At 42.8% G+C, this 242,589-nt stretch overlaps 3 protein-coding genes and 2 long non-coding RNA genes across 8 annotated transcripts; 2 read left to right on the top strand and 3 right to left on the bottom strand.

The window, feature by feature from the left end:
- Nucleotides 1-1,739: 1,739 nt before the first annotated feature.
- Nucleotides 1,740-200,754, top strand: ANKRD11 (ankyrin repeat domain containing 11). 3 transcript variants are annotated; one of them, XM_081017738.1, is made up of 13 exons: nucleotides 1,740-2,109; nucleotides 24,765-24,844; nucleotides 131,786-131,930; nucleotides 142,233-142,371; nucleotides 175,913-176,083; nucleotides 176,570-176,737; nucleotides 178,321-178,463; nucleotides 179,072-179,219; nucleotides 180,886-187,670; nucleotides 191,864-191,962; nucleotides 192,075-192,218; nucleotides 193,386-193,478; nucleotides 196,280-200,754. In XM_081017738.1, the coding sequence occupies exons 3-13, from the start codon at nucleotides 131,844-131,846 to the stop codon at nucleotides 196,463-196,465; spliced, it is 8,163 nt and encodes a 2,720-aa protein (XP_080873864.1). In that variant the 5' UTR covers nucleotides 1,740-2,109; nucleotides 24,765-24,844; nucleotides 131,786-131,843; the 3' UTR covers nucleotides 196,466-200,754. The 3 variants fall into 3 exon arrangements, with proteins under 3 accessions (XP_080873864.1, XP_080873863.1, XP_080873862.1); XM_081017737.1 differs by having other exon boundaries at nucleotides 176,534-176,737; XM_081017736.1 differs by having other exon boundaries at nucleotides 176,531-176,737.
- Nucleotides 68,851-81,672, bottom strand: LOC308483741. The gene is made up of 3 exons (XR_013989771.1): nucleotides 80,591-81,672; nucleotides 70,158-70,226; nucleotides 68,851-68,926 (listed from the first exon to the last, which is right to left on the bottom strand). It is a non-coding gene; the product is annotated as an uncharacterized lncRNA (long non-coding RNA).
- Nucleotides 200,755-206,215: 5,461 nt separating the features above from the next.
- Nucleotides 206,216-206,802, bottom strand: LOC308483735. Its single transcript, XR_013989765.1, has 2 exons — nucleotides 206,663-206,802; nucleotides 206,216-206,618 (listed from the first exon to the last, which is right to left on the bottom strand). It is a non-coding gene; the product is annotated as an uncharacterized lncRNA (long non-coding RNA).
- A 320-nt stretch (nucleotides 206,803-207,122) lies between these two features.
- On the top strand, nucleotides 207,123-218,610 carry SLC22A31 (solute carrier family 22 member 31). Its single transcript, XM_081017808.1, has 10 exons — nucleotides 207,123-207,743; nucleotides 208,042-208,840; nucleotides 209,406-209,509; nucleotides 210,486-210,640; nucleotides 210,854-211,022; nucleotides 213,881-214,026; nucleotides 215,282-215,390; nucleotides 215,892-216,106; nucleotides 216,684-216,795; nucleotides 217,831-218,610. Exons 2-10 carry the CDS (start codon nucleotides 208,481-208,483, stop codon nucleotides 218,258-218,260), a joined length of 1,800 nt encoding a protein of 599 aa, XP_080873934.1. The 5' UTR covers nucleotides 207,123-207,743; nucleotides 208,042-208,480; the 3' UTR covers nucleotides 218,261-218,610.
- CDH15 (cadherin 15) lies at nucleotides 218,262-239,009 on the bottom strand. 2 transcript variants are annotated; one of them, XM_081017781.1, is made up of 14 exons: nucleotides 238,855-239,009; nucleotides 230,533-230,688; nucleotides 229,366-229,521; nucleotides 228,113-228,257; nucleotides 227,232-227,392; nucleotides 226,178-226,306; nucleotides 225,469-225,654; nucleotides 224,639-224,892; nucleotides 223,834-223,973; nucleotides 222,624-222,842; nucleotides 221,912-222,151; nucleotides 221,054-221,190; nucleotides 220,426-220,590; nucleotides 218,262-219,490 (listed from the first exon to the last, which is right to left on the bottom strand). In XM_081017781.1, the coding sequence occupies exons 1-14, from the start codon at nucleotides 238,906-238,908 to the stop codon at nucleotides 219,293-219,295; spliced, it is 2,340 nt and encodes a 779-aa protein (XP_080873907.1). In that variant the 5' UTR covers nucleotides 238,909-239,009; the 3' UTR covers nucleotides 218,262-219,292. The 2 variants fall into 2 exon arrangements, with proteins under 2 accessions (XP_080873907.1, XP_080873908.1); XM_081017782.1 differs by lacking the exon at nucleotides 238,855-239,009 and adding an exon at nucleotides 237,647-237,790.
- Between the last annotated feature and the right edge of the window lie 3,580 nt (nucleotides 239,010-242,589).

Below are 242,589 nucleotides of genomic sequence, written 5' to 3'. Positions count from 1 at the left end.
ACATTTTGTGGACCATTCCTCCACTGCTCTGGGATGCCAGGCAAGATGCACAAGCTTCTCTGGGTGCCTTGGAGGAATCCAGTTGCTGGTGTGGGGGGACGAGGGGCCATCAATACAGGGCACAATGGAGCCTAGGTATGCCTCTGCTTGCATACAACATTGCAGAGGCTAACAATGTGACTCTTTGGGAAGAATGTGTCATTTTTCCTTTGAGAGTTTGTATGATATGGCATCTAGAGAGAGAAACATAGGGACAAAACTCATAGCAGGGAAAGCCACAGAAAGCTTAATAGTGAAGTTAAGGTATTTTCATTACTCTAGTATCCCATAGTAGGTCACCTGTGAGGGGAAAAGGGGCCTCATTTCCTCTACCAGTAGCAATATACAAGTTTGTCAAAAGAAGTCAGACTTGACCATTTTATCCTTTTACTACCAAGGGTTGAAAATTTTAGTCAAAGCAAGTAAGTGTCATGCTATTTCTCTATCACTGTTTCTATTAGCTTAATTCAAATCTGAAATACAGTGTGGGCAAGCCTGGAAGTGCTAGTTACTCTCTCTCTCTCTCCCCCCCCCCCTTCATGCTGTAGCAGCAGCCGGGGGGGGGGGGGGGAGCTATTCCTTGCTATTGCTTAGATTTCTGAAAAGTTTCCAATGACTCAATGGTGTACAAACACAGCTCTCTACCAATGTCACAAACTAAATAAGACCAAAAGCAGCCAGCAATCAGAATCAGTCAGATGAAACACTAGTAGCTTTAGTTTAGCTTTTCACTGTTTAGATTCTACACTGTTAGTAGCAATACAATCCTGCTTAACAATTGTTTTTTGTGAGCATCGTAAAGGTTACAATTAAAGGCAACAATACATTGTTATACTATGTATTGTTTTGTATTGTATTCTCTGTTTTATTGAATTTGTATGTAGCCATTTTACTACATTTTTTAATACAAAGAAACAAACAAGGTTACAAGTCCATGCATGTTTAGGTGGCAGTAAACCCCACTGAACTCAAATGGCATTTACTCCTAAGCAAGCATGCATAGACTGGACCAAAAGAGATTTAGCTACAATAAAGTGTTGGACTTTCCTTTGGGTGGATGAGAAGGGAAAGCAAGACAGAACATCCTATAGATTGTTTTCGGTACTGTCAAAATATCTTTGATTTTGAGGGTTTGGGGAAATGATGAAGCCACCCCACCGAGCAGATTTATTCGCAACCTAGCAGAGACACAGCAAAGCAGACGACAGCTATATTTAAACGAGAAGAGAAAAGATGAGAAGAAAGGAAAGGGAGGCCTTGATTAGCTCGGAGAAAAGGCTTTCGCCCGGACTAGGCCCGACTTCTAGCGATTAGGCCCTGAATGGGTTACCCATAGCAACCGCAGCTCAGAAGAAGTAGGGAGGGGAAGGGGGGAGGGGAAAGAACTTTCAAACACGTGACACATCACGCGCTTGTCATCAACGACGCGCTAATCCGTTTGCCCAATCCCAAGATTTGCTTTCCCCCCTCCCATCGGGTCCCTCCGCCTTGCGCCCGCGCGCTCCGAGGAAAAGCAACGTTCCTTTAATCGCGTCGCACGCGCGCTCGCGTCACTCCGGTGTCTGCGGCTGCTCCTCCTCCCTGTTCACCCCTCCTCCCCCTCTTACGTCCCACCCTATATCGTTGCTGTGCCGGCAGCCAATGAGACGGAGTGTCTCATTGGGCCAATGGGGAAGCTCGGCTCTGGTGGCGAGAGCAACAGCGGCGGTGGCCGTGCAGGCTGGGGCTGTGTGTGTGGGAAGGGAGGAAACGGCGCTGGCTGGGCGAGAGAGCGAGCGAACGAGGCAGGCACCGCGGCGGACGAGGAAGGCACCGCTGGCAAATCGGCGCTCGGGACAGCGAGGAGGCAGCGAGAGCCGCCGGGAAGGCGGGTGGGCCATGGAGCGGGCGAGCCGGAGGAGGCGACGCCGGCACTCGTAAAGGCCCGCTGCCCCCTGGGCGAGCGAAGGAGCGAGCGAGGCAGGCGGGCGGCCGGGCGAGAGGCCTCACGCACTCGCCCTCACGGGCCTCAGCGGCGCATAGGCAAGGGAGAGAGGCGGCGGCGGCGGCGCAGGGAACCACGCGCTCCGGGTAAGGAAGGCTCCGCACCTCAGTGAGGGCTTTCGGCGGGGGCGAAGGGCCTGCCCGGCTTGGCGGCGCGAAGTCCACGGAGGCCCCTCGCGGGGTAGAAGCGGGTGTTGAAAAGGTGCCGAATGACGGGGGTGCGGGCGGGGCGAAGGAGTGCTAGGATGGTGCCTGACCCGGGTTTGCGGAGCGACATACGTTGCATGCGTGAGGGGCGCCCTGGAGGGAGCTGCTGCCGCCACCCCCGAGAAACTGATGAGGCCTACGGTGAAAACGAGGGGGAAAGGGTAATATTGGCCACGTGTGTGTATTTGTGTGTGTCGAGTATGTGGGGGGCGGGGGGAGGGTTGGAAGGGTATTTAGTTAAAACGAAGTGGTGGGGTTTTGCGGGGGATTAAAAAGAAAAGAGAGGCCTATCTTTATATGAGGAAAGGGCGTTGAGATTACATTGTAGGGCACGTTGGTACGTTCTCTTCTATTTTGGTGAGAAGGAGCATTTTGTTTTATTTCCATAAGCATTTGTGGTAAAAGTGGTGGCCAAAGAGCATTGGGGTGTGTGGGATTTTAAAGCCCTTCAATCTCATCCTCTGGTAGATGCACAAGTGTCTTCCCACATTTCTAATTACCTCTTTGGGGGTGCAGGTTCTAATCTGTATTAGTGGTTGTAGGTACAGGTTCTAATCTGTATTAGTGGTTGTAGGTACAGATCTGTTGTACAGGTTGAGGTAACTACAGGACTGTGTTGTATGTCACAAAAAAGTGAAAGGAAGTGGGCAGAATGTGTTGGTGTTCATGAAGAAGCTGATGAGCTGGTGTGTGTGTGTGTGTGTGTGTGTAGTAATGGTACGTGGAAAGGAAGGTTGAGGGTTGCTAAAGACAGACAAGGGTTGAGTCTCTAGAGTTTGACTGGGATGTGATGGGTATGGGAGATTGGACACGCAGCAGAAATGTGGAGATGGAGTATATTGCATAGATGCTTTGTAGTTGGAAACCAGCTGCTGAAACAGGGAGGTGTGGAGCGCTGGTGCTGCAGAGGCAGATGGTGCAGGATTGAGTGGGGGTGGGGATGGGGTGAGGTCAGAGTCTGGTAAAACTCACAGCAGAAAGGAGTGGAAGTTATGGAGTTGAAAGCCCAGGGTACTAGCAAAATGTCTGGGAGGAGGTATGTTATTTGTTGGAATAGATTCAGTGAAGATTACGCTTGCTATGGTAATTTCCTTTTCCCATTTCATCATCTTTCAGTCGGTGTTAGCTCTGTGTATATGTGTAAAAGAAGAGCTCTTCTGCCTTTTCTTGTTTCTTTTTCTTAGTTTCTTCTGTGGATTGTCTTCCTTTCTCTTAAAACAAGAAATAAAAAGCAGCTGCATGTCTCCAAACAGAATTTAGGATCCCTCTCACTCCTCCTGTCTCTTAAGAAAGAGGATTGATTACATGTTTAGAAAGGCAAATCGTCCGCCCCCCCCCCTTCTCCAAGAAGCTTGGATGAGCTGAGCCCTCCAATGCCCTCTGCCCTTTTCCCAGAGAAAGCAGCTGTCTTGTGAAGGATGTGTGGTGTGGATTGAAAATCAGTCTGTTCATTGAGACACAAGGGCTGGTGTGTTCAGATCGGCTCCTGCTCATTAAAGTTGTGGCTCTGTTTTGATATTCAGTTGCAGGAAGGAACTTGTCCCCTCCCCCTCAGTTTGTACACAGATCTCCCTTGTCACCAGGAACCTGGCCTTATAGATTAAGAGTGAGAAGATCAGTCACTGTCTTTTAAAGCCAAATGCATCTCAGGGGATAATTCTAGAAACTGAATGGGGGACAAAATAGCTAAGGCAAAGAATGTAGTAAAATTAGGTAACATATTTTTTTGTTTGAACACTTTGTAGTTTTAATTCACAGATGATCAACTGTAATGGACGATGGTAATTTTGCTTTTTAGTTTTTCCAGCTCACAGTATTTCTGTTATTTTTTTCAACATGGCCATTCCATTATCAGTTCCATTTCCTGGGTAAAACGCCCTCAGAAAACAAACAGAGGTGTTGCTTTCAGAATGGATTTTAAGCTTTTGTTGCAGACGTTTCTTCTAGTTCAGAAGAGAGCTTAAATCTGCGATTTTTTTTTTTAAAAAATGACTCCCAGAGTTGTAGTGAAAGGGAATTCCCAGAGTAAAATGTCAATATCTGAGGCACTTTTAATGGGCAACAGTGGGTATCAGTAGACGGCATGGTATAGGGAGTTAGAGTGCTGAACTCAGATCTTAGGAAGCAGGGTTCAAATCCCCACTTAGCCATGAAGCTCATAGGGTGATATTGGGCCAGTCATTATCTGTCAGACCAACCGACCTCATAGAGTTGTTGTTGTGAGGATGAAATGGAGAGGGGGAGAAGTGTGTATGGCACTTTGAGCTCCTTGGAGAAAATGTGGGATATAAATATAAAAATCAAAACAGTAGTTGAAAAATAAGTGAATTATTTAAACTGAGAAGTTTGTATATTGTATGCTAGATAGAAAAGTAGCCTAAAATGGGTTTGGTTTTGTAATCAGAAAGTATGCATTTCTTTCTTTCTCTCTCTCTCTCTCTCTCTCTCTCTCTCTCCAAGTCTACTGGAATTGGATTTCCACATACAGATGTGTTGTTTAACCTTAGGAATATCACAGAGGTAGAGTTACCTGGTAACAAGGATAGAATCATACAGGCAGCCTCCATAGTTCACACATGGTTTTCTCATGCTTCTCTTTGCCCTTTTATAATTAACTGCCTAAGCTGGTTGAACAGGACAAGTTATTGGGGATGTTCTTGAGGCTCCTGTCAGTCTAACATTAAAGCACCAGTAGCTCTTCAAGACTGGAAGTGTGGATGAGAGTGTTTCATGTGCGGTTGCCATAGATGGGCAGCATAATGGTTCCCGTATGCACAGCTCTGGTCTCATAGCAGAGGCAGATAAATCTGGTCTGCATTTGAAGACACAATTCTTTTTCACCAGAGAGAAGACTTATGTTAGGAACACACTGCAAGTGATAACATGGCCTGTCCTTCCCCCACACAAATGTGTACAATACAAAATAATGATTTGGTGGCTCATGCAGCAAATGTTATTGCTCTCTGCTCAAGTACTATATACAAGGAATTGATAAGGCTAGCCTGTGCACATCTAGGCCTTCTCCCAAGATTGAACTGGGTAATAAATTTTACATCAGTTTGGGCAAGGCAAGGACAATGTGCTAGTTAACTGTTTCGGGTTAGGAGGGAAGGAATTGTCTTAGTAGGAAAGCTTTAGAAGAGCTGCAGCTCTGTCCCCATGGTATTTTGCATATATCTGGTTGCATGAATTACTTGAAAGCATTGTTACAATTTGTTCAATATTGCGACCTTTATAGTTAGTGCAATTTGATTATATTCCATTGTGCTAATATTGAGATCATATAGGTCCTTGAAGAATATTTGGTTCACAAGCATAGGCTTCTTTTTCATTCCGCTGCTATACTACTCTGAGTATTGTCTGGCTTTATTTATGCTATATCAATTCGGGAAATCTTTTAACGAAATAAAAACCTTCAATTCTTGCTTTACATTTAGCTTAAGGTAAAATGAAAATATAATATTTTTATTTGCTTGAAAATACTTACCTTATCAAGATATAACAATAATACAAGCTTTAAAAATTGATGAAATATTAAGTACTTTATTTTTTGCTGTTCAAATAATAGAATGAGTATGTTGTTTTAAGCTTCTCTCCTCTGCTTTGATATTGTTTCAGGCTTCTGTTGAGCTAAGCAGGCAGATCTTATGCTAGTTTGAGTGGTTAGTTGAGCTGTGCTTAGTCAAGCTGTACTGTAAAAGCAGTATTTCTTTTTTTCACTAAACCAAAATTTATATAACTTCTGTTTGTTTGATCCATATAATTCTAATGTAGTTCATGCAAATAAGGTGCAAATATTTCAGGGATTGGCTTTGAGTTTGCTCATTTCCTGTTCTAAGTGTGGTTTGTAAACATTGGGTTAAAATATGGTATTTTTGGTGCTGTTGTAGGTAAACATACTGATTTTTAGCAATAGGATTCTTAAGTGGGAAAGGCAGCAGTGAGAGGAAACATATCAAGAAGCAATTGCATGTGTTAATGTTCAGACTACAGGGATGTATATGGTATGAGTGGTTATAGTTACTGAGCTGGGAGTGAAATCGAAATGCCTGCATTGTTCTTTTATTTATACTTTACATCTGCAAAATAGAATGCCTATTCTCTTGGTTTTTTAAAATTCATTTTTTGTGGGAGAGATTTTCTGTACTTCAGTGAATCATAAATGTCTTTAGGATTTTGGTAAACCTTGCTGTTGGTGGAGACACTGATGACAGGAAGGATATTTTCCTAAATGGAATGATATTTGTAAATGTCTGTTTTCTAGAATTCTTTGTAGATTTGAATTTAATGAATCAGGAGTATTTGCGAAGTGTGTTAGAATGTTCTGAATATTGCAGCACTTTTTTAGTAATTACTTCAAGGGCAACCTTTTCTATGAATCCATATATACACACACAGGTGGCAGCCATTTTGAGTGGGAGTTCCATTCCTGGCCCCTGCGTGTGCGTTGGCAGAGCACGCATAACCCTGTTCCACCCCCATTCTGACCTATTCCAGGTCCAAAAGGACCCACGTGCTGATAGTTGTGTGTCGATTGGGCATGCACAAAATGGTCATTGCCTATAGTAGTCAAATGTACTGATCCTTGAGTCAGAACATTTAATCTGACTTGTACTTTGCTGCTAGACTGTATGGGGGACAGTACTTGATTCAGCTTTTGGGAAAAGTATGTTTTGAATCCCAGATGGCGTCATTTTCCTTATGATTGTTAGTGTTGGGTTTTAAAGGCATTCCCTGTTGTTTCCGTATGAAGTCCAATAAGCCAAGTTAAATAAATCAGTTTGAATCAATGGGAAGAGTGGGGTCATTTATAGTGTTAGAGATGCATAGGATACTACAGGAAAGAAGGATAGGCAAGACAGGAATACATTGTAGTGGAGAGAAGCAGAAAGCTGTAGAAATGTTGTAAGTGATTTGCTGATTGCTTAGTCATTGTAAGTGACTAAGTTGAATGTGGAATTGTGTGTTAATTAATAAGCAATTGGAGACCCATGTATCATATCTGCCCTCCTAGGGCAGGTGTGTTGCCTGGTTCCCTAGATGGTGAAAGAGGTTTGGAAAATATGATGTGAGTGACAAGAGAACTTGGAAGACATCACTTTAAGGATTGTGAGATGAAGGTTATTTCTTTTTATTAGATTTATATCCTGCATTTCCTCCTAAGGGATCTCAGGGCAATAGGGGCATCCCCTTACTTCTCAGAGTGGCTGTCCAGGAAAATTGGTTGCTTGCTTAATATGGATGGAGTGGTCAGAGTTCCAGAGCTGGGATGGAACTCAATAAAAGTCTGTTGACAAACTGGGTTTATTCCTCCAGAGTACATGGGTGATGAGCAGCAGTGAGTGTGGCTTGCTTTGACAATTGATTAAATATAACATTAACATTTATCGTTAAATACTTCAGAATTATTATGTATTTGTAAAGTAACCTAAGGTCCCAGCCACAAATACTAACTTCAGAATAAATGTCAAAATTGATTTGCAGTTGAATTTGAGTATATGTTTAGAAATTTGACCTTTAATTGATTTTATTCTCAAAGTCAGAAGTATTTACATTCACTGTTGCCAACTCACTGTGGCTAGTGTTGGCATGCTGTCTACCAAGCAAATGGTGCAGCCTGACATACTGTAAATGTTTAGTTGGAAGTCAGTCCCAGTGTGCTGAATGGGGTTTCTCCCTAATAGGTGTGCGTGGGATTGCAGCTCTATGGATCTGATGAGTTTGCTTGAGGGTAAATGGAGAGTGTCCAACACAAAGTATCTTAAGATCTACTTTGCAGTGAGCTGTTAAAGATGGATTCAGTAAGTTTCCCTTCAATAGAGCTGCTTTCTTAGTTGTCCTGTGTGCATTAATTTTCTCCAGATGAGTTACAAATGAAAAGGATCGCCTCATAAATAATGGTGGTTTTTTGTTATATTAATGTAGATACTTCACACATATAATCACGTGTTTTAATTCTGCATGTAGTTGTCCCAGAGGTAGGCAAAGAGTAACAAATGTTTCCCAGAGTGGAAAAAAGGTGTTCCAGAAGCTTGTTTTGTCAGTTTGTCATTCTCCGTTTTTTGGCTGTGCTTTCAAATAAATTTACAACTTTGTAAATATGCTGATGGGCTTGCTATCTTAGAGGATAACACTGAAACTCAAATAGCCAGGCCAGACCTGACCACCTATCCTTTTTATAAATCTATGGGACATGATATCCAGGTCTCTTCTTTTCTGAAGCTTTTGTTGTGATCTTTGGTTAAACAAACCTAATCATTGTTCAAAAACTGAAAGGCTTACATTGCATATCTTACATGACACCTTGATTATATTTGAGCTGCATTGTAGAGTTATGAAATACCATTTTGGGGAGGCTACAGTTGCTGTTATGAATAGTTTTTATCTCATTTTCAATTCCCCCTTTCATTATCTAAAACCAAGTTTTAGGTATGAAAAATAGCCTCCATGACAAACTTTGCAACTTCAGTAGCTAAATCTGTCAGATTTCCTAGCAAACTGCAATATCTTTTTAGTTCACTATGTGAACCAAGTATGTTCTATTCAACACAATTTGTGTGAGCATAGACCAAAATTGTGTGAGCATAGATCAGTTGGGATATCATCATTCACTGTCCCATAGACATACAGTGAGTAGTATTGGGGATCAAGAGCTGAGAGAGAACTTTGGTAACAGTATTTTCTCCCCATTGCCTTCCCAGGTCACGTTTGCAGTTGCTTTTATGCAGTGATGTGAGGCACACACACGACTGTCTGCTTTGTCCCTGCCATCTGGATAAATGCAACATTCCAGTTTGCTGCACTGCCCTTGGCATTTAGGCTCTGAATTATTTATCCTCAAGGAGTCTGTAGGCAGTCTCTTTGCATCTTTAAAGAAAGTCGAGAAGGGTCTGTTGGTTAAAACTAGTATTCAGTCTGCTTTATATACAGAAAATTTAAAGCGTAAATTCTTCTCTATTGCTTTAATAATGCAAGATTTTATAAAATCACATATTGTATTTAAAAAGCTATCTGGTTAATGCTTTTGATCTCAATTCACTGTCACAGGCAGGGTTTTTATCTTGGTTACTATCAGATATTTCATGTAAAAAAAATCCAACTTTGGATATGCTTCTGGTAAAAATATGACATTTTTTAGATGTGTGGACTGTAATGTTAGCATGTGGAAGAAGCTACCAGGCAATATTTGTATATATTTATGCAATAGAGAAAGGAACTCTGCATTGTGGAGTAGATTGCCAGGATGGGTGGGTGACCATAGCTAACTAATGTCACTGCTTCTCAACCTCTGTGCAGCTGGCCTGTATATAGGAAATAGGTTTTTTTTAAAAAATTAAAAATTGTGTGTGGGGGCAGCAGCATGCCACTGTTAAAATCCAGTCATGAGGTGTACCGTGTGTGCTAACTGGAGTTCACACTGGAAAAATGGAGGACACTCAACATTTCAGAGGATGTTCCAGAATTGATCAAGTGGAGATGGACTAAAAATTAGTTTTGAACATCTCATACTTTTAAAATGCTTGAAGGCCAATGGTTTTTTGTTCTAGAAATTTGTAAATTATTGAGTGACTAGCTTTACTAAAGCATAATCATTAAAAGAATTGGTATGTTGACCCCTTTCCCTAAATTTAAATCAGAGTTTATTTGCATCTCTGGTGTCTCCTGTAGTTATTCAAAATGACAACCCATTCTGGACCGTCTCCCAGTCATAGGATTAGTATATTAATGGTGGGCAGAAGAAGGTAGGTCTCTGGGTGATTTGGAGTATATCATTAATCCTTACCAGCTCCAATTACAATAATAATCATGATAGTTTACGTCAAGTTGCCTATATAATTTTACTGAATCCAAACATTCCCCCTTCCTTCTTAAGCCCACTGCATTTAATGTTAGAAAGTGATTAAAAGACAAAAAATTAAGAGGAGAAAATGAGACAAAAAGAGGGGAAAACGATCATAAATAAAAGGAAAAAAGAACAATACAGTATATATTTTAAGTGACTTAGTATTTCAATATGTGTGATGAGCCATACCATGAATTGTATTTTAATTCTACATATAGTAGTTCCAAAAATCATGCCAGATGGGTTGAAATTTAGTTTCTTTCAATGTTTTAGTGTATATATGATCCTTTACTGAGCTGTCAGCTTAAAGTGATCATGTGTCCATCCATCAATATTGGGTGCAGTGCATGTTTTAAAAATGTTTCTGGCAACTGACTGCCTTGAGTTTGCTATAGGATTTTACCTAAGGATTGTTGTATGTTAGACTTATAAAGGAAATGTAATTGGAAACAGCCTTCCCATGGTGTCTGCTCTGAATGAGACATAGAGAACTACATACCCCATTAATTGTTATTGCACTGTCTGTACAAACCTGGCATGGGAATTGTTCACCATGGGGAGCTAACATGCTGCAGGGCGCTGGATGAATTTGAGAGACCTGAATTCAAATCCCTGTTTAGCCTTGAAGTAACTGGGGTCAGTCCTCTCTGTTTAACCCAGTGTTAGAAATCAGCCATGTGCTAGGCATGTTTTGCAATTGGCACAGGTCCAACTGCAACCACAAAATGCCAGGTTGGTTTCTGGGGAAAACAAAATGTAATTTAGAGAAGGATCTGAAATATTTTCCTTGAAACTTGAATTTGTTTTATTTTGAATTGTTTTATTTGATGTTTTAATGTCTTGTAAACCACTTTGATTTGTTCTTTAAAATATAAAGTGGTATAGAAATGAAAACAACAGCAACAAACTTCATGGGGGGGCATTCCATTGTGGCAACTGTAACCTAGGTTTAAGGTGCCATTGGGTATTAGATTATATTTCTGAGTTTCTAACACTGGTAAACTAATTAACAGGATTGTTGTGAGGATCAAATGCACTAACATAATATACTGCACCTTAAGTTTCTTGGAGGAAGGCAGGAATGCAGTTGAGATTAAACCAGTGGTATCACTGTGGTTAAGTATAACTATTATTCCAGCTGTAAACTACTTTTTTGCTTTCTGAAACAATTAGTGCTTGCTAGAAATAAGCAAATGATCCCTAATTTCAGACAATGCCAGCAGTTAGATGCACATTTGGTGGAGGAATTCCTGGAGCATTTGTGCTTCTGTAGTTAATTTGAAGGCTCCTTCATATTCCAAGGCTTCCAGTTTGACCTCCAAAGCACCTAGAAAGAGGTAATGACACAATACAAACGTTAAAGCAAGATTTTATGGGTGGCCACTGCATTGCACTGATGCTATTGCTGACATTGAGCTTTGTTTTTTCATGCCAAAGCCCTAATAATATATAATCCAATTATTTAAAAGATAAGACCAATGTATGTACATGCATTTAGCTCTCTTTTCTTGTATTTATTTTTAGTTAAGACAGAGCATTAATTTCAGAAGAGCTATTTTTGATAGATTGGTGATTGCTTATTTCAGAATTTGATACGTGAATCGTTATGGGATTTCAACTGAAAAAATGTCCTTCCCACTGTGTCACAACAGTGCTATTTATTCAGCCTGAGTTCCCCCCCAGTCTGGAGTTATTTGACATCTGAGTATTTGCTATAGTCCTAAAACATACTTTTAAGGCAGGCAACAGTGGTCTGTAAATATGGTTGTGTAATTTAAAGATTTTGTTTTGCTTGGGTTTCTGCTGTGGCATAGTACAAATGTCCTATATCTGTATATAGTACTGGGTAGCTGATTATATTGATCTACTGTACTATAATTGCCCTAGCCCTCTGTCTCTGAGTGGCAGGGGTCTGGATAACTTCCCAGGCAAAGTTTCTCCTACAGAGCCTTTCTATTAATGTACAAAAGGACAACTTAGGCTTTACATACCTTTCATCTTCTTGATCTGCCCTCTTTTTGCATCGGTGTCCTTATGACACTGTACTGTTTTGGGACTAAGAGTGAGTACTGTGACTGGGTGTCATCTTGACACTGGCACAAGGCCAACCATGGCCTCTGACCACTTGGGCAACAGAGCAGCTCATCACATGATCAGATGCTTAAGAGTATTTATTTTTGTGTAGTCAGTCTAGCAACCTGTTGGCGTATCTAGTATTCTGTTGCCATATCTCCTTACCAACCTGGTTTAGTATGACTTTTTATTTGCTCTGCAAAGAAAAGCAGGGTGTAGCTTTAAACATATAAACAATTTTTTTAAACTTTACTCTTTTCAAACTGGACCAAAAAAAAAATCACACAAAGAAACACATAATTTGTTGACTATTGCTCTGGCATGGCAGTTTTAACAATGTTGGAAGCATGTGTGCATGCTATTTTGTATCAGTTGTGCTCACTATGTTACATTGGGCAGATAATGAGCTTGCTGACCGGAAGGTCAGTGTGTTGAATCTGCGTAATGGGGTGAGCTCCCATTGCTCTCTCCCAGCTCCTGCCATCCTAGCAGTTCGAAAGCATACCAACGTGAGTAGAAAAATAGATGCTGCTGCAGCGGTAATGTAAATGGCGTTTCCGTGTGCTCTGGTACTCCTCTTGGTGTCCCGTTGTGCCACAAGCGGTTTAGTCATGCTAGCCACATGGCCTTGAAAGCTGTCCATAGACAAACGTTGGATCCCACAGCCTGAAGCGAGATGACGCCTCTGGAGGCTAGTACTTGGGAGAAAGCTGGTGGAGCAAATCTGTAACACGCATTGTATAATGTAAGCTGTTCTTTTAAGAGTGTACTATACTACAGAACTCCTCTAAACACCTTATATTTACTCATTCAATTATTTGCATCAAATTGTGCTTCATATATTTAGATACTGAAGGTACCTATCTAATCTCTGCTCCCCAATCAAGTATATTGAAGTAACTATGTTTAAACATTAAGCCTCATGAAAAATAATATGCTTCTGATGCTATCCAGTGAACAGCTTTATAAACAGGGTAGGGCAGGGTAGCCCTATGTAACTTTTCCAGTATAATAAAGGGTTACAGTTCTGGTGAGTTATGTACAGTGGTGGTGGACAGGGCAGGGGAATAAGTATCAGGAACCTTGTAGATTCAGGGCACTGTTAGTTTCCAGGACATGAAGTGTCTTAATATTCTCTCTCCTCACAATGCTCCTCAAAATGGTTGAACTATTTGTAGTTAGCAATGTGAGAGTGAAATCTGTAATGCATAAAGTAAAAAACTGAATGTTTGAATATTGACAGTTTCATGTGGAATACAAAATAAAAAAATCCTTCCAGTAGCACCTTTAAGACCAACTAAGTATGTGGAATACAGTACAAACTATGGTTTTGGGTACCCCCCCCAAATCTTTCTATAAGCTATTTGTGGTAACATACAAGAAAAAACAACAACTTTACCCAGATATAAGTACTGTAGCTAGAAAAATCCCACCTTGTTAAAATTCTACAAATTACATGTCCATTTACGTTGTGGAAGTTCTGAACCAATGTTTGCAATGATTAATGAGCTGGAGTAGGGCTAATAAAATGAAGCTTAATCCAGATAATGTGGAGGTACTGTTTGTTGATGGGTGTCTTCTGACCAGAAAGTTGGTGTTCATCCTGTTCTGGATAGGATTATGCTTTTCCCTTAAGGATCATGTTTGCATTCTTAAGGGTACATGCACCATTCACCAATGTAGACAGGTTTGCCAGCTGTGGCCTGTCTCGGATGGAGATTGTGGATGCAGCATCCATGATCTAGTAACATACTGTTTAGACTAGAGTAATGTGTTGTGCATGGGAATGCCCTTTGAAAACTATTCAGAAAAATAAGTCAGTGAGAAGTACTGAAACTAGATTGCTGACTGGCCCTGGGTATTTGGAGTATTTATTACTAGTTTTTAAAGCAGCCACACTGATTCTTGGGCCATTTCTGGACATGGTTCAAAATGATGGCATTTATATTTTTAAATTCTGTGGTTTAAGACTCAGTGTAGTTTACAGATTATGCTCTCACACAAAACTGTCTCAGTGTTTAGATTCTTTTCTGAGTCCTTCTGCCTTTGAAGATGAAGTCCAAGATAAAATGTCTATGGTGGTGATTACCTCTGGTTTACTCTGTTTTAATGTGAATTTAGTTCTTTTTGAAATATTTTTTATGAGTGTATGTTTTATTTGGTTCAATTTTGGGGGTAAATTGCTCTGGGAGAATTTTGAAATTTAAGAGCAGGGTAAATATAAACAAATAATTACAAACTGTTATGCTCACATTTACTTGTTGCTGATCTCAGCAAAATGGTTGATGAGTAGTTTGAATAAATGACCTTGCTATAGTCTGTCTGACTTGTCAGTGTAATTGACATACCTGGTCTACTGTTGCTATTATTTTTTCTTTGTGGAATTCTTGATTATTTAAACAGGCACTAACTTCCCTGTAAGCAGGAGACATTCAAAGTGCAAGTCCTTAAACAATGAAAACAATGTCTTGTTCCAGCCAATTCCAGAATTCTCAGTATCTTAATATATAATTCAAAGCCATATGTTCTCCTAGGAAGCAAGTTACAAACCTATTCACCAGCCATTGTCTACAGAAGTGAAAACTGCAGTCTTAGAATATCCAAATGCCAAATTTTAAATTGCCATTTTTTTTAAAAAAAGCAACAACTTGGTGTATTGCAGGTGTAAATGGTTTTATTTTCTTTATTTTTGTTACTTTAAGGGTGTTTGCACCAAATGGAGGCAAACAACTGTGGTAAATAAGTCTCGGCAATTATTGTAGTTAATTATTATTTTTCACTGACATTGTACATTGGGGCATTTCATCAAAAGCTGTACTGCAAATGTTCCTGCATTTTGCATGTATTGTCATGGAGTGTAATTTTCGCTTAACTGTAGTTTGCTTTTATATATTTTTCCCCTGGTTGTCATGGAAACTCAGTCCAGTGTTGCACTGGCTGCTAACAAGTGCTAGGTTACGTTGCCTTTTATAATGGAGCTGTGTTAGTCATGCTGCAGTTTTTCAGCGATGGAACCCCGTTTGGAGATGTACTTCATAAAATTATAACATGATTGCAGCATTTTGAGCGGCTTTCAGAATGTAAATATTGGATATTTTATGAACAGTTTCTTTTGTTACAAGAGTTGGGTGCCTAAACTGGCTGTTGGAATCTTCACAGCATCTTTTCATGATAGGGTTTGAAATCTTCTATATTATATTCATAATATCAAATAGCTTGATTAGTAGTATTTTCTTCCTGTGTCATGGAGCTCTGGTGGAAGATGTTAATGTTGTGAAATACAGGAAAGATTTTGCATTCATGTGTTTTATAAGATACCTTTAGAAACGATACCTTAAAAAGTACTCACGGTAAATTAACAATTGCTTTATCTATTGGATCATAGTTTCATCCTTAAAAGCACTACTGTTTGTTCTTATGTGGAGAATGTATTACCATGTTGGTGGTTTAGGTATTGCTGTTAGAGGGAAATTCATTCTTCCTTGTGTTCATATAACTTCCTTAGTTTTTTGTTAAAAAAACACTGTCAAACTTGGAATATATTTAACTTTAGGGCCATTGAGGTGGTTTTTTTTTTTTTTTTGAGCAATGGAGTTCTTATGCAAAATAAATCAAACTGAAAACTGCATGTTCTATTAGAGTGACAGAACAGATCTTGTCTTCGCTTGCTAGTACAGAAGGGCAAATCATGGCCCACAGTACTAAATCAAAGCACAAAATACAGGCAGGCAAATTGTTCTGCGTGATGGGCCACTTTGCAGAATGTGGGTTGCTTCATATTGTGAATCTGCATATGTTGTTGTTGTGATGCGAGACCATTAGTAATGGATGAGGCCTGTAGATCATGGGTAGGCAAACTAAGGCCCGGGGGCCGGATTCAGCCCAATCGCCTTCTAAATCTGGCTCACGGACAGTCCGGGAATCGGTGTGTTTTTACATGAGTAGAATGTGTCCTTATATTTAAAATGCATCTGTGGGTTCTTTGTGGGGCATAGGAATTCATTCATTTCCCTCCCAAAAATATAGTCCGCCCCCCCAAAGGTCTGAGGGACAGGGGACCGGCCCCTTGCTGAAAAGGTTTGCTGACCCCTGCTGTAGATGGTTTTCAGCCTTTCAGCTAGCCTAAGAAAGACCAAGAGCCCTAGTAACTTAATACCTTTGGTACTCAAAATTGATTTAGTTCTTGAGGATATTTTATAGGCTCAGAGAATAAGATATTGAAAAATAGCACAAATATTGCACAAATCTGTTAATAAAAACTGCCTTCATGTATTCAAGTTTGTCTGCTTACTCATGTGAGCTGGAAACTTTTTTTAAAAAAAGCAAAGATTTCAAGGATTTTTCATGAAGCTGTGGGCTGCACAAATATCTCAGCATGTGGTTTGTGGGCCTTACATTGCTTGCTGATGGAGCACAGTCTGTTCTAATTCAACATTTTCTTTTAGCCTTAGACATGATCTAAGATGAGCAAAGGACAGCTTGTGTAATTCTCCAGAACTGTAAATGTACACAATACATGAAAGCTATGTATAGAAAAAAGCAGTTCAGTCCTGCTTAAATCATGTGAACATGGACTCTAAAATCTCCTTTCAGGTTATGCTCAGTGGTAAGATTTGCTCTTTGCAAGTTCCACTTCAGCTAATTGTTAAGGAATTTTTCAAAGTGCATTGCATAGTTTTTAGGAAAGAACAAATATATTATGTACCTTAGGTGTGTGTGGTTATAACAAACTAAAACAAGTTGTGTTTGTCTTTAATTTCGAGCATCTGTTTTGTTTCCATTTTTTATATTAAAAGGAAAGAGGATGGTATTTAGGATTGGGATAGAAGAAATAAAAAAAAAAATCATTGCATGAGTAGCTTTCTTGATTGTCATGTGCTTCATGTTATTGTGTAGATTGCTGAAAAATAGTCTGAACAGATAAAGGTAGGATCCAGCAAGTATCTTCTGTGTATCCAAGTATTTCCACATGCATTCATTGGGAATACTCTGGGTCCCCCCATTTGAATGTGGCTGATTCATTGTGTTGGAAACTATTAGAAAGCATTTCCTTAAATTTATGGTGTGCTTATTTGATTGACTACAGGCTGCAGTGAAAAAGGAGAGGCCTCTGTATTGCAAAAATGGGTAGAAGCATAGAGCAATATTTTCACACCTCTTTGCATCCTGCACATTAGCAGTAAGCCTCAATTGTGGAAATGGTGGGGGGGAACAAGAAAGTCAGAAATCTGAGTTTCATTCTGAAGGGACTGTTCATGAAGAAGCCTGTTCATGTGTGGAGCTGAACATGAAATGTATGAGTGTAAGGCTGATACCAACTACTGTAGGATCTGGGGAAGTAAGTATTATCTGCATTTTTGAAGGCAGAGCCTTGAACACTGGGTTGGCGAAATGTGACCTTCTAGATGTTGCTGGGAGGAAAAAAACCCAACCCGTCATCACTGACTTGACCATCCTAGTTGGGGCTGATGGAGATAGGAGTCGTGACAACATCTGGAGGGCCACAGGTTCCCCACCTCCACTTTAACTAATGGTTAAAACAAGCCAGATATAAATGGGTTTTTGCAGCTTTTTCGTGTAAAGAAATAAGATTATTATTTATTTATAGCATTTTATACTGCTCATTAGCAATAGGATTTTAGGTCAATGTACAGTTTTTAAACCATAAAATACACAAATACTGCATAAACATAGAATCAAAGATAATGTAAAACAACAGTAGTGCCCAAGGTTTAAAAAGGGCTCTGACATGTTTGCTTTTTTGAGTCCCTTTTAGACCTTGGGCACTGCTGAAAAGCTTTAGAAAATAAAAGCCTCACAAAATAAAAAGGGTATTTACCTGGTGCTTAAAAATACTCAACACAAGCACCAGTTGAGGGCATTCCACAACCAGGACACCTCCACTGAAAATGCTTTATCCAAAGCAATTGTTTACCCCACCTCATTTGGCAGGGGCATTAATGTATTGGTGTCCAGTATTGTGAGCCAAGGATACCCATGTAAAACCAAAACAAATGGCTATTGTAAAGTGATATATCTCTTATTGGTCTAAATATATCACTTGCTAAAGTGATACCTTATGTACCACTGAGGTAGATTAGATGCTATCTTAATTTGTATTGCATTGTCAGGGTCAGCTCAGCAGAGATACACCAAGAAAATGTTAATTTTTACTATCTGGCTTTAGACGAATAACTGCTAGCTTCTAAGTATTTGACGTATAGGCTTGTAGGGATGTGAAGAACTGAAAGGGGTAGACAATATATATATTGTCAAAAACATTCTCTGAGCTCCTTAAATCAGGATTCATACTCTTTAGGTACTTAGCTTCTTTCAGTTTTCTCTTTACATGCATATATCAACATGAATAAATGCAAGTATGCTTACCCATAAAGTTCAGAGGCAGCCTTTTGAGCCTGATCAAAGATAATTGAGTGTGCAGAAGTTGGGATGGAGAGTGGGGGAAGCAAGTTCCAGTTTTCAGGAATTTTTTTTTGAGAAAGCTAGAATTGTATTAAACAAATACTACTTTCCATACATATTTTCAGTCTTCTTTTAGGGATTGACACATTGTGGTTCAGCCTGCCTTCTAGTAATTTAATGAAAAATGTCATAATTATCAGATAGAGAAGTTACCTGTAGTATCTTAGACAAATCTAATAATTGAATAATTTTAGTTTAAATTGGGGGTGGCTAACCAGCAGATGTTTATGAACTACAATTCTGATCACCCCCAGAATCTGTGGTTAATTGTCAGGGGTGATAGGATTATATTCCTGTGGAAGGGAGACTAAAAATGAACAACAAAGGGGGCTCTGTAAGATATTTACTCTGCAAAGTAAAGTAAACACCTAGGTGTTTCCTTGCGCTGCTCTGGTTCGCCAGAAGCGGTTTAGTCATGCTGGCCACATGACCCGGAAGCTGTCTGTGGACAAACGCCGGCTCCCTCGCCTATAGCATGCAACCCCAGAGTCATTCGCGACTGAACCTAACGGTCAGGGGTACCTTTACCTTTATCACCTAGGGTTGGTTTTTTTTGAAGATCTTGTTGCGCTTTCTACATGTTTTGTTTATTTAAGATACTTGTTTTGACTGTTTATATTTATTTGTTTATATTGAGATTAATCAAATAATCTTATCCTTGATGGCAGCTGGTGATTTTTTTGTTTCTTTTGATTTTTAAAAGATTACTATTATTATTTTTCTTATATTAGCAGACAACCTTTTTTAGAATTATAGGAGTTATAATGCAGCAATGTCTAGAGGGAACCAGGTTTGCCAGCCCTGCATTTAATGGCATGCTTCTCAGTAACAGTTGCATGCCCGTCTGTTCTGTAAACTCTCCCTCTTATCCAGGGTACCCCACTCAGAATTTTTTTTTTTAAGCTGCCAGTAGTTCTTTTTAGCTGAATACAACTCCTGTATTAGAGTAACAGACTATTCAGTTGGTCAGCAGGCTGAAATGAGTCATCTTGAGGGACCTGGTTTTGGCTAGAATTTTGCTAAAACAACCACAAAACACTGTTTACATCTGACAAGAACTTGTTTCTAATAAAAGGAAATTACATGCAATTTCATATACAATATAGGTTTGTCTTAGGTTTCCAGACAAAAAGGGAGGTAAAGCCCTATTTACAGTGTACTATAAATCCAGCACATTTATGTGCTGCAAATGTGGCTGGAATAGTCCAATATCCCATCAACTGTGGTGTTGGTGACATCTCTCTTTCTGTTAGCTTCTGTTATACTAGAAGTAGGGATTGGCACAAGGGTTTCAGATGGCTGGGGCATTAATTTTTCAGTAGCATGAGCCTATTTACTTAGGATTCCCTAATCATTTATTGCTAATAGTATATAAAGGACTGTGCCTGTGCAAGAAAAGCTGTCAGTCTGTTTGAAACCAAAATCTGGCCTCTAAGATATTCTGTGCTATAGCTGCAGTTTTCCTTTTCATTTGAAGTTCAGTATTTTCCAGGGTGCTGCTTGGATGTCAGCAATGCAAAATCGCAGAATTAAGAATTGGAGGAACAACACCAGAAATATATCAGTGTGAGCAGACCAGGGTGGAAAATAATGAATACACATAAGACGAGTTTTTTCGTCTAGTGAATTTTTCGTCTTGCGAAGCACGAAATCCCATAGGAATGCATTGAAATTCAATTAATGCGTTCCTATGGTCAAAAAAAGTCCAAACAAAGCCAAATTTGGTACAACAAGAGTTTATTAAGTGCTCTTTAAAGTCACACATACTGTAAAGAGCATTTCAAAAATTGAAGGAGCAATAAATTAAGTTTCTAAACATGACAGAAAAACATTTAAAAATCAACAAAGTGTACAGTAGATTTTCTAAGACTCTGGGGGACAACTCGAAGAAGGTTCCTCTTCCACTCTTTGCTTCTTGCTGAAGAACCCCCTCCTCAACTGTTCCCCCAGCCACCCACCACACAGAAATTCAAATCCAGAATTTTTTTTTAAAAACAGCAGAGTGGCCCAATGGTCACAGAAAATCATAAAAATGCAGAAAAAAACACACAAGCTTCCAGATTCTTGCAAACCCCTCCCCAACACCAAGTCCTTGAATTCCAAACACCCCAACCCAAAATCCAAAAACCCCCAAAAAAGTTTTAAAAGTTTAACTTACCAAATGGCTGCAAAAGAAGTTTTGGAAAAGCTTCAAAAATCACCAAAGTCTTCAAAAACCTCAAAAAAGGCTACCACACCGCGTTCTATGAGTTGCTCCTCGAAGTCAAGTCGCAACTGTATTAACGGTGTTAAGAAAAAGGAAACAAACTTGCAAGACGTTTTCGTTTTTCGTCTTGCGAAGCAAGCCCATAGGGAAAATCGTCTTGCGAAGCAGCTCAAAAAACGGAAAACCCTTTCGTCTAGCGGGTTTTTTGTCTTGCGAGGCATTCGTCTTGTGGGGCACCACTGTACTTGGTACTAATCAGTGGATGAAATACACTGTGATTGTTGGGTGCACACAGTAATACAGGCTTCCTTAACCTCGGCCCTACGGATGTTTTTGGCCTACAACTCCCATGATCCCTAGGTAGCAGGACCATTGGTCAGGGATGGTGGGAATTGTGGTCTCAAAACATCTGGAGGGCCGAGGTTGAGGAAGCCTGCACTAACATAAGTGAAAATAAACTTCTTGAGTTGTGGCATTTTTAAAAAAAGATCAACATTGTTCTTCAACAATTTGTTCTTTAAAAGGAATAAGGTAGAATTTTCAGATGGACCAGTGTTTTTGCCAAATAGAACCTCTATGAAGGCTTCCATGTACATTTCACTGAAAGATTATAAGAGTATCAGTTGTTATAAAGATAATTTTCAGAAGTGTTAGATTCCCCCCCTCCCCATTTTTGACACATTCTAAGATAATACTTCAACATAAAATGCATATTGCTTGCTTTCTCTTTCCTAACTTCTGGAATAGACACCTGAATTAGCTTTTTAGACACTAAGTACCCAACTAAAATATTTATTTATTACACTGCTATCCCGCCTTTCCTTCAAGAGGGTCATACGTAGTTCTCCATCTTCCCATTTTACCACAACAATCCTGTGAGGTATGCTAGGCTGAGAAGTAGTGACTGGGCCAAGGTCACGCAGTAAGCTTCATGGCTGAATGGGAATTTAAACCCTGGTCTCTCAGGTCCCAATCCAATCCTCTAACTACTGTAGTATAGTGACTGGAGTGTTGAACCTGAACTGGGAAATGAGGATTAAAATTCTTCAACGATGAAGCACTGTAGATTGCTTCAGGCCATATTTCTGTCTAAATTGCTTAGCAGGATTGTGAGGATAAAATGGGATAACCTTTTGAACTTCTTGGAGGCATGGCAAGATACAAATACGATAATCAAGGATGCAGGATACTAATATTTTCTACATTATTATTATTATTATTATTATTACCACCACCACCCCACCCACCCATCTGGGTTTCCCCAGCCACTCTGGGCAGCTTACAGCATATAAAGTTTGCAAGCTTCTACAGTCTTTCCCATAAAAATAGGCCCAATAAAATGTATCACTTTACTTGCTTTGTTTCTTCTTTGTATTACATGCAGCTTCCATTCTGTTTAGCATTGCAAAAGATCCCTATGGCAGAAATAGAAGTGTAACATGAGAGAGGCATTATGCTTTGTCTTTTTTTTTTTTAAGTGCTCTCTTGAAAACTAATCAGTCCTCCTTTGCTTTTCATTTCAACACTCCCTCCCCATCTGTTCTTTACTTTTACCTAGTTCCCTGGAAGTCCATGTACCACCTGCCTCCTAAATTTGCCCTTCTTTTCCAGTTACTTGTCTCCAGACTATATGCTTCTTTTTCATGTTGTTCCTCCTTTTTGATGTTCATGGTTATGTGTTTAAGATTGCTAGTCTGGCTTCACTCTTCTAGCTGACATAGGTGCTATGCACATAAATATTAAAATGTGTTTTCAGGTCATTGTATTAAACTAAAACCAGTTCTGGCTCTGATGTGTGGTTAACTCCATTGCTTAGGAGCATCATGTTAACAGAGCAGGAAATCCTTTGGGTTTTTCTCAGTACAGAAGGCTTGGTACTGCCATAAAAGGAGGGGTTGTTTGTTTTGTTTTTTGGTATATGAAGGGTTCCTTTCCAAAGAAAGAATAGTCAGCCTTGCCTTCATGATTAAATAAGTAGCTCATATTTATGTACATGAAATCTTAAGTAGCAATGCATACATTTCATTTTTTAGTTCAGCCCCTGGAGTTCTTATATGACTTAATTTTAGCAAACATTGGTGGTTGACTAAGCTGGGATACTAGTATTAAAGACTGCTCACCATCTGCTTCAGCATTTTTGAACATGTCAGAGGTTCTCTCCAAATGGAATGTTCTGTACTTGGCTAGGCCTCCTGCTGTCTGGATTGGTTTGTCATGCATTGTAGCACACTGGTTCATTTTCCTAGTTCAGTTCTGGCTTTTATTGTTATATTTGAAGTCATTTTTATATGTCTATATAGAGGTATCGCTATAAAGCAGGCCTGTCCAACTGGTTGATCGCAATCTACTGGTCGATCACGGGCTTTCCCTGGTCGATCCTAAAAAAAACCCCTCAACAACTGTGGTCTCTCCCCCTAAAAAAAACGCTCAACAACTTTGGTGAAGCCTCCCTCAAAAAAGCTCAACAACTCTGGTCAATCCAATGGGAAGATCACTGCCAGTGAGTAGATCACAGTCTCTTGGAAGGTGGACACCCCTGCTATAAAATATTGCTATATATTCAGGTATTGTAGCACAGTTTTTTAAATCCACAATTAAAAGACAGCTTATCCTTTACAAGACCAAAGAGCGTTTTTGGCCGGCCTGGTATGGAGACAGTATAATCCTCTCCTTTTGAATGAGTTAGTACTCTTCAAAGTGCTCTACAACTTATATTTTCACAATGACGCTGTAATGCTAGTTTGTAATTGAGGCTAATTTTTTAAAGGCCAGTGTTCAATGACCACTCAGTTATAGGTCTCTGAAGCCCTAGCCTAACACTCCTATTGCTCAGTACCCCACAACCTCCAAAAGAGGTTTATGCATGGGACCCAGGTGTTTATAGGGCCAGGCGTGCTAAGCTTCAGCTGTAGAACTGCATCATGCATCTGGCTACAGTTTGATGACGATTGTTGCATTACTTTGCTCAAATTTAAATAGCCTTGCCGCCTTTTGTTTTTCTACTAGAGATTGGTGATTTTTATTGTAGTTGCCTAGTGCTGTCTTTTATAGGTTAGCCTTGACTTCTTTTACTTAAGAACAGCTGGCTTCACTGCAATTATGAGTCACAGTTTGCTTGTTCTGGAATGATAATAGCAAGCACCAGATATCTTATTCTTATGGTAGTGTTAGCTATAAAAAAATATGAAGGTGATACTTAAAAAGGAAGGATATATTTTATTGGTGAATATTAGCTTTGCTAATGTTTATGTAAATGCTAGCATGGGATAGTTATATGATACAATTACCAGTAAATTTCACGAGCTCTTACCTGTACGGTACTTACAGGATATTGTTATTACTTTTGTATTTAAACCAGGACAAGAAGTAAATAGTTTGATTTTAAAGTAGTATTTTTTTTCTGAGGGAGCAAACCTGTGCTACTCTCTTTCTTTGTGAATGTATTCTTTGTATTCTCTTGTCTTGAAAAAAAATCAGTTTCTAAGAGTAACCAGAATGATTAGTAAATAAGTTATGTAGTTATGTGAATCCCAGGTTATCTTGATCAAGTATGTCTCTATAAGTGTAAGTGCAAATTCAGTGGCTAAGATTCCACCCCTCCCCGAAACCTACCAAAGACCAGATATCTTTTCTTCTCATTTTATTCTAGCTTTCTGAAAAGATTTTGTCAAAATTTATTTCAATATTTTCTATGTATGTGACTCTGAAAATAGATTATTTTTTAAGAGGGCTGAAAGGAAAATCCCAGTTGCACAAGTAGGACATCACAGTACTATCACCCAGTGGACTGTTGAAGTAGCAAAGCACATTGGGAATAGAATTCAACAAGATATTTTTATGAGGTGTAATAATTTTAGCATGCTTTCCCCCCCTGAAGCTTGCATTGTTAGTCTTTATATTTATGTAAGATAATTTTTGTTTGTCTTTCAGAATACAGAGCTTCTTTGGAGACATCTCTTTGTTGGATTTTATCCATGTCCTGCTAACCACTACTTTCAGCTATGGAATCGGTAACTATTTTATTGCTTACCCCCCAGCACTCCCCCCCCCCTTCAGTGGAATAGCTTTTGTAATAGTGAATACAAAAACAAAATATGACTATGAATCGTGATAGTGATTTTTCATTTATTATTCTTAAAATGTAAATATTTAATAGGTTTTGATAAGAGTAGTTGTGTTAGAATTGGTTTTGTAGTGCAGATAAAATGTCTTCAGCTTATTAAGAAACTAGTTTTAGTTGTAGTGCAGTGTATAGCAGCATCACAAATAAGGCCTGAGGGTGAACTTCCCTGCAGTAGCTGACAAAGGTTTTGTAGGGAAATTACAAATACAGGCTATGGCTTTCATTTTATCATCACCAAGACATATATTGGGTAAGTTATCATCTCAGGGAAACTTTCTGATTTAGATGCTTGGATAAAGAAGCACTGTGGCATTTTTCTCTGCAAAGACACTGTTGAATCTGCAGCCAAGGACTTATAAACTACCATAAAACCTGCCTTGCAATTAGGCACTTGGCTGGTTACCTGTGGCAAGCAACAACTATAAGCTGACAATCCTATTACAGTACATGCAAGTTCTCTACAAATTCACTTGCATGCAACACAAGGGAAGAAGGGGAAATGATTGGAGTCACTATTCTTAGAAGTAAAATTTGTAGAACATTTTCAGTGTGATTAAACAAGGTTTATATAACAGCGGTGACCAAGCAAAAAGAGTAGTCTAGTTGTGGGCCATTCTACAAGACCTGCCTCCTGTGTCCACTCATACAGCTCTCCCTCTCATCCAGATTGAATCTGTCAAAGCTTATACATACCACACACCCCATGGTGCTAACAGAGACCCAGCGGTGAGAGGCAAACTTAGTTTTTTGTTCCTGAAAGGAAAAGGTCTTTCCCTACTTCTGGAGGATGGAGAGAAATGTCAGATATTTGACTAAATTGGGGATTGTTTCCTTACTGTAGGTGAGAAGATTCATACTGAATAATGTTCTCTCTTAAGGGCTTTTTCTAGGGTAGTTTTTACCAAAAAGAGATAATTAGTGAATGTGATGTAGGATTTAATTTGACATTATCAGGGTGAAATGTAATCAGTTAACAAGAGTAATGTTTGAACTTGGTGATTAAGTTTCTAATTAAAAGAGGATTCATTAAAATCAAGTCTGGACTTGGTTTGAGCTTTAAAAAATTCTGCACCTTCAGATGCACCCAAACTCTGTATAAGAGTGCGCTAAAAATATGTGCTGCAGGTTTTTGTCACTGCTGACAACTTTCTGAAGCCTGTCAGTGGAGCACCTGTCTCAGCAATGACATTGAGATGCATCTTCTGATGTGGGTCTCATGTCAGTTAACAAAACATTGGAAAAGACTGTGATAAAAAGCTGTTTCCTTAGCTTTGATGAGGTAGCAGCAACAGTAGCTTCTTGCCTATTTTGTAATTAGTATGATACAATGCACCCATGGTCGATTGCAGACTCCTGTTGAAGTCCCTTCTTCGAGAGTAATGAGAGAGGTAAAATCTGCTTCTTGGCAGATGGTGTAACTGAGTGTCCTAGTAGTGAATACCAGTGTCCATCACTGCCATTTAGGACAGTCGGTGAGATGGGCCCTTTTAGGGCATTCCGTTATTAATTGTTGCTGACTTGCAGTTTGTTCACATTAGATTATTGTTTTTAATGTTTGTGTGTTTATTTTATAAGTATTAATCCTTTGGAGAGCAAATAAGAAAAATTGGTAGAATGTTGTTTTTGTGTGGAACAACTAACATACACACTTGGAATAGTAATTAAAACCTGAATTCTTTAGATAGAATTATTTAATATCTCACATTTTACACAAAAAGATTTGTGCTCATTCTGCTCACAAGAGACCTGGAGAGCAGAATATTGCTGCTGCAGAGCTTAAAGGTATATTAATTTTGTCACTTGTGTCATCACCATACCTGTGCACGTGTAGGTAATTTTCCTTACTGCAGGGGCCTTAATGAGATTGTCTTAAAAGTGGTGATTGGAGCATAAATTTTAATTTGTCATGTTGAAATTAGGTGTGCATTCTTCCCTTCCAGTATTGAATACCCAATAAGTAACAGTGCTAATTTCCACCTGCCACTGATGAATCGTAAGGGCTTATTTGCCCAGAGTGATGATTTTGTTGGTATATAGAAATTAAGAATGTTTTCAAATTCTTGGAAAGCTTACTGAGTACTTGCATATTCTTGAGTTGGGGCAAAGTGCAAGACTGTCCAGTGAATTGGATGTGTGGTACTTGATTTGCAGAATTCTTCATGGCCAAGCTATTGCAGAATCTGTGACCAACAATATGATGGCTGTGTGTTAGTGCTGGGATTTCTGTGAAAGAATATGTTCTAATGAAGCTGGAGTTGTGGCAGTTTTATGTTCTTTGGTGACATCTATGCAGTTATTTCCACGCAATATTAGTGTTTGAAGTGTATATAGGCTTCTCCTTAGCATTCTTTCTTGTAATAAAAATTGGGTCATGTGTAAATTAATGGAAAGTGGAATAATAATAAAAATGCAGCGCAGCCAAATCACTGTATACCACACGTATACCACACTAATGATTATGCTCTGTGTATGTATTATTTTCTTGTTGAAAAGCGTTTAGGCTTCCAATGTTTATGTACTGTTGAGTTTCTTGAAGAAGCATGATAATCTGGTGCCTTTCTTTAGCACAGAATTCTAGTGTAAGCTGGCAGCTGGTTAAACTCTCAATACTCACATTTTTCATTACAGAAATTGACAGATCAAGACTTTTGAGCAGAAGTGAGATTGTGATGGTGGTTTTGGAAGTAGTATTTCACAGAGTTCATAATGAATATGTAGGTGTCTAGGGAAGCTTTTAATATCTGAAGGACTATTGTATTTTAATCTTTTGTTGGAATCTGCCCAGAGCGGCTGGGTATAAATAAATTGTTGTTGTTGTTGTTGTTGTTAAAAGGATGAATATGGTGGGGCTGCTAAGCAGAATTGTTTTTCCAAGCTTGAATCTTGCCTTGTTCTGACCTTCCGAGAAGAACGCTATTGTGAAGCTGAGCTAGATAGTAAAAATGCAGTTTCAACACATGCTTTAAGAATTGAATTGTCTTCGGAAAAGTCACATTTTACAATGAAGATAGAATTGCTTAGACAAAATGGGGCCAGATCTTGGTATTCATTTAACTCAGGTCTTTTCCATTAGTGGCACTTCAGCTTGGATGCATTCACTTTTAAATATTTACTGATTCTTGACTGCATAGGGAAAGGTTTTGTAAAATCAGGATCTGCCACAACCTTGAGTTAGATTTCACTCTCCTATCCTGAATACATTTTTAGATGTAGCATAAGGTAACAAAAATGTTTCGTTAATGCAAGTTTTAATGACGAGTGAACCTTTGCAACCTAATCACTTTTAACTGTAAGTTCAACATCCTTGAAACCAGTGTTAGAAATCCAGCCATATAAGCTAGGCTTCAAATGGCTCTTTAAACCAAAGTTACAGTCTCCAAAATGGAATGTCCAGTTGCCATTTTGGGGCAAGACGGCTCTAAAGTCTTATTTTTCAAATGATGGACAGACTGTGATTGATACTCAGTTAAACATCTGGCTAGTTCAGATGACAACCTTGAGCTAGGTTAAGAGCTTTGAGAACTTGAAATGTCTCAGGGACAGTCCACATATATCTTGGCCTATTCCAACCTCTTTTTCTTAATGGTGACTGCTCCTGCTCAAGCTGCACAGAAATAGCATTTTGGTTCCAGAAATTCATTATGATTGTGAAGCTAATTCTACATGATGTGGTATTAGCATGTGAAAAACAGTCCAGATCCAATCAACTGCAGGCATGCAGCTCCAAATGGTGGAGATGCCAGGCGCCACCCTGGCGCGCAGGCATCTTCACTTGGTTGCAAGTGAACGAAAGCCAGGTGTAAAATGTGCCTGATGCCTGGCTAATTTTGAACACTGCTCAAGACCAAATACTTCAAAATGTCTATTTGGAAAACATGTGAAAAGACAAAAGTAAGGTGATCTTGGAGAATTGGATAACTGCAGTAGGTAGATATTGTGAACAGGCAGAGGAGACATGGGAGCAGGTTTTAAATGTCTCTCTTCGTATTGGCTTCTCTCTCTGTTAGTATGTCCTGGGTGGAAAGAGCGGGTTTTCTTCTGCCTTCAAAGACTTTGCGTGAAGTGATGAGGGTTGGAGCTAGAGGTGAATCCTCTGGAAGATGATAGCAGTACATATATTGCCTCTAGAATACTTTCATATTTAGACTTGGGCCTGGAAGCTCACTTCTGTGGGGTAACTCCGGTCTACCCACTTGGCAGGCATGCACTACCCCAGATAATAATATGGGAAGAGGCCAATAAGTTGAATGTAGCTTTCATACTCTTTGTGCTTTGTCTTCCACTGGGCATTAGTGAGATTTACTTGTTTAAATTTTATGTATTTTTGAGGTTTTTCTGTAATTGTATTTTTTGCGACTATATTTGTTAGGGACACTGCCAGAGAATGTATATGAGTGGCCTATCCAATGGTCAGAATCCTGTGTTCACTGTTGACTTTAAATATTGTTACCAGAATATGTGAAACTTTCTTTTTCTAGTCTGTGGTAGTATAGCTTCTTATCTTTGCCAAAGGGAAATACTTGTATTATATACTCCTCAAAATATTTGGAAAAACTATCTCAAATTTGGGGAGCAAACTTGCTATAAGTTGTTTCAGTGGGTAGGACTTGAGCTAAAATTCAAATTCAAATAGGATTCAAATTGGAAGAAAAAGGGTTTAAACTAAACATTAGGAAGTACAAGCTGATCAGCAATGGAACAGATTGCCTTGGAAGCTGGTGTACTTACCTTCAGTAGAGGTTTGTAGGCAGAGGCTGGATGGCCTCCCCATCATGGAGGTTGTAGTAGTGGATTTTCAGCATTGGTAGGAGTTGGTGTAGATGGCATTTGACATCCCTTCCAACTTTCATTCTCTGCAATTTTTAAAATGAAGCTTTTAGGTATGTCTACAGACATGGATGAACATTTGTAGCTGATAAAACATTCTGGAGATCCGAGAGAAGCTGTGGCCAGGTTGGGATTTGGTGCTGCCCCAATGGACAATAGGCAACATTGTAAGCTTTAAAAAAGAATAAAGGAAGCTGCTTGTCTTAGCTTAGCCTTACTCCTCCTTTATTCACCCCCCCCCCCGCTTTGCTTCTCAGAAAGCAGTCATTTCTTCCTGACGCCTGTTGTTCACCTTTCAGGCTGGTCATTTCCTTGTTTCTTTTACCACCTGTTGATTTCCCATCTGTGTTTAGTCTTATCTTTGGTTCTTCTCTTCAGTGCTCCTTCTGCCTCTGTGGTGGTTTCATTCATTTTTGCTGCCTTTTAAGCCATTAGTTCCTTTTACAGTATTTGCAGTCCTTTTCCTTGGTAGAGCATCTTTCCAAGGTAAAAGTGACTGCTTAAAAAATCCTATACATAGGATCTAGTCACTGTAAAAATAATAAATATGGAGGAGTGTGTGTAAACTAAACAAAAACATAAATGCATTTACTATCCTTATCTAAGGATGGTGCATGTGGCTGTGGTATGACATAGCAGTTGTATTCAGGGGGAAGACTGATGTCCTATGAAGGCATGGAATGCAGCAACTGTGCCAATGCTAAACAGGCATTGTCTGAATGGAAAATTGTTGGGGGCGTCTCATGTACAGTCTCCTGAGTTTCGTGGAAGAAAAACTGAGTGGACCATAATGTGCTTCTCACAAAACATTTATTGTTATATATTCTCATAACATATGGACACACAAAAGTGGCTCATGAGGCCTTGGTGATGTTGTTGTTTCCAGATGTAAACATGTTTCCTCCTTGTCCTTTACTATTACATAAGCTATTGAGGAGAGCGTGGACATGGTGCACGAGCACTTTATTGCTCCGAGGCAGATCAAATGACAATTTTTGGAAGAGATGTTCAGTCATATAGTCAGGGGGAGACAACCTGTAAATAGTTATATGGAGTGGTATGTGTGTCTGATGAACAGGTATGAGAAGGGAAAGTCCAAATGGCCTTTGGTTGGTTGAAATATTGAGGAACTCAAATTGATTCCTTCCGCTAAATTAACAGTCACTGCATTGGTGTTACAGTGTTACTGCATTGGATCTATTTTTGATGTGAAATTCCTTTTATGGTATAATCCTGTTCTTCTTTAGAACTAAGTCCCACCGAGTTAGAAGGGTTTACTCCACAGTAAATGTGTTTAGCATTGCAGCCTTAGTTTTCTGGTCCACAAATGTCATTCTCTGTTACATAGACCCCTCAAATGCTTGATGCAATAAGATGTTGCTAAGTTTGGAATGTAAATTATGTGAAAATGGCTCTTAAATTTTGCTTGCTGAATGCCAGATGAATTGACAGCCATTTCTGTCATTATTACATGAATATATTCAGGTTGCTGAGTAACCTGCTGAGAAACACTGTGCAGTCCTTCATTCAGTGTGTGTGTAAATAAAGGAATTTTTGAATTGAAATTTGATTTTAAAGGGCCCATCTAACACTGCCAGTACTGGAATTAGGAGCAGCACCAGCACCCATAATTGTGTTGCTTATAACAAACAGAGGTAGACATGTTATTTCTGATGTCTAGGGATGAAGTGAACTTAGAAAAGAACTGGATAAAATAATTCTAAATATGGCCATTCACATATTGCTGTAGGCTTATTTCTTGCATTTCATCTTTTTATGATGATGAAAAGGCATAAACCTTGCGTACTGTGCTTTCCAAGCTGAGCACACCACAGAGGATGACTTGATTAAAATCATATGTGACAAGTTAACATTTTAATGACTAATGCTGCTATGGATCTTGGGAGTGGATCAGCTAATTTTAGTTTCTCTCTCCAGAGGCAGAGCTAGAAAATGGAAGAGTCATTTGGGGCCACTATTCCCAATCCTGCATGGTGGAACAATCAGAGTTGCATTTCCTTTTTCTGCAGCATTCTTTTCCTACCTTCTTTCAAATAGCAAAATGATGGTTGAGACTGTTACGTTTTCAGCCTAGAGGGGAAGCTGCCCATTACCTCTGTGTTGCAAATTTAACGCTCAGCCAACCTATCCATTGGTAGTTCGTAGTTTCAGATCAGTGATAGGGAATCTTTGGTCCATGAGCCTAATTGTCCCTCCAGTACTTCTCATTTGTCCCACAAGGCTGTTTTGGCCAAGCCACACTCACCTACCCTACACATAATGACATGTATGATGTATGACAGATAACAGACCAAGTCTCAGCCAGTCGGTGTTTGTCACCATCAGTGATCACCTCACATGATTGCCAATTGTTGCCTAAATACATAGAATTGCGGGGGGGGGGGGTAGGTGAGGTTTGGCTACATCAAATGATCTATGCCATAGGAGGGGGGCCACTATGTCCAAAAGATAAAAGGAAGAAAAGAAACCAGGGAGAGGAGGAGGAGACGACAAGCATGAAAAAGGAAGGGGCCTGTCTTCCAGCAGTGGGACACTTGGAGACAGAATGCAGAGGCCAGCTGAGCTAGAACTTGAAACCGAGGAGGAGGAGGAGAAGAAGAAGAAGAAAACAAACAAGTGCCTGGTTGGAAAGAAGCAAAAGCAACCATATATTCCTAGGGCATAGGCGAGTGACTGGCACATCCGTGAACCATTTATAGGGGGAAAGGGAAATGTATGGCTCCATGGTTTGTAAGCATACTCACTAACCCACATAGGATAAGTTTGCAGCTAACAGGTGGATTCTTCGTTACTACCAGTGTAAGTAAGTATGGGATCCTTTGATATTTACCCCAGTGAGCCCTATTGAGACCGATGAGAACAAACTTTTGTGAAATAAGACTTGGAAGTTTTGGGACACTTTAGTTGGCATAGGTCTCTTCAACATGACTACACCTGCATTTCAGATCCCATTGACTTTTGCTTAATCTTGTGTGGTTAGGTTAACATGGTAATTGTTCAAAGTTATTTAACCATTCTGCTTATTCTCTGGCAGTGATAAACTTATTACTGCAGTCTTGCAAGAAGTAGACTTGCTCTTTGTGTTGTACAAAGAGAATAAAATCCATTTGTTGTACTTAGTCTTTTTTTTTTAAACCTCATTCTTGCAGTCTTGCCAATATCCTGTATTTGTTTTTCACAGGAAAGCTTTTAACTTTTCCTTAATGCAAGTTGAGTTGTGATAGCTTCTGCTTGTTTTAATGTTTTGCTGTTGTAACACAAGGCAAATATGCTCAGGCACTAAAGCTAATTTTTCAGTTAGTGAAAATGTTACTTTTCTCTACTTTTTGGAATGTTACTTTGAATTAGATCAAGGGTTTTGTTGGACTTTGTTGATGCTCAGTTTGAAGTGAGAGTGCATTTTAGAACACAAAGCACTGTGCCAAGACTATGCATTACAGGAGAAGATGAGCAGTGACAGGGAAACTTGGCTGCCATTACTGGCCTCTTCAATGAAGAGTCCCTGATAAGTTTTCAAGGTACTCCAGGGCTGCCCTGAATGCAGTTTGGAAATCAGCAATTTAAATTTAGTGTAATGTGATGGTTATTCCAGTGGGTTGCCACCTTACTCAAACCAAATTGAGGCCAGTGCTCCATTTTCTAATTTATATCTTCTTAATAAACACTGAAAGCTTGATATTTTTCTTACATGATATGAAGCTGTATGAGTGTTTGCAGAGGATTGTGCTTGAGCAGATGCTTATTGATAATATACTTCTGACAAAACCAGTGGGTGGGTGGTGTTGTATAGATTTATAAATTTATCCACGGAAATCAAGGTCTGAGGGACAGTGGACCGGTCCCCTGCTGAAAAAGTTTGCTGACCCCTGCATTAGTGGTAACAAAATGTTGATTGCTTTTACAACTCTTGGAGCAGCTTTGGAAGGAAGGGGATTAGTATATTTAGGTAGAGGATTTTAGTGTAAACTTTTAAAAAGTAACATCTGGAATGTTAGCTTTTTGTTCAGACATTTTCAAATTGAAATCCAAATCAGAAATGTTTTAAATAAAAGTTGCTTCCAAATTTAATTTTTATTTGCTGCATCATTACTTTGTGCTGCTTTGGTGGCTTCCTCACTGGAATGCAGCTCCACTGCAGTAAGGGAAGCTGTGATTTATATACGTTATGCCTTTTGTTGCTGTTTCAATAACTACATCATCATGTTTTGTCTGAAAACATTATACAACACCGAGAATGTTCTTATGCATGTTTGAGGCCAAGCAACAGGATTAAAAACAGAGCATTGATGGAAAAGTAGGGCACCGAGTTGGGTGTAATGAGAACCTGGAATTCTGGCAACATGTTCACAGAGTGCTGTAAAATAATGTAATATGGCTGGAACTATTTTCCATTCACACCCAAAGGTCTTTAGGGAATCTTAGTAGAATTAGTAAGCATAATGTGTTTGGCTTCAGTTAAGATATTGGTTTTTTTGGTAATACTTGATCACTTAGCTTTTGATTGAAGGTAAAACTGAAGTGGTTATTTTACAAAGACAGTTTGCAAACTTTTCTGCCTAGGAGTCAGGTGCTTGTACAGGGCCATCTTAAGCATATCTGGCGCTGTGGTGCAAAGATTCCTCCGGCACCCCCCCCTTTCCCAGAGTTGTTGACCTTTTCCTAACCCTCTGCAGGGATCGCTCTCCTCCCGCGGAGGCTTGGGAAGGAAGCTACACGCCCGTCAGCCATATGGTTGATGGGGCACAGCTGGAGGGCATACAGGGAAAGGAGAGGCCACTGCTAGCGCAGCTCCCCCACTCACTGGAGCGCCGCTTAGAGGCCAGCACCCTGGCGCAATGCTCCAGTAAGCCCAATAGGAAAGATGGCTCTGTGCTTGTAGTCACCCTACACACCTGTACACATGCACACAGGGGCAAATGTACTCACCGTTCAGGTGATTTGTGCAGATTAGCTGATGAGTGGACCTATTGTCCCCTTTCTCATCATGATCAGTCTGATGATGGAGGGAGCAGTTAACATCTTCATCAGGTGCTGGGTGGGCAGAAAGTTGAAACTTCTATGTCCACCACAGTTTGTGTCTGCTTTAACTTTTTAAATTTTTGCTGCCACCAACATAGTAGGGGGGAGGCTATGGGGCTGAGTACAGCCACTGGGTTGTTCACCCCTGCTCTGAACTGGAGCAGAACCTTGACTTTCAACCATATATGGGCACTGTTACACTGTTACATTTAATACTGAAATGTTACAAGGCTAAATAAATATTCAGAATGATCAGCTTTAGAATCGTGGGAAAACTCAGAGTGTTGCATTCCAGCTCACTTAGTAATTCAGTAGTGAGTTATCTTCAGTGGGGTGCAGGACCTGAGTTAGAGGATGTAAACTTGGGAGAAGATAGCAAGAGGTGCATGGGTTGTACAACTCTGGTAGAACCTGGCCTTTAAATTGTTGTCTGATTAAAAGACTAGGAACCTTCGCCTGTTTGTCCCAAGCTTCTTGCTTTTGAGACTCCAGTTTTCTTGCGCAGAATTTCTAGTCTCTTTATACCAGCATGGTGCTTGGACAGGTAGAAATTTCTAATGGAAAACTTTCCCAGGGCTTTATTTTTCCATCTAAAATTTTCTTAAGTTTATTAGTAACAGTGAATGTATGACAATTGCATACAAAATTAAGCAACCCTGCAGTTTCAAAGTTGTAATCAATGTTTTTCAGGTGATTATCACTAGCAAGTATGTGAGCCAGCTTCTCGTGCATAATTGTTAACATTGTTAACATTTATTACTGTCAACAGTTTTCAGTACATTCTCCCCTTAAATGTAAACAATTCAAGTAAAGTACATGCTATTGTCTTTAACTTTTTATGAGTATCCCAATTAAAACATATTAATTGTGCTTCAATTTCCCCCTTGAGTATTTGTATTGGGACAAAAAATGCTAAACACAAGTAAAATAAACATGCTAAATGATACAAACTAAAGGTTTTCCCATGCTGATTACCTTATGCAAATTGACCAAATTAACCTCATTCATAGGGGGAAACCTGAAAATTTTTCTAATTCAAAACCTTTCAGAAACTAAATTTGAGAAGCAATGAATAAGCTGGTAGTTTTTATTGGCATTTCTAACATGTGCTAATTGTGTATGCAAATCTTTAAGCTTCATAATTTTGTTCTATATCTATAAGCAGGTCATTTTGTCATGAAGCTTACTTGTGCCTTGGAGTGATGCAGCTTGGCTCTGACAACAGAATAGAAGGCTCAAGCACTTCAGAATGAAAATATCAGGCTAATGACACATGTACATTGAAATGTATCTGGAGTGTATGTAAGCTGTCCATGACGTGTACTACTGTAGAATGTCTTACTATGAATATGCAGCAGTGTAGAGCAGTTAACAAAGCAGAGCACAAGCTGTTTGCATGCAAAATTGTCTAGATATCATTAGTAAATCTTACCAAAGAGCTAACAATGTAAACACTGCTTTTGGGACAGCTCAGTGAGAAGGCAAAACATGGGCATGTACTAGTAAAGGGAGGTGTACATTTCCCACCAGCCATGTGGTTCCCTTATTGAAACTATAAGAATGGAATCTTTTTCAAAACTGCAGGACCTCTACATCAGCTGAGAGATCCTGGTCCAGCAGGCTTCACTTAGCATCTAGCTGTAGCCATTTCATCAGAATGCAGCAATAGAAGGGCCGCATGATTGGCTATACTGAGGGACCACCTCCTTCAGGCTCCATTTGTCTTTCAGCTGTTTCCCTCCAAGCTCCTCACTATAAGAACCACATGACAACCTAGAAATGGATGCCTCAGTCCCCTCCCACCGTCTTTTTCACTTTGTGCTGCATCTTTCAGATCTAAGCCTAGAGACTGTGTTGTTATATTATCTTCTGTAAGCTGCTCTGGGAGCCTCTTCAGTTGAAGAGTAAGGTAAAATGATGTAAATAAATAAAATTGGAGAGAGAGCGGTTAAAATCTGTAGTAGAAAACGTTTTATTGCAGTGCACTTAGTATTGACTTGCAACAGATTTTATGTTAAGTCCATTTTTTAAAAAACTGAAAACACTAGAGCTACATAGAGCTCACCTATTCTAAGTGATTTGGAATGGTTTGGTCATTTTGACAAGTTAAAAAGAATGGGTAAGACCATGTGTTCTTTTCTTTTTTGTCTCAAATTTATTCAGATCAGTTTGTGGCTCCGTCCTTTTCTTTTCCAGCTGCAATGTAATGCTAGCTTTTATAAATCCCCTCAGGTCCACACACGGATCTGTAATATAGCTAGTACACAGATGCATTGTTTTGAGGTCCTGCATTCCACAAAGATCAAAGAGTCACTGGACCACATCCACTGAACATCTGAAGCTGTTACAACCCTCTACAGCCCTTCCGGATCCAGGTGCTTCACAATTACTAGGTTAAAGGCAACAAGAGCTGTTGCTTCTAGGCTTTTTTGTTTAATTCTGACTACTTTGATTTGCTACAGCTGGTGAAACAGATTTGGTTCAGGCATGTATGTTGGTAGTTCATTTCATGCTCAGAATTGTAATTATGTTCATTCCTTTCAAGCTCACAGCTGTAAAAAAAGTATTCTATTATGCTTTACATAAAACTTGCATGGTGTGGGAAACGTTACCAAAATTTACTAGCAACTATAAACTTTTTAATTCTACCACAGTTCCCTGTTTACCTGCCTACTTTTCTTCACGTATAGCTGCTGTAATGTTACTTTTAACTAAAGGCGTGAAGGAGACCATTCCATAATGAAATGTAAGCTGTTTTAACTTGCCCAGCTGTCATTGACATCTGCCTATGCAGCTTGACTATACCATCAGCCTCCATACTTTACTGCCTATTCATTATCTCCAAATCTTTTTGAGACTCTTGAAGGTACAGCCAGTTGCTTTATGTGTGACTATAATACATTTGATCTACACTGCACACTATTTTAGTTTTCTTCTGCTAGTGGGTTGGTTCCAAGCAATAACCAGCAAAGATTCCATCTGTGATGTAGTTTTAGGGAAAGCACACAAACATTCCTAAACCACCCCTGGAGATTTTGCCCAATTTAAAAATTCTTGACACCATAGTAAGATGTTCTTAACAAAGTAAATTGGAAATGTGTGTGTGAGAGAAAGATCATGAGGTTTACGGAGGATAATACTAAAGTAGTTTGAACTCTAAGGAAAGTATTGATGCATAAAAGGGAAAGGCACTATAAAAAGGATTAAAGCAAATTGAAGTGTGTTGTGAAATCTGCATTGCTTATAGACCATATTGGTTGTGAGTCTTGGAAGACCTGCTCCCTGTCTTGTAGCCTTTTTTTCACCTGGCCTAGGAGGACAGGGCCCTGACTGACTGACTCCAGTTACAAAGCCTGCTGAATAGACTCTTGGGCTAGGGTATTGTTTGGGAAGAAGGTTTGTAGCTGTAGCTGTTGCTTTTTTGTATCTTTATTTTATATCATGTTGTGATTTATGTAGAAATTGTTCAGTTTGGTTGTGTATATTTTAATGCTTTTATCAATGTTTATGACTATTTTTGTTATAGTTATGTATGTTTTCATTGTATAAGCTGCCTTGGGCATGGTTTGAGCTGTGGAAAGGCAGAATAGAAATAAAATTATATATCTCTAAAGCTTGAAGCCCGGCACCTTGATTTTAAAGTTCTACATTAGTTGGTTATACACATTCTACAGGTTGTAGAAGTTGTATGGCTTGTGCAGCAGTGTCAATATGGAATTGTTAAGCTCTTTGACTTCATCCTCTGAACATTGTTTTAAACAACTTTCAGAACTATCTTGGCATGTCTGGTTAGTTGGGATCCTTATTCTGAAGCACAAGAATGGAATGTGAGCCCCCGTTGGATAACAGTTCTTTGTGTCAGCATCTTAATACAAGTCTTAGTATTTTTACATGCATGTTGTGTCCTTGTGCTAAGAAGCTTTATTTTGTTAATGGTTAAATAGTTAAGGCCAGAGGAGAGACGCCAGTGTTGTATTAAACTTTCCACATTGACTTGTCTACTGAGGAACCCCTCATCTGCCATGGACCTCTGTATGATACAGAGGATTCTGGAGCATGCTTTAGGGCAAACATTCAGTTTCATTGAGCACTAGTCAGTCCTGTCAGCTTGCAGTAGCTAGATGCATTATCCAGAACATACCTTATATTTCCAAGCAGATTACAGGTTAAGATCGATAGTAATTTTCAGGCCATCTCTCAAGAAGCTTGTCTGTCATACTCTGAACTTTTAGTTGAAGAGGTCTTGGTATGCTTCCATGGCGTTCCTGGTTTCCCAGACCACAAGTTTAAAAGCTACTGGAAAATGATGTTGGGCTTACTGAGAATTCTGAGTTCCTTATGATCTTTAAATTCACCTGCAGGTGTAGCACAGGGGAGTTAATACGAATTGAAGAACTTGGTCAGTTTGCAATACTTTCCTGTAGCGTACAATGCTTAAGTATATTGAAGCAGGTTACTTGGATTACAGGCATATTATTTAAAAAGTTGTTGCAATGATGCCTCCTAGCATGTTTTGAAAAATAGAGTAGATTGATTTTAAATCAGGTTTTCTGTATTGTAATTTATACAGTACTCAAACAACAATGTATACTAATTGGTTACCAAAACAATAACAACATATTGTCTCACAACTAAACAAAGCCTTTATAAATTACTTGCAAACATAATAAAAAAAATTCTGAGCACCCTGTTAGGAGGCCAACATTCTTTATAGACAGAGGAAGAATTGCAATCAGACCTGCACCAGCAGTTGGTCCTTGAAGAGGCTGGGGAAAAGATTTACCATCATTGCTCTCTCTGACATTTGCCTTTTGGTGCTGTTTGCCTCCTCTAGAGGACAGATATGGGCTCCAGCTTTATGTCATTTATCCCTCCTCTCTGAACTGAATTTAAGTCAGGTACCTTGGAGTGCAGCAAGACTAGGATCAGAAACTTTATTGTCAGTTAACTTTTTGTTTTGGTTTGTATTTATGTAATTATGCCTAGATTATGTGGGTTTTTTTGGGAGGGGGTAATACGTAATTCATTCTAAGTCAAATATTTTCCAAATCATTTATTTTTGCTATTTTGAATTTCTGACATTTTCTGTATTTTGTATATTTGTATTTCCAATGTTCTCTATTTTGATGTTTTGAATGTTTGCAGTAAGGCACTATGGGCATAGCTTGTTGTGGAATAGCAGCATGTAGTAAAATCAATCAATTGATCAAGAGTTGGGAATTAGGGGTTCTGAGCTCAGTACTACTATTAGTTTAGTTCCATTACGGAATGCAGATATGTCTTGGTCCTGATCAGAAATCTTATCTTGTTGCATGTGTGAGAAAACAGGTTGATTTACCGTACTTGTTAGACATTCTCAGTGGAGAAAAAGAAAATGGTTAACATCTTCCTGTTGCGACTTTTAAAGAGGGATCTTCAGATAGAACCTTCATTTAAAATGTTATGCTGTACCCCAGCTTTCAGAATTTGTACGTTTCAGATTTTAAAAAAATCAATAACTCCTCGATGTTTTTTTGGACATGTGAGTGCTTACTTGTGTGCATGCACATACTCCACTCTGGTGATTAACCTATTCCCAAAGCTGGAATTACAATCTGGTTCACTGAAGTAGTTTTTGGGATTGTCGTAGGAAGGTTAACACATGACTTTAGAGGAAACTATCAAAGTTTAGATTGGCTCCTTTCCCAGCAGCTCCTATTTGCTTTTTCAAATCTATAAAGAGATTTTAGGTGGACTTCAGTTTTGCTTCAGTATTCAGTTTTGCATCTGGGGCAAAGGTTCTACTTTGCTCTGGTCCACTTTATGTATTGTCTAACTTTGATAATCAAACTACAATTCATTTCTAGGCATTTTGAATGTGATATGCCGTTTCTGGGGGGCTCTTGTAAGATTTCGTGGGGCCATCCAAGTTTCTGTGAGATCTTATGTGAGCATCCTAGCCTCCAAGAGCCTGCATGCCAAATGGGCTTTTCCCTACAAGCAAGGCGGAGGGCTTAATAGCTCTTTCTGAACTGGGTCTGCCTGGGTTACCTGACACTAAAAGTTTTTAAGATCTCCACCTTGCTTGGGCAAGACCCACTTGGTGCATGGGTTCTGGGAGTATTCCCCCTTACCCACTACCTGCGGGAGTGTCTTCAAGGTTTTAGGTATTATTTGGAACCCCTGCATAACATGGTAGTTTTGAAACTGGCTATAGTTGTTTAAGGTAGCTGGCTCAGCCCCAGTTCAACAGTCAGAGATAACCTTTGGAGACTGGAAATCCCAGTGTGTTTCGTTTTTGATCCAAACAGCTGTAATAAATAAAAGATTGTGTTATCTAAGCTCTACAGAAGCATTGCTGGTCTAGTGTGCTGCATTTTATGCAGATCATGTTAACAGCAGTCTGACTTCATGGGAGCTTGGCATTGTGACTGAACTATAGTTGGATAGTATTTTGAGGGCTTCTGTTCTTGGTCAAAATATGCTATTATGTGGGGAAAGCTTCAGTTTGTTGTGGTGCCATCCACTTGGTAAAAATGAAGTCTCAGACTTAAAACGCTTCAGTGCTATGAATGAAATGCTTTAGTTGGTGCTTTTTGCTACAAGCAGCTTTCAAAAAAGAACCTCTGTCATCATCACATCTTAAACATGTTTATGAAAGGAGTATAAGTATGGAAGAAACTTTTAAAAAATTATGAAGGGTAAAGAAAAACATGTGTTAATTGAAAAACATTTGTGAAGCATTGTGCAGCCTTTTCTTTCCTCTGAGTAACTTTAAAAAAATTCTAGCCTGAAATAGGGAAGACTTAGATTATGCTTTTCACATTGACTGTCTTGGTGCTAAGGAAGGCAAAACGCAAATTTAATCCTTTCTTGTGTCAATTCTTAAAATGTCCCCCTCTTTTTAAAAAGAAACTAGCATTGTTCAGTGGTTAGTTTTGTTTAGAAGATCTGTTCTGAAGATCAGCTATGAAGTCATTGGCTGGCTGCATTTGAACATCACCTTAAATGATAGTTTAGTCTATAAACTTTAGTGAGATATGAAAGATCTAGGTTCCTTCAGGGCTTTTACATTAACCCACCCCCCATTTCTGTTGTTAGTTTCAAACAAGCTAACTTCAATTTATGATTTATTAAAGTCGTTTGTTTAAGCTAACCATAGTTAGTGCTAATTGCAGTTTAGGGTCCAGTTGACTTGGTAAGTTTTGGTTAACCAAGAGGTTGAAGCTTCCAAACTTCTAGCCACATGGGAGAAGCGGTGGGTGGGAAGAGTAGAATTCCAGGAGGAGGCTAGAAGTGGCCACATCTTTCTAAACCATTGTTTGGTGTAATATCTGAACATACCAACTATGTCTCAGGTTAAGTTACAGTGTGCTTATGAGCAATGTATTGTTGACAGTTGTCTAGCTGAGAGTCCAACAGTTTTTGGCACCTCATCACCTAGAACTTTCTACCCTAAATGGTCATTAGAAGAACTTGTAACTAAGAATTTTGTACCTGTGTTTTCTTCTTTCCTCCTTTCCCAACCATTTGTCTGTTAGTTGTGTCTAGTATGATAAATGAAAGTTGTAATTCAGCAACATTTCATGGGCACCAGGTTGCGGAAGGCTGCTCTATTCCTTAAACTAGATTTCCAGATACGAAGCAATTTATAAGATTCTCTTCATAATTTATGCACATAGATAAGCGAAGATTTGAGTGGGGTTAAGCTTCATTTATTCTATAAGTAAGGCTTTTCTTCTAAGTGTAGAGAGAGTGTAGTCTTAACTCTTGAGCTCTTTTTAAATTTGATACTAGGAAAACTGTGATCTGTATATGATTCTGATTTCTTCAGCTGAATTCAGCTGGTTAATTACAGATACAACCCTTTATGGTTTGAAAGCAAAATATTTGAAGGACTGCGTCCTGCCACATAAATCTGCATGTCCCCAGTATAGTATGTATTTGAGGACTTATGACTGGGTTGCCTTGATTGCGGCATTCTGACTCTGGAATTCAGTCGCCCTCCCTACTAATGGTTTTTAGGTGAGAAATAAAATTTTTTATTCTGCAAGCACTTTAACCTGCTTTAAATTATTGCTTTAAATTTCATCACTGACTTTGATTTAATTCTTCCTGTTTTTCATTTTTTGTATTGTGCTATTTCGATTCTGTTTGCCAATTTGTGGGTCACTCTGAGGATAGAAAGGTGGAGTATGACTAAATTAAAGTGCTCAAAGAGTGAGGCAAGTTGCCTTGTCAATTCTTATAGCTAGAGTGCTCTGCGGGTCTTGCATAAAATGATTGACAAGAGGATGCTAAGAGATCAGCCACTTTGGGTACTGGTGAAAATTGAGAAGTAGTTTGGTGCTTACCATAGCAGCAAAGTTCTGACAATGAGAGCAATATTTGGGGGAGGGGAGGGTTCAGCATAGTTTGTTCAGATGGCTTCTCATACTCCTACTTAATACTGCTAATACTTCACATTTATATATGGCACATTTCAAGAGTTCAAAATGCTGTGCATACATATTTTAGTAATTCTTAGAACAGCCTTGTGAGGTATTCCAGTGTTATTCCTACATAGCAGGTGAAAAACTGAGGCTGAGAGAAGACTGCTTGAGGCCTCCAAAGTTTCTAACTTCTTATTCCCACTCCTGCCTACTATGTCACACTGCCTCAAATGCTAATTTGCTTGACACAGATTAACATTCAGTTTAGGGAGGGGAATGAAAAATGTGTGGATAACAGCAGAGGTTGTCTGCATTTGATCCAGGTGGACATGTCAGAAAGCTAATATGCACATACAAATTGGATCCAAATAATGCTGGTAGTTGAGTGGATGAAAAGACTTAACCTTTCTGTATCCATGGCATTTGCATCACAGACTGTTGAGCAGACAGAATGGTGTTAGATTCTAAGCAAAATGCTCTCAAAATTGGAAGTCTTAAATATGAGACAAGTTATACAACAGAATCAGGCTGATAGGCATTATCTGTATAGACTCCCTTGAGGACAAGTTGGATGAGGTCATATGAAAGGCATACATGGTGGCAGTTTGCCAGCTGAGGTTCTGTTCATTCCAATTAAATGTTTTGATTGAGGCACAGTCAGAAGAATTGCCTTTGTTTGCTTTTGGGCTTCTAAAATCTTGCAGTGCCCTTTTAGCTTTGTATTTCTGATGTTGCATCTGAACTGTCATGTTGAGGCATATTCCTCTAGTTAACCAGAAAGTAATTGATTATGCTGTTCTTTAGGGGTCAGGCTTTAATGTTAAAAACAGAAGCTGAAGTAGTCTTGGTCCTGAGGAGGTTGGGCATTTCATGTTTAATGGTTAGGGTAGTCCTCTTCTGTCCAGGAAGCCTGACTTTGGGAATTTTTCCACAGTGGTGATACAGCTGTTTAAAAAGGCAGAGCAGATGGGGGTAGGCCAAGGCTTTGAAAACGGTATAAGTGCAATTTATTCAGAACAAAAGGCTAAATTAATTGTAAATAATGTGGTGACGGAAGAATTTAAGATAGAAAAAGGGACACGACAAGGTTGCCCAATCTCCCCATTGCTTTTTATATCGGTCCTGGAGGTTTTGCTGAATATGATTAGAAGGGACCAGTTGGTTAAAGGTATACAAGTCGGAGCCAAACAGTACAAATTGAGAGCATTTGCAGATGACTTAGTATTGACGTTACAGGAGCCAGAATCTAGTACCAAAAGGGTTTTAGAACTGATTCAAGAATTTGGTCAGGTTGCAGGATTTAAACTGAATAAGTTAAAAACCAAGGTTTTAGAGAAAAACTTAACACCGATTGAGAGAGAGAGGTTTCAGAATGAGACAGGTTTAACAGTGGTTAAGAAAGTGAAATATCTGGGGATTAACATGACAGCAAAAAATGGGAATTTATTTAAAGACAATTATGAAAAATGCTGGGCTGAAGTGAAAAAAGATTTAGAAATTTGGTCAAATTTGAAGCTTTCACTGTTGGGCCGTATTGCTGCGATAAAAATGAATGTATTGCCTAGAATGTTGTTTTTGTTTCAAACATTGCAAATTGTGGACAAAATGGACTGTTTCAAGAAGTGGCAGAGAGATATTTCTAGATTTGTCTGGCAGGGCAAGAAGCCTAGAATAAAATTTAAAATACTAACAGATGCAAAGGAAAGAGGTGGATTTGCCCTGCCAGACCTTAAACTTTATTATGAATCAGCAGCTTTTTGCTGGTTGAAAGAATGGCTGCTTCTTGAAAACACAGACATTTTGGACTTAGAAGGTTTTAACAATGTATTTGGATGGCATGCATATCTGTGGTATGATAAGGTCAAAGCACATAAAGTATTTAAAAACCATATTGTCAGGAAAGCATTGTTCAATGTTTGGATAAGATATAAGGACCTATTGGAAAACAAAACCCCAAGGTGGCTGTCACCGATGGAAGCGAAAGCTCTGAAAAAGCTCAATATGGAGGTCAAATGGCCGAAATATTGGGAAATTTTGGAACAAGATGGAGATAGACTGAAACTGCAGAGTTTTGAGAAATTAAAAAACAAAGTGCGAGACTGGCTTCATTATTATCAGATAATGGAGGCATATAATTTGGACAAGAAAATTGGCTTCCAGGTGGAAAAATCAAAATTAGAAACAGAACTGCTAGAACCCAAAACTAAGAATCTGTCAAAGATGTATAACTTGCTGTTGAAATGGAATACACAGGATGAAACGGTGAAATCAGCTATGATTAAATGGGCACAAGATGTTGGACATAACATAATGATGGCTGACTGGGAACAGTTATGGACCACAGGTATGAAGTTTACGGCATGTAATGCCTTAAGAGAGAATATTATGAAAATGATATACAGGTGGTACATGACACCAGTCAAGCTTGCAAAAATCTATCATTTGCCCGATAATAAATGTTGGAAATGTAAAGAAACTGAAGGTACATTCTTTCACCTTTGGTGGACGTGCCCAAGGATTAAGGCTTTCTGGGAGATGATTTATAATGAAATGAAAAGGGTATTTAAATATACCCTTCTGAAAAAACCAGAGGCCTTTCTCCTGGGCATGGTCGGCCAAATGGTGCTAAAGAAGGATAGAACTTTCTTTATGTATGCCACAACAGCAGCAAGAATACTTATTGCAAAGTATTGGAAGACACAAGACCTACCCACTCTGGAAGAATGGCAGATGAAGGCGATGGACTACATGGAATTGGCCGAAATGACTGGCAGAATCCGAGACCAGGGAGAAGAGTCGGTGGAAGAAGACTGGAAGAAATTTAAAGACTATCTACAGAAATACTGTAAAATTAATGAATGTTAGAATGATGTTAGAATGAAGTTAAGTGGTTTAAGCAGCAATGCTATAAAGGTGTATGTAAAAATGGACTGTTAACAGGTGAAAATCCAAAGTTATAGTATATTAAGTAAAAGGACTAAGAGAAAATAAAGAGGGAAAGAAATGGCTGAATTAACTAACTGAATTGGAAGACAAAAAAGGGAGGTATGAGGAGGTCAGGGAAGTAAGGAAATGAATGTAAGGCATGGAAAGACTGATGTATTTTTAAGTGTTTTTTATTCTTTTTTTTGTTTGTATTTTGTATTTTTCTTGTATTTTTACTTTTGTCTTTTGTTTTTGTTTTATTTGTTTTTTTCTCCTTTTCTTTACTTAAGTAATTCTTCTTTTTGAAATCTTAATAAATATCATTTAAAAAATAAAAATAAAAAGGCAGAGCAGACTTTGAATTCTCAAAAGTCAAGAGCAGTGACTTCAAAGTGCTATAGCTCAAAGAACATAACACTGTATGTTTAAATGTTTGAACAGAGTTCAGTTTTTGCAATGATGTGTCTCTCATAAAAAAAAAAAAATCCTTACTCATCACTTATTTCAGGTCAGTAGTTCAAATATATAGTGGTATTCTCCTCTCCGATGAAAGTTATATTCTGAGAGGCTGGGGCTTGAGTTACCTCTTCCTGTTAGTACCTGGTGATTTTCTGCCTCTGCAGAAACAGAAAACCATTTTAAGTTGCAAGTGGAGCCGTTTTCTACAACCATAGCCTGGTTTTTCAGCTAAGTTCATGATTAAGGCCTTTGTTCCATATTGTAATACTGTAGTTTCATTCATTCCATAACTAATATGGCATGGAAATTAGTTGAGAAGAATTTTGGTTGTATGTGCCAGTCAGTTACTTTCCTTTGAATGAAACTAGCATGCATGCTTGTCCTAAATGCATTGCAGAAATTCCAATGACTTTCAGCTGAATTTTTCATACAGTGAACTCTCCTCCAGAGGTTTTCAAGCAGAGGACTGGTTGGCCTTCTATTAGTAGTAGAGTTGGACTAGATTATGTCCCTTCTGTTTTTTGTTATTTAATGATCACAGACTAAATGATAGTGACTGTGGATGCTATAATGGTTTTACTAGGGCTGTGCATGTGCACAATAACTTAGAAAAATCACATTTTTTGTATGTGTACTGAATTCAGCATCCTGAGAACTCCAGCTTTTATGTTAAAAGAAATGTAGCATATATGCCTGTGAATGTAGGCTAGATATTTGCAGGTCATGTCTTTTGAAATCTTTGATGCATGAAATGTGTTTGTGGCTCATTTTGATTTCCAATCGTCAGTGGCCAGGGCTTCTGCATGCTGTATAGCTCTCTGCCTACTTCCAGGGCTAGCAAAAGTAGAATAAATTAGGCAAAATTAGTAACTGTGTTCAAATTTAATTTGTGTAATTTTTGCAAGTTGAAGAATATTTACTCTTTCATTACCTCTTTAAAGAGTGCATGAACTTGCTGGAGCTTTTGTTTTGCATTTAATTTATATCTGTTTGTAAAATCATTTTAATAGTGCACTGTCTGGGAGACAGAGGCTTTTGTTAGAGAGAAGTTATGTTACAATGGTACCTCGCAAGACGAATGCCTGGCAAGACGGAAAACTCACAAAACGAAAGGGTTTTTGGTTTTTTGAGTTGCTTCGCAAGACGATTTTCCCTATGGGCTTACTTCGCAAGACGGAAACGTCTTGCAAGTTTGTTTCCTTTTTCTTAAAACTGTTAATACAGTTGCGACTTGACTTCGAGGAGCAACTCATAGCACGCGGTGTGGTAGCCTTTTTTGAGGTTTTTGAAGACTTTGGTGATTTTTGAAGCTTTTCCAAAACTTTTCCGACACCGTGCTTCGCAAGACGAAAAAAACCGCAAGACGAAAAAACTCGCGGAACGAATTAATTTCGTCTTGCGAGGCACCACTGTACTTAGGTGCACTTGTTATATAGCACCTTTTAAGTATAAAATCGAGTTTTAGGAAAGCTTTGGATATCTTTGGAGGTGCCTGTCTGTGTTACTGAGGCAGTTCTTGGCATGTTTTGCACGCACTGGAATTTAATTTCTGTTGCAATTGAATAAAAGTGTGTTCATATTTGGTAAGCCTCCTTGCACCTATCTAATCTGCTTTGCAGCCTGGACATTAACAGAACTGCCTGTCATTCAGATAACAGTGTTGTCCTATGTAGTGAGTTTGCATTGCAGGAAGAGAAAAGTATGGTTCAGGAATGGGCTAAACTAAGGTATACCTCAGTGCTCTCAACTTGGGAATGCAGTGGATGGAAATAAATTGTTGAAGGACTCAGGTTTCACATAGGTAAAACAACAACATAAGTTCTCATTTTAATGTGGCCCACTTTATTTAACATATTTGTTAGTGATATATAGATGTCCTAAGGGTTGGGCAGATTTTGTACATGTAAAATGTGAAGACAAAAGAACCAGGTCACAACTGAATCCTTACAATAGGCAACTAAATATGGTTGTGAGCCACAATGACTATGCTCTATCTGCATTAGGTGCAGTATGGATCTGAATACCAGCAGTTGGAAATCACAAGCGTGAAGCACTGGAGAGTGATCTTGTTTTCAGGTCCTTCTTATATGCTTCCCAGAGACATCTGGTTGGCCACTGCAAGAACAGGATGCTGGACTAGGTGTGTCTTTGGTCTGATCCAGCAGGCTTCCTCTGATGGAAGGTACCACTGTATATTCAAAATGCCTAGTCCATTGGTACACTTAAAGCTTCAGACCCATTGCAAGCACTCAGAATATGGCCTTCTTGTAAAGGGATTGTTCTACACTTTGTTTCACATTTCTGTCCAGTAGTCTTGAATAAAGGAAAATGTTATATCTCCATGGAGCATAAGGGGAAGAGATTTTCTTGCTGTCAGCAAAAGCCAGGGCAGTAAATCAATCTTCTTTCTCTCAGAGGACAAAGAGGCAGGCTAAGTTGCATCCTTGGTGGTCTGGCTGGGGCAGTGTTTATTAGTTAGCCACATGTTATGTTTAGAAGCATTCATTACCTTTCCCCATTATAACAAGCCAGACTTGCCTGCTGTTCTTAGAACTATTTGTTGCATTCTGATGGTTAACTTCAACAAACAGAAGGTTGGCCTACTTACCATGACATGATGTGTCTAGATTATGTTAAACTGAAGGTTAACATTTTGATGATGTTTGGGATGGTGTGACAGAAGTGGGATTGCATCATTATCTGGTAGCTAAGGGAGAATCCTTTGAAGGTTATAGATAAGGACAAAGCTTAAGGTAGGATAGGGTTATGTGATTAAAAATTACATGTGGTTGAAGCTCGTAAATTACTAGGATCCATATAATAAATTACAGAATCCTATATACTGCTTTAAATAACAATATTTAATTAAAATGGATCTGCAGAGTGGTAGGGCCCACTTTGAGTGCTGTAATTCAAGTTAATGTTGCTACATGTCAGAGGTTGGAGGCTTTGTGAAATAAATCCAGAGCTGCCAAACCATGAGTGCTTAAAGGCAATGCTTATTTTTGCACTAGCTTTACCTATTTTGGGTGTATATGTTCTTCTAACAGTGGCAAAAGCCATTCTGTATGCCCTTGCTTTGAAGCTTTTTGTGGAGAGGTTGTTATATTTATGCCAGACTTTTTTCTTTGCATGTAAACAATTTTGAAGTAACTAGGACTGTGTCTAAGAACTTAGCTTTTAATGTTTGTGTTCATCTGCATATTGCTGGTATATAAATAGAGAATTTGAAAATTGAAATTGTGACTGGATTATTTTCTGCTGGCTAGTTCATCAATCCTTTAATAGTCTCTCTTGTTAAAAACAAAACAAAACAAAAGCCCCACAGTCTTAGCTAAATTACATCCATGCTGAAAAATCTCAGTGCTATTTTACGTAGCCGAAACTGTGTCTGTTGGCACCTTAACAGATATATTGTTGCATAGAGACCACTTTGTCAGGTGCATGATTACAACATTTCTGACTCACTCTTGCAACATTTCCCGCTGCCTGATCCCAGACCCATATATATGTTCTGCCAACTGAAGATAACACATGAATTTGACAAAGTGGATTGTAATCTCCTCCTCAGTACTTTGCTAAATGAATTAATTTAGACTGGCCATCTTTCCTTAAAAAAATCTTATACAAAACATTCTAAAATTAAATGAAAAAATACAGAATTTATAATGTTTTAAAAACATTATCTATATATGAAGTATATGGTTCATTTTTCCAATAATCAATATATATAATCCATCTTGTCTTCCCCATCCATCTACCCTAGCCAATATTTTAAATTAGAAAAAAACTGATTTTGCACCTGCCATACAATATCATTAATAACTCCACATAACTAGAGTGCTGCATTTAGATGGGAGACAGTGGTTCAAATCTCTTGTTAAACCCCCAGGCTAGTTACCACTTTACCAATCTAACCAATCTACCAGTCTAACTTTCCTCAAGAGTTCCTAAGAGGATATTAGTGGGGGAGGGGTATATCACCCGAGCTCTTTAGAGGAAGGAGGAATAAAAAATTAATACAATTTCATAATGTTTGAAATTAATTTCTGAGTTGCTACTAAATGTGCTACTAACGTTCTACTAATATCTTACCAGTGCAGTTATCACTGATCTGCCCCTGTTTGCATTGTTTAGCGTCTTCCTGGAAATCTCTGTTCAGTGATCTGGATATAATGAATGTAGTTTCTAGCAGAGCATAGGAAATTTATAAAATGCTGCCCGATAGTTAAAAAGTTAACAGTTGCAGGTTTCAAAGTTTGTTTTTTATGATAAAATATATGTTCTGCTGAACAAAAGCACTTTGTATCTGATATCTTAGTGGTATTAATGGAACCAAATGCCTGGACCAGGGTCCACAATGCTATGCAGTGATTTATCAGCAAGCATTGCTTAAGACATTTGTTAGATAATTCCTCACTAGTTTAGAGATTGCTAGGTGCCCTCTTTGGCCTGCCTTTGAGATGTCATATATTTGTGTGTTTCCACTGAAACCTGTTTTCAGTAATCTCTTCATTAGTAAAGGGGTGTTCTGCAGGTGGATAGTGGGAACCCAAATGAGTCCAAGGAGGTGGATGCTTGAGTCATGCAGTTCTATGGAGAAAGAAAACTGACTAACTACTGGGGGCTTTGCATTTCCTCTGCTTTAGAACCCCAACAGCAGAGAGGCTCCTCAACTGGAAGTTAAACTAAAGGGAGAGAAACAGAAACATTTTCTCCTGTAAAGATGGCTTGCAATAACAATATTTAAAAGCAAAACAAATTGAACAAATATTAAAAGCTATTAGATAAAATTATATATTGAGGGAAAGCTGTAAAATCAAGAAAAAGTTTGAAAGCATAAAAGTCTTTAAAGTCTGCTTAAAGGCTGATGGGCAAGTGTGCACAGATGGAGCTTTCCAAGGAGGGAATTTCACAGATGTAGGACCACAACTACAAATGTCCAGTCCCTAATTTACATAAACTAAATTGACAGAGAACAGGACATCTGGGGAGGTTTATATGGATGTAGGTCAGGGGATAACTAATGTGGTGCCCTCCAGATGTTGTTGGAGTTCCGTTCCCAGCAGCCTCAACCAGCATGACCAGTGTCCAGGGATGATGGGAATTACAGTCCTTCATATAAGGTGGCCATAAGCTGTTCAGCACTTTAAAGGTTGATACTAGCTCTGAAAACTAATGGCTGACCAGTGCAACATATTCAGAGTAGGTACATGATGTTAAAGTCACCTAGCTCTCACAGGCATTGTGGTAGCTGAATTTTGCACCAGCAGGCTGTCTTTGAAAGACAGTCTTACAGTGTCTCGTCTGGATGTAACCAGAATGTGTATGACTGACCAGGTTCTTTCCCTACTTAGCTTACTTATAAATAGCCTTTATTTGCTTAATAATATTTATATCCTGCCTTTCTATTTAAAAACATTCCAGGTGGCCCACAGCACATTTTTTAAAATAGTAATACAATAAGACAAATAAGTTAAAATAGAGGAGTACATCAGATAAATTTCCAAGCGTTTAATGAAGTGCATTCAATTCATCAGGCCAAAGGCCTGCTGGAAAAGGAAAGTCTTAAGAAATAGTGGTGGCAGAAGCATTGGAGGAGGGACAATATGAGCCTTTTTTGGTAGAGGGTTCCAAAGTCTGGACAAAATCACAGAGAAGGTTTTCCTTCTGTTACTGCCTGCTACACGTCCACCATTGGAGCAGAGCCTTCCTGGAAAATGTGATGAGTGAGTAGGCTCATATGGGAGTGGGTGGTGCTTTGGTCTAAACCACTGAGCCTCTTGGGCTTGCTGCATGGAAGGTCGGCAGTTTGAATATGCGCGATGGGGTGAGCTCCCGTTGCTTGGTTCTAGCTTTTGCCACCCTAGCAGTTTGAAAGCATACTAGTGCAAGTAGATAAATAGGTAGTTCTGTGGTGGGAAGGTAAATGACGTTTCCGTGCGCTCTGCCTTCCGTCACGGTCCCATTGAGCAAGAAGCTGGTTAGTCATGACCCGGAAAGCTGTCTGTGGACAAAAGCTGACTCCCTTGGCCTGAAGTGAGATGAGTGCCACAACCCCATAGTCACCTTTGACTGGACTTAACCATCTAGGGATCCTTTACCTTTTTTTATGGGGGGAAACAGTGGTTGTTAGAAATTAAAAGGTGATAATCAGCACTTTGAATTGTGCCAGATATAGACAAGAAGCCATTGAAATTGTTGTAAAATAAGCAGTGTCATATGTTCTGGTAAGCACTTAAATTGCAGCTACCAAGTTAATCCTCTCCCCCTCAAAATACGCCATCTGATTTCTTATGCAAGAAAGAAGCCTAGCAGTATATTTTAACAGCCTGCTATAGGGGGATCTTGCATATAATTTCTTTGGTACTTAAAACCTTTGCAGGGACAGGGCAGCTGTCACTGCCTCTCCATGATATGTGACTGAAGTGGGTTTAACCAGAGTTGGCTGCATTGAGCCAGGAAATGTTGGGGTGAGGGAGAGATGAGATCTTTTCCCTGCTTTTTCAGGGAGTACACTGAATTCCCACATTCTTAATGGTTGAAGCATTGTATTCTAAGTGGTGTAGATTCAGAAATGGAGAAATAAGGGGTTGGAGGGACAGAGGAGAATGTTAATTTATGTAACCTGGTTTACTGCTCCAGGATTGAGGCTCTTACACAGAATAGAAACAAACCTCCTGCTCAGCCAAGGATTAGATCTCGTTGGCTGATAAAAATAGAGCAGTTTATGATGTCAGTGTCAGTCTTTCTCATCTGGCTGGGTTTCCTGAGCAGATCTGAAACACAGCCTTTCATGAATCAGTCTCTGTATATGTGGTTCATCCTTTGCCATCTTAAAAAATTGAAAAAAGGAGAAATGTGGCATCATTGCCATTGTTTGCGCATTATTTTTAAGACAGCTTTGTAGAGGTGTCTACACTTCCTTTTCGGTCCTTGAATTAAGGGTGTTGTTGAAAGTGTTAATAAAAGGGTCAGTTTTCTCAGGATTAGAAATTACTCCTAAAAAACCTGAAGCCTGGATCTTAAAGTTGCTGAATATGTAGCCCTTGACTACAAAGGCCCACTCTTGCATCTACAGAGCTCTTCAAAGTCTCATTGTAGTTCAGTGAGAAGGTGGTCCAACTGAAGTGGATCTTAGTCAAGTGACATGACTAATACATACAAAGAATTGATTCAATAACTTGGATATGGGGTAAAAAAATTCAGAAAGGTTTTATCAAATAAAGGGCTTAAGTTGATTTGGAAGGGCTGGGTTGTCAATCCTGTTTTGGATAGCAGTCAAGCTTAGAAACAAGCCTATCCAGCTACTGAAAAATCACCATTCCATTATAGCAAAAGACCCACATTCTTGAGGATAAATTAGGATTGCCTTTCTATTATTACTGTTAATAATATTAATATTATTGTAAATTGTGGTATTAAATGGGGAGGAAATCTAAGAAAGGTGTATATGTGCCGTAAATGAGACAGCAGTTTCAGATAGAAAAATAGAAGTTGGTTTTCACCTCTTGATAGTTCAGTTTGAATAATCTGTACAATTGTTTCCTTATGCACCCATTAATTGTTTTTTAGAGCACATTCATGCACACTTAGAAGTGCAGTTTTTTTATGTGGAGGACTTACCATATTTTTCGCTCTATAAGACGCACCAGACCACAAGACACACCTAGTTTTTGGAGGAGGAAAACAAGAAAAAAATAATTCTGAATCTCAGAAGCCAGAACAGCAAGAGGGATCATCCGCTGCACAGTGAAAGCAGCAGTCCCTCTTGCTGTTCTGGTTTCTGTGATAGCTGCGCAGCCTGCATTCGCTCCATAAGATGCACACACATTCCCCCTTACTTTTTGGGAGGGAAAAAGTGAGTCTTATAGAGCAAAAAATACAGTACCTTCAATCCAGTAGGGTGTTTGTGTTACTGCAATTTTTATGTTACAGGGGAATTTGGAATTCTGTACTAAAAACTTTGCGATTATTCAAATTTTGCTAGGAGGTAGTTTATATAACATGTGGAAATATTTCCATATTTATAGTTATCCAGGCATTTTGTGTTTGGTTTGCACAGCTTGTGGAGTTTTGAGTACATGTTTTTGACCAGTGACTGTGGAAAGGGAAAGGGAAACAAATCAGTCATTTCTGTGTTCGTATACATTCCCTTCAAATGTAAACCAATAGTGGAGGTGGGGGAGTATAGAATCTTATACTTTAAATGCCAAAATTTTAGTCAAGTGTTTACAACATTTCTCAGGATGGTTGGTCTAATGAAAAGATTTGGCTTTCCCCTACAGTGGTACCTCGGGTTACATATGCTTCAGGTTACAGACTCCGCTAAGCCAGAAATATTACCTCGGGTTAAGAACTTTGCTTCAGGATGAGAACAGAAATTGTGCAGCGGCAGTGCAGCAGCAGTAGGAGGCCCCATTAGCTAAATTGCTGCTTCAGGTTAAGAACAGTTTCAGGTTAAGAACGGACCTCCGGAACGAATTAAGTACATAACCAGAGGTACCACTGTACTCTAAATATAGCTTATAAGAAAGATGGGCAGATAGATTGTCTTCTGTTGTGACATGAAACTTCCTGAACACACCTTTGGTAAGAACTGTGGTGGTTTCCAGAAGTCAACTTAGATGGGCCTGAGTTGTAGTTGAAGTGGGGTAATCTATTTTTTTTCTCATATTCTAAGCAAGCTGTGAACTGACCTTGCATCCTCTTCTATGGACATGGAACTTCACAGCAGAGTAGTTCATACGTGTCTTGGTTATTATTGCTACACTGCAGCCTGCTCACCCCCTCCTCCATCATAACTAACTCTCAGAGAATTCTCAGGCTTCTTTAAAAAAAAAAGACCAGAGATGGTTTTGGAAACAGGAAGCCACAATGAAAACGTGCCTTTAGCATAAAATGAGCTCCAAAGGCTCTGGCAGCCAGCACTTCAGCTGATTGAAGAGCCACGTTAACTTTGTTGAATGGAGCCCTTGTGTTCTCCCACTTAAAATTTTCAAATAGTGCAGTTGGTTCAAGAGGCAGATGGAGACTCCCCCCACCCCCTGAAATATAAAGTGCTTAGTTCCAGTTCAGTCTAAAGGAGTGAGAGACAAGTGGTGCGGCCACTATGTGTTGCTCTGTCCTGTCAGACATAGCTCCATAGCTGCTGCAGAGGTTATGTAGCCTTTTCTTTATAAGAAGGTTTGTTTGTTTGTGCCTAGACTAGAGGCAAACCAACTACATTCCAGCAAAGCAAGAGACAAAGTTGTGTTGTCTGAGTCATTTCACTGTAGGAATGCTGCCTTTTGTTATGCACAAGTGAAAGAGCCTTAAAAGAGGTGGCTGCCCTCACTTCCATTGTTTCTCTTTCTTTTCTAAGGGCTGTTTTCTGGTCCCAGTGCTTTTGGATGCTCAGCTGCAATTCTTTGTGCTTCTCTTTCAGTGCTGCCTTCTTGTCCTTTTGATCTCCACATCCCAGTTTGTATTTTCTTCTGTCTTCTCCTTTCCTGCTCCCTATTTCCCCTTTTATTAAAGTAGGAGATAGTCAGCTCTAAGCTTGAACAATACGCAGGTTGAAAAGGCTTTGAAGCTGAATTGCATTATTTACTTATAGGTTCCCCCAATCTGCAGATTAAACAAAATAACATTTTACCCTCATGAAGGCAATAACACTCTATTTTTGCTTGAAAGTGCTTTCCCAGACCAGACAATCAATTAAAAACTGATGCTGTGATTCACATAAAGTTCACTGAAATTGATACAGATGATGTGTTTGCTTAAAAATGCCTTTGTTTACATTCTATCAACGTAGCAGATTTTTTACTCCAAGAGAGTTTTCCTTGGAATTTAATTAATGTGGCTAGCTACAATATAATTGGTTTAATGCCTTGAAATTTTTCTGGTTGTATGGTAAAATTCAGGTTGTAGTTCTCCTATGAGCATTAATTTTATTAAAATTGTAATAGACAATGATGGCTAGTTAGCTTTTCATCTGGATTATTTTAATACCAATGCAAATAATTTCTGAAGAAATCAAGTGTGTGCAGTTATACTTTTCATGTTGGTGACACATTTTTTGGACATGCATCATTTCGCGACACAGTAATTCAGTTTTACTAGCAAACTGGAGGTTAAACAAACTCCTATCCAACCCTGGGAGGAGCGTGGGGAGCGTTCATGTGTCACACCTACACACTGCAGCTGACAAACTAACGTGTCACAACACAGTTTGGAAAGCTCTGGTTAAAGCAATAGTCAGAGGTGCCAGCACTATATTTGTATTGCTGAAGCATCCATACTATATTACATTGTACCATGGTGGTTAGCTCTGTACAAAATTAGGAAATTGTGCCTCCTGCTCTGAAGCTTTGAAAAATTTAATTGGTGAGTCAGATGATCAGGAAATTAATAGACTGCAGTGGTGGCAAGGAACTTGTCATGATTTATAGATAATTAATGCTGAGTTAAGTGGTAGGGAAAGTACATAAGTCATTGTGGAGGTGTTGGAGGATGATTATGGGGAAGTAGTAGCAAAATTTCAGAAGGGAATGGATAATAGGGACTTGGGTATAGGAGATCTTCAGAGTACAGTGGTACCTTGGTTCTCAAACTTAATCCGTTACAGAAGTCTGTTCCAAAACCAAAGCATTCCAAACCAAGGTGCGCTTTCCCATAGAAAGTACTGCAGAATGGATTAATCCGTTCCAGACTTTTATAAACAACCCCTAAAACAGCAATTTAACATGAATTTTACTATCGTTGATTCATAACATTGATTCATAAAATGAAAGCAATACACAATGTACTGTACTATAAAATAAATAAAATAGTATTGTAGATGATAAAAAATTAAAATTAATTTTTTTCCCTGCACTGGTGATAGACATTGTTTAGATGGGGGGCTTTTATCCATTTCTGCAGTCACACACACAATCAATCAATCAGTCAATCAGCAGCTGAACTGGGATCCACACAGTCACAAAAACAAATTAACTGAAAAAGCCTCAAAACAAAAAATGCAAAATAAATAGCAAAAACAAAAGCACGAAATATAAGCTTCAAATAACACCTTAGAACACTGCAATCAGAAACGGAAGGCTTGAATTACAATGGGGGCGGGGACTCAAATTAGCAGCGCAACGGGAAACACAGGGGGAAGCACATTCGGCTTCTGAAAAAAAAAGTTCAAAAATCGGAACACCTACTTCTGGTTTTGCAGCATTCAGGTTCCAAGTTGTTCATGAACTAAGCTGTTCAAAAACTGAGGTACTACTGTATAATGCAGACCAACTTGTTGTGTTGAGATCGCAGCTTTGGTGGAAAGTTGTATTGACTACACTTCCAACTTTTCATCTGTGCAATGTCTACACATCATTTCAAAGCAACTGGCACGGAATCTGGCTTATAAGAACTTAATTTTGACTGTAGTTATTTCTTTGCCTAGCTGTGTGTACATACACATTGGAAGGTCAGCAGTTTGAATCCACGTGGCATGGTGAGCTCCTGTTGCTCTGTCCCAGCTTCTGCCAACCTAGCAGTTCGAAAGCACACCAATGCAAGTAGTTAATTAGGTCCCGCTGCGGCGGGAAGGTAAATGACATTTCCGTGCGCTCTGGCTTCTGTCACGGTGTTATGTTATGCCAGAAGCTGCTCACATGACCTGGAAAGCTGTCTGTGGACAAACACCGGCTCCCTCAGCCTGAAATCAAGATGAGTGCTGAACCTTTAGTCGCCTTTGAGTGGACTTAAACATCCAGAGGTCCTTTACCTTTTTTTTACCCTCTTACATACACACAACGTATGCAATACTTGCTCTCCTCTGTTTTGGCCTTGGTTTGCATCAGCATGTCTGTTCTAACTAAATTTGGTATACAGTGGTGCCTCGCAAGACGAAATTAATTTGTTCCGCGAGTTTTTTTGTCTAGCGAATTTTTCGTCTTGCGAAGCACGAAATCCCATAGGAATGCATTGAAATTCAATTAATGCGTTCCTATGGTCAAAAAAAGTCCAAACAAAGCCAAATTTGGTACAACAAGAGTTTATTAAGTGCTCTTTAAAGTCACACATACTGTAAAGAGCATTTCAAAAATTGAAGGAACAATAAATTAAGTTTCTAAACATGACAGAAAAACATTTAAAAATCAACAAAGTGTACAGTACATTTTCTAAGACTCTGGGGGACAACTCGAAGAAGGTTCCTCTTCCACTCTTTGCTTCTTGCTGAAGAACCCCCTCCTCAACTATTCCCCCAGCCACCCACCACACAGAAATTCAAATCCAGATTTTTTTTAAAAAACAGCAGAGTGGCCCAATGGTCACAGAAAATCATAAAAATGCAGAAAAAAAACACAAGCTTCCAGATTCTTGCAAACCCCTCCTCAACTGTTCCCCCAGCCACCCACTACACAGAAATTCAAATCCAGTTTTTTTTTAAAAAAACAGCAGAGTGGCCCAATGGTCACAGAAAATCATAAAAATGCAGAAAAAAAACACACAAGCTTCCAGATTCTTGCAAACTCCTCCCCAACACCAAGTCCTTGAATTCCAAACACCCCAACCCAAAATCCAAAAACCCCCAAAAAAGTTTTAAAAGTTTAAAAGAAGTTTTGGAAAAGCTTCAAAAATCACCAAAGTCTTCAAAAACCTCAAAAAAGGCTACCACACCGCATTCTATGAGTTGCTCCTCGAAGTCAAGTCGCAACTGTATTAACGGTGTTAAGAAAAAGGAAACAAACTTGCAAGACGTTTTCGTTTTTCGTCTTGCGAAGCAAGCCCATAGGGAAATTCGTCTTGCGAAGCAGCTCAAAAAACGCAAAACCCTTTCGTCTAGGGAGTTTTTTGTCTTGCGAGGCATTCGTCTTGCGGGGCACCACTGTATATGTGCGTCTGTGTAAAACTACTTTATTTAAAGAAGGTAGCATAAAGAAGGTACAGTGATGCCTCGCAAGACGAAATTAATTCGTTCTGCGAGTTTTGTCGTCATGCGATTTTTTTCGTCTTGCGAAGCACGGTGTCGGGAAAGTTTTGGAAAAGCTTCAAAAATCACCAAAGTCTTTAAAAACCTCAAAAAAGGCTACCACACCGCGTTCTATGAGTTGCTCCTCGAAGTCAAGTCGCAACTGTATTAACGGTGTTAAGAAAAAGGAAACAAACTTGCAAGACGTTTCCGTCTTGCGAAGCAAGCCCATAGGGAAAATCGTCTTGCGAAGCAGCTCAAAAAACAAAAAACCCTTTCGTCTAGCGAGTTTTTTGCCTTGCGAGGCATTCGTCTTGCAAGGTACCACTGTAGAAGCATATTTCACAAAATCTGTTAACCCAGATTTTTTTAGTTGAATGTATGTTTGGGATATACCAGGGAACACCTCAGGTCTGGTATTCATTTTGGGGACTTGGAAATTTAAAAATAAGTACGTTTGTTATAATTTTTAATTTGTTTCTTCAGTGCCTTGTTTCGCCTGAAGTTCAGGTGACTGCAGCTTAATGCTACATGATTGGCTTGATTTTTGTCCTACCTGATGCCTCTTCTTCAATAGAATGTTTATGGCAAAATCTTGTGGTGAACAAAGCCCCCCCCCCCCCCAAACTCCTTACTGACATTTGCTTGTTGGTGTTTGTGCTGCATTTTTTAAAAGTCTTCATTGAAGAATGAGTGGGCAAATTGCAGCATGAACTACCATGGCAACTTTTAAAGGGTTTCTACCATAGCTGCAAGCCAATAGCTTTTAGTGCTCCAGTGATTTCTGATGTGTAATAATTTCCAGACCATTTAATTATTTTCTCTTCAATTCCTGCTTGCATCCTCTTAGAAACACCTTTAAAAATCCTCTCCAGAATGTTTGTGTGGTTGGACTTGCATTCAGGTTCTGACTTCTCCCAATTATGATTATTGCCCAAGTCTCAGTAGAGAAGAAATACTTCCATGCATCTGGTTACAACATCACTCTTCTTTAGGTTAGTCAGAGCAGAAATGAAAGCTCTGCAGGACACCGAAATTAGCTAGACAGGGTATTTCCTATGTTTGTCATTTATATGCTATATGCAGCTGTCCAAGAGCGCAGTCTTTATGCACAAATTCTAGTACAAGCCTCCTTTTCTTCTTCCAAAGAAGCTGATTTGCATCAAAAACTAGCAAAGCAGCTTGATTGAGAATGAAAGAAAAGAGAAACGTAATTCAACATGTAATCTTAGTTTATCCTAGGATATTGCATTTTGAGTCATTAGGAAAGTGTATTGCATAATATTTACCAAAAGAACAGCTCTGCTGGTCTATAGCAGGAAAAAGGTGAATAGTTATATGGGTATCAAGTGAGCAGTTCCTTGGCAGAAGCCACCTCATGGTTTTTGGGACAGTCCCTCTGCTACTAGAAGAGGCTTTTCCCAAATAGCAATGGGGAGCCAGGCTTTGAAGTAAACCCCAGTGTCAGTTTTGTCCTTTCTTTTAGTTTGACAGTACTGTTGATGACCATTACAACATTGGCTGTGCTGCTAACATCACATTCATCAGTTCATCCTTGAATGTCATGTATGTCATCCATCAGTAATGGTCTTCCCAAGTTGTTAATTTGGCTTATCCTCCAGCTTCCTCTGTGTGCATTATGTTCACACTTCAGCCTTAGTCCACTTCTGCAGCGAATGGTGCATTTAATCAGTCTCTGAGGTGCCACAGCACTTTATTTATTTTTCTTTAATTTAGAATACTTTTAACCTGCTTTCCAACAGTATAATCAATCAAAATATACAACCATGAGAAATAATTTCAAACAGCCATGGCAAGCAGTAAATTACATCTTTAACTGGTCTGTTCATCAGTTGAAAGATAATCAGAGAGTTGGAAGGAAACTCGAAAGTTACCTAGTTCAACCCCCCTGAATAGAAAAGTTTTCGAGGCCAGCGTAAACTAATCAGACTTCAGGATCTGATTCATTTCTTACGGGAGATGGTGGCACAATCAATATGCAGCAGAAAATGCAATATTGGCCATTCCTACTATTACAAAAGTAGGAACTTGCAGCAATTTGTTGCTACTAGATTTCAGTGCACAGGAGAGTGTATTAGGGAATCGTGTTACAAGTGTCCTGGACCCAGTACAGTTCATAGAAACTGAAAGCTACCCCTTCTCCAGAATAGAACTGCCCATTTATTAAGACCTACTGGGGAGACTGAATTTGCTGTACCATCTTTAGTTGAGGCCTACTGTGTAGCAGTGGGGAACTGAGTGTCTTCTATTTTAGAGCACTCTCTCCTCTGTGATAAGGCTGACACCTACTCTTAAGTTTTAGATACCTGCTGAAGACCTGGTTACTGGCTCAGGCTTTTAATGGAAACACTTCTCAGCCTTTTGGCTAAGATCAAGTGTAGAAATTGCTATGCAATAAAAGAGCAGGCAAGAGATTTATTTATTTAGACAGTGTAGGTTTGGGTGTGGGGAGCAAGACCTCCCAAACTCCTAGAGTCAATGAAGGGTTACAATCTGAGCAAACACATAAATTTCTGAATTTAGCAAGGACTGGGAATACACCAGCTAGTTGCCTCATGAGGCCAGCCTGGTGATGGCTCACTGAGGATGGGTCATTGAAGAAACAATGGTGCTGATGGCCAGCCATAAGCCCCCCAGTAGAAGCCATCGACCAGGCAAGAGGCTCTGGCAGGAGGCACTGAGGAAGAAATTGCTGGGATTACAGTGGGCAGTGGTGCTACCGAGTGGGGGAGTTGCATTTTGTAAGGGTTTTCAGGAATACGTAAGGGACCAGAAGGACATGCGGGGCTGGCCGAAAGGGGCTACACAGATACCGGGGGAGCATGGATGGCTTCTGTTCTGAACCCAAACTTGCTCAAGAAACTCTTGGCATGTAATGTTCTGCAGCCCTTCCTCAAAACTCAGATGTAAATATGTACCGTAGTGGCCCGAATATAAGCAGCATCTGCAAATAAGCCACACCTTTAAAATTCAAGGGGGGAGGGGAGAAAAAAAGGCAATACCCAAATATAAATTGCTCCCTTAAAATTCTGCAGGCACAATGTTCCGTTTTACCATATGTCTGTTTCAGCAGTGATATCATAAAAGCCAATTTTTGTAAGGTCGTGAATTTAAACCGCACTTTAACTTTCCACAGTTGGAATTTTGGAAAAAGCGTGGCTTATATTTGGGCCGATACAGTATAAATAAACCATATTTCTTAAAGAAACAGCAGACTCTGCTGTGCCAAGACCCCTGGAATCTTCCCATCCAAGCTTGTATTTTCTGCTGTCTTCTCCTTTCCTGTTTCCCCTTTCATTAAGGTAGGAGGTAGAGCAGATCTTAGGCTGTTCCACAGTTACTGGTCAAAAATACTTCGTCTCCCTAAGGCAGGCATGTCCAAAGTCCATTTTGGGGGCCTAATCCGGCCCCTGTGGCAATTTATTTCCTGGGGTAAAATCCTAAAAAGCTCAGCAACTTTGGGGTAAAAATAATAAAAAAGCTCAGCAACTTTGGGGTAAAAATAATAAAAAAGCTCAACAACTTCAATCCAAAAAAAGGCCAACAACTTTGGTTGGCCCTTTGGTCAGCCCTCACAGCCCTTCACTTCATCAAATCTGGCCCTCTTTGAAAAAAGTTTGGACACCACTGCTCTAAGGTCTCTCTCTCTGACCCTCTGGCAAACCTATAACAGTACTTTAGAAGCAACTTGAATTTGACGTGCCAACAGACTGGCAGACTGTGAAGCTCATGGGAAATTGGTGGTTTTTTTTGTTTTTTGTTTTAAATCAGCACTAATAATCACCCTAATTGCTGTATTCTGTACAAGCTGAAATTTCTGAATTGTTTTCAAGGGTGATTCCACGTCAAGTGCATTGCAATAGTATTAGCATGAGGTTACCAGGACATATAGCATAGTGGCTAAATTACTGTCTTCCCAAAAGAGACATAGCTGACATATAATCTATCATACTTGATAAGACAGTACCTAAACCTGAGAATTCTGGATGAGTCTTAGATCTAGCAGCATTCCCAATATACATACTTGTTTTTTTCCTATGGCAGTACATCTAGAACCAGCATTTCTGTAATATTTTATTGTCATTGTGTCCCATGACCTTTTCCACATTTTCTGAACATAGCATCAGTTTATTTATCCTCCTTCAGTCTATTATCACCTGCAAATGGTTATTCCTTTCCACATAAGGAAATGAAAAAGAATTGGGAGGTACAGCCCACTCCAAAACTCCAGACCTCCCTAGTAGTTTCACATGGAGATTTAAAAGCATAGTGACCAGAACAGAGCCCTGTGGAAGTCCACAGGGAAGAGCAGCAGTCCACAGCACCACCTTCTTCGAAAACCTATTGTGAGCAGAACAATCTGTGTACATCACTAAGTTTTGGGCCAAATCATCTCCTGCACCAACACATTTGGAATACAGATACCATGAAATCCTGTCCAGTCCAGTACTTCATTTGGGTGCAAGTAATGCTCAAACATGTAGCCCCTATACCATTTTTTAAAAATACATATAAATGAATGACGAACAAAATAATCTTTGAGCAGTCACAAATGATACTGTCACTGCCATACCATTAGTAGACTTCTAGCATAATTTCTAGCCCAATACAGGCAACTCCCCATTTGTGTGTGCTCTGTTTGCATGTGACCGAGATTTGTGCAGTGCTGGGAACCCAGAAATGGATCCTGGAAATGAGGAGCACCCTGGAGAGTCCTTCTGGCTCATGAGGAGACCTTCCTTGGAGCCCAAAGAGGACATCCTCTTCGGAGAGTCTCCATGCGAGGCTGAGGGGCTTTCTCAGCTGACATCCAGGGAAGCAGTGACTGCTTGGTGCTGTCCCACACATCAGCTGTTTGGTGGGGAAGCTGACTCACCAGAATACTCCCCATTTTACACAATTTTGTTTATGCGCACAGGGGGTTGGAATGTAACTCTTGTGTAAATGCAGAATCACCTGTACATGTTTTAGGGCAAGTCATTCTCATGTATGCTATCCCACACCAATAACTGTCATTGTACACATCATGAATAAGGAACTGGGATGTGCAGCAACCAATAAGATTTGAGCTACCCAAAAATGCCACTGCTGCATCACCAGAAGACTATCTCCTACAAAACGCCTTAGCATTGTGTTAGGCTTAACAGTAATTCTTTTGGAATGTATTTCTACAACTGCAGGGCCATCACCAAGAAAGCCCTTTCTCTTGTACCTGCCAACGTGATTGATCTTATTGGTGAGCATGCAAGTAGAACTTGCAGTCTTGAGCTTAACAAATGGGTCAGAGTGAAGATGGTTCTTTAGGTAGGCTGGCCACAGATTGTTTAAGGTTTTAAAGATTACTGCTATTAACTTTAACTGGGCCAGGAAGTGCATTGGCATTTTGCACAATTGGTGCAAAAATGGTGTTGTGCTTGGACTTCAAATATTTAGGCAGTTGCATACTGAACCATACTGAAATTTCCGAATCTTGTACATTTTCCAGAATAAACCACAGTCCATTAAGACTCTTGAAATGGTCTTTTGTTGCAAACTGAGACTGGTTGGGCATCTTGAGTGTAGTCAGCACTTATTGCTGCCACTTACTACCAAAAGGAAGACTTTAACAGGAATGGTTAGAGGTCCAGCACAACTCATATTAAAATTATTAGAAGGCAATTTTGAAAGGCCAATTAATCAGAAAAATCTAATTCTACTGCACTGGCAAAGTAATAGAATAGGATTACAGGCTTATCCTTCCAGAAAGAGATAAAAATTCATAAAGATTTTGTGTTATGAAGTATTCATGTTAAAATAGCAAGAAATAGAATGCTGCAAAGATAATCAAAAAGAAAAAAATGAGAACAGGAGCATGTACTCTCAAAATGTAAAACCTGTATAGGTAGTAAAGAAACAGACATCATATTAGTAAAATGTTGGGATGGGAGGATTGAGATTTTTTAGCTTCAGTTGGTGTTTAGTTCATGCCATTTTAATTTTCAGAGGAGCAGCATCTTTCAGGAAGGAAACTGGGAGCAAGAACAAATGTTTTTAATTGCCTTTATTACTCACTCCTAGAAAGAACTGTTCAGTTGTTTGGAGTGTATGCTTATCAAAAGTGAAGTGGAAAGAAGCCAGTATTCTATAAATTTGCATTGCATCTAGCCAACATTAATATTTTTTGTTGTTGCAATGAAACACAGGATCATCTGCATAGAAGTGCAGCTTATGGGGAAAATGTGTAAGGAATATTTATTTCAAAAGATTATAACCTTGCTTTTCTTTCCCATGGGATTTATACTCTGCTCCACGCAGGATACACAAGTATATTCGGCTAGTGAGTTCCTCTTCCTCCTTGCACTTTATTAATTCCAGCAGATTTTTAGTTCATACAAAGGGCAGCTGTAAAGAACAGCACGCTCACAGTTCCCTATCACGTGCTTCAAACAGCCAAACTGTTATCTACAGAAAGGGGGCGACGGCAAAGTGACAGTTCAGTTCACCAGTCTTATTTTTAACTGTACAAGGTTTTTCTTCTCTCTATATTTTAGTTTGCTCGTCCACTCTTCAAGCCACTAGCCACCTGTCTCCTTTTCAGCAGAGAGCACAAGGCACTCCTTTTTACTCAGCGATACCTGCTCTGAATGCAGCTCATGTAGCAAAGCAATGTCAATGTGAGAGAGGCAGCACGCACCATTCTGCAGCCAGAGGAAGATGAATTAAAAGGAAGCCAGGGCAATATGAAAGGGCACAGATGTGAGCATCTTCCTTGCAGGGGACCGCACAGTTCACTTGCTAGCTTGTAAATGCCAGAGGAAGGGGTTCTTTCCCTCCCTTCTCCCCCCCCCCACACTTATTGATATGGAACATGTAGAAGCATGTAGTGCTCAGTGTGCAATACACAAAGAACTATTAGTAGCAGTCTGTCAGTGTTTGAGGTTCCTAGCTTGACTTGCATCAGTCTGCTGACTGAATGAGCTTCACACATGAATTGATGAAGTAAAGAGGAGAAATGATGACACCAGCAAGCTCCAAGGCACTAGAATTCAATGAGTGACTTTACTCTCAGTAGGGCTCGGTTCACTCATCAGGGGATACCATCTCCCATTGAAGAGAGATACCAATGTATGAGTTTGAGGTGCAGGAGTAGACTATAGTCCAATCTTTTCAGGTCCTTGGGGTGTATTTTCACTGTATGAATGCAACACAGTTCCAAGAATTTAAATTTGTGTTCCAGCTGGATTGCTGGTATTGGCATAAACGGGAAGCAGGTGGCACTGTGTATAAACCACTGAGCCTCTTGGGCTTGCTGATTGGAAGGTCAGTGGTTCAAATTCATGTGACAGGGTGAGCTCCCGTTGCTCTGCTCTGCCAATCTTGCAGTTCAAAAGCACACCAGTGCAAGTAGATAAATAGGTATCGCTGCAGCGGGAAGATAAACGGTGTTTCCATGCTCTCTGGCTTCCGTCATGGTGTCCCATTGTTCCAGAAACATTTTAGTTGTGCTGGTCACATGACCTGGAAAACTGTCTGTGGACAAATGCCAGCTCCCTTGGCCTGAAGCAAGATGAGTGCCGTACCCCATAGTCGCCTTTGACTGCACTTAACTGTCCAGGGGTCCTTTACCTTTTACCTTTTTTTATTGGCATAAATATCAGTCTGCCATTGCTGCCTAGGGCAAAACAGTTGCCATTTTCTGTCAGTAGAAGAAATGTACATAGTAAGGAGAGAATGAGCAAGAGAGTTTAAATCACGGATGGAGAATCTGGTGTGCCTGATGGTAGACTACAGTTCCCATCATCTCTGACCATTGACTATGCTGGCTAGGGCTAATGGGAATTGGAGTCAACAACATCTGGAGGGCTCCAGGTTGCTTATCACTGATCTAAATGGAGTGCAAATATTAAAGTAAATGTACACTAATAAATAATGCAACATTTAACATCAAAAGAGTTTCACATACATCTAGCCTAGTTGTTTTACATGCTGTGCTGTTCCAAACCTATAAAGTTACCAGTTGTTTATTGAAAGCTTCAAGTAGGAGTAGTGAAAATCCCTGCATTGCTGCATGGAAATGTCATTTGGAATATATTCTAGGGAATGGAGACCCCAGATTGCTGCAGTCACAGTTTAATGTACTGTTCACTTCAGAAATGACACGTGTAAGAAGTATTCTTGCTTTGCAAATAAGCTTACTGTTAGTTTGGATTGTTTATATGGCTGTGAAAAGCATTTTTTGTTTCTTTAAAGCAATGACCAACTGTACAAATGTAAGTTAAAAGGCTTAGATGATAGACTACAGTTGCAAACAAACATAATAAGAGCAGATGAAGTTGTGAGACAATGTAAAAACCAAAATGCACTAAATCCCTTTTGCAAAAAGCATTTCCTCTGCCAGTCTGGAGTACAGAGGAATGCAAATGTAACGTAATGAACACAGTTGAATGCACAACATCAGTGATGCATGTCAAAGTGCAAATACAGCTCATAGTTTGAAATGGTGGAACAAAAGTTGTGGTTGAGCAGCCTGCAAATTGAAAGAGGGCCTATGCACTATTGATGGGAAGGGAAGTTTGGAGGGCTGGAGATTGTGGGTCAGGGAGCCAAACAGATACATGGGTTATACAGAGTTGATAAGTCTCATTCCAGACTCTTAACAAGAATGCTGCGAAAACTTTTGTCAGTTTTTGCTTCTCAGTCATGAAACAGAAGCTATGTAGGAAAGTTGAGGTTGTTATATTTCATATACTGTATAGCTTTGAACTAAACAGTCAGTCTCAATGAAGGCTTCCAAGTCCTCCTCTTCTTCTATGGCAATCACTCATAGCCGAGTAAGATTGTCTTCCATGAACACGGTCTTAGCGGTGTGTACAAAGCTGAAAGTGAATGAACTGCCGCTAAAACCTTATGTTCATTTTTCACATGGCCTAGTCCTCATCTGAAGACTGTAAAAAAAAGCCATGCTTCCCCTGCTCACCTCTTAAGAGCAGGGGTCAGCAAGGTTTACTTCGCCTGGGCCGGTTCACTCCAGCGGAGATCCCTCTGTGGGCCGGAACGTGTGTGTGCGTGCGTGACTGCGATTTCCAGTATCTGTGTCTGCGCAGACATGATTTCCGGTATCTGCGCAGATGTGATTTTCGGCACCTGAGCATGCGCAGATGCAGATGTGATTTCCGACACTGCGGAAGCGTGATTTCCGGCAGTGTGCTGGTTTAGCGCAGCGTGCAGGGACTCGCCGAGTAGGCGGCTCGGTTCGGGGGTGACTTGGGGGCCAGTTAAACGACCCCCATGGGCCGCTTGTGGTCCATGGGCCTTAGGTTGCCTACTGCTGCTTAAGAGGGTCTCTTCTCCAGTCTTCAGAGAATGGCTGGAAGTAGAGAGGCAGAAAAAGGTCCTCCTTTTACTTTGCAGACAAGCCCTGGATTCTTCCTACACCTTCTTTCCTTCATATAAATATATCTTTTTGGCACCACAGTTAACACGTATTAAAGACCTTTACAGCTGATGGCAGACCCACCTTGAGTGTCCAGTTTGCAAACATAAGACTTACCGTATTTTTCCATGTATAAGATGTCCTCATGTATAAGACGACCCCTAGATCTATTGGAAGTCTGGCGGGGAGGAATTTCTCTTCACACACTCTTAGGCGCAGTACTGCACCAAGAGCTCAGAAACTGCTTGCGCCTATGAAATTCCCTGTTGGAAAATGCACCTAGAACAATGGGAGTTTTGAGTGCTGCTTCAAAGTCCATGGCACCTTTAGTAAAGGCTGTTCTCCAACTGAAGCATTCACGGGCCAGTGATTGCTTGTTCAAAAGTCACCTAGTAAACTAAATGGCTGAACTGGATTTTTTTTTTTTTTACCCAGATCTCTCAAATGCAAGTTCAAAACAAAATCCATAGCACCACACTGTCCTTCTTAATAGCCCCAGGGCTAGTATATATTACTTCTATGGGGGTAATGTCTAAATCTGGCAGAAACAGAAGATAGATGAATGGTGTGGGAAGTCCCCACACTCTCACTGTTTTTTCCTATCTGATCTACCTGTGCAATTTGATAAGATTTAGATCTGCTGCAGCATGGAATCCAGCCATCGTGAAGTAGTATTAGAATTGGGCATGAGAGAATATTCAGAGTGGTTGTAATTTACATGTATTTTTTATTGATTTAAAGTATTTCCAGGCCACCTTTAAGAGTAAATCCACTCAAGGTGGATTAATAATATATATACAAGAACAGCATCAGTTAATGAATCATAATTATAATAGGATCCTAGAATAACACACATCCACCCACAGATATTAAAATGCAGTACAAAATACAGTGGTGCCTCAGGTTACAGACGCTTCAGGTTACAGATTCCGCTAACCCAGAAATAGAACCTCGGGTTAAGAACTTTGCTTCAGGATGAGAACAGAAATCGTGCAGCGGCAGCGGGAGGCCCCATTAGCTAAAGTGGTGCTTCAGGTTAAGAACAGTTTCAGGTTAGGAACGGACCTCCGGAATGAATTAAGTTCTTAACCAGAGGTACCACTGTATAGCTAAAATTGTTAACATCAATTAAGCTGCAATCCAAGTGAAAGGAAAACAAACTGACCTGATGGCCTTTCCTAAAAGCATCTAATGATGACTCCTGGATGGTAGTGCATTCCAAAGGTGTGTGCCCCTGGAAGAAAAAGGCAGAGTCTCTGTGATATATTCCCTACTGTTACAATCCCAGTTTTCTTCACTTTTTTGAAATTGGTGTGGAAAACAAGACCTATAGGCAAACTGAAAAATTCTCAGTGGCTTAAGATCTGGTTCACTTTTTCCTTTGAGGTTCATGTCTGCTAACAGAGAGAATTATTTGAAGATGGTCCACCACTGGTTTTCCCCATAAGGCTTAGTTTCCAGACCCTTAATTGTCTTATTTGCCTTTCTCTGCACACGTTCCAGCTTGTCAACATCTATGATTTCAGTCAGTCAGCCAGCTACAAATCCACCTAACAGTTACCTCGTTCAACCCACATTTTCCCAGCTTGCTGGTACTGTTGGCAAACAGGTTATCTTGGGAACTAAGCTATGTCTCTTACCCATTTTTGATGGTGCCAGTGCTGACCTTCTCAACAGTAATTCTTTATCTGTTGGTTTCCACTTGTCTAGGGTGGAAAGACACATCTTGTTATTCTGTGGGTGGCTGCCATAGTAAAGGTGTCCTATGCATCAATTGCCTAACCCCCATAATACTTGGGTGGCCACATTCTTAGCCATCTGAATTTATTGTCATCTTTAAAGGCAGCTCCACATAGAGCACATTACAGTAGTCCAGCTTGATTGCCATAAGTGCATGGGTAACCAAAACAAGGCCAGACCTTTCCTTATAGAGATACAGCTAGTGTACAAGCCTATCCTGGTGAAATGCAGTATAAGCCACCACTGCTACCTGCTCTTCCCAAGTTAGCACCAAGTCCAAGAGAACTCTTAAACCACACACAAAGTCCTTCATAGGAGGTGCAGCCACACATAAGGCAAGTTGTAGACCACTATCTGATGTACTCTGTGTCACTGCCCATAGTGTCTCAGCTTATTTGCCCTATTCACCTTAGAACCCCCTCTAGGCACTGGTTCAGTAATTGCACAGTTTCCTTGGGATTAGGAGATAGAAATCCGAGATATTGATGAGACTTTAGCCCAAACCTCAATCTGACTTCCCCCAACAGTTTTATGTAATTGTTAAAAAGTTGGGGGGGGGGGGCAGGATGGAACTTAGTGGCATTCCATGCACATACTTTCTTGACTTGCTTTCTCTCCCCACTTGTCTCCTGGTTGCTTCATTTTGCTTCTTCTAGTTTCTTAGACCACCCAGACTCTCTCCATCCCCAGTCACCCCACTTTCTGTTCAACTGTTTAGATGGCAGCCTCAGCCTCGTAAAGCACATAGAGTTGAAAGAGGAAGTGGTACAGTGTGTCACTCTTTCAGCTTCCTTCTGTGTACTTTCCAGTGCAGTGAGGGGAAGTAACCATGCTTGCCATCTCATGACAAATATGGCAGTGAGTGAAGGGGCTCCAAGGTTCATAGGTACCAGGGAAGGTCCTTAAGGGTACCATTGTACCCATGGGCCAGTGTTAGAAACTCATGTATATAAGCTAGGCATCAAAATGGCTCTTTAAATCAAGGTTATAGTCGCTAAAATGGAATGTCTAGCTGACATTTTGGGGTAAGACGGCTCTAAAGTCTTATGTTTTAAAAATGCTGGACTGACTGTGATTGATTTCCAATTAAACATCTGGCTAGTTCAGTTGATAACCTTGGGCTAGCTTAAGAACTTTGAGAACTTAAAGAAGAAAAGTCACTTGGTCCAGGGACAGTCCCCATATATATTGGCCTATTCCCGCCTCTTTTTCTTGATGGTGACTGCTGCTGCTCAGGCTGTACATAAAAGCCATTTTGGTTCCAGAAATTCATCCTGCGTGCAGATAAAATGCAACTGATAGAATTCTACAGGATGTGGTATTAGTGTGTGAAAACAGTCCAGATCCAGTGATCCCCAGGCACGTACCTCCAGATGGTGGCGACATCAGGTGCCATCCTGGCACCCAGGCATCTTCACTTGGTTGCGCCTTGTGCCTGGCTAATTTTGAACACTGCCATGGTCATCATGGTGGTAGTCCTGAGTCTAGTAGAACCAATAGAGTTGCACTCCTTCCTTCTATTCCCTCTCATAAGCCATCTACCAGGGTGATGTAAAGTCTTTCTATCATGAAACCAGGTCTGAAAGTAAACTGGAATGGATCTAAATCAGAATCATCCAACACTAACAGGATGGCAGATGTCTTCAGCTTGAGACAGAAGTCATCTATACCTATCTGATTCATTTGCTCCTTCTGTCCTGCTCACAGAGAGCTTCTCTATCACATGGTGTGTTAAAGCTTAAAACATTGTTTGCCAAGCACTTTTGAGATCCCCTCACAAAGGCACTAGAGAGAAGCTATGGGATTATGTAGATTTTATATTTATATCTCTTGAGGAATGAATGAATGAATGATGTTAATTAGGTCTTCAACAGAGAGAAAAAGTGGAAGTCTTCTTTCCAGGCACTAGGCACTCTTGGGCACTGTTGCACCTTGGCTCAACGATATACCCAGGAGCACCCCAGACCTCTGAATTTGAGTGACCCAGGGATGCTAAAACTAGGTCAAAGTTTGTTAGATTTACAGAAACCTACTGTTTCAGTGAGATAAGGTATCCTGCTAGAGGACAAAACAGACTCTTCGCATCTGCAAACTGAATTTCAAAATAGCATTTACCTTAACTGTTACTCAAAGAAAATCCCACCATCCTCATTTCAGTCATTGGGGAGCTGATATCTGTTCTTAACTACCTAAATTAGTTAGATTACATTTCAAATGATATATAAGGCTTACAGACAAGACGGGAGAGGAGCAGTTGTTCATTTGTGGATGACATATTTGGAAGAGATGTCTAATCAACAGAACTGAATCAAAATGGAATCTATACAGTTAACAAAGCACAAGGACACAGAACAACCAGGTCCGAGAGGCAAAAGGTTAACAGGCTCTAGTAGTGGAATGGAAAGACAGAGATGACTGTAGTTCGGCCAAAAGGAGTACCAAAAAGTACAGCATATTTCATATCCCCTCCTTCTCCCCAGTGTTAGAAACTGGGATAAGAATGCTAGGAGCCATGTGGCTCCTGAGACGTAGGTTGTGGGCACCAAAACAAAATGTCCAGGTGCCCTCCCTTTTTTTTGCTGCCCCCCTCCACCAGACCAGGCAGCCCTGCAGCCAAAATGAAAATAAAAATGCCTCTGGATGAATTGGGGTCTGCAAAATAGTGCTGCAGCAAAAGACGCATCTTTTGCTACATCTCTACCCCACCAAAAACCTGATTCACCCAGCAGCAGGGCAGTAAAAAATGTGTTTTAATTTTTTTATATATATAAAAAGTTCAGCCGGGTGAATCAGGGGCTGCTGGGTAGACACTAAACACCTGATTCACTGGGTACCACAGCAGCAGCAAAAAACCAAAGACGCATCTTTTGCTGCTGCGCTACCAGGTGAATCAGCTGTTTGGTGGGTAGAACGGTAGTAAAAGATGCACCTGGATCTCTCCATCAAGTCACAAATGGCTGGTTGCCAGTCGCAAGATGTGACTGGCACCCGCTAATTTTGAACCCTGCTTTTCCCTCCATCCAGTCATTTGCAGCTGCCTATTTGCAGCATACCTGACTTACAGATAAACCAATGGCCTCCTATAAGTAGTCTTGTGGTCACAAATCAGGCCAGTCATTGATATTATGGAGAATAGGCTGATGATTCAGATTTCTTTCCAAAGATAAACTTTTAGCGACTTCCAGCCACTTAGAATCCTATAAGTTAAGATTTTGCCCTAGTATTGGGTACACCCATCAAACAGTGGTGTTTAATTGGTTTCAGTATTCTAGATAAATAAGTTAAGATTTTGTCCTAGTACTGGGTTTTGTTTTTTAAAAAAGAGATATCTGGGTTGAGCAGTTACTCTTTCTCAGTGCACAAAACTAACATATTTGCATGATCATGAAGTCTTAATTTATTGGAAGGGCTGTAACTCAGTGGTAGAGTATCTGCTTTGTATGCTGAAGTTCCCTTGTTCAACCTCCAGGTAGGTCTGGGAATGAGCCCAGTCTGGAATCCAAGAGAGCCTCTGCCGATCAGTGTAGTACTGAGCTAGATGGTCTTACTGAATATAATGCAGTTTCCTATGTTCCTATGAGGGACGTGGGTGGCGCTGTGGTGCAAACCACTGAGACTCTTGGGCTTGCCGATCAGAAGGTCAGCGGTTCAAATCCCCGCGATGGGGTGAGCTCCCATTGCTTGGTCCCAGCTCCTGCCAACCTAGCAGTTCGAAAGCATTCCAAAAAAGTGCAAGTAGATAAATAGGTAGCTTTCCAGCGGGAAGGTAAACCGCGTTTCTGTGCGCTGCTCTGGTTTTGGCGTTCCGTTACGCCAGAAGCGGCTTAGTCATGCTGGCCACATGACCCGGAAAAACTGTCCTCAGACAAATGCTGGCTCCCTCAGCCTGTAAAGTGAGATGAGTGCTGCAACCCCAGAGTCGTCTGCGACTGGACTTAACTGTCAGGGGTCCTTTACCTTTACCTTTATGTTCCTGTGACATGCACATTAACTTGACTGTTTTCTGTTGTCCAAGTGCCCAGAAACATTGAGGGCTGTATGTAGCTTGTGATTTTGCACTACCAAAAAACACTTCCACTGGAGCAATGTGGAGCACCCAGTTTTTGCTGATCTTGCTTCATACTGAACCATTTTATGAGTGGGGTGCAGTTTGCACTGAGCTGTGTGGGATAAGCAAAAATTGGATACCTGGTCTTTCATGAACAGAAGTAGTTTCTGCTAGGTGTAAAGTCATAATTGTGTGTGCATGTGCCTACTGAAGACCATCCTTTTTCAACAAGTATTTTACATGCAGATTTTTTATGACAGTCTGCATCTGTGTTGGATTTGACACCCTCACAAATAGTAGTGTTTATTAGATTGTTTTGGGATGTTTTATGGGATGTGATTCATCAAATAAATAAATGGAATTTGTAATGTTAACTTTTTACTTAATATGTAATATGGCATCTCCAGGGATGATTGGGAGAGATTACTTGTTTGAAATCTGGTGAGCCGCTGCCAGTTGTTGTAGACAGTATTGAGCTACATTGACCGGTGGATCTGATTCCGTATAAGGAAACTTCCTATGTTCCTCCATTAGGGCAAAGCTTTTCTGCTGTTCAGAAGCAAGAATTTTTCTGGCATGGATAGAAGTTTCAAACTTTGGCTTTGTAAATTCAGACTTTAGACATCTGAGGAGCATTCTGAAAGAGCAAAAATTTTCTTCAGTATTTGAGCATATGCATGTGTCACATGTTTGCTTTGCTTCTTCTAGGAGGAGGTATGTGTGTTCTCTTCATGGAGAAAAAAAAAGAAAGCTTGGCAATGACTTTGTATAAAGATAGACAGTTAGAACCATTTGTTAGAACCATTTTATTGCTTGGTGTTGAGCATGGAGGTGTTTTCTTACAGAGGACCTTCCAAGTATGTTCCAAACTGTGGCTTAAAATGTCTTTAAAATTGCAGCTTATTGTTGGGAAAAGCACCCCCAAATTTATTTCTTATAACTTTTAGAGAAGAGCTTGTGAACTGTTTGTAGTCTTAGTCTCTGATTCTGCTGTACATATTCTGTAATCTTGTTAATAATATTTTAAGCAAATTTCCTGGCTTTCATCTACTGAGGCAATGTATTCCCCCACCCATCTAGCACCACAGAGTTCTCAACATGAGCCACAGAAGATGGACTTCAGGGTAGAGGGGTTGGGGGTATCAGTTGACCACATAACACCATGTTTGTCTTTCTTCTTTAGTGACCTAACCAGGCATGAGAAGATGGAGGGGCATGAATTTGGTAGAGGACAACTGAATTTGCCTTATCCAAATTTACAAGCACTTAATTTTTAATTCCTACAAGACTTTGTCACATTATAAGAAGTGAAAGCTATATTTTATTTGCTCCACTCTTTAAGCCCCCAACCAACTAGTCCTATTCCAGTGAGGTTTGTTATTTTCCAAAACACAATAAGGGCCAAAAGCATGGGCTCCTGTATTTCCAGCAAAACTGATCGACTACAAACAGTGGGTCCGTTTTATTTGGGATGTGTTTAGGAATTTTGTGATGGGCTTCTCTCCGCATGATCATTATTTCTTCAGACTTGTGTGTATCATGTGTCACTCCAATCCATTGTTATTTCTTCCTTTTGCAGTATGTAGTGGAAGATCAGGGATCGGCAAGGTTTACCTCGCCTGGTCCGGTTCACTCCAGTGGAGATCCCTCCATGGGCTGGATCGTGCATGTGTGTGAGTGCGTGCACCCGCGATTTTCGGTGTCCGCGTCTGCACAGACTCGTTTTCTGGTGTCTGCATCTGCGCAGACACGATTTTGGGCGTCTGTATCTGCGCAAACATGATTTCCAGCGCCGCGGAAGCGAGTCCCTGCGCCACGCTACGCTGGTTTAGCACTGCATGCAGGGACTCGCTGGGCGGGCGGCTTGGTTCTGGGGCAGCTCTTGGGTTGGTTAAACGACCCCCGTGGGCCGCTTGTGGCCCATGGGCCTTAGGTTGCCTACTCCTGTGCAAGATCTGTATTCATGAGATCTTGCTGTTCTTGTCACATCTTGTGAGGTGTTCATAATCAGTGATACACAAGTGCTGCTATTGTCACTGGGTTTCCTCAAAGGTTCCTAACCATGGCTAGAGCAGAGTCTGAGAATCAGATTTGTATCTTGCAGGCTCTGGGTCAGAGAGTCTGGGTGTCTGTACAATGTTTACTTCATTGAAGAAACTTGCCCTAAGAAAGAGAATGAGAATGAATTGAGAAGGATGAGTGTTGGGGGTGAAATCCTTACCATATCAACTTTGTCAATCTGTGTACAAGTAGCTGAGAAATAGAAAGCTTGTTCCTGCCATATTTTTCTTGAGCCTTGTCTTGGTGTACTATAAGAGGTCTTGAACTGCAGCAGATGATCTGACCAAAGCACGTAGGCTGAAGTAAGCATAGCTTTAAAGCTGCCATTCAGAATTGTGTTAAGTGTAATGTTGTGCTCTCAGCTTCAACCTCACTGTTTAATTAAGTATTTGCAGTTTAAGGGCAAAACCTTCCTTAGTGAAGACCACCACAATGCCATCTAGAATTCAGAGCAGATTTTGAAGGCTACTCTGATTATACAGGTGGTGAGGAAAATGTGTACATAGTAGTGTTTGGAGATGTTGGCATCTATATGTGTGTGTTTGAGTTTTGAGTAGCACTACCTACCCAAAGTGTACATGGGGGGGGGGGGGGAGCCATGTGCCAGGTTCAGATCTGGTGGTGTAAAAATCAAGGGGGAAATGGGCCTTCCTTGAATGAGAGTTTGCTGCTCTAAATTTCCACACAAAGTCAGATTGTGACTAGACTTTCTGGCATTGCCTTGAAGGTTGTTCCTTTGCTTTGCCTTACTAAAAGTACTGTTGTACTTGAATCAGTTTCTGTTACATGGCTCCATTTTCACACGAAAATTGTTTTAAATACAGTGGTACCTCAGGTTAAGTACTTAATTCGTTCCAGAGGTCTGTTCTTAACCTGAAACTGCTCTTAACCTGAAGAACCACTTTAGCTAATGGGGCCTCCTGCTGCTGGCGCGCCGGTGGAGCATGATTTCTGTTCTCATCCTGAAGCAAAGTTCTTAACCCGAGGTACTATTTCTGGGTCAGCGGAGTCTGTAACCTGACACGTATGTAACCCGAGGTACCACTGTATTGAACTCATATAAGTTTCTTGTTAGGTTGTTTACCAACTGTATTTATTATTTCAATTGTAAATTTGTGATTTATGGGTAAGATTCTTGTGTGTGCAGAGATGACCACAAAACTGTTTTTTTTTTTCTTTTGAAAAATCATTTTAGCAAAACATAGTGCAGCTCCAGTTTGTAGGGTGCAGGGAGGCAACAACAGCATTAGCGGATGTAGAAGTAGCTGGAATGAGAAGCTTTTGTGCCATTAATAACAGTTTTGGCTGGCAGCCAAGACTCAGAGTGTGGGATTAGCCTGAACAATCAAGACTGCAGGATCAAAACAAGGAGGCAGGAACAGCGAGGTCACACTGCTGCCATCTGCGTTGCCGCAGTGCTGGGAGGGGAACGGAAAAAGATGGGGGCAGGGCTGAATGAGAAACGTGCTGCTCATAGCTGCAGCCTGGAAAGCACCTCACTATCTTTTAGAAAGCTAGTCTTTTAAATTGAGAAAGAAACTGGTGCTGCTTGGAGATTAAAATGCCTTCCTACAGCTTACATAGAGCAACAAAACTGTAAAGGGAAGTGTGCCTGGAGAATGTTGCCAATATTTCTGATGTTTATCCCTTATATTATCAAGCTGCACACACTCATCTTTTAAATGTTTGGTTTAGTATAGCAAAGGTTCTTGTTTCCGAACAGTATTTATATTTCAGTATTGCTTAAATGTGTAGTACAATATCTTCTCACAACTATATTTTTAGGATATTATTTTGGACATAGGTCATTTTGTAACATGCATTCAGACTTCTCAGTAATCTAAGGAAATATTTTTTGTTGATCAGGCTGCTGTATGTAAGTGATTGAAGCTATTTTGACTTATCTCCCTGTTCATGAGGTTTCTCCAGGCACACATTGTTTGAAATAGGTGGAAGTAGATGCCTTGCTTAAAGCTTGTCATCTCTGAAAAGTATTTTTCAGAAGGATATTTTAAGTGTTCTGAAGACAATTGCATTGTATCTTTTTGGGGCTAAAAAATGATATCCACATAGTATACCATAGTTATAAATGCAGAGGCAGAAATTTCACAGCAGAGTGTCTTAGTGCGTGCTAAAAATATTCCTGTCTAGTGCAGTTTACTCTCAGCATTCTTTTGTCTGACTGCCTTTGAATGCCCTAATTGAGGTGGGGTTGAAGGCAGTGTGTATGTTAGCTGAATAGCTGAACTCAGTTGTTCAGCAGTGCTCTATTTTTTTGCTTTTCAGTTTTTTCTATAACACAAATCTAAAATTTGGGATGCATTTTATAAAAGGTTTCCAATTTTCTGTGACATAGTTCTAGTTTATCCAGTACATCCATCCACCAAACTGTTTTAAAAGCTTTTTTGCAAATGAGGTTGGACCAAAGTGGCAGCAACGGTTTCTAATTTGCCAGTGATAGAGCTTGGGGAGCTTGCAAGTTTTAAGGAGTCATGCATGTTTTATGTGTTACTGGGGGCAGGGGGAAATCATTTTTGCTTGTACGTCCCATTATGAGGATTCTTGGGCTTGAAATGCACTGAGGTTCCTTCCACTTCTCTTGTATCAAATAGATTTTTTAAAAAAGTTTCTTCTTGGTGGTGCTACCCTTTTAAAGTATGCGGTTAGCTTTTTGGGTAAGCAGATCCTTCTGCAGTTTTTCGTTTACCTCCTTGAAGGAGACAGTTTTATATATTGCAGTGGCTGAAAAGAGCAATTACTGCCTTTCCTGTTTAACAGTGCCAATTTTTTAGGGCCCAAAAGGGGGGGGGGGATTTTCAGAATTTGATTCCAGCCAATTGGGGAACATGTGAGTAAACTGATGTCATAATGCTACCTTGACAGATTTTGAGGTAGGTTGGGTAGAAGTACATCACATTACTTTTCTCTCCCCCTCCCTTTATGAAGACCTTTCTCCTTTTTCAATTCTTTATCAAAAAATATTCCAAGTTCATCTCTAGTTTTAGACTAGAGCATATAAGCAATTCCTTTGTGACATAGAACTGTGTTTACTCTTGATTTATTTTTATACTTTGATTCACTGCATATTTGGCTAAAAGGTGCAGAGAGAGCTGGCCACCGCTGGAAGCATTTGATTGTGTGCAGGTTTATGTGTAACTTGAAAATGGAAAAAAGTGTTCACCATAAATAATTTTTGGATGTGGCCATTGTTAAGTGGCTAGATTTCTTTATTAAATTGAAAGGAAAGCAGAGTTTCATGCCCCCAAATTCCTGGTTTGAAGTAACACATGGCTCTTTAAAAACACCTCTCCCCCCAAACTGTGTTAATCTTCCTGGCTTGTAAACCAGTGCTAGTATTGCATGCTTCCTGAACATGTATTAGATGGGGAAATTGTACATAAGTCTCAAAGAAGCTTTTGTTTAGCTACATTTTCAGAAGCCTAGGTTTAGTCTCCACCATTTTTCCTTAGTGTGAAATGTTTCAAATCTGTTTGGCAGTGATGGCAAAGCAAGCAGAAATTAATCTGTTTTCTAGGATAACTGCAGTGAAGCATGCACGGGGGAAGCCTCTGTCCTGCATGTTGTTCTCTCATTACCAAAGAATCTTACCCATCCTCCACTCACGTAAACAGAGCTGGGGAGCATCTCCTCTTTAAACAGAGAGCTCAGTGCTGCATGCAGCATTCTAGTGGCAGACTGGCTGAGAGCCATCCTGTCTTTCCAGCCAGCCCAGTGCCTCATTTACTTACCTTCCATTGGCAGGCTGGAAAAAAGGGTGGGGGTATCTTTCAGAATTATCCCTTGAGGTTTGGGTATTTCATAGTTGTGCTGAAAATTCAGAGGAACTTGATCCTCCTTTGTCTGCTGGAGAGAGGGCATGAGGAGCAGCTGGCCGAGTTGGTGGGTTAATTTCAAATGCTGAATACTCTGCTGCTTTGTGTTGGTTGAAAAGCAGACAGATAACGTTCTTTGAATATTTTCAATATGAGTTGGACTGAATCCTTGTGTCTTTGGGCCTTGGGGAGTGTGGAAAAACCCAGGAGTACAGCTTCTCGGTGCTTGCTGAACCAGTTTTTTAATCACACCACTGGTTTTCTGCGGGGAAGATGTTGGTGTAATTAAGAGTGCCCCGTGGTAGCAATCTACTGATCTGAATGGAGTAGAAAGCTACCAACAGCTTTTGATGGTGCTTGTGTTTGGGGATCATAATACAAGCCTTTCTAGCCAACGCTGCACTACTCGTATCTTCCCTTTGTGCATATAGCTTGGGGAAGCTCCGTGCCTCTCCCCAGGGACAAGCCAAGATGATGCATCAGAACAACAAATGTGTGGGCTGCCTACACTTGTAACAGCTTGTTTGATCTGGAGCAAAATAAAACAGGGAACTTTCTTTGCTTTAGGCTTATGTAGTCCAATCTGTCCTGCACATCCTTTTTCTACGAGTTTGCTATGGGGAAACCCCCCAAAGACCTACATTTTGCTAGTTTAAATTCACCTTATATGGTCGTAGGTCATATCCCTTGAGCTCTATTACACACTGTGGCCTGCCTGATCATGAAATTGTCTGTTTTATGCAGGAGACACAATGGTTGCCAGCTCCTCTAGCTAGCAGGAAAGACATGGGCAAATAGCCAGCAAACCCCACACTCCACCCCTTTGGAGTTTGGCTACAATAGGTTACTTGACAGTTTGCCTTTTGTGGGATGGGTGGGGTGAAGTAGAGACTGAGGGAGCTAGACAGCCTTTTTGAGAAAAGCTTGCTGCAGAAATTCTTGAGCCATTCAGATCATCAAGTTGAAATATTGTGATTTTATTTTCCATTTCAATATAACACTGAATATTATAACCCTTTAAAACTTAGGAAGTTTTTAGGGTTCTTTAAGGTAAAGGGACCCCTGACCATTAGGTCCAGTTGTGGCCGACTCTGGGGTTGTGGCGCTCATCTCGCTTTATTGGCCGAGGGAGCCGGCGTACAGCTTCCTGGTCATGTGGCCAGCACGACTAAGCCGCCTCTTGCGAACCAGAGCAGCACACGGAAACACGGTTTACATTCCCCCTGGAGCGGTACCTATTTATCTACTTGCACTTTGACATGCTTTCGAACTGGAAAAACACACACAGAGAGACACACGGTCACACTGCACAGATGTTATAACTGGTCAGAACCTGTACTGGTACTGTGTTCTTGTATAACATGATAGAGGTGATAGGGGAATAGCACAGTTCATTGCTTGGCCTCAGGGATGTACAACAGGAATGTGAAGACTCACTTCAAAGTAGCTGTCAGGGGTTCAGGAGCAGAGGCAAGGGCAAGGGAGGAAACAGAGAGCGAGGGGGAGGAGGCAGAAGAAAAGATGAGTGATGACGACGACCCGAGATCTCCGAGTCTTTCCAGTGAATCAGAAGATTCACAGAAAGGAGCACCAGTGGCCAGGGCAAGGGGGGAGCCTAGGGGGACACCCCAGGGAGATAGAGCCAGAGGGGACTCAGAGGGGAGCAGTTGGAAATCGGGACCAGCGTCACCGCCAGAGAGCAGGGAAGAGGAAGGGCGCCAGGGGTCAAGCGCTGGCAGCTCACAACAGGGGGGAGGGCACGAGTCAGGAGTGGCCACACCTCCATCGGGGAGCGAAGAAACGGTCAGACGGAAGGTGGAAGGTTGGGCGCGCGCACCAAGTTCAAATGCACAGGAAGGTGGCGCAGTAGGCAGCCCGGAAAGGGAGCCAGGTCCTAAAGCCCGCCGAAAGGAGGGAGAAGAGTCAGGGGGGTCAGCGTCAGAGGAATCCCGGAAGGAAGAGACCCCGGGGGGCAGAGGGACCCAGAGAAGAACAGTCAGGCGGAAAAGGTGGAGCAAGGCTAGGATATTAAGTTGGTGTACAAAGGGCGGAGACTCAGATGGAGCTTCGCCGATCTAACCATGAGACGTAGAGTTGCACGCAGCAGCTTGAGAATGGAAACTGTAACTCAATAAAGACTTTTATTTAATGATCGCTGGCTAGCGTGATCCTCTGTGAGCTAGGATCTGGAAGCAGCTCTGACAGTAAGCTCCATCTCCAAATTGTGGGCATCTACGTCCTCGCGGAGAGGAGAGAAAGCGGGTGCCTACTAGCGAGCTCACGAACGGCAGACAACATGACGGCCGAACAGCAGATAGTGGAACTCAGAGAAGCAGTGACACGACTGAATGCCGAGGCTCTTGCATCCAGGAAGAGAGAGGAGGACGCAGCTGCCGCCTACAGGGATCTCCAGGTCAGGTTGGAAGTGCTTACGAAGCAAGGGCAACTGACACCCAAACCGGAGGGGATTGGGTTGGGGAGACGAACAGGCGGTCTGGTCTCTCACTTCGATGGGAATTTGCAACAGTACCCCAACTTTAGAGCAGATGTAATGTGTGCACTGCAACTGCTGAACAAAGACTTTAGAGATGAGCAAGAGAAAGTGGGATTCATCATGTCCCATTTGCATGGAGATGCTAAAGCATGGCTGCGCAATTTGTGGAGAGATAAGGATCCGGCGCTCCAAAATGCGGATGCCTTTATTAAAGCGATGGATGGGTGCTTTTTATCAAGCATTGACGTGGATCTTGCTCGGCAGGAGATACATGGACTGAAGCAAGGGAGGGCCAGCGTAAGGCAGTACCATGCCCGCTTTTTCGCTTTGGTCAGTGCCCTGGAATGGGACAGAGATTCGGCTCCTGTAAGAGACCTGTTTTGGGAGGGATTGCACGGCTCGGTTAAAGATGAAATTGCGAGGGGGGAGAGACCCCGGACCACGCAGGAGATCGTTCAGAGGGCGCTGGCGGTGGGGGTGCAGCTGGAAGGACGTCCGTGGAGCAGGGACGAAGGGCGTGGAGGGCGCGAACCAGCCAGGGGCTCCTCCTTCCTTCCCAGAGAAGCAGCGCGTGCGCAATCCACGCCTCCGCCAGGAGGAGGAGCGGAACCTATGGAGGTTGGAGGTGCAAGGGCTCAGTCAGCAGCCAGAGCCCTAGCACCGGCAGCAGTGAAAGCGAAGCCTCCTAGAGGGAACAGGAAGTGTTACATCTGCGATGATCCACAGCATATGGCGAAAGAGTGTCCCCAGAGGCTCCACAAGCACACTGCAGCCTCAGCAATGGTAACTGCAGCAACGCAGCAAGGACAACCACAGCAGGGAAACGAAGGAGTCTGGTTGGAAGAAGAGGCACTGGGGCCCAGCCAGACGTGTCAGTGAAGCAGTCCCCAGAGATTTTACAGCCCATGGACCCCCTCCCGCCCAAACCGGTAGTGAAGCTCACCGCGTCGCTCCAGCTGCCCAATGGAATCACCATGGACGTGCCAATCACCATTGACTCCGGAAGCAATGCGGACTTTATAGGGCAGGACTTTGTCGACCGGCACGCTATACAGTTGCTGCCTGCCACGCTGCCCCTGCAGGTTGTCACGGTGGATGGCAGGGAGCTGCTAGGGGGGCAAGTGGTGAAGCAGACGCCACCAATGGTGATGCGCCTTGGGAATCACAGGGAAATCATCAGCTTCAATGTCACTCAACTATCGGACACGCCCATTGTATTGGGCATGAGTTGGCTGGACAAGCACAGCCCGACGCTGGCTTGGTACCAGAGGCAGCTGACCTTCGGCTCTTCCTTTTGCGCTGAACACTGCATCGTGCCCAGGCAGGAAGGAGGGGAAGAGGAGTCACAGCTGCAGCTAGGCACGCTGCAAGCGGTTCCCCACAAGTACGCGGAATTTTTGGAGGTTTTCTGCGAGAAGGAGGCAGACAGGCTACCCCCCCACAGACCATATGACTGCAAAATTGACCTGCTGCCGGGGGCGGCGCTGCCCAAAGGGAAGCTGTATTCCATGTCTGAGGACGAACTGCAGGAACTCAAAGAGTTCATAGATCATAATTTGGAGCGCGGTTTCATCCGAGAGTCCAAGGCAGCGGGGGGCAGTCCGGTATTCTTTGTTAAGAAGCGGGACACGCCCCAAAAAAGACTTGTAGTGGACTTTCGCATCTTGAACAGTGTGACCAAGCCATCGGACTTCCCCATGCCCCGAATCGACGACCTCCTCGCAAAGGTACGGAAGGGCAGAGTGTTCACCAAGTTGGACCTGCGAGGGGCATACAACCTCATTCGCATGCGGGAAGGAGATGAGTGGAAGACAGCCATGTTCACGCCCCTGGGCACCTACGAATATAGAGTTATGCCTTTTGGATTGCAAAATGGCTCCCACGTTTTTCAAGCTTTCATGCATCACGTGTTGGCGGGGCTCCTCTACAAGACGTGCGTCTGTTTCTTGGATGACATCCTGATCTTTTCGGAATCGCAGCAGGAGCATGACAGACACGTCAAGGAAGTGCTGAGCAGGCTACAGCAACATAGGCTTTACGCCAAGCTGGAGAAGTGCCAATTCGACGTGACGGAGGTGGATTTCCTGGGCTACAAGTTGTCTGATAAAGGGCTCGCCATGGACAGCGCCAAGGTCCGAGCAGTGTTGGATTGGAAAAGCCCACGCAACCGGAAGGAGGTCCAACGGTTTGTCGGCTTCGCGAACTTCTATCGCAAGTTTATCAAAGGCTTTGCGATGCAGACAGCGGCCATCACGGATACGCTCAGCTCCAAGAAAAAGAAGTTCATCTGGACAGAGCAGGCGGAGCAGTCCTTTCAGGCACTCAAGCGTCTCTTCGCGTCGGAAGAGCAGCTGCTTCATGTCAACCCCAGCAGGCCGATGAGGGTGGAGACAGACGCTTCAGACAGAGCCGTGGGAGCAGTCCTGCTGCAGAAAGACCCGCAGGGGGTTTGGAGGCCGGGAGCGTTTTATTCAAGGAAGCTCAGCAAGTCAGAACAGAACTACACCATCTGGGACAGGGAGTTGCTGGCCATTCATGCAGCGTTCAAAGCGTGGAGGCACTTCCTGATCGGCGCCAAGCACACGGTGCAGGTCTGCACGGACCACAAGAATCTAGAGCACTGGCGCACGGCACAGTTCCTGAACCAGAGGCAGATACGTTGGGCTGAGTTCTTTGCGAATTTCGACTTCCGAATAGAATATGTCCCGGGGGACACCAACATCATGGCGGATGCTCTCTCCCGTAAGCCACAGTATCTGGAGGAGGCAACGCCAGCGGCCGCCATGCACATCTTCGCACCGACAGTGTGGGCGTGCGCGGCGGCAACAGTTGACCTGGATGCGGTGCGACGAGCGTTGCAGGATGACTCCTTCGCGCAAGCGAAGATGGCAGAGGTGCACAGGGGCACGGCAGCGACCGACGAGTTCCAGCTGCGAGATGGTTTGCTCATCCGTAAAGGGGCCATCTACGTGCCGGGAGACGAACTTCGCGCCAAGGTACTGCAGCAGCTGCACGACGCGCCCACTGCCGGGCACTTTGGCAAGGAGAAGACGGTGGAATTAGTAGCCAGAGACTTCTGGTGGCCCGGAATGAGAGGGGAAGTCGCGGACTACGTGGCGAGGTGTGACACCTGCCAGAGGGCCAAACCAGTGCACAGACCGCCGGCCGGACTGCTGGAACCGCTGCAAACTCCGTTCGAACCATGGGAGAGAGTGGCCCTGGACTTTGTCACGGATCTGCCCAGCTCGAGGGGCAAGACGGCTGTGCTGGTGGTGGTGGACTTGTTCTCCAAGATGGCACATTTCATTCCGTGTGCGAAGGTGGCCACGGCGGAACAAACCGCCAAACTGTTCATAGACCACGTGTTCAAGGTTCACGGTCTGCCGCGGTCTATTCTGTCCGACCGAGGGCGACAGTTCATCTCGAACTTCTGGCAGAGGCTGATGGGCTTCCTGAACGTCAAGATCAACCTGGCTTCGGCTAGACACCCGCAGACCAACGGGCAAGCGGAGCGGGTCAATGCCATCATGCAGCAGTACCTGAGATGTTATGCGAATCAACAGCCTGCGACGTGGGTGGATTACCTGCCTCTCGCCGAGTTCGCCTACAACAACACGAAGCACGTGTCCACGGGGGTCACGCCGTTCTTCGCCAACAACGGGAGGCACCCCAGAACCTTCCCGGGACTGGAAAGAATGGGGGAGGGGGAGCCGCAGACAGCAGATGCGTTCGCGTCGGAGTTGCAGGAGGTCCACGATCAGCTGCGGCGGCACCTGGAGCTGGCTAAACACGCATACAAGGTACAAGCGGACAAACACAGAAGGGTTGGCGAAGAGATCCATGTGGGAGACTGGGTCTGGTTAGCAGCCCACGCAGTGCCGGCCAGGTCGTTGGCGAAGAAGAAACTAGGGCATAAACAACTGGGGCCCTACCAAGTCGAAGAACAGGTCAACCCGGTGGCTTTCAGGCTGGCTCTTCCGGAGGGTTCCAGAATGCATCCGGTGTTCCACAGATCGGTGCTCACTCCCTACAAGGCACCTCACAGGTTTCAGGAACCAGGAACGGCACCGGGTCCGCTCCGAGAGAGAACCGGGCAAGGGGGAGTGGCACAGGAGGAGCGCATCAACGAAGTCACGGAGATTTTGGACTCCAGATGGGGGGAAGAGGGGGTAGAATACCTTCTCGCCAAGGAGGGCACCCCGGCCAGTGCCAACAGCTGGGTGCCAGGCTACGCTTTAGACGAACCTCTGCTCAAAGAAGAGTTTCATGCCCTCTTCCCACATAGGCCAATGCCAGCAGACTTTTTCGACGACTGGCTTTTCACGCCCACGCTTTCAGCCAGCACGTTCCGGGGGTTCGACTCGGACGAGGAACCGACACGAGACGCCCGTTCCCCGGAGGGGTCACCCTCGGGATCTGCTTCAGAACCCTCGTATTGGTGGGATGATCGACCAGAGGAGCAGTTCCGCAGAAGGTGGCTGGAGGGGCCAGGACGAGCAACGTCTCCAGAAGGCAACGAGGGAGAGACGGACATGGACGTTTTCGGGGACGACCCGGGTTTCGAGCACGGCGGCACAGAGATGGAAGCGGAGGTGACCGTCGTCAACGAGAGCAGGGAGGAAGAACCGGAAGACTTCGGATGGCGGCCCGACACGGGAAGCGAACTGTATCCGACATTCGTCCCCCTGACACAGCAGCACCCAGATCCCGCACCGGAAGGAGGGGAGGGGGGAAGAGGGGGCTTCGAGGGGGGGATGGATGTCAGGGGTTCAGGAGCAGAGGCAAGGGCAAGGGAGGAAACAGAGAGCGAGGGGGAGGAGGCAGAAGAAAAGATGAGTGATGACGACGACCCGAGATCTCCGAGTCTTTCCAGTGAATCAGAAGATTCACAGAAAGGAGCACCAGTGGCCAGGGCAAGGGGGGAGCCTAGGGGGACACCCCAGGGAGATAGAGCCAGAGGGGACTCAGAGGGGAGCAGTTGGAAATCGGGACCAGCGTCACCGCCAGAGAGCAGGGAAGAGGAAGGGCGCCAGGGGTCAAGCGCTGGCAGCTCACAACAGGGGGGAGGGCACGAGTCAGGAGTGGCCACACCTCCATCGGGGAGCGAAGAAACGGTCAGACGGAAGGTGGAAGGTTGGGCGCGCGCACCAAGTTCAAATGCACAGGAAGGTGGCGCAGTAGGCAGCCCGGAAAGGGAGCCAGGTCCTAAAGCCCGCCGAAAGGAGGGAGAAGAGTCAGGGGGGTCAGCGTCAGCGTCAGAGGAATCCCGGAAGGAAGAGACCCCGGGGGGCAGAGGGACCCAGAGAAGAACAGTCAGGCGGAAAAGGTGGAGCAAGGCTAGGATATTAAGTTGGTGTACAAAGGGCGGAGACTCAGATGGAGCTTCGCCGATCTAACCATGAGACGTAGAGTTGCACGCAGCAGCTTGGAGAATGGAAACTGTAACTCAATAAAGACTTTTATTTAATGATCGCTGGCTAGCGTGATCCTCTGTGAGCTAGGATCTGGAAGCAGCTCTGACAGTAGCCCTCTCTCAAAGTAGTGTTCTGGTTTCTCAGTTGTCTTTTGGTCTGCTTCAGTTTGCATTTGAATAGTCTTCCTTTTGGGTGCCAACACTGACATTGTCTTTCCCAATAGTAAACTGGACCATGTTCTTAGTTGTTATTGTTGTTGTCGATGTTGTTGTCGATGTTAATTATTATTAACAATACAAAGTGGTAATAGTATTATATTTAAATACCACCCATCCTTCCATAGGAGCAGTAGTGAGAATTAGGGTCACAAAACTGCTGCATTTCTGTAACCTCATTTTTTTGTTGCCTATGCTTCTCTGAAATACTTTCCCATGAGTCAAAAATTTTCCATACTTTGTTTCAGGTCAGAAACAACACAGGCAGTGCAAGCCAGGTTTGTGAAATCTTGCAGTGAGGCAATTGGAAAATATTTTCCATTTTAAATAGGAGAGCAAGCTGCCTAACAACTCAGAAGGCTGAACTGGTTCAGTATGCATCTACAGATCCCTTATATACTTTATTCAGAAGTCAGGGAGCATAGATCTTTGTGTTTTATCATATTGGCTATATTCAGCTACAGAAGGTGTTGCTCTGGAGTTCTGCAGATTCTGCTATATGTAGCACAAGTGGGAAAGTGGAGCATTTTTTACTTAGAAGCTTGTTAAGGAAGAGTAGCTGCACTTAACTGTCACACTTTGCTCATTCTAAATTGCCCTCACTTCACTGCACAGCCTTGGTTTCTCTGGAAGGTATAGCCCTGTGTGTGCTGGGGATGGAAGAATCATTCAATTAGTAGAACTGGATATGAAAATAATAAAGGAACCAAGGGACATTCCCCTATATTCATTAGTTACTTTTGATGTTTTCAGGGATTGTGACCAACATTACAGAATAGTTTTGTAGAGTAGCATCTTCTAAGAATGGAGGGTGCCGCTTGATCACAGTTTAATAGGCATTGGTGATAAGTGAATGGTTGTGACATGGTGGTGCAGACTTCTATTCTCTGCATCTCACTCAGGTAAATAAGATAAGGATAAGGTAGAAGGTAGTATTTATAGAGAGAAATGCAAAAGTGAAAAATGTTTCAATATAGAGAATTGGGAAATGAGTCGTTGGGTGTTGATGTCCCCCAACTATGCCATTGATTAATTAGTTTTGTATTGGATGTTCAGTTTATTTATGCCCCTTTCCCGCTTCTTTGCAATTGATTTTTAATTTCGAGTAACAAAACATACCCATTCAAGGAAAGCAGACCATAGTAGTTGTACAGAAAAGAAAGAAAAATAGTGGCCGGTTGTAGTTTTAGGCATTCCAAGTAAAGCAATCAAATGAAAAGGTCTCTGCATAAGGTTCCAGGAATCAATGGAGGGTGAAAACCGTGTCTTAACAAAGTCAATAAAAAGATATCATGACGTATAGAAGGTGTGAGATAGTCTCCCCCCCCCCCCGATCAATATTCCTTTTGTGAAATGGTTTATTTGTCTGTAAGCGTGATGTCCTATTCTTGCAAAATCCAGGCTTCAAAAAGATTTGTATTTAAATTTTTCAATTTTTTTGCAATCACTTATATAGCTGCAGTTAATAAATAGAGGATGTGGTCTTTATTGGTTATGTTATTAATCTGAGGACTAAAATAAGATAGTAGGTCTGAATTTGCATCTGGTTGTAGTGATTTCCCCACCATTTCATTAATGGTTTGAAAAGCTTTTTCCAAAAGGGAATATTTATGGGCAAAACCATCACACGTGTACTAGAGTGCCAGGTAAATTGCATTCCTGCCAGCAAAGGTTGGATGTGTTATGATTAATTCTATATTATTTAGCTGGACACATGTACCAGGAATGTGCTATCTTTAAAGCATTTTCTTGAGTTCTAATCGAGTTCTAATGGAGCCAAATGATAGTTTATTCCAAATATATTCCCAGAGTTGTTTTTCCAATTCTTCTCCAGATTCTTTCCCCCATTTAGTCTTAATGAAGTGAGAGGAAGGGTAGCCAGTTGTGTGAGGGTTTTATGTAGATAGATGAATCCCTTTCCCAATGTGTTTGTTGAGTTGAGTAGATGCTTAAAACTACTTAAGATGCATAGTGTTTGAGTCCTTATATTTGACTGATATGGATTGACTTTCTGCATGAAATAGGGGAATCTTATAAAATTAATGTAATTGAAATAACCTAGAGGAGACAAAGTTTAGTGTGCATTTAAGAATGTAATCTGGGAACCATAATGGGGTGACCGGAGGCCATGTTGAATCCAGCTACAAATTTTTACATACAACAAGCACCAACTATGGAATGAATGTTTATTTTTTTTAAATTTTTTATTTTCTGTTGATTACTTATGTTACACAGTTTTAAAACCAATAAAGCATTAAACATTTTTTTTTTACTGATTTAGAAAATGTATAATCTTGTATATCTGTAACCAGCCACATGATATATCTCCCAATATAAAATTTATTTCTGAAGCTGTAAGGGGCTTTTGATGAATGTAGAAGTCCCTGAGTTCATATAATCCTACTTTTTTCCACCTAGCAAATGAGCCTGATTTGGCTGTTGTGCGAAAGGAAGTGTTGAATTATTGGGACTAAAGGGGAATTAAAAGGGGAAAGTTTCAGTCTCTCTCCATTCTGTATACTTAATAATGTTTTATAGTGTCTTGTTGTCCATTTTGTGATAAGGGAGTGAACAAAGTCTTGACCTTTTAGATTGGTTCATAAAGTCTTGCTCTTCCAATTTTAACCAGGGGACCTGGTCTGAGCCTTGCAAAATCAACAGGATGTTGTGTAAGTGGAGTCTTTATACCATTTTAGGTTAGGTATTGCCATACCTCCTCCTTTCTTGACCCTAAGAAACATAGCCAGCGTATTTTTTTTTTTCATAAATAGAATTTAGTAGAATTTTTAAAGCAATTTATTAACATAAAAGATGGGTATGTTTATTGGTAAGACTCAGAATAAGTAAAGAAAGTGTGGCAATAGCATCATTTTTGTTATGGATACTCTGCCCAACCACAAGAATGTTATATTTCACCAGTTTTTTTAGCATGGTTGTTAATTTTATCAAGGGAGAAAAGTTCAATTTTTTCTTGTTTAAATAGATTAGGTATATTCACTTCCAGGTATTAAAGTAGGTATTACCGAGTTGCAGGCCAGTTGTTTTCTGCCAATGCAGTTGTAGGTTTGGCGGGGTGTGCATACACATCAACTCAGATTTCATAATGTTAACAGTGAACCCAGATATCTTGCCATATACAGCAAATTGGTTCATAACAGCAGGGAATAAATTTTCAGGATCAGAAAGGAATAGCACATCATCTGTAAACATATAGATAAGATAGGCCCCCCCCCCAAAAAAATACTCTTTTTTTTTTTTACACATCATCATCTGCTTTCAGTGCCAAAGCTAAAGGTTCCATGGCTAGGGCAAAAATAAGGAGAGACAGTGGGCAGCCTTGCTTTGGTACCCATCCAATGGGAAATGTCAAAAGCGTTCCCCATTCACCAAAACTTGGGCCAATGACCCATAGTATAAATTATAAAGCATACCAACCTGGGATGCACTAATACCTAAGGAAAGTAGAATTGTAAAGAGATATTGCCAGTTTAAACAATCAAATGCCTTGACTGATTCCAGTATCAGGAGAACAGAAGGTTCTGGATGTGATTGACTCCCAAAGAATTGCATTGAAAACCTTTCTAATAGGGAAAGCTAAGCCTTATTAATCTGACTTGGTCATGGTGAGCATATTTGGGTAAAATTTATGAAAGCTTGTAAATTTAGCATTCACATAATCAGTGAAATATGTCTATATAATTCAACTAGTCTGAGGTCTTTTTTGGTTTGGGCACCTAAGTTTCAGGAATTCATCCTCTATTCTATATGTCAGTAAACAATTTCAAAAGAAAGGGTGTTCTATATATTTTTAAAAATAAAAAAGGCAAATGAGTCCATCGGGACTGGGTGCTTTGTGGAACTTAATATTTTTGATCCCATTTTAGATTTCTACTAGAGTAAAATCTATTGATTCCTTGTGAGTCTACTGTAGTTAAATTTGGGATTATTATTTTTTGTAAAATGTTGTGAACATTTCTTTTTGTTTATAGACTTTTTTCACCTTTATGCATTTCAAGAGAGTCCACCACTTGTTTGCCTTGCTTTTTGTGTCATTGTCTCGCTAGGAGGCTGAGTTGAATTTGTGGTTGTTGTTGTTGAAACAAAATAATATTTCTTTATCTTCTGAGGTGAATTAAGTATACGTGAGTTTTAATAATAGTAATAATAATAATAAATTTTATTTGTATCCCGCTCTCCCCAGCCAAAGCCAGGCTCAGAGCGGCTAACATCATATAAATAAGACAATATGCATAATACAATATACAATATGCAAATAAAATAACATTCAACATTCAGTAAAATAATATTAAATAATATTAAATATCAGCATTTCAAAATTAAACAGAAATCCACTCAACAATTACAATAAGTAATTTCTAAACTCCAATCAATAAAACAACAGCAAACCACAGTGCACAACATAATACAATACAAAATAAGAAGCAGAGACTGGAGGGTGGGGCAAGACAGGTGGAAAGAGGCCTTGCCTGATGGAGTCTCCCCCCTCACAGTTCTTCCTCCAGGCACAGCTTCCTTATGAGCTGGGGGCCGGGGGGGGGCAAGGCAGGTGGAAAGAGGCCTTGCCTGATGGAGTCTCCCCCCTCACAGTTCTTCCTCCAGGCACAGCTTCCTTACGAAGAATCCCAGGACCAGGGGGTGGGGCAAGGCAGGTGGAAGGAGGCCTTGCCTGATGGAGTCTCTCCCCTCTCCCCCTTCCCCCTTTCTAGAGATCTAAGCTCTGCTCCTTTTCTTCAGTACTTTCTGTACACTCTTTGGCTTTGCATGTGTTTGTCTCATTTCCAGATCTTGTATTTCCTGAATTAGTTAGAATTTACCTTCCGTTTTTCTTTTTAAATTCTGTTTCTTTCACTTATAGGTATGACATAGACCACAGCTTTAAACATGTCCCAAACCACAATAGTTGTTTGTTCTGCTTTATCATTAATCTTAAAAAAACCAGGAATCTCTTTAAGGACTTTCTTTGTAATAAAATAAAAAATATTTAATATCCAGGGGTCTAAATTTCAATAGAAAGGATTAGGTTTGTGTACTCCCCATTGCATTCTGGATAACAGGGGCATGGTCCCGAGATATTAAGAAGACCAATCTCCAAGCTGTGAACCTGGGAAAGAAGGTCTTCTATGGTTAATAAATAATACAATTTGGCATATTTTTTGTACCTTGCTGACCTATGTGCATAGTTCCTTAGCTCTGGGTTGGCAATGCAACAAGCATCAAAATAATTGTGATTATGTAATATGTTGTAGAGGGATGTTTTAAAAGAATGTGGCTTGCACGAGTTTTGTGATAGGTGAGGCGTTTTGCTTTTAGCCAAATAATGATTAAGTACAAGATTTAACTCATCACCTATCACCATTTCTCCTTGTTTAAATGAGGGAAGTAATGTAAAAGTTTCATCCAGAAATTGTTGTTGCTGGGTATTAGGTACATAAGTAAAGCATAATATCAGCCAGGAGTTACCTATCTGACCAATCTTCCTTTAGGGTCACTTAGTATATAATTTAATTGAAAATAGAGTTCGGGAGAAATCCAGATTGCCGACCCCTACTTTTGGAAGTACCATATGAAGTACAGCAATCTCCACCTCCACCTGGGATGAAGGCTTTTGTATTAGTATTGTGTTTCATTTGTTTGTTATGTGTCTCTTATAAATCCCCCCCCACCCACACACTATGCTCTGAATTCCAAAAGGGAGTTTGAATGTTTAACTCCCCTTCCCCTCAATCTTCCCAATAGAGTAATCCCTACACCCACCCACACTTTCCCCCATTTTGCGCCAAGTCTCCTCCTTTGAGTTTTGTGCCTTCCTTATCACTGCCTACTTCTCTCAGTTGTCTTCATTTGGTTTTTAGCTTCCTTTTGTGTGGAGGCAGCTTTAGTTACTTGTTCATAAGTTAATATTTTGAATGGGTAACACCTCAGTACCTGCTGTGATGTAAATTTTAAGTTCATCTGTGTTGCATTGTACCTATGTAGAGATCCTGGTAGATGTTTATCGTTGAGTTTTCTATTATGATTTTACCCAGTGTTCTGAACTTTGGAAATAAGTCATTTTAAATATGAAGGAGCTAAAACAAACAATAATGTCTCTCGAGGGTTCACAGCTTTTTGGCTTTGAACGGAGTGCTCTGTGTATCCTCTTGATGTGGCCTGCTTGTATAATGGCAACAGAAAGTAAAGTAGATCCTTCATCCAGGACACAGAAGCCTCATGTAGTTTTGAAAGCTCTCCAGAGATCCTCGGAGGTGTAGATTCTGGTAGTGGTCCCAATTCTGCACAGTTTGCTGTGAGGTTGAGGTTTTAAAGAAATATTTTAAATTATAGTTCTATTCTTCATGCTGAGTTCAGTTTCTTCATTAGCTGTTGTGGAAACGTGAGACTGTTGGGTTGTTTTAAAATATCTTCTCTAAAAGGTTTCAGTGCTTTACTTCAGTCCTCAGGCAGTTTTAATTAGGGCAACTAAAGCTGCAGTGTCAAATGAAGCTTCTGATCTTCCTTAGGTTTTTTTTTTTTTAACTGCCTTGAGCCCTGGCGGCCATTTTGAAAATCACTGTGGCCTGAGCTTTTGTTTCTCTGATGACCTGGGAAAGGGGTGAAAACCTGTCGTCCAGAGTGCTACTTTGTGGTTCTCTGATTCTGCAGCTCATAGCCCGTTTGAGCAAGACTTTGTTTTGGATCAAGCTAGGCTATTTTTACTTCTGGAGAAGGAAGGAGAAGCAGATCAAAAAACCATCTTGCCTAGTTGACGTCACACCCCTCTATGCCCATTTCCCTCTTTGTGATGGGAGTACAAATCACTGCCTGCCTGCCTCTGCAAAGTCCTTTTTGGTGATCTGTAGCCAATTTCTTTTGTATCTGCTCTGATTACCATCTTTATTATTGTAAAACCTGGGCTGACTTGAACACAAAGTTGTGCAAAGACTGACTATATATTGTCATGGCATTACAGAAGGTAGCATGTTCAGTGCTTACTTAAGTAGTTGGGTGGATGGGCTGTGATCTTGAGGCTCATTGTTTGCTGCTGTAAGTGTCTGTGCTATCTCTTGTTCCAAAAATAGGGATGGAATGGGTAAAGAGAAACATTTATTACAAAGACAAAGCTTTGTTTTACAAGCCAGGAATTACAGAATTATATTCCACCAAGGTGATCATATGATTGTTTTCACCATTGCTTTCTATTCTTTCTGTTGAATTGCATAGTTACTTTTTATGAAACAATCACTTTTCTCCGATTAACCTAATCAGCTTGCTACGAAGATCAGGATTTTGTCAAACATATGGTCAAAAGAATATTGACACCAATTTTCCTGGAGTTTTAAAAGGCAGGAGGTAATCTGGAAATAGTTTTGCCTATCTTTTGTTACCATTCATGGTGCCCTTCAGTTAAAAGTGGGGTTTTGCTGTGCTGTGTTTGAGATGCAGTTGAGGGTAGTTCATGAGGTTTTTTATTCTCTCACATAAATTATGAACATTTACTTTATCAGAGATGGCTTTTTTCATTAAAAAAATAGAACCTGTGACTCTTCACAATGCATATTTGCCAGTGATCACTATGGCTTTATAGAGAATATAAAAAGTGTTAATTACAGAATGGCAAAAAGTTTGGTCCATTCATAATCACAGTCTTGTATAGAATCTTCATTTTACAGCTTTTGCTGTATGCTGAAGATACACCTCTTTACCCTAGCTGTTGACAGTGAATATATTTTGTTTTGTGAGACCCACCTCTTTTGCTAGATTTATACTGTTCTGTTCCATTTGGAATGGTTTTACTTGTTTTTTATTTGTAATGACTTTATCTGTTTTTATAATTGCATATTCTCTTGAAAACAAATATGTAAATAAATAAAATAAAGGCAAGCTAATTTTGGTGAGGCAAAGAGTGGTTTAAAGTGTGTGTGAGACAAGGATTAAGATAGGTTCTTAGGGCAGCCATATTGACATGTCTGCTTGATTCATAATTTTATTAATAATTCTAACATCAAAGGAGGTGCACAGTTAAGGGAAAACTTCTTGCTTATCTGTTCAGGCACTTTACATGCAGAACACCTTTGTGAGGGGCACTGGGAAGTTCTGCTGCGTATTTCTTTTGGTGTAAAAATCAGAACACCCTACCCTGTACACAAACTAGGAAGTCATGTCAGCAGTCGTGGCTACCTCTGTCCTATTTAGTTTGTCCCTAAGATGCCTGCTTGCCTGCTACTTGTTTTTTAGGCATCTGATTAAAGTTGAGCTGCAGTGCAATAATATGTGTGTCGCAATCCTGAACTATTGACCCCCCTTTTCCCCTGTGCTGCACTGTTTTCCTGCCATGGGATTAGCTAAACCACCTGCTTTAACATTTTTGCTCAGATCCATGCTGTTGTCTTTGGCCAGAGGTGCCTCTTTCATGTTTAATAATAATTCTGTAAGTTAAATGTTACTGCTTTCCATATGTTGAAGGTTAATTACTGGGTTGTGTCTTTCATTTGCTTGATTCACAGTAATATAAACATTGACTTATTTATTAAAATAGCCTTGCCTAGGTGAGACTGTTGGTTGGTTTTGAGGCCATGTGCCTTAAGTAATGAAAGATTGTAATTTCTATTTAACTGGCAAGACACTTGTTGTGAAATTTTGTTTCCTTTATCCAAGCAAATCAACATGTAAACTTCTAGACATAGTGGTTGACTTGGTCATTCTGGCCATTCTTTTTCAGAAAACAGGTTAATGTTAGATGTTTGGTGTATGACCCCCATCACCACACACAAACAAAATGTACACACACAGAGGCTTGATGTGCACATCATATTAAACCAGGTGTAGCCAGTGCGGTCTCTCCAAATGTTGTTGGAGTACTCCCATTTTATTTATTTATTTTATTTATTAAATTTGTATACCATTCTGTATCCTTAGATCTCAGTGTGGTTAACAACATAAAATTATTTGACCACTAGCCATGCTTGCTGGGGCTAATGGGATTTGTAGTCCAACAACACCTGAAGTGCATCGCATTGACTACCCCTGCTTTAAACTATAGTTAAAATAAACTATGGCTTAACATGAACAAGCGGCATGTTGTTGAAAAGGTAGGTGTTTCACTCCTGCTGGTGTTACACTACCAAGAAACAAGCTATAGTCTGGTTTGTCACGTTGTCTGAATCCAGACTTGTCGTTTGTTTCTCTCCAAACACAGAAGCAAAAGCCACATATGATATGTGGCAAGTGTTTTACAACTGGTGTATTGAATGTGTGTGTTGGGGGGTGTTATTGTTTCATTAAACAATTCATTATGAATTTTATGCTTTTATTTTGAATTTTCATTATGAATTTTATGCTTTTATTTTGAATTTTCATTATGAATTTTATGCTTTTATTTTGTATTTTTATGTTGTAAACTGCCCTGAGATCCTTAGATGAAGGACAGTATGCAAACAAACAAATTGCTGACCAACTAACTAGAATACCACAACTAGAGTACAGTGGTACCTCGGGTTAAGTACTTAATTCGTTCTGGAGGTCTGTTCTTAACCTGAAACTGTTCTTAACCTGAGGTACCACTTTAGCTAATGGGGCCTCCCACTGCTGCCCCGCGGCCGCCATGCAATTTCTGTTCTAATCCTGAAGCAAAGTTCTTAACCCGAGGTACTATTTCTGGGTTAACAGATTCTGTAACCTGAAGCGTCTGTAACCGGAGGTATGCCTGTATAGCTTTCTTCAAAAGGCAGCTACTTCATGCCACACTGATCTCCAAAGAAGTCTGTGACTATTCTGCTGAAAATACAGGTATGGAGGCAGGCCCCTTTATGACTACCTGTTTTGAAATAAATAAAAAAAACATTATTTACTAGGTTGATCCAGTGCTGATTTTAAGTCTTGGCAGAAAAAATCAGTTTACCTTCTTTTAGATGCTTAGAATGCTATCTGTTGATAATTGTAACAGAATGCAACATGCTACTGGGAGAGTTGAAAATATCGTGCCACTCATTTGAAGATAAATTCAAACTCTCCTCCAGGCTGAAGTTGTGCTTCAGCCCATAAACAAATATATATAGGCTAGCTAGAGGTCATTAATCTAAAAGCAGTCCAAGCACTTAAACCTATTTGGGCAAAGAAGACTTTCTTATGTACTATTCCATTGTCAGGGATAGATGTACCAAGATATTTGGGATTAGCCTTTTGGATTAAAGTAATAATTGTTTTAAGTAGTTAAAATGTAAATGTGGTTGCCAACCACAAGGTGCAGAGGCCTGTTTCCACATCTTGGGCTGTGCTTTTGCTGATGCAAGTTGGGTGTTTTTAAATATGTCTTACCTGCCTAATGGCTTCAGTTAAGGTTTCTATATTTTTGTAGCCTTTTGGCTGCTCTTGATTTTCCTACCTGGTGGGATTTGTTTAGATAATTCTTACCTTTTTTATTTTGGAGTTGCATTCTCAAAGAAGAGATTATGCTTTGCATGTGCTGCTCAGTACTTTGTCCAGCAAAAATCTTTAGTGAACTTGACTTTCTCAGAAGTCTCAGTAGTACTACAGGAATTGTCTGGAGTCATTGATTGTGTTGTCAGCTTTTATTGAAGGCCAAAGGCTGCTGGCAAGCTGTCTGCCTGCAAATTCAAGAAGGTGACATCGCATGTTGGGTCATACCAATACCAGTTCACCACCTCCCTAAGTAAATGAATGATTACATATGCAGCAACACACAATCTATTCATAGAGATTATCCCTTTAGTCAAAAACAACTACAGTCTTAGTTTTACCCATTTCTGCTTACGCTCTCAGTGAATTTGTGCCAGAATTATTAAACCAAATATAAAACAAGTTACTGAGAAACGGAATTCAGGGAGAAGCTCCTGTTTCGAAAGGCATGTATTGATAAAACAGTTATTGATATTTTTAAAAGGCTATGTGGTTTCAGCTTCTACTGCAGCAAGGACTTTTTAGCTTAATGCAAAATGTATTTTGCCATATGTTATATTCATTTGTGGAGTTGCACACCCTGCTAGACACTGAGCAGGCATAGGGGTATTTCAAGTCCCAGGGCAATTTATTATTTAAAAGCAGTAAAATTACATTGCAGATAAGGAGAACACAAAGTAGAGAGAAGTAATGATGTAATGGGCATTCGTACTCCAGTAGCTGTAAGAGCCACTCTGTACATTAGTGTGTTGGCTAGGGTGGTTGCTCCTATCAATTATTTATAGTCTTCTGGCACAATGCCTGGATAGGGTCACATCGCTGAAAGCTAACTTTATCTTCATTGTTCCCAGCCTCCTGCCCAGCTGTCACTCTGTTCCCTAATTTAATACACTTTGAGTGTGGTGTGAAAGGATGCAAGGTTTCTGTTAGCCAATGCCCATCACTTAATGCTGAAAGAGTCATAATTTTAATTTAATTTGGTGGCTAATACCCTAGTGTTTATCTGAGTTTTTCTTCACTTTATTTGCAATATATTCATAAAGATTATTGAGCAGTGTTTTTGAGACCTGCTGTTTTCCCTTTGTTTCATATTTATGTATTAAGTATGCACCAGTGAAACGCAAGGCAGCTGTACTTCTGAGGTTCACTGTTATGCTAACATATCAGATGCAGGGCAGGTGACAAGCATGCTAAGTTTTTCTTCTGTCACAGCAAAAGGTCCTGAAGTAATGGAGTTAAGTTGATGCTCACAGCAGGGGATCCCTGCAGAGTTCTGAACCAAAGGCAAGACAGATGGAACCTGCTTAAATTTGGTTAGGTGAGACGCATACTTTGTTCTGATAGTATTCAGAGTGCAGTTGTGGCTTTTTAACAATTAACAGTTGCTTAAACTAGGGAGGATTTTGGATATGAGGTAATGCTTGTCTACAGTGATTGGCAGGGGCAGGGAAAATAGAAATTTCTCAAAAGTTAGCACTTCCTTGTCCCATATTTGTGTCTGAATGTTTTACTTACTAAGTGTATTTTAAAATAGGCTATTCTGTACACTAGATTGTTGTGTAGTTGCTAACACCCTGACCATTTTCTATTTATAGCTCTGGCTTATTAAATTACATTTTCCTGTTCTCTAGCCTTCTGATGCAATTGCTGTTGTTAAATACTTGATTTACTGCTGGCTGTTCTGTTGCTGATTTGTTCCCCTTACGGTAAAGACTATAATGATGATGATGATGATTATAATAATACCCACTACCTTGCCAGCTGATAGGATGGGAATCATTGCATAATTTATGCAATTAGATGGAATATTTTAGCAAAATATCCCCCGGCTTTCCAAGGCCTACTTAAATACCTGTGTTTCCTGAGAAAGGACAGAAGAGAATAACCCTGGACCAGAGGTTTATGCAATCAGCCCATAAATAGAACACCAACAGCTGGAGACTGTTCTATTCTAATATTTTTTGTTCTTTAAAATTTGCTTTATTGTTTTAACTTGTAAACAATCTTGAATGCCTTAGCAGAAAAGCAGCATATAAATGTAACAAACAAACAAACAACTCTTCAAATAGTGTTCATTGTAATTGGGAATATTATTTTTCTTTATAAAGTACCTATTCTAACGTTTTCCAGGCACTGTGCAAATATTTTAAAAAGCTTGATGGAAGGGAAGGCTATCAGTGACTGCTAGCAACATTTGCCTCCACTGTTGAAGGCATGGTTGGAGAGGGTTGCTGTGCTCAGGTCCTGCTTGTGGGAGGGATACTTCCCATTGGCATCTGATCGGTCACTGTGAGAACAAGATGTTGAACTAGATGGGCCACTGGTCTGATCCAGCAGGCTTTTCTTGTTCCCTCCTGCAGGCTTACAATTTAATAGACATGATACAAAAAGAAAAGGGAAGGGGAGGGGAAAACCAATTCAATCACAAATTTTACATAAAGTTAGTAAATATTTAATGATAAGATTGAATGGCAATTGAAGAAGACCATTATTGGAGAGGAGGAGCCAGGGTGCCAACTTGAAAACAATATTTTGTGGGGAGGTAAGCTTCACCCCGCATAATCAATCACAAGATTTGAATTGCAATGCCCATCAACTTTGGGAGACCCCGCCTCCCTCAAATATTTTATGGGTAGGCAAAGGGACTTTGGCCCCTATGAGTTGGCATTTGGTCCCAGTGAAGCAGTTGTGGGGTGGGGAGTGCCCCCCCATGCTCTCAAGTAGAATTGCTGCTAATAGGATTTAGTTAGAATTGGAGGAATCAAATGCAATTTGATGGGAATTGACCGCAGGGGAGGACTTTCCTAATAAAGTTTTTTTTTAATTGTCTTGTGTCTTGTAAAATTTCTTATCAGATGACGTAATTACTTGAATATCATTGCCATAGCATTCTGGTGAATTTTACTTTGGCTATATTCCTTCCAGCTATAAAGCTGTGTTCCACAGAAGACTCAAACCACTTAATCTTGGATTTCTTCTTACTTCAGAGAGCAGATGAACATGAAACTAACTAATCTTTCCATAGTTACATGGCAGATTGTTAGTAAGTGATGGAGAGCTCTAAACCAAGTTGCATTGACTGTTGTTTCCCATACTTGCAGGAAAATGTCACTGCAAGCATCTGAAGGGTTTCCATAATTTGTGGGATGGATACATTGCATCTTTATTGATAAATTCAAGATGGAAAATAGCTGGGTAGAGAAAGTATGCAGAGAGATATAACAACCCTAAGTATTTAGGTATTTTGGAAATGTGTCTCCTAATGCTGATAATGTTGAATGGTTTATTTAAATATTAAGGTTCATTATTGTTTCACATGATGTGTATCTCTTTAAAGGCCAGAGTAAATATCATGACCTAGTTTTATAGCTGTGAAGCAGTATAGCAGGTGCTGTTAAGTTGTGTTAGTTAAGCTGTGTCAGCAATTGGGTGTAGTATATAAAGAGCAGCGTGTATCTCTCTCAGTACCCTGGTGAATGGGTCATACTTGTAGATTTAATGTAAGAGACGTTTTTGTAATTAAAGCCAAGCAGAATATATTTTTGCATTTCTTCATTGTTTCCTGAACGTGTGGTCTCCCCAGCACGCTTTCTGCAGCGCAATTAATCTGCTAAATACGCAACAGATAGGAGTCAGGCGTGCCAACACTATAGGGTCAAGGTGTCTTCAGCCCCCTCAATATCTGTTGGGAAGGGGCTGGGCCTTTTCAACGTTGAGAAGCCCAAGCGGGGTATGGCACCAGAGGCTGGCTCCTCCTGAGCGTGAAAGAGGAGGAGCCAGCAGCCATTGAAGCTGCGCTGTGCTGCCTTCACACTTGCTCTTCCCCTGACAATGCAATGCAGCATGTGTGTCACATGTGTGTCATGCATATGATGTTACACGAGTCACACAACAATCACATGACATCACATCTGTGTACTGGGCTCCCTCAATCTTGGCACCTCTGATAGGAGTGCAAGAGTTATATGAGAGATGTGAATTCAGATAATCGGGGTGGGGGGTGGGGAGTTTCCTGCTACCTTCATAAATGTAACTGTATTATGCAATTTCCCCACTGCATTAAGTGTAACTGGGGTGGCTGTTAGTCAGATACTGGGCATCATTTGCCCCTTTAGCTTTGCCTCTGCATTCAGTTGCATGCTATTCTCATCTAACACTTCAAAAGCCCTTTTTGAAAAAAATGTGATAGCCAAGTACATTTCTGAGCCCTCAATTCTGCTCATCATCCTGGTGTTGAACTTCGATATTAGTCCTACTCCTTTTTCATTACCCACTTCCTGGTGTCCCTTGTTGACTCTATACAGTGTGGTTTACTTTAGCAAAATAGCTTACATCATGTAGATAAGTGAAATGCTGGACAAAAGTCAGCTGCTCGTTCTCAGAATTGAGAACGGCATAGCGGTGGGGAAGCAGTGTTTCTCCAGATGTTGTGCTTACATCAGCTCCAGCTTGCATGGCCAGTGGTCAGGAGTATGGAAGTTGCAGCCTAGCAACATATGGGGTGGTGGTGGCAAGTGGGAAGTGTCATAGGCCTAAGGGCTACTTCAAATGGTTTGTGTGTGCATGCGACAAATATATTTACAGCCATGTAGTTTCAGAGAACTAGGAGTGGCCACTTATCATCCCACCCTGTGCACGCATGGCAAATATGCATACGCTGCCATACAATATTAGGAATAGAGTTTAGATAGTTATTTTGCAGTTATGTGTTACGTTTTTTAGTTTGCAGGGAGGTTTGATCAGTTTTAGATAAAAAGACATTGTCAATACCTGTGCCATTATGACAATAGTCTTGTGAGAGCCATTCCTTCCGTTTTTCATTCTCACCTGTTTTACATTCTCAAGTTTTTTGCACCTTGTTATATGAGACCACAAAAACACAGCAATCTCTGGTTGGTACTGCCCCCCCATCATGGGATTATATGATGAATGGCATATTTTTTGAGGGGGGAACCCCACTCTTTCTGGTATAGCCAGACATAGTATAATTACAACCTCTGTTATTCTTTTCTATTCACTAATTTTTATAGGGCACCAAGCTTGTTTCATAAAGGAAATGATACAGCATAGGTTTATTTGAATGTATTATTAAGCAAGAGTTTAAATGCACATGACTTGGTATCCCCTGAGATCATGAAGCAAGGAGGAATACAAACACTCTTGAGGTTTACAGTTAAGGTGGTCCAAATACATAAGTGGGTGACTAATGCAGTAGCTGTGCTGTCTCCTACATTCATTTAACATGCAAACTGTCATCTTTGCACAGCAAATTTAGCTTTCAAGCCCACTGTGTGTGTATGCTGTGCACGAATGGTACTGCTCAAATTTTTATTATTTGAAAATTCTATTAAGCCTATTTCCTGTTTCTTTCTCTATGTTGCTTTACCCTTCAGCCATTTAATGCATAGAAACAAGATGCAAAGCAGAGGCTTATTCATCTTCCTAGGCACATTCTTTTTTTTAAAAAAAATCAGAAATATAGGTCAGAATGAAATGAATAAAAAACAAAAGTATATTGTCCTCCTGTTGTGTTCTGGTAGCTGCTGAGTGGGAGGCTCTCTAAATAGTATAAGATCTTAATGAGGTACCAAACATGAGGTAATGCTGGAATATGAACTGAAAGTCTTTCAGCTGCCTGCTTGTCAGCTTGGCTTCCAGCTTGTTCCTGCTGACCTTATTGCTAGCAATGACTTTTGCCTGCCCTTCTCCCATGAATTGAGATTGGCAGCAGCGCTGTCTTCCCTCATAATGGTCACACATATGCATTAGGCGGCATGCTGAATGTCACCTAGCATATTTGTTAGTAGGTACCAGCAACATACGCGGGTGGCGCTGTGGGTAAAACCTCAGCGCCTAGGACTTGCCGATCGTCAGGTCAGCAGTTCGAATCCCCGCGGCGGGGTGCGCTCCCGTTGCTCGGTCCCAGCGCCTGCCAACCTAGCAGTTCGAAAGCACCCCCGGGTGCAAGTAGATAAATAGGGACCGCTTACTAGCGGGAAGGTAAACGGCGTTTCCGTGTGCTGTGCTGGCTCGCCGGATGCAGCTTGTCATGCTGGCCACGTGACCCGGAAGTGTCTTCGGACAGCGCTGGCCCCCGGCCTCTTAAGCAAGATGGGCGCGCAACCCCAGAGTCGGACACGACTGGCCCGTACGGGCAGGGGTACCTTTACCTTTACCAGCAACATGGGGAAAATACATCTACATCAGGGAAGCTGGTGGAAAATCCTAGGCATTGGTCTCCTTAAATCCTGGAAATACCATTTAAAAGATGACGCTTCCACGTCTAGGAATGTGAAGTATTTTTCCTGACCACACCAATTTAAAATAGGATGTGTGGGTGTGGGGAGGGTGAATATGCATCAGATAGCAAAACAAACAACTGTCTTACTCTTCCCTCTTCTAAATTTGTTTTGAAGGCCCTGGGCAATGTAGCCCTCTTCCTAGCTTCCCATAGGTGGGGAAACCCAGAGGGAGCAAAGAATATATGGTTTGTGGGGAAGGTGCAGTAGCAAACAGAGGGAAACCCTCTTAGCAAGTGATTATTTCAGGCCTCTGGTAAGGGTAGTCTGTCCTTCCCCTGACAAGCCCACAGGGCAGAGAGGAAGGGAGGGGATGCCCCTGCTCACTTTTGCTCTGCCCCTGCCCCTGACCCCAATGATTTCAGCCCTGCCCACTGTTTTCATACAGTCCTTCACAGATTACTCTTGAGTGAATGTGAACCTTGACAGAAAAAATGTTCCCCTACCCCTGCTTTAGTAGCCAGCTGGCTATTTTTAAACCATGTGTAATTTATGCAAGGACACGAAGCTAATGGCTTTAACTGTAATTATACACCTAACAGTTCCAAAGATTTGAGGGAAGGGGGGTGCACAAACAAGTTTGCATACATTGAATTACTGACAGTATCTTAATAGTGTGGGTTTTTAGGGCTTGGCTTGGATCCAGGACCCCACCCCCATGCTATTATCCTCTATTTACAGCTTTCAAAAATCAGCTGATGTCACTGCACATATGTTTAGAGCTGTTGCTAAGGTGATTAGCTGCAGAATTCAGCACCTACGCAGTCCTGTTGAAAGGCTGAGAAGCTCTTTGGTTTAATGCCTGTTCTCATATCGATGCATGATCAACCCAAACTGTTAATAAGCATGAAGGAACATTCTGTATTTGGGGTTAAATGCTTTGGCCATGAGTGATAACTGTTGTGATAGCCAACACTTTTCACATTTGTAGGTTTTCTTCTGCACATTTGCCTGTCATGAGCTGTAATTTGCACAGTTCAGCAGAATGCTGTTCCTCTGTCATGAAACTGCTTTATTGTGCTAAGCATATTATTAGTCCCATTTATGTAGCTCACTGGGGTTCAAAACTGTAGAGTTATTATTATGCCTGTTTGGCGACTGGACTTCTGAAGCAAAATGAACCACTTCCTATGACAGGCAGGATCGGAACTCAGATCTGCTTGCCACAGTGGTTCATGGCAGATTTTGTAGGTGCCATAGGTCTAACAATTGTGCATCATTTTATTAACACTTTCATCTAGTTAATTCTTTCAGAGGAGAGCTGTGGTAGTCACTACACATGCTTCTATACATACCTATATTGTTGGTAGCTTTCTGATTCATCAAAAGGGCTTCTACTATTGCAGTCACTGTGCTTAAAATCAGGTTCCCCTGTATCTTTGCATGCCCAACCATTTTGCTGCTTGGGCTTGTGAATTCTGGCATGTCATGTTTTGTCCGGGGGGGGGGGGGTCAAACCCTGATCTGTGTTCTGCAAGTCTGTTCATTTCTGGAAGGAATGAAAGCAATTTATCTTTCACCACCCTGCCTTTAAAAATATGGAACTGTATCCAATTGCTTTTTTACACCACAGCTGAGATTCTATTAACGTGCACCCTCCAGACTTTTTAGTAAAGCAAGAGAATGCCTTTTATTCATAACAAGGAAGCCGTGAAATACAATAAACCCAACCCACAGCCTCCACTGAGCTTTGGCAAACAAATTACTCTTTGACAGCACTATAGGCAACCCTCCCTCTTGGTGCATGCAAAATAAAACAATATTTCCTCAAAGACCTGAGTAATCATTAGCTTCATTTAGAAAGAGCTTGTTTTTTCAAACATAAAGGGATTTTGTTTTCACTAACAGATGCACTCCAAGTTTCTACTTTTCTTGATGTCAGCATTCTGTGTGGAGGTCTCTGCCTTCCTCTGTGTAGTTACCTTTCAGTACAGAGCTGGAATTACTTGGTTGTTGGGGCCCAGAGACAATGTCTAGGATTAGCAGCCAGCCATTATTTCTAGAAACCACGGTCCTTCCTCTTTCCTTCTCAAACCCGCTCGCCACTCATTCCCTATCCCCCTCTCAGAATCAAGATTACTAATCAGAACACCGGAGTAATTATAATTACGTATCTAAACAAATACAAGTTTCTTTTTCACAACTTCATTTCGCTTCCAGAATTAGATAGTTGGGTTTGATTTAAACCCGTCCCCCGCCAACTTCAAGGGAGGGGTGAGGGGAAGCATGCTTCTTTGAAACAGTCTGCTAGCATTGTTTGACAGGAAGATTGCAAAGGAAGTCAGGGGACAAAGATACCCCTTTTCAAGGCAGAATCTCTCTCTCTCTCTCTCTCTCTCTCTCTCACCCCCCCCCCCCCACACGTGTAGCAGGGGAATAAGAGCTAAATTGATCTAGTGGAATTTGAGTTCCCAAGTAAGCATGTGCAGATAGTACTTTCCCCTCACATTTATTAACCACAGCATATATGTGGGGCAACTCTGTTTATTCATTAAAAAAAGGGAAATACTGTAATAAACAGTTGGAATCAGAAATAAGGTGCAGAGGAAAAAAAGCACATGACAAGAAGCATACTATAAAGACAGAAGGAAGAGAGCAAAAAGAGGTGATGGGAGTTGAGAGAAACCCAAAGTAGGAAGGGAGGGAGGTAGAAGAAAGATATGAGTATCAAAACTTGAGAGAAAATGAGTATTGATGTAAGTAGAAGGTGCACAAGTAAAATAGGAGGAAAATAAGAAGATGGAATGGGGACAGAAAAGTTGCAGGAATATTTTACTGAAGTGAAGACGTGTCCCTTTTTTCTTGACAGCACACAGGAAAGCAGCTTAAATGCAATTCAGCATGGAACTGTGCTGGTAGGTGGGTGTGCAAGGGTTTTGGGTACTGGCTCCATAGACTGCAAACCAGAAAAATGTCAAGAGGGTTGGCTTCTGCAGCTTAGTGAGTCTTAAAATGTTACCACCATTGTGCCATACCTTCTCTGCATCTTGTTGACGTGCATGTAACTAGCAAACAAGAAGTAGGAGGATGATCACTGAAAATCAGGTGCTGCTTTAGAGCTTGTCTTATTTAGGGCAAAGGTTACAATCCACACAAAATCTCATTTCCCAGAAATAAATATATTGTCATTGCTGGCGATCTGACATATGTGTTCCCAGTCTGTTCATTATTACACAATTCTTCTTGGAACCCAAGTTAGACTTGCATCTTCACTTAAGGTCTTGGGAGGATCTCTGTTGTATTACAGCCTGTTTTAGAAGCATCTGAGTGGGTGTGTTTAGTATACAAAAGAAGTTCCTTGAATGCTTTCTTTCTTTCTTTCTTTCTTTCTTTCTTTCTTTCTTTCTTTCTTTCTTATAATAGAAATTCAGGACAGATGCTGTCCTCCTAGTATTTAAACCTATGCAACTTCTTAGCATTTACTTTAAGGATGGATTCTGCATGTTGTCCACAAGACTCCCCAAAAGTCAATTTTATTTGAAAGTATTGGGCACAAGTGCCAGCTTTAAAACCTGTTCGGCCACCAAATGACTTTGAGTTTGCAAGTATTTCTGCAGTTTTCTAATAAATGCTACTGGAATCTTCAGAAATTCTCTGTTGTATTTTCAGTTCCTGCTACTTTAGTAGTGCTTAGTAGGAAATAAATTGATGGAATTTTGAATGAAGTAAAAGCAGATGGAGAAGTATCAGGTGTCAGAGCTTGCCTGGAGAGGGCAAAAGCAGGATTTCATTCAAAATCTACTTCCTTTTCTTGGAAACTTGGCTTTTTAATGGTAAAACCTCTTGCAGAGCAGCTTACTTTGTTGGATTCAGTGATGCTCAGCTACTGTTTTATGGGAGTCAGTGAGGAAAAGGTTCATGCAACATTTTCACATTTTTTAAAAACACTCATAAGATCATTCATTCACAGCCCTGTTTATGGAAGCTTTTAACATTTAATAGGTTATTGTATTTTAGTGTTTTGTGGGAAGCCGCCCAGAGTGGCTGGGGAAACCCAGCCAGATGGGTGGGGTATAAATAAATAAATAAATAAATAAATCATCATAATCATCATCATCATCATCATCACATTGTGTTTTTGCTACTTTTAGTGCTAAGGATGCTGAAAATGTTAAAGAGTGTATCTGAAGTAGCATATACAAATTTTGAAGGCATTCTTAGGATAAAAAGGTAAAGGGACCCCTGACCATTAGGTCCAGTCGTGGCCGACTCTGTGGTTGCGGCGCTCATCTCGCTATACTGGCCGAGGGAGCCAGCATACAGCTTCCGGGTCATGTGGCCAGCATGACTAAGCCGCTTCTGGCGAACCAGAGCAGCACACGGAAACGCCGTTTACCTTCCTGCTGGAGCGGTACCTATTTATCTACTTGCACTTTGACGTGCTTTCGAACTGCTAAGTTGGCAGGAGCAGGGACCGAGCAACGGGAGCTTACCCTGTTGCGGGGATTCGAACCGCCGACCTTCTGATCGGCAAGCCCTAGGCTCCGTGGTTTAACCCACAGCGCTGCTTAATAAGGTAATGTTGGTTCTGTTTTGACAGTTTTGCTTGGCTAGCTTCATGACACTTATATATTTTGCAGTGCTAATAATCTGAGCATGACGTGCCCATGTTTCAGCATTCATCTCAGTACTGGCCTGAGACTGGTCCCCACTCCCAAGGTAACATGTTTCAGATTAGATCACTGTGGTTAAAATCCTGTGCTGTTAATCAGTGCAGATCACCTTAGAGCTCTTAGTGAAGGAAAGAAAATAGGTCAGTGCAGTATGTCATCCCTTCCACAGCAGTCTTGTTCTTAAACTATCTAAACTACCTAACTCCTCTCTCTTACCACCCCCACTCCCCTGCTCTCCTGTCCCATTCCCACTTCTCCTGTCACACATTGCAAAGATGCCTTAAAGAGAATTAACAATTGCCTAACTGGACTTTAACTTTTAAGGGCACGACGGTACAGAATAAAACAGAGATGTCCTCTTGTGAAGGGTTAAAAGGCTGGAGAGATCACTGGTGTGCAGGTGATCTGTGCTGGAGCATTGGTATTGCATAGAGCTGTAATGTTCAAGACTAAATAAGCAGAAGTAATGATCACTTTATTATCTTGAACCATGCATTGACAAATTATTTACCATGTCGATCTGTTGTTCCAAGGAGCTCATTATGACGTACCTTCTGCTGTCCCAATATATCCTCAACAGCCCTGTGAAATAGGTAAGGCTTAGTGTGTGTAAGGTAGGGCTTAGTGTGTGCGACTGGCCACATCCACCCAATGAGCTTTAGAGCTTTTTCAGAGCCTGAAGGCCAGCATTATTTCCAATCAGCCACATATGTTCTTATATGAGGGGTGGTGTGTCCCATTTCACTGCACTCTGCCACCCTCCTCTGTCACTGGTAGAAAAGTAGCGCCAGCCTTGGCACCAATTTTTGGTAAGATTTCAGTAAGATTTTTTGAGAAATTGGTTGCAGGGGCAGGTGGGGGAGCTTCCACTGCCTGAGGTGGCTGCTTCGTACTGCCTCATGGGATGAAAAAGAGCCTAAGAACAACCAAACTGTGATCCAGTCCATCTAATACTGCAGTCTGTTCTCACAGTTGCCAGCCAGATGCTGATGGGAAGCCCACAGGCAGGACATAAACACAATAGCACTTGCCCACTCATATAAAGCCCAGCAGCTGATACTCAGAAGCATACTATCTCTGATGCTAGAAGTACTATGTAGCTGTCATGACTTGATGATAACTTTTTTCTCCATTGATTTGTTTAATCTCCTATTAAAAGCTTTCTAGTGGATGTCCATCACTACATCTTGTGATAGCAAATTCTACGGTTTAACTACACCCTGTTTGTAGAAGTAATTTCTTTTGTCTGTCCTGTATCTTCTGTCATTTCAGCTAAATTGAATGAGCCTGAATTCTAGTATTGGAGGGAGTAAGATGAGCTTCTCTTTACCCTGTTTGTCTACTTCATGCACAATTTTATATACATCTGTCATGCCCCCCTACTCATCTTAAAGTAAAAAGACCTAAATTTTTCTCATAAAGAAAAGCCCCTTGATCATTTAGATTGCCATTTTTCTGTGCCTTTTTCAACTCTACAACATCCTTTTTAGAGGTGTGGCAACCCGAACTTGTATGTTGCTTTAATTCATTGCTTTTTGACACGACGTTCTACAGAGGCAGATTGTATTATTATTCCAAGTTACAGGGAACTAGGCAGAGGGCCTTCTTGGTAGTGGTGCCCACCCTGTGGAACGCCCTCCCATCAAATGCCAAAGAGATAAAGAACTATCTGACATTTAGAAGACATCTGAAGGCAGCCTGTTTAGGGAAGTTTTGAATGACTGATGTTTTAATGTATTTTTATTCTTTGTTGGAAGCCGCCCAGAGTGGCTGGGGAAACCCAGACAGATGGGCGGGGTATGAATGAATGAATGAATGAATGAATAAATAAATAAATAAATAAATAAATAAGTAAATATATTTAGACACTCATCATTTTGATTGCTAAGTAAGAAATTTAGCTGATGTCTATTCCAGTGCTGTCCACTGACATACTTGTTTTGAGTAACCCATTTGTTCATATAAGTTCAGTCTGCCAGCCTGAGACGGCTGTGGAAGGCATGTGTGTCCGTTCTGTTCTGCTTGGTTTTTTCAGGATGATACCCATTTAAGTCATATTCAGAGTAGATCCATTGATTTCTACTTGAGTACTATACAGCTATCACTATTGGTTTCTAAGTTGCAACTGTATATTCTACACTATGAGTTGGGGACTTTGGGAGAGAAGCTGATGAATTTAATTCAGATTAAGTATTTTTATTTCCAAAACTTGTTATACATATTTTTCAAATAACACTTTTCAAGATACCAAGGAGGCCCTGGTGCTATGGGTATTGATGAGATTTCATTTTCTGTTCTCGGTAAGAAGGCTGTGCTCTTACACAGTACATCTATTTACAGGGCCTAATACAATGGGAGTGGAACAGTTGGAATGTAGATTAGCAGGCAAATCCCCAGACTAATCAGTGTGTCTGTGTGGGGGCCTTAGCACCAGTGTGAAAAGCAGAGCATTGCTGCTGCACTGCTGGCTTAGGCTTTATGCTGGGAGGTAAATCATTGTGAGCTACTTTCTAGCAAGTTTTCAGACAGGAAAATAAATCACATCCCAGTAAGAAGGAGGTATGTGAAAAATGGCCAAGCTTTAAAGGAAGGCCAACAAAAAAAGCAAGCCTTGTTTGTTGCTGTTTAATCACCATGAAGGTCAGAGACCAGTTTTACAGAGGCAAGCGGGGAAGAACAGCCTTTTCTGTAATTTGGATTATTTTAAAAACAATACAAAAACTCCCAAATGAAAAGAATCCCAGTAGTAGTGGTAGTATCATTTTTTGACTTTTGAATGGCAAGGCAGAAGCATTAACAGGTAGATGGTTTATTTTTAATCATTTAAATTTCTGTAAAAAATTTATGTCAGGGGCCTAATTTGTTGTAAAATGAATTTAGTGTGCTAGGTGTTGGCTCACAGTAGTTAGGAGCTCAGGGCTTTCTCAGGGTAATAGTCAGATTTGCTTAACTGATTGGGAGAGACCTAGTTTGCTTTGAAGCCCTATATTTCCTTGGATTGGCTTTTTATCTGCTCTGTTTTATATCATGTGCTTGAACAAGACAGCTGCTGCCAGTGTTCTAAGTGTACTCTATAGTAGCCATAGTTTAAAATCTCGTACAAACACACTTCTTGTGCATGAAGAGTCTACTTGCCTCTCATACAGGTCTAACCACTGTTTCAAATTTATATTTGAAATTCTTCTATATGGCTCTTTGAATAGTTGTGTGGTGACAAATATGGGGATAGAGTCAAAACAGGAAACAGCTTTTCCAAATGCCATTTGCCTGATGCTGGAGGCAAGTACACACTATAAACACTTGATACCATATCTCTCTCTTGTACAGCCTGGACAGTTTTGTTAAGTAACCCCAAATGACAGTAGGCAGCAGGACGGGTCCAGAATTCCATGACACCAGATTATGATGCTTTGATGTGTTCCAAGCAAACTGATACCTAGGCCCTACTTTCACTAGCAAATCTGGCACTGTGATGAGGAAATGCAGTTTGGCACATTCCTGACTTTCTACTGACCCAGCTCAGGCTTACTGCATCAGTCAGCTTGACACTCTTCCATTATTATGTTGCAGTGTCTTTCCAGTGAGTCCAGACCCACAAACCATTAGGGAAGGCTTTCAAAAAGTAACATTAAAAGATGACATTTTAATGAAGTATTTTCCATAACAAATTCCCTACCATGCAATCTCTTGTACCAGAGACTGTTTCTCTCCGATACAGCCACTTTTTGTAGTTTAAAATTGGTAAAACCTGGTGCTTTGAAGTTTTCCAGCTGGAATTGTTGTGTTTCCAGAGGAGGTTACCAGCCAAGCCTCTATTAGTTTTTCACCATATTACTGCTTTGATAAAAGCAGCATTAGAAATTAGAGAAGGGCAGATTGGAACACAAAGGAAAATAAGCATGAAAGAGCCTGGACAAAATAGCCCAGAAGATTAAATGTGAGCAACCGGTCTGAGTGAGTGTGTCAGGCAACTTCAGCAGCAAAAGCCAAGCATCTTTCACACAATTTAAGCCAGGGTAGGCATACTTCTGGCATCTTGGATCTACTTTGTTTTTTTGTTTTTTTTACTAAAACCCCAGATTTATCCAATAGCTAGGTGCAATACAAGAACAGGGTATGTTGGAAATCTGTACGAGACTATGAATTCGTTTTCAGTAGTAGAATGGAACTGAGCTCACGTTCCTTTCACACAGAAGTCTACATCTGGGTAGCTTGATTCATTTAGGTGAAAAAAGGTAGGTTTGTTGATAATCAAGTTTGCAGTCAGAATCACTTGCCAATTCACGGCAAAATTCCCAGATTTACCAGTGGATCTTAATCTACCTTCTGCCTACCCCTAATTTAAGTGAGTGAGACTGAAACCTTAAAACTGAAACAGTTGCTTAATCTATATGAAATTTAATATACTGTACAAAGTTAAGCAACCACCCATTTTGTCTGTATATCTGGACCTGAGAGACTGGCTGTCCTCCGTGCTTTCAGTTGCTAACTACATTAAAAGAAGCCCCCCCAAAACCTATCTTGGTAGTTTTCTAAGTACAGACATACCTCGGGTTGAAGTAGCTTCAGGATAAGTATTGTCGGGTTGCGCACTGCGGCGACCTGGAAGTAACGGAGCGCGTTAATTCTGGGTTTCACCGCTCACGCATGCGCAGATGCTCAAAATGACGTCACGCGCATGTGTGGAAGTGGCGAATCGCGACCTGTGCACGCACAGACGCGGGTTGCGTTTGCTTCTGAATGCGAACAGGGCTCTGGAACGGATCCTGTTCGCATCGAGAGGTGCCACTGTAAGCAATTGCATTAGTTGCCCAATGGTGTATGCTAAAGCAAATGGTAATTGCTTGTAGCACCCCAACCAAATTACTAAATTATTAAAATATTGATATGAAATTGAGGCTTCTGTTCCTACAGCTCTATATTGCAAGGCTTTATGGCAAGAAAGACACCACATCTTTCTTGCATTGAGACAAGAGCATCTTATCCCAAATGAGAACAAAGATTCCAGGTTGCTATACTACCAAGGTGAGACCAGTGCTGGATTTATGTATAAGCTAAACAAGCTATAGCTTAGGGCCCCACTCTCTTGGGGCCCCCCAAAAAAATTTAAAGGAAGAAAACAATGATGTACATTTCCAAAATATAAGATAAAAAACAAAATGGCTTTAGATACCTATTGGGTCCATAAATTAACCATATAGCATATATTCAACACAGAAAACAGTGACAATTTGTTGTTGACAAAGGACAGCTGGACATATAAAGGGCCCCATTACCCTTAGTACCTTTGGGCCTCATCAAACCTAAATCTGGCCCTGGGTGAGACCTTTAGCCAAGAGTGCTTTTCACTTAGACAGCTGTGCCAGCAGTTTTTCAATAAAAGGCACATCTGGCTATAGTCATATATGCCTTAGTTACATCAAGGTTGCATTACTGTAACATGTTTTCTGTGGGACTGCCTTTGAAGAGTGTCTGGAGACTTCAGCTAGTGCAGAACTGCTGTGAGATTTCTGACCAGAGGCAGTTATTTGAAGTATGTGACATCTTTCTTGTTGGCTGATCTATGCAGTGTGTGCTTGTCTACTCTTTCTAGAATACTGGGGTACTGGGCATCTGAATATCAGGTACTGGGAACAAGTAGCAAGATGTAGCTGTTTCACCAAAATGGTACTATAACATGAGATCTTCCAGAGGAAACAGACTGAGCACTGTTGGAAACTAACTGCTGCACTAAATGGACCTTGGTTTAATCCAGCAAGGCTATTGTTTTGTTCTCATCAGATGGGCACATGTCTAGTTGGTGATAGTCTATTGGCTCTTTGTTTCAGTTTGACATCTATTTGATCCTGCCCTGCTGTCCTCTGCGCTCTCTCCCCCCCCCCCCCCCGTGTGTGTGTGTGTGTGTGTGTGTTTGAACTAATCTCTGGAAACCACCTGTATTATGTTTTCCCTTGTGAAGGTTGACTCCTGGAATCTCATGAAGTACTCACTATGCTTCCCCACTTGTTCCTCATATCTGCCTTTGCCTTGCCTTCATTCAAATTGAGTCCTGATTTTGTGATGCTATATGGCCTCTAATTCTGTCCTAGGGCCCTGGTCCTGAATGTGCAAGAGACTACAGCCCACTTTCCTGTCAATAACCATTTCTGTTGACAGCTTTCAATACAGAATTCTTACTTTTTTGAACATGGGTGTTCTCTCTCTGATGTTTTATTTTTAAATTGTTTTGTTGTTTTCTGTAAGCTGTGTACACTGTAGGGTGGAGTATAAATGTGCTTAAATAGATTCTTAGAAAAGACCGACGAAGCTAAGCCAAGAGACTCTGGTGCAGGCCACCCAGTGTGGATCATAATTGAGTAGGGATTTGACGCTTGGCCTCCCTTGTTCAAAGGCAAGTTTCTCTTCACTGAAATGGCATTGAACTGGACTTTACATGAACTCTGGCTATAGTTTCTCTCTCTGCTGCCTTTTTCTGTGCCTTCATGGTTGAACCTTCTATCAGATATTCTGTCATGTGAGGGCTCCCCTTTTGCAGCTCTGGAAATGCACGAGTCCTTGAAGGACCTCTAGCAGTCTCTGATGGAGAGTGCTCATACTTTCAGAAAGCCATCATCATTTATAAGGAAAAAAAATGAAAGTTTCCTTCTTTTAAAAATGAATGTATTTATGCTTCCATCCTCAAAGAAAGATTTTAAAAGGTTTGGAACCACTTGGGTATTCATTTCAAGTATTTGTAGATGTGCAGCCTGTTCCTTGCTTCCAGAAATAATCTGAAGGAAGGGCAGAGCTTGTGCATGAATGAGAGCTACTGCTTTTCTTTGGTCTCTGCAGCATCATGCAGGGCATGGGGCAGAACCAGAGAGGAAATGAAGGCTGTCTCTTCATGTTGATTTCCACTTAAGAGTAAGAGAGGTGTGTGTGTGCACGTGCACGTGCTCATGCATGTGTGCATGTACTTTCCCAGGAACAGCCATGTCATTCATTTTCCAGGCATCTGTATGAAAAATCTATAGCTTTTATTTCATATTTGCCATGAGTTTCCCCAGAAAAGCCAATTATAGTATCAAATCATATGTAGTATCAAAACAACTTGTGTTTGTCCAGCATTTAAAATTGTGCATAAGCCACATTGAGAGAGAAAGAGATTCTAGTAATGACTAGTTATGCAATATACATGTAAAATTGTTTTGTTAATAAGAATTCAGATCTCTTTACTTTGGCTGGGATTATTTTAATACTATTCTCAAAGGAGAGCTGGATATTGAGGGTGAATGTGGGGGTGGGAGAATGGGACATGTGGGCAGATAACCAATCTTTCATAACACTAATGCAGGGCTAGGTTTGCTATTGGGGGCCAGTGGCCAGTTAGAGGGAGTGATTACTCTTACTTTGCTAGTTGTATTCACCCAGGATCCCGCCCCCCTTTTATTATTTTTTACCACAGCTATTCTCTGAAATTGTTGGGGGAGAACTGGCTTTTGGATAGGGAGTGGCATTTATAGGTGACAATTGGCAGATGCAATAAGCATTGAGCACCCCTTCCAAGTGCTCCCCACACAGGTGACCTCTGTGTCTATAGTCCTTTTATCTCTGCAAACACAGGCTTGGACCTTGCCCTTTTAAGATAATGCCTAGTTCTGCTCTCAGACACTTAAAACAGAACTAAATTGCAGTGCGCTTAGTGTTCTCAGTGTGCGGCACCCCTCCCCCCATAAGATACATTGTGTGTATTCACAGGTGATCATGCTTTTTCTCTGTTTATAACGCGAAATACAGTTCTAGGGAGTTCATAGTTGTCTTGGTCTAAAGGAATATCCGAAATGTTTGTTAGTTAGCCCCCAAAGGGCTTTCATTGTCTGCCATGGAACCAATTAGTTTGGCCAGCTACAAAAAAATTAATGGCAAGAGTATCTTTTCTTTCTGAACCCTTCCCTTCAGTCTAATCTCATAGATAGTAATCTGGTTTCTAAGAGCCTCCCTGTAGAACAGGCATGGCCAAACTTGGCCGTCAGCTGTTTTGGGACTACAACTCTCATCATCCCTAGCTAACATTACCAGTGGTCAGGGATGATGGGAATTGTAGTCCCAAAACAGCTGGAGGGCCAAGTTTGGCCATGCCTGCTGTAGAACATGAGATGGGCTCAATAACTCTAGAAGTTGAGAAGGACCACCTCACTTTCCCTTTTTAGGATACTGCAGATAGGGTTGCCACATGCCCTCTTTTTCATGGGTAGAGTCACCATAGCGATCCATAGTTAAAAGTAGAAATCGGCAAATGTGTCCTCTTTTTTTGCTTTTCAAAATATGGCAACCCTACCAGGGTGATAGCTCACCAGAAATGAGAGAAACACTTCAAAGTTTGAGAAATGAGAATTAAAATAGAAATTGAGCAGACTACTGTATACAGAAATCTGAATAAAAAGCACATAACAGTAGTAACATTCTTGCAGGGTGGATAAAAATCAATGATTTTTTAAAAATGGATTTTTAAAATTTAAATAAGATTTTTTTTATTTAAATAAATTTTAAAAATACAATGCTTTTGGAGGAAAAATCCTTCTAAAGATAGTTTTCTATTTAAGTTACCTTATAGTCCAAAGGCTATTTATCAGGAAATAAGGATTAGTTTTATGTTTTTCATGTGTGCTAAAACTTAGTCTAAGTTGGGTTTTTTAGAAAAAAATTGTTTAACCACATCATTTAACAAACATGGATACATATGCTGTAATGTTATTGTTTTAGTTAAATAAAATGTTTAAATTGTTATCAAGGAAGTAAGTATTTTTCTCCTTCCAATAAAGTACAGCAAAAAGGTTTTCCAAATATAAACAGTTAACTTATTAAACCTCACAATAATTTCATAATTATCTATCTATGTATTTCTAATAGTATAACCAAATCAGTAATTTTTGATATAACTGTAAAAACTACTCTGAAAATTTATTATTCCAAAAATGAAAGCTTAATCTGGTTGTAAATATTAAGATTATACCAGCAAGAATGATCCTTTCTGTAAAAAAATTGATTTAAATCAAGTCTTTCTGACTAGTGATTTAAATCATGATTTAAATTGATTTGATTTTAATCAAATCACCCTACATTTTTGTCAATGTAACTTGTGTCCAAGTCTGTCCATTTATAGAGGTTGCATGCGTAAGAATGGGTAAATTGTCTGTTTCCTCTTCTGTATTTTCCTTAGGGTTTCTCAAGCAATATGATGAGAAAACTCATTCCTAATAGGTGATAATAAGCTGAAGAGATTTTGTTTAACTTCCTGAAGCACCTTCCTTTTGAAACCAGCATCCAATGATGTTCAGATATCTACAGCTTAGTACCAGGTGTCATGTAGGGATCTGTACTAACAGCACTGAATCTGTGTGTAAGCAGTGTTTGAAATTAGCCAGGCACCAGTTGCATTTTGTGACCAGGAACCAGCCTTTTGCGACTGGATGGAGATGCCCAGGCGCCACCCTTAGCACCTAGCATGTCCACCTGCCTGGCTGCAGTCAGCTGGTCAGCAGGCACAGCGGCAGCAAAAGCAGCTCATATTTTTGCTGCTGTGCTCCCCCCGCCAAACACCTGATTTGCCCAGCAGTGCAGCAGCAAAAGATGCATTGCTTTTGTGCTGCCAGGTGAATCAGGTGTCTGGCAGGGTAGTGGGGTAGCAAAAGACACATCTTTTGTTCCCGTGCTAACTTACAGACCTTCCGATTCCCCTGGCAGCAAAATAAAAAACAAAACTGCCAGGTGAATCAGGTGTTTAACACGGTAGCAAAAAAAGCAGCAGCAGCAGCAGCAGCACGTCCTTTGCTGCCATGGTACCTTGCAGACCCCCTGATTTGTCTGGCAGCAAAATGAACATTATTATTATTATTATTATTATTATTATTATTGCTGCTGTGCTGTCAGGTGAATCAGGTGTTTGGCGCTGTAGCAAAAGACACATCTTTTGCTGCCTTTCAACCCGGCAGATCCCCTGATTCTCCGGGCAGCATTTTGTTTTTTAACTTATTTCGTATGCTGCAGGACTGCCTGGTCTGGTAGCAGGGCAGCAAAAAACAACAACACAAGCACCTAGGTCCCAGGAGCCATATGGCTCCTAGCATTCCTGTCCCACTTTGTAACACTGTGTATAAAATGATTTCACTCAGCAGGTTGTAGATATGTGATTGCAATTATCCACATAAATTAGAAAAAGTGAAGTACAGTGATGGGTCACGCTGCCATTTCTAGTCCTGTATGTTCCTGGTCACCAGCATGTGCATTTGTTCAAAGTTATTACGGTAATAGTTCTAACTACGCAGATAAGAACACTTTGCAGTGAACATTAATGACCCTCATTTTCTTCCATCCCTGTGTGGGAGTATTAATGTTCTAAGTAGTGTAACTACTGGATTGAAAGCTGGCTTTGCTGAAAAAAGGCTGAAAAAGTACTACCAGCATCTTACTTGGGCACAGACTGATCACAACAACTGCTGTGGTGGTTACTGATTCTGTAATGTGAAATTCATGCTTGCTGGCAGTTTGCTTTGTTGAAAAATAACAAGATGCAAACAAATACTAAAATACTGTTGTTATTTCCATTGTTTTGGGAAGAAGCCAGTTGGGCAATAGCTTGCTTCTGTACCAACATTTGTATTTGATACCTGGTCATTTTTCTTGGTCTTTATATGTGTGTTTGCAAGATTGCAATGTATGTAGCCTTGTGTTCATTATTATTGAGTTTGCTCATGCATCAGTTAAAAGCTTCACATGTAAATGCTGTAGAGTTTATAATAGAAATTTTTTAGAAAGTAACACACATGATGGGGTGTAAAAATAATAACATTTAAATACCCTGAAAGATTCATTTTAAATTTGCAGATTATTTTAATTGATTGGTCCCCTCTGCTACATGTAAATGCTCTACAGCAGTTTTAGATAAGCAAGCTAAAAATCTCATTCGAAAAGAAAGTCAGGCAAATGGGCTAAAAGGTAGAAATCTATACCCACCCCTCTGCATAGTGGAATACAAGACTTCAAAGTTTACCTGTTTACTACTGCTTCTGCTACTCACACCAGGTTAATAATTACCAGAATGTACTTTGGTGCCAGGTATTTGTTCTCCTTCCTCATGATGTGCAAAAGCAGATAATGAAATCAGTTTGCTCATTTTGTAGATCCATGAAGCTGGCTTTAGCCACGTTGCCAGGAAACTGAAATGGGCCAGGCTGCTTCCAGGGCTTGTGTTTGCACAATCAGCTTTGGGGCAGCAGCCTGCTATCAATTGCAAACAGTGCTCACAAGAGAAAATGTACTGGAATCATGAGAGGAGCTCTTTTCAAAGGCAGCATCAAGCACGTAGGTGGATGTGTTAACATCATGATTTGAATGCAGAACTTTTAGTTTAGTTGGTACAGCCCTCCTGTACAGTTGCCTACATTCATAGAGTGAGGGGGTTGTGAAAGCTCCATGAGGTTAATAGTCAGCAAGCTCTGTGGCCCAGCTTGGCTGTTCTTAATCCTAGGATATTTTTTTCTGAAGAGACTCTGGGAGAGGGGAATCCTGAAAATGTGCTTTCATATTTTGAATAACACAGAATTAATATGTTTTGTACATAAGCTGCTCTGGGAGCCTTTTCAGCTGAAGAAAAGGATAACAATTATTTAAATAAACAGACTCCATCCACCCCAGAATTATTATTTTGGAGGAACGAAAGGATACAAATACAATAAATAAACTTACTGCTTTGTGTACTCATGTCAGGGAATGCCCATGAGCCTGATAGTTGTGGTATATTAGCTCAAAAGTGATTTGCCAGAGGTCCTTAATATCTAATGTTAGTTAAGGTGAACATAAAGGCACTTGCCTGATGAGCTTATTGTAAAGCAGGGTGGCTCATCTGTGCCTTCCTGATATTCTTCAACTTTTATTAGCCCCAGCCAGCATAGTCAGTAGTCAGGGATGATGGAAACTGTACTGCAGTAACATCTGCAAGACCACAGGTTAGCCACCCGTGTTTTATAGAGCACCCCCATCTCCACAAATAAAGGGAACATTTGCCCAAGCCTAATATTAAGTAGATTGTGAGCAAGCCTTACTTGAAACATAGGCAAGTTACACCCACCAGGAGTGACACCTCAATGCCTTCCATATATGCTGTGCCAGGAAGATTTTGGGCATCACATGGCAGGACACAGTCTCAAACAAAAATGTGCTCTCCCAAGCCCACATTCCCAGCATGTTCGAGCTTCTCAGTGATGTTTATGCTGGCTTTGTCATGTCTACAGAATGGAAGATGGCAGGATCCCCAAGGATGTGCTTTCCAGGGAGCTGGCTTCAGGCACCAGGCTTGTTGGGAGACCAACTCTGTATTGTGCCATGAAGACTGGCAACATTAACTCTGCCGTGTGTGAATCCCTTACAGACAACCATGCTGCCTGGAGACAGACAGACAGACAGGTTGTGTATCCGCAGCAGTGACCAAAGGAGAAATGACCACTTGGAGGAGCTACATGGTGCATCTGTAAAAGTGAAATCATATGCCTTCATCTGCCACAACTGCAATAAAACATTTCTCTCCAGTACATAGTAGGCACTGTAACTAGACTTTTACCCCTGATGGCACACTCTTCCATTGTCTCTTGAGACAGATTGTAACAATGTTGTGGGAAATGAAGGCTAACAATATTGATACGTACAGAGTTTAAATGTTTTATGAAGGAGGAAACATAGTTGAGGCTTGCAATTCAGAGTTAAACAATTGAGGACATTATTTTGTTAAACAACCAGTAAGAGGTTTGGAAAAGGAAAGATGGTGCTGGATGCTCTCCTTAGAGCAGGTATAGGTAGATTTCTGGTAACAATATTTTAAATGAAAGTTAAGCTGTATTCATATTTTAAAGGCATTTTTTTCAAAACTGAGCATTCTCGATTCTTTGTCTTGAAAATAGCAAATTGTAGCAAGTCTGTTATTTTTATATAGAAGTGTGCCTGCTTTTGTTTAACATATTTTCTGTTTTGTTATATAGTGCATGCTTCCCTTAAACATTTTTTTTGTGGAGGGGTAGATATCAGAGATGGATTATTGGTTAGCAGGGCAAGGAAAGGAGATCCCTGATACTTTGGGGTACTACTCTAACTTCAGTTCTGGTGCTAGATCAATCTTCCTCAACCTGGTTCTGTTGCAATGTTTTAGAATCCAGCTTCCATCACACCTGTCTAACATTGCGAATGGCAAAAAATTATGGAAGTTGTAGTCCAGCAACATCTGGAGGGCACCTGATTGGGAAAGGCTGGGCAGTTTCATATATTCATAGTTTACTTTGAATTTACCTTTTTATTAAGTTTGGTGGGGTGGGGAAAATCAATATCCTTTTTCTATGTGCCATTGTGTCCATGGCCGTATGGATAAATTTAAGAGTTCTATATAGCTTGATTATGGGAGAATGTGTGGCACACTACTAAGATTCTTGGCTTGTGTGACAGTATAAAAGTGAAGATACATAGAATATGCACTATGTAGTTGTTTTTCTATAGTGGTGAGACCTATAAGTGAAGACAAAATATATTGGGCTGTGGAAATGTATGGAAGTAGGAATAGCTGGAGTGGGGGAGTAAAATGGTATAGTGCACAACCAGTTCTCCAGAGAGCAACTTATGTAGCAGAAGAAATCCACTGACGTACAAATAAAAACTGCTGCATTTAAGCAGTTCTTGGAATCCTTCTAACATGCTTAAAAGGAACAAGTTTAATTTGAAGGGGGGGAAATATTTTATTCAGTTCTGGAATTCCAGCTTTGGCCATTGCATTTGTACTATAACACAAACGTTCAGGCTTTCTCTTGAAAGAGAATTCACAGCAGCAGTGAGGGGCTCATAAGCTATGCTAGTCTGGCTGCCTTTTTAGGGAAATTGGTAGGAAGAAGGATGATAGAATTGTGGAATGGTGTTTCCACGACATATGCTCTGAAATTTGGAGTTTCTTGCCAAAACCCAGCAGTACCAACAGTTTCTTTTGCTGTCTCATTGCCTAGTTAAACATTACGAGGATAGTTCTTTTTCTCTTGTGAGGCTGCTGCTCTACAGAGATCTGTATCTCATACTTGGGGATGAAACAAGCTCATTGAGATTCTAAGCTCCCTTTCAGAACATTTCAGACGATATGTGATCCTTCTTATCTTCTAAAGTAATATGAGAGGCAGCTTTTTCTAGGTGCACATGCTAGACGAGAAAAGAATCAGAATAGGATAGTGCACGCCATATGAAGGTACAGAGCAGCAGGAGGATGTGTACTGTGTGTGAATTTCCTGGCTTCTGTGCAACAGACTTTCTATCACTTTAGTTTTCTGTATGCACATATTAAACAGCCACCAAATAATTATTTCCATGTGGGAGAAATGTATGAAAATTCATCTATCTGAACAGACTCCTCAGCAAAGTGCATCATGACAAATCATCCTCCCATTGGAATTCTTTTTTTTTTAAGTAACAAAAGAAAGCTTATAATATTGTTAAAGGACTGGCAATATCAATGTGTGCTACTTCCAAACTTACTTGCCCTTTACCTTAGAATGTTACAAGAAGAATGAATAAGCAACATTCACATCAGCTGGTTGGCATTACTTAACTCTACAGATAGGGCTTGGCTCACAGTTTGTAAAAACCTAGGTTACTAGTTTGTCTAAAGTTAACTGAGCCAAAGGGTAAGTAAGCATATTTGTAATCAGTAACCTGCTAAATTAGTTGATAATTTATACTTCCTTGTATTCCTTGTATCTGTGTATTCTCAAGGAGGAAATGAGAAACTCAGGAAAAATAATTGAAGCCATGAAGGTGTTGCCCTTCTTTCTTTGTTCTTGTTATCGCAATAAGGTTCACAGTATTTCATTGCTTAGTACTATAAAACATAGGTCTGCAGTACAGTAACCAGTTTGTCTAAGATGGGATGGGTATGAGGAGCTGCTTATTCCACTTGAAACAAACCTATAAGCCAGTATGACAAGCTGAATCTCACGGGGCTTCAATCTCCTAAGCACTGTGTAGTAAAGCTGAGCGAAAAGAAGGAAAAGCCAACAAGTCATATGCCTTTCACTGCAAAACATGAATTCCCAGTTTCTTAAAATCAGGAAGAAAAAAATGCAGGTTAAAATTCAGCATTCTCAATAGTGACTCATTTGTGCTAAATGTGGGCCATCCTCCTGCTGTGACAGTGATGCTATTGTGTTTCGCAGAATTACCTTTGCATTATTGTTTCCTCTCAGCCTTGTCTTTTCCTGGCTCTAGCATGTAAGCATGTTGAATCATAGTGGCAGACTTCTGGTCTAGCCTGCCCTCCACCATACAAACCAGGAAACATCTTGCTAAAAAAGCTAAGCTTGTAGGATCTTAAGCAGATCCAGAAAGCCCACAGTGATAGGAGTCTGCAACAATGAAATGAATATAGGGGTTTGAGTTCTCATGCATGGCTCTGCTCATAAGTCACTTGAATTGCACTTTTTGTTTTTGTTTTTTTGTTTTAGCAGAACACCAAGAGTGAATTTGCAGCTTTAGAGGCAGCCAAATCCTGTGAACAGTTTGCACTCCCCCCCCCTCTCAAAACACTAAGATGGAAGGCTTTAATAGCTGCTATAGTACATATGATGCTTAGTTTTTGTCAATAGCGTCTCTTAAAGTGGTGAATGGCACTATTTAGAGGGAATAAATCACAATGAAAATCCTCATCATTATATATTTTACATGGCTGTTTATTTGTATATATTTTAAAATTTTATATATTGATTTTTATGATGACCAATACTTGTAATGCCTAATAAAGGACAGGTAAAGCGAAACATATCATGCTGTAGTATCATATCTAAAGAGACTTGCATTTCAAATCTTTCATCTTAATTCCTGATTATAATTTAAACACAGGAGCATGTATGCTCCCTGGCATTCTGGTTCTTTGCAGGTGCCTCTCCAAAAGCAGTATTACTTTGAAACCATATTTTCCTGCATGTATTTATAGAGACGAAGCTGACAACCTCAATTACCAGACATCCTCTAAAAGTCAAATCATGTTTTAACATCTGGTTGGATAATAATTAGATCCATGTCTTAAATGAATCAGGGCAGGGGCCATAGTCTTGTATGCAGACAGTCCCAGGTTCAACACCTGGCATCTTCAAGAAGGGCTGGGAATGTCCCTTGTCCAAAATCCTGGAGAGCTGCTGCCAGTCAGTGTAGATAATACTGAGCTAGATGAACCAGTGGTGTGACTCAGAATAAGACAGCTTCCTGTGTTCCCAAAGTTAGGCAAATGTCTGGAATCTGATTAAATCAAACAAGTGTTTGAGGTATTTGCCTTACTACTTGCAAATTACAAAGATGGCAGCATATTATTTATGTGCAATAGAGGAAACCCACGTGAGAAATGGTTGAATCGCTATAAGGCTCTAGACTAAAGGCAGCTTACATGGAACAAAATAACTAGGTCAGTGGTTTTGAATCATGCTTCCAGGACCTTCATTCCCAGTATCTTGTGTTTGAACCTCCTCTGAATTTAATATTTGTAGTGAGTTTACTTACCTAAGAATTGAAATCTAATCAAGTCATGTAATTACCACTAAATTACAGACTAATTTAATATCCAATTTGAGCTATTGCTTGAAAAGAGAGAGAGCCAAGATGACTAGGAATGTCACTGGCATGTGAGAACAGTTTTGTGGTTCTTATAGGACTAGCCACCACACAATATTTTGGCAATGAATTCCTTAGGTTAACGTAAGCATTTGTAAATGACCCCTATACAATACCATGCAAATTAGAGTTAGAACTAGCACATGAAAACTCATCTGTTGTTTTTGAGATTGCCCTTCTGCTGAAGTCTCTGTGGTGCTTTCTAGAGGGGATTCAGATGAGATTGCTTTTTGGTGGTGGGGTGCACGCGATCAGATGAACAAAGGGAGCTAAAAAAAGTAAACTTGCTGCTTCCTAGCCTCTTTGATTTTAAAGAAGGGATGTTAATGATATTTAAGAGAAGATGATAATGCTTGGTTGGGAAGGGCAACAGGAACAGAAATAGCTTGCACATGACAGCTCAGATGTTAGTCCCATATCCAGCTTTACCTATATCAGCCTGACCATAATAAGGTTTCACAAATCAGCAGGCAGCTTTGATTTATGTGCTGTTATGTCTCAGGAAGACTTTTCCCATACCCCATGCACCCTTCGTACCATTCCTCCCTGGAGAGATCTTGTTGAAACCAGTATATAAAAATTATTTGAAAATGAAACAGCTTCTTTTGCTGTTTCTTAGATGTGTGGAGGATTATATAATGTTTCTGAGCCAACTTGGTCTCCTGCTTCCTTATTTTCTGACAGCCATTAAATTCTCTGGTTCAGGGAGCTAAGTTAGCTGTTTAGAAAACAGAACTGTTGGATGACAGAGTTCCAGCACAGGAAACAGAATTCTGAAAAGTAGATAATAGAAATGCTAGCCTACCCATGTTGGGGGTTAGAAGGGATTTGGGCCAGGTTTTGTATAACATGGGCCCTCACATTTTTTAGCTGGAGTGCAGTTGTACAAAGTGAGCATTTGTTGTCTCCTCTTTCCCCTCACCTCAAACTCCTTAACAATGTGCTGTAAAACAAAATGGGGATTGCAGGCACTGCTGGTAATTGTTGTGCAAATATAATACTCCCTCCAAGCTGCTAAATAGGCCAGTGCTCTGTTTACATGAAGAGGCAGCCAGCTTTCCAAGTGTAATGAGTCAGCTACATGAACAGAAAGGGTGCGGAATTAATCTGGCATCCTTTTGACTTTCTCTTAGTGAACTCAGTTTCAAAGCTCCCTGTAAAATAGGTGTGTACCCTGGCAACAAATGGCCACATTGACATCCAGAGCAAACAGATTTTAAAAATAATCATAATCATAATTGATCTCTGTGCATGGGCAAATGCCTATGGTTCATTTTGAATTGGAATCCTCATTTGGATGTGGTTGTCAGTGACTGAGCCTCTGAGAGGATTGAATGTCCTGGGTCCCATTTCCCACATGTTTCTTTTTATGTTACCTTAACTATGTGGCCAAAGGAGTTTAGTACACATGATAATATGCAATGTAGCCTGCATCTGAATTGGCATCAGCTGAGGCCAAGTTATTTTGCGTATTTATCACGCGCCTGACGTATTTATTATGCACCTGACATTTAAGAAAAGGTGTAGGATATAATGGCAACTTCCCGTCAAAGGGCTCTGGGGTGAACTATCTACCTTTGGTTTCATATTAGGTACTGGTGGGGGGTTGCTTATCTAAAGATGAATGCCTGAGTAGCATAGAGTGAAGAGAAGACAACATACTTTCACTGTTTGATTTAGCAAGAGAAGACCCCAAAAGCTGTTTAAGCAAGGAGCAGTGCACTGAAAGTGATTGGTAATTGACCCTGCAGCCGGCCTTTCAGATTATATCATACAAAATGAAATACACACCCTGCACCATTCCCCTTCAGTTGATTATTATGTTCATGGCATTGAATACACGAAGGCAGTCTTACTTCAAGGGTAGGAAATGTGATGCCCTCCAGATGTTGCTGGACTCCAGCTGCTCAGCCCCAGCCAGCATGGTCAGTAGTTAGGGATGATGTGAGTTACAGTCCAGCAACAACATTTAGAGGGCATTGTATTAGCTACTGCCTCTTAATTCCAGTTTAGGTACTTTGCCAGACTTGCACAGCACTGCTCAAATTGGTTCTGCTCATTCCTGGGATGGAGGTTCCATAAGGTGTTGTTTGTCATCCAGTCAGAACCTTTCCTATAGAGCAGGCATGGCCAAACTTGGCTCTCCAGTTGTTTTGGGACTACAACTCCCATCATCCCTAGCTAACAGGACTAGTGGTCAGGGATGATGGGAACTGTAGTCCCAAAACAGCTGGAGGGCCAAGTTTGGCCATGCCTGCTATAGAGGCTGGTAGGTCAATCATTTTTCAAGGAGGCCTATTAACTTCAGAACGAAAAAGATGGGTTTAGTGAAGAGTTGAGGGGTTGGTGAGAAAGGATCTGACTGCCATACTTACTTGTAAAGATTATTTCTTTTTCTACACAGTTGCTATGTAGTTGCTACACATGTCTTTCAATTAATTTGATCTCTCTCTATCTTATCACTATCATTGCATCCTCAGTCTTGGGGGGGGGGGGAATGTAGCAGCAACAGTGTGCATGGAACTTTTGCAGAGATATAGATTGTTTACATATTACTGTCAGTTTCTTCTTGCTGTTCCATTGGAATGCTGAATCCATACTTCAGACACATGAAAAGAGTGTCTGTCTGAATATCTTCTGAAGTCATCATTACACTTTTTGTTTGCTGAATTTTGGTAACTGTATTTGTTTGCTTATTTGATCCGATGTTTACATCCCGCTTGTCTACCCAACACCATCCATTCTAGGGAATTATTAATTTGTCTTGCATTAGGGAGGACAGGGGTGTGGGGATTTTATCAAGTTGATGTTTTTTAGCGTTAAGTTTTGTAGGATAGCATTTTTTCTTCTTAAAAAGAGTTTCCATAATTGGGCAAGAGCTCTTGAAATAAGAGTAAACTAGATGTCTGGCTGAAGTCATGTGATGCTCACTCAGACTGTATGTGAAGTCACTACTGTTGCTGTTCTATAGAATATTTTATAGTGAATATTTGTATTTGAGGAAGCTTAGCATGGTCATAACTCACTGTGTTCTTTCTCTGGAGTTAGTTAAGTTAAGCAGGTCAGTTTGGGATTGTTGTGCTTTTCTCTTTTTTTCTCAGTACAGCTACATGTGTGCTCTCTTCTGTGTTTGATATCCTACTTAAGCTAACATTATGTATGAAAGTGATGTTTTGGTTTGATGAATTTCTCATGTTGCTGCCCAAAGAGGGCACATGAAGCATTTTGGATGTATGATGTATAGGGTCCACCCAAGCCTTGGGGTGGATTGGGGGGGAAAAAGACTTTATGTAGGACTCTATGATGTACCCACTGCTGATGAAAGGTGTTGAGTAGAAAGTTGTTTAGGCTTTTGACATCTTAAATTGGGGCCAGACACTGCAAAAGCCACTCCTTTCCATCCAATTTCCCTCAGGTTTTTGTCAGTTTCCCCAGATTTTAAAACTCATATTTGAGGAGGGGAGGGGAGACTTTTTCATTTTTTCATTGTCTCTCCCCCTTACCAAACCTGTTCCTCACTGACAGTGAAATGGGGAGTTTCCCTGTTCCTGGACCATTTCCTTTATTTGTTTATTTAAAAGAGAAATAAAACCCTGATGCTTATGTAGCTATGTTGCTAAATCTTATCAGGTGGCAGTTAGATTTTTCCAGTGACCATTTCAGCTTTATCGCAAGTAGCGTAGGGTTGCCATATTTCAAAAAGTAAAAACCAAGACATCCCAAAAGTTGTTTAGCTTTTTTAAGAAAACCCCCAAAATTGTTTAGCTTTTTAAAGGAAAACCTCAAAGTTGTTGAGCTATTTTTTTTTTATTACAAAAACGCCAAAAGAACCTGCAATTTTTCAATTGACATGCATAAAATCCAGGACAAAGCGCTGCCTTTTGGAAATTCCCCCAGACATAAATTCCACCTTTGAAATTCTGGTAATATCCAGGAAAATCCAGATGTGTGGTAGCCCTAAAGTAGAGTAAGAACTTTACACTAGCACTTAATTGACTGCTCATATGATATTTACCACAGGGGAATGATAAAGATGGCTGTATACCATGTTTCAGATCTCTGTTACAATGCACACTTCTTATTGTATATTGCAGGTGTCAGTTGTCTTTCCACCCTGTAACTAAGCAACTCATAGCATGGGCAACAGAGTTTTGTTGCTGTGCTTCTAAATTGTGCCTCACCCAGACTTATATACAAAGGCAATACCGACCCGAACAGGGAAGGCTGCATATTAACTCTGCTGAGAATATTAGAAGTTGCCTTTATGGTTTACTATCTTTGCTTCAATCTAGAAATGGTTCTGCATAAGAAACATATTTCTTAGGCAGATTGCAGTTCACAAATTGCTTTATGTGATAGTCATGTGAGAATCAGGCAGATTAAGTTTTAATTGCCTTAACCATGTGCATAGGACACCAAGGTATCACAGAAGTCTTTATGTGTGTCAACACAAACAAAGTTTTTGGATAGCTTTGGTCACTCTATGGGCACCTAATACCTGTCCCTGACAGCTATAATGTCTAAAGGAACCATAAAGTATTACAGCCGTACCTTGGCTCCTGAACACCTTGGGAGTCAAATGTTCCAGTTCCCGAATGATTGAAAACCGGAAGTGAGTGTTCCTGTTTTCAAACTTTTTTTGGAAACCGAACGTGCGGTGTGACTATTGTTTCTGGAGTGCCTGCGCAATCAGGAACCAATCAGAAGCCATGCCTTGGTTTCTGAACTTTTCAGAATTCCGTTCAACTTCCAAGGTACGTCTGTATTCACAGTTGGCATTTGAGGGACTGTTGTCGATCTTCTATTTGTACAAAGGAAGACAATGTTGGTTCCTGACTCTCTTGCAACTCCTGTTTTGGGAATTTGCATCTTTGCCATAGAGCAATACTTCAGTTCATAGAGCACAGTACTTCAGTTCATTAAAACAACAATTACTATGCCTCACCCCCTCTTTTTGTTAGCTGTGGCTTGAACATCTGTGTATTTCCTTTATCATTGCAGACTGTTGATGATGAAGCGATGGCAGCATAAATGAAGGCCAAGTAAGGAAGGCAGAACGATGCCCAAGGGTGGGTGTTCTAAAACACCACAACTGGAAGATTTCTCTCTCAGCAACGACATGGTGGAGAAACAAACTGGGAAAAAGGTACTGTGCCTTTAGTATACTTGTCTTCTTCATACTCCCCCCCACCCACCATAGTGTTTTTGTTTTATAGTGAGATGGTAGCACAACAGGCCTGTGTTCTCAAACTTCTGTGTATGCTGTACTGATTACCTCCTGTGAACTACCAAACAGAATACCTTTCCTTAATTTATTTTAGATTATGTCCCATTTGTCTGTCCCCCCCCCCAAAAAAAATAGTAGTCCATGGGCCATGAGTGGTCCATCAGCTTTGTTTAAGTAGTCTCTGGCATGCCTATGGATTTGTAGTTGAAGACAGCAATGAGTATATCCATATTATTAAATATTTGTGCTAATTTTTAATGACATTTTAATTGCTTATTTTATTAAATAAGGCTGTGAGGCGTGAAGGCCGCTTCCTGCAAGGCCATTTCCACCTGGCCTAGGGGGCAGAGCCCAGACTCACCCAGCCCTACAAAAGAGGCTCCTCATGAGGCTGGAGGAACATCGCCTGGCTATTGTTTTGTTGATTTAATATGCTGTAAACCGCTTTGAGATTTTTATTAAAAATATAAAGCTGTATAGAAATAAAAAAAACAAAAAAATCTTTTATTTTATTGCATTACAGTTTGAATTCTATGGAATTACATTTGCTTCAACAGGCAGACAAATGATTAAGTGATCCACCAAGACCCTCAGCAATTTTCAAGTGGTGTGTGAGGGGAAAAGCTTGAGACCCACTGATCTAGGTGATGCTACATTAAGTTGATAACTTCCCCCACAATTAGCTTCTGTCATGGTCCATAGCATAGCTGAGAATGAGAAAGCAACAAGAATTAAGCTAGAAAAGGTACTCTGTGATACTTTCACCTTCATCCTACTCCTAGCTGTGAACTATTGTTTTAGTTGGGTAGAAGCTTTGTGTCTTTAGGCCTCACCTACTGTTTGCGTCTGTTGATTTGTTTGTTTGGTAGTGAATTCATCACTGCATTGGTCTGAGATGGTGTTCAGTAAATGAATATCCACCCTGTCTTTTAGAGTTAGAGTAGAGCTTAGAATCTGTCAAGATGGTTGTGAAAGGTAGCAAAAGGAGACCTGAATGTTGAGGCATAGCTGCCTAGTGTTAACTGATTGGCATAAGGAGAAAGTGCCAGTGTGGCCTAGATCATTTTGTGCAAAATAAAGCTGAAACCCAGGAATTATGAGTGCAGGAAGTTGCAAAGGGAAATACCAGTTTCGTGTGGTGTAAGGCTTTTGCATTAAGAAAGTATGCTGCACACTTGATTTGTTTCTGTTCTGCTTTGGTTTTTTGCCCTATTTCAGTTATTGTGTCTTTTTCAAAAGATAAAGCTACATGTCAAAATTTAAAATTAATAAAAGCTGAGAAGAAAAACCTGTTCTAACTTCAGGCTGGGTTTTGTTGCTCCTACTCATAGCTGAGAAGCTGGTGTTTATATATGATAGTATGAATCAAAAGGCATTCCATTAGCTGTGAGGGTACATTATACATGACATATTTTCCTACCTACGTGAATTTGGGGTTTGTGAAGGGGCCAGTATGCACACATTAATATTTGAAGATGCTCCACTTTACCAGTGTAGCTAAAATGTGTCATATGAAGCCGTCCTGACTTGCGACTTTTCAGGCTCAGGAGCACTGGGAACAATAACCAGTTTTGTAATAAAATAACCTGGATGTGATTAAAATGACTTTCCCACCATATACAACAGTGCAGATTTGACAAGGTTTAGCAAGAATAATAGAATAGAGTGTCCCTGCATTCCTATCCCTGAACTTCTCAACCTGTAAAGTGTTCAGTCTAGGGTTCCAAAGGGACTGAGCTTTAGAGCTTAGTTAATTGGCTGAAGGAGACTGCACCAACATATCATTGCTTTCTATTTAACTTTAGCGCTCTGAGCTGAAACAATGACTAAGGGGAAAGGGAGTTGGCCATTAGACCTTTGCTTCCAGGGATTGCTGTGTGGGAGCATAGCTTTTAATTTATCTTGTGTTTGTCAACACTTCCTAAAGGCCTCTCTGCTTGCATGACTTCAGCTGTCTCAGATTCACTGCTGTGAATACTATTCCAAGACTGCGTTTGTGGAGCCAAAGGGCCTGAAAGCAGTGATAGGGGCTGTGGTGTTGGAAGTAAAAGTGCGTGTGTTGTCCTTGCAGAGTGAAGAATTTTTGGAACCTAGCTGCATTGTGGGATACCAGCTCTGATAGAAATGGATTAAGAAGTTCAGATCACATTTATTCATGACTGAAGTACCATTCTAGGTTCCTCCTAAATTCAGTTGTTCTTATGACATTCTGCAGTAATCACACACATATCTGTCCAATTGGAAACGTCAGCCTTTGCAGCAAAATAGTGCTGGCATTATGTGAGACCTCATTGCAATTTCACAGAATTTGGCTTAATGGTTACATGCAACCAAGTTGAGTCAATGGAGTGACTGGTTTTTTCCTTCTCAGTTTCTCTTCATTCTACTGTTACTTTTCCACTTTGCCTCAGTTAGGCAAATTATCTCAGACCCTGACATTTTCTTAGTTTTATTGAGTCAAAGGGCAGGGAAGAGGGTTCCAACCTTAAACAGTAGTTTCCTGCTCTATTATTGAAGGCATCTGAGAACTTCATTGCTGCAATGCAGTGTTGGTTTGGGGAAAAGCTGACTTAAATATCATTATTATTTTCATTTAATTGTGCGAATTGCAACTTTAATGTACATGACACTTTATAGAGTGTCGTTGAAAAGGTCAGTTTGCTGAGGAGTTTGTAGTTGTAAGGTTCATTAGAGAGGAAGATGCCATGGATGAGGAGCATGGCAAAGGCACAGGTAGTGGGGGTCTTCGAGCTATTCTTGCTTCTCAGGTAGGACAGCTTGATTGTATGGTTGCTATGCAATCTTTGGGCACCAAGAATTTGCAGAATATAAATGTTGACATAATCTGGCTATCCTGTATGGAAGCTCAACTCATATATTTACAGTCTCATGTAGTCCCAACCACAGTGTTGCAAGGATATATGAATCAGCCTTTAGAGTTTGGGGCTGCATGTGAGAGCTATTCCCTACACACACTCAGCACAGTGAAGCTGATGAATACACATCTGTAGAGCATGTGTTAACCATCGTCATGAGCCTATAATCTGATGTACTTATTCCAGCCACAGAAGAAACATTACATTCTAAAGGATGTTTCCACTTCAGAGTGTTGTTAAAAAGGAGGTGCAAATGCTGCTGGGAATTGTTTTGGCTTACAATTTTGTCTTCAGGAGAGGTGGGGTACAATGCATTACCTTTTTAGCTTTGCTGTACATTTCTCTGAGTACAGATAGGTAGCCGTGTTGGTCTGCCATAGTCAAAATAAAAAAAATCCTTCCAGTAACACCTTTAAGACCAAGTAAGTTAGTTCTTGGTATGAGCTTTCGTGTGCAAGCACACTTCTTCAGATACACTGAAACAGAAGTTGCCAGATCCTTCTATATAGTGAGAAGGTGGGGAGGGGTATTACTCAGAAGGGTGGTGGGAATGGGAGATAGGCAGATAGCTGGGATGAGCCTGCTGACGACTCTTAACGACTGTAATGGGTCTTACAGGAAAAGGCAAGGGGTGAGAAGGTGAGAAATGGCTTAGTCATGTATAATGGGATAAGAATCCAATGTCTTTGTTCAAACCAGGTTTCTCCATGGTTTTAAGTTTGGTAATGAGTTGCAATTCAGCAGCTTCTCTTTCCAGTCTATTTCTGAAATTCCTAGAAGGATCTGGCAACTTCTGTTTCATTTTTTTTTTTTAAAGCAATTTATTAGGTTTTACAATAAAAATAAACATAATAAGCAATATAACATTGATCTTAACATATTTTCACATTTTCTTTGGACTTCCTCACATCTCCCGCTCCCACTTTCATCGTTGTAACATTTGGTCAGCAATTTATCATCTTATTTAAATTCTTATATCCCTTCTATATTTCATAATCTTATAATTCTCAGAAGGAGCTAAATTTCACAGTCTTACTTATTTTCTTAAAAACTTCTAAATTTAGTGGTGCTCAGTTATTTTGATCTAGCATCTTATTTAGCATTCACTCAAATTACAATACTTTTGTAAATAGTTCTTAAATTTCTTCCAGTCCTCCTCAATCCTCTCTTCTCCCAGGTAGATCTGGCAACTTCTGTTTCAGTGTATCTGAAGAAGTGTGCTTGCACACGAAAGCTCATACCAAGAACTAACTTAGTTGGTCTTAAAGGTGCTACTGGAAGGATTTTTTTTATTTCTCTGAGTAGTTATAGTCCAAAATGTTACTGTGGAACTTGCCTTGTTGCAACACAGCTGGGATTGGGGATTTCCATCAGCCTGTTATGCAAAGCTTTCAAAACATACTGGAAAGTTCATTGGTTTTTAAGCTTCAAAGTGAAACTAGCATCCTGGATGAAGTGCAAAGAGAATCAGAATTGTGTTGCCCACAAGCATGCATGTAATAGTAATTCAACTTTTAGGATAAAACTTGTGATGCCGCTGTCTTGACCAGCTGGATTAGACCAAAGATCGATCTAGTCCTTCATCCTCTTTCCCATAGTAGCCAACCAAATGAATTGGTTCCAATCCATTTTTACCCTGCCTTGCCAATAATAATAATAATAATAATAATAATAATAATAAATATTTATACCCCGCCCATCTGGCTGAGTTTCCCCAGCCGCTCTGGGCGGCTCCCAATCGAGTGTTGAAAACAATACAGCATTAAATATTAAAAGCTTCCCTAAACAGAGCTGCCTTCAGATGTCTTTTAAAAATAGGATAGCTGCTTATTTCCTTAACATCTGATGGGAGGGCATTCCACAGGGCGGGCGCCACTACTGAGAAGGCCCTCTGTCTGAATAATAATAATTTCAAGGAACACAAATTAGTTTACTTGATTCCTGTTATAAAAACAACCCTATGAGGTTGTCATTGTCCCAAGGTCACCCAGAGAGTTTCATGGCTGAGTGGGGATTTGAATTCAGGTCTCCCTGGTCTTCATCTGCCATTCTAACCACTGTACCACACTGGCTCTGGAAAGTACACAAACATGGTACTTTTCCTGGAAAGTACACAAACAGGGTATGAAGTCACCAGTCTTTCCCAATGCTCAGCATTATGGAATTCATAATACATGCACTTCATTCTTAGGTATAGACTTTTCTGTTAGATTCTTAGTCTGGTACACTTTATATTCTATCTCGTCCATCATCCTGCTTCCCACAGTGGCCAACCAGATGCCCCCAGGAAGCAACAAGTAGGACATGGAGGCAATAGCATTTTCTCATATTTGCTCTCTAGCCACTGGTTTACAGTAGCATCCTTGTCTGAACATAGAGTTGCCATATAGCCACCATGACCAATAACTGCTTAATATACCTGTCCTCCTTGAATCTGTTTAATCCGCTTTTATAGCCTTTTGAACCTTCAGCTACCATCACTTCTTGTAATAGCAAAATTCCATATGTTGTTCATTGTTTGTGGGGAGTTGCACAGGAATCTTCTTTTGAGTGGCTTGCAGGGTATGTAAGGGGACTTGGGGCCAATCACTGTAGAATTCTATCCCAGGGATAGCCAACATAATGCTCTCCAGATGTTGTTGGGCTTCAGCTTCCATCATTCCAGCCTGCATGGCCTGTGGTCAGAAATGGTGGGAGTTGTTTTCCATGAACACCATATTGGTTGCCCTTAGTCTATCTTGTTCAGTAATCATGTAAACTAGTTTGTCTTGTTGGTTGAGACTTAGGCAAGTAGTTCCTCACTCACCCTTGTCTACACAATTTGCCTCTTGCAGCCTGTGTTTTACACTTCATGATTAAGTACAAGCACCCTTCTATTTTATTTTGAAAATGTGCACCCTACCTTTCTTTTGCAAAACCCCCTCAAAGTGGTGAACATTATGTTTGAAATATAAATAGGACGGTAACAAAAACATGGTATTGCAGTAGCAGCAGCCAGCAAAATTTCTGCATTAGCAACAACACAAATAACAAAACTCAGTCAGCAGGTGCCACCATCATCAAAGGCCGTTTTTCACCTGGCAACACAGTAATGACAGTGTATGAGGCCAGGTGTGCCTTTTGGGTGGCATGGGGGTGAGGGCATTTCTAAGTGAAAGTGCTGTGACTTGTGTAGCTGCTCACTAGTGGGTCAGATATGGAGTAGGATATCTGATATGGCTCAAAGCATATAGAAGGAAACTAATGTCTGGGGACAATAAAGTACTGGATAGAAGTGAACAAATGTACTCTGTGCAAGACAGGACTAATATCTGGGGGAACAGTAGGTCTATGGATAGGTGTACAACCAGCCTTGAATGAAATCATACTCCCTCCTTGAAGATGCAGGTTCACAGCTTGGGGTGCTTCTTGACCTAGCGCTACTCTTGAATGCCCATGTGGTATCAGTGACTTTCTTTTACCTGTCACATTAGTTTGTTTTATTGTATTGCATGATGAAAAGTTTCAATAAAATATATGAAGGGGGCAGACATAAGGTCACATGCAATGAATCTTAAGTTTCCTAGCATATGGATTTACTGTATTTTTCCATGTATAAGACGCCCCAATGTATAAGACACTCCCCTATTTTGGGGGACTCCAAATTAAGAAAACACCTCTTAGCACTACCCGTGTTTAAGACGAGCCCCAATTTAAAAAAAAAAATTTGGTAAAAAAAACCTAGTCTCATACATGGAAAAATATGGTACTTGCCATGGCATCTTTTTGAAGTAAGCATTATTAAAGTTGCTTTGGCAAGTTTATAACTGTTTCTTAAAACTATGAGCAAAAAATGGAAAGCAGGATAACAAATCCAATTTTGATTTCAGAAGGGATCTTCTAGGGTTCTCTTCATGAGAGACAGAGAGCACCAGGAATTTTCACCCACTGAAATTTATTCTTAAATAGCAAACAATGCTGGAATTATAATTTTTGGCATGTATACACAAGCACAATTGACCCCTTGTTACTGCTGTTCTGAGATTCTCTGCATCAAGCTTTCTACATAAGTGTTTATTGTTTAAGAAATCCCAGTTTTAAGGGTTTAACTGGGACTCTGCCTTTCATCACGGAATGCGCACACATGCTTATGTACTTCAGTAAGCGCTCTGCATTCTCCATGTTCTAGAAGTAAGAGTTGTAGCAACTTACGTTCCCAGGACTACATGTACTATGAAGCTGATATTATTATTCCCTGTGATTGAAATGGGATTTCTGAGTGTATTTGAAGAGGTACTGGTACATTTTGGGGGGAAAGGTGATTGATTCAATTAACTCAAGGTTGTTCTTCAAGAACCTGCACTGTGGGAAAATACTTTTACAGCGTTGTTAGTTTCCAGTGTCAGGATGGGCCGGGGAGACAAAAACACCCATGAGTTTGGTAGTGGGAAAGATTAACTGTATTGTTACCACACTATTTTTCAGCAGGACTGAAGAAAGAAGTTGCCCATATTAACATCCTAAGGCTTTTCTTGATCAGAAAAAGGCAAATTTTGTGTGTGTGTGTGTGTGTGTGTGTGTGTTTGTTTGTTAAGACTGGAGTCTCACTGTGGAGTTTGCCAGTCAAGTTTCTGGCCCATTTGTTGCTGAGAGATTAGAAAGGTGGGTAGGAGCTGAGAACTGTGTACATGGATTAGGCAGGGCTTCAGTGCCCTACATAGTTCAGTACCCTTTTTCCTTGGCTAGTCAATTCCACAGTTTGCAACCAATCTTGTTCCTTTCTGCCCTAAATGAATTAAAAACTTAGAGGCAGAATAAACTACAAATATGAAAATATGTGCAGTACACTGATGTACATCACTACTCCAGTCAGAACCTTGAAGATAGTATCTTCCATCTCTCCTACGAATGGTTCACAGGCTAGAGAATGCTTTTTAAAAAGAATGTTCATAAACAGAAATCATAGTTTTTATTTTGGCTCTTGCAAATTTGTTCTGACACCCTAAAATTTCAACAATGAGAGAATTTATTTTAATAAGGGCACTTCTCTTTTTTACTTACAAATATTAATAGCATGTCCCCCTTTCTGAATGTCGCTTAATTCTTGACTGCCCACAAAAGCAGAGTTAGACTCTTGTTACATGAAAGTAGTTTAAGAATTCTTGTATGAAACTGAAGCTGATCATAATGCATAGGATTCCTGATTTATTAGTTTGGAACCCATTTGGCAAATACTTTGACTGAAATGTACTTTTTGTTGCTGGTGACTCTGAGCAAGTGGGGAGTAAATAGAACAGACCAGTGGAGGAAAACATATTTTTTAAAATCCCCATCCAGGGCCCATGCCAGAGAATAACCAAGAAAGAGGAAGGAGTAATGTGTATTCATTAGTCTTATGACTTCGAGTCACCTGCCACAATCTTATGAGTGATGCAGTCAGCATTGTTGTGTTGTGTCTCTCCCCCCAATCCCAGCAGATTGAATAAATTGTTGATACCATTACCCATGTTTACTTAAAAGCAAAATTAAAGTGCATTCCCTTTGGTCTGGTACATTCTTGAAGTAAAACAGAGTCCCAGACACATATACACAAGTTTTTGGTGATGTTTGTGCAGGTAAACAAATGGGCCCATGGCCTGTGCAAAACACATCCCAGAAACATCCTAGAGTTGAAGCTTTGGTGCTGGCACTCATATCTCCTCTCCTGAATGATAGACATTTTGCCTAGAACAAGTGACTTCCTACTCAGTTCTAGTGTGACTGCTACAAGAGCAGCATTGCAGAGAACTCTCACTGATTTAAAAAGCGAAAGTACTCAAGCACACGCCAAGCTTAATAAAATAATTTATATTTTAAGCTTCCAAATGCAAATTCAAGAACAATAACTGAGCTGGGTTGATGTGAATGTGAAGTTCCTGGCAAAGTCTTCTTTTGGAGATCTAACCACTTTTATATGTAGGTTTCTTACAAGTGCTCTGGCCCATCAAATTGTGTTTGCATATGCATCAGAAATGAGGGTAGCCATCATATGGAATGCAACTTTGACAAAAGACTCATTTTAAATAAACAGATATAAGGCCTTGGTAGGTCCTTGATAGCTATTTGAATCATTGGTCTGTAACCTCTTGTTCGTGCCATCCTTAAAACTTCTGAGTTTATAAGACATGCAATGGTACATGGTGCAGTAGGTCATTTAGCAGGTTATTTTGAAGCATTTCATTCTGAGGGAGAGGGATCTGTGGTACCAAGAGCTTCTGAAGTCTCAGAGGAAGAATATGTGTGTATGTGTGAGAGGTTTTCCATAAAAGGCTTCAAGCCTCAGTCATCTAGCTGCTTAAGATTATAGTAGATGCTTCTAACAGATTTGGATTTAGAAAATGTATACTCCCTTTATGGGGATTTTTAAAAAGCTGCCTCCCCACCCAGATGTAAAACCAGAAACAGGTTTGAGAGTTGCCATTGTTGTTTAATGGGATTCCACAGTGACAGTGAAGAGTGAAACACTCACTGAAGTGGGATGTTCATAGGAGATTGTTGCCATCTTTTCCTTCTGGTGGGAGAACTGACCATCCTTCTCCCCCCTCCTTCTTCCCCCATCCCTTCCTGCACACAGTGGGGACAAGATTACAAGCTGATGTAGACAGAACATATGCTTTAAGTACATTTTTTTCTGGTAGGAAGGGTGATCCTATAAATGGCTGGGAAGCTTTGCAGCAGGCTGGTCAGCTGCCAGAATATTCTAATAGTTTGAGCTCACAATGTTATGTGCCACAGGGAAAATCTCTGCCATTTTGGAAGAAGGAATTTCACTTTTTAAATCATAGGATGTATTTCCTCCCTATAAACACCAAATAAGTTTTCAGGAGAAGAAAAGAGCCAGTAAATATTTTTATTTTATTAAAACAACAACCCTAAGCAATGGAGAGGATGTAAATAGTGTTGCCCACTGTAGGCAATGGCACAGACAATATTCAGTGGTGCCTGCACCACTCATGTTCAGAATCACAGTGATTCCTATTGCTGCCAGGATGAGTACAGCCAAGCTGATTCCCACTCCCCATCCATTACATGTATATTGGATGTAGCACACTTGCTACCTAATCAGGTATTTCAGGACCATTCTACAAGGCTAAAATGTTGCAGGGGTACCCTTTAAATCAATAGTCTGGTCAATCCATTGGTGGTGGAAAGTCCTGCAGCTGCCATTTTGGCTTCTGGGAATGTGCAAATGTGTGTTTCTCTATGGACAAACAGGTTTGGTAAGGTCTGTTGAATATCCTCTGGCACTATAAATTTGCTTAGCAAAAACAGCCTTGCTGATTGCAAATATTAGATTCTTATGAAGATCTCTTATTTTCCCTTCTAGGATAAAGATAAAGTTTCTCTAACCAAGACTCCAAAATTGGACCGGAGTGATGGCGGCAAGGAGGTGAAAGAGAGAGCTACAAAACGGAAGCTGCCTTTCACTGTTGGAACAAATGGAGATCAAAAAGATTCGGATACAGGTAAGGGACTGTTTTACAGCTGATTTTTATAAGCCTTTCTGAGAGCCTCTTAGGCTAATGAGCAGGGTATAAGCACTTGAAATAACTTCGTATTTGCAAAATGTGGCCTCCTGTGTGGAATGGTGCAGGAGGAATGTCTTAAGCAGCCTTCCTCAATCTTGTGTCCTCCAGATGTTTTCACCTACAACTGTCATAACCTCCTGCCAGGATATTCATGCTAGCTGGGGCTGATGGGAACTCTAGTCCAAATATCTGGGAGGCATTAGGTTGGAGAATGCCGCTCTGAAGGAATGTCAGTCTTCTGGGTGCCTCCATTGTGACTGAGGTGGGGCCAACTGGGGAGAGGAGCTTCTTGGTGGTGACACCCTATTTCTGGAATTATTGCTGCAAGTGGCTTGTTTGGCTCCTATTTTGCTTTCTTTTGGCGCTAGGCAACTATTTCCTTAGTTTCCCAGACTTTAACTGTTAAAATGTGTTTATTTTGTTGCTTAGTTTTTATCTGATGTTCTGTGCTTATTGATTTTTAAAATTCAGTTATGTAGTTTTTATTGTATGAGTTATCCTGAGATTAAATTGAAGGACAGCATATAAATTTTACGAAGAAAATAATGTCAGCCTCACTGGATAGATAGAAGCTTTTGACTTCAAGGGTTCCAATTACTTTTTTAATTACGGTAACTTATTAAGAAAGCTGTTCTGAATGACATGCTAGCATGTGCTTTTGACATACTGCATAAGGCGTCTTTCTTTCTCCTCAACAAGCTGCATCTCTGTTCACTCTGTTCAACTTACATTGTTTGTGGCCTGGACAGACACACCGACTGTCCTAAATAGTATGCTTTAGGAAGTTTAATGTTTCATAGTAGTTGGATTTACTACACTTTTGAGCCTTTGCTATGCAAAATTCTGAATTCACAACATCAGTTTACACTTTCTTCTCTCTGTGCCATGTCTTACTGTTTAAAGTTTAAAGTTATGTTGGTATAAATTGTAAGGAGGGTCTTGTTGGAAAGAGGAACCTAAATTTATAGTTTACCAATGGACTCCCACTACTAAGAAGAAGCCATTTGCTTAACATTTGCACACCATATGCAAGTACCTACTCTGTGCCAGGGATATCAATATGGTGGTAATTGAACATTGGATACAATTGAAAAGGTGGTGATTGTTTGTTTTGTAGGCAGTGGCTGGCAGTTTACAGGAGGAGGGAGTGGTGCCAGTACTATGTGTTTTGATACATTTGTAGTTATCATACACTTGAACGTCTTTGCTTCTGGCATTGTTGAAATACACTAAGGTGTGCTTGTTCTTGCCAGAGGAATGGGGCAATTTACAGTGCTTTCTTCTTGTTTTGGTCTATGCTAGCTTTCTCCAGTCTGCTATCCTCCAGATGTTTTGGACTACAGCTCGCATAATCCTTCACCCCCTTAGCTGCACACATTCACTTTCTTGACCCATGGACGTATCTGGCAACTGGATCTGGGAAGCCACCTTCAGTTTTATGTACCCAACATCCTCCAGAGTAACTCATGCCAGTCACATTGTAATATTGTGGAAAATAATGCTAAGATCTTCCATCTTCTTGCACAATAATTTGAGTGCATGTTCTGCAGTCTTCCTCTAGGCTGAGCTTAGGGCAATGAGGTTGGCATTCAATACCCCTGCCAAAAGAATGAGGAAGAGCTGCATTTGCTGGTCAGTCCAAACATATTGGTTCAAATAGAGTTCCAGCAACCCCCCCCCAACTTAATACCATGTTAATGTCCATTTTCTTCTGCTTTTTGCTTGGTTTCTGGTATTGGGGCAAAGCAATATTTCTGATAGCTGCCAATTTATAACTTTCAGGGATTTTTTTTTTTTTTTGGGGGGGGGGAGGAATTAAGTTGCACTTCTCTATCTTCTCCCGCATCTCCCATCTCAATGAATTTGTGTTGTGTTACCAAAACAGTGCAGCAGTAAAGTACATCGGTCTCCTTTTGCTTCTTATGATGAGTGTGCTGCATAAATAGTGGGCAACACAGGAAGGCTGTTTTCAAATGTATTTTTACTGTTGCCTGCACTAAGAAGCCACAGTTGGCCCCATTATGCTGAGTGCAGTTATCAACATGGCTAGATGTGTCTCACAGATGACTAATCATTCCTATGATGCAGCCTTCCCCAAGCTGGTGCCTTCTGGAAGGTTTGGATGGGTGGGAGTTGTAGTCCAAAACATTTGGAGTGTACCAGCTTGGTGAAAGCTACCATAGTGCATCCTTGTTTGTGAAAATGCTGCCTCTGTGATTCAATGTCTCCAAGGACTTCTTTTTCCCCCAAGTGTAAAATTTGCTTCTAAATATATATAAAGTGGGAATTAGGAAGTCTCACTTGATGCTAGATTTTCTCTGTCCCTAAAAATCACAGTAGAAATTGGTGGAGCCCTTAGTATAGCAGCAGGTATACTGGGAATTAGAGGTGCCTTTAGCTGTAAGCCACTATGTTGGGCATGTCAGTCCTCAGAATGTAAGGTTGCCAACTTCAGGGTGACAAGTTTCCCAAATGTCATGGTTAGTAGGAGGAAGAGCACCAACCCCATCCTGCTTTTCCTATCAGTGCAGTGTAGGGGCCTTATGCCAATATTGTGTTAAACTGCTTGTGGGCCCCCTCATTTTTATGAGATTTTTGCTGTGTAAGCTTGCAGGGTTGTGTGTGTTAAGGCAAGTGAGCAGTGATCCACAATTTATGCCATGTCTAGGTAGCCAAGCCAAAAATTATGCTTGCCAGGACACTGTGCCCCTCCTCTGGTCTCTGACCTTATGAGGTCAGAGACAACACCTAGCTTCATGTCTGGACCTGAGAAGGGGGATAGCGATCATACCTGCAGTTGCATCAGGCTTCTACAGCCCAATGTAACTGCTGCAATGTTCACTACTCCCTGTTCCCTGCTCTAGCTCCAAATGTGGAACTATGGGAGGGAGGGAGAGCAGGAGATAGTTTTTGTTCCTGGCTGCCAGGGTCCTCTTAGTGTTGACACCCAAAATACTGAGCTGTCCTCTCCAACTTAGAACTGGAGTGGGGTCTTGGGTTTCCCCCATTGTTGCACTGTGCTTCTTTGTACAGTGCAACTGCAGGGAATATTTCAGACCTTTTGAAGCTGGACAGGAAGACTGGAGTTACCGTATTTGATCACAAACAGGGGCTGATGGAACACTCAATACAGCAAGCAGACTTGTGGACCCCTTAAGGATGCAGACAAAACTAGGTCTCATTTTTTTAAAAAAATTGCCCCCACGCACATTAGAGAAGGGAACGAATGCTACAACTTCTCCTTCACCCCCGCCCCACAACTTATACTAAGTCAGTAAAGCCCAAGTCCTTAGATTCCATAATTTCAAGAACAAATCATGACAAATCAAACTTGTGAAATAAATGGACACATGAGAGTGAAGTGCTTGTTTGCCATCTGAGTTGATTAAGCCATTGTCTCCATGGCTGCTAATCCTGGGATGACAATCCTCCTCCTCCTCCTTCTTGTTGTTGTTGATGATGATTATTTGATTGTTACACAAAAAATCTTTAATAAATACAGTGGTACCTCGTGTTACAGACGCTTCAGGTTACAGACTCCGCTAACCCAGAAATAGTACCTCAAGTTAAGAACTTTGCTTCGGGATGAGAACAGAAATCGCGCAGCTGCAGCGGGAGGCCCCATTAGCTAAAGTAGTGCTTCAGGTTAGGAACGGACCTCTAGAATGAATTAAGTTCTTAACCCGAGGTACCACTGTACTAATAAAAAACCCAAAGTGAATTCAGCACTTGATTTGTTTACAAAGAGAGAATTGGCATTGATGTCATTTGAAAAAGGAGGGAATACTTAAGGATTAGAAGAACTCTGGGTGGAGATTGCTCTTGAAGCAACTCTATATGGCTGTTGCTTCTGGTGTATGAATAATGCATGGTTGCACTTAAGGTCCAAAAGTAGTCTATGTGTTCTGTCCATAGTTTCCCTGATGTGACAGATTACACATGGTTCCTTCTTTCTTGTTTATCTTACTCCCGTGTCCACTCACGTGAAAACTACAGCAGCCTCCAGAGCTCTTTCCTCCACTCCTAGTGGTAAGATGCAGTTAGTAGGCATCTGTTCACTGGAAATGTTTTTTGAAGTCACTCCCACTCCTCAGCTTGAGCTGAAAACATGTAGGACACACAGGAAGGCTGATGTGTTGAGGAGAAATAAGCAGCTTTATTATTGAGCTGCGTTATTTACATCTCAGTGTGATGATTTAGAAGCACATTCTCAGAATGCTAAACAAAGGCTTTTCCCCCACTTAGTATGACATGTAGAAGATGGCCTGCACACAGTGTTCAAGCTCATGTTACACTATCATTTTTTATTACTTGTAGGACAAATATCATACTTCTTGAACCCATTCAAATAGTCAGGTTTATAGAATCATAGAGTTGGAAGGTACCTTGCAGGTCATGAAGCCCTGCTGGTGGGAAAAGCACACTGCAGGATCCCTGATGTCTGCTTAAAAATCTCTAAACTAAGGTGAGTCTGCTACAATTGAAGTCAGTTGAAGCTTCAGATCGTTGTGCTGCAAGCAAAGCACAAATGTTGGTGATGTTTTTGTTTTAAAAGGCAGACCAGTATTATACAGAATGGTAGAGGTGGCATATTTTTATTGGTTCACAGAATTCCTGAGATGGTTTCCTGCCTTGTTCTATATAAAAAAGTGTAATCTGTTTGGGATACCTGATACAACACTCTCTGTTTTGAGGAAACAGTCCATAGTCTACCTGATATTTCCCTCTTCTGATAGGTCTCACATTTTGTTCCTCTCATTCCCCCCCCCCCCATGCCACACCCAGCAGCCTCCAAAGTGTGCTAGAAACATTGGCCGTTCCCCATTTTGGGCAACTGTATTCTGTATATAATTATGTATGATGCAGCCAAGACAGAATGGAACAAGAAAGCAGAGGCCAAGAACATATTTTAGAAATCCTTTCTCACTAATGCGGCCCCAGGCAGCTCTTTGGTGCTGTGTTGAGACAAGGGCTTGGAGCTCTTCCAAATCTAAGCTCGGCACTCTTCAGATCACTAAATCTGGTGATGGGGTGTCTCAGCAGCAGGAGCCATAGTAGAAGGGCTTTGAAATGACCTGAGTGATGGTAAAGCTGCTGCAGTTGGTCAGCAGGGGAAGCTTCCAAAAATTCTGTCTTTGCTCTTGTTGGCTGTAATCTCCTGCCTGATTTTTTGTGAGCTGCTGGCTGAGTCATGGATCTGACTGAAGGTGCCAAACTCTCCCTCCTAGAGCTGTATGTCTTCTTCCTTTCTGTATATCTGTATTGTGTCATGTAGTCTGCTTGCTTCTACAGTTTCAACACATGCTATTTAGTGGTTGGCATGCTATTTCAGTTAGGCCACACTGAATGCTTTTAACGTATGCTCTGAATTCCCTTGAGTCTTCTGTTTCTGGTGGTTGGAAGATGCAGCTATGGCTTTCTGAAACTTGACTGGGTTGCAGGGCATAGAGTATGGATGGAGAACCAGTGGCTTCTAGGTGTTTTCAGACTCAACTCAAATTAGCCTCAGCCAGCATGGCCAGTGGTAAGGGATGATAGGAGTTGTGGTTCAGCAACATTTGGCAGTCCATAGGTTACTCACCCCTGGCATAGAGAGAGGCCTGTTTAATATTAAAGCCTTCAGGAAATTGGCCATTTTGAAACTGAGGAACAGAGCAGCTTCTCAAAGCCACACACAGACTACCATAGTCCTTTTTGCTCTTTCAAATGAGAATAATATGGCTGCTGCTGTTACAGAGGGAGGAGAGAAAGTGAGTGGTAGACTTTGTGAGAGGAAAGCCTTTTCTCTTTATGGAGGTCCAGATGGTGGTAGTGGGCAAATGTCAAGTAATTATGGGAGACTGTTTATTTCTCTCTATATTAAATATTTATATCAAATATTGATATGCCACCAAGCCCTCCTAAGGTAGCTTACATAAAACTCTTAAAATAAGCAGTTTCCTTTAAAACATAAAGAATTGTTTATTTTTTTCAAAAATCCAGTGATACAGCTAAAAACAGCAGCACTTTAAAATATTATGCATCCTGCTCGCAGCACTCATAATAAAAATACTGAAACAAGCCTTTGCAAATTCTTAGTTCCAGATTGCTCCAAGGTAAGCTATTGTGATCTGATGTCTAGGCTTTTAAGAATAAAAAAATAAAAATAAAAAATTGTCCGGTAGCACCTTAGAGATCAACTAAGTTTGTCTACCTGAATCTAGGCTTTTAGGGTTTAGTCTTGTATTGAGAATGCAAAATGGGTTGCAATATTTAACAATTAAATCCTTGCAACAATACCGTGAAAATTGTCATTCTGTTTTGTAGAGGTAAAATGACTTTTCTTAGCTACAAGGGTGCTCCATGGTTGAACTGTTGTTTAAAACTAAGGTCCAAGTTCAACATTCCTGCCATTGGCTGCTATTTAGTAATGTTATTTTGAGGGGGAAATGAACTTCAATGGCACTTCTCCCTACCACACTTTTATGGGGTAAAAGAAATCCACAATACTAGAGAAATAAATAAAAGATTCTACATTTCCTTTATCTGTCACCAAAACATCTTAGGGAACTCTTCCAAATATTAAATCATTCCAACATCTCTCCTAAGATGCAAGCGAACAGCATGTTATGGGCAGTCTTTGGGTCAGTCAAGCTTGGCTATCTTTGGAGTGGAATGCAGCAGTTGTTTACCAGCACAGTGCAAGATTTCACTGTTGGTTACTGTAGGAAGGGAGAATCCAATGCTCATTTGAAGCTGGGGGTGTGGGGAAATCTTCAGAAGGCAGAAGGCAATTTAAACCCAGTGTGTGGTAATCTGAAAACTGCTGCCCTTAGATCCATCTGTGGAAGATTGATCATTAACCTGCCTTTTTGCCTGTCATTCTAGCAGCTGCAGATTCTGCCCTGTCATTAAGCTGCTGTGTTTTAAGCTGCTTGGGTGGTTTTATGCGCGCGCACATGCGCGCGCGCGCGCACACACACACACGCACACACACACACACGCGCACACACACACCTTGTCTTGTTTTAACTTTAATCCTGTATTCTGCAGTTCCTTGTTAAGGTAGAGGAGGGAGTAGATGATGCCTGACTCATGATGTTTGTCAGAGGTGCATAGTCCTTGCAGTGTGATAGCAATGCCGATACTGTGAATGTAAGAGATTGTGTTGCTGGCCATGGTCATCTTCCTGACTGCTGTATCAGTGCATTCAAGTTGTGAGTCCAAGTCCGGAGTTCTCTTTAGCACCAGAGCAAGAGAGAGTACCATAAACAAGCACAGGTGAAAATAATGGAATTTCCCCAAAACAAATAATAAAAGGTCCCCAAAACCTCACACTGCCCAGCTTCTCATCTGTGCAGCTACTATGACTAAGACTTAGTTTAGGTGGAAATAGCCAACCTGTGTTTGGGCTGTGCCACTTCAGGCAGCAGGGGTGTGTGCACATGACAGTATGATCCTTCATACATACAATCAATCAATCAATCCAATCAATCAATCAATCAATCAATCAATGCATTCATGCACATAAGAAAACTATCAAGTCAAAGAGAATGACAGGCTTGAACATTCTTCCTGATATACCTGCAGTCTGAAGTGGTACAGCCCAGCCACAGATTTTTTTTAAACAACAACAAAAAAAACCCTCATGAGGACTAGACATAAGTTTTGGTTACCTCCCAGCATTGGACATGTTCATAAAAATTGGAATTTTGCATTGCACTTTACCCAGTACATACATGTGATTAGGGAATTTGTGGAGGACACTTAGCCTGGTAGATGAAGGGAACGCAGTGGATGTAGCCTACCTTGATTTCAGCAAGGCATTTGACAAGGTGCCCCATGATATTCTTGTAAAGAAGCTGGTAAAATGCGGTCTTGACTATGCTACCACTCAGTGGATTTGTAACTGGCTGACTGACCGAACCCAAAGGGTGCTCATCAATGGTTCCTCTTCATCCTGGAGAAGAGTGACTAGTGGGGTGCCACAGGGTTCTGTCTTGGGCCCGGTCTTATTCAACATCTTTATCAACGACTTGGATGATGGACTCAAGGGCATCCTGATCAAATTTGCAGATGACACCAAACTGGGAGGGGTGGCTAACACCCCAGAGGACAGGATCACACTTCAAAACGACCTTGACAGATTAGAGAACTGGGCCAAAACAAACAAGATGAATTTTAACAGGGAGAAATGTAAAGTATTGCACTTGGGCAAAAAAAATGAGAGGTACAAATACAAGATGGGGGACACCTGGCTAGAGAGCAGTACATGTGAAAAGGATCTAGGAGTCTTGGTTGACCACAAACTTGACATGAGCCAACAGTGTGACGCGGCAGCTAAAAAAGCTAATGCAATTCTGGGCTGCATCAATAGGAGTATAGCATCTAGATCAAGGGAAGTAATAGTGCCACTGTATTCTGCTCTGGTCAGACCTCACCTGGAGTACTGTATCCAGTTCTGGGCACCACAGTTCAAGAAGGACACTGACAAACTGGAACGTGTCCAGAGGAGGGCAACCAAAATGGTCAAAGGCCTGGAAACGATGCCTTATCAGGAACGGCTAAGGGAGCTGGGCATGTTTAGCCTGGAGAAGAGGAGGTTAAGGGGTGATATGATAGCCATGATCAAATATATAAAAGGATGTCACATAGAGGAGGGAGAAAGGTTGTTTTCTGCTGCTCCAGAGAAGCGGACATGGAGCAATGGATCCAAACTACAAGAAAGAAGATTCCACCTAAACATTAGGAAGAACTTCCTGACAGTAAGAGCTGTTCGACAGTGGAATTTGCTGCCAAGGAGTGTGGTGGAGTCTCCTTCTTTGGAGGTCTTTAAGCAGAGGCTTGACAACCATATGTCAGGAGTGCTCTGATGGTGTTTCCTGCTTGGCAGGGGGTTGGACTCGATGGCCCTTGTGGTCTCTTCCAACTCTATGATTATATGATTCTAGATTCTTGACTCCAAGTGATGAGAAAAATGTTTTCTGCTTCTTCAAATACAGGCTTTTCATGCTGCAATAGGATGTAAGTTTCCTCTGAAGTAAAGAACCATAAAACACACCGGTGGTCTCTGAAAGCGAGCCTTGTATTTTCACTTATCTGTCTTACTCCAGTCCACCTCTGTTCAGGCTCAGGAACAACTTTTCACATACACAATCACAGTAATCCTTAAAACAATCTGAATGACCAGTATTATCATTTTCATATTGCACATGGGAGACTGAAAGGAAGTGCTTTGTCTAAAGCTAAGGGTTCATGCCTGAACTGAGATTGGAACTGAGATGCACTGATGTGATCATGAGATACTGGGTTAGGAGACCTGACTGGAGGCTACAATGAAGCACTAGAACTTACTGCAATGTGTTGCAGACTTTCAGATAGACTTCTTCACATCATGAGAGCCAGAAAAAGTCTGTTGCTACTTTCATGAATACACATATGCACATCGTGTGTCAGATTCCAGGACTAGGAACCATATTTAAATTACTTTAGAGTCAGTATTGTTGTTTTTGTTGTTTGTTATTACTATTATTGCAAAAGTGACACAAAGTGACTTACAATGCAATAATAAAAACCTAAAAGCAATTACAGCAAACATACGTATTAAAAGCAAAAGATCCCCACATCCATGATACGACCAAAAAGACACGTCTTATAGAATCTGTCCACTAAAAGAGGCCACATGTATTTGAAATCTGTCAAATAAAGAGCAAGGTCCATATCAGATCATAGTCAGCTGTTGAATATTTCCCCTAATAAATTCCATGGAAAACTCTGAACAAAATCAACTTTGGCTACAGTGTTATATTTACGATATGCCATTTCTGGCATCAGCAGCTGCTCCTGTTGAAGTGATGTCACATCTTCATGGCCCTGCGAAGCACCTGATACACTAAGGAGAGGTGTTGCCTAACCCCCAGATTGTCTTCATTTAGCAAATAGGTGGCACTGAATCTTTCAGGCTTTGAAAGAACAGGGTTATATTGTGACCTACCTTGCTCTACACACCTGATCACCTTTGTGGCATGAAGAAAGGCAGGTCTAGTTGACTCCAGTGTCTTTACAAAACACTGCTGTGTTTCAGCATCCACTGTGTTAATCTTTAAACATGTTTGTGATGCTAATTAGTGGATTAGCAATGCGTGATGAGTCAGATGAACTGTCAGCTATTATTCCCCACCCCCCCATCTTGGAATATGAACATTGTTGGGTTGCTTAACCGGCTGCTGCTGATATAGGTTGAACTGGCTTCCATGGGAACAGGCTTGTTAGTCACAAGTTGCTTAATTGGCTGGAGAATCCGTGAGAATTGCTGGCGTATTGAGAAATGTCTTAGTGTATGAAACTGTTACTTGTTTGCATTTCTGTTGCTGGCTTTAATACCATCCGTGCAGCTGTGGACTCCAAAGGGCTGTTCTGCATTGGGTCTTTATTTGTGTAACTTTAGCCCTTTTGCTTAAGGGGAAAAGCCAAGAGACGGTCCTCACCTAGCAACCATAGAATTAAATGAATGGGGGGGTGTCCTTCCGAGCCGCACCCTATAATGGTAGTACATTGTACCTAGTCTAGCACACATCATTCTTAGAAACTGCAGCACTAGTTACTCAGCCATCTGTGAAATTTGGCATCAAGGATCTGGCTTGGGGGGGGGGAGGGGTGCTGTCCTGTCGTTTTGGCCCTGGCAACTTCCTTTCTGAAAGGAAGAAATTGAGAGCAAGCTTCAGGGACCGAGAAATATATCCATCAATACTAGCCTTTCCTTGTTTAACAAATGCTGTTATGAACAGTGTCAAATACTTCCCAGCCTGGTGGGTTGGTTTAGGGATAAGGAATAGAAATGGCTTCTTTTCATTTCCTGATGGGCTACAGTAAAAGTATGAAAAATATTTTAAATTCCTTGGCAACAAAATAATTTTTAGGAGACTGGGCAGGAATAGAAAGTATGTCAGAAATATTTTCATGCAACTTGTCCCTAAGGAGGGAGTGGAAACCTCAGACTCAGAGTCTAGAAATGGCCCTTCAGCCTTCTCCATGTGGCCCTGAAGATGCTCCCCAGTCCACACCCATTACTGGCCCTGCTCTGTGTTCTCCTTGATTGATTTTGGCTGACTGGAGTGTGTGCTTGAATTGTGATAAGGCCTTGCTTGCCCGGATGGAAAGGTGTGAGGGGTGTGTGGAAACCTCCGACTTCTCTGTGTCTGTATGTAGCCTGCTGCTCAAAGGCAAAAGTCATACCTGTTGCTCACTGTAGCCTCTGTCTGTGGTCATCACTGTGAAATGCTGTCCACAAGTGAATTCAGCTGTTAGACTGAAAAGGGTCCCTCACCACTGCCATACATTTGTGAGTACAAAACATGCCATTTGACCCACACTGTTTGTGGAACAAACCACAGCTTCTAAGTGACAGTTTCCACAATTGCAGAGAAGCATTTTCCAGCTGTTGTGATCACAGGGATAATTTTCAACTAACTCTATCTGCATTCAATCAAATGCTTCCCCAATAGCAACCAGGGCACATCTCATTTTGGATGTCTGAATCCTCCCTAAATTATTGTATTTGTGTGTCGGGGCTGCATTGATCACTCTGCTTTAGACAAGAGCTTGAAGAAGCCTCTAAATGGGACCATGGGGCTATCTAAGCTGTGAAGGGTGGTTGTTGTTTTTTAAATAATTTTTATTGACATTTTCAAAAAAAAATCCATTAATACAATAATACTTCAAGCATCATATAAATCATTTCTATCCCAATTTTCCCCCATCCCCCTGGACTTCAATCAACTCCCATTCTGGTTTATTTTCATATCACCCCAGTTCTTGCTATTTCCCTAGCCTATCCTAATTTGAACTTTATAATCTTTTAATAACAATTAATGCTGCTATTTGTAAGTGTTTACTCGAAACTTACTAATGAGTGCAATTCCTTATATTGTTTTTGTAAATAAGCCGCAAATGGTTCCCAGTCTTCCTTAAAGGATTTTTTGTCCTTATTTCTTAATCTGTCCGTTAATTTTGCCATTTCGGCGTATTCTGTAAGTTTTATTTCTCATTCTTTCTTTAGTTGGTACTTTATCACTTTTTCATCCTTGCGCCCATAATATCCTTGCTGCCGTAGTCACGTACATAAAAAGTCTGTGTTTCTTTCTTGCCAAATCTTTACCTAAAATTCCAAGCAAAAAATCTTATGGGGATTTTACGGAAGTTATCTTGAACATTTTTTTCATTTCATTATATATCATTTCCCAGTAACTTTTAGCTATATTACAATTGCACCATAAATGATAAAAAGTACCTTCCTTTTCTTTACACTACCAGCATTTGTTGGAACTTGATTTATACATTTTAGCCATTTTTCTTGGCGTAATATACCATCGATACATCATTTTGATGTAGTTTTCTTTTAGTAAAATACAGTCAGTAAATTTTAAATTTACTGTCCATAATTTCTCCCAATCCTCCAATTGTATGTTATGTCTGATATCCTGAGCCCATTTAATCATTGTAGATTTTACTTCCTCGTCTTTAGTCTCCCATTCAAATAATATATTATAAACCTTTTTTTAATAGTTTAAAATTTTCATCTACAATTTCCTTTTGAAATCTAGCTGTGAAGGGTTTTTGATTTCACTCGGATGCCTATTAGAACAATGAGTTTGGTGCCTCTTCATCTTTGCTTTAAATTGGATTTACAGGTAATCTAAATGGGATAGCGTGAAAATCTATACTTGTCATCCCAGTTTTGAATAGCTTGGATGAGGAATTATAATCCTTTTTTCTTTTTCATGTGTGTTAAGATAATGTGCAGGTCACCGGGGTCTAACATGGAGGAGGCATTTGAGTAGGTAACGCTGAGATCAACAACTCAGCTTTGTTTTGTCATGAGGATATCAGCCACGTACTACATAGGTCTGATGGTGGAGGAGAAACATAGGAGACAAAATCCAATTTTTAGGAGCTGTACTTACCGTATTTTTCGCACCATAGGACGTACTTTTTCCCTCCTAAAAAGCAAGGGAAAATGTGTGTGCGTCCTATGGAGCGAATGTAGGGGGGAGGCAGGCGGGAAAAGCCCCCAAGAGCCGCACACAAGCTTCGTGCGCTCTTGCGGGCTTTTCCCCAGGAGGGAGAAGGGACTGACTGGCTGCATCAGTCCCTTCTCCCACCTCCCAGAAAAGCCAGGAGAAGCCGCGCAGCCCCTTTAAAGAGCTGGCGGCTTCTGCCCCCCCCCCAGAAAAGCCAGGAGAAGCCACGCAGCCCCTTTAAAGAGCTCACGGCTTCTGCGGGCTCTCCAGGAGGTGGGGGAAGCTGCAGCGGATTCCCTCCTCCCTGGCTCCCTTTGAAGCAGCAAAGTGGGAGGGGAGCAGCTTACACTCGTGTAAGCAGCTCCTCTCCCACCTTCCTGCTTCAAAGCAACCACGGAGGAGGGAAAGAAGGGGACCATGGATCCTCCACTGCTCGTGGCTGCAGTGGATTCCCTCCTCCTGGGCTCCCTTTGAAGCAGCAAAGTGGGAGGGGAGCAGCTTACACTCGTGTAAGCAGCTCCTCTCCCAGCTTCCTGCTTCAAAGCAACCACGGAGGAGGGAAAGAAGGGGACCATGGATCCTCCGCTGCTCATGGCTGCAGCGGATTCCCTCTTCCTGGGCTCCCTTTGAAGCAGGAAAGTGGGAGGGGAGCAGCTTACACTCATGTAAGCAGCTCCTCTCCCACTTTCCTGCTTCAAAGTGGAGGGAATCCACTGCATTTGCGAGCAGAGGATCCATGGCTCCGCTTCCTTCCCTCGAAGCAGGGTGCGGGGGTGCAGGGGGGGAAGAGGGCAGGAAATAGGTGCCGGGCAGGAAGACACAACCACACTTTGACCACTGGAAAGTCCACCTCAGCCTCCCCAGATTTCCACTGAGACGGCCAGGCTAATCTCGATGGCCATAAGTCAGGCTCAGCATTATTAACTGGACTTAGATAAGCCATGGTTCCCCTTCCTACCCTCCTCTGAGGCTCGATTTAAAGCAGCAAAGCGGACAGGAGCCGCCCGCTTTGCTGCTTTAAATAGTTTAGTGCAACATTTGATTCAGAATATTTTTGTGTGTGTTTTTCTCCTCTAAAAACTAGGTGCGCCCTATGGTCAGGTGCGCCCTATGGTGTGAAAAATATGGTAATTTTCAGGCATGTGGGATTTTTTCCATAATTCACCTGTGCATGTGAATCATAGAATCATAGAATCATAGAATCATAGAGTTGGAAGAGACCACAAGGGCCATCGAGTCCAACCCCCTGCCAAGCAGGAAACACCATCAGAGCACTCCTGACATATGGTTGTCAAGCCTCTGCTTAAAGACCTCCAAAGAAGGAGACTCCACCACACTCCTTGGCAGCAAATTCCACTGTCGAACAGCTCTTACTGTCAGGAAGTTCTTCCTAATGTTTAGGTGGAATCTTCTTTCTTGTAGTTTGAATCCATTGCTCCGTGTCCGCTTCTCTGGAGCAGCAGAAAACAACCTTTCTCCCTCCTCTATGTGACATCCTTTTATATATTTGAACATGGCTATCATATCACCCCTTAACCTCCTCTTCTCCAGGCTAAACATGCCCAGCTCCCTTAGCCGTTCCTGATAAGGCATCGTTTCCAGGCCTTTGACCATTTTGGTTGCCCTCCTCTGGACACGTTCCAGTTTGTCAGTGTCCTTCTTGAATTGTGGTGCCCAGAACTGGACACAGTACTCCAGGTGAGGTCTGACCAGAGCAGAATACAGTGGCACTATTACTTCCCTTGATCTAGATGCTATACTCCTATTGATGCAGCCCAGAATTGCATTGGCTTTTTTAGCTGCCGCGTCACACTGTTGGCTCATGTCAAGTTTGTGGTCAACCAAGACTCCTAGATCCTTTTCACATGTACTGCTCTCAAGCCAGGTGTCACCCATCTTGTATTTGTGCCTCTCATTTTTTTTGCCCAAGTGCAATACTTTACATTTCTCCCTGTTAAAATTCATCTTGTTTGTTTTGGCCCAGTTCTCTAATCTGTCAAGGTCGTTTTGAAGTGTGATCCTGTCCTCTGGGGTGTTAGCCACCCCTCCCAGTTTGGTGTCATCTGCAAATTTGATCAGGATGCTCTTGAGTCCATCATCCAAGTCGTTGATAAAGATGTTGAATAAGACCGGACCCAAGACAGAACCCTGTGGCACCCCACTAGTGCCACTAGCATTTGAAGATTCTGCGCATTGCAGTAGGAATCATAACTACCTTCAAAAGCACCAGGATGGTTAGAACTAAGGCATATACGTAATCATAGAACTGTAGAGTTGGAAGGAAATTTGAGGGTCATCTAGTCCAGGGCCCTGCAATGCAGGAATCTCAACTATGCCATCAAACAGGACATCACCTGCAGATCCTGCAATATAATTTAGGTCTGACCACACCTGAAATACTGTGTCCAGTTCTGGGTGCCACAATTTAAGAAGAGTATTGACAAGCTGGGACATGTACAGAGGAGGATGACCAAGATGGTAAAGGGTCTGGAAACCATGCCATATGAGGCATGGTTGAGGGAGCTGGGTATGCTTAGCATGAAAAAGAGGAGACTGATCGCCATCTTCAGTATAGGAAGGGCTGTCACATGGAAGATGGAGCAAGCTTGCTTTCTCCTGCTCCAGAGGGTAGGACCTGAACCAATGCATTCAAGTCACAAGAAAGGAGCTTTCTACTAAATTTCAGGAAGAACTTTCTGATGGTAAGAGCTGTTCAGTAGTGGAATGGACTCCCTCAGAAGGTAACGGACTCTCCTTCCTCAGAGATTTTTAAGCAGACATTGGATTGCCATCTGTCAGGGATGCTTTAGTAGAGATTCCTGCATTGCAGGGGGTAGAACTAGATAGTTTGCAGTAGCTCCAAATCTGGGAGAGTTTTGTACAGTTAATACCAGTTGGTTAATACCAAATGAAAAACAACAAAGCCAGCGGACCTGATGGGATACCTGCCGAAGTCTTCAAAGTGGACAGAATTGAACTTACACAACAACTTCACAAGCTCATGGGGGGGGGGGGGACTGGGAGAGAGAGGAGATCCCAGCAGACTTTAGGGATGCCAAAATTATCCATCTCTTTTAAAAGGTGATAGAATGGATTGTGGACACTATCGAGGCATCTCTTTATTAGCTGCGGACAGCAAAATTCTTGCAAGGATCTTAACAAACCATCTCCTAACAGTATCTGAGACTACCCTTCCTGAATCCTGAATCCCCAAATGGTTTTTGACCTTCTAGGGGGACAGTGGACATGATTTTCACCGCTCAACAGCTTCGCTTCAAGAAAAATGCAGAGAGCAAAACCAACCCCTGTACATGGTGTTTATTGACCTGACTAAGGCCTTTGACACTGTAAATCATAATATCCCGTGGACTGTCCTTCTGAAAATTGGTTGCCCAGATAAATTTGTGAACATCCTTCGGCTCCTCCATGATTATATGACAGCAACAATTGCAGATAACAAGGGCTTTCAACGTGAACCACCCACAGTGGGATCAGGTGTTAAACAGGGCTGTGTTATTGCCCCAACTCTATTTGTTATTTTCATCACTATTATCCTACACTTTGTCGAAGGGAAACTCCCCACTGGAGTAGAAATCATATATCGGACAGATGGAAAGCTCTTTATTCTGAGCAGGCTGAAAGCAAAGAGTAAGGTTACCATAACTTCTGTCATAGAGCTTCAGTATGCTGATGACAATGTAGTTTGTGCACACTCAGAGGATGACCTCCAAGCCATCCTAAACATCTTCGCTGAAGCTTACGAAAAGCTTGGCCTATTGCTTGACATCTAAAAAACAAAAGTGCTGCACCAACAAGCACAAAACAACCCCTCTGCAGCACCACAGATCCAACTCAGTGGTGTAACGTTGGAAAGTGTTGATTGCTTCTTCTACCTGGGCAGTTATCTTTCCACAAGGGCTGACATTGATGCCAAAATCCAGCATCGCCTGAGCTCTGCGAGTGCAGCTTTCTCCTAATTAAAGTGAAGAATGTTTTAGGACCGGGACATTCACAGGGAAACCAAAATGCTTGTTTACAAAGCTATTATACTACCAACTTTACTCTATGCTTGTGAAACATGGAGCACTTAGAAACGCCATCTCCAACTCCTTGAAAGATTCCATCAATGGTGTCTCTTCTCTGAAAAATTTCACACATCACTTGGGAAGACAGGCGAACTAATGCAAGTGTACAGTGGTACCTCTGGATGTGAACGGGGTCTGTTCTGGAGTCCTGTTCGCATCCAGAAGCGAGCGCAACCTGCGTCCACGTTGCGATTCACCGCTTCTGCGCATGCGCATGATGTCATTTTGACCGTCTGTGCATGCGCGAGCGGCGAAACCCAGAAGTAATGCGCTCCGTTACTTCTGGGTCGCCACAGCGTGCAACCTGGAAATACTTATCCTGAAGCTACTTCAACCTGAGGTATGACTGTACTGGAAGAAGCAAAGATCACCAGTGTCGAAGCAGTGATTCTTCAACATCAACTTCGTTGGACTGGTCATGTTGTTTGGATGCCTGATTGTTGTCTTCCAAAGCAACTACTCTATTCTGAACTTAAAAATGGAAAGCGTAATGGTGGTGGTCAACAAAAGAAGTTTAAAGACTCTCTCAAGGCAAATCTAGAAAAAAGGTAGTATAAACACCTACATTGGGAAACACTGGTCTGCGAGCGCTCCAGTTGGAGAACAGCCTTTACCAAAGGTGTCATGGACTTTGAAGACACTTGAATTCAGGATGAAACGTGCTAAGAGGAAGGCACATTTGGCAAACTCTCACCGTTATCAACTCCCACACAGAAACCTATGTCCCCACTGTGGAAGGACGTGTAGATCCAGAATTGGCCTCCACAGTCAGTTAGGGACTCACTTCTAAGAACATGTCCATGGAAGACAATCTTACTCGGCTACGAGTGATCGCCAAAGAAGAGTGGAGATTCCTGCGTTGCAGGGGGTTGGAGTAGATGACCATGTGGAGTCCCTTCCAACTCTACAATTCTATGAGTCTGTGATTCTATTAACTATTTGTATTTTTGTTAGAGAATTTGTGTGAAGCTCTTCTGTTTATTGAGGTATTTCAGGGCAACTTTTCAGGTTTCCTCTTTTCTTGATATCCTTCTCTTCTTTCACCCCCTCATTTCTCCTTCTCAAGCAAACCTACTTGGCTCACCAGCCTGGCCCCCATTTTCAAACTGCTAGCTCTCCCATATCAACTACTGACATGTTTGGCAACTTATTCCATTTGATTGGTCAAGCATGCTCTAGGCTTGTCCTTCCTCCCCTGTCAGTTACTTTGTGCTAATTATGTACTGCTCTTTCAGTGTCATTGCATGTTCCTCTGGTCCCCAGCCCATTTTCCTCCTCCTGCCTTTTGTGTATTGTGGTCATATGTTTGTGCATTTTACATTAACAAGCTTCAGCAATCTCTGTTTGTGTTCTCCCTACATGCATTCCCTTCCTGATTTCTTGCACTATGCACGGCTGCCCATAGAAGCTGGAGCTCCAACCCACACATTTCAATTCTGCAATCCCCCCCTCTGAGCCTTGGATGTGCTCAGGTAAAACCCACTTCCATCCATCTGAACTGACATTTGCTAAAGCACAAGCATTTTTATGTACTGCCATGCCTACTGTAAGAATGAGTCACACTCTGCATATGAGACTGTGAATAAGAAATGCAAGGCCTGTCTTGTGCTTCCTCCCAGGGGCATAATCTATCCTTCCTCACTGTCTGTGCAATTCTGATTTATTCTTATTGATCCTTTGTTTGGCTATGTACTTGGGAAGGCACTCTTCAAAAATGAAAGTCTTTTAACAGGACCAGGAGGTGGTCCCTTCTCCACAGTATCTGTAAGATATTGTTTGGGGTATTACCTGCCTGTGCTTTTCTTGCCTTGTCTCTGCAATGATGCTTCATCTCCCTCCCCCCCAAAGTCCCATCTTTTGTAATGAGTGGAATGCTGCCTTTGGATCTTCTCTACCCTGTAGTGTTAAGAGATCAGTATCAAACCCACCCCCCTGCTATTGCATTTAAACATTCCTCCTTCCATACCCCATCTCCTCAACCCTGAGCGTCACCTGTGATTTAGTTCACTTGTGCTAAAAATGTTGTAAATGGATTGGGGTGGGGGGAATTTCTGGTTAGATCTAAACTAGACTTATGACTACCAATTCCAGATTAAAGCATGTCTGTTTAATGTATAACCGGAAACCTAATAGAAATCCCAAGAACCATTTGAATGTAAGTGAGCAAAGGTTTTACTGTCCTCAAAATTATATTTATTCTCTCCTCTTTGATTTACATGTAAAAAAAAAAAAAGTTAAAAGCAAATTCCTATTTCTCCACTGTAGAGGAGCAGCAGAGTTGAATCCTGAATTCTTGGCTTGTGTACATTTTTCATGCCAATATTGACTTAGGATGAAGTTTGGAGAGTTGCATCGAGGAAAGAAAGAAAAGCCACTGAGCTGGAAATAATAAGCAGAGCTTGAAAAATCCCAAGTGCCTGGTTCCTAGAAATTTGAGACTGATGCCTAATTTTATTTCTGGCTTCTCCAAAGCACATGTTGGTGCCAGGATATTCAGCACTTAAAGTCTGCATTCCTGAGAGTGGCAGGCTGTCCAATCCATGCATGGCCCCAGCAGTTTGTGCATGCTTGTAACTTCAGGTTAGGCCAGGCCTATTCTACTGTTCCTGTCCACACCTGAAGGATCAATAAGAGTAAATTACAATTTTATAGACAGTGAGGGAGCATGCACAAGTTAGGTTTACCTATCCACATTGCAGAACAGAAAAGTTGTGGAATCAGCCCAGCCTGTTTAGTTCCTTTAACACGAGTCCATGTTTTTCCTTTTACTGATGAGGCACATGGATAGCTCAGGAACAAAGTATGCAGGGGTGCCTTAACCAGAAATAGAGAATATCAGATTAAATTTCAGTGGTGGGGAATTATAAGAAATATCCCTGACTTGGCTTAGACTGGGGAAACTATGCTTTTGCATCTGTTTTCTGGCAGGGAGATTACTTTGCGAATGAAGCAGTTTCCTTGATACGTAAAAAGCCAATAACAACTCGAATTGAGTGCCATGTCATTGGCCTTGTTCCTCCATCTGTGCTGTCTTTTGGTCTGTGCTTGCTTTTGCTTCTCTTGTGCCTATAAAATGGACTTGAGGCACGTGCATGTTTTTGATTATGATTGCCCAGTATAGAAGAGACGTGGATGACATTGCCCTAGCAATAGACAGACAGACATATATATATATATGGTATATACATGGTTCTCATTTATTCAGTGTAGGGAACCTTTGGTAAATTAGTCCTGCTGTTTGTTTATGAAATAGATTCCAAATCACAAATGTTGCTGTAAGGAATTATGAAATAACTATGACCTTTCAAAAACATCTTCAGCTTCCAGTTCTGCAAAAGATAGAGAGTAATAAACCAGCCAGATAGCAAGTTAAATCTATAGTACTGTGTTTCCATTTGTAAATCTAGTGAAATTCAGGAAGGCCTGTTCAAACTCCTTTTTAAATAGAAGTTGTGGGGGGAGGGGTCACAACATAGAGAGGATGTACACATTTTTATCACAGATCTCCTGCAAATCCTTCAGTATATTTTCCCAACCACTAACTATTTCCTGTCATCTGCCTACCTTCTAGGAGAGTAGAGTCTTTTCAGTTGATTTTTCTGTCTCAGTTTCTAAACCAAACACAAGAGGATGACAGCACATCCTCTGCAGTTTCTAGTCAGCTTTTCCCACCCACTCTTTTGTCCTTCCTGTTTACATACATACTTGCTTGCAGGCCAGCTATGGGTCTTACTGTTACACTTAGTTGACTTTGCCAAAACTTTTCTGAGTGACTTATAGCAGACTTAACCCCTTGGTTCTTCCACACAGGACGGATATAAATCCAGATTTAAAAAATGCTTTTCAAAATTTAAATAGGATCTTTCAGATTTCTCAAATCTTCAGTTATAGAACATGTATACTGTTTGAAAAAATATAAATTTAATACAAATGTGTTAAAGCATGCACGTAGTATCTTACAAATGAATTATGACCACCTAACAAACATACTGCGTTAAAAACTCCTTTTTTGGAGGTGGGGAATGGAAACCATGGGCACAGCGGAATACTTAATTCATAGGTATACAGGAAACTGGCTTATATTGAGTCAGAGAATTGGTCCATGTAGCTCAGTATTGTCTACACAGGCAGTGGCTCTTCAGGGTTTCAGACTGGAGTCTCTCCCAGCCTTACTTGGAGATGCCAGGAATTGACCTTCTGTGTGCAAAGCAGATGCTCTACCAGTGAACTGTGGCCCTTCCCTGAGGTTATTGTTGTGGGGTGTGTGTGCTGACTTTTCTAATTCCTGCGGTCCTGGTCCAGCAAGGGTTAAAACAGTTTAGTAAGTCTAGAATAGATAGAATTTAGTAGGTCCTTGGTTGAGAAATGGGTCTGCCTGATCAAACTGTCCTCTTTCTTGTGTGTCATGTTAAGACCAGAAATCAAGCAGAGTGATCAACATGTGCCGTATCTCTTTAACTGAGCATCAGCATTTTGAGGTCAAAGGGGCAGTATATTTCATATACTTTTTCCTTCTCCAGGGTCCCAAGCATTCCTAGTATAGTTTCACTGAGCAGTTTCCATGATTTGCAGCTCACTAAAATACAGATCTCCTGAGCCTGAAAGTCCTCTTCAAATTGGAAAAACAATTTGCCACATGAAGCAAACTATGCAAGTGAACCAGTTTCCTTTCTCTGCATAGTTTATTCTAACTAGAAAATATGTAGTTGTATTTAGAGCATTTGGAGTCAGGGGCTAGGTCATGGGTAGGCAAACTAAGGCCCAGGGGCCAGATCCGGCCCAATCGGCTTCTAAATCTAGCCTGCGGACAGTCTGGGAATCAGTGTGTTTTTACAGTTTTTACATGAGTAGAATGTGTGCTTTTATTTTAAATGCATCTCTGGGTTATTTGTGGGGCACAGGAATTGGTTCACCCCCCCAAAAAAAATAGTCCGGCCCCCCACAAGGTCTGAGGGACAGTGGACCGGCCCCCTGCTAAAAAAATTGCTGACCCCTGGGCTAGGTGAATGAACAAAGGCAGATGATAAGCCTGACAGGAGAGAATAGCCTCACAGATATGGAACTAGGCAGAGAAAAGGCAGAGCAAAAATAGCCTGTCCCAGCCAATCGGGAGGCAAAGCTGAATTTGTAAAAAGGCAGAACCACATATCATTTCGCTCAGTTTTGCTGTACTGCAGTACACCTTATAGTTCAATTCTAAAAGGCCTTTCCCACTCAGATACACATCTGATGCTATCACTGTTTTCCCCCTGACAGAGACCCTAACCCTTCCCATCACAAGTGGTGTAAGCTGCTCCTTAGCTCAGAATTCCCAAGGTGTAACCTTTACGGTACCTCAAACTGCCACCAATTCTCCAGACACAGTGAGGTAAATTTGAGTTAATTCTCTCCCTCATAGCATCATTGGAGTGGAGCATTTCTCCTCCACTAATGATGTAGGCCCTTTTGAGCTGTCTCTACCCATTTCATAGGTAAAGAAGGTGAAATGCCAAAAGAGACAAAGAAGATGGTAAAAAAGTTGAAGCAATCACATGACAAGGCTAGGAACCAGATTCTGCATTGCGTTTACTGTAACCACAATATTCCTTCCTATGAAGGATGTAAATTGAGCATCTCCCAAAGTCTGCATTCACTCAGTCAGGTCCATCTGTCTAATTCCAGCATGTTAAAGTGAGAGTGCGGAAGTCTCTTCAGTTTATTTTTATCCCTATCGATTTCAGGCTTCTAATGTTAAGTGTTCCACAGAGGAGGAATTTTCTACAGTTGCAGAGTTGGTAAGATTAAAAATTTAACAGTCGCAGTCAAACTTCAGAGGCAGAGTTTTTGTGCGGAGGGGAGGATGACTGGGGGCTCGCTCTGACAGCCCGGTAGCATCTCAGTAGTATTAATGAAAGCATTGGTGTTCTAATTATATACTCACTTTGTAGGAATATGCAGAAAACAGCCCTTCAGCATCTATTAACCTTCTACTTCAGTTTGTTAGTATTTTGTAGATCTTGGGTAGAAGGGTCTGTCTGGGATTTGTTGGATTTCTTCTGTTACACAAGTATCACCAAGGAAAATCTTACCTTCCTTGAAAAAGTTACATAGGTGAAGAAAATGCTTGCTGCTTGTTTCACTCTCGTGGCTCCTATTACTGGTATTTTTCCCTGATCCAGGCACTGGCAACTTGACCGCAGCACAGGCACACATACAGAAAATATATGAGCTGGAAGACTGTAGCTCACTTGCATTTCAATATACAGACAGTTTAGCGTACTCTGCATGAATGATCATTCTCCCCTGAAAATCTTGAAAGATGTTGAAAAAACTTACATTGCTCTGCTTTTGAATCAGGTGTCTTTGGTTAATTGCCCACTATACTTGTTTTGTAATTGTCCCAAACTAAATCTTTTCTCCAGTGAAGTCATATTCCAGTTTGGGTTTAGATTCAATAGGAATTCTTTGGAATATACATTATTCTAGAACATGCTTATTTCCTCCAGTATGTGTGGGTGCTCACCCATAGCGCTGGAGGCATGTTCCTTCCTAAATATTTTCTATGTGGTTCAGAGTCCCCTGCAATCTGTCGCATTAGAGGATATGAAGGGGTCTATTTGGAAATAATTTCAAAGAAATTATCCACCATGATCTGGATGCCACAGTTAATGCAGATCAGCCAAGGGATCTGCTCGGGAAACCCATCTGGTTCAATTTTGTTGGGTGATTTTAATTTATTAAGGAACAAGATTCTTGGCTGAATCCAGCCAACCACCTGTCTTCTCAGTCACTGCCCATCTTGGCTTATTGCATCTAGCAAGGAGCATCTAGCAGGGAGGGAGGATGGCTGAAACCAGGAAATAACTGTTATAGAGACAAAGAGAAAGAAATTCCATCTACCTTTAAAGGAGGCTGTAGTAAAGTGCTCCCAAAGAAACCTACCTTGGACTCAAAAGCTGAGAATAGCTGTTGGCTAACATTCCATTATTGGGTGAGGTCTTAAGAGGGTAGGTTGTAGCCAGTTCCAAGGACAAAATGTATGAAACCAATTTTCTCACTCCATTTCAGTAGGGTTTCAGATACGGTTTTGTAATGGAAACTCTTGTTTGCTCTGTGGTATTACTTTTGACAGGAGACAGAGAAGGAGGAGCATAATTCTCCTAGACCTCTGAACAACTTTAAGTACCATTGACCATGATATCCTTCTAGAGATACTGTCAGAGTGAGTTGTTGCACGATCCAGTCATACCTGAACAGCTTATTCCAGAAGGTGGTGCTTAGAGGGCTTCTGCTGCATTCCATAGCATTTATGCTTTGGGGTCCTTAGGGTTCCATGTTATTCCCCATGCTTTTTAACATCTTCATGAAACTGTTGTGGTCATCTGGAAGTATAGTGTGAGGCGTCATCTATATGTGGTTGGCACCCAGCTCTACATTTCTTTTTTATCTTATGCAGGTGAGTTGGTGGGAGTGCTAAATCAGTTCCTGGAAGTGGTAATGGGTTAGATGAGGACTAATGAACTGAAGGACAATCTAGTCAAAAGATGGAACTAAGTGATTCATCTGCCTAAGAAAGTGGTGTTCAACCTTTATAGAGTTGGCTACATTTCCCCTAAAGAATCAGGTTTGTAGTCTGGGGCACTCATTGATCCAGCTTTGTCATTGGATCCACAGGGTATCTAGCCTTGAGCACTTTTTATCAGCTATTACCCTTCTTGGACTGATAGCCTTGCCTCAGTGGTAATCTTCTGTTCAGACAGTTGAAATGCATTGTATGTAGAGGTGCGTTTGAAAGTGGCTGGGAAACTTCAGTTAGTTCACTATATGGCTGCAAGACTGCTAACTGGGACAGGGTAATATGAGGCACATCATTCCAGTGCTTTGCCATCATTGCTATCACACAGTTTGTTTCTGGGCCCAATTCATTGTGCTAGTTTTGACCTTTAAGGCTCTTCATAGTTTGGGACTAGGGTACCTGAAGGACTTTCTGTCTCCACATTCACTACCTGGACTTTAAGCTCTTCTTCAGAGGGTTTCCTCTGAAGACTACCATAGAATGAGGGGGATTTTCCAGTGGTGACATTGTGGCTGTGGAACACCCTCCCCAGAGATAGTAATCTAGCACCTATCTTTCAGCACCAGGCAAAGACCTCCCCCCGCCACCGCCTTTTACAGTGATACCACGGGTTAAGTACTTAATTCGTTCCGGAGGTCCGTTCTTAACCTGAAACTGTTCTTAACCTGAAGCACCACTTTAGCTAATGGGGCCTCCTGCTGCCGCCGCGCCGCCAGATCACGATTTCTTTTCTCATCCTGAAGCAAAGTTCTTAACCTGAAGCACTATTTCTGGGTTAGCGTATGTAACCTGAAGCGTATGTAACCCGAGGTACCACTGTAATCTGGTTTAGTTTTAAGCCATTTTCACTCTCTGCAGTAATGCCTGGGGTTGACTGTGTTTATAATTTTATTGGGTTTATGGTTGTGGAATTTTAAACATTGTTACTATTTGTTAGCTGTCCTAAGAACTTTTCTTTTATAGAATGGCCTATAAATACTGCAAAAAAATAATAGAAAGTTATGGTTGTGGTTGTGTGGTGGTAAAGGAAATACTCTTCACACATTCTTCTAGGCCACATTTTCCAGGGTTTAGTCCTTGCTCTGGAAGCAGGTATTGGAATCCCCAGTAAACTGTGGCTTAAAGAAGCTGTATGTTATTTTGGCCTCCATAAACTGCTTATGCCAGGGTGGTCTTGTTAGCTTCTGTTGAAATTTATGTCTACAGGCTGGTCATTAAACTGCCTGCAGAGTGCAGGATGAATTGGGGAAAGAGTTTTTTCTGATACAGGACAGCAATATGTTTCTTTAAAAAACAAAAACAAAAAACTTAAAACATCAAAGGAAACATCCCAGGGAATGTACCTGCCTTCCCCTTTTGTTGTTGCAGTCCTGTATATGCAAAAATAAAGTAAAAAGTAATAAAAGGAGCAGCTGACTGTTGTCATACTTAATAACAGGAATCTTTCCCCATGTTTAGTACTAGCTAAATGACCACAAAGAATAGAAGAAAATGACCAATAAAGGGGTTGTTACTAATGAACTCTAGGGATTGGTGCAAGAAGCAACATTTGGTATGTACAATATAAAAATGGGTCAGGAAAGGGCTGCATGGTGGGGAGGCAAAACTTTGCTGACTAACAGATTTTAGAGCTTTCGAGGCTTAAGGACGTGACAGAATTGGGTAATGGCAGAGAAACAGGGACAGAGGATGCAGGAGGTGTTGGAGAGAACAGTATGCACCCATTGTTCTTGCTTTGTTTTGATCAAGTGGCAGCCCAGGGAAACATCCAAGTGTGTTTAGCTGGGTTAGATCAAGGAGGCCACAAAAATGATCGCTGCTTTGACAGAAGATATTCCCCTCTCCCCTTCCAGTAGGAAAAGGGCCCCAGAGAGAGCACGTAACAATCTTGTTTTTTTATATAGAAATGGTGTATATACCCTGCTTCAGCAATCTCTCAAAGCAGCTTACAAAAAGCAAGATAAAATACATAAGCTAGCACACAAGTAACATTAACTGGAGACATAGAAAGTAGACCCAGAAAAAGTACTACAGTGGTGCCCCGCAAGACGAATGCCTCGCAAGACGGAAAACCCGCTAGACGAAAGGGTTTTCCGTTTTTGAGTTGCTTCGCAGGACGAATTTCCCTATGGGCTTGCTTCGCAAGACGAAAATGTCTTGCGAGTCTTGAGATTTTTTTTTCGCTTCCCCCCCCCTTTATCTAATCCGCTAAGCCTTTAATAGCCTTTAATAGCCTTTTAGCAGCTAATCCGCTAAGCCTTTAAGCCTTTAATAGCCGCTAAACCGCTAATAGCGCTAATCCGTTAAGCCGCTAATAGGGTTGCTTCGCAAGACGAAAAAACCGCTAGACGAAGACTCTCGCGGAACGGATTAATTTCGTCTTGCGAGGCACCACTGTACTTCGTACAGCCCCTTGTTGTTTATGGAATCCATTGCAACTAGATATGGTGGCAGCCAGTGTCACAGGTGGCTTTAAAGGAAGTCTAGACAAATTTTTATTGAGGATGATGGGGATTTTTTATCAATGGCTATTTGTTAGGATTGCTATGTGGAACCTCCATTTTCAGAGACAGTCTACCATTTAATTCCACTTGCTGAGGGACAGCAGTGGAAGAGCTGTTGCCTTGTGCCCCGACTACTTGAATCTTGTAGACATATATCTGGTTGACCACAGTTATAAATAGGATGCTGGACTAGATGGTATGATCCAGCAGGGCCTTTCTTACATTCAGTACAAGAAGCAGTGTACCTACAAAATGGCAGCGAATATCAGCAGCCTTCCCCATCATCACCCCAAAGCATTTATGAAGTTGGCAAAAATGAAAGTGCTGAAGGGAGGGCTTTTTACTTTTGTTCCTAATTTTTAATGGAACCACCCCTGGTGGTGGCTGAGGTACTGGAAATTTGAGGCAAGTAATTGCAAAGTACAGGCTACTTCCCAACACAAAAGTAACAAAGCCCTTCTCAGGCCCTGTAAGAAGGAATCCAGCAGGTTTCCGTTCCTGTCCTCAGCCAGCTGTGATGGGCTGGTAAGTGGAGCACAAGATTTCCACATCTCTTTTAAGTTATTTGATCTCTAATATATTCAAGTGTTGACTTTTTGGTGTCTGAATTGTTGTAACAACCATTCCTCTTTGGGGCATGAATGAAAAACTTTTCTTCTATAGAAAGTAATTCACATTTTCAGCCCCTGAGATCTCGAACCATTTTTGTATCAGGAACAGAGTCTGTCTCCCCCCCCCCCCCCATGCTAAGTTCACGAGTCCATCTCCACTGAGTCTGAATTATGTTTATATTTTTTGCAGTGTCACCCTTGTGCGATGAAGGTTCTTTTTTCTTTGTTTTTTTTTAATAACAGAACTGATGCTATGATTCATGCTTATGAAAAGGCTGTGGTCAGTTTAAACTGGTCCCTGGTAGCCCAGACTTCATTTCCTCAGTCAGCATACACCTCTGAATATGGCAACAGCCTAGTTAGGAACAGAGTGCTTGGAGGTGGCTTGGTGGGGAATGGTGTTCAAACAAACTCCAGCTATCCTTTCTTTGGCAAAATAGGCACCCAGGGAGTGTAAAGAGATGTGGCAGGTAGCATCTGGAATCTCTGCTTCTTAAGTGACATTTTTTGAGGGGAGAACTAGATGTTAAACAATAGAGGAAAGTGTTAATTTGAGATGGTGCAATAGAACTGAGTAAAGCCTGAGGTTGGCTGTCTTGAGAGCAAGCATTTTGCTTCCAAGGCATTGCATTGCCAATACTCTGGGTTCAGGAGTTCACATTTATCTCTTGACTTCATTTTAGTCAGGCTATTGAAGACCATCTGTCCACTCACTAGGTATGGTTTATCCCACTGAGGCTTTTGTTTTCAGAGAGAAGATGTCAACCAAAAACTTGAGCTATTTAAGCAGTGTTGTGTTTGGTATGTTGCTGGCTCAACTGTGACTTCGCTGATAAGGCATCCAGACACAAGCACAACTATGCAGTGCCCTGGTTTATTTGGTGCCCTAGTTCACTTTAGCCACTGAAATGAGGCAGCACTCCACCAAGACAGGTTTTGTCACAAGCAGCATTTTCATAAGACATCGAGGGGGGAGCACAAAGTCAGAATAGCCCATGCTATTCCAGAATCAGAGCAGCATGCTCTTTCCCAACACGAGATCTTTTTGCTCTATCTGTAGTTACATTGTACACTGTGGATAAATATTTGTCAGTTAGGATATGTTGTGGAAAGGACTGAACCAATGAAGAGGGGAAGAAAAAAAAGAGGCTGTACGTTTCTTTTTCTAATAAATTTTATTTTATTTTACTTTTTCCATTTTGTGTCCTTTTATGCCACTGATTTCATTGTTGGCTCTACTGCATCAGGATGAAAGAGCATTGGTCAAAGATTTATTGTTGAAGCAATATAAATTCTCTGTTTAACCAGGCTGTGGAACATAATTTCTTTTCTTTTCTTTGTACAGTTGTTAAGCAACATATGCTACAGTTCAAACTGGTGTGTGGTGTGTGTGTCTTTTCATTTGTTTTTGCCTGGGGAACACATAGTTGTAGTTCCCTTCTTGGAACAATCTAGATGGTGTTTGTTGTGGAGGAATCACATGGTCCTAGCATTCAAACTGCAACATTGAGAGGGGAGGGAACTCTTGGATGGGGAGGGTGGAAAGACAGGTGTTTGGGGAGGGTGTGGAAAGAGAAAAATAGGAGGTGACAGATTGGGGTCCAGAGGTCTTTACTAGTAAAAGAGAAAAGAGCTGCTAAGGAATGCAGATAATAAAATGGACTAATAGAGATGGAGTGCAATGAGAACTGTGGAGTATTGAAAAGTGGGGGTGCCAGTTAACAGATGGGGAAGAGAGAGAGAGAATGCTATAGGATGCAGAGGGGAAAGGAGACACTAAGAAGCAAACAATTAAAATGTGATAAAAATGTTTTTCTATTAGCTGTGCAGCCCTCTTGAAATAATGAAAAGGATCCTCAGTGATTTGTGTAACAGGTCAAATAAGCACATCAAGGTTTTGATTGGATTTGGTTGCATATATATCCTTCTCAGTGTTGCTGTGCATGGGATGTCTAAGTTGTCTCCTATCAGGCACTGACCAGTTTGAGGCCTGCTTACCTTGTAAAGGTTAAAAGTATTGTTTGTGATCTGCCTAGTCACTGGTTGGAAGCAATTTAGAAAAGGAAAGAGGAAGTCTTATGCTATCTGTTCTGTGGAGATTTTAGGAGATTGGCTATTATACTCAAGGATTCCAGTTGTTTAAAGCTCTTGCTAATTCTGGACAGAGGCTGTGAGAGATAACAGTCTAGGGGATTTCCTGTCCTCTGGAACAAGATACTTTCAGCCCATCTACGGCAGTGTCCCTAGATTTATTTTCATTCTATGAAAATCCTAGTTATCTTCTGCCAATTGATAACGGAGTCATCAGGTGTGATCTGCTTTAAGAAGCAAGGAAACTTGCTTAGTTGAAAATTATATTTCCCCTCAATCTTAGGGCTCAGTTTTGAAGATAGCAATGTTTTCTGATATCAGCATAATCAATTAAATAATTGCATTTCTATTTATCTATTTATCTAGCTCCTGTGCAAGAGTGTTGTATTTTGTGTTCCAGTATTTAGTTTCTTGATTTCAAAGGAAGGAGTGCTCACTTAAAGTTGAGTGTGTGTTTGTGCATTTAATTTGGGTCTTTCAGGAGCCATGAGATGCTTGCCTGTTTTTTCTCTGGATGCCTAAATATATTTGTTTACAGTGAGCCACTGCTTGGGCTGGACTAAAACTTCTGGTAAAGAAGTTGCTTTAGATAATGCTTATGTTATTCACATTGTAAGCCACACAAAACTAGTTGGCACAGATGTGTCCAGTATAAGTTCAATGCAGCATTTGATGTGGTTATACCACCTTTTTCTATTGAGTCTTCAATCATCGTATGTGTTAAAACTGAACTGGGACATGCTCTACTGTCTACTCCCTATTCGTTGATGCTTCTCTAACATATTCTGGCATTACTAAAGCATATTTAGGCTTGTCAGGACTAGGTTTTTATTCTACCGAGCACGGAAAAAGTAATAGGAGTGAAACCTCCATGGAAAACAGAAGTGTTTACTAGTAAGCCATGTGATGTGCATGACAGTGGTTGTTCCACTTTTCTCATAGAGTGTAAGCAAGTATGATTTTGTTGACTTATACCTTCTTATTTGGACAGTGTACAATATAAACTTTTTTATTTTCTACATATACCTTTGATTACATATTTATTGATCCTGAAACTTTAATTGCATAGAAATACTTGTGTCATGCCTCCTGTAACAAGTTAGCACTTGAATAAGAGAGTATTGAAATGGCCACATTAATTTTAACTGCTTAAAATGACCGCATTAATTTTGGGGAAGGTGGAGTGGGAGCTATGGAGAAGATAACTCTTCTGGCAAGGAGGAAATTAGAATGCTCCTGAAGAGGGGAAAAAATCACATTCATTGAAATTTGCACACTCAAAGCTGAGGAGAATGGGGGAAGGAGGAGACTTAAGGGAGGGAATGGAATAGCAAATCACTTTGTCAGGTCCTGCCTTGGGGCTCAGGGAGAATGGTGTTCATGCTCGGCCACTCATTCAGACTTGAAGGCTGCTGCTGCTGCTTATGCCATAGGTCTGTTTGTTGTACTAAAAATAAAGCTTCCCATTAAGCCATCACAAGCTTTCTGAAATATAAATATGGGCCTTATGAACAACTATGTAGCCCACAGTGACCTCTCAAAATCTGAGTGCTCCAGATGGAAACTGTTGGTAGATGTTCAGTGAAGTAAACCCTTTCCCTCAGAATTTGTGAGTGGCAGCACTTACCCATTGCTATTGCAGTGCACGTGTGTGCGTGTGTGTGTGTGTGTTGATTTGTCTTGTTATAATGCTGTAAGTCTGTATGTGGAATGGCAGATTTAGTTATACTGTATTCTGATTTTTTTATCTCAAGTGGCTGATCTGGCAAACTCTTCAGACTACCAGAATGTTAGCTCCATCCGATACAGCACCATGAGATTAACACTCCCCTTTAAAAGGAATGATTGGGGGGGGGGTGGCTTTGAAAAGCCAGGCAGAGCAGGGCCTACTTTTGGAAGTAGGAATACCACCACAAGACTGAGGGAGTTAACAGTACCACTCTGTTCTGCCTTGATCAGACCACACCTGGAATACCACGTCCAGTTCTGGGCACCACAGTTTAAGAAGGATGTTGACAAGCTGGAATGTGTGCAGAGGAGGGTGATGATCAAGGGTCTGGAAACAAAGCTTTATGAGGAATGGTTGAAGGAGCTGGGTATATTTAGCCTGGAAAAGAGGAGACTGAGAGGAGATATGATAGCCATCTTCAAATATCTGAAGGACTATCACATGGAAAATGAAGCAAGCTTGTTTCTTCCTGTTCTGGGGGCGGGGGACTCAAACCAATGGCTTCAAGTTGCAAGAAAGGAGATTCCAACTAAACATCAGAAATAACTTTCTGATAGTAACAGCTATTTGTCATTGGAACACTCGCCCTCAAGAGGTTGTGGAGTCTCCTTCATTAGAGGTTTTTAAGCAGAGGTTAGATGGCCATCTGTAATGGATGCATTAGCTGAGATTTCTGCGCTGCAAGAGGTTTGACTAGATGACCCTTGGGATCTCTTCCAGCTCTACAATTCTATGTTTCTATGATTCTTAAGGTTTGGGGTAGCACAACCTGTTTTAGCTTGTTAATGGGCTGCCTCAGAAAGTGTGTACACTTCTACACAATTATGAAAAAAGTGTGCCTGCTTAAGCACATATCTGTTCACTCATTCCAGTGTATTTACCCCAAGTAGCTGATGAGTGGCCCCATTATTTCCAGTCCACACTCAGCCACTGTATCTTTTTCTTTCAACTAGTTATTTGGGAAGGTGCTCATCAGCTGCTGAAGTTTGCTAAAGGTGCTGATCGTATTCATACAGCAGCTCTGACTCTTCCTCAGCAATTTTCTTGTTCTGCTTTACTAAGCAAACCAATTGCCAGGTCCTTGCTTTTCCTATCAGGAAACCCCTTGCTTCTGTTCCTACAAAATCCTAAACAGAGATAGGTGTAAAATAATTGTGGGCAGGGGCAAATTGCAAGGGTCTAATTAAGAAGTCTTAACCTATCCTCCACCATGTATTGAGTTTGACAGATGTTACATCTTGTGTGTTAATGAGCATATCACGCCCATTTTACAGCAGCTACACTTGTTTTCAGTTTGTTTCTGGGCATGATTCAGGGGGCTGGTGACTATGCTTGAAGCCTGAGTCCAGGTAACCCAGAGAGCAGCCTCTTTGTGTACCATCCTGCTGCTCCCTTCTTCTCTTCATCCCAACTATGGCTGAAGCAAGACGTGAAATGTGTGAGAGAGCCTTCTCCCTGGCTATACCTAAATTGTGTTACTCTTTTCTATGGAAGGCCCAGTCGACCTTGTTACTGCCTGTCTCCTGGCATCTTGCTAAGATGCTTTTATTTAGACAGGCTTTTAATCTGCTTGTTTAGAAATTTGTAATGCTAACCCTGACCCTGCTGTTTCTAATATTTACTACTTGTCACAATTGTCTCTTTTCATTGATATTTATTAAGATGTGGTATGTTTTGTTTTCAAATTTGTAAGCCACCTTGCGTACTGTTTTTAACAGGGATATAAATTTTCTAAAATAAAAACAATGAACCCTAGGACTTACTTTGCAGGAAGTTAGACAAAGGCATCTTCAGTATCTTGACACTGTCAGGAGCAAAGGTTTGAAAGGGAAGCTGCTGTTAGCAAATATCTTCAGAACGAATGAATTTCAGTTGCAATTTTTTCCCCTATCTCTGTTTTCACAGAAAAGCAGGGTCCTGAAAGGAAGAGGATTAAAAAGGAGCCCGCAACTCGGAAGCCCAGCCTGCTGTTCGGAATGGGACTTCCAGGAATCCGTGCAGGTTATCCGCTCTCTGAGCGCCAGCAGGTTGCCCTTCTTATGCAGATGACAGCAGAAGAGTCTGCAAACAGTCCAGGTGTGGACAGTATAATTTGTGTTTAAGGTAGAATTAGGCCCTTATGGTTCTCCCTCAAAGTCTGCAGTTGCTGTCTTAGTGGGGATCTCAGAAACATCCAGTTAGGTGTTCAGCATACAAGGCTTGGAGAACTCCCCCGTTTGCAGCTAGTGAATCGACTTCACTTCTTCCCTTAGATCTCAGGCCCCTTCATTCCTGAGAGGAACCACAGCTGCTTTCTACAGTATTTGCTTAATCACAGTCTTCCATTAATGTCTCCATTGTGCCTGCAGAGGCATTCCTCTGCTTGGAAAGATTAACACTCCCATCCCCCAATCCCCCAGCCATTTCCTCTGCTTCAAGGCAAGATTGTAACTATATGGCAACAGCTCCCTCTAAAGGCTTTGGGGTTTTGGCTTTGAACTGAACTCCTCCTTCATGTGTGCTTTTCCCCACCTCTCCTGCCAGCAGTAGATACAACACCAAAGCATCCCTCTCAATCCACAGTTTGTCAGAAGGGAACTCCTAATTCTGCCTCCAAAACCAAAGATAAAGTAAACAAGAGAAATGAACGTGGAGAGACTCGGCTGCACCGGGCAGCTATCCGAGGAGATGCCCGACGCATCAAGGAACTCATTATTGAGGGTGCAGATGTCAATGTAAAAGATTTTGCAGGTAACCACTCTATTCATTCTGAATTGACTGCTGGAGTATGTTGGGGTGGGGGTGGGGTGGGGGTAGAAAAACAATACAATTGTTTCTTGGCTGAGACACTGAAGAAAACATTATACTAGAGCCCACATAATTAAGTTGCCCAGCTTGAACTAGGATAGGACTAGATTCATCAGAGGAGTAAGTGAGCAACCTGTAGTGGAACATTCAGAGTAAGTTGCTGAACAGTGATCCAGCTTGGGGATGTGTTGTATTTTGTTCTGTTTTTTTGCTGTCAAGAACCTTGTGATGTTGTCAGTGTTTCAAAAACACCCCCCCCCCCCCACACACACACAAAAAAACACAAAATGCGAGCAGTGCTGTGAGGAGGCCTAACAGATCCATTGCCTTGGATCAGGGATTCTATCTATGACTTTCTCTTGCCCATTTCATGTTGGTTGCATATTTCTAGCTGTGGCAGAGATCAGTTACCTATAAAGTTTTCACCTTCCATGCTGTATTCTCCCTCCTGATAGTTGCTGCTGTTCTGTCTTTTCTTTTTATTCTTTCCTCTTTTCAACTGCAGTGTTGTAGCCTCTGTTGTCCTAGCTTCAGCCACTGTGATACCTTCATATTCTAATGATTGTCGATCAGGTTTTTCCCCCTCATTCTTTAGGTAGTCCAAATTAATCTCTTATGTCCCATTATTTTGCCAAAAACTCCTGTTGTGCAAAATTTAACAGGTGCCAAATTGTGTTCATTGGGAGATCTAGGACTTGCTGCTTTGCTATCTTAGTATGCAATTCAGAAGCTACAATAGATGCTTATTTGAAATGACCTAGCACTGCCATGCAAAGGTTAAGGTTCACTGCACTTCTATAATGAGCAGCAAGTGCCTTATCCTGAGCCTTGTAATAGTTAGTACTGGTTTCTGATCAAGACACATACTAATTATAAGTCATTTATGCATCTAGATAACACTCATTCAGTAACTCAGACAGAGGCTTTCTAATAGTGAAGTTGTAGAAATAACTCTTTTGGGGAAACTTTTAAGGATTATTTTATTTGGAAATCAACCTGTTAGCATCATTTATACATTACATTCTAGGAGGCTTCAGTTTTTTATTCATTGCATTTTGGTATTCTTGTTTCTGTGGCAGCATTCTCTACCTACTACCTGATGCTGCAAAGCCACCAGAAAGCCAAGCAGACCTGTTTGTGGCATTGCAGCTATTTGTTAATATTCCAGACACTAAGGTTCAGGTGAGAACAGGAATTCTGTGAAAAATAACATTGACCATCTTTCTACATCAAAAGATGGTCCCTCCCTCATGCCCCTTTATTAAACTTCTGTTCTTTCCTTATTTCTAGTGGGGAGCTGGATGTATATATTATGTTGCCAGACAAAAGAGCCTGGATGGGCTAAATACCAGGCAAGAGTCAAGCTTCTGATGTCTTTACACTAATGCAGGGCTGGCGGGTGGTTCTACAGGCAAGCCTCTGTGCTGCCAGCCAGCATAATCAATGGAGGCACTGCTGTGTGACATAGTTACTGATCTGAAATAGGCCATCCATGTTATGTGTATGTTTTGTATGTGCATTTGCAGGTTGGACGGCTTTGCATGAGGCATGCAACAGGGGTTACTATGACGTTGCAAAACAGTTGCTTGCTGCAGGCGCCGAGGTCAACACCAAGGGCTTGGATGATGACACTCCGCTGCATGATGCAGCCAGCAATGGGCACTACAAGGTCAGTTCTTGCCAGATTTGAATAGTCAGCTGTTACACAGGCCCAAATGATCTCTCCCTGTGGCCACCATCAGGCTCTTCAGCTCTTTACTGTGTACTTTTTAGTTTATTCTTCCCTTCTACTATTGAAAACTTGTGGTTGAGGATAAGTTGCAGCCTTTGCAAGTCTTCTATAATGTCTTTACCACCTTCCTGATGTGTCCAGTGTCCTTATTTCTAGGTGTTTGAAGTGTAGCTACCCTGTTCGGTCCCAGAGAAACAAGAGAGACAAACTGGGTAAGGTGATAATGTATGTAAGGGTATTCCCTTATACTGAGACAGGCCAATGTCTATATCTAGCTGCTTATCACCTACCGTGAGTGACAAGGGCCTTCTACATGATCTCCTTTGCAATAAGGGAGGCAAGGAATTCAACTAAGGATCTTATACTTGTAGAGCATATTCCCTACCACTTAGCTTTAGCTCATATTTCTCTGATCAATGTGCTAGACTTTAAGCTACTTTATCACTAGCTGATAGTGAGCTGGTTTGTCAGCCTTTTGGATAATCTTCATTTCTGCTCCTTTGTCCATTATAGATGCAACTTAATGAGACTTTGTTTATGTCTAGGTGGTGAAACTGTTGTTACATTATGGAGGAAATCCTCACCAGCTTAACAGGAGGGGAGAGACACCATTAAAAGTAGCAAATTCCCCCACAATGGTCAATCTGCTCCTGGGGAAAGCCACATATCCTTCCAGTGAAGAGAGCTCCACAGGTAAGAGGTGGGAAGTGGCAGAAGGGTGTGGTGCAAATAACCTGTACCTCCATGCATAAGGAGACCTTCAGAGGGCTGTATTGTGCCAGGAGCACACCCTGAAACCTTTTGCTTAGTGCCTTCAGGGCCTTTAATAATGACCTCTGCTCCCTTGAGATTTGCATATTGTTCTTTATTGTTGCATGCTTGCAACAGCCCATCATTGGAAATCAAAGACTAGGCAGCTCCCTAACAAAGACTCCAGGAAATGCTCCAGGTTAATGTGGAACTGAATGCTTTGCTGTTCTACATCCTAAGGTTGGTGGAGCAGAGGCTGAATGTGATGGCATTACTTACCATCACTTTCTTGTGATCCTGAGGAAGATCAGATTTTAGTATTTTGCTATTTTGCTTTCACTAGAATTTATTTGTGAGGTTAAGCAATCAATTTGCCTCTCACCATTGCCTGTAGTAGAGTCAAGGCCTCCCAAACATCACATGAAAAGACAGAAGCAAGCCATTTGATACTTTGCCAGACAACTTTGCAGTGTGACGTATCCAGAAGTAGCACAGTTAATGCATATAATAAGTGGGGTCAGGAAGACTAAGTGTGTATCATGAATGGAGTAAGATACCCACATTTAGCATCCTCACTCAGCTGGTACCCTCTTCTGCCTATAACAAGCCTCAGCTATAAGATGCTCTATGATGCCTATTCGCTGCCTCCTCCCCAAGCCACATGTTCTATGCTGTAACATAATGATGCATTGTGCAGGTGGTTTTGAAGCTCAGCAGGGATGGGATTTTTAAGAAATTTGCTTGGCAAAGAGAGATGCAGAAAGGACTTGTGTCCAGCATTGCTTTGCAAGTAAAAGCTTGTAAAAGGTAGAGTTGTACTTTTTTGCGTAGGGATGAAGAGGTGAGCCTTTGAGAAAATGCAGTAAGAGGAAGTTTTTGCAGAGTGACGGGGAATCTGTGCAAAGAAGTGCTGATTAGCCAAGAGTGTGAGGTGTAAATACTTCATTCAGATCTCACCTTCACCTTGGACTTATCAAATGCCCTTACACAAATCACTGTTTATCCTAGTGTCATCCCTTCATCTGTAGCAAAAGGAAAACAGCTGGCCTTCCTTATAGGGGCATTGTAACAGTTAGTGGTGGAGTGCACACCAAATCCCCTTAAAGCACTATATAAATACTGTGTAGTAGCTTTGAGGCCTGTATGAGGGTGAAACACTTGGATGTGGTAGGGATGGGGCTGAGCATGACCAATGCTCCTGTGTTTTTTAAAAAAAGGCAGCACCTGAGATGAGGGGAATGGATGCACCATTTGCCTGATAATAAATTGGCACTGCAGATGTCTGGCTGTGCTGCAACTTATGGAAGCAGTCCCCTTTGAAACAAATGGATATTACACCCAGCAATCGCTCTTATTGGATTTGCACCCTTTCTGCCCAGATGCTCCAAATGGATTCCTGTCATTGACTCCCCTGCGCAGCTTTGGCCTTTTATTCCAGAGGACCCAGCAGACCACCGAGTAGGTAAAGCAGCCACAGCTATGCTTTGCACATGGAAGATAGATTGTCTGTTCAGGTATTGTGAGCAGGTTTCTGTGGAGAATGATGCTCCAGCTCCAGGTGAAAGTAGGTGTCGTACCTTACTCTTTATTTGTGCTCTTGTTTTTTCAGAGAGCTCAGAAGAGGAAGATGCTCCTTCGTTTGCACCATCCAGTTCCATTGATGGCAACAACACAGACTCTGAGTTTGAGAAGGGCCTGAAACACAAGGCCAAGAACCAGGAGCCTCCCAAAGCTGTCACACCCGTGAAGGATGAATATGAGTTTGATGAGGATGATGAGCAGGACAGGGTCCCACCAGTTGATGATAAACATCTTCTGAAAAAGGATTACAGGAAAGAGACTAAAGCAAATAGTTTTATTTCTATCCCCAAGATGGAAGTAAAAACTTATACTAAAAACAGCACAATCACACCAAAGAAAGCATCCCATCGTATCCTTTCAGACACATCTGATGAAGAGGAGACCAGCCTGCCTGTGGGGACTGGGGAAAAGCTGCGGCTGACAACCCATTCTATCCTCCCCAGCAGCAAGGCTCGAGAACCTTCTAATGCCAAACAGCAGAAAGAGAAAAGCAAAGTGAAGAAGAAGCGCAAGAAGGAAGCAAAGGGCAAAGAAGTTCGGTTTGGCAAAAAAAATGACAAGTTTTGTTCCTCTGAATCAGAGAGTGAAAACCTGGAGAGTGAGGAGGATGACAGAGACTCTGTACAAAGTGCTACCTGTGTAAAGGACTCCAGATTGGTGTTAAAGGAGTCATCCTTGTTTAATTCCCTTTCTGCTTCTTCTGCCTCTTCCCATGGGAGTTTGGGGTCTCAGAAGCATAATGCTACCCTTGCAGAACAGCACTCCAAGCACTGGAGGACAGACAACTGGAAAACAGTCTCTTCTCCAGCCTGGTCAGATGTCAGTTCTTTATCGGATTCAACAAGGACGAGGCTGACCAGTGAGTCTGATTACACGTCTGAGGACTCAAGCCTGGAATCATTGAAGCCTGTGAGGAAGAAGCAGGAGCCCAAGAAGCGTGCCCAACATGGAGCTGCTGTGATTGTGGAGAAGAAAAATTCATTCCATGCCAGTGTTGATGGAGCTATTCCAAAGCGAGACAAGGAGGGGAAAGTTGTAAAAAAGCATAAAACAAAACACAAACACAAAAACAAAGAGAGAGGCCAGTGTCCTGCCACCCAAGACATTAAAATAATCAAAGCCTTTTCTTTTGACTATGAGGACTCTAAGCAGAAGACCGATAAGGCTTTGATTGTGGAGACTGAATGCCCTGTTGAGAACAAGCTCAAAGTGCTTAAGCATGAGAGGGAGCACTTCAAGAAGGAAGACAAATTTCAGAAAACTAAATCTGAGGAGAAGGAGTGGCTGTTTAAAGACGATGCTGGAAAAACCTCCAAAGAGGAGAAATCCTTGAAAAAAGCCAAGGAGGCAAGTAAAGATCTCAGTAAAACTTTCAGAGAAGAAAAGAGCAGCAGATTGGAAAAAGAGAAGCCCATAAAGGAGAAATCTCCTAAAGAGGAAAAACCTCGAATACATAAGGAAGAGCGAAAGAAAAAATCTAAGGACAAGCAGTTCAAGACTGATAAGAAAAATGAACTGAAGGAGGAAAAACCAGCAAAACCAGAGAAGGAGAAAGCCCTGAAAGAGGAGAAAGAGAGATGTAAAAAAGACAAAGGTTACAGGGAGGAGCCCAACTTTGAAGAGTTTAGTAATAAAAACCAGTTTTTAGAAAGCGAGGACACAAAGTTCAGCCTCTCTGATGATCAGCAAGATCGGTGGTTTTCAGATTTGTCATCGGATTCTTCTTTTGATTTCAAAGGAGAGGATAGCTGGGATTCACCAGTGGCAGACTACAGGGAAATTCAAAATGACACTGTGACAAAACTCATCATAGAAACGGTGAAGGAGGAGATAAAAGACAAGAAGCGGGATAGTAAAGCAAAAGATAAGAGGGAGTACAGCGAGAAACGTAATGAAAAAGACACTTTTCTAAAAAAGAAAGAGAGGGAATATGTTGAGCGGAACTCTGAGAAGAAAAAGGACCAAGTTGAAAAGCATAAAAGTATTTCTAGTTATCTGCCTGAAAAGAAAAGAAAGGATTCTGCTGAAAGCTTTAAAGAGAGAAAGGAAAAGGAGGCTAGTGAAATTAACAGAGAGAGAAGAGATTTGCCTGATAGCTCTAAAGATAGAAAAGAAGTTAAAATTAAACAAGAAGAATCCTACAGAGATGAATTTAAAGACTATGGCTGTGAAACATTCTTCAAAGAAAAATCTGAACCTGAATTTAGTGGGAAAAATGTGGAGAACTGGGATAGGCATCATTCAGGAAAAGAGAAGAAAGATGTGCCAGAGAAGGACAAGAAAGAGAAATTAAAAACAGAAAAGTACAAGGAGAAATTCAAAGTAGAGGACAAAGAGAGAAATGAGAAAGCTTTGCCGGAAAAAAACCAGAAGGACAAAGAATTAGATAAAGGTTTTAAAGAGAAGAAAGATACAAAGGAGAAATATAAAGATCCCCACAATAAAGATAAAGAGAGAAAGGGTTCACTAGACCAAGTTAAAGAGAAGAAAGAGAAGAACTTTTCTGGAGATAGAGAGGATTTCCACGAGAGGAGGGATGAGAAAAAAGGCCGGGAGAGGACATGGTATAACATCTTAGATATCTTCACAGATGAAAGCGAAGATGAGAAGGATGATTACAGCCTAAGTGGGTTCAAACTTGGAGAGAGCCTTGGGAGCGAAATGCATCGTATGGATAGCATGCAAGACAAAGACGATAGCATGGTAGCTGAGAGAGACCTTTATGTCCCTGACAAGCACAGGAAATACTCCTCTGATCGGCAGCATTCCACTGAGAAACAGAAAGACAAAGAGTCAAAAGAGAAGAAGAAGGACAAAGGGTTACCAGAGGGTGGAAAGGAGAAAAAAGAGAAAAGCTCCTTTGAAAAACACAAAGAGAAGAAGGACAAAGACTCAGTAGAGAAGTATAAAGACAGGAAGGAGAGAAGCTCAGTGGACTCAGCCCAAGAAAGGAAGGCAAAGCAGAAATTCCCTGAAAAGGTGGAAAAGAAACATGCTGGGGAAGAGAAGGTTAAAAACAGACACAAGGAAAAGCTAGATAAAGAGTATACTAAGGAGAAACGGTCTTCGAAAAGCGGAGAAGCAGAAAAGAGCTTGCTGGAGAAACTGGAGGAAGAAGCCCTCAATGAATACAGAGATGACTCCAATGATAAAATCAGTGAGATTTCTTCTGATAGCTTCACAGACAGAGGGCAAGACCCCGTACTCACCAATATCTTTGAGTCTTCCAACCTTTCACTTGCAGATGCCAACGAAGAGAAATTTAAGGAGTCTCTGCCTTTGCCTTGCCTTCCAGATAAACTCAAGGAGAAAGAGAGGCACAGGCATTCTTCATCCTCGTCAAAAAAAAGCCATGAAAAGGAAAAAGCAAAGAAAGAGAAAGCTGAAAAGAAAGATAAAACAGATGAGTTTAAAGACTCCAGCAACAGGAAAGATTCTACTCAGTATGAGAAGGACTTTGCCATGGATGGAGAAGGCATTAGTATTTCTTATGGAACAAAAACAGAGGCTGAAGAAGAACTGGACAAAAACATGGAGTATTTGTTTCCTGAAAAAAAGGAAAAGAATGATGCTGAAAGAGAACTTCCAAAGAAGGCAGAGAAAGACAAAGCGTACAGCTCCAGCACAGTCAGCACAACCAAAGAGAAGAAGAAGAGGGACAGGCATAAAGAAAAGTGGAAAGAGGAGAGAGAGAAGCACAGAGACAAACACACTGATGGTTTCTTTAGGCACCACAAGGAGGAGCAGAAGTCTGCCAAAGACAAGGATAGCTCTCAAGTGATCACTGTTAAAGACAAATCAAAAGAGGAAACACCCAAATTTAATGACCTCAAAGTAAAGGAACGACTCAAGGAAAATCAAGAAAAGGACAAATCAGAGTGTCTTAAAATGAGCAACGGGAATGATAAAATAACCTTACCCAAAGAAGGCACCAAGAAGGACATCAGACCCAGGGAAAAGCTTTTGGGAGATGGTGACCTAATGATGACCAGCTTTGAGAGGATGCTGAGCCAAAAAGATCTTGAGATTGAAGAGCGCCACAAGAGACACAAAGAGAGAATGAAACAAATGGAGAAGATGAGGCATAGATCTGGAGACCCCAAATTAAAAGACAAAGTCAAGGCCAATGAGGATATGCGCAAAAGGAGTCTGGATTTGACTACAAAGAAACCACTAGCGCCTGACACTCAGTTAAAGGACAAGAAACTCAAAGATCTAGGCCCACTGGCTCCAGTAGTATCCCCAGATAACAAGAACCAACCTGTTGTTGGGGTGGATTCCAAGGATTGGATAGCCGGCCCCCAAATGAAGGAAATCCTACCTGCGTCTCCAAGGCCAGATCAGAACCGGCCAACAGGGGTTCCAACACCAGCATCTGTTGTTTCTTGCCCAAGCTATGAAGAGGTGATGCAGACACCAAGGACTCCATCTTGCAGCAATGAAGATTACACAGATCTGATGTTTGACTGTGCTGACTCTCAGCATTCATTGCCCATATCCACCATGTCCATGAACGCTTGTTCTCCATCTTTCTTTGACAGATATTCCAACTCTTCAAGTGGATTCCCGGAGAACCCAAGTCAGACCCCAACAAGGACTATCCCCTCCACAAATCTTCACCGTTCAATGTCTGTAGATATCAGAAGAGCAGCAGAGGAAGAGTTCAATGTTGGGGACAAATTTTTCAGGCAGCAAAGTGTCCCAGCCACTTCTAATTATGATTCTCCAGTTCAGCACTTGATGGAGGAGAAAGTATCTCTCCCCTCCATTCCCATAGAAAAGTTCCCATGTTTGTCCCCAGAATATTATTCACCAGACTATGGAGTCCCATCCCCTAAAGCAGAGGCATTGCATTGTGCACCAGGAACTGTGGGCAATGTTGTTCAGTCCCCTGAAAGTGTATTTTCTGGATTGCAAGCCAAATCTTCCCCTTCTCATAGAGATGAACTGCTTGCCCCTTCTGTTGAAAGTGCTCTCCCTCCAGATCTTGGCCTGCCTTTGGATGCCACAGAAGAGCAACAAGCAACTGCTTCCATTATGCCCCCAGAGTCCAGCTTTTTACCACCAATTGAAGACAATGAGTTTGGCTCTAGCATTCCGGAACAGAATAGTACTGAGTGGGAGACCACTTCAACAAGAAATCTGGATCCTCCTGTGCCTCAGAGTTTGATTGGCAATCCTTCTGATCATGCTGTCAGCTGGACAGTGGGATCAGAGCTGCTCATTAAATCTCCCCAACAGGGTCCTGATTCCCCAAAGCCTTTCTGTTCTCCAGACATCACGCATCCCACACCTGTGCCCTTCATTTCTGCAGATTCCCTACATCCCAGTTCCCCCGTTTCATACTCTCTCTCGGTGACTGAATCAAGGCTTGATACAGCAAAGGAAGATGCTGAAGAAGCAGTTCCAACAGAAATGGTGACTGCAGAACAGCAGGCTTCATATGCAGATTCCCCTGCTAGATTAGACACTTCCTTTATTAGTGGTAGTAAGCCTGTTCCAGAGGAAGCATCTGACACACCTTTGCAGCCAGCTAGCATGCCAGCAGAATTGAAAGTGGAGTCTGTTAATGCTCTGGAAAACTTGGAAGAGAGCACCATTGCCCCTGTAAATCCTGAGGAACAAGCTGCATGGCCTGATCCATTTCCAAATTCAGAGGATGACTTAGACCTGGGTCCTTTCTCTTTACCAGGATTGCCACTTCAATCAAAAGATGTTCCAGAGGAAGAATTGGCAGAGTCAGCTGAAAACACTCATGCGGCAGATCAGGAAACCACCAGTGCAGACTTTGTGGATGTTGGGGTGTCTTTGGGGGCTACAAACAAGCAGGATGATCTAACTCTTAACCAAAAGAGCATCCTTCCTGAGGAGCCAGATCTACAAGCTGATGAGCAAAAGGCCAATGAGATTTCACTAGAAGTTGTGTCAGAAGCATCAAGTGCCCCAGAACAGAAAAATATAGAAGAAGCGGAGGCTCCCCAGAATATTCAGGAGGTGACACCAGCAGATCTTGCTCAGTCAGAGACCAAGGAGGAGGAAACCAATTGTGAAGAACTCTCCTCAGCTACTCTTGCATCAGACAGTGGTTCTCAAGTTAGTTTGAGCCAAGCAATCAGAACTGAGAGCACTGATGTTCAAGACGTAGTGGTACCTGGAAGCAACAGCCAGATCCCTTCCTCTCAGACAGAGGTGCTGCAAGGGAGTACCCAGTTAGAATCTACAGAGCCACCACCCAAACCAGTCCCTGAAACCCCAAAGCCCCCCAAAATCGAAGAGATCCCTCAACGGATCACCAGAAACCGAGCCCAGATGCTTGCCAATCAAAACAAACAGAATGCTGCTGCTGCTACTACTGCTACTGCTACTGCTACTACTACTACTACTACTACAACTACTACTACTACTTCTGAAAAAGAGTTCCCCCCTGCTTCTGCCCCTTCAACACGAGCAAAAGGGCGTGTCTCAGAGGAGGAAGATGCCCAGGCACAACATCCGCGGAAGCGCAGGTTCCAGCGCTCCAATCAGCAGCTGCAGCAGCAAATCAACACCTCCACCCAGCAAACACGGGAAATGATCCAGCAGACACTGGCTGCAATTGTTGATGCCATCAAGTTGGAAGACATTGAACCTTACCACAGCGACAGGTCCAATCCCTATTTTGAGTACCTACAGATCAGGAAGAAAATTGAGGAGAAGCGGAAAATTCTCTGCTACATCACTCCCCAGGCACCCCAGTGTTACGCTGAATATGTCACTTACACAGGCTCATACCTGCTGGATGGCAAACCTTTGAGCAAGCTGCACATTCCAGTGGTGAGTAACCTTACACCGCTTGCTGTCTTTATAAACCATGCTAGCATGGAAAAATCCAATCCCACCAGCAATATCTACCCTTCCTGCATCACAAGTGCATGCTGTAGCCCTGGGGAAGGTATACCTGAACTCTGTTACCTTGGCAGAGGCCCCCTTAATCTATTTTAACCTTATCTTACCATAAAAGGCCCTAAAACTTAAAACTTAAAGCTTATTAATACCAAATTCTCTTAACCATGACATATTCTTACATAATTCTTTTTAACATTTCTGCTAAAGCCAAATAATTTCATTCCAACATTTTTCTAATACTCTTTACTTTTACAAAATTTTCCTAAATAAATTGTTTAAAACTTTCTTCCAATCTTCATCCAACATTTCTTTCTCCTGGTCTCGGGTTTTGTCAGTCCTTTCTATCCCATCCATCTAGTCCATCAACCTGGTAATCTTATATCCGAGGCCCTTGGATCTCTTCCATGTCCCATCCGCAGATCTTCTTCATATTTATACCTGTGCTTTACTTTGTCTTCTGCTCCTTTCACTCGGGGAGACTCCAGCTTGACAATGTTTTTGTCCCTTCTCGACAGATCAGCCCCTTTTCCAAAGTCAACACTGAACTCCATATGGTATTTAAAAACATGTTTCAAAGTCCCTCCAAAGTTAAGGGCCTGCACAACCCCGGACGCCTCCCACCCCAAAGCCAGACTTGAAAGGTCAAAACATCCCTGCATAGGGGGGTCTATCCAGCCCCCCATCTCCAAACCAAACAGAACTCTGTCTCTCCAAATCTGGCTTTCTCCAGGTTCATTCATCAAGTCCAACAACTCATGTTCCTGCTGGGCCACAGTTCCCTCCATCTCTGCCTCACTAGGTCCAGCAACAGCCTCCTCCCTCATCTGATCTGTCAAAGCACACTCCTGAGTGGGTTCTATATAAGTACCCACTGCCTGTCCAAACTTTCCCATCCCAACAGTCATCAAATCCATCTTCTCATGTAACTGTTCCAATAAAGCACTTATCTTACAAAAGGTCAACACCAGAGCCTCCGAATACATTGTTGTTGAAGGTCAGAGTCTGTTCCCACGATCTTAATCTATTGCAGCTGCAAAGCTCCCCAGTTCGAATTTAATAACAGTTTCACAAGCTCCCTGTAGGGCAAAAAACTTCTATTTGTATCCACCTCTCTCCTTTTTTTTTTTTTAAAGCAAATCTAACAACAAAGTTTCCTTTTTCAGATATTTTGTCAATATTTTGTTCCTTTTAGATGCGAAGGGGAACAATGGAATCAATATGTTTCTCTTCTTTTAACTATCTGTCAAAAACGTTTGTCTATAGTCAATGAACTTCCCGAAGACGTCTGTCCTGACACCCCGCTCCCAGGTTTAGGACGGTGGAGAATTGCTTTTCTTTACTTGTCTTCTGCAAGTTTAATCAGTCCAGAAAAAGTTCCCCCCTCTTCTCCTGCTTCCAAGGGGGGTTCAGTAATTTTAAATGATGAAAATTGATCCTTTACAACGATTTTCTAAGCTCTAGCTTGCCGTGTCTTTGCTTCAATCTATTTACAAAAAGCGGAAGGCAGACTTCCTGTTTAGACCTTCCCGCTTCAGTGCCAAATTAAAAGAAATTTCTTATTCCAATTTTCCGTTCTACTCACGGACAGTTATTTAAGCTCCAATTGTCCACAGGAAAAAGTCAGCGCTCTCCGGCAACAGCAATGCGGCTTCACTCCGTGAAAGAAGCAGTCGATTCAAGGCACCGCGCCACTCACCCCACGTCGCTCCGGAACCCCGAAATCGTGTTTCCCCACGAGTAGGGGGGGCGCAAAGGTGCCAGCCGAATCCCATGTCCACAGGCTTCTCCCGCCTGTGGTTTTTGATGGGTCTCCGCCTCGCCGTGGCGGTTCAGACCCTGTTTTCCACGAAGCGGATTCCTCCCGATCGGAGGAAATCCGCCATTGCCAGAGGCGCCAACCCGGAAGTTAAAGCAGGAGTATATCTGTCCCCATCTGCATTTTTCCATCGGGAGGAGCATAGAAAGATGACAATATTCTTCAGTTTGTTAAACCTCCTTCTCGTTTCTCTGGCAGACCCTCTAAACTTCCTGAAACCCAGGAACGCTGAGACCCACACACCTTATGTTTTCCAGACAGTCTCCTTATAAGCTACTCAAAATGTAAAGGCAGCCCACAGTCCCCAAGTTTCTCCCAGACCTCAGAAGAGTGTGCTCATCTCTTACAACTCTGATCCTAAGCTTGAAGTTTCACACACACTTACTTCAGTGGTCAGATTGGTCAAATTATGAAACTCTACTAAAAATAAAAAAAGCAGGCAAAAGGTCAAGGCAGTATACAAAATAAACCAGAGCACTGTGGCTCTGAAACTGGACCAACCAAAACCTATTCACTAAACTATAGTTGTTCTGATCGACTTACAAGTAAGCAGTGAGGATAGTCCGTTTCATAGAAACTCTCGTCTGCATCCCTGATGGTGGGAAGGGAACTCAGCTGCAGAGCAGCTCAGCTTCTTAAGTCTTTCTCCCCAATGCTATCCAGAGACAGTTGCTCAGGTAGCCATCTTAAATACCCTTTTGCATTTGATTGACTTAGGCCCCAATCTGCCCCACCATTCTCTTTCTTGACAGCAGCTTCCTGTGATCCTATTTGAATCAGCCCTTTATTGAGAACCGTGTGAACTGGATTATTATTTTTAATACTTAAAAGAAAGATCACTACCCAGGTACAGCACATGCTGCCCATGCAAAACGGTCTTAGGTTCAATCCCCGCCTCTTAAACCCTGTCTGAAACCCTAGTGAGCCACCACTGCCAGTGTGGACAGTGCTGTGGCAGATAAACCCATGGACAGTGTCAATGGCAAGGACCTTTCCTATTTATCTGAGTACAAGAAGGAGGAAATTAAAGCAATAGATGGAACAAAGCTCACAGTAGTAGGTTCTGCTTATGTCTGAAAGAGGGACATAAACTTTGGTGCTAACAATGTTGTAGGTGCTTTGCTTCCAACTTGGCATTCTGCAGCCTCTTAGCACATTCCTTATGCTCTGCAACAAGGGGAATGCGCAGGTACAAAAGCATCTGTTGGGAAGGAATGGACTCCTAGGCTCTAAAGGAGCTGAACTCAGGCCTCAGTGCTGTGTGGAAGCTAATAGACAAATACTGAACTACGACATGCAGAGTAGAGCTGAATTCCTTACAAGTGTGCTTGTGGAAAGCATCACAATCAGCTGGTGAGTGGGCGGCAGCATTTGCTCCTTGCTTTACCATGCAGCAGTCAGTTTTCAGCTCACTGTTTTCTGTTTTTTGCAAAATCAGCATGGAGAGGGGCCCCTTTGTGGGGGGGACAGCTACAAGATGCGGGGAAAAAGAACCTCTCCGCTCTCACCTCTTATTGTGTAGCACAGGGGTTAGCAAAAGTTGGCATCCCAAAGCCAAGAAAATTATTGTCCAAGTCTTCAGAGTTAAAGAAGCAGTTGCAACAAGAGACCCCATGCAAGTTGGCTATTGATTTTAAGCAGGCTGTTGGTGGCAAACTATCAGAACTGCTCTCTATGCCTCCTTAGAGAGACTATATATTAACTTTGGGAGATGCTAGTGTAAAGGGGATCAAGGGCGGGAGGGGGGCTGTATGGAAATAAATTAGGTATGGATTGGAAAGTGTGCACTCCAAAGGCACATAAATGATTAACAGCCTCTTGGTTAGAGTATCAGAAAAAAACAGCATCCGGACTGAACCCTCAGGGGAGCCTGGCGATTCTCCTGCATGCAAGAGCAGGGTGTAAATTGCTGAATATGTTGTCTGCTGCAGGAGCGAGATGGCAATCACACTCCAAGCTGCATCTTGTTAGACTGGTTCAAAGAGCTGCGGCTTCCCTGCTTTCTACTCCACAGCATAAACAGCCAGACATTTGGTGTATTTGGGAGGAGGGGATGTCTCTGCCTGAAAGGTGAACAGGAAGAGTACATGAGAGTTCTAGCCCCAGCTGTGTCCTGCTGCGTAAACAAAGCTCTGTTTGGAGCAAGGATGCCTGTGGCTGGGTCTTGACCTCACTGCAGCAGCAGGAAACTTAAGACTGCTCCAGGCACTGCTTGAATGTGAACAGATCTGTTCATTGGAAACAGAAGTGGTGGCTGAAGGTGCTGCGGCTTTGTGACGTTTTTTCTGTTTTCTCTGCATTTCAGATTGCACCCCCTCCATCGTTGGCGGATCCCCTCAAGGAGCTATTCAAGCAGCAGGAAGCAGTCCGTGGCAAACTGCGCCTCCAGCATAGCATTGAGCGGGTAACAGCAAATGCTTAGGTGTCCAAAGGCTGCTGGGGGGCAGGCCTCCCCACTACCCTTCAGGAGCAGGGGTGCCTTTTGCTCCTTGGTAACTCTGTCCTCCTCTCTCCAGGAGAAGCTGATTGTGTCATGTGAACAGGAGATATTGAGGGTTCATTGCCGAGCAGCAAGGACAATAGCCAATCAAGCAGTGCCCTTCAGCGCATGCACCATGCTTCTGGATTCGGAGGTGTACAACATGCCTCTGGAAAATCAGGTCTGGGCCCGTCTTCTGATGGTGATAATGAGTGGGTGAGGCAGAGATGACGCTTTTCTCACCAAGGTGGCTCTGACTTCATCACTCGTGCATTGGGCCTGTGCCCAAAAGAATCTGCACTTTTTGTAGCTTTGGCTGGATCGAATAATTATTCAAAAGTGTGTGTGTGTGTGAGAGAGAGGGAGAGAGAGAGAGAGAGACAGAGAGACAGAGAGAGAGAGGGAGAGAACACGAGCAAGTATCTCCTGGTGAGCAACGCTAAATTTTCCACAGGGTGTTTGCTTTTGTAATTCCTTATGGCATCTTCTCATTAAGCTAATAATGTTGCTTCAGAGCTTTTACATTAAAAAAAGAAATGCTGGGCAACTCTGGGATTGTGGAAACTGAAGCTCTGTTCTCCACCTGCATTTTCTTCCCAACCCCAAAATAATTTTAGTACCAGCAAATACCAAAGATCTGGAGCTGTAAATGAGTCAGACTTGAGCACCCTGTGTTGCTTTGCAGCAAGAAAAGAATTTACAAGTGGCTGCAGCTGAACAGAGCAATGACACCAGCACCTCCTACTGGCCACGTGCTTTGCAGCTGCTTTGCTTGCTTGCCATAAAGCTGTCATTTCAGTGGGAAGCAAGTGCTGCATTGCAGACGTCGGTCCCCATGCACTAGGCGGGATAAGGGAAATTTATTAGCTCTCCATCGTATTGATCTTTTTCATCTGATTTAGAGCTCAGCAGTTCCCAATACATACACTAAGAAAGGAAGATGCTTGGTGCCACATGGTTGGAGGGGTGAAAGTTTTGTTTAAAACAATGGTAGTCAATATGGTGCCCTTTGGATATTGTTGGACTATAACTCCCATAAACCCCACCCAGTATGGTCAGGCATGATGGGATTTGTAGTCCAGAAACACCTGGAGGGCATCACATTGATTAACCCAGAAAGATCCAAGGGAGATCCTCTTTGAAAGTACCAGCTGAATGGTGTGGTGTACTCCTTAAATATTGCAAAAGTAGAAGGCCCTTCACCTGCATGCTTTAGACTCTGATGTAGTGAGTCATATTTGTGTGAGAGAGAGAGCGGGGGGGGGGGGGGAGGGAAGAGAAAACGAGCTCAGAACTTATTTTGGTCTGTGTTTGTCTCTCCTAAACTCCCCTTCATTCTATGTCTCAGGGAGATGAAAACAAATCCGTCAGAGATCGTTTCAATGCTCGTCAGTTCATTTCATGGTTACAGGATGTGGATGACAAGTATGACCGGATGAAGGTGAGCAGTAAAGCCAAAGCATTGGCAGCACCAGGTCTATGGGGACCCCCCCCCACTTGCATTTTAGTAGAGAGGGTTGGAAATAGAGACTTCTTCTGAAGCAAGTTGGTTCTTGCCACTTGCTGTTGCCTGCTTGGGAAGTAGGCCCTCTTGCCTGAAATGTGGAGTGATATCTGTCCAGAAGGGTGGGGGTGGGGCAATAATAATTGTCATCACAGAACATCTCCACAGCTTCCCAGTTGAAGGTGCTGTGGGTTTTGAGCATGGTTACCTTGGACACAAACCAGCTGGCATCTGCTGGAATTAGAGAATTGTGGAGTTAGAAGGGACCCAAAAGCTTATCTAGTCCAACCCCCAACAATGCAGGAAAAAATTAAGGCAGCTTCAGGTGTGTGTGTGTTTGTTTGTTTGTTTGTTTGTTTGTTTATATCCCACATTTTACCCTGACTGGGACTGTAGGCAGCTTACAGATAAAATGGAAAAAATAGAAAATTTAAGTATTAAACACAAATAGAATTAAGACAATATATAAAAAGATTTATTAAAAATACAAATAACAACAATAAAAACATAACAGCACCAGTGCTTTCCTTAAAAACAGTCAGTTCCTAAAATCCTGTTGGAATAAAAAGGTCTTTACCTGCTAGCAGAAGGACAACAAGGAGGGAGCCAGTCTAACTGCTCCAGGACAGGAGTTCCAAAGTCTGGATGCAGCCACCAAGAAGGCTCTCTCCCACATCCCCACCAACTGTGCCTATGAGGGAGGCAGACTGAGAAAAGGGCCTCTCAGAGCCCCAGCAGGTTTGTATAGGAGAATATGGCCTTTCAAATAGCCTGGACCTAATCCTTTCAGAGCTTTATAGGTCATAACTAGCACTTTGAATTGTGCCCAGAAACAGACCAGTAGCCTGTGGAGCTGTGGTAACAACCTTTGGGCCCTTCCGTGTCGGAAAAAGTATGATGCACTCAAGGTTTCCATATTTTCCAAGCAGAGCTTTCATGTGCTGTTCCAAAATGCAAAGATACTATTCATCCAAGAAATAAAGAAGGTATTATTGCCACAGATGAAGAGTGGGTACACTTGAAATACATTATGATTCACATCTGACAGTCAGAATGCTTTTTTTCTTCAACATCTTTTGAGGTTTGCCTCTATTTCATGGTTTGGAGGTTGTGCCTCGGCATCACTCCCACTCCCAAGAACTGGTAACATTTGAGGTTAACCTTACAATAAGTCCACATCTCACTGTGCCGTACTCCAGGTAGACTGAGCATACTCATCCCCTATTTATTGTGTTTGTTTCCATTGCAGAGCAGGCTCACAGGGCCCATTGCTCCAAATGCCCCTCTCATATGGTGGTGTTTCAGCTGGCTCTTCACTGTCAATTCCTCTGTTCCCATCCTATCTTCTCCCTTAAACTATTCTGTTGGGGTTGCCAAGTTCGCTTAGCTGCTCATCGTCCACCTTCTCTGAGTCAGGAGGACTCTGTCTTGGTGCCTGACATGCACAACCCCAACGGTATCAATTCTGGGGGAGAGGGCACACCACAGTTCATGTTCCCTGCTCCCAGCCTTTCAAGTAAGCATTGCAAAAAGCAGGTCCAGTTGCAAATGGCACAACTCCTCCTTTGATTCCCTCCCATACAGTCAGCTGCTTTTTCCATTAGACTTTGAAATGTACAGAAAACGTACTAGGTTATAAGTGACTGAAAATGTTTACATTTCTGATAACAGTCTGTTCATGAAACTCAAAAACATTTGCTTTTCTTTAGTTCATTTCCCAGGTTTGCTAATGCCTCATTGCCTATTTATCAGTAATGTAAATGTTTTCAGCCAGTTGTACCCAAGCGTGTGTTCTCCATCACCAGCCACTTACTTTTTGCTGCCTTCTCCCTTTCTTCAGAACTTGAAAATTTGTCAAGGCTCTTGCCTGATTTAAAAAAGACATTCTAATAAATTAAACCTGCATATATACTTCATAGTTTTGAAGAAAGCAGCATTCTTTCCTTGTTTTTGGAGGAAGCACACACTCAGCACAGCAGGCACCATCTGTGATGAGACATCCCCTTCTCTGTGTGAGAGAAGAATGTATGTGTCTTCTGAGTTGATGTTTGCTGCCTGCTATCTTTTATAAGTACTTGCATTAACAATTAAAATTTAATAACCTGCTGTATTACTTTTAAAAATTGACTGAATGCCTTATGCCTGGCCCTTTCCTTATTTCATCCTTGATTGGCCCAAGAAGAGAGATCATATTGCCTGCTTAGAATCTCCTCACACAGCAGCTTCTATCTGAGGACCTAGTTTCTCTCTGAAATGAGCTCCTTGGCCTTTGGATCCTATTTATGGTTAACATTCTGCTTTTACAAGAGTAAAATGAAACAATAGAAAAGCACAACTTACAACAAAACACTGATGAATAAAACAGTAAAAAGTAGCAGTCAGAAAAGCAGGAATTAACAGTGGAATAATTAAATGCCCAAACCCTAGTGAGATGGAAACATCTTTAACAACAGATAGCTAAAAACAGAAATTGGGGCCCCAGAAGATCTCTATCAAGAGGACAGTCCACAGGAATAGCCAACATAGTGCCCTCAGTATGTTGCTGGACTACACCTCCCACCACTCCTGACCCTTGAACATTTTGACTGGGACTGATGGGAGGTGTAGTTCAACATCATCTGGAGGGCCCTCAATTGGCTATCCCTGCTCTATTGGTCCTGGGCTGTTCCCAGGCTAACATCATCATTTTAAATGCTCCACCCCCACCTAATTGTGTTTGATTTTCTTTTCTGGTCCAGACGTGCCTGTTGATGCGACAGCAACATGAAGCAGCGGCCTTAAATGCAGTGCAGCGAATGGAGTGGCAGCTGAAAGTGCAGGAGCTGGACCCTGCTGGGCACAAATCGCTCTGTGTGAACGAAGTGCCCTCGTTCTACGTGCCAATGGTGGACGTGAACGATGACTTTGTGCTCTTGCCGGCATGACAGTACCAAGCCTGGAGACATTCTCACTGCAAACTGGCATGGGTGGGTGCCCCCTGAGGATGGGTGCAGGCGCTCACACACACCCCAACCGCTTGCTGATGAATCCCAAGTCAGACAAGGAGGAAGCAGGAAAAAAAATCAATGAGAAAATAAATGGCACTTTCTTCACACTGTCTCCCTGCGCACCAGGCAGCAGGAGAAGGGGAAGGTGAGGTGCAGGCAGCTCCTTTCACACCGGTTGCTGTGACGGAAGGCAGGCAGCTTGCGCACGGCAGCATCTTACCAGACTGGAGGAAGGAAGGAGAGAGACCGATGGAAGCAGGGAGCAAGAGAAACCTTGAGACACCCCCCTCTGTGCTTCATCAGCTGCCAAACAGGGAAGGGAGGTGACCAGGGCCGTTGACACACTCACAATCACAGCAGTTGTTTCAAGCGCTTTGATTCCTCCCGCCCCCCATTTGCCTGTGGGTGGATCTTTCCTCAGATAAACTGCAGGGCGAAACTGTGGGGGGTAGGTGGGTTCTGGGGAGGGGTGAGAGAGTTCTTTGGTTTCTTCTTGCATCCAGGCTACAGTAAAATAAGTTGATAAAAAAAGAAGAAGAGAGCACTCAGCCAGGCCCTGGAGGTGGCACAGACAAGGGCCAGGCCACTGGACTCGAGACCCAGGACATGCTCCAGGTATCCTTCAAAACCATGGGGAGGCAGCAGCCACCTGACCCTGTACAATAAGTGGCGCAGAGCAAGGACTTTGCAATTCAGTTTTTAAATGGAGTAAAATCCGTATGGTTTATATATATATATATATATAAATATATATAAATATATATATTTTTCCTTTAATCTTGGGCATTTTGTTTCTCTTTCTGAGAACATAACTTGAAAAAAAAAGATAAAACACTACAAGAGCCAATACTCGTATAAAGATAAATTGTATCCCATAAAAGCTGTACAGTTTTTATATTCATTAACAATGTACTTTTGCTGCCTTCTAGATAATTTATTTTGCAACACATTACTGCACAGTTGTAAATAACTTATGTACTGTAACATCACTTTCAGTCATGTGTAAAGAAATAAATAAATTAATTAAAATTACCTTTGTATGTATAGTTCACCCTAGGCAGCACCCTCCCACCACCACCCCTTTCCCACTGCTCACCCCCAGGGAAGGGAAAAGCAACACACACCAATACAGAGGCCAAAGGGGTAAGGGATGTGGCCTTGTTGATCCTGTGGAACAGGTGGCCTGCAAAACAGGCAAGAGCAGAGCATGCCAAATGCTCATGTTTTTACGCTCATCTGGTTTCTTTCCTTCCCAGTTTTGAATTTTGAGCAAAGACCCGGTGCCCATTTTCTGTGCAGAATCTGCAGCTACATAACATATTTAAACAGGGTTGCCTTGGAAGGGTCTAAAGGGATGAGAAGGCAGGCCCTTGCACATTCAGACTTGTGAGAGTCCTGCCTCCTCATGATAGGATGGAGTGAACCAGGGCCCCTGTGGGCTGGGGAGGGTGAGGAGTGGATGAGAGGGAGAGAGAGCAGCCAAAGCCATTTCACAAACCAAAGCCTGAAGTTGTGACAAAAGGACACAGGTGCTTCAGAAGGATGTGCTTGGAAGCAGCCCCCAGCCTCAAATGCTGTTTGAGAAGGCAAACGTGCAAAGCAAGGGGCCCTGTAAGCCCCAACATCTCTTCCTCTTCACTGAAGAGGTTTCTGACCCAACATTTCTCAGGGTACGAGTTGCTGATAATATGCCAGAACTTCAATTTAGGGAAGTTCAGTGCAGACATTCTCCTTGTCCTGACGTGGCTCCCCCATTGTTAGTGTAGGCCTGCTGGATTGCTTGCTAATTTGGTGGTCAGCAGGCTGAAGTGTGGTTTGCAGTTTGATAGTTTGGGCTCTGCCACTCTTGCCTTGGAGCACAAGATGAGGCCAGAGTATTCCTGAGTTGAGCTAACAGAACTAAAAATACACCCCCTTCTCCTGAACTGCGTCAGAAGGTGTTATGTGGGCTTGTGTTGTTTCCTATTCCATAGTTGCCTTCTGATGTTGCCTTGGCTCTGTACTCTGAACAGTTGCAGAAAATCATGTTGAGCATCTGTGGCACACTATGTAGCCCCTTCCAGATGTGTAGCCACCAGTCAATCACATTCTGGGCAAGAGGATGGCTTAGAGAAGCAAAGATTATATTCCCCCAGAGGGAAATTTTTGTGGAGGCAGGCTGAAGAATTTGTGGTTCTGTAGCTTAAGGACTTGATCCTAAATCCTCACCATTCAGGAAAAGTGCATGTTGTGTTGCGGGGGGGGGGGGGGGGGAATGCCTTGCATTGTGTGGTTCCTGTGTTAGCAGAGAGCATCATTTCATTGGTCTTTTGGTTTAGCTAAGTTGAGCTCTAGGCCCACTTTCTGGCTGGTGTGTGACATTTTCTGAGAGACCTTGCTTCTTTGCATCTTCTGTGATTGAAGAGAACCCATTGCTCCCCAGTTTTCCATCAGTGTAAATCCCCTAGCTAAGGCAGGCAGCAAGAGTGTTGCAATGTGGGTTGCTTGATCATGCCCAGTCCTTGTTACACATTCTTAGGTGTGCAGACACTTGCCCCTGGTGACTATGTGAGAGGAAGCAAAGTGCTTGTTGATGTTAAAAGCCATTCTCTTCAGTGCCTGGTCAGTCTGCCCTCCTCTTCTTTGGCTGACCCACTTTGGTAGGAGTTCCTCCCACTCCTCCCAAATTTTTTAAAAATAATTTGTATCAGGCCAGGTGTTCCTTTGGCACTGCTTCTCTCTCTACTTTGAGTCATTGGGTGGGGTGGCAGCTTGATAATCTGTGAACCATTTTAGGAGACTGCAGGGAAGGGGCAGGCAGGCAGCTAACAAGCCATCAGTCCTACATCATGCCTTAGCAGCAAAGGTTCTTTTTGAAATACAGTTTAGTGGAGGAGAACCCATCTTCCTTTAAATCTTTTGGAGGAAAAACCATCTAGCAGATAGATGCCAGTTTGGCATTTTAAAAAAGAAGTAAAACCCAAAACCTATACACAGAACAGGCCAGGAAGACGATTTTATATTTTATTTTCACATGCATATGATATTTTAAAAGTATCACGACAGTTGCCTCCTCTGAATTGTTTGTTGCTGCTTTAAAGGCATGGCAGTAGCTGTGGCAGGTGCTGTGGAAGACATCTGTTAACCTAGTGATTCCCTTACCCTAAGCAAGGAGGTCTTCCAAATGGCCTTCTCACTCACCATTGGTCAGAATTCTGGGGCTTTGAAAGCAGCCTCTAACATCAATGGGGTAATGACTTGACTTCCCAAAGATGGCATCCCCTGCCAATGCCACCTCAGCCACATATGTCTCCCTTGCTGATTGGCTCCCATATGCCCATCCTTCATACACAGGTTTTTCATGCCTACCTCTAGCTCCTTTGCTCTCACCCTAGAAAACTGCTTTTGTGCTGCTTACTGGACTGTTTGGGTCCTTCATGGTGGGTGTCTGTGTGCGAGAGACACATTACCTGTAAACGTTTGTGTTCCAATGCTTTAGAGCCTTGAAAGTGAACATTCTGTGCCCTGGAAGAAACGCCGGTCGCTTTTACCCTGTGTTTCCACAGGAACAACTTAAAAGCACTGCACTGTTCTCCATTCACAGCCAGGGTGGCTAAGGAAAGAAATGGCTGGTTTAGCTAGTCTGCCCTGTTCAGAAACTTCCTTTATAACCACACAAGGATATAGCCCTGAGTCACAGTGTAGGCCCTGACATTCCCCCCCCCCCCATTATTATTTTTTATATCCGTGAATGGAAAGGCTTTCTAAAATCCTCAATTTTAAGACCAGGATACTAGCACGAGCATAACACCCTTCGACACATGCACTCGGTTGATTTGGACTTCAGTGTAAATTCCCCTCCTTGTTAAAAGGCTTCTACCAGACAGTGTATATACATGTAAATAACTCTCACAGGTCAATTCACAACCTTCTATTTGTACTAGTGTGACTTGCGTAGAATGTGGGGTTTAAAACAGCGGCGGGGTGCGTTGTCTGTAATGTAACAATGTACTTTACTCTTTTTTTACAATGTAGTTTGTGTACATATTGTTTGGTGGTGCTGGTGCTGCCGAGGCCCCTGTTCTGCCACCACACAACTGTCCTTTAGCTGTACAACTTCCTGCGGAAAGAGACAAAGCGAATACAGATGTTATTTTCTACAGTTGCATGTACAGAGAGAAGCGCAGAGATACTGTTGTCCCTCAAGAGATAATGTTCATAAATAAATTTTTATAAAAAAACAACAACTGGGCTCTTAATTTCTCCAGCTTTGCCGAGGTATTAGTGTTGCGTCCAGTTTAAGAGGTGAACACCATCTTCTTTGTGTACCCAGGCTTCAGTTTTAGAAACCTGGTGCCCACCAGATGTTTTGGACTACAATTCCCATCATCCCTGGGAGTTGGGACTGATAGGAATTGCATTCCAGAACACTTGGAGGGCACCAGGTTGGCGATGACTGATCCAGACTTTTTGGGCAAAGTGTTCCACATACTCTTGTACTACTAAGTCCTCATGCATGTCCGTTTTTACAGATACGACAGGGATAGAATCAGTCCATGTCTGGAGTGAGGTTTGAACCCAGATCCCCAAGATTCAACTCTCCCTCCTACAACATACCATCTTGGGCAGGCAAGGTAAAATCTCACCTGTGTCATTCTAGAAGATACCAAGGGTATTTGGGTGGGCAGCTGGGGTTCTCTTGCACTAGTTGCTCTGCACTGCAGAAGATCCCAGGCTCATTCCCCCGGCAAGACTGTGAAATACTCCTACCTGCAACCCAGGAGAACTGCTGCTAATCAGTGTAGATTATTGTGCTAGTAGGATCAGGTATCTGACGGTAAAATGCAGTTTCCTTTGCCCTTTGGTGTAGCCCCAGCTGCAGGACAGGCTCATCACATCCAGTACATCCATCAATCTTGACCCGAACAATATCCTGCCTGCCTTTTGTATTTATGCAAATTATGTGGGTTTAATCCATACTTCGCCCCACTGAAACCAAAGTTAGACAACTAACTTGCCACTTGATTTCATTGGGACTAAAGCATAACTAGCTTAGTCTGGATCCAACTCTGTTCTCCCCCCTGCCCCTTTTAATACCACATTAAATGCACAGCCTTGGATATATGCTGCCGCCTTGTGTGTTAATGTTGTAAAACCTTCCCTGAGTTTTCAAGAATAGAGCAATGCCAGATCTATACCACAAGCTTTTATTGAAAAATGCAAGCTTCAGCCATGAAGACGCCAGACATGGCTGGCCTGACTCACTCACCTTTCAAGGTCTTAATGCTGACTTCTCTGCTTAACTTCTAAAACCAAAAAATGGGGGTTGGGATCCCGGTGTACATCACCTGGAGCACCCCCTTTTTTGGTTCACTTAGTGGCCCCTCCTCTTAATTCAAAGGAACTGTGAGGACTGAACTGGGATTAAGGCATTGGAGAAAATGCTCGTAAGTGGCCATAACACGCCAAAAGAACTAAGTTCTTCTCTTAAGGGAGAGCTCGGAGCATCTGTTCCTACTTTCTACCTCTAGCATTTTGCAACATCTCTCCACACAAGTACAGGTCCCATGCAAAGGTCATGAAGGAATAGACTGCATCCATACAGAATAATCCATTTTCTAACACACAGCATCAACAGATCTTGTAAATAACCCCTCTTCTTTCCCTTCACCGGGTGTGGTGAATTTTTGGCCCTTGAGACGCTGAGACGCAGCTCTTATTATTCCTAGCCACTGACCAGGCTTGTTGCGGCTGATGGGATTTGTAGTTCAACATCTAGACCATGGGTAGGCAAACTAAGGCCCGGGGGCCAGATCAGGCCTAATCACCTTCTAAATCCAGCCCGCGGACAGTCCGGGAATCAGCATGTTTTTACATGAGTAGAATGTGTCCTTTTATTTAAAATGCATCCTTGGGTTATTTGTGGGGCCTGCCTGGTGTTTTTACATGAGTAGAATGTGTGCTTTTGTTTAAAATGCATTTCTGGGTTATTTGGGGGGCATAGGAATTCCTTCATTTTTTTTTCAAAATATAGTCCGGCGCCCACAAGGTCTGAGGGGCAGTGGACTGCCCCCCTGCTGAAAAAGTTTGCTGGCCCCTGATCTAGACACTCAAAGGGTTACCCACACCTGGTTTACACACACAAATACATGTCCGAATATCTCTCTCTACAATACTACAAGGCCAGGCATGTTAGCATCCCACAGGTGTTTTCCTTCATATTTTGGTGAGGCTCTTCCATGAAGCTTGTCTTGACAAACGCCGAATTGTATGAGGGAGGGCAGGGATACTGTGTTCACCACCACACTCTGTGTGTGTGTGTGTGTGTGTGTGTGCACGCGCACATGCATTCACTACAATTGCTCTGTGTATCTAGTGCCACTGCCATTAGGTGCTGTCCAGTAGGGATGGAGAACAGCAACTCTTGGCAGCTGTGACCACCATGGTCAATAGGTTTGGGATAATTGGCAGCTGAAATGCATCAACATTTGACTGCAGGTTGCGCGTCCCTGCCATACACAATCACCAAAGTGATGCAATTCCAACCCCAGTGAGCATATCTTGGGAAAGAGGCATGAATAGAGTACAAAATTCCCAAACAGCCCTGAAGCACACTGTACGACCTTGGACCAGTTGCTGCTGCTCAGCCTAACCTACCTCACAGGGTTGTTGTGAGGATAAAATGGGGGAAAGGGAAACCCTCATGTGCCACCTAGAGCTTGGAGGGAAGATGGGATGTAGATGCAATAAAATAAAGATGAGGTCTGGGGAGAGGGAGATGAACATTTACATGCCTATCTTATGCTGAGTTGGACCATCTATTCCAGCATTGTTTCTTGACTCGCAGGCATGTTTATTATGATTTTGTTGTTTTATCACTTTTTTTTTGCCACCCTGGGCTTCTTTGGGAGGAAGGAATAAATTGAATAAATGAATGACTAATAAACCGGGATGTGCTGTGATTGAAGCTGGAACCTCTTCAGTCCAAGGCACAGATTCTGCTGCTGAGTTATAGCTTCACTCCAGGCTATGCCTATGAACATAAGAAGAACCCTGCTGGGTCGGGCCAAAGACTCCCCTCAAATTGGCATTCTTTTGCAGAGTTGGAGGCATAAATAGGAGACAGCCATGCACAGCAATAAAGAGTGCAAGGCGAGAGTTCCCAGAGTCCCTGACAGCATCAGCTTTGTGGCTTCCAGATGTTTTGGGCTAGCTGGGACGGGTGGAAGAAGACAGGCTAGTCAAATTTGCTATATATACAAACAGGTGCACAGTGAACTTTTGTCTTGCACCACTAGGTGTCACCAGCAATTTGCGGAAACTTGCTCACCAGACAGAGGCTGATCAAAAGGGCTGAAATCCCAGCTGCTTGTCAAAGCACAGCCACAGCTTGCAGGGAGGTCATGGCAGGGAGCAGAAAAGATTAGCAGCAGCTGCAGCAGAGGTAACCTCCTGTTTTATTACATTTAGACTCTGCTTTTCCATGTAAAGTGACCAAGGTGGCTTAACAATTAAAAGCTACTTCTAGCTCCCTTGGGATCAGCTGGGGATCTGGAGAAAATATGTCGTCTTTTCTGCGTAGTGTGTGGACAGGGTCTTGCTATCCTGGAAATATTAATTACCAGGGTGAGAATGGAATGGGGCACTTTGTTTAACACCTTTGTGCCGATCCTTCCTCTTAAGATGCTCAGGGGGCTGTTTTAGCCATGCATCCTGAGGTTTGCTCACTTTGGCTTCTGCTGCAAATATTGTGAAAGAGTTGTCACTTCCTCATTGCAAGGCTTCCATTTCTTCACTGGAAAGAGTGTTTCTGGCTCAAGGCATTCTGAATTTTGCAAGACCTGGAAACACAAGAAACGGCCTCACCTGGTATCAGATCATTGATCCATCTAGCTCAGGGTGGTCTATTATTTATTTATTGCATTTATATTCCATTTTTTTCCTCCAAGGAGCTCAAGGTGGCAGAAACGCTCTGTTCCTTGCATCCCCCTGTCTGAATCCTTGCAGCAGAAGTTGGACACCCCACTGCCTCACACAAGCAGGTGCTGCTCCCTCTTCCCTTGTTAAATGATCAACCTGACAACCAGGAAGGTGACAGTTTGCATCCCCATCAAGGTGCTGTGCTTCTCCACTGCCACTCAAATGAGAGGTCTTGCAGAGAGGGAAAGCAAAAATTGCTTGGGGGCTGGATCAGGTGTATACAATACAGGGCTAGATAGACCCAAGAGGCTGATTCAATATAGAGCAGTGTTTCCTTCCCTTAAAAATAATTTTTAAAAGGAGTTCTCAGAACAGTCACAGTTGAGGTCGACCCCTGCCAACAATTATTTTGATGATGGCAGGCCAGTTCCTGCAGGTAACCCTGGGATTTGATGCACATGGACAAAGTTTCACAGGATCTGTTGCTACATGTTGCTTGCCATGTTCTAAAGATTTGTTTGGCTGGAATAATCAGCTGGTGAGACAAAAGCTGGCTGTGTTGTGTCCTCTCAGAGCACTTTGGAGCGATGAGATAGCATCCTGATTCACCTCTGCAAACAAGAATTTGAAGTGGGTCAAATTGCTGAACAGTCCGGAGATTTAAAGAGCAATTTTCAGGATGTTTAGCAATTTCTATCACCTGGGGGACGGAATATTTAAAGACAACGCTGACATGAATGAATGCAGTTGTTTTGCTGGAGGGAGATAACTTAAACGTAGGCTGAAAAAACACAGAACACATTTAAAGCACATTCTCTGCCCCTGCCCCCCCCCAAAAAAATCCTGGGAACTGTAGTTTGTTAAGGATGCTGGGAATTGTAGCTGTTCCTGGGATTGGTTTTTTGTTTGTGTGTAAGGGGGGAATGAGCATTAAATGAATAGTATGCATACAGCCAACGTATCCCAGTAGACAGAACCAGCCTTTGCCCTGCAATACTTGTGTTCAGATTCACCGTGACTTGTCTGATGGCCCCACAGTCCCCCAGTCTGTTGAGGTGCAGTGACAAGCTTCTCGCAGGGGTGGAGGCTGTTTGGAGCAAGCACAGCAGCACTTGTCAAACACACTTGGCAGGCTTAAACCTGATATAGGATACAGTCACTCAGAGGTAGTAGCTGAAAGAAAGCTGCTTGACCGGAATGTGCTTGCTCCTTCTCTGTCTCAGCTGCTAGAGTGCTAATAATCTTTCCTCCCTCTTCCCCAGATTCTCTCTCCCTGCCCAGATGAGTAAATTGATAAGAGCTACATTTACAGACAGGGAGGGGCCCTTAGAACAAAAGGCCTTTTTATCAGCAGCCATTCTGTCCCAGCAGTGCAACCTCAGCTGCTGTCTCTGAGCCTTCTTACTGGGCAAAGTTAAAAGCAAGGCCTCTTCTTGGCTGTGCACCCTGCCCCCCCCACCACTTAGAAACAACATTTAGATCTGCATTGCAACATGGAGACATTTCCCCACCCCCACCCCACTACCTTGGGAAAGGTGAGTCTAAGAGGCAGGAAGCCAGGGAGGGAAAGCTGACCAGTCCCTGGAATCATGTGACTCTCAGGCAAGGTGTTTCTAGGACGTTAGGCAGCTGGGGAGTGATTTCAAACTCTGTGTCTGTTTTTATGCAATAACAGATGGGGAGGCCACTCCTCGCTTCCCTAAAAGGCAACTGCAAAGCTCTACCACCAGCAGTTAGTTCTGCTATGGAGTAATATGTAAAACACTATTTAATTTTTTGGGGGAGGGCGGGGGAAGCATGGGGATTTTTAAAGACTAGAAATAGGGAGGGGTTGTAGCTCAGTGGTTGAGCATCTGCTTTGCACAGAGCAGGACCCAGGTTCAATCCATGATGTCTCCAGATAAGACTGTGGATGTGCCTTGTCTGAAACACAGACAAGAGAGCCACTATGTGTTAGCAGTGCTGAGCTAGATGGCCTGACTTGGTATAATAAGACAACCTCCTATTTTCCTAGAAACAAAAGGAAGTAGCTGTAAGCAGGTTGGAGTTTACATTTGGGCGCAGATCCTGGGTTTGGAAGGGGCTCTTTGCAGAAGAATATTGGGTCAAATTGCGGCACCTGTCTGTTCTAGTTTCTTATTACAAGGGTACACCAGGCTAAATGGTGCACTCGTCAGTCCAGGTAAAGGGCCTGTGTTTTCCAGGTCCTTTTTTCAAGTAGCCATAGCTAAGGGCCTATGTATGACCTCCTGCCATCTTTCCTGGGTCCTGCACAATCTTCCTTAATGTAGTGGGAGGGGCCATCCAATGAAGATGACATGGGCGTAGCCAGGATTTTTGTTAGGGGAGGGGCAAGCCTTTTGTTAGGGAGTGCAGGTCTCTTGTTGGGGAGAGGCAGAACCTCAGTTAGCTATGTTTTTATTGATTTTTATTGATTTGGGGGGGAGCAGTTGCCCCTCCCTGCTCCCCCTTGGCTACGCTCATGGAAGCTGAATGCAGGAAAATTCAGGACAGACAAAAGGAAGCACTTCTTCACAAAGTGAAATTAAACTGCCAAACTGGCTCCTACAGTTTGTAATGATAATATAGCTGTAAAAGGCTTGGGTAAATTCATGGAGGACAAGGCTGTGTTCTGCCTCCACTGTAGGAGACAGTGATGCTTCTGAAAGCCAATGGCTAAAAACCACAGGAGGGAGGGAGATCCCTTGTGCTCACATCCTGCTTGCAGGCTTCCTGTGGGCATCTGGTTGGCCATCTGAAGAACAGGGGGGTGGGCTAGGTGGGACTTTGGTCTGATCCAGCTTCAGGGCAGAAGCACAGCCAAGAGGCAGCTTTGGTCCCTATATGAGTCAGAAGCTGGTGGTGCCTAAGGAAACTTGGTTGAAGGGTGGTTTAAAAAGTGTATTATTACTACTCTCACAGGATCAATGACAACAAAGAGTCTTGTGGAATTGCCTTAAAGGCTACCTGTTTTGGCTTAAGCTTTAGTGGACTGCAGCCTGTTTTATCAGATGCAGCCCACTCTATCCTCCACAATGTCCAAAGGAAGAATGCTGGACACACACACACACAGTAATTTGCAAGGCTGGTGGGTGAGCTTTGCAGAGGAATCTGCCTGGCTTCTCCTTCTAGGATCCAGGACACAGTACTGGCCTGGATGGCTCGCCCCCAAAAGTCTGCTCCAGCCAGGCTCTTGATCTAAGGGGGTGGGACTTCTGCAATGATCCTCAATCTCCCTCCTGCTTTTGAAGGGAGAAAAGGCTTTTATTTTGCCTACAGCACTCACACTTTGGAACTCCCTGCCTATCACAATCAGGCAGGTGTCTTCAATGACTCTTTTGGGCACCTGCTAAAATATTTTTGTTTAGGCAAATCTACCCAGGCATGCAGAATGTTGTAATGTGCTTTAATCTTGTGTTTTGTTTTGTTTTTGTTTTTAGTTTATCGTTTATTTTAATTATTTTTGAATAATATAGATAGTAATTTTAACTGATTTTTTTTTTACTGATAATTTTATTGTTTTATCCTTTTTGTAAACCGCTTTGAAATTTTATTGCTATCACGCGAATATATGTTGCCAACCCACCACCTTATTTTCTCACGTAAATCAACAGGCAAATCTTAGGGAAACGTGTCCGGAATCCTTTGAAGAATCCACCCGGTACGCCTGCTTGGTGTCCTTACGCGACGGGGCGGACGAGAACCAGTAGGCGGCGCTGAGGAGGAGGAAAGGCTTGTGTCTGCGTCGGCGAGCGGGCCGTCTAAAAAGCGGGAGCCGCAAGCAGCCCTCCTTATCCCGGCTGCTTTCCCTCGACGGCTCTCTTGGCGCAGTCAGGCCGAGAGGGAAGAAGCGAGCGGCGGCACCGGGGCGAGGACCGTCGAGGGTCGCTGCCTCGCCGTGCGCTCCCCAGTCCTTTCCTCCTTCCGTGCTCCCAGGGGGCGGCTCCCTCCGGCCGGCCTCCTTAAGCACCCGCCCCACCGCGGCCGTCGAACTAGCGAGCCAGCCAGGCGGCGCTGCTCTTTTGCTCCAGGTGACCGTCCTGCTCGCGGCGCATGGACTTCGACGGGCAGCTGCTGCGGCAGGTGGGCGGCTTCGGGCGGCGCGCCCGGCTCCTGGCTGCCGCCTCGTGGCTGCCCAACGTGCCGCTGGCGCTCGGCCTGGCCGCGGGGCTCCTGCTGGCCGCCACCCCGCAGCACCGCTGCCGCCCGGACCCGGCGCTGCTGCCGCCCGAGCTGCGCAACGCCAGCGGGCCCGAGCTGCTCAACGCCTCCACCCCGCCCGGCAGCCACTGCCTGCTCTACCGCTACCCGCCGCCCGGGGGCGGCCTCGAGCCCAACGGGACCGGCCCTTGCACCCGCGGCTGGGAGTACGTCCTGCCTGAGGCCGGCCTCCTCTCCACCGTCGTGACGCAGGTCCGTGGGTCAGAAGGGTGCCTCTGAGGATGTGCAGAGTGGCCCTGGGAAGGGGACGGAAGAGGGAGACCCAGGTCCACCTGCCCAAATGACGCCGTGGGTTCTGACCTAGGCAAAACCTCTCGCTGTTGCACATTTTGTAAAGAGCGGGGAGGGGCTTGGCCTGGGCCTCCAGATTAAAGTAGGCCTCAAATTTAGGGTTAATTTTAATTTTTAGGTTTTAAATTGTTACTTTTTCTGCATTTGATTTTTTTTGCAGCTTGTTTTTATGCGAGGGTGAGGGAGGCATTTAAACAAATAAGAGGTGCCATTTGGTAAAATCCATGATTTTTGTTGAACATGAACATGAAATTTATTACGGTCAGAGACCAGCTTGATTATTTTTGTTGTTAACTGATTTAGGTCATTTTGCTTTTGTGCGCCATTATTTTTAAATTTTATTATGGCTGGGGGCCTCAAAAGCTGGAAGTGGCCCCTGGGCATGTCTATATCTATGAGAAGACCTAAAGGCAGGCAACACCACCAGCCTCCTGGTTCTGAAAAGTCTCCTCCCTTTTTCTTCTAGTGGGACTTGGTCTGTGCCAACCACTGGCAGGTGCCCCTGGAGCAAACCACCCACCTCCTGGGGTGGTTGATTGGTTACATGGCTTTTGGATCGGCCTGTGACAGGTAAAATATTTCCCCATCACAATGCTGCTTTGCCTTCCCTTGAGCTTGTAGCAAGCCTTGCCTGCATGCTGTGAATCCTCAGTGAGGACTGGAAGCTTGTTACCATGTTCTTAATTAGCGTCCCAGCGAACCCAGTACATCTTAGTGTACAGCTACTGTATGGTGTTGTGGTTCTGCAGTCTTGTTGAACCAGGATGTTCTTATCCCCAAGGGAAGCGAATGTAATGCTTAGTGGTAGAGCACTGGTTTTGCATGGAGTAGAGCCCAGGTTCAGTTCCAGTTGTTTTTGTTTTAATGATAAAATGGCAAGTGGCAGGGAAGATCCTTCTCTTGCTGAGACCCTGGAGAGAGTCTTGTCACTCAGAGTCAAGAGAAACAAAACAGCTTGACTTGGTATTGGAGCCAGTGTGGTGTAGTGGTTAGAGTCCAGTCCAGCATGCATCATGTTCAGCATCCTGTTTTCACTGTGGCCCCCCAGATGCTTGTGAGAAACCCTTAAACAGGACTTCAGAACAAGAGCACTCTCCCCTCCTGCGATTTCCAGCAACTGGCATTGAGAAGCATTATTTCCTCCGGCCATGGAGGCAGAGCACAGCCATTGTGGCTAGTAGCCACTGGTAGCTTTATTGCCCATGGATTTATCCAGTCCTCTTTAAAAGCCATTCATATTGGTGGCCCTCGCTGTGTCCTGTGGGAGTGAGTTCCACCGTTCCATAATGTTTGCAAAGGACTTTTCAAAAGTCCAAGTTAAAAAAGCCAGACTCTCTTGCTTGTACACCCGTGGACTGGTAACTGAACTGGCTGCTTCTGCCCAGGGGGCTGGGGTTTTTGAGCAGAGATGCAGCCAGTGAGAGCTGTAGACTTCCTACTGGGGCATCTGGCTGAGGGCAGGATGCTGGACTAGATGGGCCTTTGGCTCTCCTGTAGAATCCCCCAATTTTGCATCCTTACTCACTGCCCTCCTTTGATTCTCTAGGTTTGGCCGCAGGGCCACTTTCATCTCCTCCTTGATGCTGTCCATCCCTCTGGGCATTGCCGTGGCGCTGGCTGTGAATTACGTTATGCTTGTACTTACCCGGCTGCTCTTTGGGGCACTGCTGGCTGGCACCTTCCTCTCCCTCTATGTTGCAAGTGAGTGGCCCTCTCTGCTACCCCACATCCTTGTTAGGTCCTCCACAGTTGCCTCTGCTTTCGGATAATGGGTTGGGAACTCTGGATCCTAGCCAAAGCAGACCCGTGTGTCTCCCAGGCTACCAGCAAACTCTGCCTGCCATGTGCACCTCTCCTCTACATTCTGCCCCCCGTCTCCATTTCTTGTGTTTCTCACTGGCTTTTCCTCCCCAGGGCTGGAGTTGTGTGACCCTCCGCACCGCCTGGCAGTCACCATGGGCGCTGGTTTCTTCTGGGTGGCTGGGGAGCTGCTCTTGCCAGGGCTGGCGGTGGCTTGCAAGGAGTGGCGGCTCCTCCAGGGGACAATAGTGCTGGGACTCACTCTCCTGGCTGCCTGCTGGTGGTAAGTCTGCCTCTCAGCCCTGAATACTAAGGGGGTGGGAAGCCTTACAATGGAGACACATGACTCCTTGAAATGAGAGGCACAACAAGCATTGCAGATCTCATGTCAATGAGGAGATCAGTGTGGTTCACACGCTCCCACCGCACTTTGAGAAAACTCTTCTCAGGGTGGGAACTCCCTGTAATTCTCCTGGTGCCTTAAAATATGGGAAGGGAACCTTTTTCAGCCCAAGGGCCACATTATCTTCTAGACAACCTTCTGAGGGCCGCATTCCATTAGGTAGAAGCAAAGGCAGGCAGAGCAACACACATTTTGTCCAGTAGACCAGTTTTGGCACCAACATCTCTCTCTTTCCTCCATCCAGGGAAACAAGAGGCATTATCAGAGTTCAGGGGCGCATTCCAGCCAGGCAAAAAACACTCAGGACCTGAAGTTGACCGAGTGAGGGGTGTGGCCTGGGGAGAGTTACGAGGGCCAAATGGAGGGTCATATTCAGTCCCTGAGCCTGAGGTTCCCCAGCCCTGCTTTCTCAGAATAAATAATCTACGCCTATCTGACAAAAGTCCTGCAGCATCCAAGAGTTGTGTTAAAGTTGCTCGATCCCCTAACCTGGTGCCCTAAAAAGCTTTCAGCTGACGCTACGCTGTGGCATTGCACATGTGTGCATTGTCAAATATTGCCCACTGAATGTAGCCAAAACACAGTGGTACAGCACACCCAAGGTGGGAAAGGAATGGGGGTGGCTCTACCCTTGCCCGATGGTGACGGGGTCAGAGGGCAGCGATTATCCTGTGGCTGCCTGCTGCCGCACATGCATCCCCACTCCTGCTCTGTACACGCTGCCTCCTTTGCACGATTTCCTTGCAACCCTTCCAGGCAGGAGAAGGTGCTGCTGCGAGCCACTCTGAAGCCTCAGCCCACTTGGCACTTCCTCAGCCTTGCAGAGGTCACTGCCTGAGTGTGTTTGGTGCTGAGCAAACCCTCTTCACTAGAGCACCCCCTTGGCAGAGCCCTTCAGTTCAAGGGCTGAAGGAACACACTTGATCCAGCTGCAACTTGGAGCAGCTTCCTTTAGGCTTGAGCAATGTGGGGTGTGTACTGCAGAGGAAGGAGTGGATGTTTAAACATTGCAGGGAAAGGGAGAGTCATGCTGGGACACTTAGGGGAGAGGCCCTGGATCCATACAAGAAAGTACTAGAAAGCACTCTTTCCCTTCTTTCTCTCTGCATAGCACAAAGGCAGTGTCCCGAGTTTGAAACCAGGAAAGGGTACGGGCCGCTCCAGACAAAGGTGGTATTGTGGGTGTCTTCCGCAACATGTTTTTGACATAATAGTAGTGCATCAGTGGCAGGTTCGTTCTACATAATTTTGCTCTGCCATCCTACCCCAATGCTGCCACATTATTGCTCTCCAGAGAAGCTATAGCACAGCAAAAGCAGGACAAAAAATAAACCAGAATGCTTGTGGTATAAGACATTCCAGGGCTATGCACTGCTTGGAAATGAAGCAGTGTGACTGTTCCAAAACACCTTCAGGCACAAACAGTATTGAGTGTGGGATCTGGTGTGATGGTCCTGTTTGCATGATGAGCACAAATCCTCATGAACACCCAATAAAATGGATGTCCAGAAGGGGGGACCCCAAGTTGCTGTTATGTAATACAAATGACCCCCCTACCCTTTCCTCTCTCTCCTCCTTCTGGATTTTAAAACACTTTCTGGTTGGCGGGCAGAGGCCATTAGTATGGCTCACTGACCTAGCAGCAAAAGGCTGCACAGTTCAGCTGTTTCTCGCTACTTGAGATGCGGCAAGTTGACTGTTCTTCTGAAAAGCCCCCGTCTCACCACACAAGCCACACTTCCTTAAACACCACCTAAGGAGAGTTTTCAGTGTCATATGCACTCAAGGCTCCCTGCCCCCATAGTTCTTCTGAATTGGTTCATGCTTGGGAACATAACAACCATCAGCTTTACCCCCCACACCAAAATTATTATTATTATTTAATAATTATTAATAATTAATAATAATAATAATAAATGTTTTAGATTTTTAATAAACTTTTGGTTGTATTCTCCCTCCTTCTTCTCCCCTGAAAGTTTTGCCTTGTTCATTTTTGCACAGTGTGGTTGTGGTTACTCCTGTTTGTGCAGGCTGTAGCCAAGAGGCTGGGTTTCCCAAGAATATCCAGCAAGCTTTGGGTAGTTGCTCTCCATGTGGGGATACACTGTCCAGAATGAAGACCAGGGAGAAGAGTCGATGGAGGAAGACTGGAAGAAATTCAAAGACTATCTTCAGAAACACTGCAAAATTAAGGAATGTTAGAGTGATGTTGGACTGAAAACAAGTGGTTTCCAGCTGTACAGGTTAAAGTTAAGGATAGATTAAGATTAAAGATTAAGATTAAAGATGTTTAAAGAAATGGAAATTTGATAATAAAAGGGAAAAATTTAAAGCTATATGACATTAAGAGCAAGGATTAGGTTTAAAAAAAAGTTGAAGTTATATATTTTAACAGTTTATTAAATTAAAGATTGGGATTAAAAAAGTGGAAAAGAAACTGCTGGACAAATAATGTGGATTGGAATACAAAAAAAGGAGGTATGAGGAAGTCCAGAAAATAAGTAATCTAAAATTGGATATGGAAAAGAGAGTTTGTTTTTAATTGTTATGTTTTGTTTTTATTGTTGTTTTGTATTGTTTTTTGTGTGTGTTGTTTTTCTTTTTTCTTTGTTTAAAACCTTAATAAAAAATTATTAAAAAAAAAACAAACAGAATGAAGGAGCAGCTACGCTCCAGCTTTGCCTGCCAGGATTCCACCAGTCATGCCAGCGGTGCTTGTTCTTCTTTTTTGGGAGCAGGTGTCCTGCCCTCTCCCCTGAGTCGGGCCGCTGGCTCTTGGCCACTCAGCAGCTTGAGGAAGGCAAGCAGGTTCTGCGGGATTTAGCCGAGGGCAATGGAATCCGCCTGGAGGATGACTCCTACACTTGGGAGCACCTGTTTGCAGGTGAGGTCTGAAGGGCTAGGCTTGACCCTCACTCTAAGCCTTGCTGCTTTGTCAGTTTCTGGCTTGGAGCAATGGGATGCTGGGTTGGTGGGAGGTCAGGTTGGTGGGGCTGGTGAATATCTGCCCTGCCAGGTTACTTTGGGTGTAAGGTACGCCATCCCCATGCAATTGGAGGCTGGAAAAAGCACCAATTGCCTTTTCAGGATCAATGCCTCTTGACCCACTGTGAGAAGCAGGTGTGCAAGCCGCAACATGGGTGGATGTGTTTCTCTGATGTGGATGGAGTTTTTTGGTCCCCTAGAGTAGGGGATGGGGAGCCTGTCACCTTCCAGTTGAAGATAGACTTCCATCCCCCATGAGTGTTAGTCATACTGGATGGGGCTGATTGGAGTCCAACATCGCCTAGAGCACAGCTAGAGAAACTTTTCCCCTACCTCATCAAGCAGGCCAGATCTCTGCAACTGCCCTCTCAGGCCAAATTTGACAGGAAGCAGGGCTGTCTATCAGTTACCTGACATCACAGTGGCTTCTCTTTGAAGGTGTACTCTCAGCACCCCTTCCAAGGGGCTTGCTCCAGGGGCAGGCAGCACTTTCCACTGAAGCCACTGTGAAAACTTGAGAGTCTCTTTCTTTCCCATTTTAGCAGCAGTTTCAGTGCAAGCTTTCTCCTGCTGAGGAACAAGGTGCACTGATGGGTAGAGGAACCATCAGGAGCTCCTGTTAAGCTCCCATTTGTTCCTTGGAAGTTGCATATGTGGTGTCATACAATGTCAGTTGTGGGGCAAGTAGGTAAACAGGAACAGCCTCCTGGGCCACATTTGGCACATGGGCCAGAGGTTCCCCATCCCTGCCCAAGAGGATAAGCATTACTTGTGAATAACTCAGGTCAGATAGCAAAGAGGATCCACGCATATGTCTGTGAAATGATGGAAGAGGACATTTTGGCTTTGGCACACCCAAGGATTCTTGGCTGCCCTTTAGGCACCTGCCACTGACCTTGAAAATGCAAATAAATCTCAAGACTTCTTAATTCTTACTTCTGCCATTTTTATTTGCTGTTTGGTCTGTGGTTTTTCCCTCATTGTTGAGAGATTATTTCATTGTGTTAACTTTTTGCTGTTAGTTGCCCCAAGAATATAATTGAATGCCAGCATGTACATTCTTCATGTCAATTAATTTTAAAAAATATATGCTGCGGGTTTCCTGGATTAGTGGTGCTGGTTGTCTCACAATATGTTTTTAATTCCGTCTCCAGAGCTGGACAACCTGTCTGGAGGAGCCCCTCTGCCACAGTACCACAGCATCTGCAAGATCTTCCGCACCCGGGTCATTTGGAAGAACAGCCTTATCCTGGGTTTCACTGCGTAAGAGCCTGATGTGTTGTGGGTTCTCTGAGAACTGGTTGTGGGAGCTGGGAGCTGTGCTGGGAAGTCTTGACAGCCACTCTGAAGTTGCTGTGGTGGTGAAATCTCCCAGCAGTGACAATTAGTTGTAATGTCTTCTGGAACCTCCACGTCCAGAGGCAGCCTACCTTTGCATACTGTAGCAATTGCTAGTGAGCAACAGTGGGAAGAGGGCTGCTGCCTCCCCCCCCCCTTGCGGCTTCCCAGGGGCATCCAGTTGGTCTCTTCACAGACTTATACATTGATCCTCTTTGCTATCTGTCCTGAGTTACTCACAAGTAATGCTTCTCTTGGGCAGGGATGGGGAACTTCCGGCCCATGTGCCACCCTCTTTATTTGACCCACGGGACCCATATCCCTGCTCATACTGTCAAACTCTAACCCCTGGTCCATCCTCCTAGAGTTACTGCAGAGCATTTTATCATCTCTCTGCCCCCGCCTCCTGTCTCCCCTACCGTCCAGGTTCATTGGGAGTGGGATCCGCCACAGCTTCACCCGCAACCTGACCTCTTACGCCCCAGGCTTCTACTTCCCCTACTTCCTGCTGGTGGCGAGTGAGGCGGTTGCGCTCCTCTTCCTGTGCCTGACCGTGGACCACTTTGGACGCCGCGCTGCCCTCCTGCTCAGCACCATCTTGACGGGCGTTTCTTCGCTGCTGCTACTGGCCTTGACTCAGTGTAAGCAGACAGTGATATGGGGGGGGGGGTGTACCACAAGTTCTCAGAAGAGACCCCCACCCCTCCCAGGCTCTCTTCTCCTGGCTGGGTTTAGCAGCCACGAGCTATCCTCATCTGTGCACATGCACTGCGCGAGTTACCTGCTAAGGCAGGGGTTGGGAGCCTTGGGCCTGGAGCTGTGTCCCTCCAAGCCTGTGTACCTGGCCCTGTTGTGACCCCTCCCCGCTCCCCGCTCCCCAGTGTGCTTGCTTGGCTGGAACAGTTCCTTGACCTCTGACATGGCCTCTTGCTTGCCTGGTTGGAGGACAGAGAGGGGTGTGGCAAGTGTGTGGGGAAGTCAGCCTACTGCACCAAAGGGGGAAATGTGCATGTGTCACTCCACCTACTCTGGCCCACCCAGCACTGGCATGTGGCCCCTGGAAAGCAGCCCAGAAGGGATTGTGGTTTTGGACTGCCATGGGTTCCTCTCCTGTGCTAAGGTTTGCTCTATGAAGGCCTCTCTGGGCCATCCACTTTGGTTAGCAGCTGGGCAGACCTCCTGCTTAGCCTGCCTGCCTCTCTATTCTTCCTCCCTTAGACCTGATGTCCTGGCTCATTGTGCTGCTCTCTGTCCTGGGGATCCTCGCGTCACAAGCTGTTTCCGCCCTCAGCGTCCTGTTTGCTGGCGAGGTGCTTCCCACCGTGGTCAGGTGAGGCGTCTCTCCTCTCCCTGCATGTGCTGTGCAGGCACACGAGGCCTAGACTGTATACTGTAAGCCGCCCTGTGTTCCACTGATGAAGGGCGGTATAGAAATGTAATTATAATGATGAGGATGATAATAGACTGGCAGGCCCAGAACCCAGAGTGGGAGGGTGACTGCTGCATTAATTCGGCTGGGGGTTGGGATGGGAGGAACAGGAGAGGCCCAATTTGTGCAGGTCTACCCAAGGTCCTACGCAAATGACCAGTCCTGTGAACATTTAAATCCCTGGTTTCCACTGAGGAAGAAGTAGGTCTGTGGTAGAGCATCTGCTTTGCATGCAGGAGGTCATATACAGGAATCTGTCTTCTATTGAGTCCGACCATTAGTCCACCTGGCTTAGCATTGTTTCAAGGGGCTTGTACCCCTTGCTTGCTTTGCTTGCCAACCATGCAAATCCTCCCAACAGGAGCAGTGTGATGACAACATTACATTTTTATGTATATAGGAAGATATACTGGCAGCGGTAGCTCTCTAATTAAGATGTCATTGGGGTGGAATGTGGGAACGTCTGGATGCAAAGCAGCTGCTCTCTAGCACTGGGTGGGCCCCCTCCTGAAGCTCCAGTCATATTCTCTGATACTGGGTTGCAGGCCTGGTAAAAGCCTTCCTGGGCATGAGGTCAGCCCCGGGAAGAGGCTGCCAGCCAGAGTTTGACACTGATCTGACCTGGCCAAAGGCAGCTCCTTTGTGTGTTTCTCATAGAGCCGCACTAGCCATTAAAAGGAGGAGTGAGCATCTGTTTTGTAACACAAAAAAATCCTCAGTAGAAACTACTTTTTTTTTTTTAAAGGGGGAGTGGGCTTGGGGGAGGGAGGAAGACCTTGGACGTGGCCCACAGGGTTAATCTGGTGGGGAGCCCCACTCTATTCTTAGCTGCTGAGCTTGTGCCTCATGTAGCCAGGCGGGACTTCCTCTCTTCTACCCCCTCACCCTGCTCAGCACTTCTTGTTCCCGACACTGCTGCCCTTTTCTCTTCTGCAGGGGTGCTGGGCTGGGCCTCATCCTGGCCGCTGGCTTGGTGGGCCAGGCCACCACTCCACTCATGGAGATCCACAACAGCCATGGCTTCTTCCTCCACCATGTGATCTTCGCCTCCTTCGCCATCCTGTCAGTGCTTAGCATCATGCTGCTCCCGGAGAGCACCAGCAGGCCCCTGCCGGACTCTCTGCGGGACGGGGAGAGTCAGCACCGGCCCCCGCTCTTCCGCTCCAGTCAGCGCCAGCGCCACAAGGACCACCTGCCGCTGCTCTCCACCCGCTCCACAGCTGGCCCCTACGACCCCGACAGCTACGCCCGCCTCGTCTCAGCCACCAAGAAGATGCTGGGCTCCCACCATGGAGCCAGCTCTGGGCAAACAAGACCGCTGCTCCCGGCACACTCCCGGCACAACAGCACTCTGGAAGGGATGTAGAGGCCTGCTGGCCACTGGACTACATGCCTTGGGGCAGTGAGGAGGGTGTTTAAGTCCCCCCCCCCCGGTTGAAGGACTGCACCATGTTCCTAAAAACAGGAGTGAGGCTGTGAGCACAGAGGGCGGCTGGCCGTCACACAGGATCATCTGCCTCTTGCCCCCCAGACGTTTGGGGCTACTATGGCTGATGGGAGTTGTAGTCCAAAACACCTGGAGGGCGCCAACACCTGCTTTTTGGACTCACCTCTCTCCGTCTCACAGGGAAAGAGCCACTGCAGCCCTACCCTTGGTGCCTATAGGCTCTGGTGCCCCCAAGCAGTTCTAATAAAAAACTGTGTGACACCTTTGTAGCTCCATCTTCAACTGCTTTATTTCCAGCTGCCCTCCCTTGCTCCCCAGCCCCCTGGATCGCTTAAGCGGTGCAGCTGGGGCCTAGCAAAGTATCTTGAGTCTTCTGCCTTAGCCTGCTCAGGAAGGGGGGGGTCCAGAGCCCCCATCTAGCCCAGTGGAGGTCCCTTCATCCTGGGGGGCTCCTCCCCCCTACCCAATTTTCTTAACCTAGGTTGTCATCATCTGGCTCCACCCACTTGCCTGCTGGGTGCTCAGAGCCTTGGGTGAGAATGGCCAGTGGGCCTATAGCAAAGGGTCCTCATCCCTATCTATGCCTGGGACTCTGGGACTGGCATTGCCTTCCCTCCCTGCTTTGGGTTGGCTCTTCCCAGGAAATGGTGCTGACTTCCTGGAGCACCTGAGTTTAAGGGTCGCTGATACCCTCCTTCCCCACAGTGGGCAGTGGTTATCGTCTGCAAGATGGCTGCCTGGGGAAGTAGGTGGCATAACAGGAAGTGACCCCATAATACTGCAGCAGCAGCTGCTGAGAGGAGGGGGGTTTGCTGGCAGTGGGGCCAGCCAAAGACCAAGAGGGTAACTGGGCTGCGTGCTCTCTGTCCACAGCTGGCAGAGTCCAGCATATACTTGGCTGCTGGAACGGCCTCTCTCCCCTTCCCGCCCCCCATCTTCCCCCAACCCCCGCTATTGACCGTACAGCTCTGCCAGGCGCCGGAATCGTGGGCCCCATTCGTTGAGATAGTCGTAATCCTGGTCTTCGTCGGCTAAGCTGGAGAGGATGGAGCTGAGCGAGCCGCCGGCCGAGCCTTCGCCCTCGTAGTCGTAGATGAGAGCCGTGTCGTACGGCGGCACGCTGGGGTCGCTGTCGGCCGCCTCCAGGCCCTGCAGGGGGAGGAGAGCCAGGGGAGCTCAGCAGAGGACCACCAAGACAAACCACATCCTAAGGACCCTCTCCTCTTAACTGAGACTTGGGTTAGACTTAACTGTGACAAGCGGGATATACAATTTTTAAATGAATAAAATAAGATTTAAGTGTTCTAGTTGCAGCCCCCATGGAGCCAAAAGGGCAAGCCTGCATTAAGGGCTAGCTACTTGCCAGGGTGGCGCTGTGGGTTAAACCACAGAGCCTAGGACTTGCCGATCAGAAGGTCAGTGGTTCGAATCCCCGTGACAGGGTGAGCTCCCGTTGCTCAGTCCCAGCTCCTGCCCACCTAGCAGTTCGAAAGCACGTCAAAGTGCAAGAAGATAAATAGGTACCACTCCAGCGGGAAGGTAAATGGTGTTTCCGTGCGCTGCTCTGGCTTGCCAGAAGCGGCTTAGTCATGCTGGCCACATGACCCGGAAGCTGTACGCTGGCTCCCTCGGCCAATAAAGCGAGATGAGCACCGCAACCCCAGAGTCGGTCACGGCTGGACCTAATGGTCAGGGGTCCCTTTACCTTTACCTTAATTGCCAGGCCTCCTTTTTCATAGCCATGACCTCTTGCACCCCAAGGGTGGGATGCCTACAGCTCTGCGGCAATCGCTGGACTCCCAATTCCCAGCATAGCCAGAGGTCAAGCATGATGGGAGCCAGGAATTCGGCAACATCTACCATTTGCCAGGTTCCCCACTCCTGCTGTATTGGCTGCTAGGCCCTGCAGCTTCTTGATAACTTGTGCCAGCACCAAACTGAGAAGGGGGTAGCTCCGTGTGGCCAAAATCGGGGAGGGTTCCCCCCCCCCACTTCCCGCTCTGTCCCAATTGGCCTCTCCCATCCTCAGCAGTTCCTCTCCCCACGCTGCCATCCTCCTAGCCCCTGATGTGTCCCTTCAGTACCTCGTTGATGAAGTCCTCTATGTCGGAAGGACAGGCAGGCAGCCGCCGGGGGTACTGAGGCAGGCCGTAGCTGTAGGGGGCGTCCCTCCGGTGCGGTGGCTTGCTCCGAAGAGATGGTGGGGGGAAGAGGTCGGGGTTGCGCAGCTGGTTGAGGTCGTAGGCATCCTGAAAGGCAGGAAGAGGGACCTTACAACCACGATATGTGTGAGAGACACAAGGCTTCCTGGCCCTGCTGGGGCCTGGCAGATGAGGCTTAGAAGTAGGGGAGGATTCAAGTTGGGAGACCCCCAATTGAAAATGCATACAAAATCCTGTTCTCACCATGGCCAATGGGAAACCTGTAAGGAGGACCCGAGTGTGACATCACCTCTCCCCACCCATAATTCTTGGCCACTGGCATTCAGAGCCCTCCTGCCTCCAACAGTGGAGTTACTACCAGCCATTGTGGCTAGCAGTCATTGGCAGTCTCATTTTCCATGAATTTGTCTAGTCCAAGCCAAACCCAGCTGGCGATCACTGTCTCTTGCGGAAGGGAGTTCCATAGTTCTTTAAGTCCATCATAGATTGTTCAGGCTGCCTTCTCTGCCGTGCTCTCCCACCCCACCCCCCATATAATTTGGGGTCTCACCTGGTCCTCTTCTCCGCCTCCTTGTTCGTTGTAGTTGACGATGTTGTCCCTCAAGTCATCCTGAGAGCACCCCAGGAGACCCTTGTGGAAGGCCTGACGGCGGGAATGCTCCAGCGCAGCCACCAGCAACGCCAGGACTGCAAGCAGAGAGGGAGAGGTTAAAAGCTGTGTGTGTGTGTGTGTGTGGCAGAGCATCAAAACATCTTTTTCCCAGCCTCCTGCAAGTAGGAATGACCAAATATGTCAATTCTGGTTTCTCTCAGTTTTTCATTTTTGTCCAATCCTAAATTTAATTCTCCATATTAGTTTATTATTATTTTTTAAGTCCTCATGGAATTTTTTCAGCAGTTTTGCGAGAATTTCTCCTCATATGCACACCATTATGCATTTTTTCCTAATATTGGGGGTGGGGGGTTGCACAGCAATTTTCCTTAATATATTACATTTTCGGATGGATGGATTACAGCAGAAAATCGATGCAGTGTGAGAAAAGTAATAATTAGTACTCAAAAGGCCAGTGGAAGCAGAAACGATTCTGCCCATTTTTGCAGGAGCAGCAGGGAGGACTTGATGAAAAGTTCCAGAGCAGGGGCGCAAGTTGCTTCCAAAAAGGCCTTGCTATATGTGGTGGCTGCCCAGGCCTCTGCACAGCATGACACACAGCTGTTGTTTGGCAGCTCCTACTCATGAGCAAGTAAGAGACGCAAGAAGCCTGCTCTGACATTGTACCTCGGGTCCCACGGGACAGGCTGGCCCTACCATTAGGTTGAGGGACTGAACCACATCAGACATGCCCCAGCAAAATGCCCTTTTAGGAACAGGCCCTGAATCTCATGCCAGAAGGCACGTCGCACTTACGCAGGAGCAGGATGGTGCAGCTCAGGATGATCATCAAGGCCCCGAAACTCAGGCCTGCCACAGCACCCACCACGGCAGCAACGTGAGCCTGGCAGGAGCCCCACTTGTCACAGGCGCACACAGAGACATTCAGGAGCTGCTCTCGCACCTGTGGCGGCGTCCCTGAGTCACTGATGAGCAGCGGCAGGACGTGGAGCCCTATGTCCACTTCTCCTTCAGTCTGCAGCAGCGCATGGGTGTCTGTAAGAGATGGGGGAGTTTCAGGGAGGAGGAGGGAGCAAGCAGGAGCCTGACTGTTTCTATTCTTCTGCCCCCCCCTTCCAAAATGCTTTCTGTTACCTTTGCAGGAAGACCAATCCAAGTGGGTCTGAGGGGTCCCGGGACAAGGTGCCCACCGGCTGGCTTGCTTGGGGGCAGCAGCAATGGCAGAAACAGCTGTGTTGAGTGACAGGCAGTGCCAGGAAGCTGAGCCTAGCTACCACTTTAATTTCCCACAATACCTTGGATGATATTGAAGGAAATTAAAATGGTGGCTGGACTTTGTGGTCCAGCCTTGCTCAGAGAGCCAGGTCAATGTATTTTTTTTAAGGTGGAGTGCTCAGGCCCCTTGGAATTGACTGGGAATGCCAAACGCTGATGCCATCCCTGGTTGAATCTCTTTCCCACCCTCTGCTAAATGTAGGGGTGCTGACGCCCACCAGGTCAAGGTTACCATTGATGTGTCCGAGAGTCCAATTCTGAGCCATGTCAGGGCTGAGGCGAAAGTGGAAGGGCTCAGCGTGGGGAGCCAGGTCGTCATCAGTGGCGCTCAGCACCAGGCGTCCGCCCTGGCTGCATAGCTCGCTAGTCACCGGAAGCAGAAGAGGAGCATGGTCGTTGACTTCCAGCACCTCAATGGACAGGGTCCCCGTAGCTGTCAGGGATGGGTTTCCTAAACAAAAAGCAGGAGAACATAGATGCATTGCTAAGGGATAGCTTTATTCTGTTGTATTTTAATATTCTGTTGGAAGCCGCCCAGAGTAGCTGGGGAAACCCAGCCAGATGGGCGGGGTATAAATAATATATCATCATCATCATCATCATCATTTAATTGTGACTAGGGCCGGCCCTAACAATAAGCAGTGTGAGGAAGCTGTGGTTGCAGGCTATTCTGCCTGAGCCCTTGGGAATTCCCTCTGCTTGGAGGCTAGAGCTCTGTGTTCCTTGTGGCTTGTCCAAAAGTTACTTGTCCCACAGTCCCTAAACTAGCTGGCTGCCTTTAGATGTGTACAATGCTACCCTGTTGGCAGCAGATCCAACTACCAGCCCAGTCACCTCCTGTGCATGGAAAAGCAGAGGAGACATCTTGGCCACCTCCATCAGCAAAATGTCTTGGCTTTGCCCTGTTACTGACTATTACCTTGGAAAGAATAGAACTTCCATGTGGAGGGGAAATCTATATCTGATTACCAGAGGCTTTGTGGCAAATAAGGGATAGATACTTTTCTTGCAAACTCTCCCAAGGGCATCTTCTGGCTACTAGTGGAGCCAGACTTTTTCCTATGATCCAATATACCCTTCTGAGACTCTCTAAAGGCAGCTTCAGACCCAGAATTTTGCAGGGGGGATTAAAGCACCTATCATAACATTTGTGCACTTAAAGTGGATTAAAGGCCTCTGCTCCCCCGGTGTAACAAAACCTCCACTATAAAGAACAGCCCTCGGCTCTGCTGCTTGAAAAGCGACGAGGAAATGCATTGAAAAGTGTGGGAACGAATGAGTGACACTAACTGAAAGATGTGTAGATGCTCTGCAAGTGACATGATCAGGTGTCTTGCATCTCCATGCCGGCTGTTTTGCAGTGATTCCCTGCCCCTGTTACAGTGAACTTCTAGCCATCGGCCTGCTCCTGTCCTCTCCCACACTCTGCCCGACCTTCTCACCATTATCGCTGGCCAGGATCTGCAAGGTGTACCAGCCGCCTGGGAATGTTGAGCGTGGGGGAACCGTCTGTCGTGTCTGCACCAGGCTGGAGTCAGGGTCCACTTGTAGCCAGCTGGCCAGGTCAGAGGCCTGGAAGTACCTGAGGATGCAGGTCAGAGAAAGAGATGCTAATATTCTCTCTGTGTGTGTGTTCATGAACAGCATTTGCTTTCCTAGAGGCAAAGTTACACTCGCCAGGATGTCACACACATCTGGGAGGCAAATTGGGCTTGTGTGGTGGTGGAGGCACCTTGCAGAGGCTTATACAAAACACTGTCATGACAACTATGCTCTCCCCTGACTGCTGGAGGCTGTATGCCTTTGAATACCAGTCGCTGGGAATCACAATGGGGAAGAATGCTGTTGCACTCAGGTTTTGCTTGTGGGTATTCTCAGACATCTAGTTGGCCACTGTGAGAACAAGATGCTGGACTAAATAAGCATTTGACCTGATCCAGCAGGACTTTTCTTCTGTTTCTGCAAGTTGGTATGTTTTTCTTCTAGGCCATAAAGGCTAGAGACTTATTTAAAACAAAAAGGGGAACAGGAGCTGCAGTTCTTGCGGCACTGAATTTTATGCCAGGCACCAAGCCATGCCTTTGGTCTGCAGCTCTGAAAGGGCAGAATCCCACCAAGCCCTGGAGGCCAACCCGGCCAGGGCGTTTTCTGCTCCCTTCCTCCTTAAAATCACCCACCTGCTCCCAATGCAGGCTAACTTGGAGTATCTCCTTGGACGGTAGCCTGAAGCCCTCTGGCCCAGCTCACCTGAGTTGCTGCCCTTGCTGGGTGTCTGGGTCACTGGCACGGTAGAGGGTTATCTCTGTGCCAGGGGGCGCACCTTCATTCACGCTTCCCCTCCAGGGATTCTCCCGGAAGAAGGGGGCTTCATTGGCATCGAGCACATTCACTTGCACTGTGGTCAAGGCCCTGGCAGCCTTTGGGGCAGACAGCTCCAGGGGACTTTGGTTCTGGACAGAGACAAGCAGTTCAAACCGGTCCCGTTCTTCGTGGTTGAGGGCCTGATGATAGGGAAAGAGATTTGGTGAAGCCGTGGTTAGTGGCGTGGGACCCTTTTGCTCCCATCGTTGCAAATCCGTCAAATAGGGCCAGCATTCCTGCTTCCCAGCCTTTTCTCTGTCTGCTCTGTTTTGAGCGTCAACCAGGTATCGATAGCTAAAGCAAGAGTTGCAAGAACTCAAATCCACTTTGCGTATTGTGGCTTCTGGCCCCAGAATCCTGCTCCCTTCATCCAGGAGGACCGGCGACTGGTTGTGGCTACCCTGTGCTGATGGACCTGCCCTTAGCGCATGGTGAGAGGTGCTCTTGTTATCATTATCTTGCTTGCTTAAAGTTTGGGATTGTGTGCCTTTATTTAAACTCTACAAAGACAGCTAGTCTGTAAATCCCTCTCCCCTCAAAGTCCACACCCCAGGCCTCATATTTAGGGAATGGGGGAGGCCATGGCTACTCCATGGTGAGCAGAACGCACTCTGTGCATGCTCATTAGCACCCAGTGCTTTGGCCATTGTTCCCAGGCTGAACCCGGTGCTCTAAACAGGCTCCAGGGATGGATCCAGCTGAATGCCATTCCTTACCTTCACCAGGGAGATGACGCCATCGTTGGTGAGGGGGTCAGTGTGGATGGCAAAAGCCCCGTTGGGGTCCCCCTCCAGAATGGTGAACTTAGCCAACCAGTTGGGAGAACCAGGGAGGTCCTTGTCTTGGACCAGCACTCGCCCAATGACCACGCCTTGCTTGTTCTCAGGGGCCTCCATGGAGAACTGCAAGAGAAGGGGGGGGGGGAGTTATTCAGTATTTTGGCCTGGCTAGATCTGCCAGTGCACACTTTGCAGGGCACAGTCTTCCCCTTCTTTCTGGTTTTTGAGGGAGAACTGGAGAAGGGGCAGAACTATGTGTAACATCTTGAACTCATTGTGGGGGAAGCGTTGGGAATAAACAATAATGATAAATAGCAATTGGATGCTGCCAAGGGGCTTGGAAGGAGCAGCCTGTGCGCTATGGCCCGCACTTGATGCGTTTTGTGGGCTGCACTGATTCATCGGCGTGGATCACCTCCTGATTCACAACTGGAGTGGGTTTCGTTGCTGTTGGTATTACGCAGGAGATATTGGAGAGGCCAAACAAAGCCCTGCTCCACTGCACTCTGAAGCCCCTAACTCCATTCAAACGGAGCAGAAGGAACTTCCAGCCACACCAACTGGATAAAGAACCCAGCCAGGGTCCTTTATTTTCTCCTCTCCCAGCAGTTCTGCCTCCTCAGTGGGTGGGGGGTGGGCTCCCCACCTCTTTCTCCGTGAACTCAGGTGGGTTATCATTTATGTCATCCACGTAGATAACGGCTGTGGCGGTGGTGGCCAGACCCTCTCCGGACATATCTGCCACTTGGAGCGTCAGGTTGTAAATGCCGACGACCTGCGTGGAGAGGAGCAGAGGTAGGTGACGGTGTGGGGAAGAGGGTACAAGCCAGAGAGGGAAGCATACCATTCACACGGTTCTAGGATCTGCCTATTCCTCCCTGGGTTCCATACCTACAATGCCTTTCGGAAAGTTGTTTGCAGTTCTCTATACGTTTGGACACCTCTTAAGATGCTGTAACCAAATTGCATGACGGTTCCTGAGCTTGAGTAGCATATTTTTAAAAAATCTGTATTTGGATACATCTGGGCATCATTCTGAATCAAGATGGTGGAGCGAAACTTTAAAAATTGCACCGATTGAAACCCCGATTTCAAAACTGCACTGATTTTTGCTGTTGTTTCTTAGAATTATTCAGCAATGCTGGGTGTGAGGCTACTAGTGTCAGATAAGTTTAAAAACCTGGTTTTCTGTCCCACCTTTCTTTCCAAAAGACGGTAGGCCAAAGCTTATTTGTACTGTACTGGATTTTTGCAAATAAAATAAAGTAAAATTTTGGTGTATTTTTAGAATACTGCAAATCATTTCCTGACATTTCACTCTTTCAAGTATAGTTTTGAGACGTTTTGTGTGTGTGTGTGTGTGTGTGTGTGTGTGTGTGTCACTATTAAAAATAATTCAGGGCAATAATGTTACAGCATTAATGTGCTGCATTCAAAATGATTGCCCCCGTTTTTTCAAAAACATCTCAGCCCAAGAGCTTTCGAAATTGGGAATGTCGTAACAAAATAGACCCTAAGGATTCAAATGATCCAAGTTTGTGTGCAGATTCAAATGAGAAATAATGTTTCATCCCAGATTTCCACTGGTTTCATTCTTTGGTGCAGCGTACAGTCCACTCTGCTCTTTGGCGCCTCCTGACTGGTCACCCATGACTGCACTCCACCCTCAAGCTCTGAGATAAACATGGACAGGCTTGTACCTCCCGGTCAAACCCAGCTCGGGCTGTTTGAATTTCCCCTGATAGCTCGTCAATTGTGAAGACGTCTCCCATCTCTGGTCCCAGGATGGAATATCTCAACGCGGCATTGTCTGTCTCAGGGTCGTCTGCGTCTGTGGCTTCTACCGTCATCACGTAGGTACCTGAGAAGGAACAGAGATGCCTTATTCCACCAGGACAATCTATTTTCCCATCTAGCCCAGTGGTGTCAACACTGACTGGCAGAACTCTTGAAGGTCTTTTTTATATATATAAATATTTTTATTGTTTTTAATTATAACAAACACCATATACTGTAGACATTAAAAATGTTTATACCATCAATACAATATTGAAATGTGGGATTTCTCCAATCCCTTGACTTCCCTCTACCGTCTCCATGGTTCCATTATTGTTAATTTATGCATGTCCAAATAATATTTTCCATCTGTACGTATCTAGTTCGATCTGTTATCATAATACTGCAAACGTTTTTTAGAATCCTGCTGATGTATCAACTTGTATACAATGCTTTGACATATATGCAATAAAAATTTCCCACTCATTTTTTAATTTGTTGTTGTCTTGATTTCTGAGTCTTCCTGTTAATTTAGCCATCTCAGCATATTCAATTAACTTAATTTGCCAATCTTTTTCCGTGGGAGTTTTTTTCCTCTTTCCAGTTTTGGGCTATCAATATTTGTGCAGCCATTGTCGCATACAAACTCTTGAAGGTCTAAGGCAGGGGACGATCATTCCTATCAGCTGCTACTTGTTTCTCACAGTTCCCCACCCTCAGCTTCCAGTTCAACCCACCTTGGTGGGCTCAGAGAACTGGCCCATCCGTATTAAACAAGAACCATGCGAGGATCTGGCACACCCACCTGGAGGAGCTTCTTCCACCACGTGCCCAATAAACACAGCCTGCCGGAAGAGGGGCCGGTTGTCATTCTGGTCCATGACCAGAATCTCCAGGTCTGTGGGATCCTCCAGTGGAACTCCACTCAGGTCTAGTGCAAAGGCCCTGAGCTGGGCATGGGTAAAGCAAGAGGTGTTGAGTTATTATCATCAAGATAAGCCTAGTTCTGTCTTATAAGATCCACACATAACCAGGGAGACTGTCCCCTTCAAGATCCACAATAAGTATCTTTCATCAAAAGCACTATTTTTGTGCAACATTCACAAATGCATGCATGATGACCCCAAATTAGGAACTGGGGATGTTGATCCCATATTAAGCTTTGGGCCACCCAAAATGACGCCCCACAGCTCCAGAAGAGTGTCCTCTATGAAATGACATTGCTATTGGGCCCAGCCTAATGCTTTGGTCAAAGGACACCATCAGGCATGGCACCCCAGTAGGTAGAATTTTTTTTTTTGGGAGAATCTCGGAGGTGACCATTTCCTGAGAGAGATAATATGGGGCAGCCTCAAGTTTATTTTGGAGCTCTGAGAACTTTAGTTTCTTTTTCAGTTTTCTGACTGAGCAGGGTTTCAAACTTTTGGCCAAATAAGGAACTGGCAACCAGCCACCAACTTCACCCCTGCCTCTGACTACTCAGTTGGTCTACCTGTTGGCTTGCAGCACAGACTTGTTCCTCACCTCCTGCCCCCTCCATCTGCCATGACCCTGCCCCTCCCCCCACTTTGGAACAAGGCACTCACTTGTCTGTTTCCACTCACAGTCTGTGTCCTGCCCTCCTTGCTAACAGGGGTGTGAATTGCCTTCTGCTTGGGAGGTGAGAGAGAACTGCTTGATGGCCAAACTTATCTGCCCTTTGGCTTATCTGTTCTTGGGCCAGATTTTGCATTTAGCTGTGATTCCTGCATTGCAGGGGCTGGACTTGTTGACCCTTGGGGTCTCTTCCAACTCTACAGTTCTATGATTCTTCCATCCTTAAAATATTCTGGGTCTGGAAACTCTCATCAACTCCAGCCAGCTTGGCCTGTGGCAACCCAACATCTCGGACATCTCAGGGTTGGCAGAGTCTACTCAGGGAAATACATTTTGCACATGCTCAGAAGCACCTTATCATCATCATCACCACCATTTGCATGTGTTCCGGAGCTCAGTCCTGACATTTAAAACACCCTCTGGAGCTGCAATGAACCACGAAGCAAGTTGGGCTTTCCTTACCCGAAAGCGGTCATTCTTTTCCCGGTCCAGCACAGTGTTGAGGTAGACTTTCCCATTGCGTTTATCGATGGAGAACACACCCTTGGGATCTTCATCCACTCCTGGACCCTTGATGCTGTAGATCACACCTCCGGGCTGCTGCTTGTCTGATTTAATCTACAAAAGGGAGATTAGCCCTGTGTGCTGGGAGAGGGCTGGCACTTCTCCTGCTCCTGCCCACAGGTGCTGCCCTTCCCCCTCTCTGTACCCAGATGTGACTTAAATCCCAACCAGGCTCAGGGACATAGAAGGCTGCCTGATTCCATCTAGCATGATATTATCTCTACACTAACTGGCAGTGGCTCTCCAGGGGGATTCAGGCAGGGAGTCTTTCTAAGCCCTGCTTGGAGATGCCGCTGGGGTTTGAACCTGGGAGGACTTTCTGCACACAAAGCAGATGCTCTGCCACTGAGCCAGGATCCTTTCTCGATGCATGGCGCAATGAAAGGCTTGATGCACAGTGTAACGTCCTTGGAAGGCGAGGGCCAGTTTTCTTGTGAATGCATGTGCTGTTGTGCAAGGAGGGGCTGCCACGTGGGTGCCTGCAAGCCGCAGGTGTGGGAGAGCCTGGCATGGCAAATGCAGCTGTGCCTTCACCATAACCAAGGCCACACACACACATTCAGTGCTTACGGTCAACATTCATGGTATAATGAACCGGTGTGGCTGTAGGTGAGCACTGCATGTATTGAAGGATGTGTGCCATTGCCAGACTGTATTTTTAACCTGCCTTCAGAGGCAGAGTGGGAGGGAGAGGAGCAGCCACAACCTGGTTGATTGTGATGGGGCTGTAAGGAAGGGTGGCGGCCCCTGCACTGGATCTAGCAATGAGCACAATGAGCAAGTGGGTGTGTTTCTGCAGGGTGCTGTGCTATTGGCAGATGACAACACAGCATCTCAATGAAGGTCTCAGGGCTGGCTCAGTCCAGCCATTTCCTTCCAAGGCACGATCCTGGGTCAGAAGCCTAAATGCAGACCTTGGTGGGATGCAAGCAGAGAGCAGGAGCAGCCATGGAAACATCACACCAGGGTGGGGAAGAGAAGGGCGTTTCTTTGCTTCCCAAGCCTTCTCCTGAACCAACACTTTCCACCACTGTTGAATACCAAGCTGCCCATTCTCCTCCTTACCTGCACCAAAACATGGGGGAGCCGCTTATGGTTTTCTGACACGCTGATGGGAGGGATCACCCAAGCCCTCTTCACCCTTCCTGCCCCATCCTTCTGCTGCTTTAGATGCAGTACTGGGGGGCTGCTATGGACCTCCTCTTCAGAGCAACAGACATCCTGCCAGGGGAAAAAAAAGGTGTTATATCAGTCTCTGACATATTGAAGACTTCAGAGGCTTATTATTGTGTCTGCTACACCCCCCCCCCTTTTATGCCTTCTGTTCTGACTTTTAATTTCATGGCGGTTCTGTGTTCTGCACAAGCTGCTTTGGCTCATCATGCTTTCAGCTGAAAAAGCAGGCTATAAGTTTTGTAAAATGAAGATCTGGCAGAAATAAAACTCCTTTGTCCTCCAGGGGCAACAGTCCCTGTCTGGCCACCTTCCTCACTCCCTGCCACTACACAGCTCCAGCATCTGATTCAACTAGGTTGAGAACTTGGGTGTACAATCAGTCATTGAGGAGATTTAAAAGATTGATAAATAGCTTTATGTTCCGTGAATTTCTCTATGTCTCCTAGTCACTGTTCTCCCTCCATGTTGGAGGCAGCATGTCTCTGAATACCAGTTGCTGGAACTCACAAGCAAGGAAAATGCCGTTGCACTCAGGGGCTGCTTAGGGGCTTCTTCCAAGAGACACTGAGGGCTCATCCACACTGCTGCTGGTCCTGTGCCTAGAAAGCATGGGCTGGAGTGGTCTCCCACTTGACCTGCACTTTCTAGGCATGAGTTGGAGTGGTTTTCTCCTTGCCCCACTCCTTTCCCAGAGAAAATGTGCTCTTTAGTGCTAACTCGGAGCAAACGTCAATCCAGAGAAAACCTGAATTGCCGTTTGCTCTGATTGAGTGCCAAAGAACAGTTTTCTCTGGGGGAAAGAGCAGGACGAGAGGAAGTGTGGATGAGCCCTTATAGCTGGCCACCGTGAGAACAGGATAAGGACATAACAACATAAAAAGAGCCTGCTGGATCAGGCCAAAGGCCCATCTGGTCAGCATCCAGTTCTTACAGTGGCCAATCAGATCCCTGTGGGAAGACTGCAAGCAGGACATGAGTGCAACAGCTCTGTCCCTATCCTGAACTTTCTAGCAACTAGCATTGAGAAGCATCCCGCCTCCAACAGGGGATGAGGCTGGACTAGATGTGCCTGATTCAGCTTCAGGGCTCCTATGTTCTGTTCCTATCTTGCAGCAGCCAATGGCTGAAAGCATCTAGCTGTGGGATGTAGTGATTGCTAAGAGCCAGGTGTGGGCTGTGTATTCCTCTCTGGTAACCCAAGAACCCTTTGTGGTAAGGAGCAGCTGCATGTTTGCCATCTTTGGGGGAAGGGCCCTACAGTCCTGGAGGAAATGGTGAGGAAGGGTCTTACGCAGCCCAGGAGCTGCTAGAGCACAACAAAGGAGGCAGGTTGATGCCAGGCAGTCAGTGCAGCAATGTTCTGATTGACAGATAAGCAGGTAACAAGGCAGATTCCCGGTTTTTGGTATACTGTACAGAGATGGACGGCTGTAAATGAGTGGTCCCAGTGATATGGACAGTGGCTGGGGCCCTTGATGGAGTTTGTTTAAGGCAGAGTCCCTAAACTGTGGTCCGTGGACCACCACTGGCCCACAAACATCATGTTGGTCCTTGCTGTGTGCATGGATTTGTGGTTGAAGGTGAAAGACATTCTGTTGCATTAAATACTCATTGCTTTTTAATTGGATTATTCTTACATTGCATTTTATTATATTGAAATTTGAATTCTATGGAATCCAAGGTGTAATACAATAAAATATACTATATTTAAAAATACAAGAAGCAATCTAAAACTAAATTTAAAAATCCAGCATCTAGTACAGAACATTACAAAGGCTACAACAGGCAGAAAAATCAAGACTATCAGCAATTTCCAGGTGGTCCATGAGCAAAAATGTTTTGGTGAACCAGTGGTTTAAGGCATTTATATGTCACCTAATCACCAAGGTTTTTTAAGCAGAATACATTAAAATTATTCTTTGTGATCTGCTCAACCCCATATTAGGAAGATGAATCCTAGGTTGCTGTCCCATCAAAAGTAGCCCAGGCTCTTACCCCAAGCCCTGGTTGTGCATTTGGGCTTCTCAGAAGCATTTGGTCAGCCACTGCGAGGACAGGGTGCTGGACTAGATGGGCCTCCTCTGGCCTGAACCAGCAGGGCCCTTCTTATATTCTCCTCCAGGCCAGACAGGGCTCATCTAGTCCAGCACATGGCTAGTAGCCACTGATATCCCTCTCCTCCATGAATTTGCCCAATCTTCTTTCAAAGTCATCCAAGTCGGTGGCCATCGCTATCTCCCTGCAAGAATGAAGTTCCATAGTTTAACTATGTGCTGCATGAAGAAGCACTTTCACCTGTCCTCCAACTCTTCCAACATTCAGCTCTGCTGGATGTTCAAAAGTTTCTAGTGTCATAAGAGAGGGAGAAAAAGCTTTTATCTGCTGCCTGTCTCCATGCCATGACAGTGTGGATACTAGCAGAACCTGTTGGCTATAAAAAGCAAGGGGACTGTGGGGGCCGGCTGAGAATGTGCTGCTGCTCCCTGCTCCCTCCACATCTCCCCTCCCTGAAGCAGCTGCATGGAGACGGCTGGACTTCTTACAGAGGAAACTGCCTTAGATTGACTCAGGCCCATCAGTCCCTCCTAGCTTAGTATCGCTTGCACTGACTGGCAACCTCTCTAGAGGTTCAGGCAGGGGTCTCTCCCAGCCCTACCTGGAGACAGAAGCTGGGACATTCTGCATGCAGAGCAGATGTTCTAGCACTGATCTGCTTTGGCCTTCCTCGTGAGCCAGCCAAGATCCCAGCCCAGATTTTGGCACAGTGCAGGCTACGCTACTGAGTTTCTGACCCAAGGGAGGTGATGGCTGCTTCCTGCCTCTCATTCCTTCCCTGTGAGATCTATTTTTGTTTCTATTTTGAATGACTGGACCCTCCTTCAGCTCCTTTCCCACGTTATTCCCATCTTGCTTTGGCAGACTTCCCTGGCACCCAGCTTCTAAGGAAAGACCCGCTTGCCCTACTGCTGCGGCTGGGAGCCTTGCAGAGAAGAGACTGAGCTGAGCTTCTGCACCGCCTTCACACAAGCCCCATCCCAACAGCCGCTCCAGGGGTCGGGCAAAGACAAGGCTGCAGCGCAAACTTTGGCAAAATCTCTCCAGAGACTGGTTGCCTTGTTCAATTTTTATGCTAGTGCATTTATTACATTTACGTCCCCCCTTTCCTCCGCGGAGCTCAAGGTGCAATATATGGCTCTCCCCGTCCCAATTTTATCCTCACAACAACCTTGTAGGTGAGGCTGAGAGACAGGGACTAGCCCAAGGTCATCCAATGAGCTTCATGGCCAAGCAGTAGATTTGAACCCTGGAGTTCCTTTGAATGACCTATTTATTGAGCATTTGTCCTGATTTGCTTGTGGGGTATCCATATGTCTTCCTGACAGTCATTTCTTCATCCCACACTGTGAAAGTCTGATTCTTTCTTAAGGAGTGGATTTGTTTCAGTAGGGAGACAAGAGCATTTTTTATACACAAACCTAAAGCTCCAATATGCGCCTGAACCCCCCCCCCCCCAGCCACAAAATGGTGACAGTATGGAGGCGCCCCTGGTCTCCTGGTGTCACAGGCCAACACTCTAACAGCAACACCACACTGGCCAGGAGAGATGCTTTCGTAACTGCTGTGAATTTAACTTCACATTCCCATGCAGCATTTCTGCCAGTTGTGACCCCCCCCATCCCTTCTCTCCTGCTCCCGACTTGCCCTGAAATGTAACCCAGCTCCCAGCCCTGGATTCCATAGCAGCAGGTGGCCAAGGGGGGATGCACACACACATGCGAACCTCCTGGAGCGCCACAAAGAACGCCACATCCCCCTGTCCTCTGCTGTAAGGGGATCCTTTCACTCTGCCCTGCTCACGCAAGCTGTGAGGGGCCCCTTCGGTGGAAAGGCTTAGGATTTGGGTCAGGGCCTTACAGATCTGCAACTGCATGGAAGGACATCTTCTACTTGGAACAGGGTGCAGTATAAAGTTGGGGGATGCAGGACAGGTGTATATGCACACCAGTGTATACAGTGGTAACCTCGGGTTACATACGCTTCAGGTTACAGACTCCGCTAACCCAGAAATAGTACCTCGGGTTAAGAACTTTGCTTCAGGATGAGAACAGAAATCATGCTCCGGTGGCGCGGCGGCAGCAGGAGGCCCCATTAGCTTAAAGTGGTGCTTCAGGTTAAGAACAGTTTCAGGTTAAGAACGGACCTCCGGAACGAATTAAGTACTTAACCCGAGGTACCACTGTAGTGCCCCCTTCCAACTTGTTGAAGGGGGTGTACATAGAATCATAGAGTTGGAAGAGACCCTGAGGATTATGTAGTTCAACCCCTGGCAATGCAGGAATATGCAGCTGTCCCATATGGGGATCGAACTTCCAGCCTTGGCATTATCAGCACCATGCTCTAACCAACTGAGCTATCCAGGCTGACGTGCGTTCTCTCTCTCTCTCTCTCTCTCTCTCTCTCTCTCTCTCTCTCTCTCCTTCCCAAGCAAGAAGCTGACTTCACAAAACAGAGCATGGGGGCTCATCTCTCTGCAAGTAGGCAAGAACCCAGAAATTCAGCATAGAAGGGAGGTTTGTGGAAGCACCCAGCAGTCAAGCAGAGGAGAGGGATGGTGGGTCACACCTCAGGATTTTGGATGGGACTTTCCTTCCCTGCCCTGCCACTTCCCTCCCTGGCCATCATTCCAGGAAGAGCTCTGCTGCAGGGTGTCACTAATGCAAGCCACATGGAATTCCAGCTTCTTTGCTCTCGGTCACTGGGGTGGGCTGCATTTTTATGCTCCCAGCTGCCGGCATGGACATTTCACGCTTGTTGTTGACTCAGGGGGCAGCTGGCAGAAAGGGGGAGGGATGCCTCCTTCACTGCTGCAGAGCTGCAGGATATCCAGGAGCTGGCTCTCCAAAGTTTGAATGGCTTTGCTCTCCTCCACATCTACACCACCCTGCCCCCATGAAGAACCCTAGAACTTCCCTTCCTTTTATCTCTGAAGCTTCATAGCCTTTAATGTTCATTGAAAGAAAGTTTCCCATTCCAAATAGGTGGTTGTTGAAGGGAGTAGGGGTCCTGTGCCCTCCCAGGAGTCAAGAGTCTCTGCATCTTTCTATGCAAAGCAACTGATCCCATCCAGCTCTTTGGAGGGGGAGGTCCAAGGGCCAAAGTGCCATAAGGGAAAAGCGGCTTCCAAGGTGCAAGGGGGTGGGATGGAGAGGACATTCCAGTTGCACAAGCCCTCCGTGAGGAAAGCAAAGGCTTGGGAATCTGTAGGGCGGCCTGATGCAAAGGAAGAGGAGAAGGGCTTTCCTTTGCAGGAGTCAGAAAAGCTGCAGCAGCTGAAAGACATGCCCATGAGACTCATTGCTGGTGGGCTGGGGGCATCCTTCTTTACATGTCTTCTCGCCCTAACAATTGAGGATTGTGAAATGAGAGTGTGGACAGGATCCCTCTCTCTGTGCGGCTAAAATGAAGGCAGGCTCCTTTGGGACCTGGAGACCTTTTTCTCGCAGGGCACAACAGCCCACATTTGCAGAAGGCCTGTCTCTCTCTGAAAACACATTATAGTTTTCTAAGCAGTCTGTTGGGACTTCCTCATGAAGCCACCCTGTAAACTGTATTTTCCCCCAGGCATTGAAAAGTTCTGTTGGAGAGAGTTCTAAAGCCCCCTGATAAAGCGTATTTTTTTCTTCAGTTATGACGGAATAGAGCGGAGAGATCCCAGGACATTTACGTGAAGGTTGGAAGTTAAAGGAACAAGCCAACATCTCCATCTGAAGAGGCGGGGGCATTTCCCGAGAGTGGTGAACTGCCACAGGGTTACCAACTTGCACTCCAAACAGAGTCACCACCACCCTTTCGACATAGGTGCTCTCCCTATTGCAGAAATCAGAAAATGGCCTGTAATGGCAGAACTTCATTACTTCTCCCCCGACCCAAGCCAGATGTTTCCAGGCTAAGTATTCTCCAGGGACTTGGAGTTTCGTTTCTGAAGTGGGGTGAGACTTGTTCAACTTAACTCCCAACAACTTCCCCTCCTTCAGAACACAGGTGCTGGACTGACAGTGGATTTGCTGTGGATTCAGTGCCACAACTTGGTAATTTCACACCCTGGACTTAAAGGGTCTTATGGGGAACACTTTAGAGGGCCAGGTGTAATTATGTCAGTTGTGGAGCACACCACGGGCATTCCTGTTCTCCCCACCCCCATCCCATTTGGTGCTATCCTCCTCCTCCAATCCACAGTTTGCCAACCCAGATTGAAAGAAAAGAAGCTACAAGTGCAGTTTTGCATTTGGAACACATGTAAATGGCAGCACCGTTGTGACTATGGGAATAAAATGAAATTTGCTCTTGCTGCCCTGATGCCAAATGAATTTACTGGGATGGGGGATGTTATAGAAAAGGGAAAAATATATTTTCAAAGTAAAAATAATAACATAAGCATCTGCATTGCAGGGGGTTGGACTAGATGACCCTTGAGGTCCTATGTCTCTACAATTCTATGATTCTGTGAATTGTGTACATGCCTGCCCAGCACCCCCTGACTATGAAAATGTGGGTTGTTGTTTTTTCTAAGTTCAAGAAGCTTTAAAAAAGAAAGAAAGAGGGATGGTGTGGGGTCTGGCGTGCCAATGCCGGTCTCAGTTTTCAGAACTTTCTAAGAAGGGACAGAATGATGTGTAAGAATTTAATGTTTAATTAGGAGATTTGTTTGATTAGGTGAAAGAATTTTGATCTGGAAACTCCTACAAACTTTCTTATTATTATCTGGTCCACTAAGTGCATTCACCTGAGTTCCACGTTGGTGCAGTTGGAGACACTTGTTGGGTTATGGTTTAAGTAAAGCTTTATTAGAGAAACACACACACACACACACACACACACACACACACACACACACACACAGAGAGAGAGAGAGAGAGAGAGAGAGTTTTGCACAAGCATTCAAAGAGAAAATTAAATCAGAGCTTGGAAAATTCATTTCGAAAAGGAACAAGTTCTCACTCACGTTCAACATGCCCCAAAAGGAACGAATTCCAGTTCTCGTTTGTCCCTATACAAAACCAACTAGTTTGGTTCACATTCAGTTCAGCTGATTTCAAGTTTATCCAAATGATCCTCAGCAATTTTTCTTTCCCAGCACTCAAACTGTTACAAGCTGCCTGTTACAAAACACACTTAAGAAGACTAAGAAAACATCCAAGAGCACACACAGTGGCATGTGAATGGTTTAATTTACTTTTCCAAACAATGATCATCTTGAAGCTTAAAGACCCAAAGAGGAGGAAAAAAAACCACACAGAGTTGAACTAGAGAAATTGTCTCAATGTCTACCCCCATAATGAACAATATCTGCTCGGTTCACCTGGCAATTACGGGAGCCGCTTTGAATTGTGCTCCAGACATTTCTGAACTAATTCAGTGAACTTCGTTAAGCCAAACCAGCTCATTCCAAGCATGGAACAAAATACAATCGCACAGGTGTATACAGAAAAAGCACAGATTAATCTCTTAAATTCCCAAGGCAGTAGAGATCACAGGTAGAAAAAACGACCTGTCATCCAGGATTCCATACAACACATACAAAAGACTGAATTCCTACATTATAAGGAGCAGACTGCTGGGTAAGATGTGTTTTTTTGGGAGTGGGCTATTGGGTCGTTGTTTTTATTTTTATTATGCATTGTGTGGTTTTATATCTTGATACTATTCTATACCCATGAGACCCCCGGGTATAGGGTGGTATATAAATTCAATAAATAATAATCATTATCTGCAGGAAGCCCTCACCTTCAGAGCTCAGTGGCTGATTGGCTAGATAAAGGGGGAGACGATGCTTCAGATATCCTGGTCTCTAGCTGTATATACACCCAAACCAACACCTTGAATGTAGCTCAGCAGCTAGCTGGAAGCTTGGACGTGTATATTCCACCACATGCTCTGTCTACTGTCCTTGGCACAGCATAAGCCTTGTCTAAGACAGAGAGGCTGGCAAAATTCCTCCTGGCTGCAAATCAGTCAATCAAATGGACCCTGGTGGCGAGGGAAACCCCCTGATTGGTTCTCCAGGTGGAAATGCCTTTGGGATGGGACTCAATTGCACACAGGACCCTCCACCTAACTGAAGTCCCTGATGCCCTGGAGTGCAGAGAAGGATCTTCACCGCCCCATTGCTCTCTGCTCCAGGCTGACACACCTGCCCTCTCCAGTGCTTACCTGAGCCCCCAACATGGCCAGCAGGAAGGAGATGAGCCAGAAAGGGGTGGCCATAATGGCTTGCTAGTGGTTGTGCCTCAGGCAGAGCGCAGAGCCGGACAGCCTCCGTCCCCTTCCTTCTCTCTCTCACACAGAGGGAGCGCCTCTGCTATGAGCAGAGCTAAAATAACCGAGACCAGGCTCTGACAGACAGCACATGTGCTGGGGCCTGGGAGAGGAACGCCGGATGGTGGCGGGGAGGGGGGGGGAGAGAGATGGCCTGGGAGCTGCATGGCCTGCATATCTCCCCTGCCCCCACACACCCTGAGAAAGGAGTGTGTGTAGAGTGTGTGTGTGTAGAATTGACACTTGCTATCCCACCCACCCCTCGCTAGAAGTTTGTAGAATTAACTTTTTGAAAGAAATATTAAATCCCAGATACTAAAGCCAAGTCACAGCGAGGATCAAGAATGGCCTGAAAAGAGGATGTGTCCTCTCTTTGGCCCTTTCCTCCACAGTGGGTCAAACTGTGGACTGGTTGCATGGCAAGAGAAAAAGAATAACTATAAGGAACCATGGAGAGTTGATGCCTACTAGAAGTGGGCCCCTAGAAATTCCATCCCTTCCTCTCCTTCTTTAAAAAAGTAATAGCTTTGGGCCCCTCCAGATGCCCCATTTATGAAGTACCTGATCTGATTTGCTCGGACAAAACCTACACAGAGGTTAGGCTCTGTCCAGCCTTTATCCAGGATTCGTTCTGATATGTTTGCAGGGAAGTTACACAACAAGGAGCATTCATCCTGATTTGCTTGCAGTGTGTTTACAAAGCTTCCTGCTCGTCACCCATTCATCTCACGCATTTCAATGCATTTCCCCATTGCTTTCCAAACCACAAAAGTCTGTTTTTGTTTTTAAGTGGATTTGTTGTGCTAAGCTGACAGAGCACCTGACTCCACTTTAATTATGCAAATTCCCAGCATGTGATCAAATCAACCCTGCAAAACAGCGAGAGTCCGGAGGCATCCTTTGCAGTGAGACCTCACCCATGCAACATCACTCAGAGACCTGGATCTGCATCTATTCCTTTTATGCAGATTCTGTACCAGGGGCCTACGCTCTGGGTTTTTTAAGCACTAAGAAGTGCCCTAATGCAGAAGTTATTTGTAGCCCACCTTTCCTCCAAGGAACTCGGAGCAGCATTCAGAGTTCCTAGGCTGTTTCCCACTCAGGTGCTCCCAAGCCCAAGTTTAGCTCCCAAATTTGGTTTCAGAGGAGCTCTTTCCCTGGACTACTTGGGTGGAATAACAAGGCCTGACAAGCACTGCCAAATGGTCAGGATTGGGTGGTCAGGAGGTTGGCCACTGGCTGGAAAAAACTCAGACAGAGCTGTTTCCCCCTGTTAGTTTGTCCTATGTGATTTACTTATATTTTATTGATTTATATACCGTATTTGGAAGGCTATGTATTTTTCTTTTTTAAAAAGGTATTTGAGAATATAAGAGAAAGGAGAAGAATAAATTATTATTGATAACAATAAAAAATAAAAGTATGTAAGATATGCATTCTACCAAATTTAAGGCTAATATACCTCTCCTGAATGTGAATGAACTTAACCAGAGAAGGAGCAATTTTTTAAAAAGTCATAATTGTAGTACATAGGAAATTATTTCTCTGCTTTGCTGTTTCAGCTAGTGTGCACTTCTTTATTAGTTTAAATTTGCTGCATAATGTTATCAGCAATTAAAAGAAGCACCCTGAGTTTGCCAGAGATATTTCAGACAATATGGAGAAAAGCATAATTAAATATACTTTATATGAAAAAACCAGCAATAATTATGCCCCACCCTTCCACTGTATTGACATCACTCACGAGGGCTTACAGCCATTTAAATCAGGAATGGGGAATTTGTGGCCCTCCAGATGTTGCTGGACTCTGACTCCCATCAGCCCCAGTCAGCATGGACCAATGGTCAGGGATGATGGGAGTTGTAGTCCAGGAACATCTGGAGAGCACCAGGTTCCTCATTTCTATTTACAACAACAACATCAAGCCTGCCCCCCCCCCAAAGCAATACAGAAAATCAGAAACAACAATAATAAAAACAGTGGTGTAGGAAACAAAGCTAGGGGCCTGAGCAACCTTATTCAATAATTACATGGAGTGACAGTAGAGAAGATATACCTCTGCTATGATGGTCAAAGCCTACACATCTAGGGAGGGAAATCTTTTTCAGACTGAGGACTGCAATCCCCTTTTGGGCATTCTTATGAGGGCCACATATGGGTAGAGAGGCAAGTGGGGGAAGCAATGGATGGGTATTGTTTCTGCACACACACACCCTCCAGATAAGCAAACATGATCAGAATTCAAGGACCCATTGTAGCTGGGCAGAACCCCCCCAGGAGAATGGAAGCAGCGCTGTGGCCTAGGGAGAGTCCTGAGATTCCTCACCCTCCAGACATAATTGAAATAGATCTTACAAACAGTCACAGTCAGCCTCCCGTATGGACAAATCCTATGTAAAAAAGGGTAGGTTGGGAGAGAGCAGAGTCTGGGGTTGAGCTTTCCTGGCAGAACCATGGAAAGTTGGTTCAGGGGCAGAAGGGAGAAAAGATGTGAGGCGGTGGCAAGGAGCCAAGGGCCTGGAAAGAGTTGTGGGGGGGAAGACACAAGACTTACCCACACTGGAGGAATGGCAGATGAAATTGATGGACTACATGGAATTGGCGGAAATGACTGGCAGAATCCGAGACCAGGGAGAAGAGTTGGTGGAAGAAGATTGGAAGAAATTTAAAGACTATTTACAGAAATATTGCAAAATTAATGAATGTTAGAATGATGTTGGATTGAAGTTAAGTGGTTTCTAGCTGTACTGGTATAAAAGAATATGGAAAAATTGGTTTTTAATACGTAAAAATTTAATGTTATAATATATCAAGGGTAAAGATCAGGATTAAAAAGGAGGGAAAGGAATTGCTGGACTAACAAATTGAATTGGAATACAAAAGAGGGAGGTATGAGGAGGTCCGGGAAACAAGTAAACGTAAGAGAAGCGATGAAAAGATGGAATTGTTTTTAACTGTTTTTTTCTTTTTTGTACTTTGTATTTTTCTTTCTTTATTGTTATTTTTCTTATTAATGTAATCTTTTTCTTCTGAAATTTTAATAAATATTATTATTATTTTTTTAAAAAAAAGAGTTGTGGGGGAGACAGGGCAGAAGATTGCTGGAGGCATTTGACTGCATTTTTGGTTAGCTGTCGGGGGCTGATTAACCATGACCGCCTCTCCCTCCTTGCAAGCCCAGGTCTGCTAGCCGGGATGTTTCTGAACAGCTGCTGCAGGAATTCCAAATGCTTACATGAGAGGGAGTGTTGCCCAGGGTGGTGGTCACAATGGGGGAGGGGGGGGCAAGAAAACAAGAGCTGAGACTTTTTTGCTGCTCCCTACCAGGCTCTGCTTGTGTCTCAGAGGTCCATGTTTCCTGCTTGCAACAGGTCGCAATGTGAAAATCAAAGCGGGGAGGGGAGGGTTTTTCATCCTACCAAGTTCCCACTCATCTTTCTCAGTTCCTTAAGTCTGCATTCCCACCCCCAGCCACCAGCAACCTTGAGCTGCATTGAAGGTGAAGCCCGATCAAGTTTGCAAAGAAAGAAGGGGTGAGGGTCAAGTAGGGAGGATGAATATTTAAAGTATTGAACGAAATTATTTAATTTGCATTTCAGGCCAACAGCTTTCCTAAATATGTGGCAAATG

Source organism: Podarcis pityusensis (assembly GCF_964106645.2).
Source record: "Podarcis pityusensis genome assembly, chromosome: 8".
Classification (NCBI taxonomy): domain Eukaryota; kingdom Metazoa; phylum Chordata; class Lepidosauria; order Squamata; family Lacertidae; genus Podarcis; species Podarcis pityusensis.
The sequence above is the reverse complement of the archived record's forward strand: the minus strand, read 5'-3'. Positions and strand labels throughout refer to the sequence as shown.

Coding starts and splice junctions, on each gene's coding strand:
- CDH15 (XM_081017781.1), bottom strand. CDS start 238,908: ATGGCCACCCCTTTCTGGCTCATCTCCTTCCTGCTGGCCATGTTGGGG. Junction 221,191..221,911: donor CTGCACCATCCTGCTCCTGC/GTAAGTGCGACG, acceptor CTCTGCTTGCAG/TCCTGGCGTTGCTGGTGGCT. Junction 219,491..220,425: donor TAGAGGACTTCATCAACGAG/GTACTGAAGGGA, acceptor CTCCCCCTGCAG/GGCCTGGAGGCGGCCGACAG.
- SLC22A31 (XM_081017808.1), top strand. CDS start 208,481: ATGGACTTCGACGGGCAGCTGCTGCGGCAGGTGGGCGGCTTCGGGCGG. Junction 209,510..210,485: donor TTTGGATCGGCCTGTGACAG/GTAAAATATTTC, acceptor TTGATTCTCTAG/GTTTGGCCGCAGGGCCACTT. Junction 215,391..215,891: donor CTTATCCTGGGTTTCACTGC/GTAAGAGCCTGA, acceptor CCTACCGTCCAG/GTTCATTGGGAGTGGGATCC.
- ANKRD11 (XM_081017736.1), top strand. CDS start 131,844: ATGCCCAAGGGTGGGTGTTCTAAAACACCACAACTGGAAGATTTCTCT. Junction 131,931..142,232: donor AGAAACAAACTGGGAAAAAG/GTACTGTGCCTT, acceptor TTTCCCTTCTAG/GATAAAGATAAAGTTTCTCT. Junction 178,464..179,071: donor CCAGCAATGGGCACTACAAG/GTCAGTTCTTGC, acceptor GTTTATGTCTAG/GTGGTGAAACTGTTGTTACA.